The sequence below is a fragment of the Triturus cristatus genome, chromosome 1_1 (assembly GCF_964204655.1).
Source record: "Triturus cristatus chromosome 1_1, aTriCri1.1, whole genome shotgun sequence".
Taxonomy (NCBI): Eukaryota; Metazoa; Chordata; class Amphibia; order Caudata; family Salamandridae; genus Triturus; species Triturus cristatus.
This window is the reverse complement of record NC_140579.1, coordinates 120,812,602-121,058,567: the sequence shown is the minus strand read 5'-3', so window position 1 is coordinate 121,058,567 and position 245,966 is coordinate 120,812,602. Positions and strand designations below refer to the sequence as shown.

The following is a 245,966-nucleotide window of genomic DNA, read 5'->3' as shown; positions in this document are numbered from 1 at the left end:
GCCCTGATGTCGTCGGTGGCTGCGATGAGGGCGGTCTCGGTGCTGTGGTTTGCTCGGAAGCCGGACTGCGAGGGGTCGAGGGATCCGTTAGTCTCGAGGAAGGCGGAGAGTTGTCTGTTGACGGTCTTCTCTATGACTTTGGCAGGAAAAGGGAGGAGCGAGATGGGGCGGAAGTTCTTGAGGTCGGTGGGGTCCGCGTTGGGTTTCTTCAGGAGGGCGCTGAGTTCGGCGTGTTTCCAGCTCTCCGGGAAGGTGGCGGATGCGAAGGAGCTGTTGATTATGTCCCGGAGTTGGGGTGCGATGATGGAGTCGGCTTTGTTGAAGATGTGGTGTGGACAGAGGTCGGTGGGGGAGCCGGAGTGGATGGTGTTCATCGTGCGGGTGGTGTCTTCGGTGTTGACCGGGGTCCAGGTGCAGAGGGTGGTGGTGGGGGAGCTGGTGCGGTGGTTGGGTGCGTGGTTTGTTCGTTGAAGCTGTTGTGTATGTCGGTGATCTTGCGGTGAAAGAACGAGGCGAGTGAGTCGCAGAGGTCTTGCGAGGGTGTGATGTAGTTGCTGCAGGCGCTGGGGTCGGCGAGCTCTTTGACGATTCTGAAGAGTTCCTTGCTGTGGTAGGTGTTGTTGTCCAGACGTTCTTTGAGTGCTGTCCTTTTGGTGATGCAGATCAGTTGGTGGGGATTGCGGGTGGCGTTTTTGAGGGCTGTCATGTTTTCTTTGTCTGGTTGCGGCGCCAGGCTTTCTCGAGGGAGCGGCAGGTTTTCTTGGAGCTTTTGAGGTCGTCGGTGAACCACGAGGTTTTCTTGCTGCTTGGTCTGCTGGAAGGGTTCTTCAGTGGTGCGAGGTCATCGGCGCAGTTGGTGAGCCACTGTGTGAGGTTACGTGCTGCTTCGTTGGGGTCCGTCGTGTTGGTGGAAGGGTTCTGGCTGAGGGAGGTGGTGAGCTGGTTGGTGGTGATCTTGCTCCAGCCTCTGCGGGGTGCCTGTTGCGGTTGCTGGTGGGTCGTGGTTCTCCTGTAGCTGAAGTGGACGCAGCTGTGGTCTGTCCATTGTAGATTTGTTGAGTGGTTGAAGGAGATGTGCTAGCTGGAGGAGAAGATGGGGTCAAGCGTGTGGCCGGCGTAGTGGGTGGGGGTGTTCACCAGTTGCTTGAGTCCGAGGTCGGCGAGGTTGTCCAGCAGGGCGGCGGTGTTGCTGTCATTGTTGTTCTCCAGGTGGAAGTTGAGGTCTCCTAGGAGGATGTAGTCTGGGGAGGATAGGGCGTGCGGGCTGAAGAAGTCTGCGATGGCTTTGCTGAATTTTGTACACGGTCCCGGGGGTCTGTAGATGAGGGTGCCTCTGAGGGTGGTTTTGGGGTCGGTGTGTATCTGGAAGTGGAGGTGCTTGGCAGTGATGAGGGTGTCGTCGGAGTTGGTTGTGACCCGGATGGGCATAAAGGGAAGAATGCAAGAGTTTAAAAAGTTAGGAGGAATTCTATGAGGAGAACCTGGGTTGCAGCTGGAATTTCAATATAGAATTTCTTCTATTACATGTTAAACCCTTCAGAACAGAGAAATAACTGAGCAGACCAAGTTTTGCTGACTTTCACAAGGAATTTTTGATTCTAGGGAGTTTAATGCACACATTTACTACCTCCTCCAAGCAAGCCTCCCCGCGGCAGGGAGGGAGGGGAAAGGGAAGATGTCACCTTACTAGAGAATGGGATGAGGGCAAGGGTAGGGATCCGAGTGCAATGAACCTTTTCCCAATGCACCTTAACCAGCCTGCAAAATTGGATCTAGTGTTTCAGTAACTCTAAACGCACAGGCAGAGAGGAGGAGGTAAGCCAACGCACATTCTCCCAAAATGCAAGAGAAACTCACAAGGGTGCGGTAGCTGCAGAAGGGTTTTCTTTTCACTCATCAATGGTTGTAAATCATCAGTACCCTACTTAGGCTTCGCAATCCCTAGCAGATGACCAATCGTTTTAGAAGAGGAAGCCTCACCCACATCATGCAGCTGGATGAAGAGCTTGAATAGGTGTAAGCACAATGGACCTCTTGTTAAATGTGACTGCAGAGGACATTGTCTCCTCCTAGACTGGGTAGATGGTATCCCCTTAGTGTGGGTATAACCAATCATAAAAAAAGTAGGGCTCACCTTCGTATAATTGGTTTCACAGTGTGATTTTTTCATACGGTGAATAGGCCAGTCCATTAGGGATCCTCGGCCCTGATGAATGCCAGGGACCTGAATAGGCAATTAACAAGGGCCGAAACATGTTGGTTTACTGGGAATTAATTTATCCATTGTGCTTACATTCCAGCTTCGTATCGGTTTTATGCGTACCAGAGGCTCCCAATAATAAAGGCGATAACCTGGGTACCTCTGGGTATTTTTAGTTGCCTGGATTCCTCACAGTCCAATAAGAACTCCTCCCCCTTTTTTGAGGTTGAGTGTGCCCTGTTGGTCCTAGCCTACCAGGGTGGGGAGAGGTTGCCTATGATGAAGCATGCCACGAATTGGGGGGGGGAGGTTTCCTCTTCCTAAAAGATTGGTCTTTTGCTAGGGATTCCCAAGCCTAAATAGGTACCCGATGAACTATAACCATTAATGGCTAAAACCCATTCTGCAGCTACTGCACCTGTTGTGTGTTTCTCTTGTAGTGTTTCAGTACCAGTGAAATCCAGGGTGAAGGAACATCGACTCGCGTTTAACTACGTTTAGTGGAATTCCACATTGAAATTAAATTCTGCACAAGTCGTCCACCAGTTCTTGTGATATCAGGTTTTGCAATGTGTTCATGATTGTGAACTGTGCACTTCTCATTTAGAGTTACATGGCCAAAATAAGCCGCTGATTGACTAGAATACTTATTCACCTCACTGGAGTTTTACAAAGTCTGGTAATGAAAGCAGACACAGTTTGGAAATACATTTCAGGGTGGATTTACTAAATACAGCACAGGGCAGCAAACCAAGCTGCGCGGCTGCATTGCACTAGTGAGAGAGCAGTGCAGAGCGATATCTACGATGCTCTGGGGAAGATGCTCTCCGACCCTGCACTGGCGCACAATCAGGCTGCCCAGCACTATGCACACACCTGCGCACCATGGTACAAGTGTGTGGGCATGACATCTAGCGATGGGCTGTAGTAGTAAGGTACCCTTCCAGTGCAAAATACTATGTCTGGACAACTTTTAAACTTTTCTCACATTGGAAGTGTATTGAACAGTGCGGCACACAGGCAATCAGTAAAACGTTAGGAGATATTAAAAGATCTCTTCTAGTCAATAGGTGCCTCAAGGAGATGTTAATTTTTAGCACCAAGCCCTGTCTAAACAATTTTAACAGATAGGAGTTTTCATTAAAACTATGGGTGTTCGAGTGGGAACATTCACAGGACGTCCCTTGACACAAACTACCACAAAGCACTACTTAGGGCTTCTTTTCTGACCCATGAACGTTTTGCCCTGGAAAGTAGATATTTTACACCGCTTTACGTGACTTTGTGTCACATTGTGGCAGCAACAAGTGTTTAATGCAGCTCTCCCTACATGTCCCAAGCCCTTCCCGTTATGATGCCTTTGCAAGATTACGAAAGAGCGAACGCCCTTAAGGAGCGAACTTCTGGGACCGAAGAAGCAGCAATGAATTGCCAGTGTCTTCAAGATATGCCCTGTGCCTCCTTCCAAGATGCACTTGCCCCTACAATGTTCAGAACAATGCTACTGTTAAGGGCTCTTACACTCAAATGGGATGTGAATGGTTTCTCCAGCCTGATTTGGGGCAGGCTTCCCTTTTCCTTTCAAGGGTCCTCTCTAAGGGACTGATTTGGATCTTTGCGGTCTTACCACCATCCCACCACGGAGGCGGTCCCAAGTACTCCATCGACTTGACAGAATCCCACCCGCCCCATTCAGATGCATACGCGATAACCTCCTTCTGTCCCCGTCTGGATAGCGGGGACCTGCCAAGGTGATTTTGAGTTTCTCTTTGGCTTGGAGGTGTCCTGACGACAGAGTGGTGACAGAGGGTGACTGTGGTGTTGGGGAGACAGGTTAGCGACTTTTTTTATTTACATTAAATAATCCGGATGAATAAGGCTCTTGCAAAATTTGCTGCATCTCTTCGGTTGTCTTCCAGAGTTTCTTTTTAGGTTGACTCATAGATTGGATGAATCTAGTTCTTCCCTCTTTCACTGCATCAGTATGTGGTTTCTCCAGTTTGTCTTTGCTGATAACAAGATCTACTTCTGGTCATTGGAAATCGTTCTGAGCTGCTAATGCATTGACCACCAGTAGTGACCGCAACAAGTACAATCACAATAGTGACCACATACAAATACAATGGCATGCGAGTATGTATGAATAAGAAAGTATAGATTTACTACTGTTAACTCCACATCTCGGACCGTGAAGGTACATATATCTCCAAGATAAATAGATGTGGAATGAAGAATCTGAATAAAATTGCAATTACCTATAAATACTTACCTTCATGATATTGTGTTAGTCGAAATTCTAGATGTAATATTTTGGCTGGATGATATTTAATACTCAATATTGAAGTAGAACCATAACCACCTTAACACATAAGACAGCAGTGTCCGAAAAAGCGTTACCAATGTAAAACGACTAAAGAAAGAAAAGCCGCGGCAGAAGCTGCCCCTGGTGTAACAGAAATACTAACAGGTCCTCGACTCGGTCTTTCAAAGAGCAGCTGTAGACATGTTTTGGATGTTTTTATTCTTTTGTTTTCGAACATCAATATAAGAGTTTCCCCAAAAACATTTCTATCAAAAAGGCACTTTCCATATTGGGTTAATGAAGTCAAGGAATATCTTACCTTTTTCTGAAAAAATAAAACTCCTTAATGTATAAGCAACTAAGAATCCTGACCGGTTTAGCACTGGCAAGTTTAAAACGGCGAGACACTCTGAAATATTTACTCTGCCGGGCTGCGCTACAGAGATCTACTTCCAGGGTACTGGTGGGCTACCAGCAGCTCACGAGCCACCCTTTGGAGACCCCTGTGCTAGTGATTCAGAGTTCTATAGGTGGTGGGGCAACGTGGATAAAGTCTGAGGATCATACAATGTAAGGACAACCTCATCTGCAAAGACTGCAACCTTGGGCACACCTGGAGCAATAGGTAAACCCTCTACATGTTCTGAACATTGAGCGTGAAGTTCAACAGAACGTGGGAATATCAATGGCGGGGTGGCCACCACTGACGCGTGCCCCTCTGTAATCGAAAGGATCTGAACATGTACCCATTAAGGATGATACTCGCAGTGAGACCCTGATAGTTTCCCATGATCGTAGATATGTGCATGGTCCCAAACATAACTCTGCTTATCCCCCCTCACCTCAGAAAGGACAAGGGATCAATCCACCTTTTCAGCATCTAGTGACACCAGCGGCAACTGGCCTCATTTTTATAGATCTTTTAGGCCAAGTGGACTGGTCTTATATGATCAAATGTATATTATCCCTATAAAGTCATGAGTCTATGTCACATTGTATTGCAGTTCTGCTGTAATGGTCTCTCCCTTTGCTTCTCATCCCCTTCCTCCTGCTGTGTATTGTCTCTCCTTGGAATGTCCACCACAAAACATGAAGTTAGAATTTTACTGAATAATATTTCGACATTATTGAGAAGGGCTGTGGGTTTGTGGGATGAATTGCTAATAGGGTCCTTCCATAGAATGACTGATATTAGCCTCACACCTGGATGATGTCACCGTCCCAACATCTGCTTCGAAGTCAAATGACATGCAAAAGCTATATAAAACTTCCCGCTGTAAACATCTGAGCCAAGGGCTTTATTGCTTGTAAGCAAGTGCAAGGCAAGCGTCACTTCTTTCTCCGAGCATGGCAACTCCATTAGGCCTACCTGGTGTATAGACACATTGGGTAAGCTTACCCTAGCAATTTAATCCCACTGGTGGTGGTCAGAGGAGTATTTCCCTGCTGTGTAAATATAGTTAATGTTCTGACTCTTCTAATACCTCCACCTCCGAACCATGCCTAACCTTCTAGTATTCATAAGGAGTGCGGTAGAAAGACTTCCAGGCTCCGGGGTTTCTCTGAGAGACCTGATGCACAACAATATCATGAACATAGCTGTCGCATCACCTCTCCTCTCCACCCCCCTCGTAAAAATAAGAAAAATCAACCCAAACATTGTAAAACACATGACACCCCCCCCCCAACCCAGAAGAGATCCTTGCTGAGTTTGAGAGAAGCACTTCCGGCGTGGTCGAGCCCTTGGATAACTTCAGGCTCTAAGAGTCTATGAAGCAGCAGTGGCTGCTAATGTTTAGGGTGTCAGACATCAAACAATGCCTCCACAACCCCCCAAAACGGTCTAATTTGACTCACAAATCAATGTTTGGCTTCATAGCCCACATGCCCAGTGGAACCTCATGAGAAGGAGAGAGTGGACCCCAACAAGAACCGACCAAGAGGCGCTGAAAGACCAAGTGTGAGATATGTGGCCTTCGTGTGGAACTGAGGTCATCACTGCTGCTTACGGATCCAGACTTTGGCAGGCGTGGTGCTCTCGCGGAAACAGTCACTTCTTCTCTGATCTTTCATCTTCCTTCACTCTACAGTAACCATCCTTCCTGCGGCAACAACGTTCCCGACACCCTAGGTTCCTTCTGGCTCATCACCACCATCGTCATGTAAGTTAAGATCTAGAAACCTTAAGATATCAATTTCTGTACAAAATGGATGCCCTCATTTCACATTCAAAAGCTACCCTGCACGGCCCCTTGCGAGATATCTTGGAAGACAACAAATTTATTATCCTGAGAAGTATCTTTCTTCTTGGATCTAACCGGCTGGAGCATCTCCACCCTCTCAGAAAAAGAGGGGAACTTTGCTAAGACACACCTTGAATGTTGTGTGATCTATGGCCTTCTCTGGCCCGCTAGGTTGCCTCTGCCATGGTCAGCTCCGCATGATCATCACCTATACGTGACTATAACATGCCTGTGAAAGTCTTTCATGGACAAGCCCTTAGGCCCCTCTTCCGTGCCCAAGCCATCGAGGCATTATTCGATGCACACAAAAACCGAAGAAGGCTCTTCAAACTGTTTTCTTAGCTGGCCTTCATGTTGGGCAGCAGCGCTTAGAAGTAAAGCACGCATTGGCCAAGCCAAGAGGTTTCTGCAATTTTTGTTTTGTTCTGTCATGGTTATAGCAAAACATTTTGTTGGGTAGAATCCTGGGCCCTCATCAATCTACAACAAATGGCTGAAAGCAGAAATATTTTTGGGTCTGCAAAACGCACACATTACCACAGTAGTCCCTGGAACCAAAGAGAACTTTGTGTGTGGATGTACTCCTTGTAAAATTGCAGCGTATGTCACTCACAGTGATGTGATCCGGCCACAACACTCAAGAGATCTCCTGGATCGGGGCAAGCCTGGGGCGTGGGGTAAAATTTGGGGTCAATGGAACGCCTACCGAGGTAACATCTGTACGCCCCCTTTTGAAGATACTTCTGACATTCCTCTGTCCCCCTGATCCTGGGGTTCCCGGAATACTGTACTTGTTATGTGGATGGTTCTGACTTCCCCGCTGCCTCCCCTCCCCCCGGGTTGACTTTATTGACCTCCTGATTCTTTATCTGGTATGGTGGGGTCCCCCCGTCGGCGCTCGGCACCATTTAGATTGTTTCTCGCCTTGAGTTTTGTTTTTTGTTTGTTTTTTTTAGTTCTCTTCAAAATTTAAAAATGTCTGTATCCTGTCTAACTTTTGAGTTGCCGAGAATAATTCTATATTCCTGCTGTGCCTTTGGAGATCAGTTGCTGCTCTGCGACGCTATGTAATTGACTGGAACAAACTAGCGGCCGGCCCTGGTGGTTGTAGGCCCGTGTCTGTAATTTTGACTCTCTGCACAATAAAGTTTTTCAAAAAAAAAAAAAAAAAAAAGAGATCTGGACTCAAGAGGTCAGAGAAGCAGATCGCTCACGGATCCCACAGCGCTGAGGCTGCTTTGCCTCATCATCTGGGATCTTCTGAATGCTCATTGGCCAGCCATGGGTTCCATCACATGCATCACAGATCGCATGACCTTCCCATAAGGGACATCTCAATGCAAAGCACACAGGGAGTTTGGTCTCAGGGTCAGCTGACAGGCTTCATGCTTTACAATTCAGAACTGGTATCTCATTTTCAACAGGGCACTAAGAAGCGTGCCAGGCTATGCCCACATGGCGGCACCGCCTCTGCCAACTGCTGCATCTCCTCATATTGGGGTGTGTGCAGCTCATCTGGAATTCCTTCTGTCACCGTACAGCCAATTGGGAATCCCATTACCTCACTGCCCATGGACACCAGCGAAAGGGTCTGCTTGGGCTTCCGTGCGCACGTTGTTTGCGACCCATTCTGCAAGGTCTCCCACTGTCGCTGGGGCAACCCCGGCTTCTTCCAAGTCTCGCTCCAGCCTTTATCTGAGTGGAGTATGCCATTGTCGCTCCAGGATCACGCAGAGTCGCTGGGCTCGCCATCCCTCACTGTCGCCTCAAACCCCTCACTTCAACACAAGGGCGGCGTTGGCAGCCATCTTGGGGTGCAGGCTCTTGGTGGGGGCATCAAAGTAATGAAGCGTGGATGGAGTCCCTCCTGCCCCTGAGAATCGTATATGCTAGGGGGCCTGGACTCCTTTCACGGGTGGTGTGGCCCAGGGGTGCAGCCAGAAAAATACACTAACTCCCACTTGAATGATATCCTGAATGGCAGTACAGCTAGTGTAAAGAATCTGGAAAAAAGATGCCATGTACAACTATCCATCCACCGTCACCCCTCCTTCCATCCTTCTATCTTACTTTCCTACACTGTTCATGAACACTTTCTTCCCTTTTCTTCAATCTTTCTTACCACTGTGATATTCCTTTGTTTCTTCCAGCTTTCCTTTTAGTACTCCATTTATTCTTCTTTCCAAGTCTATTCTATTTCCTTCATTCCTCTCCTTCCTTTATTCCTCACTTCTTCCTTCTTTTCTTCCATCTTCCTTTATTTTATCTCCTTCCTTCCATCCTTCTATTCTCATCTCTCCTGCCACTCACCTTCCTTTAATCTTTTTTAATCTTTTTCCTCCCATTCACCCTCCTTTGTGCACTCACTGCCTCTCACAGTTTTTTCTTTTCAAGGGTTATAATTTCCTACTCTCTCTCCATTGCTTTTCATTTTCGTGGCACACCCCTAGACCACCCAATATCTCTCCATTGTACCCTCTTGCATTATTAGCTTCTGAGCAAAGACCTGGAGTCAAAGGTCAAAGCTGGGAGGGGCCATCAATAATATTCCAGTGAGCCCATTGATAAGCCCTCTGTAGCTGATAAAGCAGGCGTTTAAGGGGGTCTTCTTCACACCCCCTTACCAGGGGTCTGAGCCGAAAAGGGCAGATTTCAACTGGATTCAGGGACAGAACAACAAAAACATTAAAGGGTGAAACTGTGATAACAGGAAAGCAGAAAGCATATATGCTGCTTCCTTCATATTTAAAGTAATTAGAAGTCATAGCTATGTTTTCAATGCAATGAGAGTGATACTACATAATACATATATAGACAATGTACACCAAGGGCATATTTATGTAATAGTGGCGCAGTCACTGCATCACTGGGAAAGGGCAGGAATGCGCTGTATTTAAGCACTACTGTTCATTCCTGTCCGTTCCCACTGCGCTGTCACCATTTTGGCAGCCTAGCGTCAACGCAGGCACCCATGCTGGAAGGGTGCCTCCGTTGTAGGCAGGGTTGTTTTTGTGCAAGAAGGGTCACTTTCCTGCACGAAAGCAATCCCGATAGGCTTTTCCCTCTTTCTATGTGTGATGCAGCATACAGAACACATTTAAAGAGGAAGCAATGAAGAGAAATAAAGATATTTCTCCTTGTTACCCCTCTCCTGGGGAGACATATGATTTTGACACATTCCCAGGTTTAAAAGTCCTTGTAACTCTCGGAATGCATCAAAAACCATGGGAGTTGTGTGGGAACACCCACTGCAATGCCCGCAGTATGTCTCCCTTGCGCAGAGTACGGCAATACAGCTACCTCTGCTGTGTTGCTTTACTCCAAATTTATAAAGCCACTCAGGGCCACGCAAGTTGGCTTAGCGTGGATTAATAAATCTGACTTAGAGGTTTGAGTCATTCATGCATCACCCTGCGTGGTGCAAACGTGACATAAGCCTCTTATAAATATGCCCCCAACTTTATTGGATTTTACAAAGTGGGAAAGCTGGTATATATACATATTTACTAATCCTATAGTCAAGAAACTATAAGGCAATTAAAAAGAGCCATACAAAGTCGATGAAATAAATGTGTAAGCATTTCACAACGGGTCGAATAAACACACATGAAGAATAGAAAGGAACCGAAATAAAAATGGATTTCAATATAGAACCATTTAATAAACTATCTAGTGCTCCAGTTCCTCAAAATCAATTTATCAATCATCAATAAAAATCTATTTTCAATAACAAAGTTTTAGCAACCAGAAAGGTTCCACGAAGTCTAGGTTAAACCAACAGGAGTAAATATTTATAAGTAAAATAGAAAACAGGATAATGATTTAATATAATATACACAAAATATATATAGAATTATAAGATGTAACAGAATAGAATAGTTATTATGTCACAGCATGTCGCAGTTGGCCTATACGTTTGACTTTGTCTCTGTCTGGCGCGACCAGATAACCACAGTTGGCGCTTTGTGCTTTTTGGAGCTAATTTCACTAAAGCTTTTACAATTGCATATATCTGGTTTTACTGATTGGAATTTTGTCATTTTGATCTTGTTCTGTGTATTAAAAGTAACTCTATTTTTCTAACTTGGGATGGGATCCTTTTTGTGTGGTGTTTCTTACTTTATTACTGTTTGAAGTGTTGCATCAATACTTTGCACATTGCCTCTAAGTTAAGCCTGACTGATCTGTGCCAAGCTACCAGAGAGTCGAGCACAGGTTATTTTCGGGTTGGCTTGTGCCTACCGTGACAAGGACTGTGGTTGCTGCTTGTCCAGGGCTATCACCCCACTCAACCAACAACTCAGTTTCTCACAATCACCATCTATTGATTCAGAATGTAGAGTCTTTTATTCGAAGGAATGTGGCACTGAGTCAACAGATGGGCTGGTAGCGTCAATCTTTAATCGTGAGGTTGCCGGGAATGATTGACAGTCCAAGACCAAGAGTCTTCCTATTACTTTACAAGACGGCAAATATTCAGAGGAGTCTTGGCATCGGGAGGATGATAATCAGAACGGTCTGGGTCAATTCAGAAAGGCAATTAAAACGCACCTCTTACACTGCCGTAGGCCTGTTTCCTCTCTTCCTCGTCCGGTTTTCTGCTGCTAGCGCCGGGACGCCTCTCTGCTGGGGCAGCTGTTGCGCTTTATAAATGGCATATAACATAACATAACATATAACATAACATGTGGTCAATATCTGTGAAACTTAAAATATGAAAGTTTCTCTCAAGGGTAAAGACTCATGTTCTGATAAACAGACTGGTTCAAGTGACAAAAAAGGATTTCTAATAATTTTATTGTGGAATAAGAGAAATTCTCTCCAAGAAAGCTTCCTTCCTGAGTTGTAGGAACTAGTGACAATCAGAGCTTTAAGCCGGTTCCTCCGTTCAGAACTACATGTCCTTATTCCTATTTCATTTTCTCTTATTCTATTGGTGAAAATTTGGAGAGGGAAAGAGGGAATGACCTTGTGGACATGATCTTGTGATTCCTCCTTTGGATAAAAGACACGCTGACACAAAAGTTGGAGATCGTACACTGACTTCCTTCTCCCAATCTTTTAATTCTCCCTCGCCTTTCCCTTCAACATCAAAAAGTCTTGGTGCAGAGGCTGGAGGAGAAGGTCTTTTAAGGTTAGGTGCACTAAATCCCTGTTCAGCTTCCACTCAAGCACCCAGGAGGATATTAACTAAAAGGACCTACAATCATCATTGGATTTCATTTGATGCATGATGTCAAATATATATATATATATATATATGTTTTCTCCTACAAAGTATTCTGCAAACAGCATATGGCAGTTTTTGGGTTTGTCAACATCAACACTTAGATGACATGGCCGTCCAATACGACGTTTGCTCTCCTTGGGCAGCATTAACGGAAGTAGCAGGCCGGGTAGCAAGGTTGTTAAAGGGTTTGACTCTTTGAGAGCAAGGATTCAATGGATTTCCTTTTTGGAACTTACATTTAGTGTTGAAGTGTTCGCGTGAGTGGGTGCTTGAATATATGTTCCACCAAATTTCTAAAATCTTTGAAGATAGAATAGTTCTTTGATTCAATCCTAAATTTATTCCCAAGGTGAGCGCAGCATCCCATAAAAAACAAGCAACTGTGGTAAGCACAGCATTCCACAAAAAACAAGCAACTGTGGTAAGCACAGCATTCCACAAAAAAGAGGGAACTGTGGTAAGCACAGCATTCCATAAAAACCAAGCAACTGTGGTAAGCACAGCATTCCACAAAAAACAGGGAACTATGGTAAGCACAGCATTCCACAAAAAACAGGGAACTGTGGTAAGCACAGCATTACATAAAAAACAAGCAACTGTGGTAAGTACAGCATTCCACAAAACAGGGAAATGTGGTAAGCACAGTATTCCATATAAACCAAGGAACTGTGGTAAGCACAGCATTCCATACAAAACAGGGAACTGTGGTAAGCACGGCATTCCATAAAAAACAAGCAACTGTGGTAAGCACAGCATACCATACAAAACAGGGAACTGTGGTAAGCACAGCATTCCACAAAAAATGGGGAACTATGTTTAGCACAGCATTCCATACAAAACAGGGAACTGTGGTAAGCACAGCATTCCACAAAAAACAGGGAACTGTGGTAAGCACAGCATTCCATACAAACCAAGGTATTGTGGTAAGCACAGCATTCCCATACAAAACAGGGAACTGTGGTAAGCACAGCATTCCATAAAAAACAAGCAACTGTGGTAAGCACAGCATTCCGTACAAATCAGGGAACTGTGGTAAGCACAGCATTCAATAAAAACCAGGGAACTGTGGTAAGCACAGCATTCCGTACAGACCAAGGAACTGTGGTAAGCACAGCATTCTATACAAAACAGGGAACTGTGGTAAGCACAGCATTCCATACAAACCAAGGAACTATGGTAAGCACAGCATTCCGTACAAAACAGGGAACCGTGGTAAGCACAGCATTCCATACAAAACAGGGAACTGTGGTAAGTACAGCATTCCATACAAAACAGGGAACCGTGGTAAGCACAGCATTCCATACAAACAGGGAACTGTGGTAAGCACAGCATTAGCATTCCATACAAAACAGGGACCTGTGGTAAGCACAGCATTCCATAATTCCATACAAAACAGGGAACTGTGGTAAGCACAGCATTCCGTACAAAACAGGGAACTGTGGTTCTCGTTTTGCATTCTGAATCAGGAGCAGATATTGAAGATTCTTCTGTGCTGTCGTGAGAACAGTAAAAATTGATCTTCAGAGAGCTCAGTTTAGGAAGCGCGATTCTTTATTTGTGAATTTGGGGGTCACCAGAAGAGGATACAATCCTCTTTCTATACACTTGCGAGATGGATCAAAGAGGTACTCACTCTAATGTATTTTTGGCAGGTGTTCTGCTGCCTGGAGGCATTCAGGCATGATGACCGTGAGGAACGGGATTATGCTTTCTTGTCTAACAAATTGGGAGTAGAGTGAGATCCTGTTGGGTTGTTTGTTTCAACAGTGAGGATTTTTCTATGAAAGCTTTGGTATTCATGGAAAACCTAAGTAATGGGAGGAGTAGGGCAGATGAGGAAGTAATGTCTGGATTACTTACCATTATTCTTCATTACTCTGATCTATACTCCTCGTGCCGTTACTTTTGTCCCTCCCTGCCGCTAAGTAATTCTTCACAGTGATGGAGGCGTAAGCACTACTGGTTTAGATCAAATAGAAGACTGCGTGAGGTTAAGGCTGGTCTTACTAATGAAAAACATAAGTAATGGAACGAGGTGTGCAGTATCGGAGTAATGAAGATTACCGGTAAGTAATCCAGACATTTCAACCCGATGAAAAAGGGAACTATTGCATGTCTATGTCTATATGGGGGTTTTTGTAGAGCGCGGCTGCTACTCCAAGGAGTGTCCTGGCGCTGGATGCCGAAAGGGAACAGTGGGGCAAAAGGGGGGCTACAGGCTGGAGAACAGCCAGGTTTTCAGCTTTTTCCTATAGCAGGAGTATTTATATCGAGCCTCTTGTCCTGCAGGGACCGAGGGAGCATCGACTCTCATCCAATCAAGCACACGGTCGTAATGGATTCCAAGACCGCAGCAGAAGACTTCTCTCGGAGGTCATGTTGTGGTACCATGGCACCGACAAGGCCATGGGCATCTTTACTCCTGTTACAAGTCGTGTTTGAAGATTCGGTTCCCTTCAATGACGCGGCAGCCACTTTCAGGATGGTTTTCACCTAAAAAAACAGACACTATTATTAGGAACAGACAGAAACCGAATATAGAGTGCAGTAACAGGGAGTACACAAGCCCACAGGAGCAGAGCCATAGTGGGGTTCAAAAGCTCACCTTCTGAAGATCATTAGGGGTAGGCAGGAGTAAGTGGCCTGCTGTTGGTTATACTGATGGATAGGAGAGAGTCATCTCCTCACACGGTAGGAGCCGTGGGGCTTGTCCCTGACTGCACAGTGGAAGGAGAGGGGTATTATCCCTTTACACAGCAGGAGTGGATAGGGCCGACTGTAGTTAGACTGTGGGAACAGAAGGATCTAACCATCCCCACTCTGATGGAGGTGAGGGGTCTCCCCTCATTACAACTTGGGAGGTGGGGGGCATTCGCTGATCATACTGTGGGACATAAAGAGGCTGTCCTTGGAGGCCACTGGAAGGGCTATGACAGAGGCAAAGTGATCAACAGAGCGGCAGGTGCAGTGGCACAGGGTTCAGCGCCCTGAGAGCTCCACTGCACTACAATTATAGCTATTTGTTCCTATGAAACCAGTGGATGGGGGGGGGTCCTTTCCCCTTGCTTGAATTGGGGTCCCTGTAAGTCTTGCTTCGTCACTGACCTAGGATCACACAATGAGAGGGGGGGGGGGAGACTGTCTGATTCAACTATAGAAGGCAGGGGGTCTGTCCCTGATTAGACGGTGGGGTTGAGGTGTCTGGCTAGGACTTCACAGTGTGAGGTGAGATGCCCATCTCTGGAGGTGAGTGGTCTCTCTCCGGTCACAAAGTGCGAGGTGAGGGGCCTACGTCTCACTGCAATGTGGAAGGTGAAGGGTCTTTGCTGAAGGTGAGGGGTCTGTCTTTAGAGGTAAGGGGTCTGATCATGGAGATGAGGGGTTTTCCCTGCAGGTGAGGGGCCTGTCCTTAGAGGTGAGGGGTCTGTCCCTGGAGGGGAGGCCCTGGGGGTGTCTGGCCCAGGAGATGAAGGGTCTTCCCTGGAGGTGAGGAGTCTGTCCCTGGCCACATTGTGGGAGGTTAGGGTCTGTCCTGGGAGAAGAGAGGTCTGTCCCTGAAGGTGAGGGGTCTATCCCTGGTCACATTGTGGGAGGTGAGGGTCTGTCTTTAGAGGTAACGGGTCTGACCATGGAGGTGAGGGGTTTTCCCTGCAGGTGAGGGGTCTGTCCCTGGAGGGGAGGCCCTGGAGGTGTCTGGCCCAGGAGATGAAGGGTCTTACCTGGAGGTGAGGAGTCTGTCCCTGGCCACATTGTGGGAGGTTAGGGTCTGTCCTGGGAGATGAGAGGTCTGTCCCTGAAGGTGAGGGGTCTATCCCTGGTCACACTGTGGGAGGTGATGGTCTGTTGTTGGAGGTGAGCGATCAGCCCGATTTTTGGACACACAAGATCTAGGACCACCAGGGCAGTTAAGTGCTGAGTGATCTGTGTGAGCGCATGGTGGCTAGAAGAACGGGTAGCGCATTAATAGGGGATGGGTGTGTGTGCAGTGTGTGTGGACAAGGGCAGCATGGGGGTAGAATGTGGGGGGTCAGCAGTGAAGCGACTAGGGCAGTGCAAGTACAGGCAGTGTAGAGGGATGATCAGTGAATAGGCAAGTGATAGAGGACATGGATGGACAGAGTGAGTGCAGGGATGATTTAGTGAGTGACTGACTGCACAGATGATTCAGTGAGGGGAAACAATCCTAACAATGCGGGCATCACATCGCGATGCTATTACAATAAGGTTGTTACAACGACCGGGTTGTTACCATGCAATGCCATTACTACGCAAGTCGTTACATTGACTTGCAGTAGATGACGTGCTTACATTAGAAATAGTATAATTTACTATTCCAACACCTTCCCTACTGTTACACTGGCTGGAGTTGGAATAGTAAAATATACATTTCTAATGTCAGCCGCCATCTACTGCAAACCGATGTAATGACTTGCGTAGTAATGGCTTTGCATGGTAACAACGCACTCGTTGTAATGACTGCGTTGTAATGGCACGCGGAGTAATGGCTCTCGTTGTAACGAGTCATATTCTTCAGTGAGTGACTGACTGCAGGGCTGGTTCAGTGAGTGACTGACCGCATGGATGGTTCAGTGAGTGACTGACTGCACGAATGGTTCAATGAGTGACTGACTGCATGGACGGTTCAGTAAGTGACTGACTGCATGGGCGGTTCAGTGAGTGACTGATTGCATGAATGGTTGAGTGAGTGATTGAATTCATGGACAGTTCAGTGAGTGACTGACTGCACGGATGGTCCAGTGAGTGATTCACTGCACAGGTGGAGAGATGGATGAAGGGGTATGTTAACAAACAGCTGTATTAATGGATAAGTGAATGGTTGGGTATGAGAGTTAGTAAGTTGATATGGCGAGATAGCTATAAATGAGACTTTTTAGAAAGCTTTAAAAAGACTTGGGCTCAGCTTTCTTCAACAAAATAGGAAGCAATGAGTGTTTGAGAAGTCATGAATCATTCTTTTAACCTGCTAACCATGGATTTCCAACACATGGGCAGCGCATGTGAAAAGATGACGCAAATATGCCTCCGGTCACAAAGTGCGAGGTGAGGGGCCTACGTCTCACTGCAATGTGGAAGGTGAAGGGTCTTTGCTGAAGGTGAGGGGTCTGTCTTTAGAGGTAAGGGGTCTGATCATGGAGATGAGGGGTTTTCCCTGCAGGTGAGGGGCCTGTCCTTAGAGGTGAGGGGTCTGTCCCTGGAGGGGAGGCCCTGGGGGTGTCTGGCCCAGGAGATGAAGGGTCTTCCCTGGAGGTGAGGAGTCTGTCCCTGGCCACATTGTGGGAGGTTAGGGTCTGTCCTGGGAGAAGAGAGGTCTGTCCCTGAAGGTGAGGGGTCTATCCCTGGTCACATTGTGGGAGGTGAGGGTCTGTCTTTAGAGGTAACGGGTCTGACCATGGAGGTGAGGGGTTTTCCCTGCAGGTGAGGGGTCTGTCCCTGGAGGGGAGGCCCTGGAGGTGTCTGGCCCAGGAGATGAAGGGTCTTACCTGGAGGTGAGGAGTCTGTCCCTGGCCACATTGTGGGAGGTTAGGGTCTGTCCTGGGAGATGAGAGGTCTGTCCCTGAAGGTGAGGGGTCTATCCCTGGTCACACTGTGGGAGGTGATGGTCTGTTGTTGGAGGTGAGCGATCAGCCCGATTTTTGGACACACAAGATCTAGGACCACCAGGGCAGTTAAGTGCTGAGTGATCTGTGTGAGCGCATGGTGGCTAGAAGAACGGGTAGCGCATTAATAGGGGATGGGTGTGTGTGCAGTGTGTGTGGACAAGGGCAGCATGGGGGTAGAATGTGGGGGGTCAGCAGTGAAGCGACTAGGGCAGTGCAAGTACAGGCAGTGTAGAGGGATGATCAGTGAATAGGCAAGTGATAGAGGACATGGATGGACAGAGTGAGTGCAGGGATGATTTAGTGAGTGACTGACTGCACAGATGATTCAGTGAGGGGAAACAATCCTAACAATGCGGGCATCACATCGCGATGCTATTACAATAAGGTTGTTACAACGACCGGGTTGTTACCATGCAATGCCATTACTACGCAAGTCGTTACATTGACTTGCAGTAGATGACGTGCTTACATTAGAAATAGTATAATTTACTATTCCAACACCTTCCCTACTGTTACACTGGCTGGAGTTGGAATAGTAAAATATACATTTCTAATGTCAGCCGCCATCTACTGCAAACCGATGTAATGACTTGCGTAGTAATGGCTTTGCATGGTAACAACGCACTCGTTGTAATGACTGCGTTGTAATGGCACGCGGAGTAATGGCTCTCGTTGTAACGAGTCATATTCTTCAGTGAGTGACTGACTGCAGGGCTGGTTCAGTGAGTGACTGACCGCATGGATGGTTCAGTGAGTGACTGACTGCACGAATGGTTCAATGAGTGACTGACTGCATGGACGGTTCAGTAAGTGACTGACTGCATGGGCGGTTCAGTGAGTGACTGATTGCATGAATGGTTGAGTGAGTGATTGAATTCATGGACAGTTCAGTGAGTGACTGACTGCACGGATGGTCCAGTGAGTGATTCACTGCACAGGTGGAGAGATGGATGAAGGGGTATGTTAACAAACAGCTGTATTAATGGATAAGTGAATGGTTGGGTATGAGAGTTAGTAAGTTGATATGGCGAGATAGCTATAAATGAGACTTTTTAGAAAGCTTTAAAAAGACTTGGGCTCAGCTTTCTTCAACAAAATAGGAAGCAATGAGTGTTTGAGAAGTCATGAATCATTCTTTTAACCTGCTAACCATGGATTTCCAACACATGGGCAGCGCATGTGAAAAGATGACGCAAATATGCCTACAAATACCATGAATACCAGGGCCAGCATTATGCCAGGGCGGCCAGGATCATGTAACAAGTTACCACCACTGTTCCAATGCTGGGCACCACCATGCTGATGTCAGGCAACTGTTGCTGCTCAGCACTAGGACTCTTCTTGATGCTGACCCCTGAGGGCACAGTATCATATAAAGAGGGAACACAATAGGGTTGTGGATGTGGTGTCATGATTATCTCTAATGTTTGTTGTACTTTCATGGTCGACATTATCCTAAATGTCCATGGCAGGACACTCAGTCGTTATGGACACAATGTGTGGCGCTGCTCACCCTCTGGGAGCTCCACCTGTCCCCATCGCTGGCCTTTAAAGCCGACATGTCAACCTGAGGTAGATTCCTACCACAACCAAGGAAGGAGGAAGTAGCGGTGCCCATTGTCACCACAGAGACACCAGCAGTCTTGTGCCTGTGAAACAGGAATGCCTTGTCAAATAGGCAGCTCCTGAGGGACAACAGGCGGGCAGCTGCTGAGGGAGATCAGGTAGGCAGCTTCTGAGTGAGAGCAGGCAGCTGCTGAGGAGGAGCAGGTAGACAGCTGCTGAGGGACAGCAGACAGGCAGCTGCTGAGGGAGAGCAGGTAGGCAGATGCAGAGGGACAGCAGGCAGGCAGCTGCTGAGGGAGAGCAGGTGGGCAGGTTCTGAAGGACAGCAGGTAGGTATCTGCTGAGGGAGAACAGGCATGTAACTGCTGAGGGACAGCAGGCATGCAGCTGCCGAGGATGAGCAGGCAGGCAGCTGCCGAGGGACAGCAGGCAGGCATCTGCCGAGAGAGAGCAGGTAGGCAGCTGCCAAAGGACAGCAGGGAGGCAGCTGCCGAGGGACAGCAGGCAGGCAGCTGCCGCAGGACAGCAGGCAGGCAGCTGCCGAGGGAGAGCAGGCAGGCTGCTACTGAGGGAGAGCAGGTAGGCAGCTGCTGAGGGACAGCATGCAGGCATATGCCGAGGGAGAGCAGACAGGCAGCTGCTGAGGGACAGCAGGTGTGCTGCTGCCAAGGGAGAGCAGACAGGCAGCTGCTGAGGGATAGCAGGTAGGCAGCTGCTGAGGGACAGCAGGCAGGCAGCTGCCGAGGGACAGCAGGGAGGCAGCTGTTGAGAGATAGCAGACGGGCAGCTGCTGAGGGTGAGCAGGTGGGCAGTTGCCGAGGGATAGCAGGCGGGCAGGTGCTGAGGGACTGCAGGTAGGGAGCTGCTGATGGAGAGCAGGCAGGCAGCTGCTGAGAAAGAGGTGGTGTTTATTCTAAACAAGGGAACCCTTAAGGTGGGAAGGACCTTGGGTACTAGCTATTTTGAAAAACAATTAGTCCTTCAAACATACATAAGTGTAAGAACAATGAATACAGACCAGAATCAGTACTATATTAAGTGAAAATATCCAGCCGGACATATAGATTTTAATTTTAACCGTGATAATTCGGAATACACAGAGCGTAATAGAGTGGGACACAGTCCTGTATCCTTCAACAAACAAAACTTTTAGAGACAATCACATATATTTAGACATTTTTCAGGCGCAACAACCAAGCTTAACGCCGATCCAGATAATAGGGGCAAGCTTTTTAGAAAGTAAACAGTAATGCACTAATTTTAACACATGTGTTTAACGTGCATGCTGTACAACAAGTCGACGACATTTCGATCTATAACAAGATACATAGATCATCATCAGGACAAAATAATGACAAGCCTGAGAGAACACTGCCTGTGAAGTAATTGGAAAGAACGTGGAGGGAGGCAGGAAACAAGACATTAGAATCTAGGCAGAAAATAAGAGAAAAATAAAACACACAGTCTCCTCAGTTAACCGATGTTAGTCAGGTTATGCTATTCACAAAGATTTGAGTTCCATTAGAATTAAGCAGAATTAAAAGAAAATTACTTAGTCATCTCAGTTAACCGATGATAGTGGCGTAAAAAAAAGTGTGAGTTTCAGGTTAGGCAGAAGGCATGTGGTTTCAGGGTGACACAGCCTGTTCTCATGAACCAGGGAAGTGATGCGCGAGAGAAGTGATGAAGATGGAAAATGCATACAGTAGGTGATAGTGAATAGAGGCTAGGAATAGTGATGAAGAACAATCTAAAATTCTGGAGGTGAGATGGATGACAATTAACGCATAGCAGATGACATGAAAAGAATTAGCGTCGAGCGCGATTTGAACCAGTGAAGGGGTACTGGGGTGTGCCAGAACCGATTGTGGCCCTAATCCTGTGGAAACGAAGAGATACCGGAGTGTTATTTCAGAGTGCTCCGAGCGTAAATGTGAACATGCGGCGGTGTCAAGGTTCGCTGAGCATAGTGAGGCGCAATGAACACTCATCGGAAATATGAGTGCGCGGGGGATAAGGAAAGCGGTCCGGGCGTAGAGACCTCTGTTGGGAAGGAAGAGTGCCGAGTTAGACGAAGGGATGGATTGGGTAGATCGAGGCGGTATCTGGCAGGACAGATACTCACCTATCTGTGCATTTGGAGATAGGGGCACACTTAGTGGGTGGGTTCCGATAATACTGATGTGGCGGCGCAGGTGGTTGATTGACAACAATTTGGGCGTCCGTGGTATCGGTGCATTACTGTTTACCTTCTAAAAAGCTTGCCCCTATTATCTGGATCGGCGTTAAGCTTGGTTGTTTTGCCTGAAAAATGTCTAAATATATGTGATTGTCTCTAAATGTTTTGTTTGTTGAAGGCTACAGGACTGTGTCCCACTCTATTACGCTCTGTGTATTCTGAATTATCACGGTTAAAATTAAAATCTATATGTACGGCTGGACATTTTCACTTAATATAGTACTGATTCTGGTCTATATTCATTGTTCTTACACTTATGTATGTTTGAAGGACCAATTGTTTTTCAAAAGAGAAAGAGGTGGTAGGCAGCTGCTGAGGGAGAGCAGGCAGGCAGCTGCTAAAGGAGAACAGGCGGGCAGCTGCTGAGGGACAACAGGCGGGCAGCTGCTGAGGGACAACAGGCAGGCAGCTGCTGAGGGACAGCAGGCAGGCAGCTGCTGAGGGACAGCAGGCAGCTGCTGCTGAGGGACAGCAGGCAGGCAGCTGCCGAGGGAGAGCAAGCGGGCAGCTGCTGAGGGACAGTAGGCAGGCAGCTGCAGAGGGAGAGCAGGTCGGCAGATGCCTAGGGACAACAGGTAGGCATTTGCTGAGGGAGAACAGGCAGGCGGCTGCTGAAGGAGAGCAGGCAGGCAGCTGCTGAAGGACAGCAGGCAGGCAAATGCCAAGACTCAGCAGGCAGGCAGCTGCTGAGGGAGAGCAGATAGGCATCTGCTGAGGGAGAACAGGTAGGCAGCTGGCGAGGGACAGCAGGTAGGCAGCTGCTGAGGGTCAGGAGGCAGGCGGCTGCCGAGGGACAGCAGGCAGGCAGCTGCAGAGGGTAGCAGGCAGGCAGTGGCTTAGGGACAGCAGGCAGGCAGCTGCTGAGGGAGAGCAGGCATGAGGCACAGGGTCAGACTGATTTGCATATGGCCATGTCTGAACTGGGGTGGCAGAGTGGGCTAAAGAACGGTGATGGATCAAACCCAGATCTGTAGACTGGGTGTGAGTGTTTGATTGGTTCTGATGCTCCGTCCATCACCACCCCCTTTTGTACCGCTTTGTTTGCCATAAGTTGGCAGGGTATGCTCAGACGTGAGTCCCTTGCTCGCTTTGCCACTGGATTCAAGCAAGCCTGGCTGAAGACAGCTGAAATGCCAGAAACCAGTCCTAGGAAGCTTATTTCCAGTCCAGGGAAGGCATGGCTTGGCAGTTCGGGCCGGACTGTTCCCATGAGGCACAGGGTCAGACTGATTTGCATATGGCCAAGTCTGAACTGGGGTGGCAGAGTGGGCTAAAGAACGGTGATGGATCAAACCCGGATCTGTTGACTGGGTGTGAGTGTTTGATTGGTTCTGGTGCTCCGTCCATCACCACCCCCTTTTGTACCGCGAGGGAGAGCAGGCAGGCAGCAGCCGAGGGACAGCAGGCAGGCAGCTGCTGAGGGAGAGAAGGTAGGCAGCTGCTGAGGAAGAGCAGAAAGGCAGCTGCCGAGGGACAGCAGGCAGGCAGCTGCTTAGGGAGAGCAGGCAGGCAGCTACTGAGGGAGAGCAGGTAGGCATTTGCTGAGGGAGAACAGGCAGGCAGCTGCTGAGGAACAGCAGGCAGGCAGCTGCCGAGGGAGAGCAAGCAGGCAGATGCCGAGGGACAGCAGGCAGGCAGCTGCAGAGGGAGAGCAGGCAGGCAGCTGCCGAGGGACGGCAGGCAGCTGCTGAGTGATAGCAGGCGGGAAATACCGAGGGAGAACAGGCGGGCAGCTGCCGAGGGAGAACAGGCGGGCAGCTGCCGAGGGAGAGCAGGCAGGCAGCTGCCGAGGGACAGCAGGCAGGCAGCTGCTGAGGGAGAGCAGGGAGGCATCTGCCAAGGGAGAACAGGCAGGCAGCTGCTGAGGGACAGCGGGCAGGCAGCTGCTGAGGGAGAGCAGGCAGCCAGCATCCTTTCCTTACCTTCGCGCAGCAAACGGATGTCCCTGGCTTCACTGGGTCGTTCTGGTCTTCGCGGTTTACACGTTTCTAAACCCAATGACAAAATGGCAATTAGTAAAAAATATTGGCAGTGAACACATCACTAAATTTTAATAAATTTCACATTTGCTCTAAATAATGAATAAAAGCTGCGTTGTCCCACATGGTCATTTTGTAAATATGTTCAGACACATGATAGGTGCACTGTATACATTAAAAGCACTGATATGGGTTGTAAATTGACATCTTTAAGGCTAATAATAATAACAAACGGTATAACTTGTTTAATACATTTTTTAACTAAACGTGGCTCAACTACTTACTGTTGTTTTCATACTGGACATTAAGGGGCAGATTTACAAGCATTTGCACCAGATTTATGACGCACGGGCGGTGCAACTGGCTGAGTGATATTTACAAGCATAGGTAAAGCCAACCTGCGTGACTTTACCTGTGCTTGTAAATATCGCCCTTTTTCACGCAAAACATTTTGCGTGTTAGGGGCGTGACATGAGTGTTGCTGTGGGTGTACCGATGCAACACCCATGTTCACTGATGCATTCCCAGATTTACGAGGGATTGTAAATCTGGAAATGCATCAGAATGCTACGCCATAGGGGTGGCGTAGCGAGGCGCAACAAGGAGAAATGTTTTGATTTGTCCTCGTTTTTTTCCTCTTTCAATCTGTGCTGCATTCTACGGCACACATTGGAAGAGGACATTACCTCCTTAGACGCGCCGGCGCATGGCAGCAGTTTGTGCGCCAGCGCAGGGAGAAGGACTGAGATACAACATATTGTTGTAAATATGTCGCATACCTGTGCTTCGAAACTAATGGAGCGCGGCGCAGGAAAGTTACTTGCAGCATCCTTTCCTTACCTTCGCGCAGCAAACGGATGTCCCTGGCTTCACTGGGTCGTTCTGGTCTTCGCGGTTTACACGTTTCTAAACCCAATGACAAAATGGCAATTAGTAAAAAATATTGGCAGTGAACACATCACTAAATTTTAATAAATTTCACATTTGCTCTAAATAATGAATAAAAGCTCCCACTGGTGTAAACGCTAGACTCAGCCAAGAAATACTCTTATTCTGAATGTGCGGTATGAAGTGCAGCCCCTTGAGTGAAGGTGGTGGGTGCTGGTGAGGAGCAGAGCTAGAGTGGGAAAGGACTACATCACGCTGGTACGACTCACTCCAACCCTTCTCGGACATGCGATGTACTCTAAGAATCAGACTAGTGCTACCTCGCAGTCAGCCCCACTTCTTGGAGGTATGTCGTGAACACATGGAGCTCTCTACTTGCACCATACTGCTCTGGTTAGTGAAAGCACCTGGAGTCATGCTGCATTACCCTCCTGTAGAAGGGGTGTAAACGCCTAACTAGGAGTTATAACCTTACGACCAAGCCCTGGCGGCAGACGGGCAGTGCGGTAACTAGCTGCGGCCCAGGAGCATCACGAACAGACTATACGCGCTGCAGACAGGGCGATTAGGGATGAGCGGAACTTGTATTTGGGCTCCTTGACAGTTTGCCATTGGGATTAAGGTTTCAAAATGATTTAAAATGTTTCCTCCTGTGAGTATCTGGGGTTTGTTTACACAGAATACAAAGTTGGGAAGCACAGATACATCCAATGCCCACATCTATATCAGTCTTTGGGCTTTGTTACCAGTTGGCGCGATCTCAGGAACAGCAACGGTGGTTTGATTTTTGCAGATTGTTAAAGATACATTTATACCTGATTTAGACTATGGTCCTTTTATTTTACATGAGGAGTTTCTAGAATAATCTCTGTTCACTTCTATATGTGATTTGTAATTTGCCAAAAGCTTTATGTGATTAGATTAAAATCTGCCCCCTTGATGCTGCGTTGTCCCACATGGTCATTTTGTAAATATGTTCAGACACATGATAGGTGCACTGTATACATTAAAAGCACTGATATGGGTTGTAAATTGACATCTTTAAGGCTAATAATAATAACAAACGGTATAACTTGTTTAATACATTTTTTAACTAAACGTGGCTCAACTACTTACTGTTGTTTTCATACTGGACATTAAGGGGCAGATTTACAAGCATTTGCACCAGATTTATGACGCACGGGCGGTGCAACTGGCTGAGTGATATTTACAAGCATAGGTAAAGCCAACCTGCGTGACTTTACCTGTGCTTGTAAATATCGCCCTTTTTCACGCAAAACATTTTGCGTGTTAGGGGCGTGACATGGGTGTTGCTGTGGGTGTACCGATGCAACACCCATGTTCACTGATGCATTCCCAGATTTACGAGGGATTGTAAATCTGGAAATGCATCAGAATGCTACGCCATAGGGGTGGCGTAGCGAGGCGCAACAAGGAGAAATGTTTTGATTTGTCCTCGTTTTTTTCCTCTTTCAATCTGTGCTGCATTCTACGGCACACATTGGAAGAGGACATTACCTCCTTAGACGCGCCGGCGCATGGCAGCAGTTTGTGCGCCAGCGCAGGGAGAAGGACTGAGATACAACATATTGTTGTAAATATGTCGCATACCTGTGCTTCGAAACTAATGGAGCGCGGCGCAGGAAAGTTACTTGAAGCACCGCGCTGCGTTCGTTTCTTGTAAATCTGCCCGTATGTGTTTAAGGACTGGGTGAGTTCATATATTAAAAGATGTTGTTTCTTTAAGAGATATTGAGATAATAGTAAAAAAGACCACAAGTCATGGGAACTTGGAAGATGTTTTTAAGATCTCGCCTCCTCAACAGCGCTGGATGTCCCCTTTGCTGAGCCCTCAAGGAGGGGGGTGAATGCTTTTGCTACCACTAAATGCAATCAGGGATTTCAAGGATTAAGATGAATTATAAATGCAAATGACGCAACTGGCCTTAGGGAGATGTGTCTGACCGGACATGTATCTGTCCGGCTTGACGCAGCTGGGGCAGGGTCCTGGAGACATTGCAGTTATCCCTAGAAGTAATAACAGTTTGTGTGTGTTTGGAGTCTGTATAAAACACTGGAAAGTGCGGTTTTGAAAATTTAAAACTTTCAAAGTGTTGAATATACAGTCCTAAAACATTTTGGCACCTTAAGAACAATTACCTGTAAACAGGTGGTTCTCCAGTATTGGTGTCTTTCATAGATTCACATGCTTGAATATTCCCCGTCGTTGGAGTGGGAGTCCCACGGTAAATAAAATAGCAATATATATATATATATAGCCATAATATACATAAATAATATATATAATAATACCATAAATAGAGCTATGTAGGTGTAGAAACACCAAGAAGCACTTATATGAAAAAAACTCCATAGGGATACATGGAGAGAGAGAAAAGAACATTTGTAGTCTATCTCTGTCATTATGTTAGTCCTAACTCCGGCCAATCAGGCGTCAGCACCTCTCCAGAACCTTCTCCTCAGAGCTCCTCACCTCAGATTTTCGTAGCACCAGAGTGACTTTAGAGTGTATGAGGAGAAAAGAGAGAGCCTCTGAAGGGAGGAGGGAGGGTCGCATGCGAATCTATGAAAGACACCAATACTGGAGAACCACCTGTTTACAGGTAAGTAACAATTGTTCTTCTCCAGTATTGGGGTGTCTTTCATAGATTCACATGCTTGAATATGAATAGAAAGCAGTAACGCTAAAATTGTTTCCATAATAACATCAACGTGAGATCGCAGTGTTCATAAACTTTCTTATTAAGAACACATCTCGCATATTCACCTCTATATCCATATATTTATATATATACATATATATATATATATATATATATATATATATTACCTACTGGCGGTCGCCAGTAGGTAGTTATAGTTAGGACCCTGTTTCCATAGGAAATCCGCAACATTCTATTTTGAATAACTTTGGCGCCGGTCGACGAATCCTCGCGAATTTCTCAAAATAGGTGGGGCGCTACGCTCCGCTCCTACCCTGAAAGTCTTGGGGGGATTCGTCAAGCGGGGGCTGAGATAAAAGGGGTGTCCCAAAACACGTTTTTCCCATGCATTTTTCCATAGGACCTTTAGACAGGGCTACAGCCCGAACGGCTGAACAGAATTACTAGAAATTTGGCAGAGAGGTAGTCCTCAGGTCAAGGAAGTGCCTTTTGTAGGTTTGGTGTAAATCTGTTCAGTAAATTCTGAGAAAATAGCCTTTAAATCAATATATATATCTGAGCCAGCTTACGGTACGCTTACCGTAAGCTTACCGTACGCGTACGGTGGCGTGCGCGAGCGCGATTCTGATTGGCTGTTACATCTAAGTAAACATTCGAATCGGTCGAAACCAGGAAGCGGCGGCCGCCATTTTCTCTCTCGCACTCTGAGGGGGGGGGCTGTAAACAAAGGCAAAAAACATATAAAGGGGCTGTTTAGACAGCGCCCATGCACATAGCCATGTTAGTTGAGTCCTCAAAGATCCCCCAAGGCCAAAAACTGTAAATTTTTATTTTTTGAAAATTTCGCCGATTACGCTTACCGTACGCGTACGGTGCGCTTACGCTAAAAATTTTAATAAAAAAAAAAAAACACTCTCTGTGCATGGCATATTATTGTCATCACTTACAAATGAAATTTAACAGATTACCTATCACAAGGAAGCGCATAATATGTCCTCCATGTGCGCACGGTGCGTAACGTGGGAATTTCATTGGTTTTTTATCAGTAAAATTTCCGCTAACTATAACATGTCTGAAACCTATGGTTTTTTCAGTGAATATATATATATATACATCTACATATACTTGTTGACATACAACATGCGTATAATTGTAATGAATTGTATCAAAAACAGTCAATGGAAACAATATGGAGGCGGGAGGAAGAGGCTCACCTTATTTAAAAAGATTGCGTAGCACTGCCTGTCCCACTGCAGCGTCCTCCTCGCTTAAAGTTGCCAAGCAGTAGTGCTTAGTAAACGTGTGTCTGGTCGACCACGTAGCTGCTCTGCAGATGTGTTGCACAGGTACTCCAGCAAATAAGGCGGTAGTTGATGATACTGCCCTAGTCGAGTGTGCTCTCACTGAAGACTGCAGAGGTTTGTTTGCCTTTTGGTGGCAGAAAACAATAGCTGCCGAAATCCAGCGTGCAATCGTCGGCTTAGTAACCTGACGTCCTTTATGACACCGTCCATACGCTATAAAGAGTTGATCAGATTTTCGAAACAAAGCTGTCTTACTGATGTAGAACTTTAAACATCGCTTCACGTCCAAAGAATGCAATCTTTGCTCTGCAGGTGTCTGAGGATTAGCAAAGAAAGTCTTTAATATCACTGGCTCGTTAATATGAAAATCAGTAGGCACCTTGGGTAGGAATGATGGATTGGTACGCAACACTACAGCATCCGGTTTGAACTGCAGGAACGGAGGTTTGATGGTAAAAGCATGAATGTCACTGACACGACGTACAGACGTTAGTGCCAGAAGTAGGGCCACCTTCCAAGATAGATATTTTAAGTCAGCCTTGTGAATGGGCTCGAACGGTGGTCTCATCAATTGCGCCAACACAATGTTAAGATGCCACAACGGAGGAGGGCGCCGAATTGGCGGAAATTTTCGAAACAAGCCTTTAAAGAATTGCCGGATTATTCTTGAGGAACAGAGGGAATTTGATCCATCCTGTCGGAAACGGGAAATTGCCGCTAGGAAAACCCGTAAGGTTGCGTGAGACAGTCCAGAACTAGCTAGGTGCAAGAAGAATGGTAGTAATTGGTGCGCCGTGGAATGTATCGGGTGGACTCCATTAGAAGCACACCAGTGGCAGAACCTTTTCCATTTAAACTTGTACGTTCTGACTGTAGAGGGTGCTCTTGCTTGGGCCAAAATATCCCTACAATCCTGTGGGATGTCTAAATGGGCGAACTCATGGTGTTCAGGTTCCAGGCCGATAAGCTCAGTGAGGAGGGATTCGGATGACAGATTCTCCGTTCGCTCATCGTGAGCAGATCTGCCCGATGTTGCAGGAGGATTGGTTGGCATTGGGACAGCAGGAGCAGTTCTGAGAACCACGCCTGTCGGGGCCAGCGTGGGGCTATTAGAATCAGGTGGCAAGGTTGTCTCTTCATCTTCCAAAGTACCCGAGGTATGAGGGGAATTGGAGGAAAAGCGTACGCAAATAGATTGCACCAGTTCATCAAAAGGGCATTTCCCTGCGATTCTTTGTGGGGATGCCAGCTTGCGTAATTGTGGCATTTCCGGTTCTCCGGAGTAGCAAAGAGATCCAGCCGCGGACGACCCCATTGTTGGAATATCCTCTCTAGAGTTGGTTGGTGTAACTCCCACTCGTGGGGCGAAGAAGAGGACCTGCTCAGGGAATCCGCTAAGACATTGGATACTCCTGGTAGATGAACTGCTGTAATCATGATTTGGTGATTGAGCGACCAGTCCCAAATTGATTGAGCTAACCTGGACAGACTTGGAGATTTCGTTCCGCCCTGTTTGTTTACGTAGTGCATACAGGTTGTGTTGTCTGTCTGTATTAGCACTGATTCTCCTTGGATCAAAGGTAGAAATGATTTTAGAGCCAGAAAAATGGCCATCAGCTCCAACCTGTTGATGTGCCAAGCTCTTTGATTTGTGGACCACCTTCCTTTTACCGAGAGATCTTCCAAATGCGCGCCCCATCCCTCTAATGAGGCGTCTGTCGTGATTGTCCTGTCCGGCGTCACCGACAGAAATGATGTGCCTTCTGTCAAGTTGGCTGGAATTGTCCACCATGCGAGAGCAGACCTCATTTGATCTGTGACACATACCATGTCGTGAAAAGATCCCGTTACTTGACGCCACTGAGCATCCAGTGCTTCCTGAATAGGACGTGTTCTCAGCCTGCAATGAGGAATCAAGGCAATGGACGATGGCGCCATCCCCAGAAACGATTTTAACAGTCTCACAGAAACTGACTCTTTTGACCTGATCAAAGTGACCAGTCGCAGTATATTCTGTAGATGCTCCTGGGAGAGAAACGCTTTTGCTGATACCATCTCCAGAGTTGCTCCCAGAAAATCCCTTTTTTGTGAAGGGTGAATTTGGGATTTCGCTGCATTTACGGAAAGACCTAATGAGCGAAACACGTCCTGGCATAGAAGCGTGTGTTGTCGCAGGTGAGTGCTTGACTGGGATTTCAGGAGAAAATCGTCGAGATATGGAAATATTTGCACTCCCTGGAGTCGCAGAAACGCTATCACTGGGGCTAGTACCTTCGTGAACACTCGAGGGGCCGAGCGCAGACCAAACGGTAACACTTTGAATTGGAAATCGTGTTGACCCACTCGAAAACGCAGGAACTTCCGATGCTGCTGTAATATAGGGATATGAAAATAGGCATCCTGGAGATCTATCGTTGCCATGAAATCTTCCTGCGAGAGTAAACGCAAGATCTCTACTAGCGTCATCATACGAAAGGACTGGCTCTTTAGATATTTGTTTAGTGCCCTCAGATCGAGGATGGGCCTCCACTCTCCGTTCTTCTTTGTGATCAGGAAGAACCGGGAATAAAATCCTTTTCCCCTTTGAGATACTGGCACTGATTCTATAGCTCCTTTTTGCTTTAGAAGTCGAACTTGATGTAAAAATTCTTTGATGTGAGTTGGTGGTGGTCCAGAAGGTGGTGTGGGCGGAGGGAATTTGGTGAATTTTAAAGCGTGTCCTTTTTTCACAATGTCCAAAACCCAACGGTCCTTTGTGATGGAGGACCATTGAGAAAAGAACAGAGAGATTCGACCTCCAACCTTGTCTGTCCGGTAAGAGTCACTGTCTCTTTGACCCGTTTCCTCTGTATGAGGATTTTCCTCTATACGACTTGGTGGCCTGCTGTCGTGATGACTGCTGGTGCTGGCCATACGAATATCGGTTGGATCCTTGATTATAGGGTCTGTACTGATTATTACCCCTTCGAAAATTTGAGGAGGAGCCACGTCCGCGTGCACCACGAACATTTTGTCTTTGAAATTGTAGATTTCCTAAAGATCTAGCAGTCTCAGTATCTTTCTTTATGGACTGGAGTGCTTCATCGACGTGACTACCAAATAACGCCTCTCCGTCATAAGCCATGTTTAGGATCATGGACTGTACCTCCTGACGAAAAAATGTTGATTTTAACCATCCTTGCCTGCGCAGAACAGCCGCTCCGGCAAGCTGACGGAAACCCGTGCATGCGATGTCCACTGCACAATCAATTATTTCCGCAGATGTTGCTTCTCCCTCTTGGAGCAACTTCATTGCTTCAACCTTAGATGGCTCTGGCAATTCTTGAACCAAATCTGAAATGTCAGCCCACACTTGTCGGTCATAGCGACCCAAGATGGCCAAGGCATTAGCCGCTCTAACCACAGTAGAAGCCATTGAAGAAAACTTACGCCCTATGGCATCCATTCGACTTCCGTCACGATCTGGTGGCGCGGTGATAGTAGACGCAGGATTTTTCGCCCTACGTTGCGCTGCCTGCGTAACGACTGACTCAGGTCTAGCCTGACCCGTGAGGCATGCTGGGGTTCCTAGTGGTGCCTTATACTTCTTTTCTAGTCGAGACACCTGTGCTGGCAAGGTATTTGGTGTCTTCATCAACTTCTTGCCTTCTTCCCAAATAAATTCTACAATGGGAATAGTATGAGTCTGTTTAAAAGGTTGACTCTTGAAATCATAAAGGAAACAATCTTCCTCTCTGCGCTCCGTTGTGAGTTTAAAACGGTGTGCCGCCCTTTCCATTAGTTGGTGAAAATTCGCTATGTCCACTGGAGGTGAATCACCAGATACTATCTGAGAAGGGGATGGTGTCTGTGCCTGGTAATCGTCCCACTCCGCCATATCATCATCGTCGTTATCAACATCCCCAACATCAGCTGGGATTTCACCCTCTTCCGTTTCTCGAGGGGCTTCCTCCACAGGCTCCGAGTGAGGTAACAATCTCTCTGGAACCTGTCTTGGTGGTGCAGACGGTATCAAAATTAAAGGATTTCCAATTGGTAACGGCGGTATATTAGTCGGAACCACAGGAGTTGACGGTACCTCAGACCGTTGTGGAGATAGAGGAAAACGTTGGTTATAATCGTCCAACATGCGTTGGAGATTAGTTATGAGCGACAATGGCAGAGTCGCCGTTGTATGCCTCGCAGGGACCTGCTGAACGTAATTTGGATCCTCATCCTCACTACTGTCGTCCTGGCATTTAATTATTAAGTCGGATGGGCTTTGAGCCGTTCCAAAAGACTCCGGTAAACCTTCAGACTCCTGATCCGAATCCGTTGCAAACAATGGTGATGGAAGCTGCGCATCCCCTACAGGAATAATCTCTTCTTGCCTATCTAGGCTAGTACTAGGTGGCAATGGCATCAAGGGAACCCCAGTGAAAGATGAAACCGGCGTTGAAGTCGAGGGGGGTATTTGCTCCCTCATTGACCTCTGGGCAGATGATATTCTGTTCACCCTTATCTTAATGCATGAACCTGCCGTCGACTGCTGCATGGTATGCACTGCGGACGTCTTCGGGGAGGGCCTCGTCGACGGAGCTATCATCGATGGAACGATGGTCGACGGAACAGTCGTCGACGAAATTTTTGCCAACGAACTCGACGTCGACGGAGCTGTCGTCGACGGAGCCGTCGTCGACGAAGCCTTCGTCGACGAGGCCGCCGCCGACGGCGGAGCCACCGCCGACGGAGCCACCGTCGACAGAATCTTCTTCTTCTTCGTCGACGGAGTGGACGCCGACGAGCTCGACGACGGAGTCGATTTCACACTCTTCGTCGACGACACAGTTATCGTCGACGGGACCTTTGCCTTCTTCGTCGACGACGATGTAATGGGCAATATAGAAGTTACCGACCTTGAGGTACTGATGGTTACCGTCGACGAGGATAACGTCGACAGAACACTCGTCGACGAAGATGCAGCTGATGTCGTCGTCAAGAGTCACCGTCGACGACCCAGACACTGCAGATCTCGTCGTCGGTAGAATCGTCGACAAGGCGGCCAGTCTTTTTCCTGAGGGCTGGGAAGTAGACGCCTCAACAGCCTGAGAACTATGTCCCGAAGGCGACAAAACAGTAGGTGAGACAGCAGATGTGACAGCTGTCAGAGTCAAAGACAGTTTCTTTTTCTTCAGGAAAGGAGATGGTAACTCCTGCACACTACTGCGCTTAGAGGCTGTCTGAGAGCGGCCAGAAAGAAGACTTTCCATATCAGAAACTGGGTCGTCTTTATCCTTCAGTCTCTGTAACCATATTAAAAGACGGCCTTCTCTGTCTTTCAAAGTCTTTGTAGAAAAGGTTCTACAAAATTTACATTTTGCCACTTCATGATCTGGGTACAAACAGTAAATACACTTACTGTGTGGGTCCTCAGAAAATAAACGCAGCTTTCCACACGAAGAACAAGGTCTAAACAAAGATTTCTTACTTGAAGACATTCTGACTGACAAAAACTGAGCAGAGCTCAGGGAGACTCCCTGTCACACGACGTGCGGTAGAAAATCTGAGGTGAGGAGCTCTGAGGAGAAGGTTCTGGAGAGGTGCTGACGCCTGATTGGCCGGAGTTAGGACTAACATAATGACAGAGATAGACTACAAATGTTCTTTTCTCTCTCTCCATGTATCCCTATGGAGTTTTTTTCATATAAGTGCTTCTTGGTGTTTCTACACCTACATAGCTCTATTTATGGTATTATTATATATATTATTTATGTATATTATGGCTATATATATATATTGCTATTTTATTTACCGTGGGACTCCCACTCCGACGAGGGGGAATATTCAAGCATGTGAATCTATGAAAGACACCCCAATACTGCAGAAATACATATGTCTGGTGAACATATCTTCATAGAGGGTCACTCCTACAGCCCCTACAGCTGAAGTCCTCTGCATTGTTCTAAGCCTTACAGATTAGCCTGGCCTTAGTTCCAGCCTGACACATTCATGCGATGCTGGTTTCAGGGGCACCCCCTTCCTTTTTCTTCCAGGTGAGCCATGGTTCATTGTCTTTCACCGCTCTAGGCTATTCCCTCGCCTGAAATCTACACTTCTTTCACCTGGATTCCATCTTCCGGTTTGTGGTATTCAGCAGAGCGCCCAATAAAGGCCACAACTAGACTGTCTTGAACATTTTGCTTACAAAACCAATCAGGTGGTCCTCGCACTGAGGTACTGGTACATGTGCAAACTTTTCTTTTTTTTAAAGTACACAAGATGAAGTATAAAGCCATGCATCCCTTTGAGATTGAAGTGTACTCCAAGGTGTACTCAAGGCCCTACTTAAGACAGCCAGAGACATTGAACAAACCATAGACTGGAAGTTACAACTACACTCCTGTAACACCCAGTTCTTCCATCAGTGAGGGATGAACCGCTCTGCTAAAGCGCCTTTCTATAGACTGTTCGGGGCCCCTCCCTTAGAGGGTCTCTGGTCTTCTTTCCTCTGGCTGCTCCATACACACGGACCTTGGTATACATCTGTGTAGCGATTCTTTCTGCAGGTGAGAGCAAATATCCTATAGGAGCTAAAAAACAGAAAATATGTCTTTTTAACACCCCACCTTAACTTCTTTTGCCCTGTGTGGAGTTGCATGGAATTCGGATGAGTACAGGGTTTGATTTCCAAATCTCTGTGAAGTTATAGGCCTTCTCAGTGGAAAGAGGGCAGAACCATAACTCCACACTGGTGACAGAGTGCAGGCGCGTGATGGAAGTCAAAGAACAACCTTGTATCTTCATGTTGATGCGGACTTGCCATGAAGGAATATGCTACTTACCAGTATGCATCTGTTCTTGGCATGTAGAGCTACAGATCTACACACTTGTGCATAGATCGCCATCTGGTGTTGGGCCCGGATGTTTGCAGTTTGTTTTTCCTCTTGGAAAGTCTTTGGAAGTCACGAGGTCGGTGACTCCTCCTTTGGATCGTATTGCGCATGGGCTTCGGCTCCATCCTCAGATTGTTTTTCGCCAGCAGGGAAAGATGCAGCGTAGTAACAGTAGTGAAGAAACCCATGTGTGTTGTATCTAAATAAGATAGACTGGAACAGATACAGGTAGCCGGGGAGGCGGGTGGGCGTGTGTAGATCTGCAGCTCTACATGCCAAGAACAGATGCATACTGGTAAGTAGCATATTCCGTTCGAGGCATATGAGCTGCAGATTACACACTTTTGCATAGACTATATAGCAGTTCCCAACCTTAGCGGCGACCACCTGTATCTGTTGCAGTGGTTTGAAATAATGTTTTGAGTACAGCCTGGCCCACACTAGCTTGTTGCTTAGTTTGCACATCTACACAATAGTGTTTGGAGAAAGTGTGCGGTGTTGACCATGTAGTTGCTTTGCAGATATCATCTAAGGGGATGTTCCCTAAAAATGCCATGGAAGCCCCAGTCTTACGTGTAGAGTGGGCTTTAGGGGGAACAGAGAGCGTTCGTTTTGCTTTGTGGTAGCAAATCTGTATGCATTTAACAATCTACCTAGCTATCCCAGATTTGGAGATGGGGTTGCCTTTGTGTGGTGGTGAGAAAGACACGAATAGTTGTTTGGTCTTGCGAAAAGGTTGTGTTCTCTCGATGTAGTAGAGTAAAGCTCTTTTGACGTCTAGGGTGTGCAGAGCTCTTTCTGCAATGGTTTGTGGCTTCGAGAAGAATACGGGCAGTTCCACAGATTGATGTAGGTGAAAGGGAGAAATGACTTTAGGAAGGAATTTTGGATTAGTGCGGAGAACAACCTTATTATGATGCATTTGCAGAAAAGGTTCTTGAATGGTGAGTGCTTGTATCTCACTGACCCTTCTGAGGGAAGTAATGGCTACAAGGAAAGCTGTTTTCCATGTTAAAAATGGAAGCTCGCATTTATGTAGAGGTTCGAATGGAGGCCCCATTAGTCTTGTGAGAACGATGTTTAGGTTCCACACCGGTGAGGGTGGCACTCTAGGGGGAATTATTCTTTTGAGGCCTTCCATGAAGGCTTTTATGGCAGGTACTCTAAAGAGGGATAGATGCTGTCTATTTTGTAGATACGCTGCTATGGCAGCAAGGTGTAGTCTGCTAGACGTGTAGGCTAGGTTGCATCTTTGTAGGTGTAGTAAGTAGCCTATGATGTGTTGGATAGACACATCCAAGGGATTGATATTATTGTTGTGACAATAAATCACGAATCGTTTCCACTTGGCTGCGTAGCAAGCTCTAGTGGTAGGACGTCTAGCTTCTTTAATGACGTTTGTAAAGTCAGGGGGAAGATTAAGGTAGCCAAATTCTAGGATTTCAGGAGCCAGATCGCAAGGTTGAGCTGAGCTGGGTCCGGGTGTCTGATCTCTCCATGGTTCTGGGATAAGAGGCGTGGAGAGAGGTGTAATTTTTGGTGCGGAACTACGGAGAGTTCCAGCAGTGTGGTGTACCACGGTTGTCTGGCCCAAGTTGGAGCAACTAGGATGAGAGCTAGGGAGTGTTGCTGTAGTTTGCGCACCACTAATGGAATGAGTGGGAGAGGCGGAAAAGCGTACGCAAATTTGCTTGACCATTTCATCCATATCGCATTGCCTTTGGACAATGGGTGTGGATATCTGGCGGCGAAGCTTGGGCATTTGGCGTTTTCATGGGTGGCGAAGAGGTCCATTTGTGGTTGCCCCCACGTTTGAAAGAATGGTTGAAGAACTTATGGATGAAGTTCCCACTCGTGGATTTGTTGAGTTTGACGGCTCAACAGATCTGCAATGGTGTTTTGGACTCCTGGGACATGTTGTGCTAGGAGAAAAATGTTTTGAGGTATGGCCCACCTCCATATGGTCTGTGCTAGCTGAGAGAGCTGCAGAGAGTGTGTGCCGTCCTGTTTTTGGATGTAGTACATTGCTGTCATGTTGTCTGTGTGGACTAAGACAGCCTTGCCTGAGACGTGTGTTTGAAAGGCTTTCAGGGCTAGAAATACGGCCAGTAGCTCCAGATGGTTGATGTGGAGTAACTTTTGTTGAGGTGTCCACCTGCCCTGCATGGTGTGATGTAGTAGATGAGCTCCTCAGCCGGAGAGCGATACGTCCGCTGTTAGAACTATTTGAGGAACCGGCTCTAGGAACGGTCGCCCTTTGGAAAGGTTTTTGGTGGTGCACCACTTCAGAGAGCGATGGGCACGACCGTCTACCAACACCAGATCTGTTCGCTGACCTTGAGCCTGGTTCCATTGGCGTGCTAGGCACTCTTGGAGAGGACGCATCTGGAGTCTTGCATGAGGTACTATGAATATGCATGAGGCCATCATCCCTATAAGTTGCATAAACACTCGCGCTGGAGGTGAGTGTTGCGGTTGAAATTTGGCGCGAAGAGCTTGTATGCTTGCTATCCGGGCAGGGCTGGGGTAGGCTAACGCTTTTGAGGTGTCTATGGTGGCACCGAGGTATTGTTGTACGTGGGAGGGATGCAGATGGGACTTGACGTAGTTTACTGTGAAGCCCACGTCGTGAAGTAGTTGGATCGTGGCGTGGGTGTGTTGTACACACTGGTTGTATGAGCTGGCTTTTATGAACCAGTCGTCTAGATATGGGAAGACGTGGATGTGTTGTCTTCTCAGGTGTGCTGCCACTACTGCTAGGCACTTGGTAAACACTCTTGGTGCTGTGGTGACTTCGAAGGGGAGTACTTTGAATTGGTAGTGGTGACCGTCCACTACGAATCTGAGAAACTTCCTGTGAGCGGTGTGAACGGGAATGTGGAAATAGGCGACCTTGAGGTCTATGGTGGTTAGGAAGTCGTTTTGGGACAGCAGAGGAAGCACCTGCTGGAGTGTGACCATGTGAAAATGGTCTGAGTGTATGTATTGGTTTAGGGGTCTGAGGTCCAGAATGGGCCTGAGAGAGCCGTCCTTTTTTGGTATGAGAAAATATAGGGAGTAAACTCCCTTGTTTTGTTGGTGGGCAGGAACTAGTTCTATTGCATCTTTTTGTAGGAGGGAGATTACCTCATGCTTTAGAAGTGACAAATGTTCCTGTGACATTGGGCACTGTTTGGGTGGAATGGTTGGGGGGGGGGGGGGGTAGATGTTAGCTATAGACAGTAGCCTGATTGGATTATTTGTTGTACCCATCTGTCTGAGGTGATGGTAGCCCAGACAGGAAGGAAATTGTGGAGTCTGGCCCCCGACTGGAGTGGAATAGTCTGGGGGAAGCAGAGGGAAGTCACTGGGTGGGGGTGGAGGCAGAGCGGGAGGTGTTAGTTTTGCCTCTGCCTTTGTTATTGTTACCTCTGTAACTGCCTCTTTGATAACCCCTAGTGAAGGTGGATTGGGTAGGGGTTTTGTAGGAAGTGGAGGCGCTGTCGGAAGAGTAGCCTCTGGTGTTGCTTCTAAAGGAGGAACAGCGAAAGGAGCTCCTGGGAGCTTGCGACTGCAAGGCTCCCATAGATTTTGCCGTGTCTGTGTCCTTCATTTTTTCGAGGGCTATATTGACATTAGGACCAAAGAGATGTTTCTCATCAAAGGGGTGGTTGAGGATGGAACTTGAACCTCAGGTTTGAAACCTGAGATGCGTAGCCAAGCATGCCTACGCAGAAGGGTGCTGTTATTAATTGCCCTGGAGGCGGTGTCAGGGAGGTGTTGCATGATTGGCTCCAGCTCATCATAATGTGCCCTGTCATATCTGGCTAGGAGCGCTTGGGTGTTAGCGATACGCCAGATGTTGGCCGCCTGGGACGCCGTCTGTTTGCCAGAGGCGTCTAGGAGTTTAGACTCCTTATCTGGCGGTGGTGCCTCACCTGATGCCTGGGAATTGGCACGTTTCCTCACAATGGAGACTACCAGAGAGTCTAGTGGTGCGGGCCTTTAATATAGGGTGGATCTGTTGGGGCGGCTTTATATTTTTTCTCAATGCATGGGTTAATGACCCTGGCCCTAACTGGGTCTTTAAAAACCTCTGGTGCGTACTTAATAACTCCCTCAAGCATCAGCAGGATTGAGGTAGACCTGTGCGCAGTGTTGAATGTATTTAAGAGGAAGTCCTCCTCTACATGGTCTGTGTGGAGATCAACCCTGTGGTAGTGGGCAGCCCTATAGAGTAGCTGGTTAAAGCCCATGATGTCCTCTGGTGGGGAGGGTCTGGAAGGGTAAAGATCGTCCTGCGGGATGTTAGGGACGTCTGAGATGTTGTAGTCGTCCCATGGGTCTGGGGAGTCTGTAGGGTTGTCCGCCCCGTCCCCTGTGTCGTATATAATGTCATCATCATCATCCTCATCTGGAGATGGTGTAGGAGAATGATGTGGTGGGGGAGGAGAAGGAGGAGGAGGAGGTGGAGGAGGAGGTGAAGGAATCCTCAAAGGGGAGGTGGCAAAGTCTCTCCTTTTTGGTGGTGGAGCTGGTGCAGGCTTGTCCAGGGATCTTTTTCTGGTGCTAAGCGACAAATGCCCAGTCTTTGGATCCTTTACGAGGGTTTTTTGGTAAGGATCGGGTCGAAACAGTTCCTCTGTAAGGGGCAGATCCTTCGGTGCCGATGGTGTCGGAGCCGTGGGTTTTTTATGAGTCGATTCGGCACTGGTTCTTGGTTTCAAACCGTGGGGTTTAGCAGTGTCTTTTGACTTCCTCGGCTCCTCAGTGGCTTTCGGCTTCGAGGTTTGGGAGTCGAGGCTTTTTGGCTTCTTGCTTAGCTCCGAGGGTGTTATCAGTGCCGAGGAGCCGGTGCCAGCCTTTGGCGCTGAGAGCATCGGTGTCAAGCTTGGCGCGGACGAGGAAAGGGGCGTTTTCTTTTTCGGTGTCCGTGCCAATGGGGTTTTTGCGGCACCGAGGGTAGGCTGGCTCGAGCCCGAGCTGCCTGAAGGCTTGATGGGCTTCTTAACCGGGCCCGAAAGTGAGGTATGGGAAGCAGTGTTATGGTACATACCTAGGCCTGAAGGCGAAGGGGTGACCGAAGCCTTTTTCAATAGCGTGGAGGGGGGTTTAGGGTCGGGGTCAGACGTGAGTCCCTTGCTCACTTTGCCACTGGATTCAAGCAAGCCTGGCTGAAGACGGCTGAAATGCCAGAAACCGGTCCTAGGAAGCTTGTTTCCGGTCCAGGGAAGGCATGGCTTGGCAGTTTGGGCTGGACTGTTCCCATGAGGCACGGGGTCAGACTGATTTGCATATGGCCATGTCTGAACTGGGGTGGCAGAGTGGGCTAAAGAACGGTGATGGATTAAACCCAGATCAGTTGACTGGGGGTGAGTGCTTGCAATGTTCAACACTCCGTCCATCATTTCCTTTGGTTTTTGCCTTGTTCGCCATAAGTTGGCAGGGTATGCTCAGACATGAGTCCCTTGCTCACTTTGCCACTGGATTCAAGCAAGCCTGGCTGAAGACGGCTGAAATGCCAGAAACCGGTCCTAGGAAGCTTGTTTCCGGTCCAGGGAAGGCTTGGCAGTTCGGGCTGGACTGTTCCCATGAGGCACGGGGTCAGACTGATTTGCATATGGCCATGTCTGAACTGGGTGGCAGATGGGCTAAAGAACGGTGATGGATTAAACCCAGATCAGTTGCCTGGGGGTGAGTGCTTGCAATGTTCAACACTCCGTCCATCATTTCCTTTGGTTTTTGCTATCTTTTTTACAGGGCACTGCACTGGAGTAGGATGACGTATTATGTCTAGAGAGTGCTTTTCCACCTATTTTAGGTCAATAGCCCAGCGTGCTGGATGTTGCAACTAAATACCCCATGTACTTTTTCTTTCCCTGAGTTCCTTTGATTTCAGGTCCTCATTGCAGGTACTTACGATTTGGAATCTAGTAATTAGGCACATTTAGTCTAGTTTTCGCATTTATATCACATATATTGTTTGTAATTTAACGACAACACACAACCCTGACGTGAGTAAGGTGGGGATCTGTGCACCCCGTCCTGAAGAAGAAGATTTATGCTTCGAAACATGTCGACGCACACAAGAAGTATTGTACATTAAATACAAAATACCTCCACCACACCCCTTTTAGCAATACCAGCACGGAGGTTTATTAAAATATTTTTAGCCCTCACATGCCAGGTATTTTTTAACATTCATGCATTAATTTACATCTGACCCCACCACTCACTTACCATCTAAACCCACCACACATAGTTATTACATCAGTGCTCCCGCGTAGTCGTTGGTAAGTAGCACGCCGCATTCCGTAGAGGGATGCGAAGACCCCTATGATGAAGCATGACACCGAGGGCCCTTTTGGTGTGTGAAGGGTATTTAAAGAACACAATGTGCTCCCCACCATTGTAGGGACCATACCAATCTCATTCAGGTGGATTCCTTTTGTTTGTTTGTGTTGAGCGTAGTGCCAACAGCAGAGCTGGCGCTGCAGCAACCACGAGGCTTCTGATAGAATTGAGGTGCCTTCAGCGATGAATCGGTTTCAAGGCACTGCAAGCTGTGGTTGACCAGAATCAGGGCAGGTGCCCAGTACCGTTAAGGCTGTTGAAATTAATTTTTAGACTTATGTTCAGATTGGGGGCGAAACAAACAAAATCCAGGCAATGGCCCTCGGCAACCTATTAAAAGTCAGTGATTCAGTGGGTGTAGACTGCGCTCCATCGGTAGTATTACAACATGGTTGTCATACATATGCAACCACAGTGGCAACGTGAAGCCCCAGATGCAGGTGGTCTCTGTATGGTGTTATTTATGACCATCACTGACTGGCACACAAGCATCAGATGTGCTTCATGTGCATAATGATGCCTTGGTTTGTTGCAGCCCTCCACGGTGGCAGCCCTCCACGGTGATAGCCCTCCACAGTGGTAGCCCTCCATGGTGGTAGCCCTCCACGGTCATAGCCCTCCACAGTGGTAGCCCTCAACGGGGGTAGCCCTCCACGGTGGTAGCCCTCTACGGTGATAGTCCTCCACGGTAGTAGCCCTCCACTGTGATAGCCCTCCACAGTAGTAGCCCTCCACAGTGATAGTCCTCCACGGTGATAGTCCTCTACAGTGCTAGCCCTTCACGGTGGTAGCCCTCTACGGTGATAGTCCTCCACGGTGGTAGTCCTCCACGGTGATAGCCTTCCACGGTGGTAGCCCTCCACGGTGGTGGCCCTCCACGGTGGCAGCCCTCCACAGTGATAGCCCTCCACGGTGATAGCCCTCCACGGTGATAGCCCTCTACAGTGCTAGCCCTTCACAGTGGTAGCCCTCTACAGTGATAGTCCTCCACGGTGGTAGTCCTCCACGGTGATAGCCTTCCACGGTGGTAGCCCTCCACGGTGGTGGCCCTCCATGGTGGCGGCCCTCCACGGTGGCAGCCCTCCATGGCGGTAGCCCTTCACGGTGATAGCACTCCATGGTAGCAGCCCTCCACAGTGGCAGCCCTCCGCAGTAGTAGCCCTCCACAGTCATTACCCTCCACGGTGGTAGCCCTCCACGGTGATAGCCCTCAACGGAGGTAGTCATCCATGGTGAGAGTCCTCCACAGTGGTAGCTCTCCACGGAGGCAGCCTTCCACATTGGTAGCCCTCCACAGTGGTAGCCCTCCACAGTGGTACCCCTTCAGAGTGGCAGCCCTCCACGGTAGGAGCCCTCCATGGTGGTAGCCCTCCACAGTAGTAGCCCTCCACAAACATAGTTCTCCACGGTAGTAGCCTTCCATAGTGATAGCCCTCAACGGAGGTAGTCCTCCTTGGTGAGAGTCCTCCAGAGTGGGAGCCGTTGACGGTGGCAGCCCTCCACAGTAGTAGCCCTCCACGGTGATAGCCCTCCACGGTAATAGCCCTCCACGGTGGCAACCCTCCACGGTAGGAGCCCTCCGCAGTTGCAGCCCTCCATGGTGGTAGCCCTCCACCATGGTAGCCCTTCACAGTAGTAGCCCTCCACAGTCATAGCCCTCCACGGTGGTAGCCTTCCACAGTGATAGCCCTCAACGGAGGTAGTCCTCCTTGGTGAGAGTCCTCCAGAGTGGTAGACCTTCACGGTGGCAGCCCTCCACGGTGATAGCCCTCCACGGTGATAGCCCTCCACGGTAATAGCCCTCCACGGTGGTAGCCCTCCACCATGGCAGCACGTGACCATCGCTTTCAAATTGAAACTTGGTGAGAGCCCAAAAGAATGTCAATCATGCAGGTCGATACCCTTGTGTAATGGCGACTGCTTACAATATGTTGTGGTTAGGTGCATATTATCAAATCAGCAGATTTGATGAATCAGACTTTGTCGTCTACATAAACTCACCTATTGCAACTACCTATTTAATATGAACAGTAACCGCTGCCCCTTCCAGTAACATCCCCCATCGATGACGAAGAATGCCTTACAGGGGACGCTGGTGCTTTTATGGCATGAACTGTAGGAACCAGTGTTTGCAGGCGGTCTCAGGTCTCGTTAATGGCTTTATATTTCAACCCTTTATGTCTAGAGAGTGCAGCTCTGCAGGGCACCCTCCATCCACCTCAGCTGTCCAGCACATTTATGAAACTTCTGGCATGTCAGACCATGGCCGTGAGCACATGACATCACAAAGCTTTCACGGGGACTTCATTTGCATCATGAAGAGGCTTGGACCCTGTCAGGTGTACACAGCGGTGGCCAGCTGGCCTCATCCCGGAGAGAGGCTTCAAAGGATGAATTCTCCATCTTCACAGCCTGGCACCAACCAAGTACTTTCTCCAAAATGGAAACAAGCACTGCCAATGCCAATAGGTCTAACGTTCGTATAGTGCATGCACATATGCGCAGACACAAATCTGTGCACTTTTAAATCTAGATCATATATTCATGCACACATTCAGCCAGACTGGTATACACACAGGTTTCAATACTCACACAGACGAATTCACCTTCAAAAGTCAATATACATACACCAGCGGTACAGGCAATGCCCCTAGCAGTACTGAATATTAATGGGCTCGGGTAGTAATGCATATCAGTGGTATCGGGTAGTAATGAAAATCAGTGGTATCAGGAAGTAATGGATATCAGTGGTATCGGGAAGTAATGGATATCAGTGGCCTCGGGTAGAAATCAATATCAATGCCCCTAGCAGTACTGAATATTAATGGCCTTGGGTAGTAATGAATATCAGTGGTATCGGGTAGTAATGCATATCAATGCCCCTAGCAGTACTGAATATTAATGGCTTTGGGTAATAATGAATATGAGTGATCTCGGGTAGTAATGAATATCAGTGGCCCTGGGTAGCTATGAATATCAATGCCCCCAGCAGTACTGAATATCAGTGGCCTTGGGTAGTAATGAATATTAGTGGCCTTGGGTAGTAATGAATATCAGTGGTATCAGGTAGTAATGGATATCAGTGGCCTTGGGTAGTAATGAATATCAATGCCCCTAGCAGAACTGAATATTAATGGCTTTGGGTAGTAATGAATATCAGTGGTATCGGGTAGTAATGCATATCAGTGGCCTCGGGTAGTAATGAAAATCAGTGGTATCAGGAAGTAATGGATATCAGTAGTATCGGGACGCAATGCATATCAGTGGCCTCAGGTAGAAATGAATATCAATGCCCCAAGCAGTACTGAATATGAATGCCTCGGGTAGTAATGAATATCAGTGGTATTGGGTAGTAATGAATATCAGTGGCTTTGGGTAGTAATGAATATCAGCGGTATTGGGAAGTAATGAATGTCAATGGCCTCGGGTAGTAATGGATATCAGTGGTATCGGGAAGTAATGGATATCAGTGGTATCGGGAAGTAATGGATATCAGTGGTATCGGGAAGTAATGGATATCAGTGGTATCGGGAAGTAATGCATATCAGTGGCCTGGGGTAGTAATGAATATCATTCCCTCCGCAGTACTGAATAATAATGGCCTCGGGTAGTAATGAATATCAGTGGCATCGGGTAGTAATGAACATCAGTGGCTTTGGGTAGTAATGAATATCAGTGGCCTCGGGTAGTAGTGAATATCAGTGGCCTCAGGTAGTAATGAATATCAGTGGCCTCGGGTAGTAATGAATATCAATGGCCTCGGGTAGTAATGAATGCCAATGGCCTCGGGTAGCAATGAATATCAGTGGTATCGGGTAGTAATGGATATCAGTGGTATCGGGAAGTAATGGATATCAATGGTATCGGGAAGTAATGAATGTCAATGGCCTCAGGTAGTAATGGATATCAGTGGTATCGGGAAGTAATTGATATCAGTGGTATCGGGAAGTAATGGATATCAGTGGTATTGTGTAGTAATGGATATCAGTGGTATCGGGAAGTAATGGATATCAGTGGTATCGGGAAGTAATGGATATCAGTGGTATCGGGAAGTAATGAATATCAATGGCCTCAGGTAGTAATGAATGTCAATGGCCTCGGGCAGTAATGACAATCAATGGCTGATAGAAGGCATAGATGTCTATGACCCCAGACAGTGATGGATATCAATGGGCAGAAGCAGTAATGAATATCAATGGCCACAGGCCGCACTGAATATCATTGTCCAAGGCAGTAATGAATATCCATGGTCACAGGCAGCAATGAGAATAGGTGGCTCGAGGCAGTAATAAATAGCAATGGGCCCAGGCAGAGGCAAATATCAATGTCCCATGCAATAATTAGCCTCAACAGCCAGTGACAGCAATCATCATCAGCAGTAATAAGCCTCAAAAGCCCCTGTCAGTGATGACATCAATTTCTTCAGTCAGTAATGTCAATCAACAGCCCTGAGCAGTAATAAATATCGATCGCCACAAATAGCAATGACAATCAGTGGGTACCGGCAGTATTGAGAATCAATGGCCCAAGTATGTGATGGCTAGCAATGGCTGAAGACAATTATGGATGTCAGGATCACAGATAGTAAAGGCAACCAATGGCTGAAAGAAAGGATAGATATCTATGACCCCAGACAGTGACAGATATCAGTGGCCACAGGCAGTAATGAATATCACTGCACCCAGCTGTATATGAATATCATTGGCTTCTGGCATTAAGGAATACTAATGTGTCAGACACTAATGAATAGTGTAGGAGAGTAGGTTCTGCTTCACATGGGTACCCCCATTTTTTGCTGGTGTTTCATGTTTTTCGACCTTAGTCTGGCTGTTGCCCTGCTAATCAGGACCACAGCCTAGCTGCTTCCTCTCTAAATTGGTTTGCATGTACATTAGGTACATATCTAATTGAATTCTGGAGTGCCTTCTAAGCCCCTAGTATATGGTATACTATGTATCTAGGGCATAGGTACCTCAGAGGCCTACCAGGGGCTGAAGCATGTATTATGCCACCCCTGGGAAGCACTCCAAGATGGCACCACAGGTCTGCTACTGCAGCCTGGGTAAGGGTGTGCTTGCAACCCTTACAGTGGTATAGGCTACCTATATCCACATATATATACAGACACATATAAAACTTTAAGTCACTCCTATGGCAGGCCTTAGCAATCCTGAAGGCAGAGTGTTTGGTTTTGTGTGAGAGGGTGCCCAGGCATGAGCTGAGCCCCTCTGCAGCTTTCGGGAATCCTTCCTTATAGCTGTTCTGGGATACAGCCATACCATATACTCTTAAGTGCATTATAACCTCGCGGTAAATGCTAACTTTGGAATTGCTGCATCAATACATGTCGTGTTTGGTGTCAAACGCTTTGGAATACTAGCCCCCCGCCAGTTCTAGCGGCGGAGGTAGCATTCCACCCTTCTAGAGGGAGAGATATGTTCACACTGGTCAAACCCGGTAGGACTTTCCTGAGCACTAGCATCACAAAATGGATGCCTCTGCCACAGACATGGGTCTGGCCTCCTGCTGCTGACCGAAACTCCGGCAGGGGAGACCTGGACAATAGGTTTCCTGTCGAAGGGAGGTGTAACCACCTCCCCAGACAGGCAGATGTGTACTGGGGCAGGGCGGGAGCACTCTCTGGTGCTTTGAAGTCCTGCACTGGGGGCACACTTGGTGTTCCTGTGCATAGTGCAGTTCAAACCGGTTGCAGGGGCTACCTGCCCCTCCTCTGGCGCGAAACTGAACAAAGGAAATGGATGTAACCACCCCTCTTTCCAAGCCCACCCAGAGGTGGGGCCTTAGAGTTATTCCATCCCCTAAACTTAATATAAGTATAGGAATCCAGTCCCTAGGACTTTAGATTACCCTGGACGAAACTCTGCAACATATATCCTGGACCTTCAACTTTCTATCACGACTAGAAGATGGAAGAAATCTCCCTTGGGGTCAAGGAGTGACTCCCCTGCTTGGCAGGCACCAAAGAAGCAACTGACCGGTCTGCATCGCTGAAGCTCCCGCCGGACGCCAAAGTCTTTGCATCACCAGAGGTGGATTTCCAGACTTCCCCGAGGCTACCCTGAGTCCACAGCAAAGCTGGGTCCCGTGGCTATCATGCGTGACGTGGAACCGTGACCCCTGGACACCGTGATCTTTTGCAGCAACAGCATCTTCCTGGTCCTCCTCGAAGTTGTGCTTTGGGCTCCGAGTAGCCCTAGCCTTGAGCACCTCCTGCACTGAAGATTGCTGGCCTCCACTCCACAAGTGACCCGTGGGCCAGTTTCAAGTGTGACCGCTCGAGGCTCCTTCGCGATCACTAGCCGGTTGGCTAGCAGGTCCCCACGAAGGCAACTCCTTTTCTGCTTGGGCTTTCCTGGTTGCTCCAGATGTGCCCTGACTTACCCTCACTGGGTGAGTCCCTCAGATCTTGCTGGTCTGCATCGCAGTCCTTTCTCTGAATTCCTGTGACTTGCCGGTGCCAAGGCTTGTTGGATCCATTCTGGTCGCCGACACCGCAGCACTCGACAGACTTCGTGGGACAGCTCGAATCCGGCTCGTGGACTTCGTCGACGCCTCTTGGACCTCGGGGCTGAAGAGTCAAGACACCCATCAACTCACCTGAAGCACCCGACATCTGTGGGTATTGGTCCATCCTGCCCTTGGTCACTGGCTAGTGGCCCAGACTCTGTCCCCTCTGCTTTCAGGTTCCTTCCATCCTAGATCCAGGCTTGGATCTCTCCGGACACTTCTCCTCTTTACGGCAGCAGCAGTTCGTTGCAGGCTTCCATTGCAATCGACGACACGACCCGACACCAAAAGACACCTATGCACCCGGCTTCCCTGGGTGAGGTAACTCGAGTACTTCGGTGCTCCCATGGGTGCTAGCCCTAGAACTTCTTAAGTCCAAAGGGGTTTGGTCCTGACTCGATTAGAAGTGTCCCTAATCTTTAAATTTCCAACCGCGACATTGCCCATAGAAGATAACGGGAACCCGCGGTTGTGTTTACACACTGCATACAGTCCCCGTGGGTCCCCTGTGTCACTACCTTGGGTGGTTCCTTCGGGTCCCAGCGATTCTACAGGCTCTAGGCCTTGTGCCTAGTTCAGTTGTGGTTCTTATACCAATTTTTTGGTATATGGTTTGGTATGCCCTTAGGGCCCAAACGTGTATCTGTGCTATTACTGATAATTGCTGACTTGTAAACAAAGTACTTCGAACTTCAGTCTCATAAAGAGACTAGAGTGGTGTGTGTTAACTTAAATACATATATTTTAAATACATACCTGGTGTGGTTGTCCTTTCATTTGATCATTCAAGAGATTATAGACTGGTAAAACAAGCTGCTTTACATTCCTTCAAGACTTAGCCTGAAGGCTGCTCTCCATAGCTACCACTAGGATAGCTTTCAATAAAGGTTGTCTTTAACCTATCACCATAAGGGGTTGTTTGGACTGATACAAGGTGCCCACTAGAACTAGTGGACAGCATATATCAGGCCACCTTCTCAAAATAGTAATGGCCCCATTCAGTAAAGAATATCAATGATCCCTGGCTGTAATGAATATCAATGGACACTGGCACTACTGACAATCAATAATCCCCGCAAGTTATGAATATCAATGTCCACAGGCAGTAATGAATATCAATATCAACAGCTGTAATGAATATCAATGGCCACAGGCAGTAATGAATATCAATATCAACAGCTGTAATGAATATCATTGGCATTTGACAGTAAGGAATATCAATGCCCCAGGCAGTAGTGAATACTAATGGCCCAGGCTGTAAAGAATACCAAAGATCCCTGGCAGTAATCAATATCAATGTCCATAAGCAGTAATGAATATCAATATCACCAGCTGTAATGAATATCATTGGGGTCTGGCAGTAATAAATACTTATGGCCCAGGCTGTAAAGAATTTCAAAGATCTCTGGCAGTATTGAATATCTTTGGCCACAGGCAGCAATCAGAATTGATGGACCCAGGCAGTAATTACATCAATTGCTTCAGCCAGTCTGGTTAATCAGCAGCCCGAGCAGCAATGAATATTGATGGCCAAAAGCAGTAGAGAATATCAATGTCCCTAGCAGTAATGAATATCCATGGCCACAGGCAGTATAGAATATAATATCACCAGCTGTAATGCATATCACTGGCATCTGGCAGTAAGGAATATCAATGCCCCAGGCAGTAATGAATACTAATGGCCCAAGCTGTAAAGAATATCAAAGATCCCTGGCAGTATTTAATATCCATGGCCACAGGCAGCAATCAGAAATGATGGACTCAGGCAGAAATTACATCAATTGCTTCAGCCAGTATCGTTAATCATCAGCCCTGAGCAGCAATGAATATTGATGGCCAAAAGCAGTAGAGAATATCAATGTCCCCAGCAGTAATGAATATCCATGGCCACAGGCAGTAAAGAATATAAATATCACCAGCTGTAATTAATATCATTGGCATCTGACAGTAAGGAATATCAATGACCCAGGCAGTAATGAATACTAATGGCCCAGGCTGTAAAGAATATCAAAGATCCCTGGCAGTAATGAATATCCATGGCCACAGGTAGTAATGAATATCAATGGCCCCAGCAGTAATGAATATCCATGGCCACAGGCAGTAAAGAATATAAATATCACCAGCTGTAATTAATATCATTGGCATCTGACAGTAAGGAATATCAATGACCCAGGCAGTAATGAATATCCATGACCACAGACAGTAATGAATATCAATATCACCAGCTGTAATGAATATCATTGGCATCTGACAGTAAGGAATATCAATGCCCCAGGTAGTAGTGAATAATAATTGCCCAGGCTGGGACGTGTGGCTTGGCATCGGCCATGATGGGGGCGTAACTTTTCGGCTCCGTCTGGGCCCGCGATAAAGCCCGATATATCCAACACTTATCATGCAGCTGGAGGGTAAAATTGGCCAGCACTGCTCTCCCGGCAGCGTTCTGCAGTGGGAGAGGCGTTTATTGCCCGCAGCGGTGTGGAGCCCTGCGTGTTGCGAAGACGGGCCCTGCCTGAGAGCGGCGACGAGCTCCGGACGGAGGAGGGGTGGAGTCGCGTACACTGCCAGCCTGCATTTCCAGCGCACGGCCTGGGATACCCGCTGCTGAAGATCCGGTTAGTATGGCCTGCTACTGGCGGTGAGCTCGACAACAGTGGTGTGGGGTCCCAGGCCACGCAGTCCATGTACTGCTGACGAGGCACCCCTTACAGCCTGAAGACCGCTGGTCTACCCCGGGCGGGCGGACCTTATGTGGTGCCCATAGGCCTATGTTCATGCAGTCGGGTGGGAGGTGATCGACGAGTAGACCCTGCGTGGGAGACCGGAGGAACGAGGAGCAATATTTGTGGGTCCCCTCATTTGCTCAGCAACGAGTTGGGGCCAGTGATCGAGACACACTCACCCTAGCCAGTATCTAGCATGCTTGATCTGGGTCTGCCTGGGCTTGCGATCCACAGTGTGAAGCTCCTGGGGACCGCACAAAGCGTGGGCCGAGTGGCACATCGACGCAGCCTTAGGAGGTTAGGCCGGACATAGTGTGGTAGACGGGGGGGCCCTGTATGGCCAGACTGGAGAGGGACACAGGCATACCTACGGGCTGTTTATCACTGGCATGACTGGGAAAGACTGGTGCATCCAGTGGTGGGAGCAGTGTGGATCCAGTGGGGGTCATGATAACCGCAGTAGTCTGCCTGAGTGACATCCGGGGACAGCTGGAGTCCTCTATGGTTCCCGTTCTTCCTCTGGGTTCGTGAGCACTACAGGCAGATCACCGAGAGTCACGAGGAGGGGGAGAGCTATCATCATTGGACTGTGCGTCTGAGACGACCGAAGGCCAGTGGCAAGCCAGGGTGGTGGCACGAAGTGGCCCAGTGGGGTGTCGAAGTGACCCTCTGTCCCCAACGGATGCGAATTCCGTTATGACCAAACCGAAGGGGGCCCCGGCTGCAGTGTAAGCTAAAAAACTGGATAATACACTGTCCCGCGACAGCTGAACTCCGAGGAGGAGGCGCATGGTGACAAACCGACTTGAGAAGAGCCTTCCCTTGGCTCAATTATGGCGGCAAATCATGCGGTGGGTACGAACCTGGAAACAAAAATCGACAAGGTCACTATTGAGATGAACTCAATGAGGGCGGACATGCGGAAAACCTCAAAAAGGGGTTACATCGACCAAGGAAAATATAGGGGAGCTCCAGTCGGTGGCGCGCAAGCTGGAAGAACGTGTACAGAAGCTGGCCCATCAACACAAGCTAATGGCACTGCAGCTGGATGATCAGAAAGAGAGGGCCTGCCACAATAACATTTGGGTGGTGGGAGTGTCTGAAGGGGCGGAGGGCCCTTGTATGGACTTCTTTATTAAAGATCTCATCATGAACCACCTCAAGCCCAAGAGACTGTCCCCTCTGTTTTCTGTGGAGAGGGTGCACAGGGCTCCAATCCCTAAGCTGAAACATGGGGCCCCCCACGGATAATCATAGTGCGTATCCTGGATTTCCGAGACTGGGACGCAATTCTGCAGACAGCCAGAGTGAGAGGTGATCTCCCCTACGAGAACTCAACAGTTCGGTTCTTTCCGGATTTTACTCTGAAAGTGCAGCAGGAGAGGCGCACATTCGATGGTGTGAAACGCGCCCTTCGGGAGAAGGGAATCATATACATTATGTTTTTCATGGCCAAACTCAAGATCATAGAGGGCGACAAATCCTGGTTCTTCACATCACCTTCAGAGGTCCAACAAAGGCTGAATGGGGGTCCTCCCCGGACACACAGACGACAAGAGGAGACAAACTGGCATGGGAGTCGCTAACGTACTCTCGAGTCTCCGAGTCGACGCGAAGAGGGGTGAGGTCGGAGTCCAAATCTAGGAGTTCCAGGTCTGGGAACCCCATGAGCGAGGCAAGATATCCTGGAAAATGAGGGACTGGACTTATTTCACTGGTCTGCCTCATGGTTTATGCAGGACTTAAGGTACAGATTTTCCTTGACTGTCAGGGGGTAATGCTTATACTCAACTGACACTGGAGTTCAGGACACGGACGGATGGGCCACAATTTTGTATGCTCCAGCCGTCTTATGTGTGATTGGGTGGGATTGCGGGGCCGGGGATGGGCACTACCGGGTGTGGTGCCAAGCAACCCTACACTAGTTATTTGTTCAATAGGGCGAAAGGCGCTCTGCTATTGGGGATGTGAGTAGTTTCAGACCTACAAGGCAGGGTTGCAGGGTGGGGGGTACTGTTAAGGGTCGTTCTTTTGTTTGTTGGGTTGTCAACGCTTCAGAAATAGTCTCATGTGGGTCGTGACCCGAGATATTATGCTTCACATGGCTACTCGGGGATCGATCTGGGGGGTGGGAGTGGAGGGAAGGAACACATAGGGTCCTCAGATGGCTGCGGGGAAAGCTAAAAAACTGTCAATTCTCTCTTGTAATGTGAACGGAATAGGAGACAAGATAAAACGCACTATGGTTTTACAATACTTGCATAGGCACTCCCCAGACATAGTGCTCCAGCAAGAGACACATCTCAAAGCACTAACTATTTGGCACTGAATCGCTTTGGCTATACACTCCGGGCTCACGCTAGCTTCACAACAGGCTCTAGGGGCACCGCCATACTTGTGAAAAATTCGGTACCATTGTGCGACCACATGGTATGGTACGTTGCCCTGTCCGGGAAATGGGAGGGACAGGTGGTGAACACTTGCTCGGTGTACATACCCACTTGACAGCATGGGACTACACTCCCATAGCAAGCTACTACTCGAACTGCTGCAGGGGATCCTGATTCTTGGGGGAGACATGAATGATACAATTCGCCCGGGGTTCGGGAACCCTGACCTTTGCACACATTCGTGAGAGCATTAGGACTGACAGACCTTTGGAGGTGCCACAAACCCAACTTGAGACAGTTTACGCAAATCTCTACAGCCCATGGAAGTGGATCATGACTAGACTACATTTTCACACAAACAGCCTCTTGGAACTCTTTCAGGGGGGGTGCCATAAGGCGCGAGGGATCTCGGACCATTCGCCAGGAGAGGTGCATATGTATGGACCAAGGTGGGACTGGTCTCTCCCGCCGAGACTGGATCCCTTCCTGTGCAGAGACCAGGAATTCAGGGAACAGTCTGAGGAACGCACGGAACAGTACTTTGCCGAAAATACTGGCTCGGTACGGTCAGACTGTATACTCTGGGAGGCATATAAGGTGGTGGCCAGGGACTTTGTGTAAGCGACAAGCGGTGATAAGCGCAAAGAAAAACGTTCACAATGCAATGACCTTGAGCATGAGATACTGGCTCTCAAGCTGACATTGGGCCCTGACCCCGTGGAAGGCACCGGACATAAACACATACTCAAACTTTAACAGAAAGAACTCAGAGACTTAGAAGTAAATGCTGCTCGTGCACACGCGTTAGCCACACAGAGGAAGGTTTACAATTTAGGAGATAAGGCCAACAAACTGATCGCTTTGTTTGAAAAGAAGGATATGAGTCGTAACTGGGTCTTGGAAATTAGAACAGAAAACGGTGTACGGGAAGGTACAGGTGCAGAATTGACAGAAGTTTTTACTGAGTATTATGAGAACATATATCAATCACAAACTAAGTGGGGGAGGAAGAGTCCTACGAACTGTTAAAGGATATGACATTGCAGACACTAGGGAAAGAGGAAAGGGTGGCACTGGACTCATACCTCAAGGTAGAGTAAGTAGAAAGCGCCATACGAGATCTACAGTCCGGAAAAGCGGCGGGCCCCAATAGGCTCCCCACAGAAATGCTTAAATGTGTGGCAGACAAACTCGTCCCACACATGTTTAATATGTTCATAGGGGCAATAGATGAAGGTCAACTCCCAGAGGATGTGAGGATGGCGACCATAGTGGTCATACTTAAAAAAGGGAAACCCCACGATCTATGTAGTTCCTTCAGGCCTATCTCTCTTCTGAACTTCGAAGCCAAAGTATTGGCTATAGTTCTCGCAAATCGCTTAAGCCTGGTTATCCAATCCTTGATACATCCAGATTAATCTGGCTTTATGCCACATAGGAGCACGAATATGCTACTTACCAGTATGCATCTGTTCTTGGCATGTAGGGCTGCTGACATTCATATCTGTGCATAGATCGCCGCCTAGTGTTGGGTCCGGATGATTGCACATTGTTGTCCTGGAAGAGTCTTCGAAGTATCACGAGATAGGTGGCTCCTCCCCTGGACTACAGTGCGCATGGGCATCCTCTCCATCCTCAGATTATTTTTCGCCATTGTGGCAGTGATGGAGTAGATACAGTAAGTGATGACCATGTTATACAGTAAGTCTGAGTGCTGCAGCCGCTACAGGCGCCGGGGAGGAGGGTGGGCGATATGAATGTCAGCAGCCCTACATGCTAAGAACAGATGCATACTGGTAAGTAGCATATTCGGTTCGAGGCATGTGGGCTGCTGAATTCATATCTGTGCATAGATTATATAGCAGTCCCTCCATTAGCGGCGGCTGCCCGTGCCAGCTGCAGCAGTCTGAAAAAGCGTTTTGAGAACAGCCTGTCCTACAGCTGCCTGCTGTTTTGAATGTACATCTACGCAGTAATGCTTGGTAAATGTATGTATAGTGGACCATGTAGCTGCTCTACATATTTCCTCTAAAGGAATGTTACCGAGGAAAGCCATGGACGCACCTAACTTCCGTGTGGAGTGGGCCCTTGGGGGAATCGTTAATGTGCGTTTAGCGTTTTTGATAGCAAATTTGAATACATTTAACGATCCATCTGGCTATCCCTGCTTTGGAAATGACGTTGCCTTTGTGTTGTGGAGAAAAAGCAACGAAGAGTTGTTGTGTTTTCCTAAAATCCTTTGTTCTGTCTATATAGTACATGAGGGCCCTCTTTAGATCTAGTGTATGGAGCATCCTCTCTGCGACATTTTCTGGATTAGGAAAGAAAACCGGCAGTTCAATAGTCTGATTCATGTGGAACTGCGATATGACTTTAGGCATGAATTTGGGGTTGGTACGTAGTACAACCCTATTTGCGTGAACCTGTATGAATGGCTCTTGAATGGTTAGTGCCTGGAGTTCACTAACTCTTCTCAACGAAAGTGATCGCCACTAAGAAAGCTACTTTCCAGGTGAGGAATTGAATCTCACATGAATGTAGAGGTTTAAAAGGTGGACCCATTAATCTGGTGAGGACCACATTTAGGTTCCACACTGGAGCCGGTGGATGCCTTGGAGGAATCACTCTTTTGAGTCCCTCTAAGAAGGCTTTGATGGCGGGCACCCTGAATAAAGAGAGGTGCTCCCTGTTTTGAAGATAGGCGGCTAACACGGTGAGGTGTATACGGATGGAGCTATACGCCAGATTGCATCTGTATAAGTGTAACAGGTAACAGATGATGTTCTGAATGGATGCATCCAACGGATTAATGTCATTGTGAGTACAGTAAATGACAAACCTTTTCCATTTAGCCGCATAGCAAGCCCTGGTTGTGGGTCTCCTGGCCTCCTTGATGATATCCATACATTCAGGAGGCAGGTTGAGGTAGCCAAACTCTAAGACTTCAGGAGCCAGATCACTAGGTTTAGCTGCTGCGGATCTGGGTGCTGAACTGCGCCAAGGTTCTGTGTTAAAAGTTGGGGTGTTAGCCGCAGTCTTTGATGCGGTACCACGGAAAGTTCTAGAAATGTGGTGTACCATGGCTGGCGTGCCCACGTGGGAGCAACTAGGATGAGTGTTAGGTAGTGTTGCCGCAGTTTGCGTGCCACCAGCGGTATCAAGGGCGCTGGGGGAAAAGCGTACGCAAATCTGCCGGACCAGTTCATCCATATGGCATTGCCCTGTGACTGTGGATGTGGGAACCTGGCGGCAAAGCTTTGGCATTTTGCGTTTTCGTTTGTGGCGAATAGGTCTATCTCTGGATGACCCCACTGTTGGAAGTACGGTTGGAGTACTGACGGATGTAGCTCCCACTCGCGCATCTGGTGGCTGTGTCTGCTGAGCAGATCCGCCATCTGGTTGTCCTTGCCCGGGAGGTGTTCCGCCATGAGGAATATGTTCCTCTGAATGGCCCACTTCCACATGCTCTGAGCCAGATGAGACAACTGTGGAGAGTGTGTTCCTCCCTGTTTCTGTATGTAGTACATGGCAGTCATGTTGTCCGTCCGGATCAACACGACTTTGTTGCACAAGTGTACTTTGAATGCCTTCATTGCGAGGAAGATTGCCATCAGTTCCAGAAGGTTGATGTGCATCTTCTTTTGCTGTGTCGTCCATAGTCCCTGCACTGTGTAAGTGAGTACATGAGCTCCGCATCCCTGGAGAGACGCGTCCGCCGTCAGTATTATTTGTGGAACAGGCTCTTGGAACGGTCGGCCCTTGCAAAGGTTTTGTGGATTCCACCAATGCAGAGAGTTGGATGCCCGACCGCTCACCAACACTAGGTCTGTCAATTTTCCTTGAGCCTGATTCCATTGACGTGCCAAGCACTCCTGAAGCGGGCGCATGTGTAGTCTCGCGTGCGGGACTATGAAGATGCAGGAGGCCATCATGCCTATCAGCTGCATGAACACTCGCGCTGGAAGGGAGTGTTGAGGTTTGAACTTTATGATCAGCAGTTGCATGCTGTTGATCCTTACCAAATTTGGCTGAGCTGTGGCTTCCAGAGTGTTTATGGTCGCGCCTAGGTACTGGCGCACGTGTGCGGGTTGAAGATGTGATTTTGAATAATTTATTGAGAATCCTAGACTGTGAAGAAGGTGAATGGTGTGGGATATGTGGCTGGCACATTGCTGGGCTGACTTTGCCTGAACAAGCCAGTCGTCCAGTTAAGGGAAGACGTGAATGTGCTGTCTCTGTAAATGTGCAGCCACTGTCGCTAGGCACTTGGTAAAGACCCTGGGTGCTGTTGTTACTCCGAAAGGGAGAACTTTGAACTGATAATGTTGATCCTGAATAGTGAACCTGAGATATTTTCTGTGTGATGGATGTATGGGTATGTGGAAATACGCATCTTTCAAATCCAGTGTGGCTAGGAAGTCTCCCTGACTGAGTAACGGTAGAACCTGCTGGAGGGTGAGCATATGAAAATGCTCTGACAGAATGTAGTGGTTGAGGGGTCTCAGGTCTAGTATAGGTCTGAGAGATCTGTCCTTTTTTGGGACCAAGAAGTACAAAGAGTACACTCCTGTCCCCTGTTGGTTTACGGACACGACTTCTATTGCACCTTTTTGCAGCATACTTAGTACTTCCTGCTGCAATAATGCCAAGTGCTCTACGGACATATGACGGTGCTTTGGCGGTATGTTGGGTGGAGTGGACGTTAATTCGAGACAGTAACCGTACTGGATAATTTCCCTGACCCACCTGTCTGTGGTGATGGACTTCCAGACTGACAGGAACTGTTGGAGTCTCCCCCCGACAGGTGTTATGTGGTCGGGGGGCAGGGAGAAGGCGTCACTGTTTGTTTTTGGGGGAGGACCTGGTGTTGCCATACCCACGTCCTCTGCCTTTGGTGCTGGATCCACGATATCCACCTCTATTGTTTTTATTATAGGTACTTTGTGTATTCCCTTTATTGTACTGCTGCTGGGACCCCTGACCTCTAGCTGCTCCTCTATTCCCGGGGCGACGAAAGGAGCCACTCCGAAACTGCTGCGACTGCAGAGCCCCCATAGATTTTGCAGTTTCAGTGTCTTTCTTAATTTTTTCGAGGGTAGTGTCAACCTCGGGGCCAAATAAAAAGTCTGGGTTGACCGGTTGATTTAAGATATTGTTCTGAATTTCAGGTTTGAAGCCTGAGATTCTCAACCATGCGTGCCTCCTCAACATTACACTAGTGTTGATCGCCCTCGCTGCAGTGTCGGCTGCATCTAGTGCGCATTTGATGGACGCATTTGTAAGGAGTTGGCCCTCTCTGATAAGGAGCTCCGCTGCCTCTTTGTAATCATCTGGCAAGTGTTGTAGCAGCGATTCTAGAGTGTCATAGTGTGACCTATCATAACGGGCCAGGAGTGCCTGGGTGTTGGCAATGCGCCAGATGTTTGCTGCTTGCGCTGCTATCCTTTTGCCTGATGTCTCCAGCACTTTGGACTCCTTGTCGGGGAGAGGAGCATCACCTGTTGTTTGTGAATGTGGTCGTTTGCGAGCGTTAGAAACAACCATGGAGTCTAATGGTAATTGACCCTTAATGTACATAGGGTCTCCGGGTGCTGGCTTGTATTTTTTCTCGATTCTCGGGTTCAACACCCGTGCCCTGGTTGTTTCTTTAAAAATGTCTTTTGCAGGTTTTAGAACCCCCTTCAACATTGGCAGAGTTTTGACGGTTTTCTCAGAGGAGGCGAACGTGTCCACTAAGAAATCCTCCTCTACAGTATCAGAATGGAGTTCTACTCCATGATTGGCAGCAGCCCGTTCAATGAGGGCATTAAAGGCAGCAGTATCCTCCGTGGGAGATGTCTTTATATTATAAAGCTGCGTGTCAGGAGCATCTGGTGCGTTACCCTGGTCGGTGGGGTCTCCCCATGCCTGATCTGGGTCTTGCAGGTGGTCATCAGGATCGATATCCACCGGATAAGTGGTATCATCCCCTATATAGTCCTCTCCGTCATCTCGCTCCGAATGCGTTGGAGAAAAAGACGGTGGGTCCTGAAGGTAGGGTTGAAAGGTTTCTTGAAGCACTGGTGTGGAACTTGCTGGCAGTTTCTGTTTTAAAGGAATCTTGTATGACTCCAAACCCTTCTCTGGTGTAATTTTCCGCTTGCGGAGCAGCAGCCGACCAGTGTCGGCGTCGATAAAGTGTTCCTGCAAAGGCTCGATATCGATTTGTCCATCGGATAGTGTCTGTGTTTGGTGGACACGTGTCCGAATTTCAAACATTTTCGGTGCCCTGGGCGGCGGCAATCCAAATGTGATGTGCGCCGGCGCCGAGTGTGCTTGTGCGACCTTGCGCGGTTCGGGACCCGACTTAGGTTCGAGGGTTGCCCGGTCCCTGATGCGTTGCAACGACGCTGAGACCTGTTGCAATGTGAACGCAGATGGCGCTTTGGAACCGGTAGGCACCTTGGAGGCAGGCGTCGATGCGGTGTCCGATTTTTTCCCAGTCTTTGGGTCGTCGATCCGAAGGTTGGTATTGACGCTCCTAGGGGCCGATGATTTGGTTGGCGCCGCATTCTTTGATGTCGGCGCAGACGGATCGACCACCATGACCTTGGTGGGTTGGGCCGCAATCTTCGGTGCCATAGGCCGAGGCACCTTGTGGGGACCGAGGGCCTTCTTCTTTGACTCGGTGCCGGAACCCTTCTTGGTGAGCTCGGCACCGAAGTCCTTTTTGGCGTGTTCGGTGCCGATGACCTGCGTCGGCGTCGAAGGAGTGGAGGGCTTTGAGGCCTTTGGTCCGACCCGAACCAGTTGCACTTTCGGTTTCGATGTAACCGGTGCGACGGATGGTTTCGGTTTCACTGAATGAAATCCAGTCGTCTTCGACATTAATGGCTCTTGTGAAATGTTCGAGGCCGGGCCTTGAGGCGGGCCGAAGAACTGTGTGACTGATCTTGGGTAAGGCCCGCAGGCGATCCCTCAACCTGAGCCTTATGAAGACTTTGTCTCTCGGCCTCCGTATCGACGGATTGGCCTAGCTCTTCGCTGGAGCTGTCTTCCTCGGCCCCAAGTGCCTCATCGTCGTATCCTACCTCGCCGACGACGTCTTCATCCTCGAAGATCACCTCATCATCGTCTTCCGATCGGGATTCACGTTCAGAAGCATGGCTGGAGTCTATGTCTGCTACGCTCTCGACTTCCTCATCCTCGGTTCCGAAGATGTTGACCGGGGCAGGCGCTGATTGCTGTGCCTCCAATCTCGCCGCCCGTCGATTCCGCAGAGTCTTCTTCGAGCGGAACCGGGCGCAGGCCATACATTTTGACTCATCATGATCCGGTGAGAGACATTTGTTGCACACCGGATGGACATCGACGTGTGGGTATTTCGCATGGCATAAAGGACATCTTTTGAAAGGAGTCCTCGATTCCATCGTCGAGCGTTGATCGATGTTCGGACTGAAGCGGATCCGAAAAGCGTGAAGAAGTTACACAAAAAAGCTGGTCGATACCGAACGCGAACAATACCGACGAAATCTAAAGGCCTTTTGGCCTTAAACTAAAGTTTCCGAACTTGAGCTAAGATAAGCACATCCGAACCCAATGGCGGAAAAAAACAATCTGAGGATGGAGAGGATGCCCATGCGCACTGTAGTCCAGGGGAGGAGCCACCTATCTCGTGATACTTTGATGACTCTTCCAGAACAACAATGTGCAATCATCCGGACCCAACACTAGGCGGCGATCTATGCACAGATATGAATTCAGCAGCCCACATGCCTCGAACCCAGGCTTTATCTACAACGTCTTTATGGTGTAATGCAGATGACCCAGAAACAAATGGATGTGCCTGCTGCCCACCTGTCGCTCGACTCGAAAATGCCATTCGACAGCCTTGAATGGGCATACCTATTCGCTGTCCTAGATAAAGTCGGGCTGGGCCCAAATATACAGAAATGGATACACCTAATATATACCAGTCCATGGCACGATTTTGCGTTAATGGGAATATACCTAGAGCCTTCATTCTTCATCAGGGCACGCGGCAAGGCTGCCCGCTGTCTCCGTTGCTATTTGCATTGGCATTGGAACTGTTAGCTGTCTGGATACGGGGGCACCCACTGGTACGGGGCATTGATCTAGGGGGAGATTGGGGAAGAGCGTATATCTTTATATGCGGATGATATTCTGCTCTATGTCCACAGGCCCTGACAAACATTCCACAGGATCATTCATATCATACAGTCCTTCGGAACATACTCAGGATATGGTGTCAGTTGGGATAAATCCCTAGTGTTCTCTTTGGCGTGGGAGCTCCCATCCGTGATGGCGGCATGTTTGGAACTGGTGCGAAAAGAGATGTTTAAATATCTAGGCATATGGAAACCAAAATCAGAGGATGAGTTCCTGTGGTTAAATGTACAGGCACAATTAGATAGACTGAGAGACGACATTGCTCACTGGAGACGGCTTCCAGTCTCCCTTGTTGGTAGAGCTGTTCTTTTTAAAGTGATGGCCCTCCCACGTTTACTATATGTGGTTCAGAATACCCCATATCGGATACAGGAGACATTTTTCAGACCGAGCAGCGTACATTACTGTTGGTGGGTGGGGTCGCATCCCCAGGATTGTGCTTAAGAAACTCCAAAGAGGAGTGTATGAAGGGGGACTGGCCGTTCCCGATATTAGAAAGTACTATTGGGCCTCCCAACTCATCAATATTAATGGATGGGTTTTTTCACCGCTCGAGGTGCCGGCATATAGAGTTGACCGGCTGGTAAGGAGCAACGGAATCTACTTGACAGAGTTGTATTGGAGAGGGAGAAGTAATTTGTTCCCTCTGCACATACCCAGACAGTCATCGACGTCTGGTATAAGGCAACAAAAATGACAGGATGGGAAGCTAAACTCACAGAGCAAACTCCTCTATGGGAGGGAGATTATCTCGGAGAACTGAAACGACTACAGGGCTTTTGGAAATTGAGCCTCATTGGGATTGACCTATTGGGGGATGTCTGGAAGGGAGGTAAAATGATAGACTTTGACACTCTGCGGGAGGGGCTCCGAATGGGGGGGGGGAATACCTCTGTTACCGACAGTTGCGTCATGCGCTTCACTGTGACCTGAAAGAGGGGACTCCGATACTGGAGTGGTTTACGTAGTGGGTCGCGACACTGCTCGTCATACTAGCAAATAGCCCCAAAGAATTCTGGATAATGTAGTGGCAGCGGTGAGTACGCCTATGCCACGAGTATGTGAAATAATGCCATCCCTGGACACGTGTTTCGAGGTAATTGCCTCTCGTCAGCAGGGAGCAGGTAGGTATGCGGGGTGCCAAGTAGACTGCCAAAATATATAGGTAAAGTACCTTTCAAGGCGCGCAGGTGCAGACACCAGGCTCGTCAGCCCAAAGTCGCTCGAAAGAGCTTTAAATAGTTTACGTAGTGGGTCGCGACACTGCTCGTCATACTAGCAAATAGCCCCAAAGAATTCTGGATAATGTAGTGGCAGCGGTGAGTACGCCTATGCCACGAGTATGTGAAATAATGCCATCCCTGGACACGTGTTTCGAGGTAATTGCCTCTCGTCAGCAGGGAGCAGGTAGGTATGCGGGGTGCCAAGTAGACTGCCAAAATATATAGGTAAAGTACCTTTCAAGGCGCGCAGGTGCAGACACCAGGCTCGTCAGCCCAAAGTCGCTCGAAAGAGCTTTAAATAGTTTACGTAGTGGGTCGCGACACTGCTCGTCATACTAGCAAATAGCCCCAAAGAATTCTGGATAATGTAGTGGCAGCGGTGAGTACGCCTATGCCACGAGTATGTGAAATAATGCCATCCCTGGACACGTGTTTCGAGGTAATTGCCTCTCGTCAGCAGGGAGCAGGTAGGTATGTTACCTCGAAACACGTGTCCAGGGATGGCATTATATTTCTATATACTCGTGGCGTAGGCGTACTCACCGTAGCCACTACACTATCCAGAATCCTTTGGGGTTATTTGCAGCATGACGAGCAGTGTCGCGACCCATTTACGTAAATCACTAATAGCTCATTCGAGCGACTTTGGCTGACGAGCCCGGTGTCTGCACCTGCGCGCCTTGGAAGGTATTTTACCTATATATATGGCAGTCATCGGCACCCCGCATACCTACCTGCTCCCTGCTGACGAGAGGCAATTACCTCGAAACACGTGTCCAGGGATGGCATTATATTTCTATATACTCGTGGCGTAGGCGTACTCACCGTAGCCACTACACTATCCAGAATCCTTTGGGGTTATTTGCAGCATGACGAGCAGTGTCGCGACCCATTTACGTAAATCACTAATAGCTCATTCGAGCGACTTTGGCTGACGAGCCCGGTGTCTGCACCTGCGCGCCTTGGAAGGTATTTTACCTATATATATGGCAGTCATCGGCACCCCGCATACCTACCTGCTCCCTGCTGACGAGAGGCAATTACCTCGAAACACGTGTCCAGGGATGGCATTATATTTCTATATACTCGTGGCGTAGGCGTACTCACCGTAGCCACTACACTATCCAGAATCCTTTGGGGTTATTTGCAGCATGACGAGCAGTGTCGCGACCCATTTACGTAAATCACTAATAGCTCATTCGAGCGACTTTGGCTGACGAGCCCGGTGTCTGCACCTGCGCGCCTTGGAAGGTATTTTACCTATATATATGGCAGTCATCGGCACCCCGCATACCTACCTGCTCCCTGCTGACGAGAGGCAATTACCTCGAAACACGTGTCCAGGGATGGCATTATATTTCTATATACTCGTGGCGTAGGCGTACTCACCGTAGCCACTACACTATCCAGAATCCTTTGGGGTTATTTGCAGCATGACGAGCAGTGTCGCGACCCATTTACGTAAATCACTAATAGCTCATTCGAGCGACTTTGGCTGACGAGCCCGGTGTCTGCACCTGCGCGCCTTGGAAGGTATTTTACCTATATATATGGCAGTCATCGGCACCCCGCATACCTACCTGCTCCCTGCTGACGAGAGGCAATTACCTCGAAACACGTGTCCAGGGATGGCATTATATTTCTATATACTCGTGGCGTAGGCGTACTCACCGTAGCCACTACACTATCCAGAATCCTTTGGGGTTATTTGCAGCATGACGAGCAGTGTCGCGACCCATTTACGTAAATCACTAATAGCTCATTCGAGCGACTTTGGCTGACGAGCCCGGTGTCTGCACCTGCGCGCCTTGGAAGGTATTTTACCTATATATATGGCAGTCATCGGCACCCCGCATACCTACCTGCTCCCTGCTGACGAGAGGCAATTACCTCGAAACACGTGTCCAGGGATGGCATTATATTTCTATATACTCGTGGCGTAGGCGTACTCACCGTAGCCACTACACTATCCAGAATCCTTTGGGGTTATTTGCAGCATGACGAGCAGTGTCGCGACCCATTTACGTAAATCACTAATAGCTCATTCGAGCGACTTTGGCTGACGAGCCCGGTGTCTGCACCTGCGCGCCTTGGAAGGTATTTTACCTATATATATGGCAGTCATCGGCACCCCGCATACCTACCTGCTCCCTGCTGACGAGAGGCAATTACCTCGAAACACGTGTCCAGGGATGGCATTATATTTCTATATACTCGTGGCGTAGGCGTACTCACCGTAGCCACTACACTATCCAGAATCCTTTGGGGTTATTTGCAGCATGACGAGCAGTGTCGCGACCCATTTACGTAAATCACTAATAGCTCATTCGAGCGACTTTGGCTGACGAGCCCGGTGTCTGCACCTGCGCGCCTTGGAAGGTATTTTACCTATATATATGGCAGTCATCGGCACCCCGCATACCTACCTGCTCCCTGCTGACGAGAGGCAATTACCTCGAAACACGTGTCCAGGGATGGCATTATATTTCTATATACTCGTGGCGTAGGCGTACTCACCGTAGCCACTACACTATCCAGAATCCTTTGGGGTTATTTGCAGCATGACGAGCAGTGTCGCGACCCATTTACGTAAATCACTAATAGCTCATTCGAGCGACTTTGGCTGACGAGCCCGGTGTCTGCACCTGCGCGCCTTGGAAGGTATTTTACCTATATATATGGCAGTCATCGGCACCCCGCATACCTACCTGCTCCCTGCTGACGAGAGGCAATTACCTCGAAACACGTGTCCAGGGATGGCATTATATTTCTATATACTCGTGGCGTAGGCGTACTCACCGTAGCCACTACACTATCCAGAATCCTTTGGGGTTATTTGCAGCATGACGAGCAGTGTCGCGACCCATTTACGTAAATCACTAATAGCTCATTCGAGCGACTTTGGCTGACGAGCCCGGTGTCTGCACCTGCGCGCCTTGGAAGGTATTTTACCTATATATATGGCAGTCATCGGCACCCCGCATACCTACCTGCTCCCTGCTGACGAGAGGCAATTACCTCGAAACACGTGTCCAGGGATGGCATTATATTTCTATATACTCGTGGCGTAGGCGTACTCACCGTAGCCACTACACTATCCAGAATCCTTTGGGGTTATTTGCAGCATGACGAGCAGTGTCGCGACCCATTTACGTAAATCACTAATAGCTCATTCGAGCGACTTTGGCTGACGAGCCCGGTGTCTGCACCTGCGCGCCTTGGAAGGTATTTTACCTATATATATGGCAGTCATCGGCACCCCGCATACCTACCTGCTCCCTGCTGACGAGAGGCAATTACCTCGAAACACGTGTCCAGGGATGGCATTATATTTCTATATACTCGTGGCGTAGGCGTACTCACCGTAGCCACTACACTATCCAGAATCCTTTGGGGTTATTTGCAGCATGACGAGCAGTGTCGCGACCCATTTACGTAAATCACTAATAGCTCATTCGAGCGACTTTGGCTGACGAGCCCGGTGTCTGCACCTGCGCGCCTTGGAAGGTATTTTACCTATATATATGGCAGTCATCGGCACCCCGCATACCTACCTGCTCCCTGCTGACGAGAGGCAATTACCTCGAAACACGTGTCCAGGGATGGCATTATATTTCTATATACTCGTGGCGTAGGCGTACTCACCGTAGCCACTACACTATCCAGAATCCTTTGGGGTTATTTGCAGCATGACGAGCAGTGTCGCGACCCATTTACGTAAATCACTAATAGCTCATTCGAGCGACTTTGGCTGACGAGCCCGGTGTCTGCACCTGCGCGCCTTGGAAGGTATTTTACCTATATATATGGCAGTCATCGGCACCCCGCATACCTACCTGCTCCCTGCTGACGAGAGGCAATTACCTCGAAACACGTGTCCAGGGATGGCATTATATTTCTATATACTCGTGGCGTAGGCGTACTCACCGTAGCCACTACACTATCCAGAATCCTTTGGGGTTATTTGCAGCATGACGAGCAGTGTCGCGACCCATTTACGTAAATCACTAATAGCTCATTCGAGCGACTTTGGCTGACGAGCCCGGTGTCTGCACCTGCGCGCCTTGGAAGGTATTTTACCTATATATATGGCAGTCATCGGCACCCCGCATACCTACCTGCTCCCTGCTGACGAGAGGCAATTACCTCGAAACACGTGTCCAGGGATGGCATTATATTTCTATATACTCGTGGCGTAGGCGTACTCACCGTAGCCACTACACTATCCAGAATCCTTTGGGGTTATTTGCAGCATGACGAGCAGTGTCGCGACCCATTTACGTAAATCACTAATAGCTCATTCGAGCGACTTTGGCTGACGAGCCCGGTGTCTGCACCTGCGCGCCTTGGAAGGTATTTTACCTATATATATGGCAGTCATCGGCACCCCGCATACCTACCTGCTCCCTGCTGACGAGAGGCAATTACCTCGAAACACGTGTCCAGGGATGGCATTATATTTCTATATACTCGTGGCGTAGGCGTACTCACCGTAGCCACTACACTATCCAGAATCCTTTGGGGTTATTTGCAGCATGACGAGCAGTGTCGCGACCCATTTACGTAAATCACTAATAGCTCATTCGAGCGACTTTGGCTGACGAGCCCGGTGTCTGCACCTGCGCGCCTTGGAAGGTATTTTACCTATATATATGGCAGTCATCGGCACCCCGCATACCTACCTGCTCCCTGCTGACGAGAGGCAATTACCTCGAAACACGTGTCCAGGGATGGCATTATATTTCTATATACTCGTGGCGTAGGCGTACTCACCGTAGCCACTACACTATCCAGAATCCTTTGGGGTTATTTGCAGCATGACGAGCAGTGTCGCGACCCATTTACGTAAATCACTAATAGCTCATTCGAGCGACTTTGGCTGACGAGCCCGGTGTCTGCACCTGCGCGCCTTGGAAGGTATTTTACCTATATATATGGCAGTCATCGGCACCCCGCATACCTACCTGCTCCCTGCTGACGAGAGGCAATTACCTCGAAACACGTGTCCAGGGATGGCATTATATTTCTATATACTCGTGGCGTAGGCGTACTCACCGTAGCCACTACACTATCCAGAATCCTTTGGGGTTATTTGCAGCATGACGAGCAGTGTCGCGACCCATTTACGTAAATCACTAATAGCTCATTCGAGCGACTTTGGCTGACGAGCCCGGTGTCTGCACCTGCGCGCCTTGGAAGGTATTTTACCTATATATATGGCAGTCATCGGCACCCCGCATACCTACCTGCTCCCTGCTGACGAGAGGCAATTACCTCGAAACACGTGTCCAGGGATGGCATTATATTTCTATATACTCGTGGCGTAGGCGTACTCACCGTAGCCACTACACTATCCAGAATCCTTTGGGGTTATTTGCAGCATGACGAGCAGTGTCGCGACCCATTTACGTAAATCACTAATAGCTCATTCGAGCGACTTTGGCTGACGAGCCCGGTGTCTGCACCTGCGCGCCTTGGAAGGTATTTTACCTATATATATGGCAGTCATCGGCACCCCGCATACCTACCTGCTCCCTGCTGACGAGAGGCAATTACCTCGAAACACGTGTCCAGGGATGGCATTATATTTCTATATACTCGTGGCGTAGGCGTACTCACCGTAGCCACTACACTATCCAGAATCCTTTGGGGTTATTTGCAGCATGACGAGCAGTGTCGCGACCCATTTACGTAAATCACTAATAGCTCATTCGAGCGACTTTGGCTGACGAGCCCGGTGTCTGCACCTGCGCGCCTTGGAAGGTATTTTACCTATATATATGGCAGTCATCGGCACCCCGCATACCTACCTGCTCCCTGCTGACGAGAGGCAATTACCTCGAAACACGTGTCCAGGGATGGCATTATATTTCTATATACTCGTGGCGTAGGCGTACTCACCGTAGCCACTACACTATCCAGAATCCTTTGGGGTTATTTGCAGCATGACGAGCAGTGTCGCGACCCATTTACGTAAATCACTAATAGCTCATTCGAGCGACTTTGGCTGACGAGCCCGGTGTCTGCACCTGCGCGCCTTGGAAGGTATTTTACCTATATATATGGCAGTCATCGGCACCCCGCATACCTACCTGCTCCCTGCTGACGAGAGGCAATTACCTCGAAACACGTGTCCAGGGATGGCATTATATTTCTATATACTCGTGGCGTAGGCGTACTCACCGTAGCCACTACACTATCCAGAATCCTTTGGGGTTATTTGCAGCATGACGAGCAGTGTCGCGACCCATTTACGTAAATCACTAATAGCTCATTCGAGCGACTTTGGCTGACGAGCCCGGTGTCTGCACCTGCGCGCCTTGGAAGGTATTTTACCTATATATATGGCAGTCATCGGCACCCCGCATACCTACCTGCTCCCTGCTGACGAGAGGCAATTACCTCGAAACACGTGTCCAGGGATGGCATTATATTTCTATATACTCGTGGCGTAGGCGTACTCACCGTAGCCACTACACTATCCAGAATCCTTTGGGGTTATTTGCAGCATGACGAGCAGTGTCGCGACCCATTTACGTAAATCACTAATAGCTCATTCGAGCGACTTTGGCTGACGAGCCCGGTGTCTGCACCTGCGCGCCTTGGAAGGTATTTTACCTATATATATGGCAGTCATCGGCACCCCGCATACCTACCTGCTCCCTGCTGACGAGAGGCAATTACCTCGAAACACGTGTCCAGGGATGGCATTATATTTCTATATACTCGTGGCGTAGGCGTACTCACCGTAGCCACTACACTATCCAGAATCCTTTGGGGTTATTTGCAGCATGACGAGCAGTGTCGCGACCCATTTACGTAAATCACTAATAGCTCATTCGAGCGACTTTGGCTGACGAGCCCGGTGTCTGCACCTGCGCGCCTTGGAAGGTATTTTACCTATATATATGGCAGTCATCGGCACCCCGCATACCTACCTGCTCCCTGCTGACGAGAGGCAATTACCTCGAAACACGTGTCCAGGGATGGCATTATATTTCTATATACTCGTGGCGTAGGCGTACTCACCGTAGCCACTACACTATCCAGAATCCTTTGGGGTTATTTGCAGCATGACGAGCAGTGTCGCGACCCATTTACGTAAATCACTAATAGCTCATTCGAGCGACTTTGGCTGACGAGCCCGGTGTCTGCACCTGCGCGCCTTGGAAGGTATTTTACCTATATATATGGCAGTCATCGGCACCCCGCATACCTACCTGCTCCCTGCTGACGAGAGGCAATTACCTCGAAACACGTGTCCAGGGATGGCATTATATTTCTATATACTCGTGGCGTAGGCGTACTCACCGTAGCCACTACACTATCCAGAATCCTTTGGGGTTATTTGCAGCATGACGAGCAGTGTCGCGACCCATTTACGTAAATCTCCGATACTGGAGTATTCACCACTCGAGGACCGTGTCCTCCTAGACCCCATGATCGACAAAGCAATATCCCTAACATAGAAAACTTGTGAGCAACTCCCCAGATTGCATGGGCCCTCTGAGAGAGGCCTGGGAATCGGATGTGGGCCTACTCGAGGACAATGGCTGGGCCGAAGCCATACAGAGCCCCAGAGAAATAGCTATTAGGGCACGCTTTAGTCTTGTCCAGCTCCGCATTATCCATAGATCCTATGCCTCACGAGTGTAACTGTGTGACTGATGAGTGTGTAAGGGGATGTGGCGAGAAAGGGTCCTTCTTTCACATACTGTGGTCTTGCCCTATAATTCAAACGTACTAGGAAGGTATAGCCAGAGTAATGACGATGGTGGTGGTAGAGGGTGTCCCGCTGGAGCCGAGATGGCATATTTTGGGAGTAAAGGGAGAGACGACATGGCTGCAATGGACCAAGACCTGCCTGACCTTGGCAGAGGGAGGGGGGCCAAGAGGAACATCGTCCAGGCATGGGGGACAGTGGCGGCCCCCACACCGAAAGCCTGGAAGAAGGATATAGATTGGTGTTATGGGGCGGAGCAGGTGATATACCAGAGCCGGGGCTGCCCACGTAAAGGAGAAAAGATATAGGGTGCGTGGACAAGGTATCGTGGCCATTGGGCAGTGTCCTGAGGAGTGTTCCAAAACTGCCAGAAGGATGCAATGTTACTATATACCCCTCGAGTGTATGGATGGTAACAGCCAGTAATGGAGATATAGTTTTGAGATACTTGTAACAATGTTTATCCTGGAATGTAAATGCGAATGTGATGATTATCTGAAGCTTGTTTTTATGTTTAATAAAAAGAAGTTTAAAAAAAAAAAAAATGCCCAGGCTGTAAATATCAAAGATTCCTGGCAGTAATGAATATCAATGTACACAGGCAGTAATGAAAATCAAAATGGTTACTTACCACTAGGAGTAGTTTTGCAGCTTGAAGAAGTTTCTGGATTCACATGCTGTGCATCATTCTGCCATCTAGTGGTTGGGTCCGGAATTGTCTTTTTTTCCCTCTTGTTTTGGTTGCTGTCGACCACCATTTGGTGCCAGGTACGTCCCCTGTGTGACGTCAGACGGTATCCTAGAGGTCGACATGCGTGGTGGCCATCTTAGGATTCTCTTTTCGGTCTTTCTTATGTTTTGTAATCCTTGAGATGGTTTTGATAAATACTGATGTAGTCCTTTACTTCCCCACCTGTTTGTTTTCCTTATAGGGGAGGCCGGGTGGGTCACATGTGAATCCAGAAAATTCTTCAAGCTGCAAAACTACTCCTACTGGTAAGTAACCATTTCGTTTTGCAGTGTGAATCCTTTTCTGGATTCACATGCTGTGCATCAGATTACGTAGCGGTTTCTCCCATGTTTGGGAGGCTGTGGTGAAAGGAAGACTTTGCACATAGGTATTGAAGTACCCTCTGTCCAATCTGATCTTCCTTATTCATTTGAATGTCCACACAATAATGCTTTGTAAAGGTGTGTAGTGATGCCCATGTTGCCGCTGCACAAATGGAATCAATGGGTACATTGGCCATAAATGCCAGTGTTGCTCCTTTCTTTTTAGTGGAGTGAGCTGTTGGTTGTAGGGTTAGTTCCTTTTTAGCATTGCCATAACATACTTGGATAGTTTGTACTATCCATCTTGCAATCGTTGCTTTTGTGACAGCTGATCCGGTGTTGGAATGTGCGTACGCAACAAACAATTACTTTGTTTTTCTGATTTGTTCTGTTTTTTTGCAAATAATACAGCAAAACCCCTCCTTACATCCAGGGTATGGAGGCTTCTCTCTGCTTTAAAAGACAACTGGCAGCAGAATGTTTTGATTTAAGTGATACTTAGATACCACTTTTGGCATAAATTGTGGGTTAGTCTTTAAGATTACTTTATCCTTGTGGATTTGTAAATAGGGTTCTTGTATTGTTAATGCTTGCAGTTCACTTACTTTGCGTAGTGATGTTATATCAATTAGAAAGGCTGTCTTTAGAGTAATATGTTTGAGGTCCGCTGTATGACTGGGCTCAAAGGGCTTTGTCATCATTTGAGAAAGTACTGTATTTAAGCTCCATGATGGTACAGGGGCCGTTCTTGGTGGAACTATTCTTTTCGCTCCTTCTAAGAATCTTTTGATGACTGGTCTTGTAAAAAAGCTTTTGCATGATTTCCCTCTTGTGTATGCCACTATGGCAGCGAGGTGCACTTTAAGGCTGGAAAAATTGATATTGCTGTCTAAGAGGTAGGTAAGATATGTAATACCTGTTTCTTGTGTCTTGATTGAACTTGTTTTGTTGTGAGCGGTGCACCATGTGGTATATCGCTTCCATTTTGCTGTATAGCATTTTCTTATAGACTGTTTTCTTGCCTCCTTTAGTATTTCCATGGTTCTTAAGGGTAGATTGAAATTCTATGTGTTCAGGCGCCAGGCTGCTAGTTGCAGCGTTGCTGGTTCCGGGTGAAAAAAGCTGGCCCTGTTGCATTGTCAGCAGGTCTTTTTCTGCTCTGATCCTGATCATTTCTCCCATGGATAGTTCTAGGAGAGTTGAGTAAGACGTTTGCCTTGGCCAATGAGGAGCAATGAGAATCATATTTGTTCCTGGTTCCTTTGCTTTTCGTAGCATTCTTTGCATCAGGGGTATTGGTGGAAAGGCGTAGGCAAACGTCTGTGACCAATTTAGTGAAAGCGCATTTCCCTTTGACCGGTTGTGTGGAATCCTCGAGGCAAAGCATTGGCATTTCTTGTTCTGTATTGTTGGAAACATCTCCAACACTGGTGTTCCCCAGGTGTTGAATAGATACTGAACTGTTATCTGTTTCAACTCCCATTCGTGAGAGGAATTGTTTTGTCTGGTCAGTTGGTCTGCTGTGATGTTGTCTACTCCTGGTAGATGAACTGTCTGTAGATTGATTTTTTGGGGTATTGTCCAATGCCAGATTTCCTGTGCAAGTTTGCTCGGGGGAAAGGACCTTGTTCCACCCTTTTTGTTCAGGTGGAACATTGTGGTTGTATTGTCTGTTTGTATTAAGATGGTCTTCCTCTGAATATGTTCAAGCAAGATGGCCGCAGGGGTCGGAGAACGAGCTCTGAGATCCAGGGATCACTAAACCGTGTAAATCCCTGCTGCCCCCCCCCGCCTACGACCTCTTCTACACAAACGACCCTAATGAGAAACAACAACAATGCAAGGATGACTCACCAGTGAAATACCCCCAAGCAAGCGTCCCAGAATCGCGCTGTGGATCCTCTGCTTAGAACAAAAGCAAGCTGCCCTTGCATCGAAGAGGATCGGGCAGCCACGGCGGACTCCGCAGCAGATGACCCCGAATAGCCACACTTGGACCCGAAGGGAGTCAAAACGGCATTTTAAAACAAAAAAAATGAAACAACAAACTCCGGGACGGCAAACAATCAGGACTCTTGACGGTCAAATGACTACAGCTGGTAACGGAAGAATCGGATGTTCACCGATGCCCACGAGATGGGTCGAAAAAGTCCCAGGGGAACCGGGCTCTGTCGAGAACACGAGGAATCGAGTGCGGTGAGGGTTCGCTCGTCGGGACCGGTAAGGAGCAAAGAGGAACCCCATCTGGCCGCGCTGTCACAACAATGGGAGGTTCGGGTCTTGCTTCCTCTTGCCTGACCCTAAGATTGTGTCACTGAAATAGCTAATCAGACGACCACCGACAGTGCAAATCCCCTAAGCTCCCCCGACCTCCTTCACTAGTCGCATATTTCTGGACCGTTGATCTGGTCAATGAATCGGCTGTCTAGTTACGCGGACATTAGGAACTGGAGGCACGGCATTCCCCGCCTCACCAGCACAAATGGCCGGTTCCCAAGATGGTGGCCATTTGCCTCTAACAAACTCATCATAGAGTGCCCTAGTCTGGCCATCACGCTGATCATCTCACTGTGAGCAAAGAAGTAAGTCTAATCACTAATTGTCTGCCTGCAGAGAAGGTGAAAGAGAGGCAATATTTCCTAACCAACTTGGAAAACACCTGCTGATAGCAAGTGCATGGTAACTATCTTCCTTACAGGGTTGCTGATGGAGAAGACGTTTTTCCCAATCAGCTGATCATTCGATCTAGGCTAGTAAGGAGTGCTCCTTGAACAGGATCACTTCACGGGTTTACCCCAAACTGGAAAAGGAGCCTGTCTATTCCTGGCGACGCTTTGGCCACAGCTCCTTAAAAGCCCCTAGTCTACTCACCACACTGTTCTCTCTTACACGTGTAATAGTAACACCCTAGCCAACCACTGAGGTCAGACACAATATTTACTAAAATTGTCTTACAGTCCGCAAGGCACTTAACTTGGGTTTTGTCTTAGTAGGTTAGATAATTTTTCTCTAGTTCTAGAGCTGGCACGGAGGATAGACTTAAGTGCTTAATCCCACTTTAACCCCTTACAAGCGCATCCCCTCTGTCCAATTAATTGAAGACAGTATGGCATCCACCACCCCATCCCTCCCCTACTTACCTAAAGGACTAAAACCACACAGCCTGAACTGCTTCTCCATCATTTCCCCCCCCCAACCTCACCCCTAAAGCAAAAAGAAACCTTAAACACCGGCTGATTAGACAACGCCCAGAAACCCTAATCGCGGACTCATACTATTGCTCATCCAAAGGCCAGATAAAAATTGACCTCATTTTCTACACCTTGAGACCTGCTAATTGGAACAACATCGGAACAACTTCCTCAAGACACATCTGCACATATCTAAAATAACCAATACCACCCACAGCTGCAAACTTACGATCACACTCCATAACCGCCCCAAACATAGTGGCAACACCTCCGTAACCATATACACCAACGGCAGTCTTAATCCAAGCCAATAGCAACAACCTAAAAGCGTTCGACTCCCTCTTCAACTCGCTCTGCGACGCCCCTCCACTTTCTCATAGCTCCTTCCCGTCCATCCCATTATTCCCTAATAGACCACCCCTCCATGCGATTGCAGAGGAAATTCACAAGACCCCCGCCATGCCAGAGCACCTCCCCCCTCCAGACACCATCCCACACTCCGTTCACCCCTCCCAGAGAGGGTACAACTCTCTCCCACCCTCCCTATCACATTGGAGCCCTGACACAGACAAGGCTCTCCAATCCCATTCCAACCAACACCCATCTCCCCCTTCCATAACCCACCACCCCCACAAGACCTCTGCCTTGCATGCCTGCCTCCTCCCGCCAAACTTCATCCTCCACTCTGTTTACCCCTCCCCGACAGTGCCAAACTCCCCCCAAACCTAATGGGAACCATGACACAGATCAGGCCCTCCAACCCCCCGAGCAACACCCACCCCCGCTTTCCTTAATCATCGACTCTCAACAAACAACCTGCAATCTCATAGCGCTACCCTTGAAGCCTATCTCTCACACTCCACTTCCACACAAGAGATGGCAGCGGGAACCCCGCCGAGACCGCCCACCCTCAATATCCAGGACCTTCCATAGAGAAAATTGGGGCAATTCCAACACCAAAAGCAAACGCATAGAGCACAGCCCACACCCATACCTGACAGCCCTATTTATTGACACCACTCATGCAAAGCCGCCCAATAACCAACTGCCTAGCTCATCCATGACCCTCAACTCAACTCAGTCTCAGAGACCCAGAAACAAAAGCGCCGCAACACCCGCCCGAGACGCCTCTTCCCTTCCCTACATAAAGACCAACACGACTCAGTCTCAGAGACCCAGAAACAAAAGAGCCGCAACATCCGCACGAGACGCCTCTTCCCTTCCCTACTTAAAGACGAACCAGCGACTGGCCCTGCTGGAGAGCCAGCTAGAAACAGTAATTCTTGGCCTCTCCGAAATAGTACGGAACCTCACTACACTCAGAAAACCCGACCAACATCCACTTCTGATACCCCCATCCACCAACACTAATCACTCAAGGCCTCATGAGACCCAACGGCTCAGCTGGAATACAAACCCCCTCCCAAACCAGGCTCAGAGACCCAAAAGAACAAGAGCCTCCTTGTCCACAAAAGAAGCAATAGATCTTGCCTCCACATTTGACACAACCACTACTGTTGCCTCTAGCTCCAAGCTTCAGGTGATCACTGGTATGGGAAGAGACTGCCCCCCCCACCAGACCCGTAAGACCCCCTGGCCTCCTCACTAATATCCCCAGGGCTCCTTTAATGAAGAACCCCAATAACGAGAGATCCAACACAAACTGCATGCTCATTAACTGCAGGTCGGCCTCCAAACATGCAACCAAATTGGCAGAGACCATCCTTACACATGATATTGATATCACATTCATCACTGAGACTTGGCTAAACGAGTTCTCTCACCCAATTATGGACATGCTTGTACCCCCGGGCTTTGCTATCATACACAAAGACAGAAAAAACTAGAGAGGAGGGGGCATAGCAATCATACACAAGAACAGCATCTCCGCAACGGAAACCAACGCCCTCAAATATAACTCTTTCGAATGTCTTACTACAACCATTATGATGAGTGACAACAACTCACTACTTTGTCATCTCCTCTATCATCCGCCAAGAAACTCCTCCTGCTTCGGAGAGCACCTCTCCACCCTATTAACTCATTCCTCACTCCATGGCTCAAACAGCATACTTCTAGGCAACCTCAACTTAAACTGGAAAGATGAAAACATCGCACTAATCAAAACCCTCAATGATCTTCTAAGCAACCTCAATCTCACCCAACAGTGCACCGAGAAAACCCACAACAAAGGCTCTATCCTCAACGCCATTATCGCTCATGCAGACACAGTCTCCAGCGACCACACCTTGCCTGTGGACTGGTCAGATCACCATATCATTTTGTTCCACCTAAACCAAAGGATCCACGACCAACCCGGCACACGGGACCCTCCGCACTGGGTGAGAAATATAAGTCAAATTCCACTTGCAGACCTGGAGGAGAGGGTAAGCTCCCTCCTCCCTTTCCACACGGATGAACTCTCAGCAATAGAACTCACTTCTCAGTACAACTCCACTATGACCTCCATTATGGACCAAATAGCCCCCCTGAAACTAAAAAGAGCCAGGAACATTCCTTCCAGATCATGGTTCAATTCAGACTTAAACTCAGAAAGAAGAGAACTAACAGAGGCAGAAAGACTGTGGCAAAACAACCAATCCACAATCCTACGAGCTAGACTCAAAGCAGTAAGAGGGAGATACAACAAACATAAAAAATGAAAAAACGTCCTTCGTTTGCAACGCCCTGGACAAAGCAAAGAACAGACCCAAGGAACTATTCAGCCTCATCAAGCAACAAACCTCCAAACCCCCTATGACACAAGCTATAGCCTGCAAAGACCCGTGTGACAAATTTGTCAATTTCTTCAATGACAAAATCTCCAAGATAGAACTCTCCTTGGACGTACAGAGAAGCCCCCACAACAGTAAATCGTCTACTGATTCAGAAGTTTTCACACCTAAGCACCCCCCTAACTTATGGAAATCTTTCATCCCCATCTCCGAAGCAGAGGTCATTAAAATGATCTCTAACACCAAACCCTCAGCACACGTCATGGATTCCTTACCTGCCCAACTGGCCAAAAAGCTCAAACTATGCCTAGCCCCGCACTGGACTAAGATTATAAACAGCTCCTTGAGTACTGGAGTCATGCCTGACTGTCTTAAAATCTGCCAAGTCACTCTTCTACTGAAAAAACCTGGATCTGACACGAACGATCTGAACAACTTCAGACCAGTCTCTAACCTCCCTCTCCTAGCGAAAAATCTTGGAAAGATGTGTTCTCCTCCAACTCACTCAACACCTAGACAGCACGAATCTTCTTGGTCCTCATCAATCGGGGTTCAGAAAAGGATACAGTACAGAGTCAGCGATCCTAAATGTAATTGATGACATGCACAAATTTCTTGACAAAGGCCAATGCTGCCTACTCGTACTCTTGGATCTATCGCCAGCCTTCGACATGCTTGACCACAAACTACTCATCAAAGCACTTCAAGAAAGGGCGGGAGCAGAGGAGGTGGTCCTACAGTGGTTCACCTCCTTTCTACAGAACCGCACCCAAAGTATAAAAATCAAGAACTTCTCGTTTGACCCACTCCCTGTATGTAGGGGTGTCCCCCAAGGATCAGTACTCTTCCCACAACTTTAACATATATATGGAGCCCCTTACCTCCCTACTAAAAAACAACAACATTCCCTTCCACCTCTATGCAGACGATACCCAATTTTTTTCTGGAAACCTTCTCCATCGAAGTCATCCAGAGACTCAACACCACTCTACGAGAAGTCCAGCACTGGCTCTCACGCAACAACTTAAAACGAAATCAGGACAAGACGGAAATCCTCCTCATCTGCAACAAAGAGGAGAACCCCCAAACCACAGAATGGATAAAAGCCATCAAGGCTCTCAAAGACAACCTCACCCTAGCTGATTCCACAAAATCGTTGGGAATCACTCTGGACCCCAAACTAGACATGAACAAACACATCAAAAACACCGCAAAGAGCGCCTTCCTCAACCTTAAACTACTCAACAAAATAAAACCCTTCATCCCTCTCACTGACCTCAAACAAGCTACACAATCCCTGGTACTGTCCAGACTGGACTACGGAATCGCAACCCTCACAAGAGCAGCAAAATCCCATCTTGCTCCACTCAGATCAACTCTGAACGCAGCAGCCAGAATGGTCACCGGAGTAAAGAAATATGAGCACATCTCGCCTGCACTCAAAGAGCTAAAATGGCTCCCTGGTGAAATGCGTGCCAGCTTCAGAACCGCCTGCCTCACGCATAAAGTGTTGCACACAGGGAAACCCGCCTACCTGGCTGCTAAACTCCAGAAGGCCTGTCAGTAAAGAACCTTAAGGAGCACAAACACTCTACTTCTTATCCCCCCGAAATCTCGCAGACAAAAAACGCATCTCGATCCTTTGCAGGAAGAGCGCCAAAAATATGGAACTCCTTTCCAGTCCAGATCAGGACTAACCCCTCCTACATAAAATTCAAAAGGCAACTCAAGGACCTCCTCCTCAACCGATCTCTCCCAAACGGATAGCTACAAGCCAGTCGCCGAAGACAAACCATAGTAGCACACGGACACTTTATCATCAATGACCTCTACCTCACTCTCACCACATGACTACCACCCGCCCCCTACTCACCGGTCGAACTCATCCGTGAGTCATAGGGTTCCCTACGACTACCTCAGCGGGGCATAATATGTCCCTGTACATTCTACTGCGATAACTGTCATATGTTCCCTGTACATTCTACTGCGATATCTTACTTTACGAGTGACATTTATGTTTTCTTTTTTTCACTCCATGTCAATATTATGCGCTGTGTCTTGGGACATTGTATATACTAAATCGCTTAATGTATCTTACGGGTAATTCTTGTTGTAAAGCGCTCCGATACCTTCGTTTCAGGTTAGCGCTATATAAAACTCATAATAAATAAATATAAATAAATGTTTCTGGAATGCCTTGAGTGCCAGAAAAACATTTAAATCCCCCCAAAATTGATGTGTTTTGTGGAGTCCTGTTCGCTCCACTGACCATGCACTTTCAGATGGTTGAGATGTGCCCCCCAACCATTGAGGGATGCATCCGTAGTGACTGTCACAGATGGAGTTGGGTCCCTGAAATGTCTTCCCTGTGCTATGTTGTTGGATGCCCACCATTGTATCTCTACTTGCACCCTTTGTGTAACAACCACTAGATGCTTCCAACTTCCTGTGGCTTGCGACCAGCTGTTGTTGAGCCATTCTTGAAATGGGCGCATGTGTAGTCGTGCGTGAGGGATGAGTGGGATACATGATGCCATCATGCCCATTATTTTCATTACTTTCCTCACTGTCAGAGACTGTCCCCTCTGGTAGAAGGCTGTTTCGTTGTGGATAGCTTGTATCCTGGCTTGTGTGGAGGAAGCCGTGGCGTTTGTTGTTTTCAGTTTTGCTCCCAGGAAGGTATTTTCCTTTTCTGGTGTTGTAGATGATTTTTTGTGGTGTATTGAGAAACCCAGTCTTTGTAGAGTTTGAATTGTTTTTTTAACATGATTGTGACATGTTTGTTTCATGCGTCTCCTTAATAGCCAGTCGTCTAAGTAGGGCTAGAGGTGGATTTTTTCTCTCCTTAGATGTGCCGTCACTGCGGCTAGACACTTTGTGAACACCTGTGGAGCAAATTTTATGCCGAACGGGAGTACCTTAAATTGGTAGTGCGTTTTGTTCAGCAGGAATCTTAGGTACTTTCTGTGCCTTTTGGTCATAGGGATATGTAAGTAGGCGTCCTTGAGGTCTATTGTTGCCAAGTAATCCCCCTTTTAAATATGTGGATTATTTCTTGGAGGGTACACATTTTGAAGTGTTGTGTTAGAATGAACTTGTTTATGAATCTTAAGTCCATGATTGGCCTTGGAGTCTGATCCTGTTTGGAGTAGTTTCCTTTGTACTACTCTTGTGTTGGTGCCTTTTCTATTGCCTGTTTTAGGTATAGTTCTTTGATATCTGCGTTTAGTAGCGTTTGCTCTGATCTGGTTAATTATCTTTTCTTTGGTGGATTTGCAGGTGGAGTCTTTGTGAGCTCTATTCAATATCCATATTTTACCAAATTTAATTTCCAATTGTCTGTTGTAATCCTTTCCCTTTGTCTGTGGAAAAAGGATATTCTTCCCCCCACAGGTTTTGTGTGGGTATTTTCCCGTGATCAGGCCAGTTTGAGCCATTTCCTCTTGCTCTAGAGGATTTACCTCTTCCCCTGCCATTCCCTCTCCCTCGAAAGAGCTGTTTCTGCTGTTGCTACCAACCTTGGTAGCTAGACTGTTACCCCATTTGTTGGTTTTGGTTCTGTCCCTGAGATTGTTGTGGCATCTGCTGTCCTTGTCCAAAGCTGCCTCTACCTTTCTGCTAGAGAAATCTCCTCTTTCAAAAGAACCTCTTTGCTGTAGGGCCCCCATTGCCCTTTCTGTTTCATTGTCCTTTTTAATTTGCAGAAGGTATTCATTCACTTCCTTTCCAAACAGAGCTTCTCCGTTGAATGGTCTGTTGATAATTGATGTCTGTACTTCTTGTATAAATCCCGAAATTCTGAGCCAGGCATGCCTTCTGAGGATGGTTCCTGTGCACATTTGCCTGCTTGCAGCATCTGCTGCATCTAGGGCTGACTTTAGGCAGGTGCTAGCCAAGTTTTTCCCTTCTTGGACAGTAGATTTTGCCCTCTTTTTGTCCTTCTCGGGGAGTTTGTTCAGCAACTCTTGTATTTCATCCCAGTGTTGGTGGCTATATCTGTTTAACAGAGCATTTGAGTTGGCAATGCGCCACTGCATTGCAGCTTCTATTTCCATCCTTCTCCCCACCATATCCATCCTTTCTTTCTCTGGTGGAGGCCCTGTTTTTGAGACTGCATTTACTCTTCTCCTGGCTGTGGTTACAATGATGGAGTCAGGTATAGTATTTCTCTGTATGTATTTTGGGTCCTTTGAAGAGGGCTTACATTTTTTCTCAACTCTGGGAGTAACCCCCTTCTTTGAGGCTGGCTCTATAAAAGCTTATTTGCCCTGATCCAGGACACTTGGCAACATGGGTAGATATTGTGTTCCCTTAGTTGCAGGTGCTAGTGTTTCCAGCAGGAAACATGTGTCCCCTTTTTCTTCCTCGAAAGGAACCCCAAATCGGTTTGCTGCCCTTTTTACAATGTCATTATAGAAAGCAATGTCATCTGGGGGTGATGTTTTTGAAGGGTAACTGCAGATCTCTTCTTCTGGACTCCCGGTATCGAGATCGTTCCATGTATCCTCAAAGGTTTCTGAGTTTTCCTCTTCCTCCGGGACGTCTCCGTATTCCTCAGGATCTTTGCCTCGAGGTTCCAGTGTTGGTGGGGACTCGAAGATACCTTCTTCTTCCCCCTTGGCGTCTTCTGCCTCTTCGGTGTCGACATTTTCAGGTTCTGGTTCGATTGTAGGTGCCTTAGGGATTAAAAAATCCTTTAATGAGGCGTCAAATTTCTTTTTCTTTTGTAAGAGCAGAATCATTTCCTCCTCGAGTCTTCTCCTTTTCTTTTCGACCTCGAGGGCCCTCTCTGCATCGAAGGCCGTGGACTTTCTTTTCTTTTCGGCATTGACGTTCCTTTTCGGCGACGTTGTGCTCTTTTTTGCGGGTTCGATGTTGAGGCTTGCTTTCAGTGCCTTTTGCGATTTTCCCTCTTCGGATGGGTTCCGTGGGGTTCTTGTGATTGTGGCTGACCCTCCATCACCTTCTTGCTCAGCATCGGGGCTGCTTTGGGCGTTTTTTGTTCATGGTCCTTTGGTTCTGACGGATCTTTATGTCTTACCTTCTCTGTCTTTTTTTTCGATTCGTTCGCCTTCTTTTACGCATGGATCTTTTCGGAGTCCTTTTCCATGATTTCGACGTCCTATCCTTCGAGTGTCGATTCTGCTGGAGCCCCCTGCTCCTCTTCATCGCACAACGACCTCCAGGATACCATCTGACATCACACAGGGGAAGTACCCGGCACCAAATGGTGGTCGAAAGCGACCAAAACAAGAGAAAAAAAAAAAAGACGATTCCGGACCCAACCACTATATGGCGGAATGATGTACAGCATGTGAATACAGAAAAGGATTCACGCTGCAAAACAATATCACCAGCTGTAATGAATATCATTGGTGTCTGGCAGTAAGGTATAGCAATGACCCAGGCAGTAATTAATACTTATGGCCCAGGCTGTAAAGAATATCAAGGATCTATGGCAGTAATGAATATCCATGGCCACAGGCAGTAATAAATATCAATATCACCAGCTGTAATGAATATCATTGGCATCCGACAGTAAAGAATATCAATGCCCCAGGTCGTAATGAATAATAATTGCCCAGGCTGTAAAGAATATCAAAGATCCCAGGCAGTATTGAATATCCATGGCCACAGGCAGTAATGAATATCAATATCACTAGCTGTAATGAATATCACTAGCATCTGACTGTAATGAATATCCATGGCCACAGAAAGTAATGAATATCAATATCACCAGCTGTAATGAATATCATTGGCATCTGGCAGTAATGAATATCCATGGCCACAGGCAGTAATGAATATCAATATCACTAGCTGTAATGAATATCACTGGCATCTGACAAGTAATGAATATCCATGGCCAGAGGCAGTAATGAATATCAATATCAACCGCTGTAATGAATATCCATGGCCACAGGCAGTAATGAATATCAATATCACTAGCTGTAATGAATATCACTGGCATCTGACAAGTAATGAATATCCATGGCCAGAGGCAGTAATGAATATCAATATCAACCGCTGTAATGAATATCCATGGCCACAGAAAGTAATGAATATCAATATCACCAGCTGTAATGAATATCATTGGCATCTGGCAGTAATGAATATCCATGGCCACAGGCAGAAATGAATATCAATATCAACCGCTGTAATGAATATCCATGGCCACAGGCAGTAATGAATATCAATATCACCAGCTGTAATGAATATCATTTGCATCTGACAGTAATGAATATTCATGGCCACAGGCAGTAATGAATACTAATGGCCCAAGTTGTAAAGAATATCAAAGATCCCTGGCAGTACTAAATATGCATGGCCACAGGCAGCAATCAGAATTGATGGAACCAGGCAGTAATTACATCAGTTTCTTCAGCCAGTATCCTTAATCAGCAGCCCTGGGCAGCAATGAATATTGATGGCAAAAAGCAGTAGAGAATATCAATGTCCCCAGCAGTAATGAATATCCATGGCCACAGGCAGTATTGAATATAATATCACCAGCTGTAATGAATATAATTGGCATCTGGCAGTAATGAATATCAATGCCCCAGGCAGTAATGAATACTAATGGCCCAGGCTGTAAAGAATATCAAAAGATCCCTGGCAGTTTTGAATATCCATGGCCACAGGCAGCAATCAGAATTGATGGAACCAGGCAGTAATTATATCAATTGCTTCAGCCAGTATCGTTAATCAGCAGCCCTGAGCAGCAATGAATATTGATGGCCAAAAGCAGTAGAGAATATCAATGTCCACAGGCAGTAATGAATATCAATGCTCCCAGCAGTAATGGATATCGATGGCCACAGGCAGTAATGAATATCGATGGCCACAGGCAGTAATGAATATCAATGGCCACAGGTAGTAATGAATATCAATGGCCCCAGCAGTAATGGATATCGATGGCCACAGGCAGTAATGAATATCGATGGCCACAGGCAGTAATGAATATCGATGGCCACAGGCAGGAATGAATATTGATGGCCACAGGCAGTAATGAATATCAATGGCCACAGGTAGTAATGAATATCAATGGCCCCAGCAGTAATGAACATCGATGGCCACAGGCAGTAATGGATATTGATGGCCACAGGCAGTAATGAATATCGATGTCCACAGGCAGTAATGAATATCAATGGCCCCAGCAGTAATGGATATCGATGGCCACAGGCAGTAATGAATATCAATGGCCACAGGTAGTAATGAATATCAATGGCCCCAGCAGTAATGGATATCGATGGCCACAGGCAGTAATAAGCCAGGCATAGATGAGAGAACCACCGCTGTTACAGGCACAGCAGTGGGCTGGCATTCCACCTCAGGATATGTGAGCAAAGCTCTAAGCCCCTCTGCAATGATGGACCATGCAACGGGCCATCCAGAGATGAGAACACTGACCCTCCAAACACAGTGCCAGGACACAGGGGTTAGTAAGGATACTGGTCCATCACTCTGGGTACCAGTGAATGCGTGACTGGATCTACCCAAGCTTCAGACCGGGCGCATGAGTAGCGGAGAGGAGGCCACAGTCTGCGGCACAGAATGAAAACACGCTGATGTGTGAAGTTGACAGGATGCTCTGGTGTAACTCAAGTACTGACTTTGAAAATCTCTTCACAACGCAAACTGCAATAATGTGCCAAGAGCAGTGCTAACACTATTGAGTCAAACCTAATACCAAAAGGGAGAGCAGGGGAACTTTTGGAGAACAACAACAAAAACAGAATTAACAGCTGCAACACACTCCCTTGATACTAGTCCATGTAATTTCCTTGCACATGCCTCACTAGAACAGTCCTCTTACCTGGACATGTGTTCCTACACATCCAAGCGCTGATCACAGCTAGCAGGACCAGCACCAGCACAACAGCGATCCCTCCAAAGCTGAAGACCTTCCTTATCGATGAAGAGCTGGACTCTAGAGAACAGCATCAAGGGTCAGAGTCACAAGACAGGAAGCAAGGTGCAATCAGACACATCTCTTAAAAACAGCACTGGATGCTAGGGTACCACAGCTCACAGGATACCACAGCTCACAGATACCACAGCTCACAGGGTACCACAGCTCACAGGATACCACAGCTCACAGGATACCACAGCTCACAGGGTACCACAGCTCACAGATACCACAGCTCACAGGATACGGCCAGAGACGTTTTAAGGCAGGGGCAAAGTGGGCTCTGGCCCAGGGCCCCAGACCTTCAGGGGGCCCCCTGACAGACCCAGCTCTGTTCTGCAGTCTTGCCCTGATGACCTTGAATAACTCTTACACAGATTATTTCAAATACCGTTTTCCTTTGCTTTATTTTCCATGTGATTGATATGTGAGTGTCTATTATAAAAAGTTGTGTTTATGTGACATGCAACAGCCATAAACAAGTTATAAAATCAAATCAGAACCACACATATGAGAAATGAGAGAGTATCACAGAGAATATTTGCAGTAATATTAGTGAGCAGCTGCTACATTACAATATTGAAAACACACAACACCAGGGGCGTTGGAGACACTAAAATTCTGGGGGGGACAGGGAACCTTGTGCACTTTCCAGTGACCCTATACAAATCACCGCCCGTTAAACAAATACAATCGCATACTTTCGGAGTGAAATATTGAGAAAAGCGGGCATGTAGTCACAGTTTGCATGTATGCTTTATTGTTATTTACATTCATATAGTAATGAGACCAAATGTTTAAAAAAAAACATATATATGAATCTTGCATCCTAATGCACAAAGCAAACAAAGGCCGCTGACTTAGGGTGGGGGCGTCGTGTTTGCAAGTGCATTAGGGTTTGAAAAGTACCTGCTGCTGCATTCCTGGTCTCCAGCAATTTTCAGGCAACAATAAAAATGTGAAGATAACTTTGGTGATTAATGTTCTTTTTTTGAGAGAGATCGAAGGCTTGTCTAGTGAAAGTTTTAATTCAATAGGTCAGTGAGTTACTGCTTTTGTCTGAGATATTCTTTTGGTATTTGAAGTTTATAAGTTAAAATCCTAACATTGAACAGTGAGCTAATAACCGTCATCAAAGAGCTGCATAAAAACTTCACTGTATAGATTAGAACGTTGTGATTTTTCCCCAGTCTTTCCCTATCCTAATGTTGGAAAATGGGTTCATTAGGATAGAAATCAATTCTGATTATTGAAGAGAACCCCCCAACCATGGTGTTATGTTTTACATTCTGAGTTTGTGTTTCTCTAGTGTTGCAAAGCCGCCCTGGGCACTCCCCAACTTTTTGCTGACTGGTACTGGTGGTACCTGACTGACTGACCCTGGCCTCTGCCTAAACAGCCAGTGCTATTCTGAAAGAGGCACTTAAAAATACAGTGAAAACACCTACATACACTAGGGTGCACTATGGGTTAGGGTACCCCTATGATTGGCATGACCTCTCCTATAAGGCCCTAGTACATAATAGGGCAGGGGGATTAGAACCACTTTTAAGTCCCTAGAATATAATAGGGCATGGCAGTTTAGAGGCCAGCAGCCCTTTCTGCGCTTGCATGTGTGCACTGCTGAAGCCTGAGGTCAGTTTAAAAGTAGCCCTGTGTTATAGGGCTGCTTTTAAAATGCAAATTGTGCCCAAACTCGACTTTTGGGTTTGGGGAACTTAAAAATTGATCAACTACAATGTTGGGGCAAAATTAAGTGGAAAAATGTTTTCCACTTAACTATGGCTGTATCATATTTGCCACATAATACATCATCTGCTGCATAATCTAACGATTTCCTCCAAAACAATTTTGTAGCTCAAACAGATCCCAAATTACTAAAATAAATGTGACTTGTGTTGCTGTGAAGTTTAGGGCCCTTTGCAAAGGTTAGTAAAGAAAACAATTCCTAAGAAAACAATTGGTCCCAGACACTCCTAATGACACTCAAATTAATACCTGTAGGAGAGTGTAGTATGCAATCAATTCATACAACCAAAAATGTATAATGTACAGGCACATTCAACAGGGAAATCTCATAGATAAGAGGCCAACCAAAGTCAATTAAATTGCAAACATCAATTTATTTCCCGCTGAATCATACTCATAAAATGCAAACTTAGGGGCTGACTACGATGGCAGGCGGACTTCAGTACCACCGCCATCGAATCGGGGAATGGGACCGCTGGCCTTCAAGGTGGAGGCCCCACGATAGGCATTACAATGCGACTGCCACTACGGTGTTCGCAGTGCCTATCTTTTACATTGCAGCAGGTGCTGCTGGCTGCATCATCCGCCGCAAAGTAAAAAAAAAAGGAACATGTTAAATATATCGGTGCCTGCCACATGGTGCAGTGATATGTTGTGGGGCATCATAGATGCCCCCCAGGACCCATGTCTGAGGGCCAGAGGTAAAGGGGCCTGCTACGGGCCCCCAATGTCCCTTTCGCCAGCATTTCCATGGCAGGTGAACCGCCATTGATAAGCTGGCGGGTAAGGGACATCGTAATCCCTGCTGCAGTGCATGGTAGGCACCACCAGCATTGTAGGAGCCACAAGCCCCTCCACCACACTGGCGGGCTCAAGAAGCCCGTCGGGTGCGTGGTGGTTGGTCTTTCCGACCGCCAGGTAACCACCCGCCATTGTAATATGGCGGGCTGTGATGCAGTCACCAATGGCGGTGGGACCGCCACCGACGGGGTGACGTGGTGGTCCCACTGCCATTATAATCACCCCCTAAGTTTGGTGTGCATGCAAATTCTACATTGCCAACCCCTGGCAAGTTGCACTGCTAGTGCTGGAAAAAGGCCAATGGAGGTACCAATGGGTGAGGTGGACTGGCCTCAAGGGTCTTGTGACCTCAGTGACAGATTCACTGTCGATCTAGGATGTGTTTCTTCATATGCCTGCCCGTAAGACTGGAAGTGAACTGCAGTATGGATTGTGCTGGACAGGTCCACCTGCGGGTGCTAAGACACCTGGGCTTCTAAGGTCTATCGGGCCTTCTAAGGTGTAGCATCAGAATAAGCTCTGTCAGGAGTGTGGTATGGTGAACTGGTCATGAAGGTCTGAACATGGTTCTCCAGTTCCAAATTCAGCAGCTCTGGCCAGAGTGCCACATTCTCTCCCACACTGAACAACATACTGCCCCACTGAGAGAAACTCGCACTGCCTTCAGCACAACTCAATTGTGCTGCGACTAAATTCAAATTATGCACTAGACAACAGTAAAATGCTGCCTGAAAAAAAATGACTAACACCCTGGAAAAAGCAAACACTCATAGGGAATGCAAGAATAAGCAAAGCATGTGAACTGTTTTCATAAAAAAAACATGGTTACCTTAACGGTTTTAAACTCATTATTCAGAAATCAGTAAGTGATTTTGCCTGAAAAGTTCAAGACATGGCTACAGGACCAGGAAGGGACCCCTTTCAATGTCCATTGCTTATATCCTTTCAAAATGTATGCAGTTTGGTTTAAAAAAGACCACATCCCCAAACACAGAGCCGCATTTTATAAGCTAAAATAATTAAAAAGTTGAAAACGATCATATTAAACGTTTCCACTCTACCCATCAACCAGGTATTGCAGTCCCTTTAGGAATGGTGCACTTACCCACCCTGGGAAAACAATGTTGTTCAAGGAAAGAAGATAAAAAAGAAAGTAGCGCTGTTGCAGAAACCGCGTCGGTGCGCCGCTCTCCCTGCTCCCCGAAGTTAGGAGCTCCCTGGGAGAGCGGCCCCTTATATCCCTCATCTTCTTTTTCCCGCCGATCAGGCCTGCCCCCCCATTGGGGGGTTTGCATCTTGTCTTGCCCCCCCATTGGCTGCGGGGGGGAGTGGTAGCCGCGAGGCCAGCGCATGGGCAGGAGGGGCTACTGCTCGCCGCCTTTGGTTGCCAAGGGCGCCCAAAACCGGTTCCTTCTTGCCACCTTCGGCGCGGCGCGGGTTATGGCGCCGGCCCCTGCACTGGCGTAGCTAGGGGGGGGCGGTGGGGGCGGTCCGCCCCAGGCGGCACTATTTTGGGGGCGGCGGCCTTTATAATTTATTTGGGGACACTCACAGTAGTGTCAGTGTCCCCAAATAAATTATAAAGGTCGCCGCCACTGGGGCCCTCGCGCGGAAGACCAAGCACACCTGATTGTAAATTGTGCTGCCTGCAGTGCAGCATGCGTGCGTGACGTACCTTGTATGTGGTGGGTCCCATCCCAGGGCCGTCAATCTGGTAGCGCGCGAAAGCGCTACCAATGACGGCCCTGGGCATAATGTTTAGTCAACCCTTGCGTTGCGGTAAAAAACATGTAGCGCGGCAGTGACGTCACACGCTCCACCACCACGCGCTCGCCTCTTTTCCGGCACAGGCAGCACAGGGATATTGGTGCAGCCATCAGGATGATTTTTGATTCAGAATACTTCAGGTGAGTCGTGACCAGAGGCGCAACTAGAGCCAAATTTCGGGGGGGGCTGAGCAAAAATTTCGGGGGGGGGGCTGAACTTTAAGCAATAGGCAGAGAGGAGCTGCGAGGGGCTCTTAGAAGGGGTGAAACAACAGCGAGGCCTCATTAACATTCAAATTGTCTTTTAAAGACCTGTAAAGTGCTCGGGTGCGGCTGCTTTTTTGCCCGGGAAGGTGTCTCATCATCCCGGGCTGCCACACACGACGGGGGGGGTGGGGGGGGGGGGGCTGAAGCCCTGTGAGTCCAATGGGTGTTGCGCGCATGGTCGTGACTATACCGAAGCTGAAATGTGCCTGTTGTGGTAGACAATGAAACAGTGTGCCATTGAAAAGGAATTCGTTTCGGGTGATTAAAAAAAATAATTTTCTTTATTTAGTTGAATAATTGTTACTGGTTTTCCACTGAATACACGTTTGTCACTTAAGCATAGTCATTACAAGATGTACGTACCCATTAATTGGTGCAACGAGGGGTACTTCCGGACAGAGAAGTGTCATAGGTGGCCTTTTCGCTACCAATCTGTATTTTTAGTAAATCAAACGTAGTTTCTGTTTTGTATTGCCCTACAAACATTTCCAGTCAGCGTGTGCTATGTTATATGAAGAATCAGGTGCTTGCGTGTGTCCGACTATATTAATTCTTTGAGATTCTCTGTATGTTTAAATATGACTATTGTATGTGGACCTAGAGCAGGTGGGGTCTGAAAAAGAGGGCTCTGACATCCCTAAATGTATCACAGACCGCAGCTAATCGCGGACAGTGTTTTTGGTGGGCGTTTTCACACTAAGCTGGCATGGAACTTTCCATTCCCAGACAAAGCATACTGAGAAATAGCTCATAACACTATCTACTATTGATTCCTCTAGAACTTTCTAACTTGCGAGTGGAACGTTTATTTAAAAAAAAACAACAGGTTCTCTCTATCCCTGGTGCTTGAATATATAGTTCATTTTACACACTCATGCCCGTTGCTGAGGCAGTGCAGTACCCTTCACATATTGAAGGATATAAAAATCGAAATATTGAATATAATAAACCGTCAGAGGGTGGGGGGAGAGGAAAGAGGGCACAGAGATGCTTTTTTTGGCAAGATTCTTAGTGATTCAGCACCTTAGAGCAGGGAATGCGAGCACATTTCAGGGGATAGTTTTAGGAAGGGTATGTAGGTACTGTATTGTACTGCATTGATGAATGAATATAGCGCTTTATATCGCCGATGAGGCTGTGAAGATCTTTAGTTCACATCGACTTCCTGGGGCCCTTTCAGACAGCATGGTTGAAGGGTGTAGGTTGCCGTTCGGCCTCCATGGGAGATGTTGGGTATATTGTCAGTGGCGTAGCTGGGGGGGGGTGGTCCGCCCCAGGCGGCACTATTTTGGGGGCAGACGCGCGGCATAGGTGGCCTGTTGCGGCGGCCTTTATACTTTATTTGGGGACACTCACTGACACTACTATCAGTCATTGTAGCGTCAGTGTCCCCAAATAAATTTTAATGGCAGCTGCAACGGACCACCAGTGCCGTGCGCACGGCCCAGGCTGTTAAAGTTTGAAAGTGCAAGCAGCGCGCACCTGTCCTGACCTGCTTGCTTTTGTTGTAACTGCTGCGCCAGTCAGTCAGTGCGCCTGCAGTGTTGCCAAAATTGCCGCCGCGACGTCCCGCGTTGTTTGTGCGAAAACTTGCTTGACTGTTGGTCCGTCCCAGGGCCGTCATTGGTAGCGCGCGAGCGCTACCAATGAGGGCCCTGGGCTACATTTTGGCCAGCCCTTGCGATGAGAACGTAGCAGTGACACGTCACACGCTTCACCACTATGCGCTCTCGTGAGGAGTCAATTCTGGCCTGGGGCAGTGGCAGTGCTGCTGCTGGGCGATTTTGCTTTGCTGGCTGCTGCAGTGCAGCAGAAGTGAAAGAAGTTCGAACCAATCCCTGCCTGCCATAGTGTGAGACCCTGAAGTGAGTGAGGTAAGAAAGAGGAGAGCAGCAGGAGCTAGCTGAACGTTTTCAGAGGGGTGGAATCATCACCTAGGCTCCGCCACAAATCCACTTTCATAGATATTACGATGAAAACAGTTGCTCATATTAAGCACTGCATTAACTTACCACCAGGCACACGAATAATGCCAGATAATAATGTTTACTGATCCAGCCCTAGAGCTCCCTTCAAGTGACGAGGCCCCAGGGGTTGCATCACAGAACATTTTTGACTGGCCGTATGTCCTTGGGGGAACTTAATGTATTTCTTGATGCAAAGACTTTTTCCACTGTATCACGAAAGCATGATTCTGGAGGTGTTAATGTGTGGCAAGAATATTTCTGTGCATGTTTGTTGTGTGACATTTTGCTTCGGGGGTGATGTCTACTGTCGTTCTGGATGGTGTAGCATTGTGCTGTCTCCTCCCTTCAAATGATTGCAGCAGGAAACGCGAAATCATCATTCTAAGATGTCTTACTCATGTATAACATTAGTTCAGTGCAATGTTATTAGAAACCCTGCACAATAGGGCTACTAACCTCGGTGTGTGTTTGTGTGTTTGTGTGTATGTGTGTGTGTGTCTGTTTTGTGCGTGTCTGTGTGTGGTGTGTGTCTGTGTGTGTGGTGTGTGTCTGTGTGTGTGTGGTGTGTGTGTGTCTCTGTGTGTATGTGTGGTGTGCGTGTGTGTATATGTGTGTTTTTTTCCAGAGCCCAAAGACAGCGCATCCATGTTATCCAGTCATATCTATGAACAGTTCAAGTGACTAGTAATAGTTTATTAGTTAATTAAAAGCATAAACATGTAAAAAGCGCGCATCTAACATATTTACAAAATTTAAAAAGCTGTGCAAGAATGACATTGCATTTCAGGCTAAAAAAATATCCCAGTTAGAAAAGCCAATGGCGTATTTCAAGATTAAAAAAAGTTACAAATCCCAGCCAGAGAACTTGCCCATGCAGTTGTATTCCGTTTGAAGAGAGCTTGGGTGGGGGGGGGGTACCCTTTGGTCTGGGTTCACAATCACATCATGAATTCGCAATGATCTTAATTAAGTCTGTGGGAAGTGGTGCAGTGGAGCAGAAACGGTGCTTCCGTCTCGGGATCTTTTTATGTGATCAGGTGCCTGCTATCAGTGGAAGAATCTGTAAGATGGTACCCTATCTTGCTAATCCTATGAAAGTAGTAAGCGTGTTAACCGCCCATTGTCATAAGTGACACCTTCATCCATTCTTGGCTTTTTAGCCAAGACCATTTTGCTTCTGTGGATCCTAGAACAGCAGAAAGCAAAGTTCTGTTTGTCACAAAAGCAGGACTTGATGAAGGTGTCACTGATGTCAAAGGGTCACTTGAAGATGTGAAGTACTGCGTCCCTCCTTCCCCATAATGCTTTGTTGCTCTTAAACTGTACCACTAGTAAGTAGTATGACCCGTCACCGGTTTTGAAGCCTGCATCTCTGCAGTGATTTCAAGAACAATTCAAGGAAAAAAAGGTTTAGCCTTGGTCTGGGCATAGGGGCATTGGTCTCTACTCAGTTTTAACCGAATTGGGCCCCCACCCAGTCTTACTGAGAAGCCCAGCCCCCACGAGAAGCCAAAACTCTACTCCTGCCATGGCTTCTTACCTTAGTCTAGCCCGCCTCAGCCTGAGATACGTCACACTACAACACAGAAGGACATTGCCAACTGGGCACTGGGGAGGTCTGTGAGGTCCATATTGTTCTGTGAATAATAATGGGGTTTAAGTCATTTTCCCGTGTGTTTCTAACTGCTTACCATGCACACATGAGGATTTTTGCTTTTATTTGCTAGTATCCTTTCAATTTTTTCGGGCTCCTCCTGTGAACCCCTTGGCTTCTGTTTTCTGGCATAATCAGCATTTGCTCTCTGTGGTTTGGAACAAAGCTGCAACATATCTAAGAGGAGGCCGAGGTGCAGCACCTCATATATCTAACAACTTTAACCTAAAGTCTAGCTTAACCCAGAATTTGGGCCAGATGTGGTTGATTTCATGTAGCTTCAATATTGCCTTTGACACACTGATATGGACCAACGTTCTTTGTGGAGGTCGGGAGTTTGGAAGAATGGGTTTAAATTTGGTTGCATAGTTTCCCTTTGCCTGGTTGCTTTAGGGTGTTGATGGCACTTTTGCAATTATTTTTTGTATTGTATTGTAATTGCATTTATATAGCACTCACTACCCATAAGGAGGCATCGAAGCGCGTTTTCAGCGAGTGGCACGCTACTCCGGAACCCATAAATGATTAGTGGTGAATTACTATAGTGAAAATTTGAAAGTAATTTGAGTGGTGGATATGTTAGTCAGATTATGTGGATTGAGAAGGATAGTGGAGATATGGAGAAGGGAAAAAAGGTTTGGATTTATCTAGAACTTGCTACCTCTGATGGGGGGGTTGAAGCGTTTTTCGGCGAGTAGCACACTACTCTGGAACCCGTACAGTGTTAGTGGTGAAGTAGTATAGTGAAATATGCAAGTCATTTTTAATAATTTGAGTGGTAGGTATGTTAGTCAATTATTTGGATTAAGAAGGATACCGAAGGGGTAGAAGAGGTAAAAAGGTTTGCATTTATATAGCGCTTGCTACCCCTGTTGAGGTGTTAATGTGCTTTTTCGGCGAGTAGCACGCTACTCCGAAACCCATAAAGGATTAGTGGCAAATTAGTATAGTGAAATAGGACATTTATTTGAGTAGTGGACATGTTAGTCTGTTATTTGGATTGAAAAAGTGTAGTGGAGGGATAGAAGGGAAGGATTTTGAATTTTTTGTTTTGTTGTTGCTATACCCTTCATTACGAGTGGTTATTCCCCCAGTAATAAGGACTAACATTCAGATCTTGCTGCTTACTGCACCTAAATGCCATCTTCTGCTTTTCTCCTGATAGATATCAGTAGATTTGGCCTGAAAGCATTTATCAAGGGAACATGATTCTCATTCCAAAACTCATAAGTCCAATAAGTGTGGTTCCAGGAGTTACCGCACATAGCAGAATTTAATGAAAACTCGTAAGGAAGGTAAAGACAAACTTACCTTGGAAAATTTTTCAGACAGCATAAAATTGAAATTTCTCAAAACTTTAGCAGCATAAAACAGGATTTCAAAAATTCTAACTTCATGTAGAGGTGATATGGGGTATGCAGTCCTTTCGTGTTGTAATAGTTCACGCAGCTCTCTGATGGATGTCGCATGTAGTTTTTCCTGAGTCCCCAGATAAATCAAGCAGTGTGTGTGTTCTCCTTTGTACTGCCGGTCACTGGTGTATTCAACTGTGTAGCTTTGGACCGTGTCATGTATGTGCATGTAACTTGCATGATCGAGGTAACTATTAGCAGCGATTACTACGCGTTTCTCGGACCTCTTTCAAGTGCTTGCCGTCCTTTTTCCCCAGCACCCCTCCCCCCAGGGGCGGCAATCTGAGGGATAGCCCCGGGCGCCACAAGCTCTTGCTACGCCTCTGGGCCCCTGAGCCTCTCCCCCCCTCCGGGGAGGAACGGCGGCCTCTGCAAGAACGGCTGAGCCTTCCTGCAGCATAACAAAAGGTAGAGGGCGGGTGGCCTCTGACTCCAGGCAGGTCAAGTGCAGGGCCATTAGGTAGCGCTTTCGCGTGCTAATGGCCCTGTGATAACAGAAGGGAGAGGGGAAATTCCTTTGTCCCCTCGTCCCCCCCCCACCCTTGTCCCCGTGTCCCCCCACTCCAAAATCTGGGGGGATATATCCCCGCGTCCCCCACACTTCCTACGCCCATGCACATAACTATCCCTGAATATTACATGTAAATAGCATTAGAATTTGGACGAGTGCGCATGTGCATTTTCAATGACCCAGCCAAAGAGGGCATGAAAAAGCTGAAATTGGATCATGAATTCAAAACTGTTCCTAACAGGGGCCCCCAAAATATGCTTGGCCCAGGGCCCCCAAAATCCTTAAGATGTCCCTGGATACGGCAGCTCAGTAGATGAGTAGAATGTTGAGTTTCTTGGCTCTTTAATCTCTGATCGACATCACAGCTTATTTTTGATATTGTCAATGCTTTTGAAATAAAGTCTATTAAATCAGCGTTAAAATGTGCCTCAGTGTTATCGCCTCAAACAATGCAGGCTTGATTTAAGAGCATCAGAAAATAACCGTTAATATTAGTAAGTAACTCACCAAACTAAGAACTCAACTCCATTAGACAAGACCTCTCCAGCTCCCAGGTGATCACCCATACATGATTACCTTTTTTCACAAATTCATGATCTGCATGGAGAGACCAACGCCTGCCATCAATCGCTGGACTGCATGAGCCTCCAGCACTGTGACATTGTTTGCAAGTGATTGGGAAAGCCCTGGGACACACATAGATGTCTGGCCAGCGCCTGCCAGGTGCACACAGGGCATGTCTGACCAGCCCTTGCTGGGTGCACACAGGGTATGTCTGACTACCCCCTAGTCCTGGTGCACACAGGGCATGTCTGACCAGCCCTTGCTGGGTGCACACAGGGTATGTCTGACTACCCCCTAGTCCTGGTGCACACAGAAGGCATGTCTGACCAGCCCCTCATCCTGGTGCGCAAAGGGCATTTCTGACCAGCCTCTAGCCCTGTTGCACACAGGTCATGTCTGACTAGCCCCTGCCAGGTGCACACAGGGCATGCCTGACCAGCCCCTTCCGGGTACACACAGGGCATGCCTGACCAGCCCCTGTCGGGTGCACACAGGGCATGTCTGACCAGCCCCTGCCGGGTGCACACAGGGCATGCCTAACCAGCCCTTAGTACTGGTACACACAGGGTATGTCTGACCAGCCCCTGCCGGGTGCCAGCTCACACAGGGTTAGGCTGACCAGCCCCTGCTGGGTGCATACAGGGCATGTCTGACCAGCCCCTGCCGGGTGCACACAGGGCATGTCTGACCAGCACCTGCCAGGTACACACAGGACATGTCTTACCCACCACTAGCCCTGGTGCACAAAGGGCATGTCTGACCAGCCCCTAGCCCTGGTGCACAAAGGGCATGTCTGACCAGCCCCTAGCCCTGGTGCACAAAGGGCATGTCTGACCAGCCCCTAGCCCTGGTGCACAAAGGGAATGTCTGACCAGCCCCTAGCCCTGGTGCACACAGGCCATGTCTGACCAGCCCCTGCTGGGTGCCAGCTCACACAGGGCATGTCTGACCAGCCCCTGACGGGTGCCAGCTCACACAGGGCATGTCTTACCAGCCCCTGCTGGGATCACAGAGGGCATGTGTGGCCAGCCCCTGCCGGGTGCCACCTCACACAGGGCTTGTCTGACGAGCCCCTGCTGGGTGCATAGAGGGCATGTCTGACCAGCCCCTGCCGGGTGCACACAGGGCATGTCTGACCAGCACCTGCCAGGTACACACAGGACATATCTTACCCACCACTAGCCCTGGTGCACAAAGGGCATGTCTGACCAGACCCTAGCCCTAATGCACACAAGGCATGCCTGACCGGCCCCTAGCCCTGGTGCACACAAGGCATGTCTGACAAGCAGCTGCCAGGTGATAGCTCACACAGGACTTTTCTGACCAGCACCTCCCGGGTGCACACAAGGCATGTCTGACCAGCCCCTGTCGGGTACACACAGGACATGTCTAACCAGGCCCTAGCCCTGGTGCACACAGGGCATGCCTGACCGGCCCCTAGCCCTGGTGCACACAGGGCATGTCTGACAAGCAAGTGCCAGGTGCTAGCTCACACAGGGCTTTTCTGACCAGCACCTGCCAGGGCACACAAGGCATGTCTGACCATACCCTGCTGGGTGCCACCTCACACAGGACATTTCTGACCAGCCCCTGCCGGGTGCACACAAGGCATGTCGGACCAGCCCCTGTCTATCCAGGCCCTAGCCCTGGTGCACACAGGGCATGTCTGACAAGCAGCTGCCAGGTGCTAGCTCACACAGGGCTTTTCTGACCAGCACCTGCCAGGGCACACAAGGCATGTCTGACCATACCCTGCTGGGTGCCACCTCACATAGGGCATGTCTGACCAGCCCCTGTGGGGTGCACACAGGGCATGGCTGACCAGTCCCTACCCTGGTGTACACAGGGCATGTCTGACCATCCCTTGCAGGGTGCACACAGGGCATGTCTGCCCAGGCCCTTTTGGGTGCACACAGAACATGTCTGACCAGTCCCTAGCCCTGCTGCACACGTGGCATGTCTGACCAGGTCCTTCTGGGTTCACACAGGGCATGTCTGACCAGTCCCTAACCCTGCTGCACACAGGGCATATCTGACCATCCCTTGCAGGGTGCACAAAGGGCATATCTGACCAGTCCCTAGCCCTGGTGCACACAGGCCATGTCTGTCCATCCCCTGCCGTGTGCATACAGGGTATGTCTGACTAGCCCCTGATGGGTGCCAGCTCACACAGGGCTTGTCTGACTAGCCACTGCCAGGAGCCAGCTCACACAGGCCTCTATGGAGATTGCAGGAACGGAGCCTTGGGGCTGGTGAGAACTTAAGGGGCAGTGCACATCAGACACTGCCCAGAGTTGAGTGACAATAATCTCCTTCAGCAGGGAGGATTGCTGATACTAGATAGACAGGTAGTCGATGTTTAATACAGATTACCATAAGCTGCATTATTTGCAGCTGGATGGGATGTGTTCATGGGGGGGGAGGTGCACATTATAAGGTGCAGCAGCAGGCATGGGCTCTTCGAAGTTTGGACTTTTCCTTCCTAGTTTATGCCATTGGTTTTAGCTGAGTAAAAGACTCAGGACACCCTGTTACTGAGTGCTACTGGTGGCTTTCACTAGAGTTTATTATTTTGTAGATGTTTAAAGCAATATTTGTATGGACTCTTTTTAATATAAATAAAGCACATGAAATCCAAGAAAGGTGGTCTGACACCATAGTAGCCGAAGGTGGAATTGCTGATTTGGGATAACCCATAGCATGAGCCAACGGTGCGCTGCTTGGTTCATGGTTTACTAACCCACCACCACTCACGGATCGTGCTCAATTAATGGTGGCAGGAAAGCAGAGGGGTGACTGTACCCAAGATGGATGTGGGGCTGTTTACTAGGTGTGCTATGATCCTTCTGCAAGGAGGTCTTGCTAAAAGCACATAGAGTCCGGCGGAGGTGCTGGGTATTGCTTAAGGAAAATGCTACTTACCAGTATGCCTCTGTTCTTGGCATGTAGAGCTGCAGAATGACATACTTTAGCATATATCGCCATTTGGTGTTGGGCTCGGATGATTGCAGTTTGTTGTTGTCTAGGTAGAAGTCTTTGTAGTCACAAGATAGGAGACTCCTTCCTTGGGCGATAGTGCGCATGGGCATCGGCTCCATCTTCAGATTTATTTTTCTGCCATGGGGTTCAGATGTAACTTTCGGCGCTCCGGTTCTGTACCGTGTTTACAAACCTTTCCGACACGCACACCTTCACAGCTCAATGGTATTGTTTTTCGTTCGCATGCCCTTCGAAGCGCTAACTCACAAATCCTCGATTCCGGTCGTCGACGCGGGCCGCTGGGCCTATCGACGCCATTCAGGCCTCACGGCTAATGGAAAGGACTCCATTTAAAAAATGACCCCTGTGTGGAGGTAGATTTCCACACAGTGACCACCACATGGTCTGCAACCTTTGCCTCTCGCCAGAACACGAGGAAAAGGATTGCCAAGCCTGCACCTCTTTTCGATCCAAAAAGACTATCCGTGATCGCCGGGCTCGACAAACTGTTTCAACCAGAACCTATCGATCCAAAACAAAAGACATTGCATATGGACCCTAAAACAGGCCATATTGTCCGTCTCCCAACAAAGAAGAGGAAATTAGATACTTCACACTCTCCTGAGGTGCCTGTGAAGAAAAGAGACTTTGCAACTTCACCCCTAAGATCCTCTTCTCCTGTTTAACCTACTAAGCCTTTGTCTCCTACCAAGTCTCCCATACACTCTCCTAGACTCTCTCCATGCTCACCACCACCACAGGATGACGATGACCTAGGTGCGGGGATGGACCCCTAATGACCCTTTAGATGACCCTGATGATGACACTGCTATACCACAGGATACATGGGCAGATTACAATGATCCTTCAGATCCTCCAGACCTTCCTAATCCAGATGCATACCCAACAAGACCATCTCCCTCATATGACAACATAGGGTTTAGTCAGCTTATTAATAGGGCTGCGCAATATCATGGAGTACAACTGCATTCAGACCCCATGGAGGAAGACTTCCTGGTAGATACTTTTGCCCAGTTACTAAAGACAATACATACATTGCCCATGCTCAAAGGTGTCATTAAACACGCACCAGACATCTTTAAAGACCCTGTCGGGACCAGGATTCTCAATCCTTGCATTGATAAAAAATATAAACCTGCACCCAATGAGAACAAAGGGAGAGGCCGAGGTAACAACAATCGAACCTCCCCCACTACCAAACAATGACATCCCTCCTCTCCCTCCAGACCATTCCACTCCGGTCAGAGGGAGACTTTCACAGTTCCTACCTGGCTGGAACTCCATCACTACAGACAGGTAGGTAAGACAAATTATCCAGTATGGTTACTGCCTGGAACTTACCGCGACTCCTCCCAACATACCACACAACGTCCAATGTCCATGGAACATCTAACGCTCCTCAAACAGGAAGTTCTCTCACTGCTTCAAAAGCAGACAATAGAACCAGTTCCCCTCCAGCATCAAGGGACAGGGGTTTACTCCCTGCACTTTCTAATCCCCAAAAAGGACGGTACTCTCAGACCAATACTGGACCTCAGACCTCTCAATATCTACATACAGTCAGATCACTTTCACATGATCACTCTTCAACAAGTCCTTCCACTGCTTCAACAAGGCGATTTCCTTGCACTTTAGATCTATTCCTATACACCCTGCTCACAGGAAATATCTAAGGTTTACAGTGGACAGCCACCACTATCAGTTCAAGGTCCTCCCATTCGGAGTAACCACAGCACCCAGAGTCTTCACAAAGTGTCTCATGGTAGTAGCCGCACACTTGCGGAGACAACAAATTCATGTGTTTCCATTGCTGGATGACTGGCTGATAAAAGCCAAGTCATACAGCCAGTGTGTTCACCACACTATCCAAACAATTCAGCTGCTCCATGACTTGGGGTTCACAATAAACCTTACCAAATCACATCTCCAGCCCTCCTACATACATCAGTATCTAGGGGCCACAATAGACACTTCCAAAGCTCTGGCATATCCCACTACAGCCAGGATAGCCAGTATGCAGACCCTCATCCCACCTACATTGAAGGACAACTCCTTTTAGATGCTCTGGTAGTGTCCAATGCAATAAAACGTGCTAATTCTCAATCCTCTGGTGATACTCCACCTCCAGACAAAGAGTCTAAACTGCTAGACGCATCAGGCAAGCGAGTTGCCTCCTAAGTAGCTAATCACTGGAGGATAGCTAATGCACAAGCACTACTTGCCAGATACGACAGAGCTCACTACGATGAGCTTGAAGACCTCATTCAACATTTGCCTGACCAATACAAGGCCAAAGCCAATGATCTAGTCCAGGAGGGCAAGTTAATTACAAATGCATCCATCCATCATTATATCCTATGGGATTTATATTTCGGCGGATAGGATATCCGTCAACTTTGCGACGGAGTATCCCGTCCGCCAAGATCGTAATCAGGCCCTAGGTCTCCGCCATTACGCAGAGTGATGTGCACTTACCATGCGCCACCCTTGTAATCCTCTGCAGCCTGCAGTAAAGCCTCTCCACCACCAAATACAACTCCCTCTACCCTCAGATTGAAATGATCCTGCCACACCCCATTCATAATCTCTGGTGGGCTGAAGTGACCCCAACCCCCTCAGAGAGAAGTGGACCCCTCACCCTGTGAGTGAACGTACCGCACTCCACTCTCACAGGCTCCGGCAGGCTACTGTGATCCACCTGGTACTTGTAAGTTTCCTTGTCTCCTTCATGAATTTCCACCATCGTCCGCACCTGGAAGGTTCCATCAGGGTTTGGTAGGATTTGCGTCTCTGCGGGTATCTCTACGCCACCCCGGAACCATCTCACTTCCATTGCTCTGGGATAGAATCTATACGCATCACCACGAAGAAAGGTGCGGACTCCGTGCTTCATTCCGCACCTCCAGTTTTGAGGAGGGACTTCGAGGAAACCTATAAAGCAAAGTTACACAACAGTTAAACTCAGAGAATCCATTGTGGCGTGAGTGTAGAGGCAGAAATAAAGACAAGAAGTCATTGGTGTGAGTGCATGGAACCAGGCATGCTACGCGACGCAGCATACCTAAAATATCTATTTATCCCTGAGTTAACCACACAACTGCAGTGTGGCTTGCTCATCGTTCTGAGGTGTATAAAGTTGGTATCACTGAGGTGGATAATGTCATCACTGTATTGATGCAACACCCCGACCTCTTAGGGTCAATAACTTTATTATGGATGTATTGATTAATAACACAGTATGCATCTTCCTGACTGCATCTAGCATGGGCGGGATATAAGGGTTCCAGCTACCCAAACATTTTCTAAAAAACTGCCATTGTGACAGCATCCTTGTGAAAAGCTTTGTCAACCTACAATAATCCTATGTTTGTTGTAGTACACATTTGCACAATTTTGCTTTTTGGTTGCCACACTTTTTCTTTTAGTCCCCACTGAAACAATGATCTATCTTCAATAACTAACTTTCTGGAGATCTACCTGCAGATTCCTCACTTAGTGACCTCCCCCCCCCCCCCCCCCACCCCCCAACGCACCGGTGCTATAAAACACATCTGGGAGTTTGAAAGAGCTCTCTAGCACCAGCAGGTGGCACCATGGATTCGACATCACAACTGGTCAGTAAAAAACGTCTTTTAGCCAATGGGCCTGTCATACTAAAGTTCCCCTGGTGCAACTGCAGAGAGCCTAGGGTATACCTAGAGACCCGAAGGGCAGCACTAGTGCAGTCGCTGACAGCCTAGGGTCAGACGCAGAGACCCGAAGGGCTGCACTGGTGCAGCAGCAGACAGCCTAGAGTCAGACCCAGAGAGCCGAAGGGCAGCACTGGTGCAGCCACTGACAGCCTAGGATCAGACGCAGACACAAGAAGGGCAGCACTGGTGCAGCCACTGACAGCCTGGGGTCAGACCCAGAGAGCCAAGGGGCAGCACTGGCGCAGCCACAGACAGCCTAGAGTCAGACCCAGAGACACGAAGGGCAGCACTGGTGCAGCCACTGACAGCCTAGGATCAGACGCAGACACAAGAAGGGCAGCACTGGTGCAGCAGCAGACAGCCTAGGGTCAGACCCAGAGAGCCAAAGGGCAGCACTGGTGCAACCACAGACAGCCTAGGGTCAGACATAGAGAGCCCGAAGGGCAGCACTAGTGCAGCCGAAGACAGCCAGGGGTCAGGCCAGGGAACCGAAGGGCAGCTTTGATGTAGCTGGAGACAGCCTAGGGTCAGACCCAGAAAGACGACAGGCAGCACAGGTGCAGCCTCAGACCTGCAAAGCCAAAGGGCAGCACTGTTGCAGCCACAGACAGCCGAGGGTCAGATCCAGAGAGCCGAAGAGCAGCACAGGTGCAGCCCAGACAGCCTAGGGTCAGACGCAGAGAGCCAGCCACTGACAGCCTTATGTCAGACCCAGATAACGCAAGGGCAGCACTGGTGCAACCACAGACAACATAGCGTCAGACACAGAGAGCCGAAGGGCAGCACTGGGGCAGCCACAGACAACCTAGGGTCAGGCACAGAGAGCCGAAGGGCAGCACTGGAGCAGCCGCAGGAAGCCTAGGGTCAGACCCAGAGAGCCGAAGGGCAGCACTGGAGCAGCCGCAGGAAGCCTAGGGTCAGACCCAGAGAGCCGAAAGGCAGCACTGGTGCAGCCTCAGACAGCCTAGTGTCAGACACAGAGAGCCCAATTGCTGCACTGCTGCAGCCACAGACAGCCTAGGGTCAGACATGGAGAGCCAAAGGCAGCACTGGTGCAGCCGCAGGCAGCCTAGAGTCAGACTCAGAGAGCCGAAGGGCAGCACTGGAGCAGCCACACACAGCCTAGAGTCAGACCCAGAGAACCAAAGGGCAGCACTGGTGCAGCCACTGACAGCCTAGGGTCAGACCCAGAGAGCAGAAGGGCACCACTGGTGCAGCCACAGACCCAGAGAGCGAAAAGGCAGCAGTGGTGCAGACACAGCCATCCTTGGGTCAGACCCAGATAACGGAAGGGCAGCACTGGTGCAGTCGCAGACATCCTTGGGTCAGACCCAGATAACGGAAGGGTAGCACTGGTGCAGCCGCAGACAGCCTAGGGCCAGGCCCAGGGAGCAGAAGGGCAGCATTAGTGCAGTCGCTGACAGCCTAGGGTCAGACGCAGAGACCCGAAGGGCTGCACTGGTGCAGCAGCAGACAGCCTAGAGTCAGACCCAGAGAGCCGAAGGGCAGCACTGGTGCAGCCACTGACAGCCTAGGATCAGACGCAGACACAAGAAGGGCAGCACTGGTGCAGCCACTGACAGCCTGGGGTCAGACCCAGAGAGCCAAGGGGCAGCACTGGCGCAGCCACAGACAGCCTAGAGTCAGACCCAGAGACACGAAGGGCAGCACTGGTGCAGCCACTGACAGCCTAGGATCAGACGCAGACACAAGAAGGGCAGCACTGGTGCAGCAGCAGACAGCCTAGGGTCAGACCCAGAGAGCCAAAGGGCAGCACTGGTGCAACCACAGACAGCCTAGGGTCAGACATAGAGAGCCCGAAGGGCAGCACTAGTGCAGCCGAAGACAGCCAGGGGTCAGGCCAGGGAACCGAAGGGCAGCTTTGATGTAGCTGGAGACAGCCTAGGGTCAGACCCAGAAAGACGACAGGCAGCACAGGTGCAGCCTCAGACCTGCAAAGCCAAAGGGCAGCACTGTTGCAGCCACAGACAGCCGAGGGTCAGATCCAGAGAGCCGAAGAGCAGCACAGGTGCAGCCCAGACAGCCTAGGGTCAGACGCAGAGAGCCAGCCACTGACAGCCTTATGTCAGACCCAGATAACGCAAGGGCAGCACTGGTGCAACCACAGACAACATAGCGTCAGACACAGAGAGCCGAAGGGCAGCACTGGGGCAGCCACAGACAACCTAGGGTCAGGCACAGAGAGCCGAAGGGCAGCACTGGAGCAGCCGCAGGAAGCCTAGGGTCAGACCCAGAGAGCCGAAGGGCAGCACTGGAGCAGCCGCAGGAAGCCTAGGGTCAGACCCAGAGAGCCGAAAGGCAGCACTGGTGCAGCCTCAGACAGCCTAGTGTCAGACCCAGAGAGCCCAATTGCTGCACTGCTGCAGCCACAGACAGCCTAGGGTCAGACATGGAGAGCCAAAGGCAGCACTGGTGCAGCCGCAGGCAGCCTAGAGTCAGACTCAGAGAGCCGAAGGGCAGCACTGGAGCAGCCACACACAGCCTAGAGTCAGACCCAGAGAACCAAAGGGCAGCACTGGTGCAGCCACTGACAGCCTAGGGTCAGACCCAGAGAGCAGAAGGGCACCACTGGTGCAGCCACAGACCCAGAGAGCGAAAAGGCAGCAGTGGTGCAGACACAGCCATCCTTGGGTCAGACCCAGATAACGGAAGGGCAGCACTGGTGCAGTCGCAGACATCCTTGGGTCAGACCCAGATAACGGAAGGGTAGCACTGGTGCAGCCGCAGACAGCCTAGGGCCAGGGAGCAGAAGGGCAGCATTAGAGTAGTCGCAGGCAGCCTAGAGTCAGACTCAGAGAGTCGAACGGCAGCACTGGAGCAGCAACAGACAACCTATGGCCAGACCTTGAGAACAGAAGGGCAGCACTGGGGCAGCCACAGACAACCTAGGGTCAGGCCCAGAGAGCCGAAGGGCAGCACTGGAGCAGCCGCATGAAGCCTAGGGTCAGACCCAGAGAGCCCAATTGCTGCGCTGCTGCAGCCACAGACAGCCTAGGGTCAGACATGGAAAGCCACAGACCCAGAGAGCCGAGGAGCAGCACCGGTGCAGCAACAGGAAGCCTAGGGTCAGGCTCAGGGAACCGAAGGGCAGCACTGGTGCAGCAACAGGAAGCCTAGGGTAAGACCCAGAGCGCAGAAGGACAGCACTGGTGCAGCCACAGACCCAGATAGCCAAAAGGCAGCAGTGGTGCAGCAGTGGTGCACCAGCAGACAGCCTAGGGTCAGGCTCAGGGAACCGAAGGGCAGCAATGGAGCAGGTATAGGCAGCCTAGGATCAGACGCAGACACAAGAAGAGCAGCACCTGTGCAGCCACTGACAGCCTGGGGTCAGACCCAGAGAGCCAAGGGGCTGCACTGGCGCAGCCACGGACAGCCTAGAGTCAGACCCAGAGACACGAAGGGCAGCACTGGTGCAGCCACTGACAGCCTAGGATCAGACGCAGACACAAGAAGGGCAGCACTGGTGCAGCAGCAGACAGCCTAGGGTCAAACCCAGAGAGCCGAAGGGCAGCACTGGTGCAACCACAGACAGCCTAGGGTCAGACATAGAGAGCCCGAAGGGCAGCACTGGTGCAGCCGTAGACAGCCAGGGGTCAGGCCAGGGAACTGAAGGGTAGCAGTGATGCAGCTGGAGACAGCCTAGGGTCAGACCCAGAAAGATGACAGGCAGCATTGATGCAGCCTCAGACCTGCAAAGCCAAAGGGCGGCACTGTTGCAGCCACAGAAAGCTGAGGGTCAGATCCAGAGAGCCGAAGAGCAGCACAGGGGCAGCCCAGACAGCCTAGGGTCAGACGCAGAGAGCCAGCCACTGACAGCCTTATGTCAGACCCAGATAACGCTAGGGCAGCACTGTTGCAACCACAGACAACATAGCGTCAGACACAGAGAGCCGAAGGGCAGCACTGGGGCAGCCACAGACAACCTAGGGTCAGGCCCAGAGAGCCGAAGGGCAACACTGGAGCAGCCGCAGGAAGCCTAGGGTCAGACCCAGAGAGCCGAAGGGCAGCACTGGAGCAGCCGCAGGAAGCCTAGGGTCAGACCCAGAGAGCCGAAAGGAAGCACTGGTGCAGCCACAGACAGCCTAGTGTCAGACACAGAGAGCCCAATTGCTGCACTGCTGCTGCCACAGACAGCCTAGGGTCAGACATGGAGAGCCAAAGGCCAGCACTGGTGCAGCCGCAGGCAGCCTAGGATCAGACCCAGAGAGCCGAAGGGCAGCACTTGGTCAGCCACACACAGCCTAGAGTCAGACCCAGAGAACCAAAGGGCAGCACTGGTGCAGCCGCAGACAGCCTAGGGCCAGGCCCAGGGAGCAGAACGGCAGCATTGGAGTAGTCGCAGGCAGCCTAGAGTCAGACCCAGAGAGTCGAACGGCAGCACTGGAGCAGCCACAGACAACCTATGGCCAGACCTTGAGAACTGAAGGGCAGCACTGGTGCAGCTGCAGACAACCTAGGGTCAGGCCTGAGACCCAAAGCGCAGCACTGGTGCAGCCACAGACCCAAAGAGCTGAATGGCAGCACAGGTGCAGCCCAGACAGCCTTGTGTCAGACCCAGAGACCCAAAGTGCAGCACTGCTGCAGCCACAGACAGCCTAGGGTAAGGCCCAGAGAGCCGAAGGGTAGCACTGGTGCAGCCACAGCCAGCCGAGGGTGAGACCCAGAGAGCTGAAGGGCAGCACTGGTGCAGCCGCAGACAACCTAGGGTCAAGCCCAGAGTTGCGAAGTGCAGCACTGGTGCAGCCGCAGACAGCCTAAGGTCAGAGCAAGAGAGCCGAAGGACTGCACTGGAGCAGCCACAGACAACCTAGGGACAGACTTAGAGAACTGAAGGGCAGCACTGGTGCAGCCGCAGACCCAGAGAGCCGAAGGGCAGCACTGGTGCAGCCGCAGACAGCCTAGGGTCAGATCCTGAGAGCCGAAGAGCAGCACCAGTGCAGCAACAGGCAGCCGAGGGTAAGACCCAGAGAACCGAGGGGCAGCACTGGTGCAGCCGCAGACAGCCTGGGGTCACGCCTGAAGAGCCGGAAGGCAGCACTGCTGCAGCCACAGACCCAGAGAGCCGAGGAGCAGCACCGCTGCAGCAACAGGAAGCCTAGGGTCAGGCTCAGGGAACCGAAGGGCAGCACTGGTGCAGCAACAGGAAGCCTAGGGTAAGACCCAGAGCGCAGAAGGACAGCACTGGTGCAGCCACAGACCCAGATAGTTAAAAGGCAGCAGTCGTGCACCAGCAGACAGCCTAGGGTCAGCCTCAAGGAACCGAAGGGCAGCAATGGAGCAGGTATAGGCAGCCTTGGGTCAGACCCAGAGAGCCGAAGGAGAGCAGTGGTATAGCCACAGACCCAGATAACAGAAGTGCAGCACTGGTGCAGCCGCAGACCCAGATAAAAGAAGTGTAGCAATGGTGCACCCGAATACAGCTTAGGGTCAGACCCAGAGAGACGAAGGGCTGCACTGATGCAGCCACTGACAGCCTAGGGTGAGACGCAGAGTGCCGAAGGGCAGCACTGGTGCAGCCACAGACAGCCTAGGGTAAGGCCCAGAGAGCCGAAGGGTAGCACTGGTGCAGCCACAGCCAGCCGAGGGTGAGACCCAGAGAGCTGAAGGGCAGCACTGGTGCAGCCGCAGACAACCTAGGGTCAAGCCCAGAGTTGCGAAGTGCAGCACTGGTGCAGCCGCAGACAGCCTAAGGTCAGAGCAAGAGAGCCGAAGGACTGCACTGGAGCAGCCACAGACAACCTAGGGACAGACTTAGAGAACTGAAGGGCAGCACTGGTGCAGCCGCAGACCCAGAGAGCCGAAGGGCAGCACTGGTGCAGCCGCAGACAGCCTAGGGTCAGATCCTGAGAGCCGAAGAGCAGCACCAGTGCAGCAACAGGCAGCCGAGGGTAAGACCCAGAGAACCGAGGGGCAGCACTGGTGCAGCCGCAGACAGCCTGGGGTCACGCCTGAAGAGCCGGAAGGCAGCACTGCTGCAGCCACAGACCCGGAGAGCCGAGGAGCAGCACCGCTGCAGCAACAGGAAGCCTAGGGTCAGGCTCAGGGAACCGAAGGGCAGCACTGGTGCAGCAACAGGAAGCCTAGGGTAAGACCCAGAGCGCAGAAGGACAGCACTGGTGCAGCCACAGACCCAGATAGTTAAAAGGCAGCAGTCGTGCACCAGCAGACAGCCTAGGGTCAGCCTCAAGGAACCGAAGGGCAGCAATGGAGCAGGTATAGGCAGCCTTGGGTCAGACCCAGAGAGCCGAAGGAGAGCAGTGGTATAGCCACAGACCCAGATAACAGAAGTGCAGCACTGGTGCAGCCGCAGACCCAGATAAAAGAAGTGTAGCAATGGTGCACCCGAATACAGCTTAGGGTCAGACCCAGAGAGACGAAGGGCTGCACTGGTGCAGCCACTGACAGCCTAGGGTGAGACGCAGAGTGCCGAAGGGCAGCACTGGTGCAGCCCAGATAGCCTAGTGTCAAGCTCAGGGAACCGAAGGACAGCACTGGTGCATCCACAGCCAACCTAGGGTCAGGCCCAGAGAGCCGAAGTGAAGCACTGGTGCAGCCACTGACAGCTTGGGGACAGACCCAGATAACCAAAGTGTAGTACTGGTGCAGCTGCAGACCCAGAGAGCTGAAGGGCAGCACTGGTGCAGCTGCAGACAGCCAGGGGTCAGACCCAGATAACGGAAGTGCAGCACTGGTGCAGCCGCAGACAGTCTAAAGTCAGGCCCATGAGCCGAAGGGCAGCACTGGTGCACCGCAGACAGCCAGGGGTCAGGCCAGGGAACCGAAGGGCAGCAGTCAAGAAGCCACAGGCAGCCTAGGGTCAGGACAAGAAAGTCGAAGAACAGCGCAGGTGCAGCCATAAGCAGCGTAGGGTAAGAGCTAGAGAGCCGAAGGGCAGCACTGGTGCAGTGTTAGACCCGGCCCTCGGAACATAGCCATCCCTGTCCCCGCACCACACAACCTGACCCCTGCACCTCACGCAGCCCCCGAGCCCACAGCCTAGCCGATCCTTCCCACCAGAACACACACACACCCGACCCGGACTCCCCCGTCCGTGGCCTTCCTCCTATCGGCCACACCGGGCCCGCGTGCCCACTTCATGCACCAAGATGGCCGCCCGGCCCCAGCGCAACCCTGGCCCAGAGGCGCCACTCCGGCTGGGGGACATCGCGCTCCCATTGGGATGAGAGAGGGAGGAGCAGTTTCCATCGCACCTCTGAGCTCCCCTGGGAAGGTGGGTTTCGATCGGCCCGCCGGCCTCCCCGAGGGCTGGCTCCACGCCTGGTGGATGTCTGGGACTCCTCCCGACCCGGCCCTGAAAGGATCAAAAGACAATGGCAGGAAACCCCGACAAGCGGCCCCCAGGTGACAAGACCCCTGCCTGCACAGACTCCGGACATCAAAGAGGAGTCGTCCTATAACAAGGGGTGCTCTGGGACTGTCCGGCAGATTCGCTGTTGGACCCGGCCTCGTAGAATGGCCCTCCGTGCCCCCGCACCACCGAAACCTGGTACCTACAGCCCAAGCCCCCGGCCCGGCCGAACCTCCCCACCAGGACACACGCACCGACCCGGACATCTCCGTCCCTGGCCTCTCCCCTTTCGGCCACCCCGGGCCCGCGTGCCCACTTCACGCACCAAGATGGCCGCCCGGCCCCAGCGCGACCCGGGCATAGAGGCACCACTCCGGCTGGAGGACATCACGCTTCCAGGGGATGAGAGAGGGAGGAGCAGTTTCTATCGCACCTCTGAACTCCCCCGGGACGATGGGTTTCGATCGGCCCTCCGGCCTCCCTGAGGGCTGGCTCCACGCCTGCTGGGTGTCTGGGACTCCTCCCGACCCGGCCCTGAAAGGATCAAAAGACTATAGCAGGAAATCCCGACAAGCGACCCCCAGGTGACAAGACCCCTGCCTGCACAGACTCCGGACATCAAAGAGGGGTCGAACTATAACAAGGGGTGCTCTGGGGCTGTCCGGCAGATTCGACACTGGAACAACGAGAGCCTGCTGACGTGGTCGCGGCTCCTGGAACTGGAACTCACCTGAGCCCTGCTGAGTGACTCGCGGCTCCCTGAAGATCGTAAGACCTCCGAACTTGTACCTGAGCCCTGCTGAGTGACTCGCGGCTCCCTGAAGATCGTAAGACCTCCGAACTTGTACCTGAGCCCTGCTGAGTGACTCGCGGCTCCCTGAAGATCGTAAGACCTCCGAACTTGTACCTGAGCCCTGCTGAGTGACTCGCGGCTCCCCCAGACTCTCACGGTCCCGCCGGACCCCACCTCCGACCACGTATCCCCCAGCTCGAGGATTGTGAGCTGTGCGCCGGGTACGTCCCTGCTTTGAACCGTTACCAGAGACAGTCCCGCTACCCCCTACCTTTCCGAGACTCTTGAGCCCGTGCTCACCTTGTACATATTTGCAGTGATACCTGTTTGATAAAGCTTGTTCTGAGAATACCCAGTGTGGTCCCTCTGTGTCGTGTGGTGCCAGAAGTACGATCCTAGTTGCGAGAATCCTCCCCCTGGGGAATCTCCCGCCAGTGCCCGGCTACGATACTTTGAGGGTGGGTCTCAGGGTAGTCAGGACCCCCTTTCCGGGCTCCTCTGAGGTCGCCGTCTAACATTGGTGGCAAGCGACGGGATTCGGGCCCATCACCTAGAGATCGTACAGTAAACGACGGACGCATGACCAACAAAGATGGCAGAAGGAAGCGCCACGAGCTCCGCAGAAACCAACGCCAACAGAGTGTTCCAGGTGGAGCATCTGGAAGAATACACACACAAAGAGCTAAAACAATTTTGCAAAGAACTTAAAATCGCTACCACTGGCCTCAACACTAAAGAAGACTTGCAGAAAGCACTGAAAACTTGGGTGGAGACCGGGGCCTCCCGCCCGGAAGGCACGGGGGAGCGCCCCGACGAAGCCGAACCCCCCCAAAATGAAAGCAGTAGCAATCAGGTGCGAGGCATCGTACCAGACGGGGGCCTATCCCCGGAAGAGCTCGCGGACAGAGAGAGAAGCCGCAGTCATGAACTCGAGTTAGCCAAACTCAAAATCGAGGGCGAATTGAAGTTAGCGGAGAAGAAGCTAGCAGTAGAGCAGATGCGTGTACAAGGCGAACTGGAAGAAAAGAAGCTCCAACGGGAGCACGAAGGAAGAAAGCTCCAACTGGAGCACGAACGGAGCTTAAAGGAACTCGAGCTCAAGGCCCGAAATGAGGACGGGAGGCCCTCGGGGAACCGAGAGACGGCCCCCCCAGCGGAACAGAAGGTCCACATCCCCAAGGATGTGGTCAAAGAATATTATAAAAACGATGACATTCAACAATGGTTTCGGGCCTACGAGGTCGCCATGACCTCCCATCGGATTCCACAGAAGGACTGGGGGGCGGGGTTGTGGGGACGGTTTCTGAGCGAAGGAAGGGACACCCTGCTCGACCTACCCCTATCCCTGCAGACCTCCTACAGCCACATGAAAGAGGCTCTCCTCACAAGATACGGCCTCACCCCAGAAATGTACCGCCAACGGTTCTGGGACTGCAGGAAGATCCCGGGCACCACCTGGGTGGAGTATGTAAACTTTTTTAGTCGGGCCTTCGATGGGTGGGTCAAGGGCAGCAAAGTCACCACCCTTGCCGAACTCACTGACCTCATGTTATGGGAACATCTGGCTGCGAACTGCTTCGTAGAGCTACGTCAACATCTGCTGGATAGCAAGCTCACAGATCCCCGGAAGCTGGCCGTGGAGGCCGACCGCTGGACCAACACCCGGGTCTCCCGGGGCATGGTAGGAGAGTACCCCCGAACCAGTCAGGGACCACCCCGCCAGAGAGGGGGAGGGAACCAGGGAGGGCCGAGGGAATCCCAGCCTAGCCCCCCGAAGACACCACCTCCACCTTTCCCGGCGCCCCCCCCACCAGTAACAGGGCCCCCTGGGAGACGGGGACACCGGGTGACCGTCACCTGTTTCCGCTGCCAGAAACCCGGGCACTACGCCAATGACCCAGAGTGCCCCATGGCCACCCAAGTCACCCCTGCGAGACAGATAGCCAACGTAGCCCTAGGGGAGGAGGTTGAGGAAGCCGAGGAGTGGGAACCAGCCGCGATGGCCCTAGTATCCCTGGGAGATAGGGAAATGATCCCTGGTAGCCTCCTACCGTCCAACACACAGAAATATGGGCAGCTCGTCAAGATCAATGGCCACCAGGTAGAGGCCCTGCGGGACACCGGGGCCAGTATCACCGGTGTCCTCAGGCACCTAGTTCCCGAGGAGCAGATCCTCCCCAATGTCTTTTGCCCCGTAATATCTGCCGACAATAGGGAAAGTATGTGTCAGGTGGCCCTGGTGCCATTTGAGTGGGGAGGGGTGATAGGCAAACTCAAGGTGGCCGTAAGAACCTCCCAGCCGGTCGACTGCCTCTTAGGGAACGACCTGGAGAGTTCCCCCTGGAAGCACGTAGAGCGCAAGGCCCACCTAGGAATGATGGGACTCCCCGAGTGGGTGTGTGCCACCACCCGATCTATGACAGCCCGACTCACTCCCCGGAGAGAAATCGAGAGCACCCCGGTCAAAGTAGCCAGCACCGTCCCCGCCGAGGGTCCTCCCGTTCCCCCATCGGAAGGGTCCGTCGTCAGCGACGAACCCGCACCATCCGACCCCGCCCCGGTCCCCGAGTTGGGGGATCTACCCGAGTTGGCCCATTGGCGCCACGAGGGCGGGCCCACCCGAGAAGAATTTTGCCGGGAGCAAGCCACCTGTCCTTCCCTGGTCGGGCTGCGGCGCCAGGCCGAGGGCCAAGCCGCAGGTGACCAGACCGGAACGCACCGAATCTATTGGGAGAATAACGTCCTGTATAGTGAGCAGAAATCAGTGGAGCTGGGATCCGGACGGGTACTGGTGGTACCTCTCCGCTTCCGGGATTTCCTCCTGGGCTTAGCCCACGATGTCCCCCTCGCCGGTCACCTGGGTCAGGACAAGACCTACAGCCGTCTCGTGACCCATTTTTATTGGCCTAAGATGAAAGCAGCGGTAGAAGCCCACTGCAAGTCCTGCCCCACGTGCCAAGCCAGTGGGAAGAGTGGGGGGAAGCGCAAGGCTCCCCTCCAACCCTTCCCGGTCGTCAGTACCCCCTTCGAACGAGTCGGGATCGACATCGTGGGGCCACTGGACCCCCCCACATCCCAAGGTCACCGTTTCATCTTGGTCCTAGTGGACCACGCCACCCGCTACCCAGAGGCTATTCCCCTACGCACCATTACGGCCCCCGTGGTGGGCCGGGCCCTGATGGGGATCTTCTCCAGGGTGGGTTTCCCCCGCGAGATCGCAGCACTAATTTTATATCCAGGTATATGACATCCCTGTGGCAACAATGTGGGGTGTCCTATAAGTTCACCACCCCGTACCATCCCCAAGGGAACGGCCTAGTAGAGAGGTTTAATAGGACTTTGAAAGGGATGATCGCTGGCCTAGAAGAGCCCCTCCGGCGTAAGTGGGACGTCCTGCTCCCCTGCCTCTTGTTCGCTTACCGGGAGGTCCCCCAGAAGTCCTTAGGGATCAGCCCGTTTGAATTACTCTATGGGCACCCCGTCCGAGGTCCCCTCAGTTTAGTTAAGGAAGGGTGGGAGGCAGCACCCCAGGCCACCCCCCGAGATGTGTTCCAATATGTCCTGGCCCTCCGGAACCAGACCAGGAGGTTCCGAGAACTGGCCGAGGCCAACCTGGAGGCGAGTCAAGAAGAAATGAAGCGCTGGTACGACCAGAATGCTACTCTGGTCGAGTTCCAGCCGGGCCAGCAGGTGTGGGTCATGGCCCCGGTGAAGCCTGGCGCTCTCCAGGACCGATGGACTGGGCCCTACAAAGTGGTCGAGAAGAAGAGCCAAGTCACCTACTTGGTGGACGTCCAGTCGCCTCGGGATCCCCTCCGGGTCCTGCACGTGAACCGCCTCAAGCCTCACTTCCAGCGGACAGAACTGAGCCTCCTGCTGGCCACCGATGACGGGGCCGAAGATGAGTCGGATCCCCTCCCGGACCTCCTGTGTATCAAGGAGCAGGATGGCTCCGTGGAAGGAGTGAACCTCTCCCCAGCCCTCACTGCCCAGCAACAAGCGGACTGCCGCCAACTCCTAAGACAATTTTCTGACCTCTTCTCCCTGACCCCCCGGGTCACCGACTGGTGTGTTCATGATGTGGACACCGGGGACAGCCCGCCGGTGAGACACCGAGCCTACCGGGTTCCTGACCGGGTCCGGTCCTGCATTCAAGCGGAAGTCTCGAAGATGTTGACCCTGGGGGTGATCGAGCCCTCTGACAGTCCCTGGGCCAGCCCCGTGGTCCTGGTCCCGAAGGCAGCGGCCCCCGGTGTCGCCCCCGAGCTCCGATTCTGCGTGGACTACCGGGGGCTCAATGACGTTACCCGAGCCGATGCCCACCCCATTCCACGAGCCGACGAACTCATTGACCGACTAGGGGCAGCCCGGTTCCTCAGCACATTCGACCTCACCTGCGGATACTGGCAGATTGCGCTCACCGAAGGGGCCAAAGAGCGGTCCGCATTCTCCACCCCCGATGGGCACTACCGCTTCCGCGTAATGCCCTTCGGGATGAAAAATGCCCCGGCCACTTTCCAGCGACTGGTGAATAGAGTCCTGGCCGGGCTAGAACAGTTCAGCGCGGCATACCTGGACGACATCGCTGTCTTCAGTTCAGAGTGGAGTGAGCACCTCCAGCACCTCCGAAGGGTGCTAATCGCCCTGCGCCAGGCAGGCCTCACAGTAAAAGCCAGCAAGTGCCAGATCGGGCAAGGATCCGTGTTCTACTTGGGGCACCAGGTCGGGAGTGGCCAGGTCGCCCCGCTACAGCCAAAGATCGACGCCATCCTGGCCTGGGAACCACCCATCACCCAGACGGAGGTCCGAGCCTTTCTGGGACTCACGGGCTACTACCGAAGATTCATTCGGGGGTATGGCAGCCTTGTCGGCCCTCTCACAGAACTCACGTCTAAAAAACAGCCAAAGAAAGTGCAGTGGACGGCTGCCTGCCAGGAAGCTTTCGATGCCCTAAAAAGGGCCATGTGTACTGCCCCCGTCCTCCAGGCTCCCGACTACGCCAAGGAGTTCATAGTCCAAACCGATGCCTCCGAGCATGGCATTGGGGCCGTCCTGTCCCAAGTAAATGACCAAGGCCTAGACCAGCCCGTCGCCTTCCTCAGTCGGCGGCTGTTGCCCCGAGAACAAAGATGGAGCACCATAGAGCGCGAAGCCTTTGCCGTGGTCTGGGCACTCAAAAAGCTACGACCCTACCTGTTTGGCACCCATTTCAGAGTCCAAACTGACCATCGGCCCTTACGTTGGCTCATGCAGATGCGAGGAGAAAACCCCAAGCTACTGCGGTGGTCAATCTCCCTCCAGGGGATGGATTTCACCGTGGAACACCGCCCTGGTACGGACCACGCCAATGCTGACGGCCTCTCCCGGTTCTTCCGCCTCAGCGAAGAGAACCCCCCAAGCTGATGGGCAGTTCTCTCCGGCTTTCAGCTGGGGGGGACGCGTGTTGGACCCGGCCTCGTAGAATGGCCCTCCGTGCCCCCGCACCACCGAAACCTGGTACCTACAGCCCAAGCCCCCGGCCCGGCCGAACCTCCCCACCAGGACACACGCACCGACCCGGACATCTCCGTCCCTGGCCTCTCCCCTTTCGGCCACCCCGGGCCCGCGTGCCCACTTCACGCACCAAGATGGCCGCCCGGCCCCAGCGCGACCCGGGCATAGAGGCGCCACTCCGGCTGGAGGACATCACGCTTCCAGGGGATGAGAGAGGGAGGAGCAGTTTCTATCGCACCTCTGAACTCCCCCGGGACGATGGGTTTCGATCGGCCCTCCGGCCTCCCTGAGGGCTGGCTCCACGCCTGCTGGGTGTCTGGGACTCCTCCCGACCCGGCCCTGAAAGGATCAAAAGACTATAGCAGGAAATCCCGACAAGCGACCCCCAGGTGACAAGACCCCTGCCTGCACAGACTCCGGACATCAAAGAGGGGTCGAACTATAACAAGGGGTGCTCTGGGGCTGTCCGGCAGATTCGACACTGGAACAACGAGAGCCTGCTGACGTGGTCGCGGCTCCTGGAACTGGAACTCACCTGAGCCCTGCTGAGTGACTCGCGGCTCCCTGAAGATCGTAAGACCTCCGAACTTGTACCTGAGCCCTGCTGAGTGACTCGAGGCTCCCTGAAGATCGTAAGACCTCCGAACTTGTACCTGAGCCCTGCTGAGTGACTCGCGGCTCCCTGAAGATCGTAAGACCTCCGAACTTGTACCTGAGCCCTGCTGAGTGACTCGCGGCTCCCCCAGACTCTCACGGTCCCGCCGGACCCCACCTCCGACCACGTATCCCCCAGCTCGAGGATTGTGAGCTGTGCGCCGGGTACGTCCCTGCTTTGAACCGTTACCAGAGACAGTCCCGCTACCCCCTACCTTTCCGAGACTCTTGAGCCCGTGCTCACCTTGTACATATTTGCAGTGATACCTGTTTGATAAAGCTTGTTCTGAGAATACCCAGTGTGGTCCCTCTGTGTCGTGTGGTGCCAGAAGTACGATCCTAGTTGCGAGAATCCTCCCCCTGGGGAATCTCCCGCCAGTGCCCGGCTACGATACTTTGAGGGTGGGTCTCAGGGTAGTCAGGACCCCCTTTCCGGGCTCCTCTGAGGTCGCCGTCTAACATTCGCCTTTGGAACACCTGAGCCCTGCTGAGTGACTCGCGGCTCCTTGAAGATCGTAAGACCTCCGGACTTGTGCTTGAGCCCTGCTGAGTGACTCGCGGCTCCCTGAAGATCGTAAGACCTCCGAACTCGTGCTTGAGCCCTGCTGAGTGACTCGCGGCTCCCTGAAGATCGTAAGACCTCCGAACGTGTACTTGAGCCCTGCTGAGAGACTCGCGGCTCCCACAGACTCTCTTGGTCCCGCCGGACCCCAACGACGACAGGCGTATCCCCCAGCTCGAGGATTGTGAGCTGTGCGCCGGGTACGCTCCTGCATTTGATCCATATCCCCAAAGACTGTCCCGCTACCTCCTACCCCCTCCAAGACTCGGTGAGCCCGCGCTCCACTTGTATATATTTGCCTTGCTGATCATAAAGATCCTACAACTCCGATCTGATAAAGATTTCTTCTTAAGAACTCCCGGTGTGGTGTCTCTTTGTCGTGTGGTGCCGAGTGTACGATCCTAGATACGAGATTCCTCCCCTGAGGAGTCTCCCGCCAGTGCCCGGCTACGATACCTCGAGGGTTGGTCTCAGGATAGTCAGGGCCCCCTCCGGGCTCCTCTGAGGTCGCCTTCTAACATGCAGTCACTGACGGCCTTGGGTCAGACACAGATAACGAAGGGCAGCACTGGTGCAAACACAGACAACAAAGCGTCAGACCCAGAGAGCGAAAGGGCAGCACTGGTGCAGCCTAGGGTCAGGCCCAGGGAGCAGAAGGGCAGCACTGGAATAGTCGCACGCAGCCTAGTATCAGACCCAGAGTGTTGAACGGCAGTACTGGAGCAGCCAAAGACAACCTAGGGTCAGGCCCAGAGAGCCGAAGTGAAGCACTGGTGCAGCCACTGACAGCTTGGGGACAGACCCAGATAACCAAAGTGTAGTACTGGTGCAGCTGCAGACCCAGAGAGCTGAAGGGCAGCACTGGTGCAGCTGCAGACAGCCAGGGGTCAGACCCAGATAACGGAAGTGCAGCACTGGTGCAGCCGCAGACAGTCTAAAGTCAGGCCCATGAGCCGAAGGGCAGCACTGGTGCACCGCAGACAGCCAGGGGTCAGGCCAGGGAACCGAAGGGCAGCAGTCAAGAAGCCACAGGCAGCCTAGGGTCAGGACAAGAGAGTCGAAGAACAGCGCAGGTGCAGCCATAAGCAGCGTAGGGTAAGAGCTAGAGAGCCGAAGGGCAGCACTGGTGCAGTCACTGACGGCCTTGGGTCAGACACAGATAACGAAGGGCAGCACTGGTGCAAACACAGACAACAAAGCGTCAGACACAGAGAGCCGAAGGGCAGCACTGGTGCAGCCTAGGGTCAGGCCCAGGGAGCAGAAGGGCAGCACTGGAATAGTCGCACGCAGCCTAGTATCAGACCCAGAGTGTTGAACGGCAGTACTGGAGCAGCCAAAGACAACCTAGGGCCCGACCTTGAGAACCGAAGGTTAGCACTGGTTCAGCCGCAGACAACCTAGGTTCAGGCCTGAGACCCAAAGCGCAGCACTGGTGCAGCCACAGACCCAAAGACCTGAATGGCAGCACAGGTGCAGCCCAGACAGTCTTGTGTCAGACCCAGACACCCAAAGTGCAGCAATGCTGCAGCAACAGGAAGCCTAGGGTAAGGCCCAGAGAGCGAAAGGGCAGCAGTGGTGCAGCCGAAGACATCCGTGGGTCAGACCCAGATAACGGAAGGTCAGCACTGGTGCAGCCGCAGACAACCTAGGGTCAGGCCCAGAGAGACGAAGTGCAGCACTGGTGCAGCCCCAGACAGCCTAAGGTCAGACCCAGAGAGCCAAAGGAATGCACTGGAGCAGCCACAGACAACCTAGGGACAGACCTAGAGAACTGAAGGGCAGCACAGGTGCAGCCGCAGACCCAGAGAGCTGAAGGGCAGCACTGGTGCAACCGCAGACAGCCTAGGATCTACCCAAGCACTGAAGGAGAGCACAGATGCAGTCACAGACAGCCTAGGGTCAGACCCAGTGTGAGACCGGCTTCGTGGCGTGGGCCCTCCCGACCAGCAAGTCAACCACGCCGAACCTCGTGGACACGGCCTTCCGGCTTCCGTGGACCAACATCCCGAGGGCCGACCAGATCCCCAACACGCATGCCCGGCCGAGGGAGAACGAAACCCCCCCCCAAACCAGACCGAGAGGCGCCGACCCTGTCACACCTCTGGTCTCTTCCCCGAGGGAGGTTTCGATCGACCACCAGGCCCCCGGTGAGCGGGCGCCTCTCCTGCTGGGCGTCTGGAGTCCCTCCCGGACACACCTGAACAGATCAAGGGGCTGAGCGACAGGAAACCCCGACACACCGCCCCCCAGGCACCAGACCCCTCTCCGCGCGGACTCCGGACTTCAAAGAGGAGGGGGAGTATAACAAGGGGTGCTGAAGGGACGAGAGGCAGAGAAGACCTGGACTGACGAGAGCCTGCGGACTTGGTCGCGGCTCGATCGCTCCCCGAACAGAAGAACGCTACCCGAACTCCGAACCAACTGAGCCCTGCGGACGCTGTCGCGGCTCCCCGAACTCTGAACCATCTGAGCCCTGCTGACGCTGTCGCGGCTCCCCGAACTCCGAACCATCTGAGCCCTGCTGACGCTGTCGCGGCTCCCCGAACTCTGAACCATCTGAACCCTGCTGACGCTGTCGCGGCTCCCCGAATTCTGAACCATCTGAGCCCTGCTGACGCCGTCGCGGCTCCCTGAACTAAGACCCTCCGGTGCCTGCTGAGTGACTCGCGGCCCGTTCCTCCAAGAGAGTCGGCAGAGATTGCCGAGAGAAGCAACATCCCCTCAGCTCGAGGATTGAGAGCTGGGCGCCGGATACCTCGCAGAGACACTGATTGAAAGACTGTCCCGCTACCCCTTTTCCCTCCATCACAAGATCGCTGCCGCTTGTGGCATTAATTCTGCACCTGCCTGCCGGATCATAAAGATCCCTGATAACCACCGATAAAAGCTTATTATCTTACAACGATTTACTGTGTGGTGTCCCTCTATCCGAAGAAGAGAGTAAGCGTAGCGTGTGCGATCCTAGGTGCGAGACCCTTCCAGGAAGGGCCTCACTGCTCTTGCTCGGCCTAACTCTGGGAAGGGTGGGCCTCAGGGTGGTCAGGAACACATTCCGCAGCCTCCCCGGGGAACGCCTTCCAACACCCAGACAGCCGAAGGGCAGCACTGGTGCAGCCGCAGACAGCCTAGGGTCAGACCCAGAGAGCCGAAGAGCAGCACCGGTGCAGCAACAGGCATCCTAAGGTAAGACCCAGAGAACCGAGGGACGGCATTGGTGCAGCCGCAGACAGCCTGGAGTCAGGCCCGAGGAGCCGGAAGGCAGCACTGCTGCCTAGGGTCAGACCCAGAGAGCAGAAGGGCAGCACTGCTGCAGCCACAGGCCCAGAGAGCCAAAGGACAGCAGTATTGCAGCAGCAGACAACCTAAGGTCAGACCCAGAGAGCCGAGGAGCAGCACCGGTGCAGCAACAGGAAGCCTAGGGTCAACCCAGAGAGCGGAAGAGAAGCACTGGGGCAGCAACAGGAAGCCTAGGGTAAGACCCAGAGCGCAGAAGGACAGCACTGGTGCAGCCACAGACCCATATAACCGAAGGGCAGCAGTGGTGCACCAGCAGACAGCCTAGGGTCAGGCTCGGGGTATCGAAGGGCAGCAATGGAGCAGTTACAGGCAGCCTTGGGTCAGACCCAGAGAGCCGAAGGAGAGCACTGGTACAGCCACAGCTCCAGATAACAGAAGTGCAGCACTGGTGCAGCCGCAGACCCAGATAAAAGAAGTGCAGCAATGGTGCAGCTGCACACAGCCTAGGGTCAGACCCAGAGAGCCGAAGGGCTGCACTGGTGCAGCCACTGACAGCCTATGGTGAGTACCCAGAGTGCCGAGGGGCAGCACTGGTGCAACACAGATAGCCTAGTGTCAGGCTCAGGGAACCGAAGGACAGCACTGGTGCATCCACAGCCAACCTAGGGTCAGGCTCTGAGAGCCGAAGTGAAGCACTGGTGCAGCCACTGACAGCTTGGGGTCAGAACCAGATAAGCAAAGTGCAGCACTGGTGCAGCTGCTGACCGAGAGAGCTGAAGTGAAGCACTGGTGTAGCTGCAGACAGTCTAGAGTCAGGCCCATGAGCCGAAGGGCAGCACTGGAGCAGCCGAAGACAGCCAGGGGTCAGGCAAGGGACTCGAAGGGCAGCAGTGAAGAAGCCACAGGCAGCCTAGGGTCAGGCCAAGAGAGTCGAAGAACAGCAAGGGTGAGGCCATAGGCAGCCTAGGGTATGAGCCAGAGAGGCGAAGGGCAGCACTGGTGCAGTCACTGACAGCCTTGGGTCAGACCCAGATAACAGAAGGGCAGCACTGGTGCAACCACAGACAACCTAGCGTCAGACACAGAGAGCTGAAGGGCTGCACTGGAGCAGCCACAGACAACCTTGAGCCAGACATAGAGAACTGAAGGCCAGCACTGGTGCAACCGCAGACAGCCTAGGGTCAGACACAGAGACCCGAAGGGTAGCACTGGGGCAGCCACAGACATCCTTGGGTCAGACCCAGATAACGGAAGGGCAGCACTGGTGCAGCCGCAGACAGCCCAGGGTCAGGCCCAGGGAGCAGAAGGGCAGCACTTGAGTAGTCGCAGGCAGCCTAGAGTGAGAGCAAGAGCGTCGAACGGCAGCACTGGAGCAGCCACAGACAACCTAGGGCCAGACCTTGAGAACCGAAGGGCAGCACTGGTGCAGCCGCAGACAACATAGGGCAGGACTGAGACCCAAAGCGCAGCACTAGTGCAGCCACTGACCCAAAGACACGAATGGCAGCACAGGTCCAGCCCAGACAGCCTAGTGTCAGACCCAGAGACCCAAAGTGCAGCACTGGTGCAGCCACAGCCAGCCGAGGGTGAGACCCAGAGCCGAAGGGCAGCACTGGTGCAGCCGCAGACAACCTAGGGTCAGACCCAGAGAGACGAATTGCAGCACTGTGGCAACCGCAGACAGCCTAAGGTCAGACCCAGAGAGCCGGAGGGCTGCACTGGAGCAGCCACAGACAACCTATGGACAGACCTAGAGAACTGAAGGACAGCACTGGTGCAGCCACAGACCCAGAGAGCCGAAGGGCAGCACTGGTGCAGCAGCAGACAGCCTAGGATCTACCCAGAGCACTGAAGGAGAGCACAGATGCAGTCGCAGACAGCCTAGAGTCAGACCCAGACAGCTGAAGGGCAGCACAGGTGCAGCTGCAGACAGCCTAGGGTCAGACCCAGAGAGCCGCAGAGCATCACCGGTGCAGCAACAGACAGCCTAGGATAAGACCCAGAGAACCGTGGGGCAGCATTGGTGCAGCAGCAGACAGCCTGGGGTCAGACCCGAAGAGCTGGAAGGCAGCACTGGTGCAGCCACAGACAGCCTAGGGTCAGACCCAGAGAGCAGAAGGGCAGCACTGGTGCAGCCACAGACCCAGAGAGCCAAAGGACAGCAGTGGTGCAGCAGCACACAGCCTAGGGTCAGGCGCAGGGAACCTAAGGGCAGCACTGGAGCAGTTACAGGCAGCCTAGGGTCAGACCCAGAGAGCCGAAGAGCAGCACCGGTGCAGCAACAGGAAGCCTAGGGTCAACCCAGAGAGCCAAAGAGCAGCACTGGTGCAGCAACAGGAAGCCTAGGGTAAGACCCAGAGAGCAGAAGGACAGCCCTGGTGCAGCCGCAGACCCAGATAGCCAAAGGGCAGCAGTGGTGCAGCAGTGGCGCACCAGCAGACAGCCTAGGGTCAGGCTCAGGGAACCGAAGGGCAGCACTGGAGCAGTTACAGGCAGCCTTGGGTCAGACCCAGAGAGCTGAAGGACAGCACTGGTACAGCCACTGACAGCCTAAGATGAGACCCAGAGTGCCGAAGGGCAGCACTGGGGCAGCCCAGATAGCCTAGTGTCAGGCTCAGGGAACCTAAGGGCAGCACTAGTGCATCCACAGCCAACCTAGGGTCAGGCCCAGTGTGCCGAAGTGAAGCACTGGTGCAGCCACTGACAGCTTGGGGTTAGACTCAGATAACCGAAGTGCAGCACTGGTGCAGCCGCAGACCCAGATAACAGAAGTGCAGCACAGGTGCAGCCGCACACAGTCTAGTGTCAGGCCCAGAGTGCTGAAGGGCTGCACTGGTGCAGCCACTGACAGCCTAGGATGAGACCCAGAGTGCCGAAGGGCAGCACTGGTGCAGCCCAGATAGCCTAGTGTCAGGCTCAGGGAACCGAAGGGCAGCACTGGTGCATCCACAGCCAACCTAGGGTCAGGCCCAGAGAGCCGAAGTGAAGCACTGGTGCAGCCACTGACAGCTTGGGGTTAGACCCAGATAACCGAAGTGCAGCACTGGTGCAGCCGCAGACCCAGATAACAGAAGTGCAGCACAGGTGCAGCCGCACACAGTCTAGGGTCAGGCCCAGAGTGCTGAAGGGCTGCACTGGTGCAGCCACTGACAGCCTAGGATGAGACCCAGAGTGCCGAAGGGCAGCACTGGTGCAGCCCAGATAGCCTAGTGTCAGGCTCAGGGAACCGAAGGGCAGCACTGGTGCATCCACAGCCAACCTAGGGTCAGGCCCAGAGAGCCGAAGTGAAGCACTGGTGCAGCCCAGATAGCCTAGTGTCAGGCTCAGGGAACCGAAGGGCAGCACTAGTGCATCCACAGCCAACCTAGGGTCAGGCCTAGTGAGCCGAAGTGAAGCACTGGTGCAGCCTCTGACAGCTTGGGGTTAGACCCAGATAACCAAAGTGCAGCACTGGTGCAGCTGCAGACCCAGAGAGCTGAAGGGCAGCACTGATGTAGCTGCAAACAGCCAGGGGTCAGACCCAGATAACAAAGTGCAGCACTGGTGCAGCTGCAGACCCAGAGAGCCAAAGGGCAGCACAGGTGCAGCTGCAGACAACCTAGCGTCAGACACAGAGAGCCGAAGAGCAGCACTGGTGCAGCCGCAGATAGCCTGGGGTCAGACCCAGATAACCGAAGTGCAGCACTGGTGCAGCCACAGACAGTCTAGAGTCAGGCCCATGAGTCGCAGGGCAGCACTGGTGCATCCGCAGACAACCTAGCGTCAGACACAGAGAACTGAAGGGCAGCACTGGTGGAGCCACAGACCCAGATAGCCAAAGGGCAGCAGTGGTGCACCAGCAGACAGCCTAGGGTCAGGCTCAGGGAACCGAATGGCAGCACTGGAGCAGTTACAGGCAGCCTTGGGTCAGACCCAGAGAGCCGAAGGACAGCACTGGTACAGCCACAGACCCAGAAACAGAAGTGCAGCACTGGTACAGCCGCAGACCCAGATAACAGAAGTGCAGCACAGGTGCAGCCGCACACAGCCTAGGGTCAGACCCAGAGTGCTTAAGGGCTGCACTGGTGCAGCCACTGAGAGCCTAGGATGAGACCCAGAGTGACGAAGGGCAGCACTGGTGCAGCCCAGATAGCCTAGTGTCAGGCTCAGGGAACCGAAGGGCAGCACTGGTGCATCCACAGCCAACCTAGGGTCAGGTCCAAAGAGCCGAAGTGAAGCACTGGTGCAGCCACTGACAGCTTGGGGTCAGGCCCAGAGAGCAGAAGGGCAGCACTGGTGCAGCTGCAGACCCAGAGAGCTGAAGGGCAGCACTGGTGCAGCTCCAAACAGCCAGGGGTCAGACCCAGATAACCAAAGTGCAGCACTGGTGCAGCTGCAGACCCAGAGAGCCAAAGGGCAGCACACGTGCAGCTGCAGACAACCTAGCGTCAGACACAGAGAGCCGAAGAGCAGCACTGGTGCAGCCGCAGATAGCCTGGGGTCAGACCCAGATAACCGAAGTACAGCACTGGTGCAGCCGCAGACAATCTAGAGTCAGGCCCATGAGCCGCAGGGCAGCACTGGTGCAGCCGCAGACAACCTAGCGCCAGACACAGAGAACTGAAGGGCAGCACTGGTGCAACCACAGACAGCCTAGGGTCAGACCCAGACAGCGGAAGGGCAGTGCTGGTGGAGCCGCAGACTGCCTAGGGTCAGGCCCAGCAGCAGTTGAGCAGCCAAAGGCAGCCTAGGGTCAGACCCAGAGAGCCGAAGGGCAGCACTGGTGAAGCCGCAGAAAGTCTAGAGTCAGGCCCATGAGCCACAGGGCAGCACTGGTGCAGCCGCAGACAACCTAGCGCCAGACACAGAGAACTGAAGGGCAGCACTGGTGCAACCACAGACAGCCTAGGGTCAGACCCAGACAGCGGAAGGGCAGTGCTGGTGGAGCCGCAGACTACCTAGGGTCAGGCCCAGCAGCAGTTGAGCAGCCAAAGGCAGCCTAGGGTCAGACCCAGAGAGCCGAAGGGCAGCACTGGTGAAGCCGCAGAAAGTCTAGAGTCAGGCCCATGAGCCTAAGGGCAGCACTGGTGCAGCCCAGATAAGCCTAGTGACAGGCTCAGGGAACCGAAGGGCAGCACTGGTGCATCCACAGCCAACCTAGGGTCAGGCCCAGAGAGCCAAAGTGAAGCACTGGTGCAGCCGCAGATAGCCTGGGGTCAGACCCAGATAACCGAAGTGCAGCACTGGTGAAGCCGCAGAAAGTCTAGAGTCAGGCCCATGAGCCGCAGGGCAGCACTGGCGCAGCCGCAGACAACCTAGCGTCAGACACAGAGAACTGAGGGGCAGCACTGGTGCAACCGCAGACAGCCTAGGGTCAGACCCAGACAGCGGAAGGGCAGTGCTGGTGGAGCCGCAGACTGCCTAGGGCAGGCCCAGGGAACAGAAAGGCAGCAGTTGAGCAGCCACAGGTAGCCTAGGGTCAGACCTAGAGAGCCGAAGAGCAACATTGGTGCAGCCGCAGTCAGCATACGGTCAGACCCAGAAAGTCGAAGGGGCAACACTGGTGCAGCCGCAGAGCCAGAGAGCCGAAGGGCAGCACTGGTTCCACCGCAGTCACTCTAGGGTCTCCCCAGAGAACTGAAGGAGAGCACAGGTGCAGCTGCAGACAGTTAGGTGTCAGGCCATGGACCCGAAGGGCAGCAGTGAAGCAGCTAGAGGCAGCCTAGGGTCAGACCAAGAGAGTCGAAGAACAGCACTGGTGCAGCCATAGGCAGCCTAAGGTAAGACCCATAGAGCCGAAGGGCAGCACTGGTGGAGCTGCAGAGAAACTAGGGTCAGACCCATAGAGCCGTAGGGCAGCACTGGTGCAGCAGCAGACAGCCTGGGGTCAGACCCAGGTAACAGAAGTGCAGCACTGGTGAAGCCGCAGAAAGTTTAGAGTCAGGTCCATGAGCCTAAGGGCAGCACTGGTGCAGCCCCAGACAGCCTAGGCTCAGACCCAGAGAACCAATGGGCAGCACTGGTGTAACTGCAGACCCAGAGAGCCGAAGGGCAGCACTGGTGCAGCCGCAGACAGCCTAGGGTCTACCCAGAGAACCGAAGGAAAACGCAGGTGCAGTCGCAGGCAACCTGGGATTAGACCCAGAGAGCCGAAGGGTAGCACTGGTGCAGCCACTGCCAGCCTTGGGTCAGACACAGAGAGCCGATAAGCTACACTGGAGCAGCCACAGACAGCCTAGGGTCAGACCCAGAAAACCGGAGAGCCGCAGTGGTGCAGTCACAGGCATCCTAGAGTCAGACCCAGAGAGCCGAAGAGCAGCACTGGAACAGCCAAAGGCAGCCTAGAGTCAGACCCAGAGAGCCGAAGGGCAGCACTGGTGCAGCCACAAACAGCCTAGGGTTAGACCCAGAGAGCCAAAGGGCAGCACTGCTGAATCCACAGAACCAGAGAGCTGAAGGGCAGCACTGGTGCAGCCACTGACAGCTTGGGTCAGACACAGAGTGCCGAAGGGCAGCACTGGTGCAGCCGCAGACAGCCTCAGGTCAGGCCTATGGAACAGAAGGTCAGCAGTGGAGCAGCCACAGCCCGCCTAGGGTCAGACCCAGAGAGCCGAAGAGCAGCACTTGTGCAGTTACAAACAACCTAGGGCCAGACCTAGAATACCGAAGGGCAGCACTGGTGCAGCCGCAGACAGCCTAGGGCCAGACCTAGAGAACCGAAGGGCAGCACTGGTGCAACCAACCACAAACAGCCTAGGGTCAGACGCAGAGACCCGAAGGGAAGCATTGGAGTAGTCGCAGGCAGTCTGGAGTCTGACCCAGACAGTCGAACGGCAGCACTGGAGCAGCCATAGACAACCTAGGGCCAGACCTTGAGAACCGAAGGGCAGCACTGGTGCAGCCGCAGACAACCTAGGGTCAGGCCTGAGACCCAAAGCGCAGCACTGGTGCAGCCACAGACCCAAAGAGCCGAATAGCAGCACAGGTGCAGCCTAGACAGCCTAGCGTCAGACCCAGATACCCAAAGTGTAGCACTGCTGCAGCCACAGACAGCCTAAGGTAAGGCCCAGAGAACCAAAGGGTAGCACTGGTGCAGCCACAGCCTGCCGAGGGTGAGACCCAGAGAGCCAAAGGGCAGCACTGGTGCAGCCGCAGACAACCTAAGGTCCGGCCCAGAGAGACGAAGTGCAGCACTGGTGCAGCCGCAGACAGCCTAAGGTCAGACCCAGAGAGCTGCACTGGAGCAGCCACAGACAACCTAGGGACAGATCTAGAGAACTGAAGGGCAGCACTGGTGCAGCCGAAGACCCAGAGACGGGAAGAGCAGTACTGATGCAGCCGCAGACAGCCTAGGATCTACCCAGAGCACCGAAGGAGAGCACAGATGCAGTCACAGACAGCCTAGGGTCAGACCCAGACAGCCGAAGGGCAGCAGTGAAGAAGCCACAGGCAGCCTAGGTTCAGACCAAGAGAGTCAAAGAACAGCACTGGTGGAGCCTTAGGCAGCCTAGGGTAAGACCCAGAGAGCCGAAGGGCAGCACTGGTGAAGCTGCAGACAGCCTAGAGTCAGACCAAGAGAACCAAAGAGCAGCACTGCTGCAGCCGCAGACAGCCTGGGGTCAGACCCAGATAACCGTAGTGCAGCACTGGTGCAGCCGCAGACAGCCTAGGGTCAGACCCAGAGAGCTGAAGGGCAGCACAGGTGCAGCCACAGACCCAGAGAGCCGCAGGGCAGCACTGGTACAGCTATAGGCAGCCTAGAGTCAGACCCAGACAGAGGAAGGGCAGCGTTGGTGGAGCCCCAGACTGCCTAGGGTCTGGCCCAGGGAACAGAAGGGCAGCAGTGGAGCAGCCATAGACAGCCTGGGGTCAGACCCAGAGAGCCAAAGGGCAGCATTGGTGCAGCCGCAGACAGCCTTGGGTCAGACCCAGAAAGTCGAAGGGGCAGCACTGGTGCAACCGCAGAGCCAGAAAGCCGAAGGGCAGCACTGGTTCCGCCACAGACACTCTAGGGTCTACCCAGAGAACTGAAGGAGAGCACAGGTGCAGTCGCAGACAGTTAGGTGTCAGGCCATGGACCCGGAGGGCAGCAGTGAAGCAGCCACAGGCAGCCTAGTGTCAGACCAAGAGAGTCAAAGACTAGCACTGGTGCATCCATAGGCACCTTTGGACCATACCACAAGAGCCGAAGGGCAGCACTGGTGCAGACGCAGACAGCCTGGGGTATGACCCAGATAACCAAAGTGCAGCACTGGTGAAGCCGCAGTGAGTCTAGAGTCAGGCCCATGAGCCGAAGGGCAGCACTGGTGCAGCCTGAAAAGCAAAGGGCAGCACAGGTGCAGCCGCACACCCAGAGAGCCGAAGGGCAGCACTGGTGCAGCCGCAGACAGCCTAGGGTCTACCCAGAGAACCGAAGGACAGCGCAGTCGCAGGCAGGCTGGGGTTAGACCCAAAGAGCCGAAGGGCAGCACTGGTGCAGCAACAGACAGCCTAGGGTCAGACCCAGAAAACCGAAGGGTAGTAGTGGTGCACCCACAGACAACCTAGCTTCAGAAACAGAGAGCCGAAAAGCAGCACTCGAGCAGCCACAGACAGCCTAGGGTCAGACCCAGAAAACTGAAGAGCAGCAGTGCTGCAATCACTGACAGCATAGGGTAAGACCTAGAGAACAGAAGGGCAGCACTGGTGCAGCCGCAGGCAGCCTGTAGTCAGACCTCGAGAGCCGAAGGGCAGAACTAGAGCATCCAAAGACAGCCTAGAGTCAGACCTAGAGAGCCGAAGGGCAGCACTGGTGCAGCCACAGACAGCCTAGGGTCAGACACAGAGAGCTGAAGGGCAGCACTGATGCAGTCGCAGACAGCCTCAGGTCAGACCCAGAGAGCTGAAGGGCAGCACTGGTGCAGCCACCGACAGCCTAGGATCAACCAGAAAGCCGAAGAGAAGCACCGGTGCAGCAACAGGCAGCCTAGAGTAAGACCCATAGAACCGAAGGGCAGCATTGATGCAACCGCAGACAGCCTTGGGTCAGGCCTGAATAGCCGAAAGGCAGCAGTGATGCAACCGTAGACAGCCTAGGGTCAGACCCAGAGAGCAGAAGGACAGCACTGGTGCAGCCACAGAACCAGAGAGCCGAAGGCCAGCACTAGTGCAGCCACTGACAGCCCAGGATCAGGCCCAGAGAGATCAAGGACAGGACAGGTGCAGTCCAGACAGCCTAGTGTTAGACCCAGAAAGCCGAAGGGCAGCACTGGTGCAGCCGCAGACAGCCTCAGGTCAGACCCAGAGAGCTGAAGGGCAGCACTGGTGCAGCCACCGACAGCCTAGGGTCAACCTAGAAAGCCGAAGAGCAGCACCGGTGCAGCAACAGGCAGCCTAGAGTAAGACCCAGAGAACCGAAGGGCAGCATTGATGCAACCGCAGACAGCCTTGGGTCAGGCCTGTAGAGCCGAAAGGCAGCAGTGGTGCAGCCGCAGACAACCTAGGGTCAGACCCAGGGAGCAGAAGGACAGCACTGGTGAAACCACAGACCCAGAGAGTCACAGGGCAGCAGTGGTGCAGCAGCAGACAGCCTAGGGTCAGGCTCAAAGAACTGAAGGGCAGCACTGGAGCAGGGTCAGATGCAAAGAGCCAAAGAGCAGCCTGAGACAGCCTAGGGTCAGACCCAGAGAGCCGAAGAGCAGCACAGGTACAGCCCAGATAGCCTAGTGTCAGACCCAGAGACCCAAAGTGCAGCACTGGTGCAGCCACAGACACCCTAGGGTCAGACCCAGAGAGCCAAAGTGCAGCAGTGGTGCAGCTACGGACAGCCTAGGTTCAGGCTCACAGACACGAAGGGCAGCATTGGTGCAGACGCAGACAGCCTAGGGTCAACCCAGAGAGCCGAGGAGCAGCACCGGTGCAGCAACAGGCAGCCTAGGTTAAGACACAGAGAACCGAAGGGAAGCATTGGTGCAGCCGTCAACAGCCTGGGGTCAGGCCCGAAGAGCCGAAAGGCAGCACTGGTGCAGCCACCGGCAGCCTAGAGTCAGACCCAGAGAGCAGAAGGACTGCACTGGTACAGCCACAGACCCAGAGAGACGACGGGCAGCACTGGTGCAGCCACTGACAGCCTAGGGTCAGACCCAGGGAACCGAAAGGCAGCGCTGGAGTAGTTACAGGCAGCCTAGGGTCAGACCCGGAGAGATGACGGGCAGCACTGATGCAGCTGGAGACAGCCTAGTGTCAGCCCCAGAGAGACGAAGGGCAGCACTGGTGCAGCCACAGACAGCCTAAGGTCAGGCCCAGAGCCCCGAAGGGCAGCACTGGTGCAGCAGCAAACAGCCTAGGGTCAGACCTAGAGAGCCGAAGGGCAGCACTGGTGCAGGCAGCCTAGGGTCAGACCCAGAAAGCCGAAGGGCAGAGCGGGAGAAGTCACAGACAGCCTAGGGTCAAACCCAGAGAGCCGAAGGGCAGCACTGGTGCAGCCTCAGACCTGCAGAGCCAAAGCGCAGCACTGGTGCAGCCACTGACCCAAAGAGACGAATGGCAGCACTGGTGCAGCCCAGACAGCCTAGTGTCAGACCCAGAGACCCAAAGTGCAGCACTGTTGCAGCCACAGACAGCCTAGTGTCAGACCCATACAGCCGAAGAGCAGCTCTTGTGCAGCCACAGTCAGTCAAGGGTCAGGCGCAGAGAGACGAAGGGAAGCACTGGTGCAGCCACAGACAGCCTAGGGTCAGACCCAGAGAGCCGAAGGGAAGCACTGGTGCAGCCACAGACAGCCTAGGGTCAGACCCAACGAGACGAAGGGCAGCCCTGGTGCAGCCACAGACAGCCTAGGGTCAGACCCAGAGAGACGAAGGGCAGCACTGATGCAGCCACAGACAGCCTAGGGTCAGACCCAACGAGATGAATGGCAGCACTGGTGCAGCCCAGACAGCCTAGTGTCAGACCCAGAGACCCAAAGTGCAGCACTGTTGCAGCCACAGACAGCCTAGGGTCAGCCCGGGCAGCACTGGTGCAGCCACAGACAGCCTAGGGTCAGACCCAGAGAGACGAAGGGCAGCACAGGTGCAGCCACAGACAGCCTAGGGTCAGACCCAGAGATCCGAAGGGCAGCACTGTTGCAGCCACAGACAACCTAGGGTCAGACCCACAGAGACGAAGGGCAGCACTGTTGCAGCCACGGACAGCCTAGGGTCAGACCCAGAGAGCCGAAGGGCAGCACTGTTGCAGCCACAGATAGCCTAGGGTCAGACCCACAGAGACGAAGGGCAGCACTGGTGCAGCCACAGACAGCCTAAGGTCAGGTCCAGAGAGCTGAAGGGCAGCACTGGTACAGCAGCAGACAGCCTAGGGTCAGGCCTGAGACCCAAAGAGCAGCATTGGTGTAGCAGCAGCCAGCCTAGGGTCCGGCCCAGAGAGCCGAAGGGCAGCACTGTTGCAACCACAGACAGCCTAGGGTCAGACCCAGAGATCCGAAGGGCAGCACTGTTGCAGCCACAGACAACCTAGGGTCAGACCCACAGAGACAAAGGGCAGCACTGTTGCAGCCACGGACAGCCTAGGGGCAGACCCAGAGAGCCGAAGGGCAGCACTGTTGCAGCCACAGACAGCCTAGGGTCAGACCCACAGAGACGAAGGGCAGCATTGTTGCAGCCACAGACAGCCTAGGGTCAGACCCAATGAGACGAAGGGCAGCACTGGTGCAGCCACAGACAGCCTAAGGTCAGGTCCAGAGAGCTGAAGGGCAGCACTGGTGCAGCAGCAGACAGCCTAGGGTCAGGCCTGAGACCCAAAGAGCAGCACTGGTCTAGCAGCAGACAGCCTAGGGTCCGGCCTAGAGAGCCGAAGGGCAGCACTGTTGCAGCCACAGACAGCCTAGGGTCAGACCCACAGAGACGAAGGGCAGTACTGTTGCAGCCACGGACAGCCTAGGGTCAGACCCAGAGAGCCGAAGGGCAGCACTGTTGCAGCCACAGACAGCCTAGGGTCAGACCCACTGTTGGAAAGGCGTTCGCCGGAGGGGTGTTCGATGCCCGTCTCGCCCACCCCTTTGACCCACCTCTCCCACGTAGGCCGAACTAGGCGCGCACACCCTGATATACACTACGAACAGAGTGACACCACACGTATTCTTTGTAGGACGATAGGTTCTTTTATCGATGATTTTTAAGGGATCTTTATGATCCAAGATGCAAGTAGTACAGCAGTGGCACAAAGTACCACAAATCGGTCGTGGGGAATGGGGGTAGCGGAACAGTCTTTCAAGATAGTGTCTCTGCGAAATACCCTACGGATAGCTCACAATCCTCGAGCTGGAGGGTGTCGAGTCTCTGGGCGATCTCTTACCGAGTCGTCCTCAAGGGGGGAGCGCCGCGAGTCTCTCAGCAGGCACAGGTGGTCGGAGTTCGGGAGCCGCGATTCCGTCAGCAAGGCTCAGATGGTTCAATAGCTGGGGGCCGCGAGTCACTCAGCAGGCCCAGGTGGTTCAGTGCTCGGGAGCCGCGACCTCGTCAGCAGGGCTCAGATGGTTCAATAGCTGGGGGCCGCGAGTCACTCAGCAGGCCCAGGTGGTTCAGTGCTCGGGAGCTGCGACCTCGTCAGCAGGGCTCAGATGGTTCAATAGCAAGAGGCCACGAGTCACTCAGCAGGCCCAGGTGACTTCAGCGTTCAGGAGCCGCGACAGCGTCAGCAGGCTCGGATGGTTCCAGGTCTTCTCTGCCTTCGTTTCTCCGGCACCCCTTGTTATACTCCGCTTGCTCTTTGAAGTCCGGGGTCCTCGCAGAGGGGGGACTGGGGTGACGGAGGGGGTTCGGCGGGATTTCCTGCCGCTCACTTCTTTGGTCTTTTCAGGTGGGTCTGGGAGGGACCCCAGACGCTCGGCGGGGGAGGCGCCTGCTCCCCAGGGGCCTGGTGGCCGATCGAGTCTTCCCGGGGAAGGCGACCCGAGGTGTGACTGGGCTGGCGCCTTTGGGTCTGGCTCGAGGGTTCCCGCTTCCTCGGTCGGACATGCGTGGTAGGGTGTCGAGTCTGTCAGGGCTCTGGCCGGCCCTCGGATCTGGGTGGCTGGGGCGGCCGGAGATGTCGTGTCTTGAGGGTGGTTGCAGGTTGGCTGGATGATTGGGAGGGCAACGCCGTGAGGCCGGTCTCACACGCGTCCCCCCCAGCTGAAAGGCGTGGAGAACTACCCATCCACTGGGGGATTCTCTTCGCCGAAGCGGAAGAACCGGGACAGGCCGTCGGCGTTGGCATGATCCGCCCCGGGGCGATGTTCGACAGTGAAATCCATCCCTTGGAGAGAGATGGACCATCGTAGTAGCTTGGGGTTCTCCCCCCTCATCTGCATTAGCCACCGCAAGGGCCGGTGGTCCGTCTGTACTCGGAAATGGGCCCCGAACAAGTAGGGCCGTAGTTTCTTGAGGGCCCAGACTACGGCAAAGGTCTCTCGTTCTATAGTACTCCAACGCTGCTATCGCGGCAGCAGCCTTCGGCTGATGAAGGCTATGGGCTGATCGATGCCCTGGTCGTCGAACTGCGAGAGGACGGCCCCGATGCCGTGTTCGGATGCGTCGGTCTGGACCACAAACTCTTGGGAGTAGTCGGGGGCCTTGAGTACGGGGGCGGTGCACATGGCGGTTTTCAAGGCGTCGAACGCCTGCTGGCACGGGGTGGTCCACTGCACCTTCTTCGGAAGCTTTTTGGAGGTCAACTCCGTGAGGGGCCCCGCGATATTACCATAGTTTTTAATGAACCTCCGGTAGTACCCTGTAAGGCCCAGGAAGGCCCGGACCTCCGTCTGCGTGGTGGGGGGCTCCCAGGACTTGATGGCGTCGATTTTCGGTTGGAGGGGGGCGACCTGGCCGCTGCCCACCTGATGCCCCAGGTAGACCACGGAGCCTTGCCCGAGCTGGCATTTGCTGGCTTTCACTGTTAGGCCGGCTTGGCGCAGGGCCATGAGTACTTGTCGGAGGTGCTGGAGATGCTCGTGCCATTGAGAGCTGAATACGGCGATGTCGTCAAGGTATGCTGCGCTGAACTCCTCGAGTCCGGCCAGGACCTTGTTCACCAACCACTGGAACGTGGCCGGGGCGTTCTTCATCCCGAACGGCATGACCCTGAAGCGGTAGTGGCCATCTGGTGTGGAGAAGGCAGAGCGTTCTTTCGCTCCCTCTGTGAGAGCAATCTGCCAGTATCCGCAGGTCAGGTCGAAAGTGCTGAGGAACCGGGCGGCCCCCAGGCGGTCGATGAGCTCGTCGGCGCGGGGGATAGGGTGAGCGTCTGCTCGGGTGACCGCATTGAGCCCCCGGTAGTCCACACAGAATCTTAGTTCGGGGGCGACCCCCGGGGAAGCCGCCTTCGGGACCAGGACCACCGGGCTGGCCCAGGGGCTGTCGGAGGGTTCGATTACTCCAAGGGTGAGCATCTTCTGTACCTCGGTCTTGATGCAGGTGCGGACCCGGTCAGGCACCCGGTAGGCTCGGTGTCTCACAGGCGGGCTGTCGCCGGTGTCCACGTCGTGGACACACCAGTCGGTGACCCTTGGAATGAGGGAGAAGAGGTCTGCGAATTGTCTGAGCAGCTGGCGGCAGTCGTCGGACCGTTGGGGAGTGAGGGTGGTTGAAAGTCTTACTCCCTCCACGGAGCCATCCAGGTCTTTAGCGCACAGGGGGTCGGGCAGGGGTTCGGTGTCTTCTTCCGCCCCATCATCGGTGGCCAGTAGCAAACTTAATTCCGTTCTCACAAAGTGGGGCTTGAGACGGTTCACGTGGAGGACCCGGAGGGGGTTCCGTGGGGACTGTACATCGACCAGGTACGTGACCTGGCTCTTCCGCTCGATCACCTTGAAGGGACCAGTCCATTTGTCTTGTAGGGCGCAGGGCTTCACCGGGGCCATGACCCAAACCTGCTGGCCCGGCTGGAACTCGACCAGGGTTGCGTTCTGGTCATACCAGCGCTTCATTTCTTCTTGGCTGGCCTCAAGGTTAGCCTCTGCGAGTTCTCTGAACTTCCTCGTCTGGTTGCGGAGCGCCAGGATGTAGCGGAACACATCAGGGGGTGTCCCCCGGGGGCTTGTCTCCCAGCCCTCTTTGACCAGGCTCAGGGGCCCTCGGACGGGATGTCCGTATAGCAGTTCGAAAGGGCTGAACCCCAGAGACTTTTGGGGAACTTCTCGGTATGCGAACAGGAGGCAAGGGAGGAGGACGTCCCATTTCCGGCGCAGGGGCTCTTCGAGGCCCAGGATCATTCCCTTTAGGGTTCGGTTGAAGCGTTCCACTAGGCCGTTGCCCTGGGGGTGGTAGGGGGTCGTGAACTTATACGTGACTCCGCACTGCTGCCACAGGGACTTCATGTAGCGGGATATAAAGTTAGTGCCGCGATCACTCACAACCTCGCGGGGAAATCCGACACGGGAGAAGATCCCCATGAGAGCTCGGCCCACCACGGGAGCCGTCACGGTGCGGAGGGGGATGGCCTCGGGGTAGCGGGTGGCATGGTCCACCAGGACAAGGATGAATCTGTGGCCCTGGGCGGTCTTCGGATCCAGGGGTCCCACGATGTCGATGCCGACCCGCTCGAATGGGGTACTCACAACGGGGAACGGTTGTAAGGGAGCTTTGCGTTTTCCGCCACTCTTCCCACTGCCCTGGCACGTGAGGCAGGATTTGCAGTGTACTTCTACATTCGCTCGCATCTTGGGCGAATAGAAGTGGGTAACCAATCGCTGATATGTCTTGTCTTGGCCTAAGTGTCCTGCCAAGGGTACATCGTGGGCCAGGCCCAGGAGGAGGCTCCGGAAACGCAGGGGTACCACCAGTACCCGGGCTGCGCCTAGCTCGGCGGACTTTTGCTCGCTGTATAGGAGGCCATTGTCCCAATAGATCCAATGGGTTCCGGTTCGGTCACCGGCGGCCTGGGCTTCGGCTTGTTGTCTGAGTCCCACGAGGGAGGGGCAAGTGGCCTGTTCCTGGCAGAACTCTTCCCGGGAGGGCCCCCCCTCACAGCGCCACTGGCCCATCTCGGGCAGTTCTCCGAGCTCAGTCAGGGCCTCCGGGGCGGAAGGTTCTGGCCCTTCTCCCGGGTTAGTGTCTTCTTCTCCCTCCGAAGGAGGGTTGTCCGCTTCTGGTAGAGCGTCCCGGCTCTCGGGGATAGTGTTCGGTAGGAGGGCCTCACTGCCCTCGGAGAGAGGCAATCGCGCGGTCATGGAGCGCGTGGTGGCGCAGACCATTCTGGTAGGCCCATCATCTCCAGATGGGCTCTTCGTTCTACTTGCCCCCACGGGGAACTCTCCAGGTCGTTGCCCAGGAGGCAGTCTACGGGCTGTGATGTCCGGACCGCTACCTTCAGTTCTCCGGAGACCCCTCCCCACTCGAAGGGCACCAGCACCATCTGGCAGAGGCTCTCAGAATTGTCGGAGGATACGACCGGACAGAGGGCACCGGTTAGGATCTGGTCTTCTGAAATTAGGCTGCGGTGGACCGCGGTGACACTCGCCCCGGTGTCGCGGAGGCCCTCGACTCGGTGGCCGTTGATGGTCACCTGCTGTCGGTATTTCTTTGTGTTGGCGGGCAAGGGTGTCCCGGGGACCATTTCTCGATCACCAAGGGAGACCAGGGCCATGGCCGCCGGTTCCCATTCTTCGGAGTCCTCCATCTCTTCCCCCAGAGCCACGGAGGCCATCTGCCGGGCCGGGGGGTTGGTCGTTGTGGTTCGCTGATACTGGGGACACTGGGGGTCATTGGCGTAGTGTCCGGGCCGTTGGCAGCGGAAGCAGGTGATCCTAGCGCGTGGAGCTAGCCGTCCTGCGACTCCGGTGCTTGCTGGAGATGGGGCTGAACCCGCCGCTGGTGGGCTGCTGGGGGGGCTGGTTGAGGACCCCCCGGGGAAGTCTCTTGGTCGGCCGTGGTTCCCTCCGCCCCTCTGGCGGGGGGGGGCCTTGACTGTGGCGGCCGTAGTCCCCCACGGGGCCTCGGGTGGCTCGGGTATTCACCCAACGATCAGCCTCAGCGGCCAGCTTCCGAGGGTCGGTGAGTTTACTGTCCAGGAGATGCTGGCGCAGTTCTACAAAGCAATTGGCCGCTAAATGTTCCCAGGCAATCAGATCAAACAGTTCTTCGAAGGTGGAGACCTTGCTGTCCTTGATCCACCCGTCCAAGGCTCGGCTGTAAAAGTTCACGTATTCTACCCACGTGGTGCCCGGTATCTTCTTACAATCTCGGAACCGTTGTCGGTACATTTCGGGGGTGAGTCCATACCGGCCCACGAGGGCTTCCTTCATGTGGCTGTAGGAGTTCATGACCGTGGAGGGCAGATCTAGCAGGGTGTCTCTTCCTTCGCTTAAGAACCGGCCCCATAGGCCAGCCCCCCAATCCTTCTGCGGGACTCGGTGAGAGGTCATGGCGACTTCGTAGGCCTTAAACCACTGCTGGATATCGTCGTTCTTGTAATACTCTTTTACCACATCCTTGGGGATGTGGACTTTGGTTTCCCCGGTGGGAGCGGGCGGTGGATTCCCGGGTGGCTGTGACTTTTCGTTTTTAGCCCGCCACTCGATCTCCTTCAGGCTGCGTTCATGTTCTAGCTGGAGCTTCTTTTCGTCGTGCTCTCTTTGGCGTCTCTTCTCTTCGAGTTCCCCTTGTAGCCGTAACTGCTTGACGGCCAACTTTTTCTCTGCTAGTTTTATTTCTCCCTCGATTTTTAGTTTTGCCAGTTCAAGTTCGTGGTTGCGGCTTCTCTCTCGGTCCGCTAGCTCCTCGGGGGACAGGTTCCCCTCTGGCCCGTTGTTTCTCGCCGGGATGCTTTGTGGTTCATGGGCAGAGTCTCCTTCCGTTTGGGTCGGGGGCGCCCCCGTCTCGACCCAGGTTTTCAATACTTTCTGGAAGTCTTCCTTTGTGCTTAATCCGAGGGTGAGACCCAGAGAGCTGAAGGGCAGCACTGTTGCAGCCACAGACAGCCTAGGGTCAGCCCGGGCAGCACTGTTGCAGCCACAGACAGCCTAGGGTCAGACCCAACGAGACGAAGGGCAGCACTGGTGCAGCCACAGACAGCCTAAGGTCAGGTCCAGAGAGCTGAAGGGCAGCACTGGTGCAGCAGCAGACAGCCTAGGGTCAGGCCTGAGACCCAAAGAGCAGCACTGGTGTAGCAGCAGACAGCCTAGGGTCCGGCCCAGAGAGCCGAAGGGCAGCACTGTTGCAGCCACAGACAGCCTAGGGTCAGGCCCAACGAGACGAAGGGCAGCACTGGTGAAGCCACAGACCCAGAATGAGAGTGCCAATGTCTTAACCGAAGGATCCTGGGGGATGGTGGGTTGTCCCTTGAACCCTGAGCTGTCTGCCTTCCCACAATATCCAAGTACTTGAGGAAATGAGGAGGGGCGCTTAACAGCTACATGCCTGGTCTGCCCTCAAACTTGCTCTTCAGAGAAAGCGAGAGATAGAAAGAGAGAATGTGAGGGACACTTTGTGAGAGAAAGGGGGAGCCTGAAACTGAGATACAGTGAGAGGATGAGAACATGTGACTACGAGAGACTCAGAGAGTCTGACAGTCTGAAAGAGTGGGAGCATGAGTGTGATAAAGAGCATGAGAGGAAGGATGAGCAAAGAAGTGAGGGTGAGCTAGAGAAGCAGAGAGAGACTGAGATGAAGGAAGCGTCAGAGAATGAATGAGACAATCTGTTAGAGTGAGTGTTAGTGAGAGGGAACATGAGTATATGTAGAGTTTAGGGAATGTGATTGAGAAAGAGTGGGTGTGTGAGAGAATGAGATGGTCCGTATATCTCTGGGTGGTGAAATGCCGCTGTGCAGTTTTATGTGGAAATCTGAAAAAGTGTGTAGTAACCATGCGCTAAACTAGCCTTATCATAGCATATGTGACTGCGAGTGTGTCCGTGGGAGTGTCAGTCTCTGTGTAGGGTGGCTCATGGGTGTGAGCATTGCACACGTGCATGTGTGCGCCTTTACCAGTGACCCTCTGTGTCTGCCTGTAAGTCTCTGTGTGTCTCTGGTGATGCACCTGTTCCGCACTGTACGCTGTGACCGTTGCATGTATGTGTGCGCTTCTACCAGTGACCCTCTGTGTCTGCCTGTAAGTCTCCGTGTGTCTCTGGTGATGCACCTGTTCCACACTGTACGCTGTGACCGTTGCATGTGTATGTGTGCGCTTCTACCAGTGACCCTCTGTGTCTGCCTGTAAGTCTCCGTGTGTCTCTGGTGATGCACCTGTTCCGCACTGTACGCTGTGACCGTTGTATGTGTATGTGTGCGCTTCTACCAGTGACCCCCTGTGTCTGCCTGTAAGTCTCCGTGTGTCTCTGGTGATGCACCTGTTCCGCACTGTACGCTGTGACCGTTGTATGTGCATGTGTGCGCTTCTACCAGTGATCCTCTGTGTCTGCCTGTAAGTCTCTGTGTGTCTCTGGTGATGCACCTGTTCCACACTGTACGCTGTGACCGTTGCATGTGTATGTGTGCGCTTCTACCAGTGACCCTCTGTGTCTGCCTGTAAGTCTCCGTGTGTCTCTGGTGATGCACCTGTTCCGCACTGTACGCTGTGACCGTTGTATGTGTATGTGTGCGCTTCTACCAGTGACCCTCTGTGTCTGCCTGTAAGTCTCCGTGTGTCTCTGGTGATGCACCTGTTCCACACTGTACGCTGTGACCGTTGCATGTGTATGTGTGCGCTTCTACCAGTGACCCTCTGTGTCTGCCTGTAAGTCTCCGTGTGTCTCTGGTGATGCACCTGTTCCGCACTGTACGCTGTGACCGTTGCATGTGTATGTGTGCGCTTCTACCAGTGATCCTCTGTGTCTGCCTGTAAGTCTCTGTGTGTCTCTGGTGATGCACCTGTTCCGCACTGTACACTGTGACCGTTGCATGTGTATGTGTGCGCTTCTACCAGTGAGCCTCTGTGTCTGCCTGTAAGTCTCCGTGTGTCTCTGGTGATGCACCTGTTCCGCACTGTACGCTGTGACCATTGCATGTGTATGTGTGCGCTTCTACCAGTGACCCTCTGTGTCTGCCTGTAAGTCTCCGTGTGTCTCTGGGGATGCACCTGTTCCGCACTGTACGCTGTGACCGTTGCATGTGTATGTGTGCGCTTCTACCAGTGACCCTCTGTGTCTGCCTGTAAGTCTCCGTGTGTCTCTGGTGATGCACCTGTTCCGCACTGTACACTGTGACCGTTGCATGTGTATGTGTGCGCTTCTACCAGTGACCCTCTGTGTCTGTCTGTAAGTCTCCGTGTGTCTCTGGTGATGCAACTGTTCCGCACTGTACGCTGTGACCGTTGCATGTATGTGTGTGTTTCTACCAGTGACCCTCTGTGTCTGTCTGTAAGTCTCCGTGTGTCTCTGGTGATGCAACTGTTCCGCACTGTACGCTGTGACCGTTGCATGTGTATGTGTGCGCTTCTACCAGTGACCCTCTTTGTCTACCTGTAAGCCTCCGTGTGTCTCTGGTGATGCACCTGTTCAGCGCTGTATGTTGTGACCGTTGCATGTGTATGTGTGCGCTTCTACCATTGACCCTCTGTGTCTGCCTGTAAGCCTCCGTGAGTCTCTGGTGATTCACCTGTTCCGCACTGTACTTTGTGACCGTTGCATGTGTATGTGTGCGCTTCTACTAGTGACCCTCTGTGTCTGCCTGTAAGTCTCCGTGTGTCTCTGGCGATGCACCTGTTCAGCGCTGTACGCTGTGACTGTTGCATGTGTATGTGTGCGCTTCTACCAGTGACCCTCTGTGTCTGCCTGTAAGCCTCCGTGTGTCTCTGGTGATGCACCTGTCCCGCACTATACACTGTGATTGTTGCATGTGTATGTGTGCGCTTCTACCAGTGAGCCTCTGTGTCTGCCTGTAAGTCTCCGTGTGTCTCTGGTGATGCACCTGTTCCGCACTGTACGCTGTGACCATTGCATGTGTATGTGTGCGCTTCTACCAGTGACTCTCTGTGTCTGCCTGCAAGCCTCCGTGTGTCTCTGGTGATGCACCTGTTCCGCACTGTATGCTGTGACCGTTGCATGTGTATGTGTACGCTTCTACCAGTGACCCTCTGTGTCAGCCTGTAAGTCTCCGTGTGTCTCTGGTGATGCACCTGTTCCGCACTGTACGCTGTGACCGTTGCATGTGTATGTGTGCGTTTCTACCAGTGACCCTCTGTGTCTACCTGTAAGTCTCCGTGTGTCTCTGGTGATGCTCCTGTTCCGCACTGTACGCTGTGACCGTTGCATGTGTATGTGTGCGCTTCTACCAGTGACCCTCTGTGTCTGCCTGTAAGTCTCCGTGTGTCTCTGGTGATGCACCTGTTCCGCACTGTACGCTGTGACCGTTGTATGTGTGCGCTTCTACCAGTGATCCTCTGTGTCTGCCTGTAAGTCTCCGTGTGTCTCTTGTGATGCACCTGTTCCGCACTGTACACTGTGACCGTTGCATGTGTATGTGTGCGCTTCTACCAGTGACCCTCTGTGTCTGCCTGTAAGCCTCCGTGTGTCTTTGGTGATGCACCTATTCCTCACTGTACGCTGTGACCGTTGCATGTATGTATGCGCTTCTACCAGTGATCCTCTGTGTCTGCCTGTAAGTCTCCGTGTGTCTCTGGTGATGCACCTGTTCCGCACTGAACGCTGTGACCGTTGCATGTGTATGTGTGCACTTCTACCAGTGACCCTCTGTGTCTGCCTGTAAGCCTCCGTGTGTCTCTGGTGATGCACCTGTTCCGCACTGTACGCTGTGACCGTTGCATGTGTATGTGTGCGCTTCTACCAGTGACCCTCTGTGTCTGCCTGTAAGTCTCCGTGTGCCTCTGGTGCTGCGCCTGTTCAGCGCTGTACTCTGCTGTTATGTTTCATAGGTTAGGCCTGACATGCATGGTTACCTTTTCACCTGCATTTCGTCCCAACTTACACGGACATAACGGTTCTTAGCGCTGACCTTTCACCTAGTCATATGCCAGAACAGATGTTGCTTAGTTTCTCTGAAGCTAGGCTCACTTAGCATGCATGAGGATTCCTGGTATCATATCTTAATCCGCCATATGACGTGCATAACAATGCATTCACAAACTGAATAACTACTGTGTATAAAGGTCACCGATTGCATCTTCATTTCATCGTCTTTGGACAACAGGTCCGCTGTGCATAATTGTGCTTGTTTTGTAAATACAAGCATTTGTTTTGAAAAATTATAGAGGAACCCCTGGATTGACCACACTTAGTATAAAACAGCCCTGTTTCCCTAAGAATACAGAGGAGAAATCTTCCAAGCTGAGATGGGGTCATGCATGCTGAATCTTCAACATGCAGCAGACTGACATCCCACGCGGGGTGTCCTTCTAGAAGCAGAGACGGGGTCCTTCATTCTCTCCCACCAGGTAATGGGGTTGGCTCATCCCTAGGGAATTCTTGGCTGCACACACATACGCATATACTTTTACCTACACATATATGCTAGGTACATTTAGGCACACTTAGATAGGGTGCGCATGGTAGGAGTACGCAAATATTACTATTTTACATACCTGCATATATTCATCTGATTAGCACCATGATAGAAGAATTATGTTACTTACCCAGTAAGCATCTGTTCTTAGCATGTGGAGCTGTAGATTCACATGCTTTGCATACTCCTGCCATCTAGTGTTGGGTCCGGACGTTTGCAAGATGTTTTTCTTCAGAGAAGTCTTTCCACTCTCGAGGCAGGGTGACTCCTCCTTTCGGTGATAACTCGCATGGGCATTGGCTTCATTGTTAGATTGTTTTCCCGCAAGAGGGTGAGAATGGAGTAAGTAAGTGTAGTACAGAGATGTCTATGCATATGTAATGTAAATAGTAAGAACTGTAACAACTACAGGTGCTCGGGGAGGTGGGTGGGTACATGTGAATCTACAGCTCTACATGTCAAGAACAGATGCTTACTGGGTAACTAACATAATCCGTTCAAGGCATGTGTGCTGTAAATACACATGCTTTGCATAGACTATATATCAGTATTCTCCCAAAGCGTGGCTAACCTGTCGGTGTTGCAGTTGTTTGAAAAAGTGTCTTAAGCACTGCTTGGCCTACATTGGCTTGTTGGCGTGCTAACACATCCACACAATAGTGTTTAGTAAATGTGTGTGGTGTAGACCATGTTGCTGCCTTACCTATGTCAGCTAGAGGTATGTTACCTTATATAGTAGCCCCTATTTTACGAATGGTATGTGCTCTAGGGGGGTTAGCTAAAGTTCTAGCTTTTTCATAGCAGGTTTGAATGTATTTAACAATCCATCTTGCAATGCCAAATTTAGAGATGGGATTGCCTTTGTGAGGTGGTGCAAATGCCACAAGCAACTGCTTTGTTTTACGAAAATCTCTGGTCCTTTCTATGTAGTATAATAAAGCTCTTCTAACATTGAGCGTGTGAAGAGCTCTTTCTGCTACCGAATCAGGTTGAGGAAAGAACACAGGTAGCTCAACCGATTGGTTAAGGTGAAAAGCAGAAACTACCTTGGGAAGGAATTTGTGGTTGGTGCGAAGAACTACCATGGCTTTATGGAGTTGAAAGAAGGGTTCTTCCAAGGGTAATGCCTGTGGCTCACCAACTCTCCACAATGAAGTGATTACAATGAGGAAAGCAACCTTCCATGAAATAAAACTGTAAAGGACAATTATTCAATGGCTCAAAGGGTGGACCCATAGGTCTATTAAGAACAATATTAAGATTAGACACAGGTGCTGGAGGATTTCTTGGTAGTATTACTCTCTTAAATCCCTCCATGAAGGCTTTAATGATGGGAACTCTGAACCGAGATAAATGCTGTCGGTTTTGTAAATACGCAGCTACTGCTGCAAGGTGCAATCGAATAGATGTATAAGCCAATACAGTTTGCTCTAAGTCCATAAGGTAACAATAATGTTTTGAACAGAAGCATCTAGAGGAATGACATTGTTGTTATTCCAATAGACAACACATCTTCTCCACTTTGCTGCATAACAAGCTCTAGTGGTAGGTTTTCTTGTTTCTTTTAGAATAGTCACACAGTCTGGTGGCAAATCTAAATATCCAAACTCTACGACTTCAGGAACCAGATTGCTAAGTGGAGTTCTTTGCGATTTGGATGCCTGATTTCTCCATGGTTCTGACTGAGGAAATTGGAGGTGAGATGCAGCTTTTGATGTGGAACCACTGACAGCTTCAACAGGGAGGTGTACCATGGTTGACGGGCCCATGTGGTAGCTACTAGAATCAGTGTGAGGGATGTTTGCTTGAGCTTCTGAACCAGAAACGGAAGGAGTGGTAGAGGCGGAAAAGCGTAGGCAAAAATCCCTGACCAGTTCATCCATAGGGGATTCATTGCCTTTGGAGAGAGGGGGTGGGAACCTGGAGGCGAAGTTTGGGCATTTGGCGTTGTCCAGTGTGGCGAACAAATCTATTTGTGGGAATCCCCATTGTTGGAAGTAAGAGAAGAGAACTTGGGGATGAAGTTCACACTGGTGTATTAGCTGCCTCCTACTGCTGAAAAGGTCAGCAATCTCGTTGTTTACCCCTGGAAGGTGCTCTGCCAGAAGATGAATCCTGTGATGGATCGCCCAGCTCCAAATGTTCTGAGAGAGGCGTGACAGTTAGAGAGAGTGTCCCCCCCACCCCAGTTTTTGTAAATAGTACATAGCTGTCTGGGACAGGAAAACCTATTGTCAGGCCTTCCTCTGCTCGAGCTTGGCTCAGCAGCAGGAGGGCAGACTCGTTTCTGTGGCTGGCAGCATCCATTTTGTGATGCCCAGGTCGAGAAAGTTGGTACCAGGTGTACCGGTGTAGTCATATTTCTCCCTCTAGGAGGGTGGAATCATACCTCCCCCGCCAGTTACTGTCAGGGAGGTATGATTCCAAGGTGTTTGACACCAAACACAACATGTTTCTAAGCAGCCGTTTTAAAGTTAGCATTTACCGCGAGGTTATAATGCACTTAAATATATATATGGTAGGCTGCATCACAGACAACCCCGGAAAATAGGTTCGAAGGCTGCAGAGGGGCCCTATTCATACAGGGGCACCCTCTCACACAAAATCTAGCACCCTGCCTTCAAGGTTGTTAAAGGCCTGCCATAGGGGTGACTGATAGGTTTATATGTGTAGTGATTTAGAATAGATATAGGGAACCTATATCTAAGTAAGGGGTGTATGCACCTCCTTACACAGGCTGCAGTAGCAGACCTGTGGTGTCATTTTGAATGGCCTCTTAGGGGTGGCACAGTACATGTTTCATCCCCTGGGAGGCCTCTGGGGTACCTGTGCCCTAGGTACATGGTGTACCATATACTAGGGACTGATAAGGGTACCCCAGAATCCAATATGGAGTGTACCTAAAGTACATGCAATCAATTTATAGGAGAAAGCAGATTATGCAGAGAGCGATGGGTGCAGCCGTCTACCAACACTAGATCGGTTAATTGATCCAGCGACGGATTCCACTGACGTGCTTAGCACTTTTGTAGGGGACGCATGAGTGGTCTTGCATGGGGCACTATCGTGATGCATGACGCCATAATTCCTAGCAGTTGCATGAATACCCTTGCCGGTAAGGCTTGGTTGACCTAAAACTGTGGCAATAGAGTTTGGATGTTGTAAATTCTGGCTGCATTGGGAAAGGCTAGAGCTGTATGAGCATTGAGATTGGCTCCCAAATAAGACTGTATCTGTGAAGATTGCAGTTGAGACTTTTGCGCATTGACCGTGCAACCCAATTGATGTAGTAAGTCCAGCGTGATCGGAGTGTGATGCAGACACTTGTGGTGCGTGCTGGCTTTGATGAGCCAGTCGTCTAGGTACGGAAAGATGTGAATCTGTTGTCTTCTGAGATGAGCTGCCACTACTGCTAGACATTTGGTAAACTATCTGGGAGGAGTAATTATCCCAAATGGGAGTACTCTGAACTGGTAGTGTTACCCTGCTGTCACAAATCTGAGGTATTTGCGATGAGCTGGATGAACTGGAACGTGGAAGTGTAGGAAAGTGGCTCTGTATATACTGTTCCCAAATAGGTACAGGGTGTACAGAGTCCACAGTCCCCAGAGGTTTGGGAGAGGATAAAGTTAGATATAACCTTACTCTCTAAAGTGATAGCTTGGTTGAGCAGTAAGGCAGTATCAGAGGACAGTGTAAAGCATTTGTTGTACACACTCAGTCAGCAAATGGTCTCACACACTGAAGAACTGAACTCTAGGCCAATAGTTTGTATATATAAATATATGGTTTTTAATTTTAGAACCAACAATAGGTATCAAAATATACTTTCTCAGAATGAGATGCTTCGGTTAAATACTTTTCAATAGGCAATAGTCTTTTGAATGCAATAAGTATAGTTTGTTGCAATTGGCAACACAATTCAAACACAATTATACATTGAACACAATGGTAAATTCTAAGTAAATGCAATTGATTACTTTCAGGATTACTTTTCTAACTCCAGGGCTGGATCCTAGATGTAGCCCTGGGCCAGTTCCCTGAAACAGGTGAGTAAATAAGTTTTAGTTACTGTTGTGATTTTTAAGCAATATTTGGGTATTTTAAAAGTTGACACTTAGAAACGTTTTCTAATGAAATCACCAATGTTACCCTATGGGAGGAAATTCACTTAGCAGGTAAGTGGGGTTTTTGTTACTTTTTCTAGCACTAGTGTACCATGTAAGCAGTTGAGAGACTGCGTTTAAGTTATACAGGTGATTTTTAACTAACATTTGTAAGTTTACAAAATCGACAGAAGAAATTTCACAGAAAAACAGTCAATGGTTTCCTATGAAAGAAAATTGAGTTAGTGGTAAGTACGGTTGTAATTACTTTTCAGGGTCAGTGCTGGGCACCAAGATCCAACACTGGGATCACTCCTAATAGCAGGTGTGTATTTTCGTTTTCGTTACTCGGTTGATTTTAGGTGAATATTTTAAAGTTTAGAAACTCCACACTTAAGAAATTTCAGAGAAAACCAGTTAATGTTACCCTATGGAAGAAAAGTGAGTTATCGGCTTTTGGGTAAGTACTCGACTGGCAGAGTTAAGGTTCTGGGCATAGACTCAGGGGTCTCCCAGGGTCAGGTAAGTACAGTTGTTACACCCTCAGCGGCACAGGGGCAGCCGGGTGCAGAGTGAGTTAGGCCCAATGTAATCCTAAGGAAGGCAGGGGGGCCTTGGTTGGTGGCTAGCAGGCCACGCGGCTGTGGGAGCTCCTGGTCACTTGCTCAGGGCAAATGGGGAAGTAGATTAGAGTAGAGGCTGCACTGCCAGGGGCACTCGGGCGGCTGGGTGCAGGGTGCTTTAGAGCCTTCGGGCGCTCAATGGATTGCAATGGAGAAGCTCAAGGACGAACAAAGGCTGCAAGCTCGTGGACGAAGATACTTCAGGTGCGACCACCACTTCGAGAGGTAAGTTGGGTAGTTGGAGGATAGGTAAGCACCCAAGAGTTGGGCACAGGGGGCCGCAGGTCGCCGGGTGCAGGGGTGCCTTTTGGCGTCGGGAAATCTTACCCTCGGCTGGTCGCGGTTGGTGGTTCTGAGGCTGCAGGCGTTGTCAGGAGCGTCGAGGTGGGTCCTTGGGTGCTGGATTCAGGGTCACAGTCACCGGGGGGACGTCCTCGTGGTATTGGTCCACTCCGGCACAGGCCAGGCTTGGCGGGTGCAGAGTGTGCAGGGTTTGCGGTTCCTGGCTGATGCCAGGGTCAGTTACTTGCTTTGAGTAGTAAAACTGCTCATGGGAGTCCCAGTTGCCCAGAGTCACAAGGTAGCCAGGTCCTCTGGGGTTTGGGAGGTTGCTGGTCACTGGAGCTGCCGGGTTTTAGCAGGAGCAGGTTCGAGGGTCGACAGGCCGGTAGGGCTGGGGCCAAAGCAGATGGAGTCTTCCTCTTGCTAGCAGCTGCTGCATGGTGGGTCTTCTTGCTTCTTGATCTTCTTTGCTGCTTTGGAATCTGGAACTAAGGAAGAAAGGTTCAGGGGGCCCTTAAATACTATATTTAGGGGCGTTACAGGTAGGTAAAGGGCAGGAACCAATGGGTCCCTGCCCTGGGGTGGGTACACCCCCTATCCTGCCACTCTCCTGTGGGAGGGGGGCAGTAGCCTAGTCCTGATTGGGCAGGGCTTCCCATCTTCAAGATGGCGAGAGCCCGGAGATGTGCTTCACCTCGCCTCCCCCACATGAGGGGTGGGGTTGGCAGAGGCTGGCACACCCCCTTTCCTTCCTTGGGGTTTCCGGCCAGTCTTCCCGTCAGAGTGAGGGTCAGAACCGGTAGGGGCCAGTTGGACAAAGGTGGAATGCCTTTGAATCTTCCTCTGCCCATCCTGGGGGAGGAGACCTAGCACCTCACCCAGGATGTGCATTCTTGCTGGCCCTGGAGAGCGGATGGCTCTCTACCCAGGGGTCCAGCGACATGTTTGTTGTGTGGCAGCCTAGGCAGCACCTCAGACTAGATGTGGATTGTAGGTTAGGTACAGGGGGCCTCTCTAAGATGCCCTCTGTCGTGCATTGTAATTTAAATCCCACACTGGCATCAGTGCGGGTTTAATGTGCTTAGAAGTTTGATACCAAACTTCTCAGTCTTTATTGCAGCCATCATGGTGCTGTGGAGTTTGTGTTGACAATCTCCCAGCACCACATACTCTTAAATGGCAGCACTGCACTTACAGTGCCCAGGAATGGACCTGGGTACTGTAGGGGCACAGGGCTCATGCACCTGTGCCCACACCACTGGCATGGGGCACCCAGCTAGAGGGGTGGCTGATGTATGCCAGGGCAGTGTGTGTTGTGGGCAGGGCACACAGGGATGTGTACCCTGTCGACTCTCTGTTTAGTTCTGCACCCAGACACTCAGCCTGCAAAGGCAGTGTGTGTGTGTAAGGGTACAGGGCCTCTAAGGGTGGCACAATAAGTGCTGCAGCCCTTAGGGGCCTTCTCTGGTCACAGTGCCCTGGGTACCTATGGTACCATTTAACAGGGGCTGACCTGTGGCTTAAGATGCCAATTGGGTTTAGGCTGACATGCAGTTTTAAGGAAGAAACACAGGCCCTGGGTTCCCGATTGGCAGGAGCCCAGGGAACACTCAGTCAAAGTACATCAGCAATTCAGCAAAAAGTGGGGGGCATACCATGCAAGAAAGATGGAACCCCTTCCCCCCCCAAACGAAAGGTGATGAGACTAACCTTGCCCTAGGGAGTCTTCATTGTCTAAGTGGAAGAACCTGGAAAGTCTATCTGCGTTGGCATGGGCAGTCCCAGGTCTGTGTTCCACTTCAAAGTCCATTCCCTGTAGGGAGATCGACCACCTTAGTAGTTTTGGATCTTCCCCTTTCATCTGCATTAGCCATCTGAGAGGTCTGTGGTCAGTTTGAACCAGGAAGTGAGTACCAAACAAGTTTGGCCTCAACTTCTTCAGGGACCAAACCACAGCAAAGACCTCCCTCTCAATGGCACTCCAACGCTGCTCTCTGGGGAGTAGACTCCTGCTTATAAAAGCAACAGGTTGGCCTTGGCCTTCATCATTGGTCTGGGATAGGACCGCTCCTATCCCTAGCTCAGAGGCTTCAGTCTGCACTATGAAGTGCTTGGCATAATCTGGAGCTTTTAGAATTGGCGCTGAGCACATTGCTTTTTCCAGGGTGTCAAAAGCCCTTTGGCAACTAACTGTCCAGTTAACCTTCTTGGGCATCTTCTTGGAGGTAAGTTCTGTGAGGGGAGTCACAATGGACCCATACCCCTTCACAAACCTCCTGTAGTACCCAGTCATGCCAAGGAATGCCCTGACTTGGGTCTGGGTTGTTGGAGCTACCCAGTCCAGGATGGCCTGGATCTTGGGTTGCACTTTTTTTCTGATGTTTACACTGGTTTCTGGCTATAGTCTGGCTGGGTCCCTGCTAATCAGGGCCCCAGCCTCTCTCTTCTCTCTAAACAACTTGGAGTGCATATTAGATGCACTAGTGATTGGATACTGTGGTACCTTATGAGCCCCTAGTATATGGTACCTTAGGTACCAAGGGCATAGGTACTTCACAGGCCTACCAGGGGCTGAAGCATGTATTATGCCACCCCTAGGAAGCAGACTAAATCTGACACCACAGGTCTGCTACTGCAGCCTGTGTGAGTTAGTGTTAGCACTCCTCACTGAGGTATAGGTTCCCTATATCTCACCTTACACACACATATAAACCTATCAGTCACCCCTAAGGCAGGGCCTATCAATCCTGAGGGCAGGGTGCTTGGTTTTCATGTGAGGGGGTGCCACTGCCTGAGCAGGGCCCCTCTGCAGCTCTCAGAGTCTATTCTCTGTAGCTGTTTGTGGATGTGGTTAAACCATATACTCTTAAGTGCATTATAACCCAGCGGTAAATGCTAACTTTGGGATGGCTGCATCAAAACATGTCGTGTTTGGTATCAAACGCCTTGGAATCATACCCCCACACCAATAACTGGTGTGGGAGTATGATCCCACCCTTCTAGAGGGAAAGACATGTACCTACTGTGGAAACACGGTAGAAATCTGAAAGAGCCTGGCATAACAAAATGGATGCCACCAGCACAGACACTGGGCTGCCCTCCTGCTGCAAACTGAAACTCGCAGTGGAGGAGGCCCAACAATAGGCATCCTGTCACAGGGAGGTGTAACCACCTTCCAGACAGGATTTAGTGTATTGGGGCTGGGTGGGTACAATCCTAGAGTGCTTTGAAGTCCTGCACTGGAGGAGCAGTAGGCTCCTCTGTGCATATGCCAGCTCAAACCGGTTCAGGGGCTACCAGCCCCTGCTCTGGCGCGAAACTGGACAAAGGGAAGTGGGTGTAAACACCCACTCCCCTGACCCTCCCATAGGAGTGGTCATAGAGCTAGTCCCTCCCTTTCCTTTAGTATAAGATAGGGAAACCTTGCCATTGCAAACTAGATATCCCTTTACGACTCTCTACAAGAAGAATCCTGGACCTTTGACGTTTCACTACCTTTGGAAGACTGAAGAATCTCCCTTGGAGTCAAGGAGTGACTCCCCTGCTTGGCAGGCACCAAAACTTTGAATCAACAGTTGCAAACTTTCCCGCTTCCGCCGGAGTCCGAAGTCCCTGCAGCCCCGGAAGTGGATTTCCTGACTTCTCGATGGCCATTGTGAGTTCCCAGCAAACCTGAGGCGAGTGGACCCCACGAGTGACGAGGAACAGCAATACCCGGGTACCGTGCACTATTGTCGAGTGCAACCCATTCACGACGTTCTACGAACTTGTGCATTGGACCACGTGTGGTCCAAGCCTCCAGCAGGATTTCCCTCGAAAATCAGAGGCCTACCTCGTCCCGAGTGACCGTGGGCTCCTGTGAAGTGAATCCTCACGAGGCATCTTCGCGATCCCTTGTGGGTCCCCTGAAGAAAGGGCTCCCCTGATTGCTCCAGGCCTGCCCTGACTTACCCTTGCTGGGTGAGTCCCTCAGACCTTGCTGGTCTGCACCGCTGACTTTCTTCACATTCCACGAGACTTGCTGTTGCCAAGACTTGTTGGCTGCAATCCGGTTGCCGACACCTCAGTAAGCTGCAGACTTCGTGGGACACTCCGAATCCAGCTCCTGGTCGTCGTCGACGCCTCCTGGACCTCGTGGCTGAAGAGTCAAGATACCCGTGAATCACCTGAAAACACCCGACTACCGTGGGCATCCATCTTCCTGGCCCCGGGTCACTGGCAAGTGACTTTGAACACTGTCTCCACTGCTTTCAGGTCTTCTTTCTTCAGAATCCACCGGACACTTCTCCTGTCTTCACAAGCAGCAAGTCTTCTTTGGCTCCCATTGAAAACGAAGCCGCGACCCGACACCAAAAGACACATATGCACCCGGCTTCCCTGGGTGAGGTAATTCGTGCACTCCGGTGCTCCTGTTTGTGTTGGCCCTCAAACTACTTACCCTGTAAGTGACTTGCTTGTAGACTCTCCCGAAGTACCCTAAAACTTTAAAATTCCAACCGCGACTTGCTCCATTGAAGTCTATTGGGATCCGTGGCTGTGTTCTCACACTGCATGCGTCTCCCGTGGGTCCTTTACTTACCTGCCTTGGGTGGATTAGTGAGGCCCCAGCGCTTCTGAAGACCATAGGCCTTCTCCCTTCTCAAGTCGTTCTTCTTATACCTCTTTTTAGGTCTCGGCTAGCGAAGGGTGCGCTTGCGCAGTCTCGCTCGCGAGATATAATGACTTGGAGAAGAGTGGCTTGAACCCGCCCCTCTTCTCTCCTCTTCTCCATTGGCTGGCCTCTTGAATGCTGGCCAGCCATTGGAGAAGAGGTTTGTCACTCCGAACAGGCCCGTCCTTTTCGGATTCGGGGGCGTGTTTTTTGCTACTTTTCTAATCATCTCCTCCAGCCAATGGCAAGAGGAGAGAAAAAGAAACACGCCCCCGAATCCGAAAATGCCACTGCCTTTCTCCGAGGCATTTCTGCTTCGCCTCGGAGAAAGGCAGTTGTGTGCTTGCTTTTCAGCATGGAGTCAGGAATTAAGGTGAGTGAACGGGGAAGGTTGGATTAAATATAGTATTAGGACTATTCCACTAGAACAGTGCCAGTAACAACGCCACTTTGTTATAGCGCGAACTCGCCCAAAGGTATTGGAGTGCTTTACATGCGCGCCGGTTACGTTGCGCATTCAGGCACGAGGGGGGGTTAAGTGATTTACCCAGGATCATGAGAGTTAAGGACACAGCTTGCATCTGTTCCACCGACTCCTGCGCCCTCCGCATCAATGGCGCCCACTTAGCATTCCACTCGGGGGAGACTCCTTTACGATCGGTGCATTCGGAATGAGGGGATGCCGGTGCACATTAAGGAGTAATAGGAGCCAGCTTTAGTAAAGTACTTGTCCTAACTTTTTTTAAATTTTTTTTATTTATATAGCGCGAACTCGCCCGAAGGTATTGGAGCGCTTTACATGCGCGCCGGTTACGTTGCGCATTCAGGCACGAGGGGGGATGTTAAGTGATTTACCCAGGATCACGAGAGTTAAGGCCACAGCTTGCATCTGTTCCACCGACTCCTGCGCCCTCCGCACCAATGGCGCCCACTTAGCATTCCACTCGGGGGAGACTCCTTTACGATCGTTGCATTCGGAATGAGGGGATGCCGGTGCACATTAAGGAGTAATAGGAGCCAGCTTTAGTAAAGTACTTGTCCTAATTTTTTTATTTTTTTTATTTATATAGCGCGAACTCGCCCGAAGGTATTGGAGCGCTTTACATGCGCGCCGGTTACGTTGTGCATTCAGGCACGAGGGGGGGTTAAGTGATTTACCCAGGATCACGAGAGTTAAGGCCACAGCTTGCATCTGTTCCACCGACTCCTGCGCCCTCCGCACCAATGGCGCCCACTTAGCATTCCACTCAGGGGAGACTCCTTTACGATCGTTGCATTCGGAATGAGGGGATGCCGGTGCACATTAAGGAGTAATAGGAGCCAGCTTTAGTAAAGTACTTGTCCTAATAATTATTATTATTATTTTTTTTTTTATTTATATAGCGCAAACTCGCCCGAAGGTATTGGAGCGCTTTACATGCGCGCCGGTTACGTTGCGCATTCAGGCACGAGGGGGGGGGTTAAGTGATTTACCCAGGATCACGAGAGTTAAGGCCACAGCTTGCATTTGTTCCACCGACTCCTGCGCCCTCCGCACCAATGGCGCCCACTTAGCATTCTGTAGTCATCAAACCAGGATCCAGGAAGTGATTTCATGTAGATTTATTGAAGTTGGTTACAGGATCAGAAATACAGCAGTCATTAGCCAGTATTTAGCCCCACCAGGAGCAACCTTCCAGGTGCTCAGCCCTTCTCCAACTGTCCATTCCCACTCCCAACATTCCATCCAGCATTCCACTGGCACATCTTAACCATACCAGACCAGGATACTACATATCCTCCTTTGTTCCAACAAAAACAAAAAGAAACGCCAAAATCTAGAATGACAAGAGAGAACAGAAGCTAGACACAGAGACGAGAAGACCGGAAAGCACGAGAAAATAGTGGAGAGAGAATAACACAAACCAAACCCATCTTCCCTTCCAAGGATAGCAACCTAACAAAAACACCAAAGAGGGATAGGGATAAGATATAATGAAAAGACATGAGAAAGGAAAACATAAAACACCCATCTTCCCTTCCAAAGAATAAAAGAAGAAAACATCCATTAATGGCTGTCCTCTGCATAACCACTGGCCAGGTAGAAATACAAGAAAGCAGCTCACCTCAGGAGAAAACAAGACGACAGAGAAAAAGCGGAAACCGAATGCTCACTCTTCCCTGACGACAGCAAGAAAAAGAAATTACAATAAATAGAATACAACTGGGCTACAGCGTGCAAAACAAAACTAAGACAATTGAAACGCCCAGAGTAACATGACCCATGCTGTGTGGTGACTTAAACCACACACCCACCAAGGGTAACAACATTCGCTTCTGCATGGGCAACCTCGAGTGGAGGTACATGTGCACTGTTGAAAGCAAAACAATTGCCAACACTAAACACCTTAAGAAAGGTAACCCGTGCACTACAGTGAAGGCAATAAACAAATGATATGATGTCCACCTGCGGACGCACCTCGACTAGAGGTAAAAATGCACAGGATAATGGGGAAAAACCCCACAACACACCTCCGGAGAGGTCAAGAAACTGTGCCTAGAAACACGGGACACACGTCTGTGCGACGCACCTCGACTAGAGGTCAACTGATGTGCACATAAAAGTGGGACAAAACTCCAAAACACACCTCGCGGAGAGGTACATAGATTGTGCACGATTGTGCACTGTGTGGTAAGTTAAAAACCTACTGGCACACCAAATGTGCACTGTGTGACCACTGCTCACATGTAACGAAAAAGCAACCTAACTGGTTCTGGAAATTGACTCGTCACACAATTAAAATGTCACTGAGCAGTTAAAATGAGCACTGAGCCTCAAACTCATAATGTGACAAAATGTCACTAGATGGCAGCGTAACAAAGAACAGTGAAAAACAAATGTAAGATTTCACAATGTTTAGCAATACAACGCTGCACTCGAGTAAAGAATGCCACTTCAAAAAAAAATGAGTCACTGCCTATATTTTATGCACATGAGCAACTTCAAGCGAGATTTCAAATGCTGCAGAGCGTCTATAATGAGACAACGGGGAAAAAAAAGTACCTATAAGTCCAAAGTAAAAACGAGCTCAATCCCACGACGTGTTCTTGACAGGTTAAAGCTTCAATCAACTTTATTTAAAACGTGGTTGGCAAAATGACTCCATGTAAGAGTAAATCATATAGATGACTCCAAACCCCAAGATGGCGGCACGTTTTCTCACGCCGTACCGGGTGGCTCCCGGCATGCAGGTGCTCCCAAACATCTCTCCAGGAAGACAACACGTCACAGGGGCTCCGTGGAAGGCAGCATTAGTTATGTAAGTGCGCACGCTGAAAAATGCTCGCGCAAGCATTTCAAAATGGCACGAGGCTGTTAAACTGTTGCAGTCTCTGAAGCGACCAACAGTTTTTGTTGAAAAATTCCCCACACGCAATGTTTAAAAAAAAAACAGTGAAACAAAGGCAAAATAAACATATACCATTAATGTCTCACCTCTCCTTCTCCAGCTGAGACACGTCTTGTAACCTGACCATCATAGTAATGAAGATTAGATGTAACAAAATTGACAGGAATATAGTTAAAGTTATACACTCTGCGCAGCGACATCAAGGTGTGCTGAACTAGTGGCAGAAAAAGACTTGTCCCAAATGATATCGTGGAAGGCAGCATTACCTGTGGACGCATGCTGATTAGAGATAGAAGGGACTCCCCATGTCTTATTCCAAGCGAAGCCTCATTTCTCCTTTACTTCCAACCCCTTTGAAATGTACATAAAAATCACGTGTGGGAAGGCAGTAGCGAGGGGAAGCTTGTATGAAGGACGACAGCTTCTTTTTCAGGATGCACATTTGAAAACCATAGGTTAATTAGAAACTGTCACTAGGCACTTGTCACTTGTTGTAAAGGCAACAGGAACAGTTCTTGAATTTTTAAAAATGCCATAGACTGTCACAAAACCACAAAACATGACGCTGGGTCATATAAAAATAACACAGATGCAGTGCCTTATACTTCTTGCGCAAAATCCTTATTTTGTGGTCTCTTGAAAGCACAGATCATAAAAAAACGTTATAGAAAGTCAGGCTTACCCTCTCCTGAGGGCACAGCACAGGAACAAGACGTAGTAAAGTGTCAAGCTTACCCTCTCCTGAGGGCACAGCACAGGCTTACCCCTTCTTGAGGGCACAGCACTTGACAAAGGCGTTGGGCTTACCCTTTCTTGAGGGCACAGCAGAGAGCACCACACTTGACAAAGGCGTTGGGCTTACCCTCTCTTGAGGGCACAGCAGAGGCTTACCCTCTCTTGACAGCAAACAGAGACTTGAGCTTTAGTTAAGACAGGAACTGGCACCGTAGCGTAGAGGGCGACCGTTGTAGAGGTCACTGGTGGGGCTATGGTGTGCCAGTTAGTTGAATAATCGCAGCTGTAGTTGCTTGAGTTGCTTTAGCTTGATAGTAGGTACTCCAGACTTGAAATTGAAAGTTACAGAGGTAGCACACGCAAGTTCTTTAGTTCAAATCGTCGCCATAAAATTGTAGTAATCAAACCAGGATCCAGGAAGTGATTTCATGTAGATTTATTGAAGTTGGTTACAGGATCAGAAATACAGCAATCATTAGCCAGTATTTAGCCCCACCAGGAGCAACCTTCCAGGTGCTCAGCCCTTCTCCAACTGTCCATTCCCACTCCCAACTTTCCATCCAGCATCACACTGTCAGCATTCCACTAGCACATCTTAACCATACCAGACCAGGATACTACACATTCCACTCGGGGGAGACTCCTTTACGATCGGTGCATTCGGAATGAGGGGATGCCGGTGCACATTAAAGAGTAATAGGAGCCAGCTTCAGTAAAGTACTTGTCCTAACTTTTTTAAAAATTTTGTATTTATATAGAGCGAACTCGGCCGAAGGTATTGGAGCGCTTTACATGCGCGCCGGTTACGTTGCGCATTCAGGCACGAGGGGGGGTTAAGGGATTTAGCCAGGATCACAAGATGTGGACGCGACCCCGAGTGACGAACTCTGGTTTCCTGCACCAAGGTCGGCAATCTAGCCGCCGGACCGCATCCGCTCCCCCACTGCTTAAGCCCTTACCCTGCCACTGCTCTCGGCGCCAAGAACCTCCTCGTCTTCACCTGGGGAGCTGGGGGTCGCTACTGCGCATTTCTATCTCACTAACTCACTTTCACTGTCTCTTTCACTACCTCTCTCTATCTCACTACATCACAACACCACTCTGCTTACATCTCACTACTTCACAACATCCCTCTCCCTCACTACATCACTGTTTCACTACCTCACTCTCTCTCACTACATAACTCTCTACCTCACTACTCCACTCTATCTCACTACCTCACTATCTCACAACTTCTCTCTCTCAAAACATCACTACCTCACTCTCTAGCTCACAACCTCACAACTTCACTCTCTCTCACTCACTACCTCAATCACTCTCTATCTCACTACCTCACTCTTTCTATCTCACTAACTCACTTTCACTACCTATCTCACTACATCACAACATCACTCACTACCTCACTCTCTCTATCTCACTCTCTATCTACCTCACTCTCTATCTCACTACCTCACTCTCTATCTACCTCACTCTCTCTCACTACCTCACTCTCTATCTACCTCACTCTCTCTCACTACCTCACTCTCTATTTCAATACCTCACTCTCTCTATCTCACTACCTCACTCTCTCTCTGCTAATGCAATAGGTATCACATATGCAAAAAAAAAAGCTAATGCCAATAGAAATGACAATGCCATTTATTTAGGGATACAATAATGATAGAAAAAATAATGAGCAATACCAATAGCTCTACCTATAATATTGCCGAGACCATTGCATTGTAAATGCTTGTTTAGTATATGGTCTGGTACGCCCCTAGGGCCCCAGCCATATAAGAGCTTAATTTGTTGTGATACATTGATTTGTGCATATGTTCCTGACTTCTAATCTCATAAAGAGATTAGTAGAGTGTGTCTAGAAATAAATACATATATATTTTATATATATATATACCTGTGTGGTGTCCTTTCATTTGGAAATTCTAAAGATTATAAGGTAAAACAAGCTGCTTTACATTCCTCTGAGACTTAGCCTGAAGGCTGCTCTCCACAGCTACCACTAGGATAGCTTTCTTTAAAAGGTTGTCTTAAACCTATCTACCATAGGAGTCGAATTGGACTGGTGCAAGGTGGCCACTTTAACTAGTGACCAGCATATGCCAGGCCGACTTCTCACAAATATCATCAAGATAAGCTGCACTAAAGGACTTCAACCCAGCCAGGACATGGTTCACCAACCTCTGGAAGGTGGCAGGGGCATTCTTTAATCCAATAGGCATCACAGTGAACTGATAATGCCCATCAGGTGTGGAGAATGCTGTTAGTTAAGTCAAAGGTACTGAGAAATTTGGCTGCTCCCAATTCATCTATCAATTCATCTGCTCTTGGAATAGGGTGAGCATCTGTCTTGGTGACAGAGTTGAGCCCTCTATAGTCCACACAGAACCTCATTTCTCTCTTTCCACCCTGTGGATGCATTTTGGGGACCAGAACCACTGGGCTAGCCCAGGGGCTCTCAGAGGGTTCAATAACCCCTAACTCCAGCATCTTGCTGACTTCAGCTTTGATGCTTTCCTTGACTTGGTCTGACTGACAATAGATTTTGTTTTTGACAGGTGCACTGTCACCAGTGTCCACATCATGGGTACACCAGTTTGTCAGACCAGGGGTCAGGGAAAAGAGCCTAGCATACTGCAGTAAGACTTATTTGCAGTCAGTCTGCTGTTGGGCAGAGAGGGTGTCTGAAAAGACTACACCATCTACTGACCCAGCTTGTGGGCTGGATGAGAGGAGATCAGGGAGAGGTTCACTCTCTGCTTCCTGTTCCTCATCAGTAGAGGTTAAGGCGGTTCACATGGATAACCCTTTTGGGTGTCCTGCTAGTGCCCAGGTCAACTAAGTAGGTGACCTCACTCTTCTTTTCTAGCATAGGGTAAGGGCCACTCCATCTATCCTGGAGTGCCCTTGGAGCCACTGGCTCCAAAACCCACACCTGTTGCCCAGGTTGAAATTCAACCAGTGCAGCTTTTTGGTCATACCAGTGCTTCTGAAGCTCCTGGCTGGCCTCAAGGTTTTTGGATGCTTTTTCCATATACTCAGCAATTCTGGACCTTAGGCCAAGTACATAGTCCACTATGTCTTGTTTGGGCTCTTGGAGAGGCCTCTCCCAGCCTTCCTTTACAAGGCAAAGTAGTCCCCTTACAGGATGACCAAACAGAAGTTCAAAGGGTGAGAAACCTACTTCCTTCTGTGGCACTTCTCTGTAAGCGAAAAGCAGGCATGGCAACAGGACATCCCATCTCCTCTTGAGCTTTTCAGGGAGTCCCATGATCATGCCTTTCAATGTCTTGTTGAATCTCTCAACAAGGCCATTGGTTTGTGGATGGTAGGGTGTAGTAAACTTGTACTGCACTCCACACTCCTTCCACATGTGGGTCAGGTAAGCAGACATGAAGTTGGAACCTCTGTCTGAAACCACCTCCTTAGGAAACCCTACCCTGGTGAAGAAACCCAGGAGGGCCTTGGCTACTGCAGGGACTGTAGTAGTCCTAAGGGGTATTGCTTCAGGGTACCTAGTAGCATGATCCACTACTACTAGAATGAATGTGTTCCCTGAGGCTGTGGGAGGTTCAAGTAGACCCACAATGTCCACTCCTACCCTTTCAAAGGGGACCCCCACCACTGGCAGTGGAATTAGGGGGGCCTTTGGGTGGCCACCTGTCTTGCCACTGGCTTGACAGGTAACACAGGAGCTGACAAACTCCTTCACCTTTTGGTACATCTGGGGCCAGTAAAAGTGACTAACTAGCCTTTCCCAAGTTTTGGTTTACCCCAGATGTCCAGCTAGGGGGATGTCATGAGCCAAAGTTAGGAGGAACTCCCTGTACTTTTGTGGCACAACCACCCTCCTGGTGGTTCCAAGAGTAGGGTTTCTGTTCTCAGCATACAGTAATCCCTCTTCCCAATAAGCTCTGTGGGTACCACTGACATCTCCCTTTGCTTCTGAAACAGCTTGCTGCCTTAGGCTTTCAAGAGTGGGGCAGTCTTGCTGACCCTGGCACAGCTCTTCCCTAGAGAGTCCCCCTGGGCCCAAGAGTTTAACCTGGTAAGGGTCAAGCTCCATGGGCTCAGTTCCCTCAGAGGTATCCAAGTCCTCTCCCTGTGGAGAGGGGTCCTGAGTTGTTTGCTGTACAGAAGCTGGTTCCCCAGTCTTATTACCCTTTCTCTTGGTTGGTTGGGCCATTGTTTCAGGCTCCAAACCTACTTTTTCACCCTTCCTCTTGCTTTGTGCTCTGGTTTGCACACACACCAATTCAGGGATACCCAGCATGGCTGCATGGGCTTTTAGCTCAACCTCAGCCCGGGCTGAGGTTTCCAGATCGTTTCCCAGCAGACATGCAGCTGGTAGCTTTTGAGAGACCACTGACTGTTTCAGGCCAGTAACCCCCCCCCCCCCCAGTCTAATGTCACCATGGCCATGGGATGACTAGTGGTGACACTGTCAGCATTGGTGACTGGGCAGGTTTCCCAATCAAATATTGTTCAGGGGAAATCAGTGTGTCTCTCACCATAGTGACACTGGCACCTGTATCCATCAGAGCTTCTACCCTAGTCCCATTCACCCAGGGGTATTGCAAATATTTCTTTAAGTTGGGTGGTCACACAGCTACAGTGGCAAACTCAACTTCCCCCATGGAAACTAGACTGGCTTCAGTGTGCCCCCAGATTTGCTCAGGGCACACTTCTGATCCCATCTGTAGACTTGCTGCCCCAGGAGTAGCTGTACTAGGTGCCTTAGGGGCCTTGGGTGGGGGCAAGATTTATCTACAGATAAGTGTTCCAACTTCTTACAGTTGTTACACCAGGCCTTTGTGGGATCATAGTTCTTCCCCCTATAGGGTTGAGGCACATAGGGAGTACTTTGGGACCCACCCCCCTGAACAAGTTTTTGGGGCCCTTTGGAAGACTCAGACTTTTTATCTTGGGGATTCTCACCACCTTTCCCCTGGGGAGGTTTTGTGACCACTTTCTTTTGGTCACCCCCAGTGGCTGTCCTTGTCACCCTGGTCTTGACCCAGAGGTCTGCCTTCTTTCCCAATTCTTGGGGAGACATTAGACCTAGGTCTACCAAATGCTGACGCAACTTTTCATTTGTGCAATTACTTAATTCATGTTCCTTTATGAACAAATTGTAAAGTCCAGTAAAATCCTGCACAACATGTCCAGCAAACCAACCATCCAGTGTCTTTACTTAGAAGTCTATGAAGTCAATACAAGACTGGTTCTTGGTTTTGTGAGCCCCCCTGAATCTAATTCTATACTCCTCAGTAGTGAATCCAAATCCCTCAATCAGAGTCTTCTTCATGAGGTCATAGGACCCTGCCTCTGACCCAGAGAGGGTCAGAAGCCTGTCTCTGCAGTTACCAGAGAACAGATCCCACAGGAGTGCCCCCCCAGAGAGGTTTCTTTACTCTTCTTATTTCACAAGCCCTCTCAAAGGCTGTGAACCATTTGGTGATGTAATCACATTTCTCAAATTTAAGGACAATCCCTTTGGGGATTTTAGGATCAGAAGTTTCCTCCCTATCCTTATTTTTATTATTGCCGCCACCATTGATGGGTGCTAATCCCATCTCTTTCCTTTCCTTTCCTTCCCTAGAGCCAGGAGCCTGGACTCTAGATCCAACCTTTTGGCCAGCTTTGCTAAAAAGCTGTCCTCTTCACTGGTGGGTCCCCCAGTGAACTCTCTGGTACCTGGTTCACCTGTTTGAACTCTAGGTTCCCAGATGCTAATTCTTGGATTCAAGGGTATGGGGGCCCTTTCCTCCTTAGGGATTACTGGAGGGAGTAATTATCCTCCTCCTCCTCCTGCCTGTCCTCATCTGACTGGTCATCACCATGTTCAGATGGGTGGTCCTGGAGCCCTAGTTTGGTTGGATGCATGCCCATTGGTAAATTTTTAAGTTTGCATAGGGACCATAATTCCTTGAAAGACAAGTGTAAGTAAGGTGTGAGGTCGAGCTTCTCCACCAGGTCCTGCATGGTCTTATTTTCACTAATATCTGGGTTTCTCTGAGAAAACTGACAGTTGTAACCCTCTACCCTTGACTATAGTGACTTTTATTTTTCTAAAATTCTAATGGGACATAAGCAAGGCCCTGACAAGACTTTTAGTATTTTGGAAAATAATTCTAAAGGCAATTTTAAGAGTTCTAACGTGTGATCAGATGATAACCGAATAGTCCAGCAAATGCAAGTTTGTATCCCACCGCTGATCCACCAATGTAGGAAAGTGGCTCTGTATATACTGTTCCCAAATAGGTACAGTGTGTACAGAGTCCACAGTCCCCAGAGGTTTGGCAGAGGCTAAAGTTAGATATAACCTTACTCTCTAAAGTGGTAGCTTGGTCGAGCAGTAAGGCAGTATCAGAGGACAGTGTAAAGCATGTGTTGTACACACTCAGTCAGCAAATGGTCTCACACACTCAAGAACTGAACTCTAGGCCAATGGTTTGTATACAAAAATACATGGTTGTTTTATTTTAGAACCAACAACAGGTATCAAAATATACTTTCTCAGAATGAGATGCTTTGGTTAAATACTTTTCAATAGGAAATAGTCTTTTGAATGCAATAGGTACAGTTTGTTGCAATTGGCAACACAATTCAAACACAATTATACATTAAGCTCAATGGTAAATTCTAAGTAAATGCAATTGATTACTTTCAGGATTACTTTTTTAACTCCAGGATTGGATCCTAGATTCAGCCCTGGGACAGTTCCTCGAAACAGGTGAGTAAATACGTTTTAGTTACTGTTGTGATTTTTAAGCAATATTTTGGTATTTTAAAAGTTGACAGAAACGTTTTCTAATGAAATCACCAATGTTATCCTATGGGAGGAAATTCACTTAGCAGGTAAGTGGGGTTATTGTTACTTTTTCTAGGTCAGTGTTGGATTCTAGATCCAGCACTAGTGTACCACCTGTAAGTAGTTGAGAGACTGCGTTTAAGTTATACAGGCGATTTTTAACGAATATTTGTAAGTTTGCAAAATCGACAGAAGAAATTTCACAGAAAAACAGTCAATGGTTTCATATGGGAGAAAATTCAAGTTACGGGTAAAGTATGTTCTCGTTACTTTTGTAATCCAGTGCTGGGCTCCTAGGCTCAGTACTGGAACATCTATCTAAAACAGGTAAGTAATTACGTTTTCACAATTGGTACAATTTTTAAAGAATATTTGTAGTTTGCAAAAATCTACACTTAAAAGAAATTTCACAGAAAAACAGTCAATGGTTTCCTATGGAAGAAAATTGAGTTAGTGGTAAGTATGGTTGTAATTACTTTTCAGGGTCAGTGCTGGTCACCAAGATCCAGCACTGGGATCACTCCTAATAGCGGGTGAGTATTTCTGTTTTCGTTACTCAGTTGATTTTAGGTGAATATTTTAAAGTTTAGAAACTCCACACTTTCAGAGAAAACCAGTCAATGTTACCCTATGGAAGAATAGTGAGTTATCTGCTTTTGGGTAAGTACTCGACTGGCAGAGTTAAGGTTCTGGGCATAGACTCAGGGGTCTCCCAGGGTCAGGTAAGTACAGTTGTTACACCCTCAGCGGCACAGGGGCAGCCGGGTGCAGAGTGAGTTAGGCCCAATGTAATCCTAAGGAAGGCAGGGGGGCCTTGGTTGGTGGCTAGCAGGCCACGCGGCTGTGGGAGCTGGGTTCCTGGTCACTTGCTCAGGGCAAATGGGGAAGTAGATTAGAGTAGAGGTTGCACTGACAGGGGCACCCGGGCCGCTGGTGCAGGGTGCTTTTGAGCCTTCGGGCGCTCAATTGATTGAAATGGAGAAGCTCAAGGACAAACAAAGTCTGCAAGCTCGTGGACGAAGATACTTCAGGTGCGACCACCACTTCGAGAGGTAAGTTGGGTAGTTGGAGGATAGGTAGGTACCCAGGAATTGGGCACAGGGGGCCGCAGGTCGCCGGGTGCAGGGGTGCCTTTTGGCGTCGGGAAATCTTACCCTCGGCTGGTCGCGGTTGGAGGGGTCCCTGGTTCTGAGGCTGCAGGCATTGACTCAGGAGCGTCAAGGTGGGTCCTTGGGTGCTGGATTTGGGGTCACAGTCGCCAGGGGGACGTCCTCGTGGTCTTGGTCCACTCCGGCACAGGCCAGGCTTGGCGAGTGCAGAGTGTGCAGGTTTCGCGGTTCCTGGCTGATGCCAGGGGACCGTTACTTGCTTTGAGCACTACCACTGCTCATGGGAGTCCCAATTGCTCAGAGTCACAAGGTAGCCAGGCCCTCCGGGGTTTGTGAGGTTGCTGGTCACTGGAGCTGCCGGGTTTTAGAAGAAGCAGGTTCAAAGGTCTACAGGCCAGTAGTGCTGGGACCAAAGCAGTTGGTGTCTTCCTCTTGCTAGCAGCTGCACGGCGGGTCTTCTTGCTTCTTGATCTTCTTTGCTGTTTTGGAATCTTGATGTTGGAAGGGGCGATCTCAGGGGGGGTTACAGAACACGTTCCTGACCACCCCGTGACCCACCTCTCCCAGAATCAGGCCGAGCACCGGCGGGGAGGTCCCTTTCAGGACGGGGTCTAGCACATTAGGATCGCACGCGCTGAGCTTGCATTACTTGACAAAGGGACACCACACAGTAGGTTTCAGTAGACGGAGGTCTTTATCTATAGATTCTTTGGATCTTTATGATCCGCAAGGTAGTTTTTGGTCAATACAGCAAGCTTGGTAATTCCTTGACAGGGGGGTTGGGGTAGCGGGACAGTTCTAGTCAATGCCGAGTATCCTTCGCACAGCTCTCAATCCTCGAGCCGGGGGACACGGTACAGTCTCGGGTCCAGCCGGACCAGTGTATTCTCGAGCCGCGACCACGTCCGCAGGGCTCCGGCGGTAAGGAACTGTTGATCGGGTGATCTTCGGGGAGCCGCGATTCACTAGGCAGGCTCAGTCGGTCTTAGAGTTGGTGGGAGCCGCGAGTCTCTCAGCAGGGCTCCGATGGTCTTAGGATCGGGGAGAGCCGCGAGTCTCTCAGCAGGGCTCCGGTGTTCTTAGTGTTCTCGGGAGCCGCGACAACATCAGCAGGGCTCAGATGGTTTCCAAGGATCAGGTAGCGTCCTTCTTTCCAGTTTCGTCGAGACGCGACCAGGTTCGCAGGGCTCTCTTAGTTCCAGGTCTTCTCTGCCCCAGTCCCCTCAGCACCCCCTGTTATACGCCTTCTTTTCTTTGAAGTCCGGCGTCCTCACAGAGAGGGGTCTTGGCGTCTGGGGGCGGTGTGTTGGGATTTCCTGCCGCTCGACTCTTTGATCCTTTCAAGTTGGGCCGGGAGGGACTCCAGACACCCAGCATGCGGGGAGCCAGCTCCCTGGGGGCCCGGAGGGCGATCGAAACCCTCTATTGAGAGGAGGTCAGAGGTGTGACAGAGACTACTCCTCCCTGTCTTGCTTGAGGGGTTCCCTCTCCCTCGGCCGGGCATGGCGCGTTTAGGGTCTGGGTTTCGCTGGGGCCCCGGGCCGGCCATCGGGACATCGGGACATGGTGGCCGGGGGTCTTCAGTGGCTACGGGGTGGGGAGGCCGGGTGGCTATAACCAGGGATCAGGGGTGGTGTATGGGTTGTGTTGGGGGTGCTAATGGTCATGGAGGCCCACGCCACGAGGCCGGGCCCCACACTGGAACTAAGGAAGGAAGGTTCAGGGGGCCCCTTTACAGGTAGGTAAAGGGCAGGGACCAATGGGTCCCTGCCCTGGGGTGGGTACACCCCCTATCCTGCCACTCTCCTGTGGGAGGGGGGCAGTAGCCTAGTCCTGATTAGGTAGGGCTTCCCATCTTCAAGATGGCGAGACCCCGGAGATGTGCTTCACCTCGATTCCCCCACCTGAGGGGTGGGGTTGGCAGAGGCTGGCACACCCCCTTTCCTTCCTTGGGGTCCCTGTCCTGGGGTGGGTACACCCCCTATCCTGCCACTCTCCTGTGGGAGGGGGCAGTAGCCTAGTCCTGATTGGGCAGGGCTTCCCATCTTCAAGATGGCGAGAGCCCGGAGATGTGCTTCACCTCGATTCCCTCACCTGAGGGGTGGGGTTGGCAGAGGCTGGCACACCCCCTTTCCTTACTTGGGGTTTCCGGCCAGTCTTCCCGCCAGAGTGGGGGTCAGAACCGGTAGGGGTCAGTTGCTGAGTACAGCAAGTGGCCTGGAGAATCTCACAAAGGCGGAATGCCTTTGAAGCTTCCCCTGCCCATCCTGGGGGAGGAGACCTAGCACCTCACCCAGGATGTGCATTGTTGCAGGCCCAGGAGAGCGGATGGCTCTCTACCCAGGGGTCCAGCAACATGTGTGCTGTGTGGCAGCCTAGGCAGCCCCTCAGACCAGACGTGGATTGTAGGTTAGGTTCATGGGGCATCTCTAAGATGCCCTCAGTCGTGCATTGTACATTAAATCCCACACTGGCATCAGTGCGGGTTTAATGTGCTTAGAAGTTTGATACCAAACTTCTCAGTCTTTATTGCAGCCATCATGGTGCTGTGGAGTTTGTGTTGACAATCTCCCAGCACCACATACTCTTAAATGGCAGCACTGCACTTACCGTGCCCAGGAATGGACCTGGGTACTGTAGGGGCACAGGGCTCATGCACCTGTGCCCAAACCACTGGCATAGGGCACCCAGCTAGAGGGGTGGCTGATGTATGCCAGGGCAGTGTGTGTTGTGGGCAGGGCACACAGGGATGTGTGCCCTGTCGAGTCTCTGTTTAGTTCTGCACCCAGACACTCAGCCTGCAAAGGCAGTGTGTGTGTAAGGGTACAGGGCCTCTAAGGGTGGCACAAAGAGTGCTGCAGCCCTTAGGGGCCTTTTCTGGCCACAGTGTCCTGGGTACCTATGGTACCATTTAACAGGGGCTAACCTGTAGCCAGAGATGTCAATTGGGTTTAGGCTTTCATGCAGTTTTAGGGAAGGAACACAGGCCCTGGGTACCTGATTGGCAGGAGCCCAGGGCACACTCAGTCAAAGTACATCAGCAATTCAGCAACAAGTGGGGGTCATACCATGCAAGAAAGATGGCACTTTCTCACTGGAAGTATGCGTCATTTAAGTCTAGTGTGGACATAAAATTGCCTTGCTGTAAAAGTGGAAGTACCTGTTGAAGTGTTACCATATAGAAGTGCATCTGACAGTATGTATTGGTTTAACACTCTGAGATCCAGAATCGGTCTTAAGGAGCCATCCTACTTGGGGAATAGAAAGTAGAGAGTAAACCTCTGAACCTTGGTACTGTAATGGAACTGGTTCTATGGCACCTTTTAGTAAGAGCGATTGCACTTCTTGTTTGAGTAACTGTAAGTGGTCTGGCGACAATTTGTGAGAGCGATGTGGTATGTTTGGCAGGTTGGTGGTAAGCTCCAGGCAATAACCATGTTGGATAAAGCCGATCACTCATTTGTCGGTTGTTATGGATTGCCAAATGGGGAGAAACTGTTGAAGTCTTCCCCCGACAGGTGTTAAGTAATCAGGGGGGAAAGTGGGGGGAAAGTGTGGGCAAATCAATGTTTAATGGGGGCAGGGGTGTTATGCCCTTACCCCTACCTTTGGAGTTTTTTCCGCTATACCCTTCTCTATAGAAACTTCTAGGAGGTAGAGGATTGTGTGTTACCTTTGTAAGAGGAAGCATTCGGGCCCGAGGGTGTGGTTTTAGACCTTCCCCGATAAAAGGAGCGGTGAAAGGAGCCTCTATTCGAACGAGACTGGAGCGCTCCCATGGACTTTGATACTTCCATGTATTTTTTCATCTTTTCAAGAGCCTGATCAACCTCAGGATCAAAAAGCTGTTCCTTGTCAAAGGGGGTGTTTAGGATAAACTGTTGAACTTCGGGTTAAAAACTGGAAATCCTAAGCCATCCATGCCTTCTAAGGAGAATGCTGGTATTTACCTCTCTAGCTGTGGTGTCAGCAGCGCCTAGCGCACACCTGATCGAAGAGTTGGAAATCAGTTTGCCCTCCTGAACCAATTTTTGAGCCTTAGCTTTGTGTTCAACCAGGAGATATTGGAGCAGTTGCTCCAACTCATTCCAGTGTGCCCTGTCATATCTAGCTAGTAGGCCCTGTGTTTTTGCAATGAGCCAGTTGTTAGCAGCTTGAGCGGCTACACGTTTCCCTGAAGCATCTATGAGCTTAGATTCCTTATCTGGGGGAGGAGCATCACCAGTAGTTTGAGAATTAGCCCTTTTGCAAGCATTGGACACTACAATGGAGTCAAGAGGTAGATGACCTTTAGTAAAGACAGGATCAGATGGCGAATGTTTATGTTTTTTTATCAACTGTTGGAGTCAAAATGTGTGCTCTCACTGGGTCTTTGAAGATGTCATCTGCATGCCTCATCATTCCCTTTAGCATAGGAGTGTCTGGCTTGACCTGTGTGTGTACCCCATGGTATTCTGCTGCTCTAGCAATGAGTTCCTGTTGAGCTACATTATCGTCAGGAGGGGATGGCTTTGCGGGGTTAAGGTCTGGGTCATTCTTTAATGGAGGGTCAATAGTGTAATCCTTCCATGGGTCTACAGGTAATTGATATCTTCCCCATCAACATCATCCTCTTAAGACTGTGAAAGTGGAGATCCCTGAGGAGTAATATGTAAAGGATCTAATTATGGAAAAGAGGGTGGAGTTGGAGGGGATAGTGGAGCAGGATAAACAGAGCTGTTAGCTGCGTCATTTTTCTTCCTGAGAGTCCTCAGAAGGAAGCTTTTGTTTAACTGGAGATTTAGTATGAATATGTCCTGTATCCGTGGTCGATATACATTTTCTTCTGTTTAGGATCCAATCTGGGATGAACAAGGTCTAAATTTGGGTCAGAAGGCTCAGTGAGGCTGTCTTTTGATTTCTGCACCGAAGTATGCTTCTGCTTCGGCATGGAGGGTTTCGGTGCCAAACTGGATCTGTTCTTTGAACTGGAAGGTTTCGGATCAGAACAGGAATTCAGCCGACTCGGTCCCTAACAGGAAGGCTTGACTGTTTTGGTACCAAGCCAGGAGGCGGGGCGGCGGAAACATCATTTCAGTGCCAACCTTGGCTAAAAGGCAGAGGTGGTGCCGAAGCCTTATGTTTTTCAGGAATGGGTTTAGGGGGGCATGGGGTCATCGGTACTCAGCACCCTGTCCCGGAGGCACGTCTTCAGTAATTAGGTCTATCTCGAGCTCCAAATCCGACTCTGGAATGGAGAAAGCCTCTTCTTCCTCTGCCGCCGACGCCTCGACCTCCTCCTGCTTTGATTCTTCACCGAAGATATTCAGAGTGTGTTCTATATTTTGATGTTGCATTTCACGACGTCGAGCACGACGATCGCGAAGAGTCTTCTTGGACCGAAACAGTTTACAAGCGTTGCAATCTTCCTCCTTGTGCTCTGGAGACAAGCACAAGTTACACACTTGATGAGAGTCGGTGCGAGGGTACTTAGCATGGCACTGAGGACAGAATTTAAACTCAGTCCGTTCCATAGACAGAAGACCGGACCGACGCGGTTTGGCCCAAAGGACACCCACAGAGTTTTCGATCTAAATTGAAGGACTCGTTAACTGAAACAATACGTGGAGAAGTGGGAAACGCGTACAAAAACAATACCGTTGAGGGTAGAGTGGATTGCACACCGAGGGGAACCCGAAGAATGGTTTTGAACAGGAGCATAGCAATACACATCCGAACCTGATGGTGGAAAAAACAATCTAACAATGGAGTTGATGCCCATGCGCACTTGTTGGAAGGCGTTCACCGGGGAGGCTGCGGAATGCGTTCCTGACCACCCGGGGACCCACCTTTCCCAGAGTTAGGCCGAGCAAGAGCGGGGAGGCCCTTCCTGGAAGGGTCTCGTACCTAGGATCGCACACGCTGCGCTTACTCTCTTCTGATAGAGGGACACCACACAGTAGTTCTTCGTAAGACAATATACTTTATCGTTAGTTGTAAGGGATCTTTATGATCCGGAAGGCAGATATACAATTAGTGCCACAAGCGGCGGCGATCTCGTGATGGGGGTATGGGGGTAGCGGGACAGTCTTTGAGTCAGTGTCTCTGCGGAGTATCCGGCGCACAGCTCTCAATCCTCGAGCTGAGGGGATGTTGCTTCTCTCGGCAATCTCTGCCGATTCTCTTGGAGGAGGGTGCCGCGAGTCACTCAGCAGGCACAGGAGGTTCGTAGTTCGGGGAGCCGCGACGGCGTCAGCAGGGCTCAGATGGTTCAGAGTTCGGGGAGCCGCGACAGCGTCAGCGGGGCTCAGATGGTTCAGAGTTCGGGGAGCCGCGACAGCGTCAGCAGGGCTCAGATGGTTCAGAGTTCAGGGAGCCGCGACAGCGTCAGCAGGGCTCAGATGGTTCAGAGTTCGGGGAGCCGCGACAGCAGGGCTCAGATGGTTCAGAGTTCGGGGAGCCGCGACAGCGTCAGCAGGGCTCAGATGGTTCAGAGTTCGGGTAGCGTTCTTCGGTTCGGGGAGCGATCGAGCCGCGACCAGGTCAGCAGGCTCTCGTCAGTCCAGGTCTTCTCTGCCTCCCGTCCCTTCCGCACCCCTTGTTATACTCCCCCTCCTCTTTGAAGTCCGGAGTCCTCGCCGAGAGGGGTCTTGGTGCCTGGGGCGGTGTGTCGGGGCTTCCTCTCGCTCGGCCCTTTGATCCGTTCAGGTGGGTCTGGGAGGGACTCCAGACACCCAGCAGGCGAGGCGGCCGCTCACCGGTGGCCTGGTGGTCGATCGAAACCTCCATTGGGGAAGAGACCAGAGGTGTGACAGGGTCGGCGCCTCTCGGTCTGGCTTGGGGGGTTTCTCTCTCCCTCGGCCGGGCATGCGTGTTGGGGGTCTGGCCGGCCATCGGGATGTTGGGCCATGGTGGCCGGAAGTCTGTGACATCGAGGATCGGTGCGGTTGCAAGGTGGCTTGCTGGTCGGGAGGGCCCACGCCACGAGGCCGGTCTCACACGTGCCCCCCCCAGCTGAAAGGCGGGGAGAACTACCCATCCACTTGGGGGTTCTCCTCGCTGAAGCGGAAGAATCGGGACAGGCCGTCCGCGTTGGCGTGGTCCGTCCTGGGGCGATGCTCCACAGTGAAATACATCCCCTGGAGGGAGATGGACCAGCGTAGCAGCTTGGGGTTTTCCCCTCGCATCTGCATCAACCACCGCAAGGGTCGGTGATCTGTTTGAACTCGGAATTGTGTTCCGAACAGGTAGGGCCGTAGCTTTTTGAGGGCCCAGACTACTGCGAAGGTCTCCCTTTCAATTGTGCTCCACCGCTGTTCTCGGGGCAGCAACCTTCGGCTGATGAAGGCTATGGGCTGATCTATGCCTTTGTCATTGAACTGGGAGAGGACTGCCCCGATGCCGTGTTCCGAGGTGTCCGTCTGGACCACAAACTCCTGGGCGTAGTCGGGGGCTTTGAGCACCGGAGCAGTGCATATAGCGGCTTTCAAGGCGTCGAACGCTTTCTGGCATGGGGGAGCCCATTGTACTTTCTTGGGGTGTTTTTTGAAGGTTAGCTCTGTGAGGGGGCCTGCGATGCTGCCATAGTTCTTAATAAACCTCCGGTAGTAACCGGTGAGGCCCAGGAAGGCCCAGACTTCCGTTTGGGTTGTTGGGGGTTCCCAGGACAAGATGGCGTCGATCTTTGGCTGGAGGTGCTCGGTCCATTGAGAGCTGAATACCGCTATATCGTCGGGGTACGCTGCGCTGAACCCCTCTAGTCCGGACAGGACCCTGTTCACCAGCCGCTGGAAGGTGGCCGGGGCATTCTTCATTCCAAACGGCATCACCCTAAAGCGGTAGTGCCCATCCGGGGTGGAGAAGGCGGAGCGCTCCTTGGCTCCCTCGGTGAGGGCAATCAGCCAGTATCCGCAAGTTAGGTCGAAGGTGCTGAGGTAGCGAGCGGCCCCGAGGCGGTCGATGAGCTCGTCTGCGCGGGGGATAGGGTGAGCATCCGCTCGGGTGACCGCATTGAGTCCTCGGTAGTCCACACAAAACCTCAGCTCGGGGGCAACACCAGGGGCAGCCGCTTTCGGAACCAGGACTACCGGGCTGGCCCAGGGGCTGTCGGAGGGTTCAATCACCCCGAGGGCCAACATCTTCGCTACCTCGGTCTGGATGCAGGTTCGGACCCGATCAGGGACCCGGTAGGCCCGGTGTCTCACTGGCGGGCTGTCGCCAATGTTCACGTCGTGGACACACCAGTCGGTGACCCCAGGGGTTAGGGAGAAGAGGTCCGCGAACTGCCTTAGTAGCTGGCGGCAGTCGTCGGACTGTTGGACTGTGAGGGCGGTTGACACTCTCACCCCCTCCACGGAACCATCGGTCTCTTTAGCCCCCAGGGGGTCTGGAAGGGGCTCGGTGTCTTCTTCAGCCCCATCGTCGGTGGCCAGGAGTAAACTCAACTCCGCCTCACAAAGTGGGGTTTGAGGCGGTTCACGTGGAGGACCCGGAGGGGGTTCCGCGGGGACTGCACATCGACGAGATAGGTGACCTGGCTCTTCCGCTCGACCACCTTGAAGGGTCCAGTCCATTTGTCTTGGAGGGCGCAGGGTTTTACCGGGGCCATGACCCAGACTTGTTGGCCCGGCTGAAACTCGATCAGCGTAGCATTCTGGTCATACCGGCGCTTCATCTCTTCCTGGCTAGCCTCGAGGTTCGCCTCTGCGAGTTCTCGGAATTTCCGGGTCTGGTTGCGGAGCGCCAAGATGTATCGGAACACATCCGGAGGGGTCCCCCGGAGAGTCGTTTCCCAACCCTCCTTGACCAGGCTCAGGGGTCCCCGGACGGGGTGTCCGTATAGTAGTTCGAACGGGCTGAAGCCCAGAGATTTTTGTGGAACCTCTCGGTAGGCGAATAGGAGGCAAGGGAGGAGGACATCCCATCTCCGGCGTAGAGGTTCTTCGAGGCCCATGATCATTCCTTTCAGTGTCCTGTTAAATCGCTCGACTAGGCCATTCCCTTGGGGGTGGTATGGGGTGGTGAATTTGTACGATACTCTGCACTGCTGCCATAGGGACCTCATGTATTTGGAGATAAAGTTCGTGCCCCGATCACTCACGACTTCGCGAGGGAACCCCACGCGGGAGAAGATCCCCATCAAGGCCCGGCCTACCACAGGGGCCGTCACGGTGCGGAGGGGAATGGCTTCGGGGTAGCGGGTGGCATGGTCCACCAGGACGAGGATGAACCGGTGGCCCTGGGCGGTCTTGGGGTCCAGCGGTCCCACGATGTCGATGCCTACCCGCTCAAAAGGAGTACTGACGACGGGGAAGGGTTGTAGTGGAGCCTTGCGCTTCCCCCCACTCTTCCCGCTGGCCTGGCACGTGAGGCAGGACTTGCAGTGGGCCTCCACATTCGCTCGCATCTTGGGCCAATAGAAGTGGGTGACGAGTCGCTGGTAGGTCTTATCTTGGCCTAAGTGTCCGGCCAGGGGTACATCATGGGCCAGGCCCAGGAGGAGACTTCGGAAGCGCAGAGGTACCACCAGTACTCAGGCCGATCCCAATTCGGCCGACTTCTGTTCGCTGTACAGGAGGCCGTTTTCCCAGTATACCCAGTGGGTGCCGGTCCGGTCGCCTGCTGCTTGGGCCTCGGCCTGCTGTCGGGGTCCAATGAGAGATGGGCAGGTGGATTGTTTTTGGCAGAATTCTTCTCGGGAGGGGCCTCCCTCGCAGTGCCACTGGGCCATTTCTGGCAGGTCCCCGAGCTCGGTCAGGGGTTCGGGATCTGGAGGCACGGACCCCTCGTCGGGAATGGTCGCTTCTTCCGGAAGGGGGTCGTCGGGCTCGGGTAGTGCATCCTGGACCTCGGGGATGGTGGCGGTGTTCAGCGGAATGGCCTCACCTCCCTCGGAGGAGGGCAATCTGAGAGTCATCGAGCGTGTGGTGGCGCATACCCATTCGGGTAGGCCCATCATCTCGAGATGGGCTCTTCGTTCCACTTGTCCCCACGGGGAATTCTCAAGGTCGTTGCCCAGGAGGCAGTCTACGGGCTGGGAGGTTCGGACTGCCACCCTCAACTTGCTGGTGACTCCCCCCCATTCGAAGGGGACCAGGGCCATCCGGCAGAGGCTCTCGGAATTGTCTGACGATATGACTGGACAAAAGGCGTCGGGCAGGATCTGATCTTCGGAGACCAGGTGACAGTGAACCGCCGTGACACTCGCCCCCGTGTCCCGGAGGCCCTCGACGCGGTGACCGTTGACTGTCACCTGCTGTCGGTACTTCTTCGTGTTGGCGGGCAGGGACGTTCCGGGGACCATCTCTCGGTCCCCTAGGGAGACCAAGGCCATGGCGGCTGGTTCCCATTCTTCGGAGTCTTCCATCTCTTCCCCCAGGGCTACGGAGGCCATTTGTCGAGCCGGCGGGGTTGTCGTGGAGGGTCGCTGGCATAGTGTCCGGTCTGTTGGCAGCGAAAACAGGTGATTCTCACTTGGGGCCCCAACCTCCCCGGGGGCCCGGTGCTGGCCGGAGGTGGGGCTGGAAAGGGCGGAGGTTGTCCTCTGGGGGGACTGTGCTGGGATCCCCCCTGGAGTTCTCTTGGCCGGCCTTGATTCCGTCCACCCCTCTGGCGGGGGGGGTCCCTGACTGTGGCGAGCGTAGTCTCCCACGGGACCCCGGGAGGCCCGGGTGTTCACCCATCGGTCAGCCTCGACGGCCAGTTTTCGAGGGTCCGTGAGTTTGCTGTCCAGGAGGTGCTGGCGTAAAGCAATTGGCGGACAAGTGTTCCCATGCGATTAGGTCGAACAGCTCCTCAAAGGTGGTGACCTTGCTGCCCTTGATCCACCCGTCCAAGGCCCGGCTGTAAAAGTTCACGTACTCCACCCATGTGGTACCGGGTATCTTCTTGCAGTCTCTAAATCGTTGCCGGTACATTTCAGGGGTGAGCCCATATCTGGCTACTAGGGCCTCTTTCATGTGGCTGTAGGAGTTCAGCACCGTGGAGGGCAGGACCAGCAGGGTATCTCTCCCCTCGCTCAGGAACCGGCCCCACAGCCCAGCCCCCAAGTCTTTCTGCGGGACTCGGTGGGAGGTCATGGCGACTTCGTAGGCCTTGAACCATTGCTGGATGTCGTCGTTCTTATAGTATTCCTTCACCACATCCTTGGGGATGTGGACCTTTGGTTCCACGACGGAGGAGAGGGGTTGAGTTCCCGAGGGTCTGGCCTCCGCATTCTTAGCCTTGAGCTCGATCTCTTTCAGGCTGCGTTCGTGCTCCAGTTGGAGTTTACTTTCTTCATGCTCTCTATGTCGTTTCTTTTCCTCGAGTTCTCCTTGTAGGCGTAACTGTTCTACCGCCAGTTTCTTTTCGGCCAGTTTTAGCTCTCCCTCGATTTTTAATTTTGCTAGCTCTAGTTCGTGGTTGCGACCCCTTTCTCGGTCCGCTAGCTCCTTTGGGTATAGGCCCCCTTCAGGGGCGCCGTTCCTCCCCGGGGTGCTTCGTGGTTCGTTTGGCGGCTCTCCTTCTGTTTGTGTCCGGGGAGCTCCTGCCAACACCCAGGTTTTTAATGCTCCCTGGAAGTCCTCTTTCGTGCTTAATCCGGTGGTAGCGATTCCAAGGTCTTTGCAAAATTGTTTCAGTTCTCGGTGCGGCACCTAGGGAGTTTTCTCCTTCCATTTCTTCTTGGTAGTGCATCAGCCGTTTACTGCACGATCTCTAGGTGTTGGCTCGGATCCCGTCGTCTGCCACCAAATGTTGGAAGGCGTTCACCGGGGAGGCTGCGGAATGCGTTCCTGACCACCCGGGGACCCACCTTTCCCAGAGTTAGGCCGAGCAAGAGCGGGGAGGCCCTTCCTGGAAGGGTCTCGTACCTAGGATCGCACACGCTGCGCTTACTCTCTTCTGATAGAGGGACACCACGCAGTAGTTCTTCGTAAGACAATATACTTTATCGTTAGTTGTAAGGGATCTTTATGATCCGGAAGGCAGATATACAATTAGTGCCACAAGCGGCGGCGATCTCGTGATGGGGGTATGGGGGTAGCGGGACAGTCTTTGAGTCAGTGTCTCTGCGGAGTATCCGGCGCACAGCTCTCAATCCTCGAGCTGAGGGGATGTTGCTTCTCTCGGCAATCTCTGCCGATTCTCTTGGAGGAGGGTGCCGCGAGTCACTCAGCAGGCACAGGAGGTTCGTAGTTCGGGGAGCCGCGACGGCGTCAGCAGGGCTCAGATGGTTCAGAGTTCGGTGAGCCGCGACAGCGTCAGCAGGGCTCAGATGGTTCAGAGTTTGGGGAGCCGCAACAGCATCAGCAGGGGTCAGATGGTTCAGAGTTCGGGTAGCGTTCTTCGGTTCGGGGAGCGATCGAGCCGCGACCAGGTCAGCAGGCTCTCGTCAGTCCAGTTCTTCTCTGCCTCCCGTACCTTCCGCACCCCTTGTTATACTCCCCCTCCTCTCTGAAGTCCGGAGTCCTCGCCGAGAGGGGTCTTGGAGCCTGGGGCGGTGTGTCGGGGCTTCCTGTCGCTCGGCCCTTTGATCTGTTCAGGTGGGTCCGGGAGGGACTCCAGGCACCCAGCAGGTGAGGCGGCCGCTCACCAGGGGCCTGGTGGTCGATCGAAACCTCCCTTGGGGAAGAGACCAGAGGTGTGACAGGGTCGGCGCCTCTCGGTCTGGCTTGGGGAGTTTCTCTCTCCCTCGGCCGGGCATGCGTGTTGGGGGTCTGGCCGGCCATCGGGATGTTGGGCCATGGTGGCCGGAAGTCTGTGACATCGAGGATCGGTGCGGTTGCAGGGTGGCTTGCTGGTGGGAGGGCCCACGCCACGAGGCCGGTCTCACAGCACTATAACGTAAAGAGGAGTCACCTTACCTTATGACTGGAAACACTTCTTCGACAAAAACAACTTGCAAACATCTGGACCCAACACTAGATGGCAGGAGTATGCAAATCATGTGTATCCATAGCACACGTGCCTCGAACATGTATTTACTGTTTTCTCTGAAAAGTACTGTACTGTTTCCACGATCCCTGAGGGGTCAGGGTTGTCATGTTCAGTGGTTGCCAGAAACTGTTTACTCCATTGTAGAATACAGGGGGTGATAGTGGCATTGTAAAGCTAGCTGGTCTGACGGCTGACTTATCCTGTGGGGGTGTCCGGAATCAGTCTTGCACCAAGCCCTTAGTTTATGTTATCCAACAAACGTGTAGATCCTATGTATTTTTAGGAACTACATGAGACTGTGAGCATTGCATGCGTGAATGTGTGCGCCTCTACCAGTGACCCTCTGTGCCTGCCAGTAGGCCTTCATGTGCCTCTGGTACTGCGCGGACTGTTCAGCACTGTACTCTGTGCGCATTGCGCAGGTGCATGTGTGCATCTCAACCCGTGTCCCTCAGTGCCTGCCCGTAGGCCTTCGTCTGTCTCTGGCACTGCGCCTATTCCGCACTGTACTCTGTGAGCATTGCGCGTGTGCATGTGTGCGCCTCTACCAGTGACCCTCTGACCCTGCCTGTAGGCCTCCGTGTGTCTCTGGTGCTGCGCCTGTTCAGCACTGTACTCTGTGAGCATTGCGCATGTGCATGTGTGCGCCTCTACCAGTACACCCTCTGACCCTGCCTGTAGGCCTCCGTGTGTCTCTGGTGCTGCGCCTGTTCAGCACTGTACTCTGTGAGCATTGCGCGTATGCATGTGTACGCCTCTACCAGTGACCCTCTGACCCTGCCTGCAGGCCACCGTGTGTCTCTGGTGCTGAGCCTTTTCAGTACTCTACCCTGTGAGCGGTGCGTGCGTGCATGTGTGCGCCTCTACCAGTGACCCTCTGACCCTGCCTGTAAGCCACCGTGTGTCTCTGGTGCTGCGCCTGTTCAGTACTCTACCCTGTGAGCGGTGCGTGCGTGCATGTGTGCGCCTCTACCAGTGACCCTCTGACCCTGCCTGTAGGCCACCGTGTGTCTCTGGTGCTGAGCCTGTTCAGTACTCTACCCTGTGAGCGGTGCGCGCGTGCATGTGTGCGCCTCTACCAGTGACCCTCTGACCCTGCCTGTAGGCCACCGTGTGTCTCTGGTGCTGAGCCTGTTCAGTACTCTACCCTGTAAGCGGTGCGCGCGTGCATGTGTGCGCCTCTGCCCATGACTCTCTGTGCCTGCCTGTAGGCCTCCGTGTGTCCCTGGTGCTGCGCCTGCTCAGTACTGTACCTCTCTGCAGGTGCTCCGCCCCATCCTTCAGGTAACGCTGCAGGTCTGAGAGGCAGTTGTGCTCCAGGTAATCCTTCACCTGCTGGATCTGTAGTTCCTTGTGCATCCATCGATCCAGGATGACTGTGGCTGGGCGGATGTCTGCCTTGTAGACCACGGTATCTCCATAGAGGCTGAGAAGACTGACCCCATCGTAGGCATCCTGATAAAACCATGTACTGCTGCCGTCCTCTCCCAGTTCACATCCATAAATCTTCTGAAGAGTGTGGAGCCCTAAGGATGGAAACATGGCCAGACTGAGAAGTAGCAACGGTAGGCACGGAGCATCCAAGGCATGTGCAATCGAAGCCACAAGGGCAGCTCCAGAAAGGACAGAAAGGCACTACTCCAGCAAGCCACCCATGAAGAAATCACAAAACAATGCAACATCCCTCAAGTCGAGTTTCACTTCAACCACCTCCACCACCTCACACAACATTCAAATGAGAAGAGGAGGATCGGGGGGGGGGGTTAAACGAGTGAACAAAACAGACATCATAGACTGAGTCAAAAGGGTGTGATCCATCACCCACAGAACAGAGTCAGCAGGGCCAAAAGGGATGTATGACGTTACAACGCATGCTGTTACAACGCATGTTGCTATAACGAAAGTTTTACAACATGAGTGCATTGACAACGCAGGACTTTACAACGCAAGTCTTTACATCGACTTGCACTAGATGGCGTGCTAACATTAAAAAAGTGTAATTTACTATTCCAACTCCAGTCCACGTAACAGTAGGGAAGGCGTTGGGATAGTAAACTACACTATTTTTAATGTTAGCACTCCATCTAGTGCAAGTCGATGTAAAGACTTGCGTTATAATGTCCTGCGTTGTCAATGCACTCGCGTTTTAACAGTTTCGTTGTAATGGTAGTCCGTTGTAAAAGTTGCGTTGTAAAGGTTGTTCCCCGGCCAAAAGGCAACCAGAAACACAACACCTGGAACACCTCACCACACCCAAGAAAACAGGCCACACACAAGTGCAAACACATCCATGGATGCAAAAAACATTATGTACACCTCCATAAACACAGCAGAAAACACCTAACTGGAAGCTAGAAGAACCACAAACACCAACATAAGAACAGACCCCACAAGGGAGTGTCAAGGGAACATCTCTCATCCAGAAATAGGCGAAATAATAGTAAAACTGGTGTTCTAAAATACTGAAGAAAGAATTTGATGTATAAATTATCTCGCCCACAACCTCTAGCAAGAGCAAAGGTCGAGTAATGCAAATGAGTGTGTGTGGAAGCCAAAAACAAAAGGTGCCACCTATGTATATAATTGAAATGGCCTCAGCTCAAAATTATGTGCCATATTCACTCCCACCAGATTAGTCGCAAAGACTAAAAAGCAGTTTTCCTAACCCCCCAAGATGGTTTCCCTTCACTCCCTGCACCACACTATAAAAGGAGACCACATCCACCTTTGTTTCTGTTTTAAATCTTCTAATTCCATTCACCGTGAAACACGTTTGTAAGCAGATGAGTTACTGATTTTATGCAAGAGAGTCCACCCTAGCTGCCCGATGCATTCAGCCACATGAAGGAGGGTCCAACGCAGCTGCCCGATGCATTAAGCCACTTGAAGGAGGGTCCACCACAGCTGTCCGATGCACTCAGCCACATGAAGGAGGGTCCACCGTAGCTGCCTGATGCATTCAGCCACATGAAGGAGGGTCCACCCTAGCTGCCCGATGCATTCAGCCACATGAAGGAGGGTCCACGCTAGCTGCCCGATGCATTCAGCCACATGAAGGAGAGTCCACTCTAGCTGCCCGATGCATTCAGCCACATGAAGGAGGGTCCACCGTAGCTGCCCGATGCATTCAGCCACATGAAGGAGGGTCCACCGTAGCTGCCCGATGCGTTCAGCCACATGAAGGAGGGTCCAATGCAGCTGCCCGATGCATTCAGCCACATGAAGGTGGGTCCACCACAGCTGCACGATGCATTCAGCCACATGAAGGAGGGTCCACCGTAGTTGCCCGATGCGTTCAGCCACATGGAAGGAGGGTCCACCCTAGCTGCCCGATGCGGTCAGCCACATGAAGGCGGGTCCACCATAGCTGCCTGATGCGTTCAGCCACATGAAGGAGTGTCCAATGCAGCTGCCCGATGCATTCAGCCACATGAAGGAGGGTCCACCACAGCTGCCCGATGCATTCAGCCACATAAAGGAGGGTCCACCACAGCTGCCCGATGCGTTCAGCCACATGAAGGAGGGTCCACCGTAGCTGCCCGATGCGTTCAGCCACATGAAGGAGGGTCCACCCTAGCTGCCCGATGCATTCAGCCACATGAAGGAGGGTCCACCCTAGCTGCCTGATGCATTCAGCCACATGAAGGAGGGTCCACCGTAGCTGCCCGATGCATTCAGCCACATGAAGGAGGGTCCACCGTAGCTGCCGATGCATTCAGCCACATGAAGGAGGGTCCACCGTAGCTGTCCGATGCATTCAGCCACATGAAGGAGGGTCCACCGTAACTGCCCGATGCATTCAGCCACATAAAGGAGGGTCCACCATAGCTGCCCGATGCATTCAGCCACATGAAGGAGGGTCCATCTTAGCAGCCCGATTCATTCAGCCACATGAAGGAGGGTCCAACCTAGCTGCCCTATGCATTCAGCCACATGAAGGAGGGTCCACCCTAGCTGCCTGATGCATTCAGCCACATGAAGGAGGGTCCACTGTAGCTGCCCGATGCATTCAGCCACATGGAGGGTCCACCGTAGCTGCCCGATGCATTCTGCCACATGAAGGGGGGCCTACCGTGGCTGCCCGATGCATTCAGCCACATGAAGGAGGGTTCACCGTAGCTGCCCGATGCATTCAGCCACATGAAGGAGGGTCCACCGTAGCTACCCGATGCGTTCAGCCACATGAAGGAGGGTCCACCGTAGCTGCCCGCTGCATTCAGCCACATGAAGGAGGATCTACCGTAGCTGCCCGATGCATTCAGCCACATGAAGGAGGGTCCACCGCAGCTACCCGATGCATTCAGCCACATGAAGTAGGGTCTACCGCAGCTGCCCGATGCATTCAGCCACATGAAGGAGGGTCCACCGTAGCTGCCCGATGCATTCAGCCACATGAAGGAGGGTCCACCGTAGCTGCCCGATGCATTCAGCCACATGAAGGAGGGTCTACCATGCTGCCCGATGCATTCAGCCACATGAAGGAGGGTCTACCATAGCTGCCCGATGCAGTCAGCCACATGAAGGAGGGTCCACCACAGCTACCTGATGCATTCAGCCACATGAAGGAGGGCCCACCGTAGCTTTCCGCTGCAGTCAGCCACATGGAGGGTCTACCATAGCTGCCCGCTGCATTCAGCCACATGGAGGGTCCACTATAGCTGCCCGATGCATTCAGCCACATGAAGTAGGGTCCACCACAGCTACCCGCTGCATTCAGCCACATGAAGGAGGGTCCACCATTGTTGCCCGATGCATTCAGCCACATGAAGGAGGGTCCACCATAGCTGGCCGATGCATTCAGCCACATGAAGGTGGGTCCACCATAGCTCCCCGATGCATTCAGCCACATGAAGGAGGGTCCACCATAGCTGGCCGATGCATTCACCCACATGAAGGAGGATCCTGCTAACGCATCCCCAGTGGTGGAGCAGGTCAGTGCGTGAGAGCTCTTGCTCCAGTGAAGCCAGCAGGAAGCACGTTACATCACAACGACGTCTCCGGGGTTCCCAAAACGATTGGCTAACCATTGCTTAGCATTTAGAGACGTGTTCCTCCCAGCACGAGGCGCACGCATTAGCACTTTGGTGCAAGTCAGCTCGACACGGAGGGGCTCGTCGTTGGCTTAGACATGATCATTGGCTGTGGTGCTGCTAGGAATCAGGAGGGTTGAGTACAAACCTCACTCTTTAGGTTGCAGAAAACCAGGCTGCTGAAGACATCTTGGGGACTTTCAATACAAAGGCATTTGTAGAGCACGTGGCTACTCCAGTGAAGCTGACGAAGATGTGTAGACACCGGTTGCCGCATTGGAATCTTGAGGATCAGGCGAGCGGTAGCATTCTGAATAATCTGCCGTTATTGCAGTAGATAATCCAGCAAATCCAGATAGAGACTGTTGCTGTAGTCCAATTAAGTGGTGACAAGAGCATGGACAACAGTCTTGTGGGAAGCCACAGGCACCAAGTGGAGCATCCTGCTGAAAGATTTCAGAGTGGCAAAGCAGCTAGCCGAGACAGCTTTGACACCCAAACTCCTGACGCAGGCTGAAGGAGTAGGGAAGGACCCTAACTCGGATGGCCACCAGCTCAGAGGGTCAGGGATCATGTCTGTACCAAAAAAGAGAATTTCCATTTTATCTGAATTTCGTTTGAGACAACGTTTGCCCGTCCAGTCGCATACGGTTCCATTTTGAACAGAAAGTATCAGCTGCGTATCACCGCGTAAGAGATTATCTTCAAACCCTTCTCTTCAACCAGCTTGGCCAGAGGCTCAAGGTAGACAATGAAAAGCATAGGGCTCAACGCCGAGCCCTGCGGGACCCCGTACTTAAGTGGTCTAGGGTTTAAGAGAAAGGGAGTGAGAAATACCCTGAAACCTCTCCTCCAAATATGATTTGATCCAAGCCACCTTCAGAAAGTTGACCTAGGAATGCACTCTGCCTGTTGCTTACCACAGGATTTGTGGTTTTTAAATCACACTTTCTGGATTTCTACCTAGTGGCTTTTTATTTGCTGGATTTATTTGCTTTAGGCTCTCCAGGCTCAGTTCATCCCTCCCATTGCTAAAACAGTGTTTACTGTATTCTTTCATGATCTCGCTTTCTTTAAAAGCAATTTAAATCTTGTTCTTATCATGTCACATTTGCTGTGCATTCAAAGACCAAGCTCAAACGCCAGTGACTATCTTCTGAGGGCGCTTGTTTACTTTTCTTTCTCTGACTTCAAAGTGAGAGGATTTATGTGACAATCTTGCTGGATACTGAGGGTAGGAAGGAGTTTTTTCTAGCACACAACAACATTCAAATGAACTGTGTAAGTATTTCAGAATATATCAGAATTAGGAACACAAATGAAGCAAATTTTTTGTTATTTCTGAAGTCTGTTGGAAACAAATACTTTAATATAATCAAAACAAATCATTACACTGATGTGATATAATTTCCACACATTTTTATCTGGGTACTGTATAGGTTTATTAGTAAAACTGTATGTCTGGGCAAATGTAATGGTTATTTCATTTTAAAACGTAAGTCTGTAATGGCAGTATGCTACCACACCATGCATACTCCACTTTACTCTGCACCACCCCATTTTACATCACAGCACTGCACTCTGTGCCACTGCACTCTACACCACTGCACTTTACTCTGCACTACTCCACTTTACACTACTGCACAACACTCCACCCTGCACCACTCCACTCTATGCCACTGTACTGGACACCACTTCACACTACACCTCTCTACTCTAGCCTGTATCACTCTATTCTATGCCAATGCACTCTTTGCCACTGTACTCTACACCACTTCAGTCTAGGGCACACCAATCTACTCTGGTCAACTTCACTCTACGGCACTCTGCACCACTCCACTCTACGCCACTGTACTCTATGCCAATACAATCTCCGCCAATACACTTTACTCTGTAACATTCAACTCTGTGCCCCTGCACAAATCAACTAAACGCCACTCCTATCTACTCTCCACCACTTGACTCTCTGCCACTATACGCAACTGCACTCTACTCTGCACGACTCCACTCTGTGCCACTTCACTCTACTCTACTCTGAAACAATCTACTCTACACCATTGCACTCTACTCCACTCTGCGCAACTCCACCCTATGTCATTGCACTCTACGCCACTATACTCTTAACCACTGCACTCTACACAACTGCACTATACTCTGCATCCACTCTATTCACTGCACTCTCCACCACTTTACTCCATGCCACTCTACACAACTGCACCCTATCCTGCACCACTTCATGCCACTTCACTCTACTCTGAAACTATCTACTCTACACAATTGCACTCTACACCACTCTACTTCACTCTGTGCCATAGCACTCCACGCCACTCAACTCTTAACCATTGCACTCTGAGCCACTGCACTCTACACGACTGCACTCTAAGTCACTGCACTCTACTCTGCCTCACTGTACTCTACACCACTGCTCTCTGCGCCACTGTACTCCACTCTACACCATTTCACTCTGACACTCTACTCTGCAACACTGCATTCTCTGACACTGAACTCTAAGCCACTCTACTCCGCACTACGCTGGATGTTAAGGACTGCACCTTTCACACAAAACTCTCTTATGCTCCTCTCACTGAATTCTTACCCACCTTCCCTGATCTAGTAGCCAAAACACCTAAGAGTTCTAAATTGGGCTCTCCACTAGACCCGTGTGTGGTATCGTGCCACCCTGGCACACTCAAGCTAGCACCTGAGGTGAGAGTGACTAATCTCTCTTTCCTCTTCAACTCCATGTTCTCCACTGGGGTTTGTCCATCCATATGGAAAAAAGACTTTATTCTCCCTTTAATAAAGAAACCTAGCCTGAATTCAGCAAACCCCAACAATTATTGCCCCATTTACCACCTTCCTCTCCTGGCAAAAGTCGTGGAGAAAAGAATGAATATGCAGCTTGCCCAGTTCATCCATGATAACCATCTTCTGGACCCGACTCAGTTTGGGTTCAGACCCGGGCACAGCACAAAAACTGCCCTAATCAAGGCCACCAGGGAGATAAGAGCTGCATTAGATAAAGGGGGTTCCGCAGCTCATATCCTCCTCGACCTGCCCGCAGCCTTTGGCATGGTGGACCATAAGACCTTGATCAATCACTTGGCTGAACTAGGAGTTAAAGACAAGGCTTTGCCTCTCCTGACCACCTTTCTTTCCAATAGACAACAATCAGTGGCCTTGGGTCGATATGAAGCCTCTCCTTTTCCACTCCCTAGTGGGGTCCCTCAGGAATCCTCGCTTATTCCAACACTTTTAAACATTTATCTTTTGGAACTGGCTACCCTAATCACGAGCTTTAACTTCTCACTTACCTCCTACGCTGAAGAAACTCAATTAATAGTGTCAGCCATCAATAATGATCCCATAGTCTCCACCCGCTTCCAAACTTGTATGCAGGAAATTAGTTCATGGATGAACAGTCACTGCCTGAAGCTCAACTCAGGGAAAATGGTGGTGGTGACCTTTGGCACCTTTTCCCCAGCCTGGTCTCCCTCCCGGTGGCCAGTTGAGCTAGCTCCCACTCCAACCCCAGTGGCCAAAGCCAAGAATTTGGGTGTACAAATTGGTAACAAGCTTAAGTTTGGCTCTCAGGTGATGGCTGTAGTCTCCTCATCCTTCAACCCCCCCAGGATGGCCAATAAAACCCTCCTCTACATTCCAGCTAATTAAAAAAAAACAGTCGTCACCACCTTAGTTCTATCCAAATTAGACTATTCTAATGGCCTCTACATGAAGAACATGCTAACAGACTGCAGATGGTGCAAAACGCTGCGGCCAGAATGCTAGTGGGAATTTCTAAATTGAAATCAGTCTCCATTGGAATCCAGAAACTACACTGGCTTCCAGTGAGTAGTCATATACAATTCAAAGCCCTCAGCACTGCCCATAAGGCACTGCACAATACAGGCCCTGAGTTTCTGAGGCATATCTTCCAGTGGTATACACCCAGCAGACTACTGCACTCCTTCAGAGCCCCAGATTCAGGAAGTCGAACTGGGGCGGAAGACGTTTTGTCACTGGAACTACTAAACTTTGATACAGCCTCTCCCCTCACATCATGGCATGCCTACCCTGCTCTCCTTCAGAAACTAGCTTAAAACCTGGCTCTTTATAAATTAAGTGCAAACTTTTCATGATCTAGTGCAGTCAGCTCCAAGACACCCCATGTACACTTGCGGTCTACAAATTTATGAACATTTCATAACACTACTTCACTCTACGCTACTCCAATCTATGCCACTGCGCTCTATGACACTATACTCTTCTCTACACCATTGTGTGGTACTTTACTCTGCACCACACTACACCACTGCATTCAATGGTATTCAACTCTGCGCCACTGACCTCTGCATCACTCAACTCTACACCATTGCACTCTACTCCACTGCACCGTACACCACTCCACTCTTCTATGCACCACTCTAATCTATGCCACTGCATTCTACGCCGCTGCATTGTATGCCACTGAATTCAATGCCACTGCACTCTACGACTCCATACTCTGCAACATTCTACATCAGTCCACTCTACTCTACACCAATCCACTGTATACCACTCGACGCAACTCTACACTATGCCACTTCAATGCATGACACTCTCTGCCACTCCACTCTACAATAATGTAGAAATCAATGATGTCTCGTAGACAGCTCTTGTAGTAAGTTGTTTATTCATGAAGTTACAACTTAGTAAGTTCCATTACATGTCTCAATGTATGCCCCACCAGGAGCAGCCTCCTGGCTGCTCAGCCCATCTTCTCCAACTGCTCTCCCTTCAAGTACAAACATCCATAACATTCCAAATGACATCAGATAGCTAGAGCATCAGGCAGAGAACCAGAGCAAGAGAGATGCATTACATAAGAAGCAGATTACTACAAATACTCTGCTCCATTCCACTTTACGACACTCCTCACCACTCGCCACTAACTTTTAGCCATGTTGAACAGCAGCAACACTGGTGTACAACATGGCTAAAACACACTGGCATAGCCAATAGCTCTTGCATAGGCGAGATCTAATGGCTTTGCCAATGCTTGTTAGAAGAGTGTTTTCTATTTGTTCTGGGCCTACCAACACACTTGATTGGGACAGGATCTTAAATTTTTCCTTAACAGTGCATACTATTGGCTATTGTGTTGCTCGGTAACAGGGCTCCTGGGCAATTGAAGTGTGTTTACACTGCCCATTGCCAGAATCGAAGAGGAGTGTGTGAGCAGAGGCACGGTAAGGGGGAGGATCCTGCTTGGTTAGTCGCCCACAACGTCTGACTAGCAGCTTATGATTTGGGAGGGGCTCGCAGCATCCTTTAAAGACAGGGAGTCTTGTCTTCCCCTAGAAAGCCTTCCATTGATCCTAGACCCTGACGAAGAAGACATCAAAGGAAGATTCATCCAGGGGACTGAACTTAAAGAATCATATTAGGCTTAATGTGGCTTTCCTGGATCCACAATTCCTAGATAAGTGTGAGGCTTTTTTGCAATTATTATAAAAAAAGAGCTTGAGTCACTTTCTCTCCATAATTTGGTTAACAAAGTGATGGGGACCGAATGGAAAGAGGTGGACGAACCTAATGTCCCTCACTTTTTATCCAAGAGTTGCTCATTGCAGGAGCTTTTAGATGTATATCCTTCAATAGTCAAGGCAGATTCTCTAATGGCAAGGCTGTCGCCTCAGGGAACCATCATTTTGGTATATTCTTCCCCTTCAGACCCGCCGAAAAGAGAATAGACTTGGCCGTGAAGAGATTGTTTGCTGCCTCCAATTCCGCTATTCGTCCGGCAGCAGATGCAACTTACATGATACAATCTCTTCTTAAGGTGCTTTGAGGTCTGTTGGAGCTGTTAGATCCAGGGGGAGATGTGACTCCAGTCTTGGTGATCATGGAACAACAAGCAATGTTCCTTTGTGATATTCGCTAAGATTCCTTCTCAGCAGCATCTTCACTGGCAGGGTCGTCAAAAGCTGTTCAGCCCCAGCGAAGGATAAGATCATTGAAGACGTACAATATGTAAGAGAATTTATTAATGAAGATTCCCTTTACAGGGCCGAAGCAGTTCGACGAGCAGCTGGGCAATACAATAAAGAAATGTGCAGAGGATAAAAAGTTGCTCACACGGGTTAAACAAGTTGCCTGGGAAGATATCGATTAACCCATTTGCGTTTGGACCAGCTTTCCAATCCAAGGAAGTTAGTCAGGGCTTTCAAGGTGGACATGGCTGGAGGCTCCGTACCGCTGACAAATCCTGGATGGAGCAACCAGCAGTTCAAGTCAAAAGCAGCCGTCATATAGTTCCTGACTATGCTGAAAGGACTGGAGTGTTTCCTGTCGGAGGGAGGCTGTAATATTTCCTGCACGTTTGGGGAGATAAAATTCAGGACAGATGGGTTCTACAAGTAATCTGAGAAGGGTATTGGATGGAATTCCTTTCTTTACTTCCAGGAATCTTCTGCACAACTCCTCTGTAGACAACCCTATAAAGAGAGAAGCTTTGCGAAGAGGGATGCAAAAGTTGTTGGACCAAAAAGCAATTGTTCCAGGTATTCCAACCAAAGAGGCAAAGGGACATACTCACAATTGTTACTGGTAAAGAAGCCGACTGGGGGTTTCAGATCAGTTCTGGATCTAAAGTTTGTGAACTTGTTTGTGCCTCATACAAAAGTTCAAGAAGAACAGTCTATAGCTAATCCGGCTATACATGAAAAAAGATTTGTTGGCCTCTCGATCTCCAGGATGCCTACCTCGATGTACCAGTCCATGTAGCATTTCAATCGTACCTGGATTTTTGTGTCCTTCAGGATCACCATCAGCTTCAGGTATTGCCATTTGGTTTGCCGTCTTCACTGGAGGTTATCACCAACGTGGTAGCCCGCTGGTTGGAATTAATCATTCTAAATGTATTCAGGTATTTCCGTACCTCGACGATTGTCTCTTCTCGTCTTTCTTTTCAAAACATAGACTTGAGTCAACGCATTGAGGGATCAAGTGCAGTGCCATGGATTTCTTCTGAACCCGGGAGAAATCACAATTAATCCCCGCTGAGGAACGGAAGTTAATTGGAGCAATCTTCAAAATCGAGCTGGGCAAAGTTATCCTTCCACAAGCATGGAGGCAGAAATGATTGACAGAATTGACAAAGCTTCTTGCATCTCTAAAGCCAGTGACTAGTTAAGAGTACAAGGACTGATGTCATCTACAGTGGTGAATCTGCCGTGTGCCAGATTGCAATCGTACCCTGTAGCCAATCATATCACTTCTCATTGGAACCCAATATCATGGAGTTACAAGTAGGAGGTCGTAGTGAATTCCACAGTGTCTCAAGAATTTCCGTACTGGTTAAGGGAGGAGAGTTTGTTGCAGGAGTCCCGTTCAGGAGTCTTTCTACAAAAGTGGTGACAACAGATGCTAGCCTACCAGGGTGGGGAGCTTGGTTAGAACAATGCCCAGTTCAGGGTCAGTGGTATGTTTTGGTTGTTGCCAGTATGAAGCAGCATCTGAAGCCACAATTCTAAAAAAAATAATGCTGGTATTCAGCTGCTTCAAACCCTTTCAACCACAAAAGACACCCTGTAGCCTACAGCTGGGGTGCTGAGTTTACACAAGTGACACGTCTCAGTGATTGTAGAATCTAGAACATAACAAGTTGAGACTCACATGGGACTGAAAACTGATACTGACTACCAACAGCAGCAATAACTGACAAAAGAGAAGAGACTTTACAGGAACACCTCCCTGCACCCAGCAGAACAGACACCCAACCTCAGTCACTGACAACAACCACAGCTTTAACACATCTCTGTTCACTGGGGCACTGACAACCAAGCACAAGCATTTGCAATGCAATAGGTCTCGCATTTATAAGAGTTTGAGCTATTGGCATTGTAAAATTAAAATGCCTTTTATTTATGTTTTGGTTTTAAAACAAATAAAAGGCATTGTCATTTACAATGTCAGTAGCATAAACTCGCATAAAAGCAGTGTGTGGAGTGCAGCAGTGTGTGGCGTGCAGCAGTGTGCGGCGTGCAGCAGTGTGCTGCGTGCAGCAGTGTCGTGCAGCATGCAGCAGTGTGCAGCAGTGTGCGGCGTGCAGCAGTGTGTGCCGTGCAGCAGTGTGTGCCGTGCAGCATTGTGAGGCGTGCAGCAGTGTGAGGCATGCAGCAGTGTTTCATGTAGCAGTGTGAGGCGTGCAGCAGTGTGCGGTGTGCAGCAGTGTGCGGCGTGCAGCAGTGTGTAATGCAGCAGTGTGTAATGCAGCAGTGTGCGCAGCAGTGTGTGGCGTGCGGTAGTGTGCGGTGTGCAGCAGTGTGCGGTGTGCAGCAGTGTGTGGCGTGAAGCAGTGTGTGGCGTGCAGCAGTGTGTGGCGTGGTTTGTAAACAACAAGAAAAGCGGACATCAAAGGATGGGTGTGAGGGAACGAGCACATGGGGTGTGAGTTATAACGAAAGTTAATTGTTGTGTAGAGGGGATGCAGGAAGTGAGGCCGAGCGCGCGCTGGGGAAAGCAGTCTGCTGCTTTCAAGTCCGATGCCAGATGCCAGCTTCGCGCTTGAATGCCTCACATGCACTGGCCATAAACCGCATTCCTAAGGTCTTTTGCCCCTTACTAAATCTCTCTGAATGCCTGAGGTGGCGCACGCGCAGGAAGAAGCTGGTGGCAAATGGAATGCGCGTGGTTGTGCGCGTAACCTTATTTATGTTTTGGTTTTAAAACAAATAAAAGGCATTGTCATTTACAATGTCAGTAGCATAAACTCGCATAAAAGCAGTGTGTGGCATGCAGCAGTGTGTGGCGTGCAGCAGTGTGTGGCGTGCAGCAGTGTGCGGCGTGCAGCAGTGTGTGGCGTGCAGCAGTGTGCGGCGTGCAGCAGTGTGCGGCGTGCAGCAGTGTGCGGCATGCAGCAGTGTGTGGCGTGCAGCAGTGTTTCGTGTAGCAGTGTGAGGCATGCAGCACTGTGTGGCGTGCAGCAGTGTGCGGCATGCAGCAGTGTGCGGAGTGCAGCAGTGTGCAGAGTGCAGCAGTGTCGTGCAGCATGCAGCAGTGAGTAATGCAGCAGTGTGCAGCAGTGTGTGGTGTGCAGCAGTGTGCAGCGTGCACTAGTGTGTGGCGTGCAGCAGTGTGTGGCGTGCAGCAATATGTGGCATGCAGCAGTGTTTCGTGTAGCAGTGTGTGGCGTGCAGCAGTGTGCGGCGTGCAGCAGTGTGCGGCATGCAGCAGTGTGCTGCGTGCAGCAGTGTGTGGCGTGCAGCAGTGTGTGGCGTGCAGCGGCATGCAGCAGTGTGTGGCGTGCAGCAGTGTGTGCGTGCAGCAGTGTGTGGCGTGTAGCAGTGTGTGGCGTGCAGCAGTGTGCGGCGTGCAGCAGTGTGAGGCGTGCAGCAGTGTGCGGCGTGTAGCAGTGTGCGGCGTGCAGCAGTGTGAGGCGTGCAGCAGTGTGCTGCTTGCAGCAGTGTCGTGCAGCATGCAGCAGTGAGTAATGCAGCAGTGTGCGGCGTGCAGCATTGTGTGCCGTGCAGCAGTGTGTGGCTTGCAGCAGTGTGTGGCGTGCAGCAGTGTGTGGCGTGCAGCAGTGTGTTTCTTGTAGCAGTGTGCGGCGTGCAGCAGTGTGCTGCGTGCAGCAGTGTGTGGTGTGCAGCAGTGTGTGGCATGCAGCAGTGTGTGGCGTGCAGCAGTGTGTGGCGTGCAGCGGCATGCAGTAGTGTGTGGCGTGCAGCAGTGTGTGGCGTGCAGCAGTGTGAGGCATGCAGCAGTGTGTGGCGTGCAGCAGTGTGCGGCGTGCAGCAGTGTGCGGCATGCAGCAGTGTGTGGCGTGCAGCAGTGTGTGGCGTGCAGCAGTGTTTCGTGTAGCAGTGTGCGGCGTGCAGCAGTGTGTGGCGTGCAGCAGTGTGAGGCGTGCAGCAGTGTGCGGCATGCAGCAGTGTGTGGCGTGCAGCGGCATGCAGCAGTGTGTGGCGTGCAGCAGTGTGTAGCGTGCAGCAGTGTGTGGCGTGTAGCAGTGTGCGGCGTGCAGCAGTGTGAGGCGTGCAGCAGTGTGCGGCGTGTAGCAGTGTGAGGCGTGCAGCAGTGTGCGGCATGCAGCAGTGTGCTGCATGCAGCAGTGTCATGCAGCATGCAGCAGTGAGTAATGCAGCAGTGTGCAGCAGTGTGCGGCGTGCAGCATTGTGTGCCGTGCAGCAGTGTGTGGCGTGCAGCAGTGTGTGGTGTGCAGCAGTGTGTGGCGTGCAGCAGTGTGTTTCGTGTAGCAGTGTGAGGCGTGCAGCAGTGTGCGGCGTACAGCAGTGTGCTGCATGCAGCAGTGTGTGGTGTGCAGCAGTGTGTGGCGTGCAGCAGTGTGTGGCATGCAGCGGCATGCAGCAGTGTGTGGCGTGCAACAGTGTGTGGCGTGTAGCAGTGTGCAGCGTGCAGCAGTGTGCGGCGTGCAGCAGTGTGTGGCATGCAGCAGTGTGAGGCGTGCAGCAGTGTGAGGTGTGCAGCAGTGTTTTGTGCAGCAGTGTGAGGCGTGCAGCAGTGTGCGGCATGCAGCAGTGTGTAATGCAGCAGTGTGTAATGCAGCAGTGTGTGGCGCGCGGTAGTGTGCGGCGTGCAGCAGTGTGCGGCGTGCAGCAGTGTGTGGCGTGCAGCAGTGTGTGGCGTGCAGCAGTGTGTGGCGTGGTTTGTAAACAACAAGAAAAGCGGACATCAAAGGAAGGGTGGGAGGGAACGAGCATATGGGGTGTGAGTTATAACAAAAGTTAATTGTTGTAAGAGGGCATGCAGGAAGTGAGGTCAAGCGCACGCTGGCGAAAGCAGTCTGCTGCTTTCAAGTCCGATGCCAGATGCCAGCTTCGCGCTTGAATGCCTCACATGCACTGGCCATAAACCGCATTCCTAAGGTCTTTTGCCCCTTACTAAATCTCTCTGAATGCGTGAGGCGGCGCACGCGCAGGAAGTAGTGGTTGTGCGCGTAACCGCCACCCGATACGCCTGGGAAGCCTTTGGGAGCATTTTCTGAAGCCCCTACATAAGTCTAGCTGAGCATTCGCTTACGCGATAGCCTGGCGAGACCTAAAAAGGAGGATGTTGGAAGGCGTTCCCCAGAGAGGCTGCAGAATACTTTCCTGACCACCCGGAGGCCCACCTTTCCCAGAGTTAGGCCGAGCAAGAGCAGGGAGGCCCTTCCTGGAAGGGTCTCGTACCTAGGATCGCCCGCGCTGCACGTACTCTTTTCGGACAGAGGGACACCAAACAGGAATTCTTTGTGAGACAATAGACTTTATCATTAGTTGTCAGGGATCTTTATGATCCGGAAGGCAGGTGCAGAATTAGTGCCACAAGCGGCAGCGATCTCGTGATGAGGGGTAGGGGGTAGCAGGACAGTCTTTGAATCAGTGTCTCTGCGGAGTATCCGGCGCACAGCTCTCAATCCTCGAGCTGAGGGGATGTTGCTTCTCTCGGCAATCTCTGCCGATTCTCTTGGAGGAGCGGGCCGCGAGTCACTCAGCAGGCACCGGAGGTTCGTGGTTCGGGGAGCCGCGACAGCGTCAGCAGGGCTCAGATGGTTCAGAGTTCGGGGAGCCGCGACAGCGTCAGCAGGGCTCAGATGGTTCAGAGTTCGGGGAGCCGCGACAGCGTCAGCAGGGCTCAGATGGTTCAGAGTTCGGGGAGCCGCGACAGCGTCAGCAGGGCTCAGATGGTTCAGGGTTCTTTGGTTCGGGGAGCGATCGAGCCGCGACCAGTTCAGCAGGCTCTCGTCAGTCCAGGTCTTCTCTGCCTCCCGTCCCTTCAGCACCCCTTGTTATACTCCCCCTCCACTTTGAAGTCCGGAGTCCTCGCGGAGAGGGGTCTGGTGCCTGGGGGCGGTGTGTCGGGGTTTCCTGTCGCTCGGCCCTGTGATCTGTTCAGGTGGGTCCGGGAGGGACTCCAGACACCCAGCAGGCGAGGCGCCTGCTCACCGGGAGCCTGGTGGTCGATCGAAACCTCCCTCGGGGAAGAGACCAGAGGTGTGACAGGATCGGCGCCTCTCGGTCTGGTTTGGGGGGTTTCGCTCTCCCTCGGCCGGGCATGCGTGTTGGGGATCTGGCCGGCCATCGGGATGTTGGGCCACGGGGGCCGGAGTCTGTGACATCGAGGTTCGGCGTGGTTGCAGGGTAGCTTGCTGGTCGGGAGGGCCCACGCCACGAGGCCGGTCTCACACGTGCCCCCCCCAGCTGAAAGGCGGGGAGAACTACCCATCCACTTGGGGGTTCTCCTCGCTGAAGCGGAAGAATCGGGACAGACCGTCCGCGTTGGCGTGGTCCGTCCCGGGGCGATGTTCCACAGTGAAATCCATCCCTTGGAGGGAGATGGACCAGCGTAGCAACTTGGGGTTTTCCCCTCGCATCTGCATCAACCACCGCAAGGGTCGGTGATCTGTTTGTACTCGGAAGTGTGTTCCGAACTGGTAGGGCCGTAGCTTTTTGAGGGCCCAGACTACTGCGAAGGTCTCTCTTTCAATTGTGCTCCACCGCTGTTCTCGGGGCAGCAACCTTCGGCTGATGAAGGCTATGGGCTGATCTATGCCCTTGTCGTCGAACTGTGAGAGGACTGCCCCGATGCCGTGTTCCGAGGCGTCCGTCTGGACCACAAACTCCTGGGCGTAGTCAGGGGCTTTAAGCACCGGAGCCGTACACATAGCTGCTTTTAGGGCGTCGAACGCTTTCTGGCAGCGGGGAGTCCATTGTACTTTCTTGGGGTGTCTTTTGAAGGTTAGCTCTGTGAGGGGGCCTGCGATGCTGCCATAGTTCTTAATAAACCTCCGGTAGTAACCGGTGAGGCCCAGGAAGGCCCGGACTTCTGTTTGGGTCGTGGGGGGTTCCCAGGACAAGATGGCGTTGATCTTTGGCTGGAGGGGGGCGACCTGTCCACGTCCCACCTGGTGCCCCAGATAGGTTACGGAGCCGTGCCCAATTTGACATTTGCTGGCTTTGATGGTGAGGCCGGCCCGGCGCAGAGCCAGCAGGACTTGTCGGAGGTGCTGGAGGTGCTCGGTCCATTGGGAGCTGAATACCGCTATATCGTCGAGGTATGCTGCGCTGAACCCCTCTAGTCCGGACAGGACCCTGTTCACCAGCCGCTGAAAGGTGGCCGGGGCATTTTTCATTCCAAACGGCATCACCCTAAAGCGGTAGTGCCCATCCGGGGTGGAGAAGGCGGAGCGCTCCTTGGCTCCCTCGGTGAGGGCAATCTGCCAGTATCCACAAGTTAGGTCGAAGGTGCTGAGGTAGCGAGCGGCCCCGAGGCGGTCAATGAGCTCGTCTGCGTGGGGGATAGGGTGAGCGTCCGCTCGGGTGACCGCATTGAGTCCTCGGTAGTCCACACAGAATCTCAGCTCGGGGGCGACACCAGGGGCCGCTGCTTTCGGGACCAGGACTACCGGGCTGGCCCAGGGGCTGTCGGAGGGTTCAATCACCCCGAGAGCCAGCATCTTCGCTACCTCGGTCTGGATGCAGGTTCGGACCCGATCAGGGACCCGGTAGGCCCGGTGTCTCACTGGCGGGCTGTCACCAGTGTTCACGTCGTGGACACACCAGTTGGTGACCCCAGGGATCAGGGAGAAGAGGTCTGCGAATTGCCTTAGTAGCTGGCGGCAGTCGTCGGACTGTGGGGCTGTGAGGGCGGTTGATAGTCTCACCCCCTCCACGGAACCATCGGTCTCTTTCGCCCCCAGGGGGTCTGGAAGGGGCTCGGTGTCTTCTTCGGCCCCATCGTCGGTGGCCAGGAGTAAACTCAACTCTGTCCTTACAAAGTGGGGTTTGAGGCGGTTCACGTGGAGAACCCGGAGGGGGTTCCGTGGAGACTGCACATCGACGAGATAGGTGACTTGGCTCTTCCGCTCGATCACCTCGAAGGGTCCAGTCCATTTATCTTGGAGGGCGCAGGGTTTCACCGGGGCCATGACCCAGACTTGTTGGCCCGGCTGAAACTCGACCAGCGTAGCATTCTGGTCATACCAGCGCTTCATCTCTTCTTGGCTAGCTTCAAGGTTCGCCTCTGCGAGTTCTCGGAATTTCCGGGTCTGGTTGCGGAGGGCCAAGATGTATCGGAACACATCCGGGGGGGTCCCCCGGGGAGTCGTTTCCCAACCCTCCTTGACCAGGCTCAAGGGTCCCCGGACGGGGTGTCCATATAGCAGTTCGAATGGGCTGAACCCCAGGGATTTTTGTGGAACCTCCCGGTAGGCGAACAGGAGGCAGGGGAGGAGGACGTCCCACCTCCGGCGTAGAGGTTCTTTGAGGCCCATGATCATTCCTTTCAGTGTCCTGTTAAAGCGCTCGACTAGGCCATTCCCCTGGGGGTGGTACGGGGTGGTGAACTTGTACGATACTCCGCACTGCTGCCAGACGGACCTCATGTATCGGGAGATAAAGTTCGTACCCCAATCACTCACGACTTCGTGGGGGAACCCCACGCGGGAGAAGATCCCCATCAAGGCCCGGCCCACCACGGGGGCCGTCACGATGCGGAGGGGGATGGCTTCGGGGTAGCGGGTGGCATGGTCCACTAGGATGAGGATGAACCGGTGGCCCTGGGCGTTCTTGGGGTCCAGCGGTCCCACGATGTCGATGCCTACCCGCTCAAAAGGAGTACTGACGACGGGGAAGGGTTGCAGTGGAGCCTTGCGCTTCCCCCCACTCTTCCCGCTGGCCTGGCACGTGAGGCAGGATTTGCAGTGGGCCTCCACATTCGCTCGCATCTTGGGCCAATAGAAGTGGGTGACGAGTCGCTGGTAGGTCTTATCTTGGCCTAAGTGTCCGGCCAGGTGTACATCATGGGCCAGGCCCAGGAGGAGACTTCGGAAGCGCAGGGGTACCACCAGTACTCAGGCCGATCCCAATTCAGCCGACTTCTGTTCGCTGTACAGGAGGCCGTTTTCCCAGTATACCCAGTGGGTGCCGGTCCGGTCGCCTGCTGCTTGGGCCTCGGCCTGTTGCCGGGGTCCAATGAGGGAAGGGCAGGTGGATTGTTCTTGACAGAATTCTTCTCGGGAGGGACCTCCTTCGCTGCGCCACTGGGCCAATTCCGGCAGGTCCCCGAGCTCGGTCAGGGGTTCGGGGTCGGAAGGCACAGACCCCTCGTCGGGAACGGTCGCTTCGTCCGGAAGGGGGTCGTTGGCCTCGGGTGGCGCATCCGGGACCTCGGGGATGGTGGCGGTGCTCCGTGGCAGGGCCTCCCCCCCCTCGGAGGAAGGCACTCTGAGAGTCATCGAGCGCGTGGTGGCGCATACCCATTCGGGTAGGCCCATCATCTCGAGATGGGCTCTTCGTTCCACTTGTCCGCACGGGGAATTCTCAAAGTCGTTGCCCAGGAGGCAGTCCACGGGCTGGGAGGTTCGGACCGCCACTTTTAACTTGCCAGTGACTCCCCCCCATTCGAAGGGAACTAGGGCCATCCGGCAGAGGCTCTCGGAATTGTCTGATGATATGACGGGACAAAAGGCGCCGGGCAGGATCTGGTCTTCGGAGACCAGGTGACAATGGACCGCCGTGACACTTGCCCCTGTGTCCCGGAGGCCCTCGACGCAGTGACCGTTGACCGTCACCTGCTGTCGGTACTTCTTCGTGTTGGCTGGTAGGGACGTTCCGGGGACCATCTCCCGGTCCCCGAGGGAGACCAAGGCCATGGCGGCGGGTTCCCAATCTTCGGAGTCTTCCATCTCTTCCCCCAGGGCTACGGAGGCCATTTGCCGACCCGGCGGGGTGGTTGTGGCGGTTCTTTGGTACATGGGACATTGAGGGTCGCTGGCGTAGTGTCCGGTCTGTTGGCAGCGGAAACAGGTGATCCTCACTCGGGGCCCCGGCCTCCCCGGTGGCCCGGTGCTGGCCGGAGGTGGAGCTGGAAAGGGCGGAGGTTGTCCTCTGGGGGGGCTGAGCAGGGATCCCCCCGGGTGTTCCCTTGGCCGGCCTTGATTCCCTCTGCCCCTCTGGCGGGGGGGGTCCCTGACTGTGGCGACCGTAGTCTCCCACGGGACCCCGGGAGGCCCGGGTGTTTACCCACCGGTCGGCTTCGACGGCCAGTTTTCGAGGGTCTGTGAGTTTGCTGTCCAGGAGGTGCTGGCGCAGTTCAACAAAGCAATTAGCGGACAAGTGTTCCCAGGCGATTAGGTCGAACAGCTCCTCAAAGGTGGAGACCTTGCTGCCCTTGATCCACCCGTCCAAGGCCCGGCTGTAAAAGTTCACGTACTCCACCCAGGTGGTACCGGGTATCTTCTTGCAGTCTCTAAACCGTTGTCGGTACATTTCAGGGGTGAGCCCATATCTGGCTACTAGGGCCTCTTTCATGTGACTGTAGGAGTTCATCACCGTGGAGGGCAGGTCCAGCAGGGTATCTCTCCCCTCGCTCAGGAACCGGCTCCACAGCCCAGCCCCCCAGTCTTTCTGCGGGACTCGGTGGGAGGTCATGGCGACTTCGTAGGCTTTGAACCACTGCTGGATGTCGTCGTTCTTATAGTATTCCTTCACCACATCTTTGGGGATGTGGACCTTTGGTTCCATGGTGGAGGAGAGGGGTTGGGTTTCCGAGGGTCTGGCCTCCGCATTCTTAGCCTTGAGCTCGATCTCTTTTAGGCCATGTTCGTGTTCCAGTTGGAGTTTTCTTTCTTCGTGTTCTCTTTGTCGTTTCTTTTCTTCAAGTTCTCCTTGTAAGCGTAACTGTTCTACCGCCAGCTTCTTTTCGGCCAGTTTTAGTTCTCCTTCGATTTTTAATTTTGCTAGTTCTAGTTCGTGGTTGAGACCTCTTTCTCGGGCCGCTAGTTCCTCGGGGGATAGGCCCCCCTCGGGGCGTCGTTCATCCCCGGGATGCTTCGTGGTTCGTTAGGCAGCTCTCCTTTTGTTTGTGTCCGGGGAGTTCCCACCTCGACCCAGGTTTTTAATGCTCCCTGGAAGTCTTCTTTCGTGCTTAGTCCGGTGGTAGCGATTCCAAGGTCTTTGCAAAATTGTTTCAGTTCTCGGTGCGTATAAGATTCCAGCTGGTCCTCTCGGAATGTCGTGCTCGGGTTGGTGCCTGCGGCACCTAGGGAGGTTTCTCCTTCCATTTCTTCCTGGTAGTGCGTTAGCTCGGATCCCGTCGCCTGCCACCAAATGTTGGAAGGCGTTCCCCGGAGAGGCTGCAGAATACTTTCTTGACCACCCGGAGGCCCACCTTTCCCAGAGTTAAGCCGAGCAAGAGCGGGGAGGCCCTTCCTGGAGGGGTCTCGTACCTAGGATCGCCCGCGCTGCACGTACTCTTTTCGGACAGAGGGACACCACACAGGAATTCTTTGCGAGACAATAGACTTTATCATTAGTTGTCAGGGATCTTTATGATCCGGAAGGCAGGTGCAGAATTAGTGCCACAAGCGGCAGCGATCTCGTGATGAGGGGTAGGGGGTAGCGGGACAGTCTTTGAATCAGTGTCTCTGCGGAGTATCCGGCGCACAGCTCTCAATCCTCGAGCTGAGGGGATGTTGCTTCTCTCGGCAATCTCTGCCGATTCTCTTGGAGGAGCGGGCCGCGAGTCACTCAGCAGGCACCGGAGGTTCGTGGTTCGGGGAGCCGCGACAGCGTCAGCAGGGCTCAGATGGTTCAGAGTTCAGGGAGCCGCAAAAGCGTCAGCAGGGCTCAGATGGTTCAGAGTTCGGGAGCCGCGACAGCGTCAGCAGGGCTCAGATGGTTCAGAGTTCGGGGAGCCGCGACAGCGTCAGCAGGGCTCAGAGTTCGGGGAGCCGCGACAGCGTCAGCAGGGCTCAGATGGTTCAGAGTTCGGGGAGCCGCGACAGCGTCAGCAGGGCTCAGATGGTTCAGGGTTCTTTGGTTCGGGGAGCGATCGAGCCGCGACCAGGTCAGCAGGCTCTCGTCAGTCCAGATCTTCTCTGCCTCCCGTCCCTTCAGCACCCCTTGTTATACTCCCCCTCCTCTTTGAAGTCCGGAGTCCTCGCGGAGAGGGGTCTGGTGCCTGGGGGCGGTGTGTCAGGGTTTCCTGTCGCTCGGCCCTTTGATCTGTTCAGGTGGGTCCGGGAGGAACTCCAGACACCCAGCAGGCGAGGCGCCTGCTCACCGGGAGCCTGGTGGTCGATCGAAACCTCCCTCGGGGAAGAGACCAGAGGTGTGACAGGATCGGCGCCTCTCGGTCTGGTTTGGGGGGTTTCGCTCTCCCTCGGCCGGGCATGCGTGTTGGGGATCTGGCCGGCCCTCGGGATGTTGGGCCACGGGGGCCGGAGTCTGTGACATCGAGGTTCGGTGTGGTTGCAGGGTAGCTTGCTGGTCGGGAGGGCCCACGCGACGAGGCCGATCTCACAGAGGATCGTGTAAGAGTGAGACGAAAAGGGAGGGTCAGGTAGTGAATTAAAGAGACTGACGTTTGATTGCACTGGCCACGAACGTCTGAGTAGGAGCTTCAGACACTGGAGCACTCTCGTTTACAAATTAAGGACTGGAAGCGGGCCAATCTTTGGTTAATATTTAGCTATATTTAGTATTTCTAGGGTGATACACGTTTTTGATTAATTTCTCTCATCGTTACATCCACCCTTGCCAAGAGGCATTATTGAGGAAGCTTTTGAAAGATAAGAAGAGGGTTAAAAATATAAAACGCTGTTTTACACGAGACAAACCCATCCATTCCAGTCTAATATAGGTGACTTCTTGGGGAGGGCTCATTCGAAAATATCAGTAAAAGGTTAGAGCCGTAAAAAACGGAATAGTTAGTCTGCCCCTGTCTCACTGACAAAGGAATCAGTAGAAGTATTGGAGAGGGGTGGATGGGATGGGAGTATAGAGGACCAGAGAGGGAAAAGAGCGCGTCCATTACCGTCTGAGATGCTAGAGGCGATGACAACTACTCTGTATGAACCACTCATTAACTCATATGAAGCCTGGACTAACATATCCTGTCCTGCGGGCAGTACCCCTCGCAGGTGGACATAACCTGACGCCGTCACTTCCGTGCGTTACACACACTCAGAAGACACAGGCATCATCTGCTGCTAAGAAGTCAAGTCACTTCACCCCATAAGAGGCTTAAAAATGGTGGGCGATGCCACGCTAGTTGTAGACCTCAATAATAAAATACATATCGGTGAATATATCATTTGCGTCCCAAAATGGACAGAATCATTAAAATAAAGACAAATCTGAGGTTAAACCTATAGCCAAATGCATTCAAGTAGCGCCATGTGGCTTTTCCAACTCACAAGGCGCTTTGAAGCAGCTTACTAGAGTGCACCACAGTCCAAACATGGAATAGCACACCACCGCACAGCATAGCAAACGTCTTTGCAGCAGAGTTGGTGTTAGTTCCGCGTGTCTGGTTATGGCTGGTGAACAGAGTCCATGAAATGAAACCCTTTTATGGCTTCGAGGAAAAACAAGAAAAACAAGACAAGCCCGGCGGAGCGTGGCGCGCACGCTTGGCCGGGGCGGGGGAGCGCATTCCAGGCGGGGGAGCGGACCCTTTGAAGTACGATGCCAAACAGATTGCATGGCGGCACGATGCACGTGATTGTGTGCGTGCTCGCCATGCAATCCACTTTTGGAGCACTTTTGGGAGCCCCTTACTAGAGTCTCGCATAGCGATTGCTACGCAATAGCTAGGTGAGACCTAAAAAACTACAGGGACTCCACCCTGCATACATGATATCAGACCACAAACATGCTCACTGACACCAACAGCAGTGAGAACACTTCCCTGCACACTGAACAGCACTAGGAGACCCCGCACGGGAATGAACACTGCCATAAACCAGTGATTACAGTCAGACAACTTCCCTACACGCGAGAAGAGACTCCCAGAGGGGAATGAAAAATAACCATAGATCACTGTCACCTACAGAAACACCTTGCTGCACACAGAACATACCCAACAAAAATCACACTTGCAGTGATAACACACCTTGCACACAGGAGAACAGACCCCACAGGGGGTTAAAAACAATTGCAGACCTGCACCACACACAAGAACAGACCCCAGCAAAATCCCATTCATGGATAGGAACCCCAGAGCCAGCACCTCCCTCTTCATGGAAGAAAATAACCCACAGTGACTAAAAAACAGCCACATGTCACCAACAACAGTGAGAAAATGCTCTGACGTACAGGAAAACAGGCCCCAGAGCCACAGAAGCCACACTCACAACGCAGAGCATCTGGGTAAACAAGCATGTTCATGTACGGTGGCCCCGTTGGAATAGTTTTTTTCAAAAGGAACAAGTATTTAAAGATGGCGGTAAGCAGAAGAAATGACAACCACAGGAAATCACACCCACAGACACCCATAACACACACACACACAAACACAGACACACACATACACAACCAGAAGACTCTTTCGCACAGGAGTAACAGTGACTACATGGAGAGAAGTCACAACTGCAGACAATGCACATAGGCGGATTGATAGCAGGCAAAATGATGTCACTAAGGAGCCAAGAGGAGGGTATGTAAGCAGTATTATAGAAGGGAAAGTCATTCCCAGATAGTTGCCACTGGGCTGCTTTTGCAGGGCACCAGGTGAAAGTTTGTATATCATTTACTATTTGCTATTTACGTTTCTCTGTTTACTGGTAAACAGGAAGTAGATGCCATCATAAAGTTGTAACGTATCCCAGGCAAAGCTGCTCATAGGAAATACAAGGGTAACATAGTACACCATCTGCAAAAGAGTGCTTATTGGTTTTGGCACAATTTTGGTCAAAAATGTGCACGGGACAAACAGACGAAAATGCTGGAATTTTTTCCAAACCCTTTTTAAAAAAAAAAAACAAGAAAACCATGGTGCAAGAGTAGACTTGTGTGTACCAGTTACCATCTCAAAATGATTTCTGTTTAGTGTTGCCAGATTTTTAGGCACATCCCTAGCCCAAAGACGCTCAAGTATAAGTCCAAATTCAGGCCATGGCAGACCAGTGTCAGCCCAAAAACCAGCTCAAAGTCGAAACTCTCAAATTTTGCAAAAGTATTCTTCAGAAAACATTTTAAGGATGAATCTACATTCTATTCAATATGCAGATAGTGGGACGAAGTTAACTGGGCACCTGTGTTAAGAACTACTAATTTTCAAGACCAGTCACCACTTTGACTTTTCATCTTGTAGTTCTGTCACCACAGAACCAAACCCGAACGAAACATGCATTCATGAATTACCTCTACAAAAGCAGATTTTAAACCACTTTATAGCTTTGAATAGGAATTTCAATGCTATCCCAACAATGTGGCTCCAAAAAAAAATACTGGAAAGGTTATGCAGAATTAACACCACACAGTGATCTACATATTAAGAAACATCCCCTTGTATTAAAGTAATTGCAACACAGCTTGTTTGGCACGGCTTAACATTCTATGTACTTGTCTGAAGATATTCAACAACAAAAAACTCTGTCACAATGACAGTTTGGGACAACAGCAAAAATAAACATCGCAGCAGACAAATCTGAAACAGTTTTCGTGCAAATCAAGTGTATGTGAAGCAACAGTGTGAAAACTGAGGGTTGCTACAGTAAGACGAGAGTGCCACACGTTTCCAGTAAAAATGTAAGGAGAGGCCAGAAAAGAGAGACAGTCACGTACTCTGACAGATTCCCTGCCCTCCGTTCCAAAGTCCTTCCCCGTGACCACTTACTCTGGCACTAAAAAATATAGAGGACATTGTTGTTTTCATTGTGTTGCAGCAAGCGCTTGACTGAAGCTCCTAGTTTTGGCAAGCAGCAGCTGGGTGTGCTTGGGGTACGGATGAATGCAAGGCTGTTGGAGCAGAAAGGAAAATGACACCCTCAACACCGACACTCCCTCAACTCTACTGATACGGTCATACTGTTCGTGTTCCATCCCGCGCCATTCCCCTTCATCATTAGCACCGTCCCACTCCCGTTTTGAAAGTGCTTGTGCATGAAGCAGAGAGACTGTAAAGCTTGCAGAGTTAGTTTGGTGTGCGTGCAAATCCTGCACTGCTGATCCCTGGTGAGTTGCAGCCACTACTGCTGAAACTAGGTCAATGGAGGTACCAATGGGTGAGGCGGACTGGCCTCAAGGGACCTGTGTATTAATTAACAGAGTCAATCAATCAATCATGGAAACGGGCAATCCTTTATGAATTTGATTTTAATTGTTTTCAGTAAGATTAAAATGAACTATTGTATTTTGGATTTTAAATGAAATTGAATATCGATTTTTTTTAAAAAAAATTTATACATGTAATTTTATGATCATTTTGTAATTGATCTAATAAAGGATTTTGATTGATTGATTGAAGTGACAGAGTCACTGTTGCTCTAATGCAGAGGTCTTCAATCTGTGGGGCGCGACCTCCAGGGGGGCCCTGGAGCCCTGGCCAGGGGGTCACACGTTCCCCAGCTTCACTTGTCCCTGCAATTCAAAACATGTACTTTCCTTTTGAAAAAAGACAGACCTCCTGGGACAGCTAATTTAGATGGTTATCAGCTGCTTCTCTGAAAGAAATGCAAATGTAAAAGTGTAAGGGATGCTTGGGAGCAGTTTGGCTTTAATTAATCAAATCACTCCAAGCTTTGTGATGACAAAGATTTGGTTTTTTGAGTGGAAGTGCAAAGCGTTAACAACTGGGCTGGGAGGTGCTTGCTTTTAATTTTAACTGCATTTGAGGTATAAGTAGGCATAGAGGAGAGAGGGACAGCTATGAAAAAAAAGTTTGCATTACATACACTCTGCTTTTACTAAAATCTACGTTTGTAAGCACCATTTTATCGCAAAACTATTTCCACCTTTTGCAGCATTCTAGCTTACACTGTGTGTAATGTAAATATAAAATAATGACTTTACATTTCCACAGTGCTTTCTGTCACAGGCTGTGAACTGGTAGCACTAAAAATACACATCGCTATTCTCCACTGAACCAACCAAGATGTAATTCTGTGGCTCTCTGGTTACACGCAGACCTCTGCAGTGCATTCACTAATGAAGGTTTCATAATGTACTACAGTGCATTTCCCACTGAGGAACAACTTTTTAATTTATTTATAATTTACGCTGCCCATTATTTTTTATGTAGATACCTGATGGTGAAAGACCTCTAAAAACTTACAGAGGGCCTCATTTATGAAAATTGTTGCATCGCTACGACAAAACAGCGATGCAACAGTTTTCACTGCGCCCTCCTTCTGACAATGGATGCGCCACATTTAATGTACGGCGCACCATGTTGTAAGGAATTACAGATACATCAGTATTTATAACGTATCTGTAGGGGCAAAAGTGACACATTGCTGGGTTGTGTCTAAAAACAGACGCAACTCCAGTAATGTGTCCTTTCACATGGGGCAAGCCCCATGTGCAAGGGCCTGCGTCAATCTCACGCCTGCTGTGAGCCAGGTGTAAGATATTGACACAGTAGCGTCCTAGAAGTATCGCAGTGAAATCTCATAGATTTCACTGCGTCACTTCTACAACCCTTTATTGCAGGGGAATGTCCACCCTGAAAACATTATACTTGACACAGGTATAAAATAGCGCAGGCCTTTACGAAGTGACACATCTGCTTAGATGCGTCACTTTGTAAATATGGTGCAGCGTGGCGCATTATTGACGCTGCCACAGCATCACAAAAAGTGATGCAATTGTGGAGTGAAAGTGTGGCGTAAAAGTGTGGCAAGCTTTCATAAGTAAGGCCCAGAATATGTTGGGGCTTATTTATAAGAGGCTTGCATCGCCAAAGCATCACTTTTTTAACCCTCTAGTGGCGCAAGCCTCTCAACCATACCTATGAGGGAGAGCAAAGTCACCCTGCATGGCCTCCTAGATACGGAGTAAGACATAGCAGCGCAAGAAGGTGTTCCATGGACTTTGTGTGGGGTTCCCATGCAACACCCATAGATTTTGATGCTGTCCCATATTTAAAAAATCAGGTAAACCTAGGGAGCTTCAAAAACAGACGCCTCCTCAGTGTAGATGTAACAAGGAGAGATGTTTTCATTTCTCCTAGTTTTTCCTCTTTTCATGTGTGCTGCATTCTGCAGCTCACATTGAAAGAGAAAAAAGCCTCTCTGGATTGTTTTTGTGAAGGAAGGTGTCCCTTCCTGTACAAAAACAATGCTGCCTGTGTCGGTGCTATGCAGCTATTCGTGCACCAACGCAATCGAAAAGGACTGGAATGCACCATATTTCATAAGTACGCCAATTCCACATACATTAGGCTCTTTGTTTTTAGCGACACCTTTGACTACACCCGCATGCTCACTGACCTTAGGTTTGCTAAACACTGTTTAATATTATTTCCCCACTGTAAAAATTATTTGCTGTAGGAATGGGGGGCTTTTATAGTTGTCGATGATGAAGAGTACAAGGTTCTAGAAATTTTTGTCAGAAGGGGGGGGGGGGGTTCTTATGCCTAAAAAAGTTTGACAAGGGGGTCTCGGAATCAAAAAGTTTGAAGTCCTCTGCTCTAAGGTGTGCTGCTTCGTAGGCCTGCCCGCAAGACTGGAGGTGAATTTCAGTATGGATTGTGATGGACAGACCTTCAAGGTGCTAAGACACCAGGGCTTCTAAGGTCTAGCTAGGGCTTCTAAGGTCTAGCATGGGAATGTGCTCCCTCAGGAGAGTGGTCTGGTGGGCTGGTCATGAAGGCTGAACCTGCTTCCCCAGTTCCAAATTCGGCAGCTCGCGCCATAGTGCCATATCCTCTCCCTCACTGTACACCATACTGCCCCACTGAGAGAAACTCGTACTGCCTTCAGCTACAACCCAATTGTGCCGCACTATAAACACCTGGATGCGACTCAATTCAATTTATGCACAAGAGAAGAGTAATGTGCTGCATGAAAAAAAGTAACAACATCCTGGAAAATTCAAACCCTCATAAGGAAAGATTAAGTAAACCACGTGCATGTAAGCAGAACATGATTACCTTTACACTGTCACACTCATTATTCAGAAATTAAGGAGTGTTTTTGCCTGAAACTTTAAGCACATGACTACAGGGCCCAGAAGGGACCCATGTCAATGCCCATTGCTTAAATCCTTACAAAACATAAGTAGTATAGTTTAAAAAGACAACATCCCTGAACAAAGAGCAGCAGTACACATGTTATAAACTAAAATAAGGAAAACAGCTGATAAGGATCACATTAAAAGTTTTCCACTCCAGTCATCAACCATGTATTGAAGAACCTCCTGGGATGGTGCACTTCCACACCCGGGAAAAACAATACTGTTCTAAAAATGATGAGAAAAAAAAGAAAGTAGCACTTGACTGGCAAACTCTGTGAAGTGGCACTAATGTGTTTGGGTGAGAATAAACCCAATCTGGCCACTTTGCGACCACTCTGTAATGATTTATTTAGTTATTTATTTTTCATCTTTTGCACTTGTGAGAAGTTGGCCTGGTATATGCTGTCCACTAGTTAAAGTGGGCACCCTGTACCAGTCCAAACAACCCCATATTGGTTATAGGTTAAAGACAACCTTTATTGAAAGCTATCCTAGTGGCAGCTATGGAGAGCAGCCTTCAGGCTAAGTCTTGAAGGAATGTAAAGCAGCTTGTTTTACCAGTCTATAATCTCTTGAGTGCCTAAATGAATGACATCCACACCAGGTATATATATAAAATATATGTATTTATTACTAAACACACCCTCCTCGTCTCTTTATGAGACTAGAGGTCAAAACACATAAGTTACACTTCAAATATTAGAGTAAAATAGCACAAATACACGTCAGGCCCTAGGGGCAAGCCAAACCATATACAAAAATAGTGGTATAAGAACCACAACTTAACTAGACACAAGGTCTAGAGCCTGTAGAATCGCTGGGACCCCAAGGAACCACCCAAGGTAGTGACACAGAGGACTCACGGGGGCCGTGTGCAGTGTGTGAACACAGCCGCGAGTTCCCGTTAGCTTCTATGGGGAAAGTCGCGGTTAGTTTTTTAAAGATTAAGGACACTTAGAAGTGAGTCAGGACCAAACCCTTTGAGACTTAGGAAGTTCTAGGGTCAACACCCGCGGGAGCACTGGAGTACTCGTGTTACCTCACCCAGGGAAGCCGGGTGCATAGGTGTCAAATGGTGTCGGGTCGCGTCGTCGATTTCAATGGGAGCTGGCGAAGAAGTGCTGCTGCCGGGAATATGCGAAGTGTCCGAAGAGATCCAAGCCTGGATCGAAGATGAGAAGAACCTGAAAGCAGAGGGGACAGAGTTTGGGTCACTAGCCAGTGACCAGGAAGGAGATAGGCAGATGCCCACCGATGTCGGGTGATTTCAGGTGAAGAAGGTGAAGCTTGACTCTTCAGCCACGAGGACCAGGAGGTGTCGAGGATGACCAGGAGCTGGATTCAAGCTGTCCCACGAAGGATGTTGAGTGCTGCAGTGTCGGTGCCCGGATTGGACACAACAAGCCTTGGCAACAGCAACCCACACAGAAACGAGAAAGATGCTTCGGTGCAGACCAGCAAGGTCTGTGGGACTCACCACTTGGTAGGGATTAGGGGCACGTCTGGAGAAACCAGGGAAGCCCAAGGAAATTCAAAGTTACCCCCTCGGGGACCCACCAGTCAACGGACCAGGTATCACGACCTCGAGACGAAACACAAAATGGCGGCCCACGAGTCACTCGGGGTGACTAGGCCGACAATCTTTGGTGGATTCTATGCTCGAGGTGGGGGCTACAAGTCAGCCCAAGCACGACTTCCGGAGACGTCGAGAAGTCAATGCACTTGCAAAAGTGCACAATGACCAGGAGTTCTGGTTCCACGCTACTCACGAGGGCTGCGGGTCTCAGCTTTGCTGGGGACTCGGGTTGGCCTCTGAGATGTCTGGAAATCCTCTTTGTGCGCTGCAGTTACTTCAGAGTCTGGCGGGAGCTTTGGAAATGCAGACCGGCAACTTACTTCATTGGTGCTTGCCAAGCAGGGGTCACTCCTTCACCCCAAGGGAGATTTCTTCAGTCCTCTAGTCTTGGGTAGAGTGTGGAAGTTCCAGAATTCAGCTTCAGAGTTTCGTCCAGGGATATCTAAAGTGCTGGTTACAGAGGTTCCTTACTTATACCTAAGGAAGGGGTTGGACTAGCTCTGGGGACCCACCTATGCGACCCCTGACCCTCCTGGTAGGTCGCTCCCCCTACACACAGCTCCGCCTGTGTGCCTCTGACCCAGCTGCCGCTGCTAAAGTTCCCGCCGTAAGTGTACCTCCTCCGCTTCTGTGCCCTGCTGTTTTCGCCTCTTGTGCCATTGATTTTCCCCGCTTTTTGCGCCCCCATGTGCCTTCTGTGCCACTGTTTCCCCCCTCTCTGTGCCCCGATATTGATTTGTGTGCCATTGTTTTTCCCCCCTTTTTTTCGCCCCCATTTGCCTTCTGTGCCACTGTTTTCCCCCCTTTTCTGTGCCCCGATATTGACTTTTGGGCCACTGTTTTCCCCCTTTGGTGCCCCATTTGCTTTCTGTACCCTCGTCTCCTCCACGGCTGTGCACCCTGCGGCCCCGCCCCCTCGACTGCCCTCTGCCCATTTGCTGATCACGCCTCCCGCCTCCCAGCTGCTCCTCCCTCCCACCTCTCCATATATGCCAGACGCTGCACGGTGAGGAGAGCGACCCCTGACCCTCCTGGTAGGTCGCTTCCCCTCCGCACAGCTCCGCCTGTGTGCCTCTACCCCAGCAGCCGCTGCTAAAGTTCCCGCCGTAAGTGTACCTCCTCCGCTTCTGTGCCCTGCTGTTTTCGCCTCTTGTGCCATTGTTTTTCCCCCCTTTTTGCGCCCCCACTTGCCTTCTGTGCCACTGTTTCCGCCCTCTCTGTGCCCCGATATTGATTTTTGTGCCAGTTTTTCCCCCCTTTTTTTCGCCCCCATTTGCCTTCTGTGCCACTGTTTCCCCCCCTTTTCTGTGCCCCGATATTGACTTTTGTGCCACTGTTTTCCCCCTTTGGTGCCCCATTTGCTTTCTGTACCCTCATTCCACCGCCGCTGTGCACCCTGCGGCCCCGCCCCCTTGACTACCCACTGCCCATTCGCTGATCCAACCTCCCGCCTCCCAGCTGCTCCTCCCTCCCACCTCCCCAAATATGCCTGACATTGCGCGGCCGCGCCGTTGGCGCGTTGAAGGCGCACCTAAGGCAAGCCCGTCTGCGCCTGTCCGCGCCTGGACCACACCCAGCGCCAGGAACCCTGGGCCCCACACACACCACGACGCCCGCCTCCGCTACGACTCCAGCACCCTCCACGCACTCAACGCCGGGCGATCACGCACATGCTGCCTGGCTGTCCCGAAGCGCACCCAAGGACCCTTCCCCTGCCAGAACTTCAGCTTCACCAGCATCCGGCCCGCAAACCCGCCCAACATGGAAACCAACTTCCTCAGATTTATCCTGCTCAACACCCGCTCCGCCCGCAAACACGCCATCGAACTCTGGGACCTACTCGACTCCACCTCCCCAGACGTCGCCTTCCTGATGGAGACCTGGCTAACTCCCCTCCTCGCTACCCGATATAGCCATACCGGAAGGCTACAAGATCACCCGCAAGGTCCGCACCAACGGAACAGGAGGAGGAATCGCCATCGTCCACAGGAACACTCTCAAAATCTCGACACACGCCGACGACACCCTCAGCACCGCCGAACACCTGCACTTCCAGATCCACACCAACCCCAACACCACCCTCAGAGGCACCCTCGTCTACAGACCCCCCCGGACCCTGACTGCAGTTCAGCGACTCCATCACCGACCTGGTCAGCACTCACGCCCTCGCCTCCACGGACTACATCCTCCTCGGGAACTTGAACTTCCACCTCGAGAACAACAACAACCCCAACTCCTCCACCCTGATCGACAACCTCGGCAACCTCGGACTCAGACAACTCGTCACAGCACCCACACACTCCGCCAGCCACACGCTTGACCCCATCTTCTCAACGAGCACCCACGTCTTCTTCGACCGCACCAACGAACTCCACTGGACAGACCACCGCTGCATCCACTTCACCTTCCGGAAACCCACCACACATAACCACACCCAGCAGATGCCTCGCCGCAGCTGGGGCAAGATCAGCGAGAACCAGCTAACCGGCGCCCTTGCCCAGAGCCCACCTGCAGACCCGACCGACCCCGACGCCGCAGCCCGCAACCTCAAACAATGGATCAACGACTGCGCCAACACCCTTGCCTCGCTCAAGAAACCCCCCAACACCCACACCAGCAAGAGAATCAGCTGGTTCACCGAATACCCCCAGGCCTCCAAGCGAACCTGCCGAAAACTAGAAAAAAACTGGACCCGTGAAAAAACACCGGAAAGCTACACAGCCCACAGGAACGCCACCCGCCTACATCACCAACTCATCAGATCCGCCAAAAGGTCCGCCTTCAGAGACCGCCTCGACAACAACGCACACAACAGCAAGGAGCTCTTCAGCATCATGAAGGAACTCTCCAACCCAAACTCCAACACCAACGACATCCCACCATCACAAGAATTGTACGTCTCGCTGGCCACCTTCTTCCACCGCAAGTTCGCAGACATCCACAACAGCTTCGACGCCGTCACCACCCCGACGACAGCCGACATCCCCGCCCCCACGACCACCACCCGCACCAACCGCCTGCTCGCCTGGACCAACACCAATGACGATGACACCATCAAGATCATGAACACCCTCCACTCTAGATCCCCGGAAGACCCCTGCCCACACCACATTTTCAACAAAGCCAGTAGGACCATCGCACCCTACCTTCGGAAAACCATCAACATCTCCTTCGAGACAACGACCATCCCGGAGAGCTGGAAGCACGCAGAGATCAATACCTTACTAAAGAAACCCAAGGAGGACCCCAAGCACCTCAAGAACTTCCGACCCATCTCCCTGCTCCTGTTCCCGGCGAAGGTTATCGAAAAGGCCATCAACAAACAACTGACCAGCTTCCTCAAAGGGAACAACATCCTGGACCCATCCCAGTCAGGGTTCCGCAGCAACCACAGCACTGAAACTGCCCTCATCGCCGCCACCGACGACATCATGCTCGACAACGGAGAAACCGCGGCCCTGATCCTCCTGGACCTGTCAGCTGCCTTCGACACTAAGAGAACGCCTTCACGACGCCGGAATCTAAGAGAAGGCCCTGGACTGGACCACCTCCTTTCTCTCTGGAAGAACCCAGAGTGTCCACCTGCCCCCCTTCTGCTACAAAGCCACCTAGATCATCTGTGGCGTACCTCAAGGCTCATCTCTCAGCCCAACGCTATTCAACATCTACATGGCACCACTCTCCCACGTCGCCCGACTGCATGACCTCATCTCCTACGCCGACGAAACCCAGCTGATCCTCTCGCTCACCAAGGACCCCCACACTGCCAAAACCAACCTCCACGAAAGAATGAAGGCCGTCGCCGACTGGATGAGGAACAGCCGACTGAAGCTGAACTCGGACAAGACGGAGGTCCTCATCCTCGGCTCCACACCCTCGGCCTGCGACGACTCCTGGTGGCTGACGGCACTAGGAGCACCCCCTACACCAACCAACCACGCACGAAACCTAGGGGTCATCCTCGACTCCACACTCTCCATGACAAAGCAGGTCAATGCCGTCTCCTCTTCCTGCTTCAACACCCTCTGCATGCTTCGCAGGATCTTCAAGTGGATCCTCACCAAAACTAGAAGGACGGTCACCCAGGCCCTCGTCAGCAGCAGACTGGACTACGGCAACGCACTCTACGCAGGAGCCCCGGCCAAACTCCTGAAATAACTCCAACGCGTCCAGAGCGCCTCTGCTCGCCTGATCCTGGACATCCCCCGCCGCAGCCACATCACACCCCACCTGAAAGACCTACACTGGCTCCCCATCAACAAGAGGATAACCTTCAAGCTCCTCACCCACGCACACAAGGCACTCCACGACACCGGACCAGCGTACCTCAACAGACGACTCAGCCTCTACACCCCCGCCCACCAGCTCCGCTTCACAGACCATGCCCTCGCCACCATACACCGCATCCGAAGAGTGACTGCCGGCAGCAGATCATTCTCCCACCTCGCCGCCAAGACATGGAACACCCTCCCCATCCGCCTACAGCAGACCGAAGACCTTCTATCCTTCAGGAGACTCCTCAAGACCTGGCTCTTCGAACAGTAGCAGCACCCCCCTCCTCCCCCACCAGCGCCTTGAGACCCTCACGGGTATGTAGTGCGCTTTACAAATGCTATGATTGATTGATATGGGAGGGTTTGGAAAGAGGGGTAGCTACACCCATTTCCTATGTCCAGTTTCGCGCCAGAGCAGGGGCTGGAAGCCCCTGAGCCGGTTTGAGCTGGACTATGCACAGGGACACCAAATGTGCCCCCAGTGCAGGACTTCAAAGAACTCAGAGAGTGCTCCCACCCAGTTCCAATACACATAAGCCTGTCTGGGAGGTGGTTACACCACCCTGTGACAGGAAACCTATTGTCCAGGCCTCCCCTGCTGGAGTTTCGGTCAGCAGCAGGAGGCCAGACCCGTGTCTGTGGCTGCAGCATCCATGTTGTAATGCCAGGGCTCTATTAGATTTCTACCAGGTATACCAGTACTGCCATGTCTCTCCCTCTAGAAGGGTGGGATCATATCCTCACATCAAGAACTGATGTGGGGGTATGATTCCCAGGTGTTTGACAACAAACACGACATGTTTCCATGCAGTCAGTCCAAAGTTAGCATTAACCGTTTAAGATATAATGCACTTAAGAGTATTTGGTCAGGCTGCACCACTGACAACAACGGAAAAGAGATTCCGAAGGCTGCAGAGGGGCTCAGCTCATGCCTGGGCACCCTCTCACATATAACCAAGCACCCTGCCTTCAGGATTGATAAGGCCTGCCATAGAGGTGACTGATAGGTTTGTATGTGCAGTGACAGGTGAGGTATAGTGAACCTATACCTCAGTAAGGGGTTCATGCACCACCTTACCCAGGCTGCAGTAGCAGACCTGTGGTGTCAGTTTGGGTGGCTTTCCAGGGGTGGCATAATTCATGCTTCAGCCCCCGGTAGGCCTTTGGGGTACCTATGCCCTGGGTACATAGTATACCATATACCAGGGACTTATAAGGGCACCTCAGATGCAATCTGTAATGTACCTAAAGTACATGCAATCCATATAGAGAGGAAGCAGCTAGGCTGGGGCCCTGAATGGCAGGTTCCCAGCCAGACTAAAGTCGAAAAACAGTAAAACACCACCAAAAAGTGGGGGTAAACATGTGAAGCAGATCCTACTCTCCTACAGCACCTATTTTTCTCTTGGTCCTGAGGCTGCACTTTGTAACAGAAAAATGTAATAAAAAGAGGACATTTCCCACTAAAGCGTTTCTTTCATCTTTGGATCCATTTCACAGGGGAAGGAATGAAGGAAAGTAAAGGAAACGGAGGGTATGAGACATTTATTGAAACATGGTTTTCAGCAAGTGAGGAGCTGCGAGAGAGAGACAGAAAGGGAGGGAATAAGAGGAAGAAAGAGGGGGGGGGGGGCAGCTGACAACGGCAGAGCAGGAAAAGTGGGCACTTTGACCACTAATCTTACCTCAATACACCTGCTGGCACCTGAGAACTCCCACGCGCAACAGAACACAGAAGCAGGCTACGGGTTAGGCCAACCAGTCCTTGCGTTGACGTTGCTGACTCCGCCTCTCGACCACAGCACTCTACTGCGTGCCCACACCAAAAGAGGCAAATGCAGGGATTCAAAAGTTTAAAACAGAAGATGACATGCCGGCCCCTCGCAAGATGATTGGTCCATTCTCTCTGGGGGCAGGCCGGAAACAAGGAACAGGGCCATCGTAAGTAGCGCATGGGCAAATGTCGCCCAACTTTCTGCAAACCACCAGGGCCGTTTTTCCCCGCACAAATGGGAAAAATGTCACCCATTTGAGCAGGCAACAGCCCAATCTGGCAACACCGTTTCTGTTATGCTTTAAAAAAATCGTTATAAGATGGCTGCTGTGGGTAAGCAAGCATGCACGTGCAATGGTAGCCATTTTGAAACGTATTTTCTAATAAAGAACAATTATTCAGAGATGGCTGTCTATGCGTGTGCATTTATCGTGACAAAATGGTGGCTATTTTGCCAAATGTTTTAAAGCTATAATTTACCACTTCAAGAATCCAACGGCCATTTTAGAACAGTGAATTAAAAAACAAAACTATCCATGAGATGCAGGACAAAGAAAAATAAGGGAGCAGCCGGCAGTAGTGAACAATTTTTGGGTGATCATCAAAGCAATTTAAAATTAAAATTTTAAAAAAGAACTTAATAATCGCAGTATGGTAAGGAATCCGGAGGGGCGTGCAGTGGACGAGTGCGGTGGCGGGAAGCCTCTAGAGAGTGAAGGGGCAGGGATAGGAGGCAGAAGACATTTGTGGGGAGAGACAGCAAGGAAAGATATGGGTTCCTATGGATATCCAAAAGAGCAAGCAGTGGCAAAGCCAATAGGTTTCGCCGATGCGCAACCTATTGGCATTGTCAATGTTTTTTAAAGATTTTGTACAGCAGCGTGGGCTGCAGTGCAACATGCCTGAAAACAAATCCCTATGGCGTGGGTAGTGTTGGCAACGTCATAGCACTTGTTTTTGTTTACTATATGCTATGTTGCACAGCAGACTGTGCAACATCTTTAACAAACATTAACAAAACCAAATAGCTCTGGGTGAGATATTTGTCTATGTGTTTTAAAGGTGTTGCACTACAGTGCGAGCTGATGTGCAACGTGGCTCAAATAAATAACAACAAAGTGATATGGCGTGGCCAACGTTGACCGTGTCATAGCGCTTTTAGCCATGTTGCCAGCAACGCATGCTGCTGTGCAACATCTTTAAAAAAACAATTTATATCTGGGTTTGTTAATGTTTTTAAAGATGCTAAGCATCAGCGCAGGCTGCTGAGCAACATGGCTTAAAATAAATAAAAACAAAGCGCTATGACACAGTCAATGTTGGCCGCGCCATATCACAATGTTTTTATTTACTTTGGAACATGTTGTACAGCAGCCCGCTCTGCTGTACAATATGCCTTAAAACAACTCGCGGTTAGGGCGAAAAGCAGCTCTCTCCTCTGAGGAGAGGATGTGGAGGAATGGACAGAGCTGCCAACTGGGCAACCGTGTTTGAGTCTCAGTGGCAGCTCAACAACTTGTGATTCTGGACAAATCACATCATCTCCCTGTGCCTAAAAACAAAAAATGAATGTGTGCCTTTATAATGTAACTGCTGCACATGTAAAGCGCTCCAATATAGTCAGCTTGAGTTTGCACTTTATAAATCTGCAAAACAAAAAGCAACAAGATGGAGGAGGGTGGGAAACAGAACATGTAGCGGGAGGCAGCAGGGTGGGTGGGTTAAAAAGACCAACAGCAATGGTGGCTCTGCATGAGATGGCAAGATGAGAATCTGAACGAGGCTGTGGAAGGTGGACTAGGACACTGGCCACTGTAAGCAGTACTTGGTGCATGCTCCACGGCAAGGACGAAGACTGAAGTCCAGGAGGAAGCGCTGACTAATAGGAAGGAAGAAAATGACAGTGACGTGGGAGCTAACCAAAAAGTGACTAAAGGTACATAATGGACTGGCTCTAAGCCCCTTTTAAGATGATTTTTTTTCTTCACAAGAGATTTCGCTAGCACAGTACAAGCGCTGCGTAGGCGAAAAATTAAAATGGAAAAAGGAATTTCCCTTATGTCAGCCGTACATGGATACAATCCATCCAATCCATGATAAAGCAGAATGCTCAAGGGGTGGGACAAACAAGTATAGAAAGGAAAACTATTGTATCAAGAGCAGTGAACTGTGATAGACAAGAAAATCATCCAATCATGAGCAAGGGGGATACCCCAAACACATTCTATGCACTATAACACAATACTTCTTCAATAACAAACAGATAAAGCTATCTTGATATGAGACCTAAATAAGATGTGTTGATACGTGTATTCAATACGATGAGTAGTTTCAAATAAAATATATCAAAAAGTTATATCAGAAAAAACAATCCCAGTCATGTTTCTCCCCAAAATAGACAATTACAAAAGAAAACCTAAAATACTTCTGTACCACACATAAATAAAAAATAATAAACTCAAATTCATAAATCCAGCAAGTAGAAAATAAATTCAGCTTGCTTAAAATGCTCCAAAAAGTGTACTACAGAATATTTATTAAGCAAAAGCATCATGACAAGGCTCTCTATATGAAGAAAAGATTTTGAGAACTTGAAGAAGAAACAGTTTTTGAGATAAGGGCACAGAATTGCCATTTATGGAAGAAAATGATACAACATTTGTAAGGGACCCAAGGCATTGACGGACTCCATCTGCATTGGGGATATTTGTCCAGTCTAGATTTCATCAGTATTTCCCATAAAATATAAGTCCAAAAAAAAGTCAGCGCTCATGTGGCTGAATACCATGGCCTTATGAGTCAACACAGCACTAGCGATAGTGGAGGAACATCATCCTGCAGTGACTTGGAGCTTTCTTGCTATTGCCTCAGCTACGTGAATTAAACATCAGCAGTTTCTTATCAGTGACCACTGAGCAGGTCCATGTCTGTTGTCATTGATGGGGATAGTATAGACTGAAACCGCCTCCAATACCATTCTGCCAACCTTAGCTCTCTTGGTCGCGCACAAAACTGCATGACTTCACTCTTACTCAGCTTTATTTCCAAGTTCTTCTCCTTGGAAGGACCACCACGCCATTGATGGTACACTGTAGACCCAACAGAGTCTGTGGTGGCAAAATGTGTAACCAGCGATGGTCAGCACGGAGTCATTAAGTTTGGGCAAACCAATGGATGCAATAGTTAGTGCTTCAGATAAATCAAAATTTTAGAGATGAAGAAAGAGGGACGAAGAAGGGTAAATAAAATATTAATAATAATAATAACACTTCTTAAGCGCATGGTTACACCAAAATGGTGTGTCCCCGCGCTGGGCAGACCTCTACATGGAAAGAGGACAGAGAGAAGACCTATACCTGGAACAGCCATGTTTTCAGTTTTTTGTGGAAGAGAACCTCAGAAGATTCAGAACGGAGAGAAAGAGGGAGAGCATTCCCATTCCTCGCTGCCAAATAGCTGAAAGAACGAGCCCCATTCTGGTTTTATGTATCTTAGGGACTTTGACCAGATAGGTCCCGGCTGATCTGAGCAGGCGTGTGGGAGTATACGGAGTAAGTAAGCCATGCAGATAGTTCAGGCCTTTGCCCTGTAAGCTATGGTGGCTAATGCATAGAGCTTTAAAAAGGACTCTTTTCCCGACTGGCAAACAATGCAGGTCGTGGAGAGCCTTCCCCATAGAAGCTCTCCTGTTTCAGAACTAGGCGGGCTGCCGCGTTCTGGATGCAGTGCAGCCTATGAAGACATTTTTTTGTTACTCCCAAGTAAAGAACATTTCCACAGTCCAGCTGAGATGCTACCAAGGCATGGACCAGGGTTTTCCTAGCTGGAGTGGGAAGAGCATCCAGAGTTTTCCACAGCATGTTTAAAATTCCGAATCACTTCCCTGACACCTTCCGGGTCTGAGCCTCAAACGATAGATTGGAATCTAACCATGGTTTTTAACCTGTTTACTTGGAGTGGGTGTTGGGCCTAATGTCTGCCGCCACCTTGTTGAGGACCAAATGGAGGGGGCTTTCCCCACCACCAGGATTTCCGTTTTACTGCCATTTAATTTAAGGCAGTTGTTTGTCATCCAGGAGGCCAAGTCCTTCAGGCACGTGGAGAACTTTGCGAATGCTCCGCCAGAGGTATGTGAAAGTGACACCACCAATTGCGTGTCATCTGCATATGACACAATAGTCCACAATCTCTGCCAGGGGTGCGACATACAGATTAAAAAGGGTGGGGCTCAGAATGGAGCCCCGAGGGACCCCCTGAGGCAGAGCTATGCATTTGGAAATGTGTGGACGCTGTGCCACCTAGAAGCTCCTGTCTTGCAGGAAGGAAGTCATCCATTTCAGTGCGACATTATCCAACCCTCCTACTTTAAGACATTGTAGAAGTAGGTGGTGGGAAACCATGTTGAAGGCCGCACTTAGGTCCAAAAGGACCAAAGCCATGGTTTGCCCCTCATCCACGCGCCTTTGTATACTCTCAGTTGCAGGGAGCAACACTGACTCCGTAGAGTATGTCGCTCTGAAGCCCGATTGTGAGGGGTGAAGTAAGTTTTGGTGGTTCGTGTGTGTAACTAATTGTAAGTTCACCACTTTTTCTACTATTTTGGAAAAATAAGGCAGAAGTGAAATCGGGTACAGGTTTTCCAGCTGACTAGGGTCAGGTCCAGGCTTTTTCAATAGAGGGAGGACGACTGCCTGTTTCCAAAATTCAGGGACCACTTGCTCGGAGAAGGAGAGCTTGAGAAATTGTCATATAAACGGCAATAAAATCTCCAGTCCCGCTCTCATGATCTTAGGTGACGTTGGATCAGTCGGAGAGCCAGATTTAATACTAGAAGCTATGGCTTTGAGATCTACAAGTGAGGGTGGGTCAAATTATAGAGGCAGTTGGCCACGTCCCCCGTGGTCCTCTCAGATTGGCAGCGCATCCCATCGCGAGCCTCATCTGGAAAGGTATCATATATTTTGGCTACCTTCTCCGCAAAGTAATCTGCAATTCGATTACACGACTCAACTGAAATTGTCACCGGAGTCTCCATTCTCGCCAGTGAGGATAGATCTTTAAGAAGGCAAATAATTCTTTAGACAAGCTCTCTGCCTGCTCTATTCTTTTCTTGTAGTAGGCAGGACAGGTTTTTTTGATGAGAGAGTGATAATGCTTTAACTTCAGTTTATGCGCAATCTTATTATACTTTGAGAACTCCATATGCGCTCCAGGTGCTTACAATATTTTTTGCTGATCTTAAAGTTTCATTGAAACATGGTGCAGATTTAGTCCACCTGCACGGGGCCCTGTTGGCCCAGGGTGCCTCCACGTCCGAGGCATCCTGAGCTACACAATGCATTAATATCCTTTCCTAGTGAAGGGTAGTTCTGCTGAAGGGCATGCGTGAAGTTTGCCGGGATAAATCCTGACCATCTTCTATGTGGAGTGCATAGTCCTTTAGTAGCTGTAGGGTGGATCGTAGCTAACGGGATAGAGAATGCCACGAGGTGGTGGTCAGACCATGGGACTACCTTACGGGGTACAACTGTCAACTCTGCACAATTAGTAAAGATAGGGTCTAGTATATGCCCCTGTTGGTGAGTAGTGAGGGTGGGTGGGTGGCTACCTAATTAAGCAAAGAAATAAGAGCACTAGGCCAGTCAACTACTGGAACATCTGAGTTGCTGATACACTTCCAAGTGTAAGGTCACATCTCAGATCAACACCATCCTAATCTCCCAGCAAGCAGCACCATGACCCTGACAGGCCTCCCAGAAGGCTAACCATACTTTCGCTGACACAAATGTCCTCCTCTGGTCCACTCACCTTCCGTATGGTTCATTCGTCCCATCATAGACTTTACTTCCGCAGTTAGTGCTAACTCCTTCGATTGTAGGGCCTCGCTCTCCCATAGCCAGTACCGTTGGTCTTTCTTCCTCATCCAAGGGACTTTGGGCTCCAGTCTCCTGGTATCGCTGTTATAGGCCTCAATTGGAACATCAACAAGATAGAAAACCACCGAGTACTGCGGGGCTGCAGGGATCTTCTCAGAGAGATAGGAACACAAAATGCGGTATGACAGGGAACCTGTAGCAGGAAAACCAGGGGATACATTATTTTAGCCTACGCAAACCTTGCGTTACACTGGTCCACACACATACCACCTTTTACACTAATTCCACCCCCTCAGAGCCATGCCTCTCTCCAAATATGAAGATCATGCCAGGCTCATACCCTTCTAAATGAATGGCCTAATTTTGACTTTGGTGGACAGAGTATGTTCAGTCGCCATTGCGGAACACTTTCCTCTCACCATGGTGAGGGTTCTCCGCTCACCAAATTTAGAGATGTCCATAGGCCCAGCAGACATTTCTTGCATTTCCAGGAACCACCATTATGGCAGTTCCTGTAAATACACTGACAATTTGACAGACGCTCCGTCATCACGAGGGAGCTGTATGTCAAACATTCAACATTTCTTATTTTCAAAAACAAAATCCCTAAGTGGGATTTTGCTTTTGAAAATAAAAAAACATCATTCTCGCTCTCACCATGGCAGTTTTTTCGCATTCGGTGGGGGTCATTTAGAGGTTTTTGCTCTCACATAGCACCACGTTTTGTATGGCAGTATGTGAAAGCAAAAACTGGCCATGTGCTGCCCACTGTAAGAAGAGCAGGTGGACATATGACCCATCTTCAGATGGCCCTTACTCCATTGGGCTGTCGGAGGTGAACATAGTTGGTGAAAGTGGAGTAGTCTTCGCTGTCTACATACTGAATTTCTGGCTGACTCAACAAGCATTTGCAATGCAATCGGTCTCGCCTTTGGCACCTTATATGTATTTAGCTATTCAGCACATTAGCCTGGGTGCTGAAACATCTACTGTTCTTTAACATGGAGGGAAAGTAAGCACCAAACTGCATGACACGCCAGGTATGGGGACACATGGAGAGAAATATTGCCTTTCAGCGGGAAATGGTATGGTCCAAAGCTCTGTTTTTAATATAAAATCATTGCCTTCGCGGTGGTCATATCACTGAAAATACAAGATTTAAAAAAAATATTATTGTCTACGGGTGCTTGTGGAAGACAATTTCTATGGACTGGAATCTAGAGAATGCTAAAGTGATTCTGGCACTTTACTGACCTCTGCTGGCCGTTTTCTATCTGGAAAGTTAAATAGAGGCAGTTGCTGAAAAATAAAAAAAAGAAAGTCCCTCAGCAGAAAGCAATTCTGGTATTTTACTGACCTCTACTGGTCGTTTTCTATCAAGACAGTTACATAGAGACAGTTGAACAAGCAGAAATCAATTCTGGTTTTTTACTGACCTCTACTTGTTGTGTTTTATCAAGACAGTTAAATAGAGGCTTTACAATATGAACAGGGGGTAGTGGTGGTATAGGAAGTCGCACCTCAAGAAATTCATTGAGGGTAACGTAATGTTAATATTGATTCTATGCAACAAATGTTTTGGTACCAAACAAAGGTAACAAGACACCCCACTACCTAGGGTGTTAGTGCACAAAAATCTAACCAGATTTCCGTGCTGAAGTTAAGTTTATCAGTGTACCTCGGCACTCCCAATATTTATCACTTCATTTAAAGTCGTAATCAGAGCATTGTTTTTGCAAACATTTCCGGCAGCGCAAATCACAGGAGAAACAAATTGTTGTATTCGAGATTACTTGAATTCAATAGTTCACACACAACCTCTTATATAAGTGCATTCATTATAAACAATAGATACATTTGTTGTGAACATTTAAACATGAAGGAACAGCATAGTCTGGAGATGCAGAAAAAACACAACAGTCGACATGTGTTTCGTTACATCCGTAACTTTTTCAAGGCTGTAAATAATAATCACACGTGTACATATACATTTGTAAAAAAAAAACTGTTTGTGGCATACATTTTATCCAGTGTCAATTATTATAAGAGTGAAAGTCCTTTCATTGTTTCAAGAGTGGAAGAGAAGGCCCAAAGGAACAAGCAGAAGTCCCAAAGTGGCGTGCAAAAGTAATACAAAAAAGCACTAACCAATGCTGACGTGCATTTAAAGGAAAGCAAACGAGCATATATGCATGCAGAACCAAAGAGGAATACAACAATTTGGTGATGGTTTATATGTTGATAGTGACCAAACCCTGTGTATTCTAATCGGAAGGGAGGGACTGAAGGAAATGCCGTGCAGGAACGAGATGAAAAAGAGACACAATCCTAAAATTGATATAGGTAAGCATGTAGGTCCTCCAAAGTTAAGTAACCATTGAAGGCTCAGAAATCGGGGTGGACCCTATGCCGTATTGGACGGCGAAGTATTCAAAAGTCCTAGGAGATAAACATCTGTAATCAAGTCCACTGAAGAAACAACCCAACTTGTGTGAAATTGAGGGAGATAATAGTATTATTAAGTCCCAAGAAATACTCAGAGTTAACAGCGTAATGTCTGCTGAGGATCTTGTAATGTAGCCGACCAGTGCCAGGAAAGGGTGTTCAATTGGCCATGTAATAAGAAGTTTCGCCGCTAGAAATTGCAGAGCCATATCAGTATTACGTACATATTAGAAAATAGATCACAACTTCAATTTTGACTAGTCTAATTAGTTGTAATATGATGAATTTAATCTAAAGAAAGAAATGAAGAAATGACTTACATGAGTAATAATAGGTGTTATAGTCAAAACCAATAAAAAGTTGGGAAGTGGGCATGTCTTATTTTATCTATAGATGTACCTGTGAATATAAAGTATTCCATTTCAGGTATTAAGTCTATAAATAAAGGTAAAGTGTGTGTATCGTAGTCCGAAAGGGAGACTTACTTCCTTTACGTTGTGACCAATGTGTCACATAAGGTTGTCGATTGGGCCAACTGGTCTGCCCAACAATTCATGGGACTATGGTATGTCCCTCTGGGAAAAAACTGATAGAAACACTTTGAAAAGGTTGATGATTGAGTACATATGTAGTCATAGAATTACGTTTAGTAAATAATTCTTGGCGTTACAATCCATGCAGTATTGGTCAAATAAGTTTAAGTACAACCGCAAAGAGTTCCTATTCAGAATTTAAGGAATGTATAATGCAATTACTTTGGGACGAGAAACCCGTGTGCATAATAACTTACTTGATGTTCCGTGGCTGTATTAAGCCACTGTAATAAAAAGAACGGGAGAACATTAGAAATACAACTAGCTACCCATATCAACGTATATAAGTGGTTATACTGCTATGAAACGAACATCTCCCCTCCCCATTTCAATGGAGTACTAACTTGACGTGTTTTCGCCTTGATCCGAGTCCCGCACTTCCTCCTGCTCCACATTAAGGAGCAGGGTATGAGTGTCCGTATGAGAATAAATACTCGCGGTGCCCCGGTGTTGAAGCCGGAAATTAGGTCTTATAACGAAAGTTGAATAAACATCAAAGAAAGATTCTTATTGCAAGTGTGGCGTCCATTATGTAACGGGTTCCAAACCAGATATTACTGATAGGCTCAAGAGAAATATGTACGTCAGAGTATGCATTAAATAGAAGAAAAAAGGGGCAGGCAGGTGAGAAGTCACAGACTGAGGGAGGGGTCGGGGAGGGGGGAGACAGGAAAGAAAATAGTGTTAGGAGTAAAGGGGCCGATAGCCGTGGAAGGATACAAATGATGAATGAGGGACTAACAAGCCTCAAACCAATCGGAAAGCAGCATTTAAGACAAAAGCCAATGAGCAGAGAGTGGGCGGAGCTTCCATGAAGCTTCAACAATACAGTATATACTGCATGCCTCGCAAAGCGATGGCAGCGCATTCGTGTGCTGAGGTCAGCAGACCACCATGTATGTGACTGCTTTTTAAATGCAGGTTTTTTTTCAAATGTAGCCCGTTTTTCTTAAAGGAAAATGGGATGCATTTAAAAAAGAAAAATTAAATGTTTCTGGTTAATTTTTTAAGAGTAGGTAAGGGTCCTACGGACCACTGACTACAGGGCCGAACTAGGTGGGCCGCCAGGGTGGGGGCCGCTTTTGTTACTGGGGGTGGGCAATATCGCCACCCGGTAACAAAATCGGCGAAAACCAGCCCTCGCAAACAGCTCGGCTGCACCCCCCCTTCCTCCGGGGGGGGCCGGCCGAGCAGTTTGTCAGGGCCAGTTACGGTTCTCTGTCCGGCCCTGACTGCTGCTAGTCACAAAGGGAAAGGGGTCCCCAAGGGACCTCTTCCCATTTGCTAGTGGCTTAACACTGGTTTATAATCAGTGATAAACTGCGAGTGTTTTGCACCCACAATTGCGGTTGCAAAACAATGGTACATACCACTGTGACTTGCAATTACAAAGGGATGCCCTTGGCACGCACCACATAGTGAGTCGCAAACCCTATTTTGCGAGTCGGTAATAGGATACCGACTCGCAAAATAGGGTTTGTAAACAGGGTAGACAGATTTTGCGGTCGCAAGTGGCCCGATTTCCCATTTGCGACCGCAAAAAACTGTGGTAGATCTGGCCTCTAGCGGCTGCTCCAGTCGGATATATTTACATACAATGAAAACGCTGCCTATGTTTCTGGTAGCACCATCTTACAATGACCCGGTAACCATTGGGCCTAGTTGGGTTTGAATGGTAGGAACCACCAACAGGAGACTGCGAGGAATACTCCACTGTTTTAACTAAATAAAGAAGACAGAGATACACAGTTTTCAAACCCTGGTTCCATTCACTTATGGCGTGGAAGGAACTGCGTAAGTGGAGACATGGCGTAAACATTATATCTAACGTAAAAAGTGTGAACAACATACACTGTGGTGTTGAGAGAACACTCATCACATACTCTTTCCAACGCCTGTGTACCCCTTTCTTGGGAGTTTTCATTCTAAACTTGAGGCACCAGGATTAGGTGCAGCAGGTATGGAAATTCTACGTAACAACTTTCAATGCATATGCTTCAATAGCTCCATGGAGATATTACTCAGATAAGCCTATCAGATCATACCATGGCATTTTACACACCAGGCACCAGTCCTAAGCTTGCCTTATACCTATGGGGTTTTCAGATGTGGTAGATCAAATGTTTTGCTCGAAGTGAACTAAGATAGACTGCAAGTCCCAGAATGCAGCAGGCTGTTAACGAAGAGCCCAAGACTGAATATAGAGTTGTCTGGAAACTTTAGGCTCTGGAGAATCTGATAATTCAGCTAAACATAAATGTGTGTGGCCCGCGGGCAGGACATTGTGCACTTATAGTAGCAGAACCTTACGTTCTTTGTTGCTGCGGTAGGAGCAAAGGAAAGAAGGCCACACAATTGAATCCAGTGCTGATCGGAAATACAGTCTACAACTTTCAAAATGAGATGCCAAATGGCCTCCATTCATACAGTATACCAGCAGACAGTCCTGGCTTTTAACAAACAACACTTTAAATTCTGGCCTAGAGATAGCTATAGCTCTTTCACTGTTTTCCCAAAAATCATAATACAAATACATATTTATAAATGAATGCACATATGTATGTCTTTTTGTTATTCGATATATAGCTTTTGTTGAGGCCAGTGTCTGCTTTTATTTCTGAAATCATTTCATGTTTTTTATTGGTTTATTTTTTTATTGGTTATGCCAATGGACATATTAATGGAGTTCTTGTTATTTTTGCAATGTGTGATTTTTTTTAAACTTATTTTTTATTTATGCAAACATATGCACGCCAGCTTTGGATGGCAGCAGTTTTACTTTGTGTTTATTTTTACAATTTTATTATCTATTGCATATGTTTTCAAAATAAAAATGAACACAATAAATATCACAGGCTTGCCAAGGCCAGGCAGTTTGTTTTTTATTTGCCTCTAGAGTGATGAGTATGGGCATCAAAAATCCACCATGAGGCCAGTCGACAGCTATGGTGAATGGCTGGGGGTTTCAAGGCCATATCTTTGGATCTCATTCCAATAGCGCAGTGATTCACTCGTAGGTGCCTGGTTCAGTCAAACATAGCAGATTTTGTTATTGTTTTAAGGCAATAAGGACCGATTTTCGGGGCTTATTTACAAGGCCCTTGCGCCACTTTTGCGTCATTTTTAACATGGGAAAAGTGACGCAAAAGTGGCGCAAGGGGCTTGTAAATCTGGCCCCTGGTGTTTAGTTTTTTACAACAAAAAAGCCGCCATTAGTGGTTGATTCAGAAGAGCTCATTTTCGTTAATTTCTGTTAACAAGACCAGGAGATAAGAGGACATTAACATTCCTGAGTGGTAGTATTGTGGGGGTAATTTGCAGAAGGCGCTAACACAATATTATGTTGTGCTATTTTGCTCCTTTTACGCAGTTTAGATGCATCAAAAATCATTATTCATATTTTGCACTGTCAAACTTCAAACATTAATTTTTCTCAAAGCAAGACCAAGTGCCACAAAATAAAACAGAGTGAAACAGCACACCATGACATTTTTGTTGCTGCGAAACAGCACCCGTTGATAACAGCAAACAGAAATGGCTCAAATAGTACTCCTCTTCAAACGTATGATATGGATTCTAACCGGCATATCAAAACCTGATTTTGGTGAATATTTTAAGTCCTCAGGGAACGATTTGATCGACTCTGTCCAAACCGGCAGGGGCTAAATAGAGTTTGCAGTCCGGGTATTTGCCTAGATAACTCGGGGCAGATTTACAAGCCCCCTGCGCCACTTTTGCGTCACTTTCCCCATGTTAAAAATGACGCAAAAGTGTTGCAAGGGCCTCAGGTGATGCTTCTCATTGTCCTTCATGAGGTGGGTATCGAGCCCAAGGCCTTGGACTGGTCATTCTCTTTCTTGTCTGCCCATTGTCAAGCTCTTTTGATTCTTACTGTCCACTCCTCTTTTAGACCACTGAATTGTGGTTGCCCGTGGGCTACCCACATTAGTCCCACCTCATTAGTCTCTGCGTTTCCACTGGTCTCCCTTGATAGATCGTTTTGGACTGTCTTACTGCAAACACCAAGATCTTTCCAACATAACAAGCAGATGCCAGTGTGCCCAAACCAACTTTTGCCCAGGAGGTCAATGATCATTCCCAAAACTGAACTCTGACAACGCCTCGGTGCTTCTCATCGATCGGTGGTCCTCTTTTACCCTAACCCTGTAACCTGTGATCCTCCAAAGCTTGCTGCTTTTGAGGCTTTGCTTGCCCAGGATTTCACTCTTTCACCACAGATCACTGTGGTCACCTCTGCTTGATTTTTCTAGCCATAGATGCTGAGGAAACTTCTACCGCTTCTCCCTACTGGCTGCTGCCTTACAATGATCCGGGTTGTGATTGGATTGCACCTGGAACCTCCTTCGGCTGATCCAAACTGCACACACCACCTACCACTTCTCTTTTGTTTCTGTCCACTTGAATACACTTGGCTGGCTCCCTGTGGCAAAGTGGTTTCACGTCTTTCCAATAGTCACAAAGACATGAATGACGTTTTATCACAGTGAGCTAGAGCTCTACTGTGTGCGAAATCAAGGGTATTGACTGCAGTTAAGATGCATAAGGTTTTTCATAGTCTAATTTGTTCGGAAAATAGGGAGGAGGCGAGGAAGTTTAAAACTCTAGAGAATAAAATAATCTCGCTAGAGAACCCTCGACTGGGTACTCAACAATTAAATCTAACACGGTTACTAGACGAGTTGGAACTCCTCAGATTAGAATATAGAGGGCTATTAGATCAAACAATTAAGGCTCAATGGGACGTTCATGCTATGGATAATTATGAGTACGGTGAGAGAGCCGGTGCAGTTCTGGCAAGTAAGATTAGAGCAGACCGGGTGCGGAACAACATAGACAGGTTAACGCTCGATGATCAGAGGAATATATCCTGCAAACAGAAAGATATGGAAGATCATTTGCTTTCTATGTTTTCTAAACTTTACGAGGAAGAACCATCCTCCACACAGGAGAACTCTTTACGATGGTTGGAGAGTAAGGCCCTCCCCAGCTTGACAGATGAAGGCAGAACCATTCTTAATAGTCCTTTCACTGAGGAAGAGGTCAGGAATCATTTTAAAAAATTAAAAAATAACAAAGCAGCAGGGCCTGATGCTCTCCCGGGGGAAATATATAAAATCTTCCAGGAGAGCCTGGTTCCAAGACTATGTGAGCTATTTAACTATGTATATATTACAAAGGGTAGGATACCAGCATCCTGGAGGAAGTCTATCATGGTACTCATCTTAAAGCCAGGGAAGGACCCCCTTAATGTAGACTCATACAGACCCATCTCCCTGCTAAACGCTGACTATAAAATCTTTACCAGTGTTTTGGCAAGGAGATTGGCTAAATTGGTTCCACAACTCATTAGTATGGACCAGAAAGGCTTTGTGCCCGGTAGATACATTCATGAGTTGAATCTGCAGTTGATAGGAAGCATAGATCTAGCGGTGACGCGGTCGGGGCCCTTGGCGGTAGCCGTATACGTTGCGGTGAAGGCCTTCGACCACGTCAACTGGGGATTCCTGTGGAATGTACTAAGGGTAATGGGTTTTGGCGAGACCTTTATCCAAACTATGAGAGGGTGTTATGAGGGTGCCTCGGCAGAAATTCTATTGAATGGTCTCCTAACATCAAGCTTCAATATAGGGAGGGGCACCAGTCAGGGGTGCCCCATCTCCCCTCTTCTTTTTGACATCTATATTGAGCCGTTGGCACAAGCACTTAGGACCGATGAGACAATTACACCCTTTAAATATAAGGATTTCAGCTGTAAGCTAGCTTTATATGCTGATGATCTTTCGATTTATACCAGCAACCACGCGGAAGTACTCCCTAGGGTAGAGATGATAATGGCGGATTTCGGCCTCCACTCGGGATATCAAATAAACAATTCGAAAACAGAAATCATGTGTTGGGGGATTGATAATTGGGAAGGTCCTTGCAGCAGCCAGTTTAGATATCTGGGAATTATTATCACTCTAGATATTAATAACATAGTTCAAATCAACACAAAGAAATTATGGAAGGATATTGATCAGCTCTTTTTCAGATGGCAGAATCTTCCCCTTACAATATATGGCCGAGTCAACTTGCTTAAAATGGTCATTCTGCCTAAGTTGACTTATCTGTTTAACTCAATACCCCTTTTTTTCCAGATAAAATTTTGGCGAATATTCAGGGAAAGATTGGCAGCTTTATTTGGGCTAAAAAAACTCCAGGTTAACTTGGAAAAAGCTAAAAAGAAGACTATTAAAAGGGGGGCTAGCACTCCCAGATATAAATTGGTATGCTCTATCTTTCCAGCTGAAAAATATCAGGTGGCTTCTGTCATGCCCCGATGATTCTAACTGGGGGAGAATCTTGAACATAATGGTAGGTCAAGAGGGAGGCGAGTCCGGGTTGCTATATAAATTTTGGAGCAGTTAAATTTTTCAAAAAAGTACGTTTAAAGGTTTTAAAATCAGCTCTCATAGTTTGGAACAAAGTTAAAGGAAGATGGGGGATCAAATATTATTCTGAGTGTGCCCCAATTTGGGAATCTCCAGGTCTGCCCCCATGTCTAAGGGATAGCCTGTCCGTTCCTATTAGGAGAGCAGGAATAAACATATGGTCTGATTTGATAACATCAGAGGGGGTCCTTCCGTGGGAGGTACTGAGATCTAGGATAGGGGATTCCCTCTCTAGATTTAAATACATCCAACTCTGCTCCTGGTTCAAGGCCGAGAAAGAGAACATCGGAGGTAACTGGGAAATCGAGTGTGCTCTCCTATTTCCAGGGCCTAGGAAGAAGGAAATTGGGCTCTGGTATAGGAAAATGTTGGAAGCAGAGGAAGCGCAGTCCCCTCCACTAAATCGGGTTTGGAGTTCTACGAGGCTCGAGGCAGATTCAGCTACCTTGTACGATCATTCTTTCAAAGTACTCTATAAATATGTTAGGACTGTTTCTCTTAAAAAGAATCACTTTGATACTATAAACAGGCTATATTACACACCAGAAAAACTAGCGAAGTTTGTAAACCCATCCCCTCTTTGCCCAAGATGTGGGCTCATAGAAGCGGATGATATTCATATTTTCTATGATTGTTCGGCAGTCGGCCCCTTCTAGGGTAGAGTGGAGAGGGCTATTGAGAGCATTTTTAAAATAAAGCTATGTTTGAACTTAGCTAGAGTTATGTTTGGCCTGGATGCAGAACTCATTGCTGAATTGAGGGAGACACAAGTTGCATTCTTTTTTTGTTTCATTTTGATTGCTCGAAGAGAAATATGTAAGATCTGGAAGGATGCCAGCACTCCATTATATGAAAATTGGCTTCGAGCTACACTTAGAATTGCACGTTTAGAATCACTTTTAACTCACAATGTAAATAGCACTGTGTGGCAACCCTTTATTGAATGGGGAATAGCAATGAGGCTGTAATAAAATATGCAAGTTCCAATGATTACACCATGCCTTGGTATAAAAAGGCAGGCCGGGCTGGCCCCAGGCGAAAGCAAGAACTCCGGACCGAGGCACCCAGGACAAGATCGGGCCATAGGAGATAATTTGCACTCGTTAGTTGTGAGATGAGGACTTAAAAAAATAAAATAAATAAATTTAAAAAAAGATGCACAAGGTTCTTCACAGTGGTCTTTCCTTCTCCATTTTATTTGCTAAAATAGGAGTCAGTGTAGATGCCTACGGTGTGGTGTGGTATGATGTGGGCTCGGTGTGGGAGGTTGAGGATGAGTTTGGCTGCTGCATTTTGTACAGGAAGTGACATCATTGGATTTCCCATTATCCATCTGCATAAGAATTGACATCACTGGATTTTCCATTGTAGGAAACTGGCTCTGCATATACTCTACCAAAGTAAAGTATGGTGTGCACAGAGTCCAGTGGATCCCCAGAGGATTTACAGAGGCTACAGTAGAAAATTCCTTACTCTCTTTTATGGTTGTGTGGTTGAGCAGTCAGTCTTATCAGAGAGTAGTGTTAAACATTTGTTGTTCACACTCAGGCAAGAAATGATGTCACACACTCAAAGACTGATTCCAGACCAATTGTTTGTATACAAAGATTTCACTTTGTTATTTTTATTACTAGAACCAAGATTAACTCAGTAGCAGGTAAGCGATACTTTAAATACAAAGAATCTTTTCAAGATTTACTGTGTACTGGTTTTGTAGGTCAAGACAATGGCTTGTAAGCGCTTCAGAAAACTTGTAATTACTTACGATTACTTTTTTGTTACTTTTCAGGTACTTTTCTACTTTTGCACAAAACAAACTAATTACACAGTTTGGGCATTGTAGTACATTAGCATGCAGGTTAACTCTTTTGAAAACACTAAGTTTCTTTGTTGCAGTGCAAAACAGGTTCAACACAGAACATTTTTAAAGAGAAAACCCCACCATACAATCCTAAGGAGAAAAAGGAAGTGTTAGGTTTGCAGGTAAGTAAACGGTTTTGGTAACTAGGTTTTGGGGGGTAGAACCAAGGTTCAGTTCAGCACTCGAGGTGCACTACCAGTGGCACAAGGGCGGCCTTGTGCAGAGTGCAGGATGCCAATGTTAGCCAATGAGGCTAGGGGGCACCTCCGTTGGCAACTGCTCATAGGAGGGCCACTTGGTTTTGGGAGACAAGCTCCTAGGGTTAAGGTGAGGGCAAAGAGGGTCCCAAGTTAGCACCTAGACTACACCACCAGCAGCACAGTGGTGGGTGGGTGCAAGGTGCTTAGGCAGTGTCGGGAGCCCGATGCAATCCTATAAGGGTTGTCATCTTTTGATTTCAGCTGCAGGTTCGCTCCAGGAAGTCTTCAGGGAGAAACCAACAGCTGGACAGGACAGGTAAGTAGAGATGTCCCTCAATGTCAGGACACTTTGGGATCAGGTCACCAGGATGCAGGGTCGGAAACGGCAGGGTTGCCTTTCGACGTTGGGAATCTGTTTAATAGTCCGATCGTGGTGGCAGGCGATCATTTTGAAGAGGCTGCAGGCGTCGACACAGAAACTTGAAAGTGACACCCTTTGATGGTTTGGAGGTCAGAACTGCTGGCGGACCACTTCAGGACAGATGGACCCTCAGGATATGGGTCGTGGATGACGGGTGCAGAGGTAAGTCCTGGAGCAGGGATTCTTGGTTCCTCAGGGGCTGGATCTTCGTCTGTGGACAGGGCCCTTGTCCTCGGGAATCTCAAGTCTTTATTGAAGTGTGGTATCAGTCCTCACCAAGTCTGGAGGTCGCTGATCCTTGTTTGGACTGTCGTTTTCTTTGGAGCTGCACACAGGCTGGTAGGGCTGGGGCCAAGTCAGTAAATACGACACCAGAATCAGCGGAGGTTCATTATTCTGAGATGTGTGATACCAAACATCCGAGGATTCAGTAAAGCCATTATGGTGCTAGGAAACTTGGAATGACCAGTTTCCAGACCATGCACTCAGGGTGGCTTTACTGGGCACTTATAATATCTAAGAATGGCCTTAGATATTATAGGGGTCTGTCTGCTCATTCAGATAGGTCCTCACATAAGGTATAGGGCACCCTGCCTTAAGGGTGACTTACCTAGGCCTCATCCAGTGCTGGGAAGGCATGGCACACAGGGATGTGTGTCATGTTGACTCTTCACTTTTAGCTGCACCCCAACACGCATGCTGCAATAGCAGTGGTGCAGGTTTGTGGTGAGAGGTCTTTCCCTGGCTACCATGCCCTTGGTATCATAGGCTCCCCTAACAAGGGACTTACAGGTAGGCCAGAGTTGTGCCAATTATGGAAACAATGGTACATGTTTAGGGAAAGAACACGGGCCCTGGGTACCAGATTGGCAGGGACCAGGGCACACTCAGTCAAAGTGCATCAGAAATCTGGCAAAAGGGGGGAGGGGTTACTGCAACAGAAACTCACTTTGCTACACCCATCATCCATCAGCACAAAACTGCACAAGAAGTGACATCACTGCCCCCTCCCAGGACCTACTTAATTGCGTCCACAGAGCAGACTTGCCACTGCACATCTGAGCCTGGACCTTGCGCATTGCCTGGAACGCTGGGCCTCGCCCGTCCCACCGCTACCCCAGTGCAATCAATCTTGGCCGCAGCTCCACATGCTACTGCTTTGCTGAACCACACAACACAGAAGGAGCAATCTCCTGCACTCTTTTGCACTCACACAGTCCTGCAACCACCCAAACAACACTCCACACTCAGTTCCATACTCATCAGTAACCTCTCACTCTATAAACACGCCACAGAGATCTCATGGAGACCTAGCTAAACTCTGCATCGGCATCTGACATCGCCAGGCAAGACAAACTTCACAAGTCGAGAGGCAGAATCGCCATCATCCACAAGAACGGCATTAGCTGCACCACAGACACCTCATCCTCCAACATGGAACACTTGTCGTTCAGACTTCATTTTACAGTCAACTTCACCCTAAGCTGTACCCTCATCTACAGACCATCAGGACCCTGCACTATGTTCACCAACAGCATCTCGGACTTCATCGTACCAATCACCCTCGACGCTAGCAACTACACCCTACTCGGAAACCTGAACTTCCATCAGGAAGACAAGCAGACCCCAACTCATCAAAGACCTTGGAAGCCAGGGCCTCACCCAATGAGTAAAGTAAACTATCTACTTTGCCGGATATCTCCTAGACCCTATTTTCAACACCTTCGACAACATCAGAGTCGACGAGCCCACACCAGTCTCTTGGCCAGACCATGCCAGAGTCAAGCTCATCACCCTCATCCCAGTCCAATGTACACACACCACCACGAGACCAGCTTGTAGAAACTGGAACATATTCACTGACAAGGCCTGAGACACCACTCTCAACACCTACTGACCCAAGCACAGAAACATCTTCCGCAAAGTCAATAAGAATTTCAACAATTGGATCACTGACTCCCTGGTCCCCTCAAACACAATAAGTTCCAGACCCTAGGCCATTTGTACATAGAGGGACTCAGACTGATGCAACACCACTGAACCACAAAAAGCTGGTGTCCAGTTATTTGTGATTGTGCTGGAGCAGTCCTTTGAAATGTAGGTGGGGCAGTGAACAGCTCAACCTCTCTACTCAACTCTCTCAACCCTATATCTCTGCTCTCAAGTCAATTAAGTCATTTGACGGACTGCCAAGTTTCTAGTCTAACTCCCTTTGAGCAACTGGGCAAATTTCTTTTCAGGGTTTCCATAATTATTTTGAGAATCTTGGGCAGCTACTTCAGGATCTTCTATAGGAAAATCTTCAGCTGCACAACCTTCAGCACCACCGATTTCTTGTTTCAATTGTAACTCTTCTTCTTCAGGAGATGGCCCATCCTGCCAACATCGAGTCCCCCTTTATCTCACTGTCTGGGCTGGGAGGAATACACAAAGGCCAACTGCCGCACTATTCACAGTCATGGGAACCAGGACACGTGATGCAGGCATCAAATGGTTAGGACAATAATATGGCAACTTTTTTTAAAGTGCCTTGTTCAGAATTGTGATTTAAAATCCGACTTTATCATTAATTAGAATTTCAAATTGCAATTCTTTTGAGTCCAAACATGACTTTTCTACTTGTTCCCAATCAAAATTTAGCACTTATTTAAGCTAATAAGATAACCCAATGCTATTCTATGGGAGACATGGGGCTTACACTAGTGAAAAAACAAATTCAGGAATTTTCGCTACCATGCCATGTAAAGCTTAAAGGTGCAATGCACCCATCCTGCCCTGTGAGCTCTGCAGGGCCTACCTTGGGGTGACATATGTATTAAAACAAAAGGTTTAGACTAGGCAAAAGGTTTATTTTGCCAAGTTGAATTGGCAGTTTAAAACTGGACGCAGGCTGCAATGGCAGGCCTGAGACATGTTTTACAGGCCTAAATAGGTGCATGGCACAATAAGTGCTCAGGCCCACTACTAGCATTTAATTTACATGCCCTGGGTACATGCAGTACTCCTTTACTAAGGACTTATAAATAAATTAAATGTGCCAATTGGGTGTAAGCCATTTTCACCATATTTAAAGGAGAATGCACAAGCACTTTAGCTCTGGTTAGCAGTGGGAAAGAGCACAGAGTCCCAGGGCCAACAAAAAAGAATTGTAGCAAGCAAGAGGGGGAAAGGTGAAAAGTTTGGAAGAAGACCACACCAAAGGCTGTCAGTGTAACAACGCCCAGTAACCGGATCAAGTATAATGCCTGCATGACTGAAATCACCCACTGGATGAAGACCTAATGTCTAAAGCTGAACACCAAGAAGACAGAAATCATGATCTTCGGTAGGAGCACTTCACCGAGGGATTCCACCTGGGGGCCAACAGAGCAGGGACCGACAACGCCAAGAACCTCTGGATCGTCATCTACAGCAATCTTGGCATGACTGGCCACGTCAGCAACGTCACCGCCACACATGTCTATGCCCTAAAAATACTGAGGAAGATTTTAAAATGGCTCCCAAACAGCACCAGGAAACCTGTTACGCACGCCCTCGTCACAAGCAAGCTGGACTACGGGAACACTCTCTATGCTGGGATCAACAAAAAGCTCACCAGAAGGCTGCGGACCATTAAGAACTCGGTGGCTAGAATCACTCTCATTTTCCCAAACCACACTCACATCACACCTGAAGGAACTCCACTGGTTTCCATACACAAAGTATCACCATTCACTCCTCAACCACTCTTTCTCAGCATACCACAACAATCACAGAATGAGGTATAATATGCGGTAGGATTGGTAACAAAGGGGGTGACATGCACATTCATGAACTGAGTTATGTCAGAATAAGGCATAATATGCGGTAAAACAGGGAAGCAAGGGGGGGCATGCACATTCCATGAAGTGGGTTATCTCAGAATGAGGTGTAACATGCAGTGGCAGCATTGAAAATAAAGGAGTTGACATATACATTCATCCATGCGTTGTATTTAAAGTGGTGACGTCTCATTAATGTTCCAAAAGGTGAGCCATCTCAGAAAGAAGTACAGCATGTGGTGGTCCTGAAAATAAGGGGTGGACATGCACATTCCAAGATATCAGCCATATCAGAATGAGGCATAACATGCGGTGGCACATAAAGGTCAAGGGTTAACGCAAATTCTAAGATACGCGCCTGCTAAATATTAGACTATATGACGCATTTGTGCTAGTATGGTACAGTTTTCCAGCTCTACATTCACTTCAGAGCTCTTGACTTATTTTATTACATAACTATTCCCCATTGGTGGGTAAAAGTCACGTGATGCTGCGTGAGCAAGGTTGCCAGATTGGGCTATTTCCCGCACAATTGGGCGACTTTTTCCCCAGTTATGCGGGAAAAACCATTGCCTGGCGGGGGGCTACTTTTTGGGCTGGATTTATGCAGTTGTGCGGGAAATACTGGCCTGGGGCGGGCGCCCACGCCCACCATCGCCACAACATGCATGAGATCTCTCCTGCGCCTGCCTCTGCCTAATCAAAGTTGTTTAATCCTCCCAGGCCCCGCCCAGCGGCCCAGCCCCAGGCCAGCAACAGTCAGCATTAGCATTTAGCAATCATCATTCCCGAATCCCGCGGCCGCCCAGCCCCCCCACCCCCCTACCCAGAGAGAGGCAGCACGTGACGTCTTCTTCAGGCCAGCCATCAGCCAGCCACAGCAGGTAGCAACTCAAGTCAAGCTGCACAACGAACCAAGCCAGGCAACGGTCGGCAACGCAACAAGTCATTGGTCAATGTTGCAGTTGCCATTGACATTGGCTAAGTTGACTTGACTAGTTGTTACATTGTTGCACTTGCTGCCTGCCGGGCACGGCACCTGCTGCCTGCCAAGTCTGCACAGCAGCACAGTGCACACACAGTATGTGACGTCACACCGAGAAGAGCCCCTGGCCTCAGCCAGACCACGCAGGCTGCAGGCACCACCTAACTTTACCGTACCCCTCGTGGGCCGTGGCAAATAATTAGCCAAGGTGGGGGGTCTCCAGGGCCGTCATGTTGTAGCGCGCGAAAACGCTACCAATGACGGCCCTGGGAATTAATTTTAGGTCAGCCCCCGCGGTTCCCATATAATACAGGGGCTGACCGAAGGAGCACGGTCTTTTCAGCGGCGATCTATGAGAGTGACAGTGTCTGCTTGCTTCATGCTTGCTGATGCTGCTGATGACGACGACGACAACGAGTGCGGAGTGCAGCGTGCAGCACAGGCAGCAGTCACACAGCGCAGCGCGCAGGCAGTGAAGACGTCACGTCACGTCTACTGTGTGTGACTGAGGAGGAGTAGGACTGGAGAGACAACGACGAGTCCGAGAGACTGAGACTCCTCCGGCTCCGACTAGTGCACTCATCAGCAGGCCCATGCCCAGCCGCCCGGGCCCAGGCCCAGGCCCACCTCGCTCCAGCTCCAGTCACTCCAGCCCAGCCCCCAGTCACTCCAGCCCCAGTCACTCCAGCCCCAGCAGCCACTCCAGCCCCCAGGCCCGCCAGCGCCCAGGCCCAGCCATGGGCCCAGGCCCAGCCACTGCCACAGTGCCTGCTGCCAGCCTGCCAGGCAGCGTTAGTTTCCAGTCCAGTCTGCCAGCCACCCACCACCGGTGACCGCGTGACTCACCAGCGACCAGGTAATGACAGTGAGGCATCATGACACAATCGTGTTTAGCGCTAGTGCGAAAGTCTTTTTTAGCGCCTCATCAATGACCTGTTTTTCAGCAGATACCATTGCTACCACCCTCCAACAGTGCCTTCATGTGTCTGTAGCCCCCTATCATATGCATTTCATTTGTTGTATAGCGCTATTCATATCAGTGTAGGGTGTCACTCACAGTACTTTACATCACACACACAATATACAGAGACAATGAATCATACAAGTATGGCATTCAGTCTATAGGGAAAGTCACATAAATCAATGAGGATTACAAGGTGTAGGAATTAAATGTCATCCATACTGTTGGGCAGTATATTTTAAGAGAGTTTGGGCTGGGAAAGCACAAACTCGGGATTTAAAGCATACCCAGTGGTTGGGGGTTGGCTTTACTAATAAAAATGTATATCGGCCCAAACTCATTTGAGCAACATTAAAATAATGAAAGACTGGGGAATTTCTAACTATATAGTAACACAAAAAAAAGTTCTAACTATACCATCCATGTTTGTATGTAGCTCTTTGATGACAGTTCATAAGTCACTGTCCTATGTTAGGATTGTAATTTCTGAACTGCAAGTAACACAAGAATCTCTGTGACAAAGGCAGTAACCCACTGAGCTATCCAAATAAAATACAGCCTATCTGCATTTCAAAACTACAAACAGGCAAAGGGCTGCTCTCCAGCAGGATCATTAACCCCTTCGCTGCGGCGGAAATTCCGCCGCAGCGCTAGGGGGTGCGGGTGGGCAGCGCGTTGGCCCGGTGCTCATGACGGAGCCACGCCGTCATGAGCCACGGTTGGGCTGTGCTCATGACGGAGTGGTTCCGTCATGACTCCGCCCACAGCGCTAATCGCCCGCACAGGCGGGGAATTAGCGCCGCGTGGGCGGCACGGCCGCCAACGGCCGCAGCATGACGGAACCACTCCGTCATGAGCACACGGCAACCGTGGCTCATGACAGCGTGTTTCCGTCGCTGGACATTTGTAATTGTTGCCTTTGTTTTCGACTATTGTATTCTGAGCAGTGCCTGTTTCACATGACAAAGTCACAGGGAGAACTGGTCTTAAAAATGAGTAGCATTAAGGCAGGTGCCCAGTTAACAGCCTCCCACCATCTGTATATTGAATGGAATGTATATTTGTCGTTAAAATTGGTTCTGATGTCCATTTGCGCTTAATTGGACACTTGCTAATTTGGGCTGGTTTTTGGGCTGGAACTGGTCTGATTGGGCTTATTTTGGGCTTGTATTAGAGCTGCATTGGGCTTGGGACGGGTCTAAAAATCTGGCAACACTGTGCGCGAGTCAGCACAATAAATCGTAGCCCAGTTCGGCAAAACTACTGGAACGTCCTCTCCCCTCAAAGATTTCACTGAATTACTTATTCTAGCCTCGGCCCGGGGATTGAGTGATTTCCCCGGGATCACACGATGTTGAGCCGACGCCGGGACTCAAATTTGGTACCCCCTGGAGGGATCCGGTTCCCATAGCTCTCCTTTGATTACCCCTCTATCGTGTGATCCTGGGCGAATCACTCAATCTCCCAGCACCTTTATATGTGTTTGAGTGATGCACCCCAGCCCCTTCGTGTGTTTTACATATCCTGCCTCGAGGAGACTCACCCGCGGCGGTGGGGGGCGGGCAGAGCCCCCCTAACAACAGCAGCAGAAGCTGAGGGAACGCCCGGCGCCCTGTGCCAGAAGTAGGGCGGCGCACACTCGCCAGACTGGCGGCAGCGTCCCTGGGGCGTCTTCAGGAACGCGCGGGTCCTCGAGGCGCTGTTATTACGGTGCAGGGGGGAGGGTGGGTCTTCTGCCTCTCCGAGGTCGGGGGAGCTCTCATGATTCAGGCCGGAGACGATCCACCGCGAGAAGAAAAGGCACGAGAAAATGAAAGTAAAACTTAATCCGGAGTTATTAATGACGAAACTGAAACTAAAACTAATCCTGAGTTAGGAATGAGGAAATAAAATGGAAACCACATGCGGCCCTGCAATGAAGACGAAGGAAATATATAAATATCAGAAATGACACCCATTTGAGCAACGAGAAACTCATAGCTTCCAAGTTTTCGGATTGACATTCCCATAGTACATATGAGTGACATTCTACCACCAAATGCGTGACACGTGGATCTTTTCCTGCGTGCTAACTTAAAGTTCCCAGCGGACTGACCTGCGCCACTGTCACCCGACCATCCATCAAAACAAAACGAAACTACGACAGCAGGGCTCCATAGTCCAGGTGCAGCCAACCGTTTCTATGCAAGGGATTGCACATTCCTAAACCCCATAGCAAGCGTCCTAGTGCTAATAGTGCAGCATTTCTGCACAACGATGGCGCTAGAAGGATGAATAGCTGGATGGACTTCTTAGAGGATAAATGACGCCTGTGTGGGGAATGTGATCCTTGGGCAGGTGGGTGGGTAGCTGAATACGTGGATGCACGGGAGAAGCGATGGAAAAGTTAGGCATGTCTGCGTGTGGGGATGAGTAGATGAATGAACGGAGACATGGGGAGTAGGATAGATAGGAGTGGGGGTGAGTGAATAGATAGACTGAGAAAGGAATGGATGCATATGTCAGTTTATAATTAAACTTTGGGATGGATGGATGGATGGTTGGGTCAGGTGATCTGTATATGGAACTGTGGTGGATTAAGGAATGGATGCATGGGCAGATACCCTCATAGTTAAAGCAATCAATGAGTTGGTAAATGGCTAGAGTGCATGGGTTTGGAGATGGTTTGTACGATGATCCTGTTCAGGGACCCAGGAGAAGACACAGAAGAGGCTGGGTTGGCGCTGGATGCATCCTTGAGTTGATGGGTGCATGGGATTTTGAGATGGTTTGAAAGATGTTCGTGTTGAGGGACCCATGAGAAGACACAGAAGAGGCTGGGTTGGCGGTGGGGGCATCCTTGATTCGATGGATGCATGAGATTTAGAGATGGTTTGAAAGATGTTCGTGGGGACCCATCAGAAGACGGAGAATAGGCTGTGTTGGCGGTGGGGGCATCCTTGATTCGATTGATGCATGGGATTTAGAGATGGTTTGTAAGATCATCCTGTTGAGGGACCCAAGAGAAGACACAGAAGAGGCTCGGTTGGCGGTGGGGGCATCCTTGATTCGATGGATGCATGAGATTTAGAGATGGTTTGAAAGATGTTCGTTTGGACCCATCAGAAGACGGAGAAGAGGCTGTGTTGGCGGTGGGGGCATCCTTGATTCGATTGATGCATGGGATTTAGAGATGGTTTGTAAGATCATCCTGTTGAGGGACCCAAGAGAAGACACAGAAGAGGCTCGGTTGGCGGTGGGGGCATCCTTGATTCGATAGATGCATGAGATTTAGAGATGGTTTGAAAGATGTTCGTGGGGACCCATCAGAAGACGGAGAAGAGGCTGTGTTGGCGGTGGGGGCATCCTTGATTCGATTGATGCATGGTATTTAGAGATGGTGTGTAAGATGATCCTGATGAGGGACCCAAGAGAAGGCCTAGAAGAGGCTAGGTTGGCGGTCGGGGCATCCTTGATTCGATAGGTGCATGGGATTTTGAGATGGTTTGAAAGATGATCCTGTTGAGGGACCCAAGAGAAGGCCCAGAAGAGGATAGGTTGGCGGTGGGGGCATCCTTGATTCGATGGATGCATGGGATTTAGAGATGGTTTGTAAGATGATCCTGTTGAGGGACCCAAGAGAAGACACAGAAGAGGCTCGTTTGGCGGCGGGGACATCCTTGAGTCGATAGGTGCATGGGATTTTGAGATGGTTTGAAAGATGATCCTGTTGAGGGTCCCAAGAGAAGGCCCAGAAGAGGCTAGGTTGGCGGTGGGGGCATCCTTGATTCGATGGATGCATGGGTTTGGAGATGGTTTGAAAGATGTTCGTGTTGGTGCATGGGTGGAGGGCCCTGTAGTTAAAAGTGACAGAATATTTTAAATGTTTGGAGTGGAGGTTGGTGATTGTATGCAAGGTGGGTGGAAAGGTGGTTGTGTAGTTGAAAGGATGAGAAGATGAGTGGAGTGTTGGTGGATGAATGGGTGGATGTCCATCTGGGTTGATAACTGGGAGGATCTGAATGGAAAGATGGAGAGGAAGGCAGTGAAAGGCGGGTCGCAGAGATCTGGTGTTCAGGATGTTTAAATATAATTGACATCACTATTCTACAATGTGAAATCAAATCCAGTGGAGAAGAGGTTAACTGCACCTTTAGGGGATACACTGGCCCTGGCCTGCAGCACTCCCAATCACTCATCTCAAGGGAGAAGAACACGATCATCGTACCCAGGGAGGGAGACCTCATAGTCCTGGGTCGCAGGGCCACGAGGAATTAATTTGTAAGTATTAATTTCAACAGCAAATGCATTCTGAGGGCAAGAGTCCTGGTTTGCTACCAATAAACTGACTATTAAAATTTAAGGACATGATTGTTTTACAAAGAAAAGCCAAATACAGAAATACGACACATTAGGGGGCATCAGGTCACCCTGATGCATACACACAGAGGACACACGCCAGCGTGAATGGCGGAGAAGCTGCACTTCAGGCCTTGGGGCTCCTCGGTTTAAACAGTTACCCACCCAGCAAAGCACAGACTCACCTCCTTATGAATTCCCCACCCAGCAATGCACAAACACACCTCCTTATGAATTCATCAGTCAATCCGTGCTCCAACCACCCCGGGTCAACCATCCGTACATGCATTCATCCATCCACCCCTCACACATCCATCTACCCCTCTCCATCCATCCCCATTAACATCTACAGTTGCCCCCTTGGGTCATTTATAGGTGATAATTCTGTCAGACGTGATCCTGCGGGTAGCCGACAAAAGTATCACGGTCCCTGTGATCAACGTGCTCCTACTGTTATGTGCTGGATTGAGGCCCTAACATGGGTGCGCCGTTTCAGAGGCACAAATCCTTCGTGCCACAAAGACAGGCAGGCACTTTCACCCACTAAAGGCCCTTTCACCTACATTAGCCCGCCCTTCACAATAACAAGCAATAGAGGCTGTCCCTTATCTGACGTGTGCTCTGGGTGCAGAAGACGGTCCATCCTAAATACGTCATTTCCATGTCCAACAGTGACTAACCCACATCACAACGAGTTCTTAGAAACAGACCCTTAAACTCTTGGGATTTTCCTTAGCACAGGATTATTGATTTCTACAAGAACACATTTAAATATGCATGAACCACTATTCCCTAAGGGTTCATTCCTGACGTCTTCCTCTGCCCGACTTTACGTCAATACTAACATTTTAAGGCACCTATCAGGTATAAATATACCTCCTTTTGCCCAAGCAAACCAGGGGGGACCGAGACTTCCATGCCGACACTCTGATCTGAGACGCTGCAACCTGCGTCATGCCACAGCTCCAGCTGGCAGATGTCCATCCATCCATCCTGGGGTGTCCAGCTCAAGATCAGGATGAAGTCCCACTAAGGTAATAGGGTTAGACTAAATCTTAAGGGGATTCTTGGCTCTCTAAGACCTACACACATGCTAGGTACACTTAGGTACGTCTAGTAGGCATCATAGGGGTATAGGTTTTATCTTAATGCATTCTGTATTTCATGTATGTGTTCATTACTATTACACAATGGTAAAACTGTACCATGCATTTTTATTCTTCTGCACTGCTAGCCATATTTCTCTGCTACTGTCCAACAGTAGTTGCAGCACATATTACCAGTACGAGAATAACAACTGTGCAATAAATGTTATTGTAAACACACCCGACTGTTTCTTCTATGTACTTCTCTGAGATGAGTGACTGAATGAAAAGTAGTATATTGTTTCCACGATCCTGAGGGATCAGGGTTTTATGTTATGTGGTTGCCAGAAGCTATTCCCTTCTTGTTGTCAAGAAGTTTCTAGTGGCCTCTGAGCTAGCTGGTACACAGTAATTAAGTTTAATATTTGCGATAGGGGCATACTGTCCTCAGTCCTGTGCCAAGCCTATAGTGTATGATATTCCAATGTGCAGAACCTATCAGGGAAATAGGAAGTACACTACACTAGTGTAGGCACGATAATGAGCTAACGTCAGCAGTCCTATTCCCAGAGACTGCTATTTTCTAAGGGCCTGCTCTCTGAGGCCGTGAATGGAGCCACAGCACGTACATGTGAACTGCTTTGCACTCACACCCCACAAGCAGAAGTCATGCTGTCTCAGGCCAGCAGGCAGTGAATGGAGCCTCAACAAGCATGTGTGCAATGCACAGCACTAACACACCTCACAAGCACAGTCACTGGGGAAGGGGATTATGGGATCTCGGTATATAGGGGCTGTGCCTTCCCACCACCTTAGTGCCCACAATCCCAGGACCGACTAGCTATAGTGTCTCATTCGCTCCCCTACTCACAAACGGAGAAGCAAATGATTGGACACCCCAGAAAACAACACTCCCGGATCTCTCAGGAATCAGGGTAACAAGACACACCTTTTCACTCACATTCCCGTACTTATCCACAATAAAATCTGACAGAGTCACAAAGATCGTTTAAATATTTTTTTTAACTAGCGTGTTCTAAGATGCAGTATACATGCCACGCCAAGCATAAAGATGCATAATACCAATATCGTTAGCATTGCAGTAAGGCCATCTATCATGAAGGGAGATGTCATTATACAAAGACTATGGAGAAAGGACCACAGTACCTATACTCCCTCCCCTTGGTCAGGTTATATTATTATATAATAGAAAATCTCTGGGCTTTGTCAGCAGACCCCATACCTCAAGACATAGATTGTACTTCTACATCACAGGTGTGTGTTGCTCTTCTGTCTGGAAAGGTCCCTCTCCAAGTGTGTCTTACGTAAACATGCATCCCCATAATATCAAAGTACGAGTCTCCAGCTAAAACAGCTGCATTGGTATGTTTTGTCTAAGTGCTAGGGCCTGACCAGAACAGAATAAAAAGGGTCAGTGTTTATCGGCCTTGCCCACTATGTTCAGACTAAACTCCAGGAACAGGCAGAGAACGAGCACAGCAAAGAGTTCTCATGCGAGAGGCATAAACAGAGTCTTGCAAAACTAAAGTCATGTAGTAACGTGCAGCATCATGGCTACCGGGCTCATGCTAACTTAGAGATGTCTACAATGCCCCTATCGGCCACGTGACACCCTCCCCTTGGCCAGGTTGTAGTGCATAGACAAACAGGTATCAATGATAAGCAGACCCAGATCGCATCATTTTGTATCTAAAGTGAGTCAATCCCAAAGGAAAAATTTAGAAGTAGCAAAAAAAAATAAAAGAAGAAAAAATATATATATAAATTAGTATGAAAAGTTCAAGAGAT

At 50.5% G+C, this 245,966-nt stretch overlaps 1 protein-coding gene across 2 annotated transcripts; it reads right to left on the bottom strand.

Moving 5' to 3' along the window:
• Positions 1-10,381: 10,381 nt before the first annotated feature.
• On the bottom strand, positions 10,382-240,546 carry LOC146869730 (major histocompatibility complex class I-related protein 1-like). 2 transcript variants are annotated; one of them, XM_085613693.1, is made up of 8 exons: positions 240,278-240,546; positions 220,949-221,209; positions 178,799-179,071; positions 101,449-101,724; positions 85,010-85,123; positions 24,221-24,286; positions 23,324-23,389; positions 10,382-14,468 (listed from the first exon to the last, which is right to left on the bottom strand). In XM_085613693.1, the coding sequence occupies exons 2-8, from the start codon at positions 221,061-221,063 to the stop codon at positions 14,401-14,403; spliced, it is 978 nt and encodes a 325-aa protein (XP_085469819.1). In that variant the 5' UTR covers positions 221,064-221,209; positions 240,278-240,546; the 3' UTR covers positions 10,382-14,400. The 2 variants fall into 2 exon arrangements, with proteins under 2 accessions (XP_085469819.1, XP_085469830.1); XM_085613704.1 differs by lacking the exon at positions 85,010-85,123 and having other exon boundaries at positions 13,506-14,468; positions 240,278-240,541.
• Between the last annotated feature and the right edge of the window lie 5,420 nt (positions 240,547-245,966).

Coding starts and splice junctions, on each gene's coding strand:
- LOC146869730 (XM_085613693.1), bottom strand. CDS start 221,063: ATGAGGAAGAAAGACCAACGGTACTGGCTATGGGAGAGCGAGGCCCTA. Junction 85,124..101,448: donor GCCTGTGAGAGTGGAGTGCG/GTACGTTCACTC, acceptor GCTGTTCTCTAG/AGTCCAGCTCTTCATCGATA. Junction 23,390..24,220: donor CATCCGTTTGCTGCGCGAAG/GTAAGGAAAGGA, acceptor CATTGGGTTTAG/AAACGTGTAAACCGCGAAGA.